Source organism: Oryzias latipes, chromosome 7 (genome assembly GCF_002234675.1).
Source record: "Oryzias latipes chromosome 7, ASM223467v1".
NCBI lineage: Eukaryota > Metazoa > Chordata > Actinopteri > Beloniformes > Adrianichthyidae > Oryzias > Oryzias latipes.
In genome coordinates, this window is record NC_019865.2 from 12,141,310 (window position 1) to 12,413,558 (window position 272,249).

The window sequence follows — 272,249 nt, forward strand, 5'->3', positions numbered from 1 at the left end:
AGAGGACAGAACCCCAGTGCACCATAGTTACCCCAGCTTCAACTTCTAGCAGCCTTTTAAAAGAAATAGTTTTTATTAAGTTTAATTTAAACAAACTAACATTAAGTTAAATAATCTCTGAATACTAACTAGTCTGACAATAAGCCTGTCCAAAGAGGAACGTTTTCAGTCTAGCTTTGAATGTAGAAACTGTGTCGGCCTCTCTTACATGAGCTGGGAGTTTATTCCATAAGACAGGGGCTTGGTGGCTAAACGCTCTACCTCCAACCGTACTTTTACTAATTCTAGGAACCACAAGCAGTCCTGCATTTTGCGAGCGAAGTGTTCTGATTGGTTGGTAAGGGACTATGAGGTCCTTAATATAGGACGGGGCCATTCCATGTAAGGCCTTATAGGTTAACAGGAGGATCTTGAACTTAATTCTAGAATCAACTGGGAGCCAATGGAGCGAAACTAACACAGGAGTGATGTGATCTCTTCTGCTGGTTCCAGCTAACAATCTAGCAGCTGCGTTCTGAACAAGCTGGAGACTTCTTAAGGAACTCTTAGGACACGCTGCTAACAAGGAGTTACAGTAATCCAGCCTCGACGTAACAAATGCATGGATGAGTTTTTCAGCATCACTCTTAGAAAGTATATTTCTGATCTTAGCAATATTCCGCAGGTGAAAAAAGGCAGTTCTACATGCCTGAGATATGTGAGCCTTAAATGATAAATCCTGGTCAAGTAAAACCCCAAGGTTTCTAACTGTGGAATTGGGGGCTATACTTATACCATCCAGGGAGACTATCTGAGCAGACAGAGCATCTCTGAGGTTTTTAGGACCAAGTATAATGACCTCAGTTTTTTCTGGGTTCAAGAGGAGGTAATTAATTGTCATCCAGGTCTTGATGTCACTGATGCAGGCGTTCAGTTTCTCTATCTGGTCATTCTGGTCAGGCTTCATGGATAAATACAACTGCGTATCGTCGGCATAACAATGAAAATTAATGCTGTGTTTCCTGATTATGTTTCCTAGGGGTAACATATAAAGCGTAAACAGGATCGGTCCCAAGACTGAGCCCTGTGGGACTCCATAGTTGACTCGAGTCAACTATGACTAAAAAGTGCCGTACCTCACATTCGTCAACATGTTTCGCAAACCCCAAAAAAGAAAGAATATACATTTTAAAAGGTAAATCATGTACCCCTAGTTTCCATAATTGTGGTACATGATATTTGGATTCATTCATTCATCTTTTAAACCCGTTTGTCACTTTTGGGGTCACGGGGCTGCTGGAGCCTATCCCGGCCACTCGTGTGCAAGAGCAGGGGACATCCTGGACAGGTCGTCAGTCCGTCGCAGGGCCAAAAGTCACACATCCATGCACTCTCACATTCATACCAAGAGACAATTTAGAGTAACCAGTTAACCTATGAAGCATGTTCTTGGATGGTGGGAGGAAGCTGGAGTACCTGGAGAAAACCCACGCATGCAGGGTGAGAACATGCAAACTCCACACAGAAAGGGCTCCACAGTGGCGCTGTGGTTACCTCTCTTGATTCACAGCAAGCAAGAAGACCCCTGGTTCAAGTCCCAGCTGGGGGACCTGAAACAACACCAATGGTGGACCTTTCTGTATGGATATTTTACTTAAAGGAAAAATACTCCAATCCTATTTTTATTAGACACATATACATATCCAAGCTCTGCTTTCAAGTGCTGTAAATATCAGCAACACCAGAATACAAAAGTATTTGTGTAACATAGAAAGAAATGTAATAAATATTACAGTGGAAACATGTTCTTATGCAAAAAAGCATAAACAGTAAAAGGGAAAGTATTTGGTTGTTGGGCAATATGAGAAAATGTGTGTTTTGTCCAATAATTCAAGAGCGTGTCCAGCAGCTGTAAATGAAGTAGTAACACTGTATTGTCATAGTTGCTAATGCTTCTCTAAAATCAGAACAGGCTTAAAATGCTAGAATGCTCCTCCTGCACACTTGATAAACATCTTGGCTGATATCCAGTTTGCCGTTGTAGTCCCACTCAGCCAAAGTGAGCAAACGAGTCCTCCATGTTCAGACCCAAACTGTTGAGGTGTTCTCTGATGGTTTCTCCTACAAGACGACAACACCGATTTGTTAAATGTTTCTGACAGTACATTTCTGTTGTTCTGTTGCTCTGGGAGAATCTCTTAAACTTGACCTTCTGTTGTTGAATATACGTCACAGCGTCATGCACTGTGACAAAAATATGTTGAGGATTCATGTGGCTCATTAGGCCGCTCGATGTCATGATCTTCAAGACATTCTCTGATGGGACAGAAATGCTGCTGTAAGTTTTTATTTGTCAGGAAATAAATTATGCTAAACAGTGTCAAAAAAACTGTAGAGAGAAAAACATTTTCATAAAACCTTACCATTGCAGTTTGCCAAATACACAGAAACGCCAATGTTCTGGCATTGGGTGCACATCTGAAAAAAATGAGAACAGAAATCAAAGGGCATTGAGAAAGGGGGAAGCGTTTGTAGAGGTGTAATCTTGTCCTTTTCTTTGCAGACTAACCTGTGTGAAGAGCCTTGCTCCAGCAACATCAATGAATATGACACTGCTGCAATCTATCAGAACAGCCTCCAGATCGCTTTCTGATGCTTCTGCTTAGAAACAAAAAACTTTTGCCTTAGCAGAACAAGAAAATCAGAAACGGAGTGATCTAGCTCGATAAAAAGCTTTTCGGACCTGATTTAAAGAAGTCACTCACAGAGGAAAATGACGTATTTGCAATACCCCTCTCCTAAAGAGAAAGATCAAGAAAATATATAGTTATTTTAGTTTTGATTTACATTTTAGTTGAAGATACTGAGTGATTGCAAAGTGGTACCACGGTGCAGATGACTGTCTCACTCTCTTGCTTCTCCAAGGCTTTCTTGGCTTTCTCCCTCCTGCGGATCTTCTCCGGTGTCAGACCCAACAGTTTACTCATTTGTTCCCTGAAGAAGCTTCGGTTGCCATAGTAAATGGGGCCATTGTAAGTCAGGATCTTCACTCCAGGCACTTCATAGCACTATAGGAGATACAGTATGGTTAAAAGCTGCACTTTTCCTCAAATAGTATAAAGATTAGAAGTCATTTCTGGAATAAGAGACTGGAAATGTTCCTTAAAGTTAAAACAAAAGAATAGTTTTTATTTATTATTACAATGAAAAACCAATAAAAAAAAATCTTACCTTATTATGGTTCTCCAAAGGTCTGTATATTTCTGTGTTGCTGGCGCGTCCGAGAACTGAGCAAGCAACCCTGTTAAATAATTATCATCAACAATAAAACTGACACAAATCACGAAAAATGTCATGCCTGTAACTTTTTCTTTTTTATGCTTGAATGTTAAAAATTATTCCAGAAGTGTAAAGTATCCTCTCTGGAATAATGATTGCTTCATTCTACAATAGCTGCAGTGCAGATGGACAGAAACACATACCTTTGTGTGCGACAAATGATTGTCATCATAGAGAAAACCACTCCGATGGCCAGACCAAGGTCTACATTGAGGACCACCACGGACAACCAGGTAACAATCCAGACCATCTGCACAGACACCATTGCAATAATGTGTTGCTATTTTAAGTTTCAAGCTATTCAAGAAGCAGGTTGGTGTCATTCTTAATGTTAGAATGAGAGCAAAAGTTCAGTAAATATTTTTGCCTGATGTTCTATGGGCTCCAAATCTGATTAAAAAATGTCAAGTGGCTAAATTCTTATTTGAAATTATGCCTGAATAAACCTTACAGTTACTTAAAGATTGACATCTCCCCTTTACTAACAAACCTGCAAAAATCTAAATAATTAAAAAACTCAAAGACCATCACTTCTCTTTTAACACTTATTTCAGCATCTGTGCTGCGGGTCCTTACAAAATCAAGCTTGCTGATTCTCCACAGTTCCGGTAGGTCTTGGAACTGCAGGAGCATTTGCCTGAGGCTTGTTACGTTGATGCATGCCAAAACTGCCTGAGGAGAGACAAAAGCATGAGTGAAAAGGCCTTTTCTCCCCCGTAGTGCGTTCACAGATCTACACACATGAGCACACCTTGGGCAGGAAGTAGAAGAGCGGTCCAATCAGCAGCAGGACAACAAGGACAACCAGACTGGTGAACAAACCACAGAGCTGCAGGAAGAGGCATGTTAGTATACAGACTGTGGTCAAACATAAATATGATTTTGTCTCTGTTTTGAGTAGCGAAATTAGTTTACAGTGACAGTTTTTATCCTCAACTTTGTTAAGCATCATTCCAAGTACCTGTGTGTGTCCTCCAGCACTCTCTAGTATGTTAGTGGTGGCCAGAGTGGCTGAGCTGGGGAAGCAGGTGAAAAAGGCAGACACAGCGTTGGAGATCCCATGGGCCAGCAGCTCCTAAAAATATTTTTTTTTACAGATTTATCCCCAAATGATGAAAAAGTTGAAAAATCCAACTTGTATGAATCAAGAATCCAGGACATTGCTGGATTATACCTGGTTAGGTTGAATAGAATAACCATGTTTATCAGCATAGATCATAGCCAGGGAGACAGACAGAGCATATCCAACGAGGGTGATTGCTACTGTGTCTCCAGCAATGGCAGGGAAAGTGTTGATGGCAGGAAGTTGAGGCCTTGGAAAGCTGAAAGATGGACAAATGAGTAAACAAATATGTCTCAGCACCGATTTCACTTTTAGTTTCCATTAGTGATCATGTAAGCAAGTAGTTTTACCCAGCAGGAATATCCCCAACAATCTCAATGTTGTAGATAGAATCCAGGGAAGAAGCATACACTACACACGTAGCAATAATCACCTGGACAGAGGAGTAAACACACTGGTAGTGATATTAATGCACCTCAGCTGCTTCAGAAAGCTGCCGACTCACGGTGAGGATCTCCACGGGGATGGGCGTACGAAGACGATGCCGAAATCGCACGTTGATTTCCTTTACAGGAACCAGGACAGCCAGGGAGACCAGTGAGATGATGAGCTCCGCTGTGTTAGTGTGAGGCAGGTTCTCCATCACTGACACCAACGTCTGAGCACACAAACCGGCGACAAGACTCTTTAGCAATCTCTTTCGGATCAACCTCCAACTTGCAAAACTCTGATCACCTTGAAGAAGGAGAAGTTTCCGGTGTGGCGAGGGAGCCGCAGCCCCAGCATGCTTTGCAGCTGGGAGATGGTCACATGAAAGGCAGCAGCACTGATGAAAGCCTTCACTATCGGCTCTGACAAATAGGTGGAGAGGAAGCCCAGATGAAGGGCAAACATGCAGATCTAAAGGGGACAGGAAGAACAGGAAGTCTGATGCTACTAGCACAGAAAAATCTACCTCTAGATAGATATTTTGAACGAGGTTTAACAATTTATTTTAACAACAATTCAATTCATATCATAATTTGTGGTCGCTGATACGATTAGTTCATTTTGAACAATCCCCTTCACTGACCTAAAATCAACCAAGGACATCCTTAGCCAAAAATTCAACCAGAGTGACTCAGAGATAAATACCTGAACAGTGCAGGGGAAGTTTTCCTTGTAAGATAATCAAGAGTAAATTAAATGTATACAAACTAACAAGTAAACAAGAAATAATTGCAACTATTTTTAGTCTTATTCTACTGCACAGTATGGTCACATGTCATTGAAAATTCAAAGTGTTTCCACACACTGGACTGGAATGATGGCTTGATCATTATTTGGCGTCATCACGTGTGTGTTGTATGCTGTGATGGTACTTGCTTGTTTTAAGGTTACCTTAAAATAAATCTGCCATTTCTCAATCCAAATGATATTTTCCAGAATCAATGTAATCGATTTATTTCATTTTTTAAATTATTTTATAATGGTATAGCTCGTTTCGATTAACAACCTGCCTCAAACAGATCGATCTGGAATCTAAATCTATTCTTCGATTAGATGATTCACCCCCTAACATTTTGTGTTTCTGCATGCGCGTTACCATGAAGATCCCAGAGAGAAGTGCTACAGCTGAGGCCACTCCAATCCTCTGAGCCTCAAATCCTGCTGCTTCAGGTGAGCTTGAGTTCATCTCAAGAGGAGTGGGAACCAACTGCTCCACTACAGAGCCGGTCATGAGACTCACCACAGCAAAGGTGCCTGAAAAGTCAACGTCTCCTCAGTGACAGCGGTGGAGAGAACAGCAGGAAAATGCATACATTTGGACCTCTGTCATTTATTTCTACATGGAGAAATAAAAGCAAACCAATGTGTGTGGCCTCACCTGTGGACACATGGTGACCTGTGCCAAAGATCATGTATAGGACCACAGGGAAGAAGGAGGTGTACAGACCGAATATTGGAGCCACAGATGTGAGCAGAGCAAACGCCATACCTGTTCAGACCAAACCATGTATTTATGTATCGTATCAAATATTTATTGTTATTATTATTAATAATAATAATAATAATAATAATAATAATAATAATAATAATAATAATAATAATAATAATAATAATAATGAACCCCTGACTGTACCTTGAGGAATATGAAGAATCCCCACAGTCAGTCCAGCTATAGTGTCTCCTAAAATCCATTTCCTCAGCTTGTACCTCGGCAGCCACCTAAAAATGGGGACTCTCTCCCTCAGCAGGTGAAGGAAGGCCTCCCTGGAACACCTGCACCTCCCGGCCAGCCTGTCCCGGAGCCTCACTCCTCCACCTGTGTCCTCTTCGGAGCCGTAAGCCTGCTTGAAGCGGTCCTCCGTGAAAATGTCCCGGTACACGGCCACGGAAGCGCTCATGCTGTCCCCCCTTCAGAGCTGCCGACTCGACTCAGGTGATTTCCACATGGATTACATTTATAGCAGACTCTGCCCTGAACTAAGGAGCCATTGTATTTTCCTGCGCGGAGACTCTCCAGCCAATGACATGGCTCACATATCAACTTTTTTTCTACAGTATAAAGCAACTTTTTTTTTTTTAACATCTTTGAGCTGCCACAAGTTCGGTGCTTCACTTATATCCTGCACAGATCCCCGGGGTCCTAATGCTAAAAGTGTTTTTCAGACAAGTCATCTAATCTGGTGTCCTTCTCCCCTAATCCCTCCCTCAAACAAACTCAGATGTGTATAGACTAGGGAGACTAGGAGGATGCAGAGTAGAGACAATGTGCTGCACTGTGAAATGCCCACACAGATCAAAGTGGTATTGTTGGTGTAACCTCAGAGCTTGTCTGTTCATTTCCGAGTGGGATGGATGTCTGTCATGGGTGGGTGTTTAAACTGTGTAGTCAAAGGGAAAAGGCTTGATAGCCGTGCAGTTTTGTGTAACTCAATCACACATGAAGCCTGGTTGAATGATCAAACTACACCTCATCCTTGATCAGAAATGATCTGTGATGACAGATGTCCTTTGTTGGAGAGGAAGATGTTTGTGTGTTTGTACTACAAGAAAGCTGCGTGTTGAACGTGAAAAGAAAGCCAGTGTTGCACTGTGGAGCATCAGTCAAAGGAAATAGACATTTTTTTCTGGTTCAGACTCTGCTTTTGATTGAATAACTTCCCTTTTATTTGGTATGTCTCTCATCCAGCAAGACTACGTGAGGAAAAGCAGGCAGTGCCCCTCTTTTAAGTATTCACAACGGACAACACCCAAGTTTTTTCGGTGTGGATGGACCAAAACATTCAATGAATGGGGTCATGGGTGTAGGCTGAGAAATCAAAAAACACAATATCTCAGTTAGAGGCACTCCAGAGGATTGTGAGTGTTTACTGGGACATTGTTGTGTACATTTGAATTTCCATTTAAGGTTGTGCACAAAAACCAAGATGACCTCCAAAGAAGAATCATAACATCACTTCGTTCAGGTTTCCAATCAAAATAAGGTGCAAAAAGAAGCAGACACTATAAAAAGCATACTAAGGTGATGCATTTGCAAGGATAATGCAAAGGTAGAGTGTTTGACCTCTACATAAAGGACTGAAGTTTTGGTTGCTGCCCATGTGTTGAAGTGTCCTTTGGGATTTCTAAAGTGGTAGTAAAACGCAATCAAAATATTAACCATTTAGCACATTTGTGGCTAGAGTTAGATCATTTTATGAATTACAAGAATAAATCAAATTGAATTCTGAGGTTTTTGACTAATAATTGTTTAGAATTTGTTTTAGTAAAAGGTTGAAAAATAAAATAAAATTGCAACATCATACCATGCTAAGACTTTGCGAGAAACCACTTCAACTGAAGTGGTTGAGTAAAGTTAAGTAAAAGAATGCAACACATAAGGTTGTCCAAATTAAATTAAATTAAATTAGTAAAAAAAAAGGATTGAATCGGTAGCAGCTCAAAATTTCAATGATCAATCTACGTTCACACCGTCTTTTGCAACGCATGTTCAAGCGGCCACTTTCAATAAAATGCATTAATGAGAGTATATGCGCATTTCGGGCTTCTGCGTTCAAAACTCTTGCGCTCACCTGTAGCTATGCAAGTTCCCACGACCGTTTTCGGGCTATTTGTACAAAATGCATGGCCATTGAATAAGCGTTGAAACCAGGTCGAACTGAGACCTATCAGGGACACAGATTTGGTATTGACGTATGGATGGCGTCCTTTTTAATTCACGGGGATGCCAACCGTTTGAAAATTGATCATGGAGAAGAAATTAATAATTGCAGTTTATTAATTAAAGGGCACAAATTCTTTCATACATGGGAAAAGAAGCCTGGAGAAGATTTACAAGATTTGTCCCACTTTGTCATTTTGCACCAAGCCTCTTCCAACTGTAGGTGCCAGAACATGTGGCAGTAAAAAAAGTAACAAAAAATCAAGAAAAAGGAGCCCCTCCCTGCTTGTCCAGTGTGGAAACCATGGACTGAATGCACGTTCAAGGACTCACATCTAGCATGATCTCAAATGTGGCTCACATGTCTGCTGAGTTCATCGCTTCATTTTGACTTTGGAAAAAGATTAACCAAGGTTTTTCTGTTTTCTTTTTTTGTGAAAAATGTTCTATTTAGATTCTTTTCCCAAAATGATTTTTGTTGATGCTTCCCAATTCTTTGCCTTTCATTATAATTACATTTACTCACAGCAAGAAGGCCCCCAGTTCAAGTCCCGGCTGGGGGACCTGAAACAGAACACCAATGGGGAACCTTTCTGTGGGGAGTTTGCATGTTCTCCCCGTGTATGCGTGGGTTTTCTCCTGGGACTCCGGCTTCCTCCCACCGTCCAAAAACAGGCTTCATAGGTTAATTGGTCACTCTAAATTGAGGTGTGAATGTGAGTGTGAATGGGTGTGTGATTGTGACCCTGCGACAGACTGGCGACCTGTCCGGGGTGTCCCCTGCCTTCACCTGAAAGTGGCCGGAAAAGGCCCCGTGACCCCAAAAGGGATAACATGGATTAGAAGATGAATGAATATTTTGTTTTATTTGAGGTCTTTATTAGAGGCCTGCTGACCCAAAGTTCACACCGTAGAATGTAGAGATAAATAATATGTTCAAACTCTTTTAACTAATTTAGGAGGTATTGACCATTAGATTATTTATATTAACTGTTTAACAAAACATTTTTGGGGAATTTTGATGTTATAGATGTGAGTCTGCCTCACTGCTTGGTTTCACATCATCTCAGAGGACACTCTTTAGCAGAGAGGGGCTGATTGGTGTTCCCTCACACATATCAGTTTTCTGAAATAAATAGATAATAGCTGGCTCCAGGCTGTTCATTTGGAAATCTAAAAAGGAAAACATCGGCGAGTTTGCGCCTAATCTTCCCTTTGCTGTCTTTTCTCCTTGAAAGTCCAAGGATGTGTTGCTGATGCAAAGGACTGCATGCACTGTTGCTGATAAATTACTGCCTTCTAATTTAAAAGAAACAAACTAAGATCCACGAGGAGACTTGTTTTTGTTCTTGAGTCATATTCCTAGAATTTCTGTATCTCATGTGGTGGTGGGGGGTGGGGGGGGGGTGCAGTGATATAAGGGACTTCCTTCAAACGGCAGGAATGTGGCCCATTGTGTTGATTAGCTCCAGAGGATTTATAAACACACCAACGGAGTGATGTGTCTGCAGACTGTTTAAACAAGATATTAATCTGTGGTTTTAGGAACAATGCTTTCAATGGAAAAGGATATGGAGAGTCAACCCTAAACTAGATAAACCACCCCCCTTGCACTTTCATAACAGACAGTTGGTCAAGTGTTCATGTTGTGCAATGAAAGTACCTGAGAAAAACACTAAAGCTACAAGCTCAAGGCTGTTTTTAATCAGGTGGCCCTGAAATGAGTTAAGATCAGTGTACACCTATGAGAACACAAGACATCTGATACCAAAACTGTTTTGCATGCAGATGTAGGGCAAACGATCCAGTGAAATGCTTTCAGGGTTAGGGTACAAGCCCACGTTCTGCAATTATTAATTTCTTCTCCATGATCAATTTTACAAACAGTTGGCATCTCCGTGACTTAAAAAAGAAGGATGCACTTTTCCAAGCCAGAACAGCATCTTCACATTGTGCAGCTTCATAGTCACTACAGTGCTCTTCTGCTTTCCCATTTTGGTGTCTCGAGCAAAGACGTGTTTTAAGCACAAAGAAGGAGTACAGAGGACTTCAATTACCCTAAGAACTGTCTTGACCTGCTCATTTAAATGTTAGTGTTACTTTTTTTGAAAGTTTCATTTTGGTGTTTCTACTCTTCAACACATTAAAACACTTCAACATAACAATACTCAACCTAAACATTTTGAAAAATATAAGCTTTTTAAGGGAGTTTGGTATTGTATGGTGGTTAGTCCTGTGGCCTCACAGCAAAAAGGTCACAGCTCAAAATCTCTGTTGGGTCCATTACATGTGGAGTTTCCACGTCCAACCCAAATGCAGTCGCTTTTCTCTGGGCTTTCAAAAAAAACATGCTTCACATAATGAATGAATGAATGAATGCATGAATGAATACATCTTTATTTCTATAGCACTTTCCAACTCCATCAGGGTGCCTAAAGGTTTTACAACATTAAGAGAGATAAAAAGAAAATGTTAAAAATGCGAAAGACATTTTTTTTTAAAACAATAAATTGAGCAAACAAATTTAATTGCACAAATTAAGATACATTTTCATCAAACAATAGCAAAAAATTACAAAAGGCAACAAAATAGATGGAAGACAGATAAGAATTCCTTATTACAAGTAAAATTTAAAGAAGGTACCACTTCTTGTGGCATTTTAGTGTTTAGGTCGTGCACAGTTCTGAAGGAATATTAATCTACAACTGGCTGCCGGCAATGGAAAAAAAATCACTGTTACCCCAGTTACAACAAAATTTGTGAGCAATATTGAAGCTATCCAGCCATACAGTTTGATCCAGATGCCAGCTCAGACGAGGAAAACAAAGATGTACATGGATCTATTTGTCTACAAGTGGATTCATCAGAATGTAGCTGAACAGGAAGCTTGTGGCCTGGGAATTGTAGTTTGTACGTAAACAACTACAAGCCTTTTTAAACTTTATTTTTTCATCTGCTTCCAATTCGTAACAATATGAATAAAGAACTAGTCAGAATAGCAAATTTAAGCCTAACTTTCTTTATATAGGTCCTCCATCATTAGAGAAATGCTACAAGAACCTGTTCAAATCACCAAAAACACAATTTTAATTTGAGTAGGTCTTTAAACTTCACGCAGTGCAGGGTGTCGGGAAGAAATATTCATATTTTATAGTAAGAAAACACTTTTCTAAATTGTAGTTCTCTGTATTTCTCTCGCTGTATCTTCAAGCCCTGCATGACCTCACCTTTTTTGAATTTTAATGTATCATCCATATGCGCAACCAGTGTTGCTTCTGTAGTATTTATTTGTATTTTCAATGTTTAAATTGTGGATGTTTTATAAGAAACACAAAAGAAACAGTTATAGAAGTTTGTACTGGATATTGAGAGGCTTCTCCAATGTGTTTGGCATCACACCACACAGTCTGTCTGTCCTCTCTGCATTTACATTAATTGCATTAGAAGAAGATCCCATCCACTACGTCCCCCTGAATGTGTGCCCTAATTTTACCAGTTCTTTTAATTATTGTCTTTCTGAGAGAGTCTCCAGTTACTTTGTGGCCTACAGTTCCTGCAATTGTTCTTTATCTCTTTAATGGGATGTCTGCCCCGACCCTCAATAGAATGCTTTTCTGGAAGTGACCTTGTCTATGAGGTGACTGCTGGAAGTCAGGTCTCTCCTCTCCCAGCCCTTTCCGTTTTTCTGCACCTCTCAATCACTGTCTCCATACAATCAAATGGTTAAAGTTTTATTCAATTACCCCTCACATAAACACATGACACTTTGAATTTCTTTTTTTTTTTACATGATTATAAACTTTGTGGGATAAAGAAAATCAGGAAATTATCAAAAGGGGCTTTGATGAGCCATTTCTTAATCTTCTTAGAAGGAAAAAAGTTGCTCGTCGTTGCATTGTACCCGTTTGTCATTGTCATTGCAACTGTTTTTTTAAAGATTTGTCTGAACTTGGCTTCTACCGCCTCATGACCTCTGAGTCAGGGAAGCAGTTTGTTAGGCATCAAAAAATTGTTTTTCACAAAGGGGTCTTTAGTTGCGTGAGTACAGGAGACGTCGGAATTAGTGGCGAATATCCTGTTCATTCCCAATGAACACCTTCTGACCTCAACCACACCTAACCAAGTCAGGTCCATTCATCAAACATCTGGGTCGTGCATCTCCTGGGCGGGTACCCGCATACATCCTCAGGCTCCCAAAGGGCTGACATCTGACTGCGTGCACACGAAGCATCCTTCGTTAGCTGCGTACTCATTAAGGCAACAACAAAGAGGAGGACTTAACGATGTTGTGTGTTTCAGACCGTGTTGTGCACATAATCAAAATTAAACTCCCATTAGATTAAAGCAGACATGAACCAGCGCACAGTAATGGTTACGTCTCCTGGAATCAGGCTTTGAATAGCAATTTCTTTTTTCTTTGCTCATCCATGTTGGTAATCAGGTAAAACAAAAGAGGCGTAATAGGTCAGTGTCTCCTTTCAGGAGCCCTCGCTCGTCTCTGCTGATTGTCACTGTTCTGACTTGCTTCTGGGCCACACATGAGAGAATAGAACATTCTTGTACATTCAGCAGCTTTTCTTTTATTATGTCGGCATTAACAATAAACATTTTCCTGCAATTGTTTCTGAAGTGAGGAGATGTTTGGTTGTAGTCTTCATTGTGCCTTTATTTTAACAAATGTTTGCACTTTATCACAGAATAACATATTAGGTAAATAGTGCGGCTAAGGTGTTTGGACACACACACAGCTCGGGCTGACTAAAGGGTCTGGTTGTGGGATGTGTCATTTCCCAGCCAGTGCCAGACCATTGTCCAGCTGAAGTACAGAGCGGCGACACAGCCTTGAACTGCACTGTGAGCGCCGCCACAGCATTGTCTGCTTCAGCTCAACATTTCTTTCAACTCCAAATTCACGTTCAGCTGCAGGGCACTCAGAGCAGTCCAAACCTCTGTTGACATTTGAGACTTTAAGCAGAGCACTAAAGACAGCAAACTAGAAAGCAGAAAAAATGATTTTGTCTTTTGAAACATGCAAGTACATTTCTGCATAGATGTCTTTATTTTGTGCCTTTTCTTTAAAAAAAAAAAGAAGAAAATGCACCAAGTGGGTTTAGCCACAGTGTTAAAGAGAGTTGATTTTGCGTTGATTCACTGAAGTGACTCCAGCATTTCATCCTATGAGTGGGACTCTGTTAAAGTGGGTCCTTGAGAATCAGCAGAGCAGCAAGTTTCCTTAAGGTAGCTTTTTTTCTCAAAGCGCTCAGTTTGTTAGTTAGCTTTTCTTTTTTGATAGTTTCTTTTATTCAATTCAATTCAGTTTTATTCATACAGCCCAATATTACAAGACAGCTATTTCAATGATTATACAAAACAATGGCTGATTGCTAAACTAAACTAAACAGACTAAGCTAAACTGAGCATCTGTGCCCTTAGACCCCCTTCTCAGTTAGGAAAAACTCCTAAAAAAACAGATTCCAGGAAAAAAAAGAAGAAACCTCAGAGATGTCCACGTGAAGGAGGGGTCCTCTCCCAGGACGGACAGACGATGTACCAGAACTCTTAGAGAAGAATTAGCTTATCTAACTCTATAACAACATGTTTGAAGAGTGTAGCAGATGGGCCTCATCCAGATGGAGTTGGGGGACGGCTGGAGGCGAGAGACGAGGTCCATGACCAAGGACAGGATCACAGATAAACCAACTGGAATATGGAATCACTCCCGCTCTCCCAGAGGGGAGTGGGAAAGAGGGACAACAAATGAATCGCACTGCACCAAGCAGAGGCATGGAGAACTAAATGATAAATAGATGATTAAAGAGAGGAGAAGTAGATGAGAATAGAGGACAGAACTCTGCTGCACCACACTTTCTCCAGCTTCTAACTTCTAGCAGCCTAACAACTAATTGCTATTGTTAATAAATTTAATTCAAACACGTTAATAGTAAGTTGCATGCATATTTTTAGCATAACAATATTGATACAATATAGTGTCGATTTAAGCAGGGGGAATCCTAAAATAAAATTATATCACATTTTACACACAATGGATGATTTTAAGCAAAACACTGTTAAAGTTTCAGTTAAGTGTATGCCAACCACTGTGTCATTTCTGATCTGATCTGCTTTACAAACACATGAAGTAACCTCAACAAACATAAGATAAGACCTTAGAACAGATCAAACATCATTTCTTCTTTGTGACTCATAGAAAAATGCTTCCATTCAAAGCAATAGCGGGGTCAAATGTAAATTATTCAATGGCCTGCAGGTGCAACCCACTACCATCTTTTCACCTCTTTATCTGTCCTTAGTGGCTGAGCAGCTGCTTCAGGCCCCTCACTCTTCCGTTCTGGTCAGCTCTACCCTAGTCAGAGCTGCACATCACAAATTCATGAAACACATTTTTTTCAACGTCAAAGGTCAACAAACCTTAGGTTGTGGTTGTAAACTTTACATTGTGTGAATTTTTGTAAAGCGAAGCTTGAACAAGTTTTTTCCCCCCCCATATTTTTGCAAAATTTTGAAAATTGGCATATTTTACATTTTTCAAAAAAATGTCCAAGCTTTAGGTCCTGCAACCATTCAATGATAATTTCAAACCTTTCTTGCATATGCTGAACACATATATTTTGATTTATTTCTTTTTTTTGAACCCCATAACAAGTTTTTGTCCTATTCTTTTTTTTTTTTTGACAGACTCGCTCAGGGAACGGGGCAGCTCACCAAGCCCAAATTTTATTTTCACCGGGTACTAGGCGCATGCAAATTTTGGTGAGTTCTAGAGCATGTGGCGGGGGGCAAATTTCCTCTCAAAAGCAAAGTAAGAAAGAGAAATTGCTAAATCAATATGGTCCTTGCAGTCCAGGACTGTTTTAGGTCATAATAAAAACCGCACAGACTTGCAGGAATGTAATTCCATCACGTCACCAATGATGTGCTGACCCTGTTTTTCATTTTGGTTTTCATATTTTGTGTTTATGACAAAAAATACCAGATAGAAATGAGAATTTTAACAAAGAAAATGACTGAACTGAAAGGTTTTAGGCATACATGGTTACTGTTTGGCAACGGAAGCTACCCTGAGAGTTCACATAGGGCAGCTGCAGCACACTGCTAGTGCAGCAAGGTGGAGCTTTGTTACATGTACATGCTGAACCAAACCGTCTGCATATTGAAAAAGACCCTCCTACTAATGTGTGCAATCCCTCATGCAGCTGCATCTGAAACTTATGATCGCAATGAAACATGAAAGAGGGGCTTTGTTTTACTTCACATTTCAAGCAGCATTAGGTTTGTTTTCTAAGCACGACCTGTATCCATGAATGTTTTCAATGTTAACACTTCTCATTTCTTCATCTTCTCTTTTCTTTCCTCTTACTTCTCTTTAGCCCTCAATGACTTTAACCTTGCTCCCATGCTCATTTTGAAGAATCAAAAGGCGCCCGTGCTCTGGCTGGGTGGTTACACGCTTCTCATTTCCTCCTCTGCTCTCCAACCATTTAGCACTGGTGTGCTCCATCAGGGCTGAGCAGACCCCGGGGAGCCCACCAGAAGCCTCCACAAGCGCTCACCGCCACTTCCTGCTCATTTAAGTGAGCCCGTGGAATGGAGAACTATTGTCCTCGTTGTTATCTGGTGGCCCCACTCTACAGAGGGACAATGCTGAAAGCCTGCCACCCCTCCTCCTCAGCTGCTATTTTTAAAGCTCTCTTGAGATTATTCATTCATTTAGCAGTTAATTCGTTCATTCCTAATTCTATATACAAACACAAATGCACATTTTCTGGCCACACAGGTCTACGTCCAGAAAAGTAACTACATTCTCAAGCTTAGATCCAGTCGTGAAGCATTTTGCACATTTGAAGTTTCAACGACCCAAAAGAGCAGGACAGTTATAAAAACAGCAGAGCAAATCAAAAGAGAGCATACTTTTTTCATATAAAAAATGTTCTTAAAAATAACTTCTATTCTTACATTAGGAATGGATGTGCTGTATTAAAATCAAATTTGTTTGACTCTCACAGTGGCTGAAGCAGATACCCCACCATCAATGCAATTAGCACTAAAAACAACACATCAAAGAAAGTGATGTGGGTTTGCAGCTGATCAGTGTGAGAATATACCATAGGGAAGAGTGGACATTGACATTTTTGTAACAATATGACAATATGATACAAGTTTGTTATGCTTTTTATCAGTACCTTAAAATTACAGGAGAAAAAAATAGAAATCAGAACATTTATCTTAAAAGTTCCATCACTTTTCTCTTCTGATTTTTTGGGTTAATAATTTAAAATTATTTTCTGGCATAAAATATAATTTCCTGTAATCTCAAAGGACAGTTGGAATAACTACAAGAATTTATCAGCAAGCGATGCAGCTGAAGTTATTGTTTTACTGCTGTGAAAGCAAAACATAACACAACAAAACATAACTCAACTTTTAAATGCCTGTTCTTCTCAAAATTTTACTGCCAAAAATAAAAAAGTTAGATACTTTTATTTAATATTTCAGTCCAAAAATTATAACCTTAAACTGTGCTCTTAAATGTATACTTTAAAAGCACTTTGTAGTCTACAGAAAAAGGAGTGCATTCATTGTTGAATCCAAGAAATTATTCAAAAAGCCTAAATATTTATTTTATCAACAGATTTTTATTTTTCACGTAGAAGCAAAATGCCAGTCTTGAAGGGTAGGAATCTGCTATTTTAGGCTTTTTATGTGGCGCAAAAAGGATTTTTTAAAACAAAGACATGTATCATTCATCTCTTAAGATGACAGGAATCTTTTTCTAGCTGTTTTTAGTGGAGCTAAAATATATTTCAGTCAGAGAAAACCAGTGACTGCAGTACGTGAAGAAGCATGGCAGTAGCGCCCTCTTGTGTAGATGCTTGGAAACGCAGAAGCAAGCATGTCCGTCTTTTGTTTGGAAAATGTTCTGTTTTTGTCACTTTTAAATTAATTTTTCTCTCTCACATTTATTAAGGAACTTTTGCGTCACACACACAGAATTTGGGGGGGATTCCTATAGAGACACCATTGTATGCTCTGCATCAAAGAGAGATTTGTCAAAGGAGCTTTGGTGTGCTGTGATATCACCAACATCAGTCAGGATTACCTGTGCAGGTGGTTAGAACTAGCAGGGAGGGGAGGGGGCTGTAAGTGAGTGGACTCTTTGCCTTCTCTAATTTCAGAGACTTCTGACCAAACAGGAAGGCTTGCAACCGTAGAAGGAAATGAATCAGAAAGGAGTCTTGTAAGGCCTGCTTTGAGCAATTCTTTCTTCAATATAAATATAAGGCTATATGGCATCTCAATAGTGATATTATATTTTAGTATAGTATATTTTATAAATTTACTTAATGTCCTATGTGTTTTACCCTTTTACTTCACACATATGTGTCATCCTCGTCGTTACTCATTAAATAAAAATATTATTTATCACCATAAACCAGCTTTGGGTGTATTTTTTGAAGGGTTTGCTAATGTTATGGGACAGATAGAAAGGAATTTTTTTGTTTGAAAAAATATTAACTTTGAGTGTGACTTTTTAAAGTTGAAAAGGGAGTCTAGTGGGGATGCCACAACTCTGTTTAAAATCGAACCGGATGTCACACCATTGAACTGCATCATGGGAAATGTGTATCGTTGACATGTGCTAAATTTAAGGATTTATTATTTAATGTTTTATTAAATTACCCAAGACTTAGGTTTTTCTTCATTGCTTCTGTTCTTGTTAGTAAATTAAAAATATTGTTTTTCTAAATATATCTATTTTTGATTTATTTAAACGTTTTACAAGCAATGTGAGGATTAGTCCTTTGAGATGGCACATCTGGTTTTCGATGGGTTCCTCCTTTTAGATTTATAATAAAAAAAGGTGATAAAGTAGAATTAAGAACAAACAAATAACGAAAAACAGACAAAAAAAAAAATACAATTTATAATACAGCTCAGGTATTTAACCAACACAAATATACACACATGCACACACACGCACACAAAAGCTCTCACTTTTACCTCTCATCGCAATACAGTTTTACAGAACATATGCAATCAAAACACAGAACATAAATGATATTTAAATATCCTAAGAAGGCCTGTTATGTCCAGCCTTCATCACCGGGCTTGTGTATCCATAGCCTGAAAATATGGAAGAACATCCAGTTTGGTAGTGAGTCTACATGATTTTTAATTAGATCATTTATTTCATTTATTAATACAAAACAGAAAGTTGAAGTTAAATAAAAGTTGCATCAACTCAATTTATCGTAGTGATTCAGGACAAAAAATTTAATAAAAAATGTTTTAATTGAACTAAAAAAAGGTTGAAATTGGCAAAATAGCTCTACCTCGTTTTAATTTAACAATAAGTTAAATTTAACTTTAAAAATTTCCAGTCAAAGTATTATGACACTGTATTGATAGTTGCATCTTTAAAGTAGAATCTTTTGGTGAAGACATTGTGATGGTGAGGACTAATGTCTTCATATCTGAAAAATGTCTTACTGGGATCAGCCTGCATAGGAATTTATTTTTACGTTTATTTTAAACTTTGGGTGACTATTTAACATTGGAACAGAACATTCAATGTGTTTATTTCACCGTTGAAATTCACATATACTGTTCATCCCCTTTCTTTGTCAATCAGGGTGTTCCTCCTTACTTTTGTGATTGTTTTTTAATCAGGCACTTCACAAATTGTTGTTGGTATGTTAAAGATAACTCATGAAACCAGGCAAGCTACTCGATTAGACATAATCATTAAGACATCATCAATTATCAAACATCAGTTGTTGTTTTGCCTTGTGTTAATTTGTTTTTTGTTTTGTTTTGTTATTATTATTAATACAACTTATTAAAATAGTTCCGCATGAAACAATAGATCATAAAGATAGCTGTAAATTCTACTGTCCATGTTTAACTTTAAGAAAAAATAAAGCAATTTTCTTTTTGTTTAAGCTGTCGCTGTGCACTTTTTGTTTGTTTTTTTATTTTATGAACAAAACCTTTGCAGAACCAAACACTTACAACATACAGTACATTCTAAAGGATCACAGTGTCAGTAAAGATCTTGTAGTCTTGACTGTTCTGTTAATTGCATCTTTTAAAAAAGAGCTTGTACTTTCATATGGAGCTAAACCAGCAATTTGCTGCCTGACTGATGGGCAACTTGTAGCATCAATAGCAATCTTTTTAGCTTTAAAATTAGCTATATTATTAGTTTTAAAGCTGTCTGCATTTGCTCCATATTGATGCATGAACAAATCTTTATTTACTGCCATTTTCTTTCTTCAAATACCTCATTATTACTATTCTAAACATTATGACTGTTCTTTTCGCTGATGCGATTGCTGACATTTGTTTCATTTCAGCCTTTAAAGTTTGGTTAGGCTGTCCTGATAGAGCAAATTATGATTGGACGGAACTGCAAAATAATATTAAGGAATACAGGACTTAGATTTATTTTATTTGCAAGATTTATTACAAAAAGATAAAAAGCATCAAAATTCAGGCATGTTTAAGGCCTTCCTTTAAATGTTAAACTTGCTGTTTTCTCTAAGAAGTAAATGGAGGCAATAAATTAACAATATATAAGAAAATTACACGGAGAATGAAAAAGATTGCCCTTCAAACAACTAAAGAAACGCTGTAAGTAAAACTCATTCAACCGTCAAGATTTCTGTGCTTTTTTTCTCCCTTTTTTCGTAGATCAAGCAATGGCAAAAAGTTGAATATTTCTGCCTCTTTGATCTGCACGCACAAGTGAGAGTTCATTTCCATTTTTGATTTTTTTTTTTCTCTTCCTTTCTGTAAGAGTGCCAGCATCAAGATTTACCTTGGTGTGCAAATGTGCTGGAATAGGTTAAAAGGAAATCTCGCTGCTCTCTCAAAGCACAAGTGCAGATGTTATGAAGTTAATTAAAAATTTAGCAATTCGTTTCTCCCGTCCCAATTTAGACTGCATCAAATGGAAGAAAACAGACAGAAAAATGACTTATGAGAGAGCTTGGTACAGTCAGTGTTTTCACATGTGACACAAAAAAGGAGCAACAACCTTATGAAGAAAAAGCTCAAGATGATACACAACTACCGTTCTTTTTGTGTCTTTTTATGTATCACGAGGACAAGAATGACAGAAACAGTATAGATTCAAAAAACTTTATGTGATGTTTATCACTTTTGCTTTATGATTTTGCTTATTCTGGTCCAAATCCACATGTTCTGTGGGATTTTACTCAAAGATCTGAAATGAGTCGACACAATTCTCACAGCCTGTTTCATTTAGAAGACAACAGCGACAAACATTCAGCCTTCCCCCTCCGCCATCTCCCCAACAGCTAACCTAGCTTTATCCGTGTTTACTGCAGTTGCGTCAGTATGTTGACATAGGCCCCATATCTTCTCCTCCAACTCTTCCATCTCCTCCCAGATAATAGTGCCATCCGCAGAAAGGATGTCAAGTCTCAAGATGCTGCCCACCCCTCTCCACTCCCTCCTGAGTGGATGCTGCTCCAGGAGGGTAGCAGAGGGAGGGTGGAGCGGCGGTGTCTGCACAGGTGCTGCAGCTGCATTCGTTCATAATTCCTTTCTGTGTGGAGACGGCTCAGTGTTAGCCTCTATGCACTGTCTCCCCCCCATGGGACCCCTCCTCTACTGAGTGATATTACAAGCGGCAGCCGTACGCCTCTGATCTACATGCGCTGGGCTCCCTCCTGGTCCTGAGTGAATAGCGCTTGACTTGTTCAATTTGTTTAGAAGCCGCGTTCGATGCTTTGAAGCCACACATTTTAGCATAAATCATAACCTGTCTCCTTGCTCACAACTGCTTTGAAATGCAACATCTGTTTTTGAATCCCCTGCTTTACAATTAGTTAAGCAACATCAATAGAATGACTCTCTATAATTTTTCTTGATAATGAACTCCCATGGACACACACAAGGGCAACAGTGGTGGGCCCACTGGACGTATGAAGGCCAAAGAAGGATCAATCTTCATCAATCTCACTGTGCTGAGACACCGAACGTCCTAAAGTTTGTCAGCATGTTCTGTGAGCAATCAGACGCACGTGTTAAATTAGGTTACCCTCCACGGTAACCTACTTAGGAAGTGTCATGGTTGTGGGGCATGTTACCGGGCCGTGTTGTTTACTCTTTCATCACACTCTTCAGGATCCCTGTTTGTAGGTTTGTTTTGTAAAGCACAGCCTTCTGTTCAGCTGTGGGAAAGTGCGGAATCAAAACCTGGGAGAGCGGGCGAGTGTTGACATTGATAAGCTCGCCCTGTCACTCTCCGTTTGTCTGAATGACACTGATGCTCAGGTTGGATCTCTGGAGGAAGTAGTACATACACAGAAACCAGGTGCACATAAGGCTTGCTGCTGCAGCTTGTGGCATAGAACCAAAAGTCTTTTCACTCCAACTTTGCTCAATGAAGTTTATGCTCCTCAAACCTGTAGTTATTGCGGCAAATGAAAGAACACACACAGATATGTGCTGTGACTGTTTGATAAACTGTGCCAAAGTTAAAACTCTCCAAAATCCATCAGTTAGAGCGCTCTCATCAAGTGCATTAAGAATTCTTTTTGCCGGTTGAGACGGAAAATAACAATCCCAAAGATTTTATTTTCAAAGGCAAGCATTTGATCAGTAGTCATCAATTAAACTTACCGAGGTGCAAATTACACCACAAGGATTAGATGAAAGAGCCTCTGTGTCATTTCCTCCCCTCCTCCTCAAAGCTTGGCTTGATTCGCGGCACACACAAACAGCAGGCTGATCCCTGGCATGGCGGTGACAGGGTGACACTTCCCCTCACATTACGCAGGCTGAGCTGACTGAGGGGCTTAACAGATAGTGGCATCACAGGCGTATATTTACAAATAAATCTACAGCTCTGGTTGTGTGGCACTCCTCTGCACACGTAGCCCTTGTATCACTGCTCCTGCTTTGCATTTCAGCTGGAGCCCTGCCACATTACTTGGTTGCCATATTGACATCAGTGTGTCTTCACAGATGGCACAAGGACTTCCTGGTGCTATATCAGTGAAAGAGGATCCTTGATCCTTTTTTTGATTTAGAAACAGAAGAAGAGAATCTGCATTGTTGGTAATTGGTATGTCGTATAGTCATCAACTACTTGTGTTCCAACAGGGAACTGCTTTTACCAACATCTGTGTGACAAGTACTCATTTCCCTCAGTCCTCAAAAAAATCTATAACTGCAATTGACAGAAATCTCTGTACTTGAATACCAAATATACTTTGATGGATCTGAATGATACTCCCATGTGTTTCAGCAAATTATTTACCCATGTTTTTCTTCACATGAACATGTTTGTATATGGCTCTCAGATGATGCTCCTATTCTTTCATTTCTCCTTTTGTCTTTTCTTTTTTATTATTCATTCGCTGTGGCGTTGTAGAGACAGGCAGTTGTAGGGAATTCATCTTTTTAGGGAATTTGCACAGAGAGTCCTATGAATAAACAATTCCTTTTTTCCCGGTAAATTAGTTATCATCAATTTTAAATGCTATGCCAGGGAACAGAATTACCATAAACCCATTGTGCTCAAAAAGGGATGCAGGAGTGGATGAAACTTTAACTGGAAATTCACATAGGCTGAAAGGAAGACGATAGTTGTACTGATGACTTAATCGTGTCGTCGTGTGGTTTGCAATTTGGACTCCAGGAAACCAGAAATATTAACTTTGATGATATATACATAAATATATCATTTTTTTAAAAACCAAAAGAAAACTGATATTCTCAGCACTGTGCTTGTCTTTAAAAGGCAAATACATGACCTGCTGTGAAACAAAAAATGTTGTCTTTACAGATGTGGAAGTTACAATAAAAGCAGCGTTGGAAATGTGTCGTAAACGTAAAATGGAATTTAGTTTGCACAATTTAAATTCAGCAAAAAGGGAGAGATTACATAAGCATTATAAGAGTAAACGTGATCATGTACATGTGCATGTGGATCCACATAAATGGAGATGCATCTCCTTTTATTTTTAGATCTGTTTATTCTTTCAATCAAGACACGACCAATGATCTACATACATATAGATGCATTTTTGTTTGTTTGTCTTCTTTAGTTTTTTGTTTTTTTGATTGCTTGAAACAAACCAATACCAAATCCAAGTTGCACCACAGTTAAAGAGCAGAAACCTGCAGTTGGCATGTTTTGTTAAAATGTATTTTTATGGCTCCTCTAGCTCCCAGTAGACACAGCAACCATCCTTAAAGATTACTTTAGCATGTTGCAAATTTGGAAATTTGTAAAAGAAAATGAAGACAAAGAAAATAAAAAGTTTGATTGTGTTCTTGGATTTGTTTTTTTTTTAAATTATAGATCCTAGCAATGTTTTGTGTTGTTCCCTTGTCAGGCACTTTTTTTTTTTAACTTGTCCTGTCCAACAGCTGGGCAGACAGATGAGAGCTGAGGGCCTCTTGTGTTGGACATATTTTACTTTAACAGTAGGGGTTATTAATCTTCAGACAAACCAGAGGTATGACTGAATAAACCCCTTTTGTAATTGAGGCCAAACTTTATTAATTTCAATTATGTTTGAAAATCTTTGGTGTTGGACCGGACGGAAAAGGAAAGGGGGAAGAAGAGAGAGGGACGTTAGAGAGGGGGGGGGGGGGGGTGATAGTGGGAGGGGGGGGGATAAGACCATGAAGCAGCATAGAGCAGACAAGTTTACTGGTTGTTTATCATTACGGCAAGGCTCAAATGTAGTACAAAAAGGGCGGGGCCCGTCCACACACACTGAAATGTTATCAACACACCTGCTAGCTGCAAAAAATGTCCGCATGTCAACATGTACACAAAACAGATAGTGTTCACACACGCATACCTATGCCTTTAAACCAACTAGTGTGAGATCTTTCATTCATTCAATCATGCAAACTTTTAGTGCAAAGGTGAGCTAACACCTGTGCTCAGGTGAGTGTTTATGTTCTTCTAAAATGGACGGTGGAATGTGAAAAGAAGGAGGAGGAGCGCCCAGCCACCCCCACACCCAGACCCCCGCCGCAGCAGCAGCCGCAGCCGGAACCCCCCAACGCCACACGGCAGCAGGCAGGGGACAACCGCCACCCAGGCCAGGACCAGCAGGACCGCCGCGAGGCCCCTAGAGCCAGAGAGCAGGGAAGCACGGGGGAAAGAGAGCGGCGCCCCAGCCCAACCAGGAGAAAAGCCCCCCCGCCGCACCGGAAGAGCCCAACGCAGGGCCCCACCCGAGAACCCAAAGTGCCTTGTCAGGCACTTTGGGTTCAAGTTACCGTCAGTGTATTTAAATCTTCACGGTCAGGTCATTTGCTTTGTCACCCTTTTCTTTTTCCATTGGGGTTTTTGTCACGTTCTGGAATTTTTTAATGTTTATGTTTTCTGCCACCAAGCCTGGTCTCCTGCATATTGGGTTCTACACCACCAGTTCCTGACAGAACCAATAAAGAGGGTGAAACTAATGAGAAGGTGTCATCAAAACTGGAGACACCATTTGCAGGGCAAATGTGGAAAATGCAAATTTATTTTAACAGACAAGAAAAAACACTTGACCCAACTTACATCTGTATCCAGAAAACACAAAATGAAGAGCTTGAAATGTTAGTCAAACTGAAGAATGACAGTCATTGATTATTTCTATGCCCTCCGATAAGAAGCGCTTCCTGTAGAATCTTCAAAGCTGAAAACTCGGTGTTTGAATTGTTAAAATGATTGTAAATAGTCATAAAAGTAAATTTGACAGATTATCTCTGTGCTCCTTCGTCACAGCGATATTTTTTGCCATACCTGAAACACAAAAACATCTGAGATCTCCTCTGTTGAAGTGTGGGTGAGGATCTGTGGATCCTATCACCTGAGAATCTCTTTAATATTTGTCAACATTTGTTTTCTATAATGACAGTCACAGTTTTAAAAAGCTGAAGCAAAATCCCTCAGCAGCACATTACCTTTGTAGAGTTAAAACCATCTCGGTTGTTTTTTGTAAAACACTTCTGCAGAGGTGAGTGAAGCCGTGATTTCTCAAAGCCATTTCTTTTACTGTACTTCACAAACCCCCCTTTCTCCCCTGGATCTTACTCTCTTTCCACTCTCCCCTTTCCTCTTTCGTCTTTTGGAGTAAGGGTGCATGTCGAGTGATTGTTGAATTGAAATATTGATGTAGAGTATCAAAGCGTGGCGTAGCACTCCTGTGTTTCCAGAACTAACCACGAAGCGCTTTGATCAGATACTCCTGTGATCTGACTTCTGAAGTTGTTAAGAGTGCTGGAAAACAAAATGCAAACAAACTTCAAGTGCTCTTGGTATTGATAAAAGTTTTCTTTGACAAGTGGAGATGTGTGCTGTCTGCCTGTGTCTCCCCAAGACTGGAGGTTTTGGGGTTTTCATACATGCTAATGGACATGAGATGAGGGAATTATTATAGTTTTCTGTTTCTCTCACACCTTACCATGCAGATCATAGTAGACTGGTGGGAATCCCTACACAGTGGAATAGTAGTAATTACAGTACGGTAGTTCTATGATTTGTGTAAATTAAACTCCTATTTTGAGTTTTGGAATTTCATTTAAATTCTATGTCAAAATGAAGATTTGAATGGAGACACATGCAAACATGAGCACCTTAAAAGAGTATTAAAACTAAGAAGGTAAAGATCGATTAATCGTCTTGGATCATTCTGGAGATATAGATACTTTATTATTCCAAGTGAGTTAATGAGGTGAGATATTTCTTCAAGGTTCACCACTTCTCTGTCATGTTTTACAATGCTGCATGTGCACACTCACCGGCCACTTTAATAGGAACACCTTGCTAGTACCTGGTTGGACCCCCTTTTGCCTTCAGAACTGCTTTAATCCTTAGTGGCATAGATTCATCAACTTTCTGGAAACATTCTTCAAAGAGCTTAGTCCATATTGACATAGGTAGCCATCAGAAGATGGGTACACTGTGGTCATAAAGGGATGGACATGGTCAGCAAAAATACTCAGGCAGTCTGTGAAACCCCTGATACAAGGTAGCAGGGATCCATGCTTTCATGATGTTGATGCCAAATTCTGACCCTACCATCCGATTGTCACAGCAGAATTCGAGACTCATCAGGAAACATTTTTCCAAACTTCTGTTTTTCAATTTTTAGTGAACCTCTGTGAATTGTAACTTTAGTTTCCTGTTCTTAGCCGACAAAAGTGGCACCTGGTGTGGTCTTCGACCATCTGAATCAAGGTTAGACATGTTGTGCGTTCATAGATGCTCTCCTACAGACCTCTGTGGTAACCTGTGGCCATTTGAGGTACTGTTGCCATTCTATCAGCTGGAACCAGTCTGGCCATTCTCCTCTGACCTCTGGCATCAACAAGGCACAGAACTGCTGGTCATGGTCGTGATGGTTATTATTTAAAAGAGAAAAAAAATGATATTGACAGCAATGCACTTGTGTCTAAAAAGCAAAACATGACCTGCTGCAAAAGAAAAACTTTGTCTTTACAGATGTGGAAGTTACAATAAAAGCAGGATTTCTGAAATACTCAGACCAGCCTGTCTGTAACCAACAACCATGCCACGTTCAAAGTCATTTTAATCACCTTTCTTACCCATTCTGATCCTTTGTTTTGCCTGCAACAGATTGCCTTGACCATGTCTACATGCCTAAATACACTGAGTTGCTGCCATGTGATTGGCCGATTTGAATTATTTACATGAGAAGTTGGAGAATTGTGCCTAATAAAGTGGTCAATGAGTGTACATTTATTTCATGGTTGGATTACAAAAGGGAAACAAACAATACATGAATTAAACGAAAGTGCTCCTTAATGTTAAACAACTCATTTATTTATTTATTATAACTTTTTAAAGTGACAATTACAGTTGCATAGAAAACATATGTTTGTTTGTTATTCTTGCATAAATACTTTTAAATTTGATTGTCAAGTTAGGTTATATGGACAGTGTTTAAGTCCTAATGTATAGTTGCCCAATCCGATATTTCAAGTCCAATTCCCCCTAGATATGAATAAATACACACCAATTTTTATTTTTTATTTTAAGAAATTAAAAACTTTTATGCTCTCATAAAAGGGCCACATAAAATGACATGGCGGTGTGGGTACCGGATCAACTCGGGCTGCCACATCTTCTCGGGGTCCTTCGACCAATGCTGACGTCACCCTACGGCAACACCAGTTGGACAAACTACTTAGCGATTTTACGTTTCCTTTTGTAAAGGAACAGAACAAATGTGTTCTGTTTATGTTTTAAAGAAGAAACAATGGCAATATAAACTTATTTTTCCAATTTGAGCAAATGTATGACTGTATGAAAACAATATTTATTTATGGTGTGCAGTCTGGTTTAATTCTCCCAAATGTCAGTTTTCCTTTTTTTTTTATCTCAGAAAAAAACATTGTCATATTGATAACTATAATCAAAAGGAGCAGCCTACAGTCCTAAGCATTAATCGAATTCCACACTATGGAATTACAGAACTTCATCGGATTTAACAGTTATGATTGCAAAGTTTATATTTCCCGTTTAAAACTTGTTGAAAGCATTAAAAAACGAATTACAAAAAACAGCACTTTTTTTTGCTCAATTTTTATTTTTTCTTCATGTTTTATCAAAACAAACAAACAACCAAAGCATTTTTTTCGATGTAATAGTCATCCATGTTTCTCACGAATATCGGAAAATTATTATAATATTATCGTTCACCGTAACTGTAACTGACCAATCACTATCGTATACGTCATCGTGCCAACTTACAGCCAATCAAATAGTGTAACATCATCATTGGTCGAAGGACCCCGAAGGACCCCGAGAAGATGTGGCAGCCCGAGTCGATCCGGTACCCACACCGGGCCACATTTGGCCTGCGGGCCATGAGTTTGGCACATGTGCTTTAGATAATAGGTTAACTGACTTTGAAAATCAGCCTTTACATAAGCTCCATATTCATTAAGTGCCAGTACACATTTATTTGTAACTCAAGGAATAAAGAGCAGCTTGTTTCGCTCCAGCTGTAAATTTTTGTTTTAACACTAAGAGATAAAGAACAGAGGTAATCATGAGCCATCTTTGTCCCGTCTCAACTGTTGAATCTTTAAAAGCAACTTGCTACACTTAGCAGCAGGTTTTTTACGCTCTGGCTGTCTGTCTCGTCCATTAGGCCACAATTGTCACATAAAGGCTATTGAGTCAGCACACTGCTGTAAAACTATCTATTTGACATGGCCACCAGTACAAAGGCTGCTCTCCTGTGAGGGGGGACCTTTTCGAGTGCAGATGGTCAAGACAGCTGGGACAATTTAGTGATCTGAGGGGTTTAAACTGCCCCCCAGGCATGATAAAGAAAAAACAGCTTGAGCACCCACTTGCATAATCTATACCAAGAACCTGAATGCAACATCAAGGAACGCGAGGACCGAAAACTCCTGCAAAGTTGGAGGGTCTCGTGAACAAACACTCCTGCCGATTTTCTACTTTGCTTTTTTTTTTATGTAGGTGCTGTCTAGAAATAGATGAATGAGAACATCTGCATCATCTTGTTGGGATTTGGGTCTGTGTCAGTTTTGAAGTTGCTGGTAGCCACCCAGTCAGAGCAACACGCAGCGCATGACGAAGTGGGCCTGATTACCGGCACTCTCACCAGCTGTTTAATGAACACAGGGACCTCTTTCTCTGGAAGTGAGTTTTCCCTTGAATACTGTGGAAGCCTTATCCAGGTCTATTTAAATGAGCTAACATGGGGAAGGTAAGCACCACCACATGAGCATTGTTTTCACAGTTCAAAGTGAGGAGAGAGTACTTTGCACTTCAAAGACACTCATCTGGGAGGCAGTACAGTGGGGGTGGGGTGGCGTGGGGAAGAGGGGACAGGAAATAAGAATCAGGGTAATTAACAACTTCTGCTCGGTAATAAAGCTCAGACATGGTGCACCTATGCCTCCGAGATACGCCGGTGCCCCCATGTCCTCCACTATCCTGTCCTCAACCTTTTCCTTTCATCTTAAATGTCAGTGGTACCCAAAAAATCTGGATGGTTTCAAAGCATGGGGATGAAGTTTATCATTCTTTGCCACATTTAAATCTGTGTAGGGAATGTAATATTTTGCTTGTTACATTAAGGAATGAAACATTTTAATCATTGCATTTTGAAAACATCCAGCAGTATTTTAAACCAATAAATACATATATATAGTATATCTAAATCTAAATATTTTCAAAGCTTTAATTCCTGGTGGGGTGTGTTTTTTTAATGCTCAGAGCCTGAAAAACAATGACAAGCTGATAAGTAAGGAAGCAGGCATTTACATGAGAAATATGTTCCCAGCCTGAGTTTAAACCCTTAACATTGTAATGGTGAGTAGACTAACAGAATGAGATTAGACCTCAATCTGCATTTAATTGAGCAGATCTTAAGCGGCCTTTACTTGAACTCTGAAATGTGAGAATGTCACACAGGGCAGCCTGTTTGACATGTCACCTACTGGTGAGAACTGTGGAATCTTTGATTGAGTTTTATCAATTAGCTTTGTGAATTTGGTCAGAGTGTGTGAGCCTCAATCTGCCAAAACCAGCTGCAGAGAGACCTTAACTGTAGAAGTGAATCTCATTAAATTAACCCCAAATTGACCCCTCTTTGTGTTTATTAGCCTAATTCATGGGAAAAGTGGGAGAATTTAACAACTATAAATTTGTGATTTTTTATTTGTTTTTGTTTTTTCTAAATTTTTATTCTTTTTGTCACTGATGCACACATTTCTTTTCTTTTCCTTATTTTATTTTTTTGCTTTAAATTCCCAAGAAGGACCTGAATCAGCACACAAACACTCCCACGTTGAGAATTGCTTTCTTTTTCTGTGTCTCTTAGATCTTTTAACAGAGTAAGCGTTTTGTTCATGCACAAAAAGTCTGTCCCTAAATACGGAAAATAGCTGAAATTAAAATATGATTACTCCTTGAAATTTTATTTTTACTCACATATGATAAAAGCCTGCGTGGGTTTATTTTGAATAAAGTGGGAGAACAGAAATCAGGTAAGTTTCACTGTATGATACTCAGTTAAGTATCTTTTTTGGGGGACAAAGGAGGAGGAGTCAGTCCGCGGGGTCAGCATTTGGTTGAAATTGAGTGAAATTATGAGTAGCCCACCCCTTCACCCAACAACCCCCCTCCTCCTGCCTCTCCCCTCCTGACGGGCTCGGCTGCATCATGCTGGAGACCCCGTTGAGAGGATCTTTTCTCTATAAAGAGAAGATGCGCCTCTTAGAGGATCGCATGGATTAAACTGCGCGCCTCTTCAGCTGCTATTCAGGACTGCGCACACTCTCCCAGGTGGACTGTGGGACTTTCCCAGACCGAACAACACCTTCAATCCCGCACATCCTGCAGAAGACGGATGTGAGCATCTTTTTCCCCGCGTGCGTCGCAGCCACTCAGCGCATTTGTGTCGCAGGCGCGTGGAGAGGGAGCGCGAGGACAGATGGCTGCGCTCACGATACAAAGAACTGACAACTTTTTGCACACCTTTTTGCAGGTTTGTTACTTTTTTCTCTGTTTTTTAAACTGCTCTTTCTTCAACAAAAAATATTTTAAAAGCAAGAATAATTCTTTAAATATTTAAATTTGCACTTGGTGTAAAGTGTGTTTTAAGCACCAGTAAAAAAAGATAAAAGGTGGCTTTATTTATGGAACACAATTCATACAGAAAAGCATTTTAAGATGCGTTAGAGACGCAAAAATTAGATGTTAAAATCAAATACAGTCAAATGAATAATAGTTTTTAAGGAACATTTTAAACTAAAAGTGGAGGATTTAAAACAAGAGAAGAAGTTTAAGGTTTTGCCTAAATATTATCAACAGAAGTCAGATATAATTTTATTTATTATTTTTGTTACTTTTAATTGCTCTAGTATTATTTCTATTAATAAAAAATAGTAGAATTTTTTTTTTAAATGTAGAGATTCTATTTAATGGTGGCATTCCTGTGTGTGTGTTTTACCACACAGGATCGAACTCCCAGCTCCTCTCCAGAAGGAGCACCGAACGCTCTTTCCTTCCTGGCCACCACCTGCAGCCAGGCTTGGCAGGTGGGTGGCACCATGGGCTCAGAAGGCTCCCAGTTCCCCTATGAAGGCACGGTCAGCTCCACATCTGGAATGTTTCAGCTCTGGAGCAATGACATGGCACCGAGTTCAGCCCTCAGCACGCACCAGATGACCTTCTCCATGCCCAAGGTGCAGTTCCCTGGACACATGCAGTCTGGCCTGAGTCATCATCATCATCATCACCACCATCATCCCCATCATCACCATCACGAGCTACCTCTCACCCCTCCAGCTGAACCTGCATCAACCTACTCCTTTGAACTCTCCCCTGTTAAAATGCTGTCCTCCCAGCCACAGGCCAGCAGCCCCTATTATCCTCAGCATAACAGTGTAGGACAAAACTTCCCCAGCTTCCTGCAGAATTCTTCAGCCCGGCATCACCTGTCTGGAGGTCATGTGGAGGAAGGACAGCAGTGGTGGAGCTTGCCCCAAAGCAACACCACCCCTTCCAGTCATCCCTTCACCCTGGGCAGACAACTGGTTTTGGGTCACCAGCCTCAGATTGCTGCTCTTCTCCAGGGCACCTCCAAGGGTCTGCTAAGCTCCACTCGCCGTTGTCGGCGCTGCAAATGCCCCAACTGCCAGGCAAACGGTGGGGGGTTGGAGTTTGGGAAAAAGAGGCTTCACATCTGTCACATCCCAGAGTGTGGCAAAGTGTACAAGAAGACCTCTCACCTGAAGGCACATCTGCGGTGGCATGCCGGGGAGAGGCCCTTCATCTGCAACTGGCTGTTTTGCGGTAAAAGCTTCACCCGTTCGGATGAGCTTCAGCGACACCTGCGCACACACACCGGGGAGAAGCGCTTTGGATGTCAGCAGTGTGGCAAAAGGTTTATGAGGAGCGATCACCTCTCCAAGCACGTCAAGACCCACCAGACCAGGAAGGGCCGGTGTGGCCAGCCGGCACAAAGCACAGAGCCTCTGCTCACCAACATCAAGAGAGAGTAACCTCTGTGGTTCCTTGATTATCAGCAACAAAGACCAGACTGTGTGACTTGCTTACTGCTTTAGGTTTGCACTAATGGGAGAGGCGCTCATACTCCCCTCAAATGTTGTTGCTCATCAAAGTCCTGCTTTTGGATTTTTAAAAAAATAAAATTGTGAATTATTCGAGTTAAACAAGTGTGTGCTGTTAAAAGAAATGCACCTTGAAAGGAAACTTGAAGCCTTTTTCTTCAGCGATATTGTTTAGCAGCCTTCAGTGTGATCTTCAGTTTAACCATAAAAAGAATAAAAATAAAATCAAAAACTTTCTTCCCCTTAAACTGCTTTTAAAACTTGATGTAAGAAATATTTTTTTTTCAAACTACATTATGCAAATAATTTATCTATGTGAACATTTTAATTTGGTGGAGAGAAAAATTCTATGTTTATGTTGACAGATCGCTAATATCATCAGGTGGATTTTTTGCCTTAGTGCAGCTGCTGTTGATAAACGTTGGTTTAATAGAGAAAAAAAGCCAACTTTGCTAAAAAGATTTTAATTTGTAAACATCTGCAAATATTTTCTGCTATTTTAGGATCTATTCTGAAAGGAAAGCCGATTTTTCTTTTTTGATCTCTTCATACTCAGGCGGCAGCCCAAAGCCCCAATCCTAATTAGCAAACACTTCAAATTTGAAAGGTCTTTGTAAATACTGTACAAATATGATGACGATTTTATTTGGGTTTTAACAGCATGTACATTTTAATAAACATTCTCATGGAAAACAGTTTTTAAGAGTTGAACTTTCTGAAACATTCGCAACGGTTTGTGTCCTGATCAGTTTCAGAGGCTTTAGTGAATTTCCTCTCTTAAAAAAATTAGGACGTGAATTTCTGACAGAGCGTTAGAAAGATCTGAGGTTTATTTAAACGGTCATTTGATTGCTTTCAGAATACAAATGCCGCTCATTGTGATGTGGGTGTGAGGGAAGCAGCTCCGGCAAAAAAGACCAAACATGGTGGGCTGTTCAAAGATTTTCACACCTCAAAGTAAACACTCGTTCCATTGAAGAGGCTGCGTGTCTCGCCTGGTGCAATCAAGTTCACAGTCATGTGGCTTTTAATGAGTGTTTTCTTTCTCTCAATGGAGAAGATTGAGTCAACAGATGCAACAGAGGGCACTGGAGAGGAATTCCCTGTGAATAGGACCCCTGTTGCCGAGAACCCCCACTGGTGACAGGAACTCCCTTTGATTTTGCACCCTTGTGAAAGTTAATACCCCTCCCACCCCAAAGCTCCATATATCACAGCAGTGTTACGATGGGTCCTGTTTTACAGCCCAGAATGAAGCTTTATTCAAAAGGCAGCCAACCAGATGTCTGCTCATCCAGGGGTTTCTTCTCTTTGTTTTTGATCCCGTTTGAACTTCTTCCAGTAGGATGCAAAAGCAAGATGCTTTGTCGGAGCCTACTATGGTGAATTACTTAAAAGGAAATAAGAAAAAAAACTTTCCTTTTACCACCAGCTCAACTGAGAAAAAAGGCATGTAGAATGTTGTCAAAACAGCACATCTTATTTAGGCAGACGCTTATCCGACTGTCTTTTAAGTAAATACAACCATCAATAATTTTAAGAGCTAAAAAACAATCTAAATTTGCAGAGGCTACTAAAAAAACTTGTAAAGAAACACACAGCATTGAGTTCAAATTCCAAAAGATACTTTTTTATTTGATATGATACACTTATTTTCTGTTCACCTATTACCAAACCCTTTCTCAGTCTTTCTGTGCTCACATTTGGTTCTCTGTAGTGGTATTCCTTTGTGTTGCATGCAAACCTGCTCCATCAGAAATTTAATTTCCATCACCGGATCCCAACAAATGTGGGATCGGTCAAAACTGTAAAAATCCCTTGTCAGACATTTTGGTTTCCTTTAAAAAAAAGACGGATGCTTTTTTTTAAAATGTTATTTGACTTTTGTACTTTTGGGTATTATTTTTGATCATCAAAGTATCTCAAAGTGAGCTCTGAAATGCTCTTGATCTTTGGTGCAGCTGCAAGATCCAAATGGGGTGGAGGTGAAAGCATTTCAGCGACCTCTACTGGCCACAGGCAGGATAGCGTCCTTTTGTTCTCCTTTGTCACTCAAGGTTTAAAGATCAAAAGTGAGAGCAGACACAGCCACTTACTCTTAAACAGTAGATTTAATCTAAACTATGGAGGGATCTGCCGTAGATGTTGGCACTGGTGCAAAATATTACAGATTATGGAGGCAACTAGGTGGAGATTTTTCAATCTCAGTTGGGTTTTCTTTATCTGTCAAGAGTTTTGTGGGATACCTTCACTTAGTCCATGATGGCAAAGGCTATGAGGTCTTGGTGTAGAGCCTCAACATGATAAAAAGGGATGAATAAAATAATTACTTGTAATCAATGTGCTATTGGACACCAATCTTTTACATATGTCAGGCTACCTAACCTGGGAAAGATCACCTTTGCAAAGCAGCCTTGTGTCAGGCAGCCACAGAGGAGATGTTGCATACAGCACTTTGGTTCATCGCAGCGGGCCCTTTGAATGCCTCCTCAGGAGCTGCCTGAAGAGTAAAAAGAAATCTGAGGTGACGTCATACCCACAAAGAACCTCCAGAGGGCTTCCTCATGCCTTCTTGTCCCGATCAAAGGGAGCCCAGTCAAACAGAATATCAGAGCACACGGAGGCTCCAAACACTGGCAACAAAGAAAGTTCTTTACTTTCTGATGAAATCGGAGATAGAAGCTTTTGTGGCATTCTCACATCAAGTGTTCTGCTGTTCCCGATCTTGCTGATATAAACAGCCAAGTATTATGTCAGCAGGAAAATAAAGAGTCATTGACATGTTTCTGGACGTATCTTTAGAGTGGGGCATAAAAAGAAGAAAACCCAACAAAGGGAACTAAATGAGCCACCACCACTTCCTGCATGGTCACATGCACACAGACATGTCATTTTATAAACACACATTCAGGCACACACATAACTCCAGTGACTGCCCCAATAAGGAATGGAATTGTCAAACAAATTCCACTTGTACTCTCAAAGAGAGAAGAACAGGACATACAAGCTCTCAGAAAGGTACAATTTGTTACATCGCAGAGTTTTTTCAAACTCTGAGCCCAGTTGCGTCCTGCTGGGCTCCGTTCAGATCCGCTGAAGGTAAACTAGGCAGCGTTCTCTTCCTTTTGGTGGGTCTTAGGAAGGGGCCAAGCAGTTTGTCTGTCTGCGATGCACGCCGCCTTCAGCGTTCCCCACCATCCTCTGGACGGGACAAGAGAAGGATCCAACATGAGGCAAGCAGACCGTCGACTTGTGTTCTCTTCACAGAAGTAGCATCAGTTTCTATCCGCTTGACCCAGGAGACACGTGAAGCTCAAAGGTCATCCTCATCCAGCTGGGTGAGGTTGCTGGGTCGCCGTCCAGCTAAGGGTCCCGACAAGGGAGCCTGACTTCCAGCCTCAGCAGCCGATGCCCTGCGGCTGCCCTCTCCTGCTCTCTGCTGGGAAGACAGGGTTCATCGTTCACACCAATGAAGAACATGCATGCCTGTCATGTTTCTGTGCCAATAAAAGCAAACAAAAATAACGACGTGTTTTGAACCTGCTTGTGCATTCACAGACAAATGCTAAAATTGGTGTTTTCAGCCTTATTGCCTAAAAAAAGGGGTCTGCAACCTGAGGCTTCAGAGCCACATGCCGTCAGTTCAGGTAAAGAAAAATAAAACGTTTCTAAATTTCAAAAAGTAAGAAGTAAGTGAAGTGAAAAAAAGTAAAGTATACAAACTCAAACTTTATTCTTTATGTAGTTTATTTAAACTTTATTTAGTCACAGTTGAAGCACAGTGCATATCACTCCACAAGGCTTCTGACTACAGTACCCATAATGCTCCAACATCTGAACCCATCAAACGGTTCCACTTCTTAGTTTGACAAAGTAGGACTAAAATATTTTTGACAGACTTTTGCGTGCACAACCAGATTTACGTTATACTGGATTGTAAGGCAGATTGTCTATTTTTGATCAAATCCAAGGATTTTATGTGCATCTTGTGGTTGGAAAACACAGTAAGAGCCAATTAATTAGCTCTGAATTCATTTGAGTTAGTTAGATTTACAAATTTCTTGCTGAGATGTCGTAAAATAAACTGTGCATGTGTGCTTTTAATCACTGTAGACATTACACCACCTACTACTGCATTTGCTGCATTGAGACGATCCTATATATGGTACAGGGTGTCTTTTATTTTGAAAGTGAGTCATATGAATACGGTAGTTATAAACTGTCATGTTTAGAAAAAAAGCTATTTTCTGTTTTTCTTTTATGCCAAAAAAAATAATACAGCATAATAGTAAGAGCAATAAAAATCCAAATCAATGTCTTATTTTTCTAAAGGGTGAATTAAGACTTTGTGGCTCTCACTGGGTTATGGTCAATGAGAAATCAACCCAAATTTAGGACACAATTAACTGATTTTTGATAAGCTTCTTCTCTGAGTGTGACTTGAAGTACTTCCTGTTTGTTGTATGCAAACCCAGCCCAGCCTGAACAAACAGAGACAGAAGAACACAACAACAGTGGGTCTCTCATCCCAGCCTCTCTAGAGACCAGAGATGACAGGAAACCCTGGAAATCTGCATGGATCTCTGAGAATGTCCTCCTGTAACCCTTGTGCTATCCTAGGCACTTTAACGTTGGGAGTTGGGTCATCTAGACCCACTAAGATAGCACAAGGGTTATTTCCATAGAGAAGTGACTTTTAACCCTTGTGCTATCCTATGACCCCACCCTTACATTGACGTGTTCTCCCTACCATGACAAAGGTGGATAAAGGTGGAAAGATTTCATGTAATCCATGGACACCAGTGAAGATCACAAATCATTGAAGAAAAAAGGTTCATTGCACTGTCTAGTGGGTCTAGATGACCCAACTCCCAATGTTAAAGTGCCTAGGATAGCACAAGGGTTAAATATAGAACAGCTTTTTTGTATTTTAGAAGTAATTTGAGTGTGGAGTGTAGTGTTTCCTTTTTCAGCCAGTAGGGGGAGAAATAACTCTTCTTTTTACTTGACATCCAGTTAAATGCATTACTCATTGCTATTTTATTTTTGCATTCATGAGAATATCTGTATTTCCATTCAGTAGTTTAGAGTTGTGTTTATACATTATCGCCTATTTTTTTCTCATTGTTTGTTTTGTCAATGACCTTTTCTATGCGGAACCATGAACCCTTAGTTAGTATGGAGTTCAATCTTCAGCCAAAAGCACAGCAGTTGCTCTTGAGTGTAACACTGAGGCTGTAAATGTGTGAACGCATGCGGGTACACTACCTGTGTAGCTTGTGTGGTTGAGGAGAACAGCCCATTGGACACAGCTTGACAGTTTGGCTGGTCAGTAAAGCCGAGTCGGATGTGTGATGAAGAAACAGCGTGGGGGTCAGCAGGACACGGCTGGACCTCTGTGGCCTGCAGATGCAGGTGGGAAGAGGTGGGTCACTCAGCACTGAAGTGCATTTGCACAATGCAAATGGCAGACTTCTGTTTTAGCTGCCAAAGCTCAGACGGAAACAAGAAGGCATAGAGGTACCACAGGTGTCTTACAAAGAGAAAAACTGCATTTGAGTGTCTGAAGGAGAGTGTGTCTGTGCACTGTGACACCTACATCCCTCAGTGAATAGTTCTCGTTGAGTCCTTGACTCTGGGCTTGGCTCGGCAGGTAGAGCGCGGGCAGAGAGGTGTTGTGAGAGTGGAGGGAGGGCAGCTTATGGCGGTCTATGGAGGCAGATGAATGGGGTCTCAGGGAGCTGGTGGCAGACAGAGGGGGCCTCATGCTGCGGCCCAGACTATTGGACTTGCTTTCGCGACGCTGATACTCGATAGGCGACTGCAAGGCTAGGAAAAAAAAGAACAGAGAAAGATATTATATTCCTCCACCACTGACTGCTTTCTTGAGTACTGTGCAAAGTCAGCTTTTAACAATTTGAAGGGGAAAAATGCACAGCTTAATAAAAATCTCTTTTCCAAGGACGGATTGGTTTTCATTGCAGGATTGTGATGCTTTTTAAAATCTTTAAACAACTGGGAAAAATCTGGATTTTAAAATAGGGTAGTAAATGTTTGCAACAACAATACAGGAAACTAAAGTTGATCAGGTCATATTTAATGTTAATGCCTGGCTCATGAGCACTTTTGAAGCAGATAACTGTGCAATGATGCTGCTTCCACATACAAAATCTTGACTAAGTGAGGAAAGAAAACCAAAACAAAGAGAATCAGAATTATCTTTTTTCTAGATTGTTTATGGTGGATTAAGGTAAAGAAGAAAAACGTGTCATTGTGTGACTAAAAATACTACAATTCATCGATAAATCAATGAATCGATTTATATCACTAAGATCCAACCAGACCGATCTTTCTGAGACATGTTAGTTAAATCGACCTATACCATTATAAAATTGTTTCAAAATGAAACGATTTTAATCGATATTGGAAAATACCATTTGGATTGAGAAACATTAGGTTTATTTTACTAAAATGTAAAAAAATATCATCACAGCTGACAAAACACACGTGATGACAGCAAAAAATGATCAGTCCATCAATATAGTCCAATGTTAGAAAACACTTTGAATTAGGTAAAGACGTCTAACCATACAGTGTGTTAGAATGTTCTAATAATATTCCGTTTGTGTTATTTTGATGTGGAAAAACAACAGCGGATTGAACTTCATGAAACTAAAATGTGAATGGATTTGCCATTCATTCCTCTTTAATTGTTTATTTGTACAGATATTTAATTTATACTTGATTATCTGACAAGAAATACAAGGAATCTGGAAAACTTCCCCTGCACTGCTCAGGTATTTATTCCTGAGTCACACTGGTTGAATTTTTGGCTAAAGATGTCCTAGATGGATTTTAGGTCAGTGAAAGGGATCGTTCAAAAACTGTGTTCAAATGTTTTTGTTTTTCTTATGTTTCTTATATGTTTGAATTGGTTGTGTTAGGTTAGCACAGTCCCTCTGTTTAGTTAGTAAGTCTCATTCTCACATTGTTAGGCTTTCTATTTTTGCAAAGGTACTTTTTTTATTTGTGTCATGTTAACTTTCCTACTGATTTGTTGCTATTTCTTGCCCTTCATTTTCACTCCCTTGTCCCTGGTGAGGTGTCTCTTGTGTTTCCTGTTTTCCGCTTGAATATAAGAACATTTCTGTTCCTTTCAAGATTGAAAGCTCCGGCTGTTGTGTTTGCCATACAGAACATCTTTACAAAACAGCAAACAAAAAAAAAAGACTACTGAAGGAATTTTCTGCTATTTTTACACAAAGTCCTTTAAAGGTGTGACGTTTTAACAAGGCTGTGGGCTTTTGTTAGGATTGAAATGCGTGATTAATGTAAATCAACCAGAGACAAAGTTTAGTAACGTTTAAATTGTTGTTTCCTTTTGTGGATTGTCTCAATTCATTTTTATATGTGGTTGCTTTTTGAGAAAACAAATAAAAAAACAACTAAATATCAGGTTTATCCATTAAGAATGGATGTTTTTGTGTATATCTTGTGTTAAAATGGTTTTAAAATGACTGAATTCTGTCTTTTTTTACATTTTAGACATTGCCTTGTTTTGGCTTCCGTTTTGTTTGGTTCATAAATCTATATGTTTAGTTTTTCAATACATTTGGGAAAAAACCTGACAAATTTCAAAAAGGTATTTTTTTTAAAAGCAAATACAACAAAATACCAGACTGATTCAGCATTTGCTTATAGTGCACCTAAGGTAAAAATGGATAACCAGAGACAATTAAACTTGAGAAACGAGCTGAAACATACCATTTAGGAAGTTCCGTTGACTTTCCAAGATCTGAAGCACATCACTGACCCAGGATCTGCAAATTTCAGGGGAGGACGCCTGCAGCTGGAAGCGGACCACGCTTCCATCGGGATTGCGTGAGGTCAGAACAAAGCGTCCGTCATCACCATCCAAACTGGGCTCTATCCCAAGGCAGCTCACCTGGAAGACATAACAGATGAAAGCACCTGGAAGGAGTTCTTCTTACTTGTTAAATAACACATGTGAGTCTTTAAACACTACACACTGAAGGGTTACATAACTGCCAATTAAGGCATGACCAAGTCGGCTGTGAGTCATGTGCAATCGCAACTCTGGAGTGTATTTTTTCGCAAAAACTAAATAAGCACTAACCTTAATGCTGTTCTTAAAGATGTATCCAGGCAGGGAGAAGCCTTTCTTCCTATCGATGGGCTCGCTGAAGATGACCAGCTGTTCAAACAGAAAGACTCGTCTCTCTTTTGCTCGAGACAGGAAGCTGCTGTCCTGTTCAATCACTGTGAAGGTGTCTTGCTGCAGCAGCTTTCCTTGAGCGGTGATCTTCCCCTGGCACAGACACAAATTCAAAGAGAAAGCGCGGTTACACTTGGGTCTTCCTTAAAAAGTCAGCGTGGGAACGGATGTGGGGGAGACCTTCCCGAGTTGTACCTCAAAGCCTTGCAGTCGGCCCACATTCATCATGTCGTTACAACGTTTTGGCACAAAGCACATCACTTCCACTGCTTTCTGTGTTCAGGATAAAAAGAGGCTGTCATCAAGAGTATACAGCACCACTTTGTGACATAAAAAGCCTCATTAAAGCTCATCTATATCCATCAAGGCACCCACCTCCAGCTCCTCTGTATCCATCCCTGCTTTGGTGTAATACTTTAGGAAGTCCTGTTGAAATAAACAAGCCAGTCAACAAGACATTCAAGGTTTACTGCTCAGCATGAGGGAAGGCCATCTGCTACAGTTTAAAGGTTTTGACATGAACCGTTCATTGGAGTGCAAAGAACCCGAATTTTATTACTTTGGCAAAATAATAACAGAGGATATCATTTTATGATGCATTCAAAGGCTTTATTTGTTGTTATTTTATAAATCTTCTGGGGAGGGACTTCAACTTGTTCTCTTGTGGGGAGGGATTTTAACTTGTTCTCTGAAAGTAGAGCAGCCTGAGCGGAGAACAGTACAGTGTGTGTGCCATGAGTCTTTGTAGGTGTTAAGCTTGTATGTTAATGACACCATGGCAGACCCAGTTGTGTGTCTGACAGCTGCTCGGTTTGTGTACATGTGCAGGTTCGATGTCTGCAGCACAGCACAAAGCTATTTTTTTTTTTTTTTTTACCTTGAGCAGAAGCTGGTACTTCATGATCCTCTGGACAGGCTTGATGAGCAAGTCATTGAGCTGCAGCCTGTGGCCCAGCTGCTGCCGGATCTCCTAGCAGAGGGACAGCCATACAAAACATCCGTCAATATGACAACCACAGCACAAAACACAACTGTTGATGGATAACATAAATTCCATTAAGACAATAACAGCAGGATTATGCTGCATAATTCTAACATTCGTCTTGTGTTTGTGCGTCTGGAGCTAAAAACACATCAGATATAACATGAGTGTGTGCATGACTGAAACAGTTTTGGGGTATAAAGAAAAGACAAACATTTCTTACCTCAAAATACGTCTCAATATACTCTGAAACGATGTGTTCTGACTTGGGTTTGTTCTGACAGTACACAACGTACATGTGCAGACGCCTCTCCTGCAGCACAAACAGGCATCACTTTACAAAACAAATACACACTGTTGGAATAAATGACATATGTGCTTATGGAAGACAAACTACCAAAAAAAACAACTTTAAAAAACACATAATGACATTGTGGAAGATCAAAGTTTTTCTTATCCTCTTGTCCAAAAAAGGATTTTTTTTGTAAATGTTCTGTAAAACTGTATGCTGATGCATTTTACCGTTCACTGACATTCTCTCTGAAAAAATACAATTATAAAAGACCAGAATGTTTTGAAAAAGAAAAAACAAATGTCTCTCTCTCTCTCTCTCTCTCTCTCTCTCTCTCTCTCTCTCTCTCTCTCTACATATATATAGATATATCTATATATATCTATATATCTATATAGATATGTATATATCTATATATATATGTGAGATTTTGCATATATATATATATATATATATATATATATATATATATATATATATATATATATATATATATATATATATATATATATATATATATATATATATATATATATTCAAAATCTTCTGTTTTTGAAATGTTTACCCAGAGGAGTAAACATTTGCTCTTTTAGATCTGAAATGATGTGTTAGCTTTAGCATGGCTTCTGTAGGTTTATTATCTTCGTTCTTCAGAAATTACTGGCTTTTGCAACTTTTTTGTGGACTTTGAAGCAAGGCAACAGTGGTTGAATGCTGTTGGCATTGAATGCAGAGAACTGTCTCCTGGTGATGGGATTTGCAATGAATGTTTCACTCAGGATAGATGCTAATACTTTATCCTTATAGCTATGATGCTAGAGTCATCCAACACCAGTATATATGTTTTTTAAAAATTTTTATTTGTCTGAATTAAATAATTATATATCTTTTACAGAACGATTTGTGTATGTTTAGTCTGTTTTAATGTCATAAAGTTCTTTTTACAATCTTTATGCTTTGTGGTTGTTTGTGCTAAAAAACGTCCACACTTTAGATGAGGTGTTGCAAAACAATTAATAAACTATTAACAGAGTTAATTAATACATTTGTAAAGCTTATAAGCAGTTTAGTAATATGGATTTAGAAGACAATGGTCTGACTTTAGATGTTAATAAATCTTATTAACACTTTCAGGTATTTGCAAGACATCTATAATGCTAATAAATATCTTACTAGCATCTGACATATTAATAAAGCCTATTAATTTGTTAAGTTAGTTAATAAAACTTATTAAGCTTATGAACACTGACATATTTGTTAGGCACCTATAATATCAGTAAAAGCTTCATTAGCATCTTGAAAACATCCTCATAATAATGCTTGTAAATGTGTTAACTAAGTAATTTTATAAACCTTATTAGACTTATTGTACTAATAAATGTCTTACTAACACCCTATAAATTCATTTATAATGCTTGTTAATGTGTTAACAAAGCTTGTTAAGGAATCTTAATATAAAGTGTTACCAAAAATCTGAATGATTAACTATTTGCCACCAATGAAAAACAATCAGATTTTTTGGTTTATCTTGTGGGGCTTGTTATGCATTACTTGCTGAAGTCTGAATTTCTGTCTTGCTTTGAAGACCAGGGTGGGATAGGAGATAAATGTGCACCTCATGAAAAAACAGATTGCTTAATATCCTTGTGAGTCCATGGAAATGCTCCTGAAAGTGAGCAGGGAGAGTTGATTCCAGCGTGCAGTGTCTCTGGTAGCAGTTTGGGATGAAAGGAAGCAGGTTAATAATGCTTTGTCTGAGAGTGCAGTGCCTTTGAAGCTGACTCTGTCTTGTAGAGCCTACTCTTCTGTGACTAATTGGTATGGGAGTGCAGATGTGGCAACCAATGCAGGCCCATGTAAATAAGCTTAAGGTTATGTATAATTTACCCAGGCTACCCTCAGTGTAACCAGAGCCTTTTACTGCAAACTGATGCTAAACTGCACCTAGCAACAGGATGCATGGTTGTTTCACCTAGAACACACAAACCACTGCTGACCATAACTGCAGAAACACAGTTGTCTGTATAGTAACAAGTGTATGTGTGTTCACATGTTAAATGTGCATTAACAGGTGCACAGAAGCATCTTGAGCTTTGTTTTTCATTAGAACCATGTTCCCAGTTTCCTTTTTCACAATTAAACACAGTATGTAGATTTAATTAAAACAATTTTCATCCCACAACAGACATTGAAAGTTAATTATTGCTTTTTAAAACTGTTTCATTTGGGGACAGGAAATAAAGCAAAGAGAAACATTTTGATTGTTTAATTACTTTGAAACAAGAGGCGAAGCCGAGTTAGTCAGATTACGCTTCGTGTCTGTCTCGTCTGCATCTGGCACCACTTAACCAAAATAAGTCAATCTAATTTAGCTTCATGCACAAGTCCTTTGTGACTTTCCATTGACCCAGCAGCAATTTATTCAGACAGGAAAACACCAAACAACCAGCAAAGTTTCATAAAGAAAATGTGTAAAAATATATTTTGTTTTACAGAGAATCATTATTATGCTCCATATTATGATTGCCCAATATTTTTTTTTTATTAATTTATATGCTGAAAAAATAAATATGCATGCTAACTTATAGATTAACTTTACAATTTCAGGGCTTTTATTTTAAAACTATGAAGGTATTAATGTTCCAAAATGGACGAGCTTGTATATTTGATTTGAGAACTTGTAATACAGAATGTGAATACTTGTGCAAAAAAAATCTGCATCTGTGTGTAAAAATCTTCTGCTGTGAACTGACAAATTTCCATTTGCATGTGTTCATTTAGAGTTACAACTTCAAATCTGTGATTACAACTGCTCAAATGTGCTTCTGCGTGTGCTCGAATCTGCTGGCGCAAATCACAAGTGCGCTACAACTGCGCTCTGAATTCTGACACATTCCTTGCGAGAAACTTGTGTCAAAACTGATCTGTGTCCGAAAATGGACCTAGGGGGGGAGGGAGGGTTAGAGGAGGCGGAGTCAACCAATCAGAGTGCAGGATTCGGAGAACTTGGTAAAGTTAGAAAGAGCTTCACAGAGTCGGACTTCCTGCTTCAATAACTCTTCTGATAAACGCTCAAATGTGACAGCAAGTCTCTCAATCATTTTTTATTAACACGGAGAGTGAACTACAAATGCATTTCTAAAGAAAAAAGTCATTTTTTTCCTACATTTTAATGAGAAATTATCTCTTCGTGCTTTAAAAACTGCTATGACTGGTGGTGTAAACACATGTTCTAGAGGTCACTAATTCAATATTTTAGACAGAATGTGTTGAGTTAAGTATGTCTGCGTTCTGCATGGTTGAAAAGGTTTTACTATGAAATTAAATCAGATTGTCTTTTTTATCTGTTTTTTTTTTTTTAAATCTGAGGCTTCCTGTGCAGTTTGACATGTGTGACCGTGTCAGGGGCTACGGCTAGCAAAAAAGGCTCAGACATATCAATGACAGGAACATGAATAAGGCTACATTAACAGCAAAATAGGAAGGAAAGATCAACAGTGCAGAAACAGGAATCTGGTGCAGTTCTACATTTGTATTTTCATTAGAAGCAGCACAAGGAAGCAGACCCAGACACACCCACTAGAGAATTTGTGTGTGTGTGCTTTTAAGGGATTTATACTCACATGTTTAATGAAGAGCTGAGCCAGCCTCTCTGGCTCTCCCAAACACTTCTCCAGCTCTCCCAGGAAGTAGCTGGACAGACAAACACACACACAACCATGCATACAAGCATCCCCCAAAGAGGAAGTGAGGATTTAGCTCTTGAACTTTTGTCCCTTCCTTCCACCATCAGATGCAAACACAATACTCTTCAGCCTCTGATTTGCCTTTTGTCTTAGACCACACTAAGACAAGACATCATCAGTGGACAAAAAAAAAAGCACGAAGGGAAGAAAAAAAGAACTCACTCTTTGTGCCAATCAAATATTTGATGAATGTTCCCAAAAACAATCTTGTCTTTTCCCTTCATGTCCTCCGGAACACCTTTAGAGCTCATTGTGCCCATGTAACCCTGTGATGGAGAGGCTGAGTTAGATAAGGGTTTGTATTTGCACATCAATAGAAACCTGCTAGGTAGTTCAACTTTTTTTTTTTTTTACCAGAAGTAGAATTCCTGCTACTTTTCACATGACAATAAGTCCTCTCTGAATTAAAATATTTGCAGCTAGTTAAAGCACTGGGAAATAACACTCCTCAAGGTTTTATTCAGAAAATCTGCTCAATCTGGTTGTTACAGAGCAAGGCATGGAGTAGAGTGTCCTGGTTAGCATGTGGAGCTCTCCCTGACAGACTGGGTGGATGTCTGTCAGTGCAGACTGTGTACTCTAAACTGGAAGACAGAGATTTACCTCAACTATGTGTGCCAGGTCTGCCACATAGAACTTCTCAGTCTCAATGAGTTCCTTCAGTACATACCTATAAAGAAGAACAACAGTACATGTTATTTTAATCCTTATGAACGCACTTCCACTTCCTCAGGGTGATGGAAGGAGGCTGTAGAATACTCCATGGAAGGGTCATATGTGGTACAATTTATGTTCATGGATTTATTTGAAAAAAGATTAAGACATTTGTTTTTGGTGTTTTTAACATGTTCTTGCGGCATTTTTCTCATGACGGAAGAGATATGAAAAGAAAATTTAGCTTAAAATTAAATTTCTGAGTTTTTCTCTATTCAAATTGTTGTGAATCGGGAGCAGATGAGAAACTGCTGTTGGAAAAAGATCATACTTGTGATGGAGAAGCTACAATATGCAGACCACCAGCTCCCTGCACTGCTCCATTCTGATGCATTGGTAGCCAGACAAATAGATCCACACATTGTTGTTTTCCTGGTATCTGTCTCAAAGCTGTACTGGATAGTTCCAATATTTGATGCAAAGGTAATGTTTGGTTGGGGGTGTGAGGGGCTGTAAGCAGGAGAGCATGTACACAGATGGATGATGGGATGTGGGGGCGACCTTACTCTGCACCAACAGTCCCGCCCACAACTCAGAAGTAAATTTCTAATGAACTCCTGCGGCTCTCCAGAATCTGTGTCCTTGGAAAAAAACACAGTTTTTATTTTGACTGAAAATAATCAGAATCATAATTCAAAGCCCAAGGTAAATGCGAAAGTGTCCTAAACTTGTATATTTGTACTTGAATAAAACAAATTGTGGTTCTAGGTTTGTAATCTTGGTTATTTTCATTTGCTGCTTCTTCAGAGAAACACTCACCAAAATATGAAGCCTCAACGAAACTTAAAGTGAAGTAAGCGGAATTTCAAATTGTCAGGTAATCCATTATTGTAACTTGATTCGCAATTTTCCGCTTTTGTCAAGCACTCAATGTTTCTGGAATGTCACTTACAAACCAACAGATGTATAGCACAAGATGTCCTCCTTTGCACAAGTTCTTAGGAAATGCTTCAAATCTCACTGAGGTATTTCTGGCAACCCAATGAGTGCAGTTTGTGTGTTTATTTACCAGTAAAATTATTGAGAAAGATGTTATTAGGACACATCCAATGCCAAGTCGGGTTAACCTAATTTGCTCCAATTATTGCATGTCAAGGAATATACCAATTGCTCTTGACTTGTTGTATGGTAATGTATGGTGATGTATAAGACATCTCCACTTTTTGGCTTTGCAGAAAAGTCTTCATACCAAATCAATGACACTGTATGCCTTTGTCATTTGGATGGGTGTATTTATGCTCCATATTCCTCTACAACTAGAAATAACTGGAAGTAACATCCTTCTGTTCTATTTTGGAGAACTAAAACCTGAAAAACCTTTACCGGTTATTATAAAAGAAAGTCTTGTACACAAAGGATTTTGCTTTCTATTTTATCATAAACTACCAAGCAAAACATATCGGTAAGCTTTGTATTACAACTTTGCTCCAGACTGAAACATTGCTTCATTTCTTAAGTGGCACAACAGCTGTAGGTGTCTTTGTGACTCTGATCATTCCTCAATTCTCTCTAACAACCTTAAAACAGCCAGTAGCTAAATGTGCAAAATGTCCTTAACAGCCTTTGTGGTTGAGCCTTCTCTGGGTGATATTTTGCAGCTGCACTCCAGCGTAATGCTGCTCATGCTGAGACACATTTGTCATGACCATGCATGACAGCAATCATACAAAGTGAATAGTGAGAGATGAGTGATGTGAACAAAAGGATGGATGTTTTTACTGATAAAAGACATACATGCTTTTTTCTAAGGCACTTCTCCTCTCCTCCTCAGTGTCAGCAGCTGCCGACCATTGACTGGAGGTGTCGTCCATCAAGGTGGACACGCTGTCATCTGGAAAAACACCAGTGGACTGAGTGTCCTGACGAGGCGGAGACAGACAGAGAAATTATTTATCAGTCTGGGTCCACAATTGTGAATCATTCCTTGAATAAGGTAAACAAAGGGAGATAAAAAGGAAGCGAGCAATGCTAATGATGCAGGTTGCCAAGGTAACAGGGAAGAGCGAGCAAACACAAGGAGCAAAGATGGAAAGATAAAGAGATCCGATTTAGATTGTTGTTGTTGATGATTGGAGCAGTGCCACACAAGAATAAAAGTTCATAAAAGGAGAAAGGAACTTTTTTTTTAAAGTAAAAAATTTGTAAACAAAATGTAATTCCCAGTTTAAAGTAGTTGAAAGTAATCTATTGACATCACATTTTTTAAACAAGAGACGTGATATTTTAGGACTGCTAAGGCATTATATTGCCTTACATTACATTATTACATTACTTATGAACTTGTAGCTAATATTTTATACGCTGGTATATCATTTTATCGAGTACAACAAGCATTCGTCGTGTGAAACTACTGTCAGCTGAAAATTCATTTTCATATTGAAAGCATCTTGTGTTAAACTTTGTTTTTGTACTCTGCAATGTCACAAGCACATGGTGACTGTTGGCATTAGACACAGTCAGGAACCCAAGGTTACTGCAGCCTAATCAGCTCTGTTCATCGCTTTTATGGGCAACCTTCTCAATTTTTCCTGTAAATGATATAAATTCCTTTGTAGGGCTGCTGGCTACACTAGATCTAGCCTTTCTAAAAATAAAAATAAAAACATCCATAATTCATACTTTGTATCTACAGCGGTTAAGTTTGGGAGGCCTTAGATTTCTTTCAAAATAAGTGCAATTATTTCCACACAGATGTAATGACTCATGACAACTCTTCCATGAAATTATGTCCTCTTATAAGGTGATTCCATATATTTTTAGCAATGTTCCTTTAGCCATTTGTTGTCTTTTCACTCTCTCCTGACTAAGTAAACTCATAGAGGCAACCGTCTGTCCTTATATAAATCCCTCTCTCCTTATGCCCCAGCCGGCAGAACTTCCCCACCTTTCACAAAACTGCACGAGCAAACAGCTAATCCCTCTTGCTCTTTTAAACAGATGGTTGCCTTACATAAAAATAAATAGTTGTGGGGATAAAGACACATAAACAGAAAAAGTGAGAGTGAAGGTGTCTAGTTTTCTTCCCTGCCTTTATTTCACATACGCTCGCTTTGATGATTTTGTTGGCATCTGTAGGTATCGGGTTTTCTTAAATGGAAGAGACAAAGCAAAGAAGACAGACAGGTTTGAAATGAGAGACGGAGAGGCTCCAAATACGCCTCACTCCCCCTGCTCATCTTGCCCCACTACTTGTATTCAGCCTGGCTGACAGGTCTCCCTGGCTGTGTGATCACTTCCAGATGTGCAAAGCCCAGAAGAAAAAAAATCCATCTCCCTCTGTTTTAATTCCCAAAAAAACCCGAGGACAAAAACAAAACGACTGGGCCAGAAGCAGGATAGTTACTGAAAATGTTAAACATTTCATCTAAAATATTCTGTCAGTTTGGAAAATAAATGATACAAAACATGGAAAAATGACTGGACAAAATAATTTCATATTTCTGCTGCTATGAATTCAAAATACAAAAACACGTAGATTATTTTAAGCTAATATTTGATCTAAAATGTAACAATGTCTTGTAAACTGTTGAAACACTGAGTTTTGATTTTAATTAGGGGTTGGTTTCTGTTTTTCATTGCATTTTTTTTTTAGTTTAGACAAAAAGCCTGGGACAGGGTTATCGAGTTACTGGAAAATTATTTAAAGCTTCAAAATGCTAAGGATTAAAACAGTTGTGTGAATTATCAAGCAAAGATTGCTAGAAGGCCTTTAAATAAAGGATAGAATTTAGTTATTTCAAACATTTTCCTTCGTGGTTGATTCTTTTTAATTGCTGATAGAAAACTGTTCTCTATTAAAAGTAATTTAATTAGTAAAAAGACTCCTGCTTTTGACATCAAAAGCAGATTCTGATCATTTTCCAAAGAATAATGGTTTGCAATGTGTTGTGAAGGCTCTGACATGGATACACTCACAACTACACTTGTTCACCAGGAGGGGCTAAATGAATGAAAGCAGTGAGTGAAATAATGAACGAAAGCAAAACCTGTAAGATTCTCCCTTCTTCTCCTCAGTGTGGCTTCAGATTTGTCTCAAGGCACAGCAGTAAAAACACTAAAACACTGACCTCATCCTTCTGATGTAATTGCGTTAATGGATATCGATCCACTGTTGAGAATCAGATTATAACTTTAGGTGTGGATTAATGAGCAGGAGGAACTCCTCCGGGCTGGGATATTCTATTTGTTTGATATTGAAAATGTTCTTATTAAAGTTAAACTTCTGCAGTTAAAATGAAGCTCAGTTCCTGGTAAGCTTCTGTTTCATGACCTGAGTATCACCTAATACTTCTCCTCAGTCAAATACCTACCAAAGTTTATAGACAAGAAAACAAATCCACTACTATCACTCTTTCAGCACATCTACATTTTCCTGTTTCCATTTATCACCATTCATGTAATTCTGTCAAACATTAAACGGGACTCATCTATCACCCAGGTTCTTCAGAGCTTCACCACACATGAATCTTTTTCATGTTTATATCAGCCATCTGTCCTGCCAGTAGTTTAATAAATGTACAGTTTAATGTATATTGTGAAACATAGTGGTCCTCTGTGTGCTCATATCTGCATTCATTTGGTCTGATCTAATCATTCTCCTGTCTGCTATAGGAGACAAAGAGATTATTGATGCTGCTTCTTTAGGAGACAGTTTTTTTATGAACTCAGAAGCAAATTGAATGAGTGCTATTTTTAATTCATCAAACCAATGTGTTTTGATTCAGTGCAAGGATATACATTGTGTTACCTATGTCGATCACATAGTATGATCATTGGTTTTCACTTGAAAGTTTAGTCGTAGGATCTAATGTTGGCACACCTGGGCATTGGGTAGTGACATGCAGCCAGTCAGTGACTCATTCATACAGGTGGGTGGTTGAAGTGACCCTGGGGATAGGTCCTCAGGGCTCGCAAGGCCATCTTTCCACTCCTGCAACCAAAACACACAAAAACACATGGCTAAACTGTTAAAGTAATGCGATGCCACTTACAACATCTGTCACATGTTTTTTGATTTAAAGATGAGGAAACATGTTAAAGTCCCACTCAGATCATCTTCCATTCTGTTTTAAAAACTTTCCCAGTGGTCTTGTAATTACAATTAGCTGTTTTTAGGCCAAATCAGAAAACCTGTGTTGTTTTCTAGAACATATTTCCGCCAGAGCAGCAGGAGTTCATTAGAATTGCGCCTGATCCACAATGAACCGAATTAAGAATTCTCAGAAAGGGAATTTTCAGCTTCATTGTCTTTACATATCTCTTCCATCATCAAAATAAAGCTACCAAAACATTTAAAAAAAACAAAAACACAATTTTTATTGGAGGGGTCTTTACAGAAGGTCAAACCAAACCCAAACTTGTGTAAAGAGCCACTCTTAAATGATAGTGAGGCTATAGTGTGGCAAAAAAAAAGAAAAAAATTGGTTATTGATCGTTTCACAAGAACAGGCAGATGGTTGGTTGCAACTGGAACAGGTTTATTAGCTCAGCCAAAAGTCCAAAAAGCTAAATCTGGGTCTGCCAGGCAGGGGTCAATAACAGGCATGAGATCATCAGAGGAGAGACGGGGTAGTCAAAATGCAAGCGAGAGTTGGGGCAGGCAAACAGAGTCAGAAACAGGATCAGGAAACAGAAGATAAGGTCCAAATACAATAATGAAGGTACAGTGGGACAAACAATACTTTGCACTGAGTGAGGATCAATGCAGTGCTAAAGTAGACTGTGAATGATTGAGTGGATGAATCAGGTGTGTGGTATCCAGAAAATGCATGCCGGGGTTGCTGGGAGATGAAGTGCAGTTGGAACTCTGGAAATGGTTCCCTTTGGTGACCAGAAGGGGAGACAGAGCTCTGACTTCTGACAGATCAGTTCTGCAAGTTGGCCCACTCAAAGTGAGGAGAGGTGTTTAATGTTCATCTTTGGTAAACTTTAACTGTCAGAGAGAGACAGCAAAAAAAGAAGAATCCAGAGTTGCATTAAAAAGTACAGAGGCAAAATTTTGTTATTGACTAACTACTTATTTTCTCCACCTTTATACAAGTAGATTTAGCAAATACCCACACAGCGTGACAGGCTGAATTCCCTTTTTCTTCATGTATCTCTGAAAGTATGAAGAATATTACAGACCTCTTTCATCTTTTTAAATGGGCTTGACTTGCAGAATTATTTTCCCTGCCAAATACTTTTTTGCTTTGCTGTTATTGCCTCACTTGAAAATATATCAAACCTGAATTTCTACTGACAGCACCAGAAGTAACATGAGGCTGTGTTGTTTATGCTCTTGGCTGCAATTTTTGTTTATATAAGACAGAATGTCTGTGTTTACTTCAGAACTAGTCTTCTCTGAGGATGGAGTGAATGTAAATTTGGTTTGTAAGTTTACTTATAAGGCGGTTTATCTCATCTTGGATCAAAAAGCCAGTATGCAAAATCTTGTTTGCATAGTTCATGCGACTAGAAAAAAGGGGTTTGAAAAGGAAAACATATCTTCTTCTTACCAGTTCTCTGTGGGTGACAGGTAAAACGGTTAGCGTTTCATCAAGCCTTGGGGGACTGTTGAGATCCAGACTCTGACTCAGGGATGGAAGAGGTGGAGGTTTTCCTTCAAGTTTTCGAACCTGGCGTTCCGCTTTGCCAGCGGATCCAACGCTGAGTTTTCTAACTGGGTTTGTCAGCCACTTTTTCAGGGTACTAACGGAGCGCCTGGAGCTCGGGGAGCTGGGGGCTGAGCTGCCCGACGGCTGAGGGGGCAGTGACACCACAGAGGTGGAGATGCTGCCCTCGCTGCCTGCTGCCGAGTATGAGTCTAAAAAGAAAACATTGAGAAGAAAAAGAAGACAACAGCTAGATAAAGGCAAAATGGATCAAAGTGCAGAGTAAATTTTTTATTTACTCAATGAGTTAGAAACAAAAAGGAAATTAAAAACAGATAGCTTTTTTAAGATAACATAATGTCTGTCGTGTGATCAGGTGAGGGTAGACGTGCAGGTCTGCCAGAAGACTAATCAACACAAAGAAGAGCAAAAGTCAAGAGAAAAAGCAAAACAAGAATGAGCATTTTCAGTATAATTAACTTCCCAAAACAAAGCTGCTTCATGAAGGACTTACTGTTCTCTTTTTGTCAAGCAGACAGCATTTGATTTGACTTTTCTTACCACATCAAGCTGTTCATCTGAGCACATCATCATCACATGCTACAAGCCGATACAAGAAGGAAGGCAGAGGTCAAGATGATTTGATATGTAAAATACTCCAAAGCATTTCTAAGATGTCTGAACAGTGATGTCAAGAGGACATGGGAAGTGTGCTTTAGTTGGAGCTGAGACCGGACATCCACTTTAATCCTTTAGAGAGGGGGAGATCCTTCCCTGGAAATGTTTGTTTTCCTTTATTGTCCTCCAATCCGATCGTGCCTCATCTCCAAAACTGCTGTCCCTTACCTCAGTCTTTCTCAGACATGTCAAGAGATTTCTGCCCCTTTCTTCTCTCAAAAAGCATCCAACTTTCATGTCTCAGAGCTCCAATCCTTATGTATAACTCATCCTAAAAACTTGAGTTTCCCTCTAAACTCACGGATTTCAGTTATTCCTTCACCTTAGTCATCACATGCATGTGATAAGATTCATAGAATGACCTAATCTCATAATAAGTCTCAGAAGAATGCACTCTTGGTGAAGTTTATATTAAGTCTACAAATTTCCACTACATTTTGTTTACAAAGGGACAGAGCATCCGTTGTGTGAGCCACAGAGTGGGCTCTTATCACAGCATTCAGTAGTGAGACCCAGACAGCAGACACAACGTGGCTACTATTGTAAACAAGAGTAAATTCAAATTCCTTCTCAGATGTCAGATTGAAGGGGTGTCCCAACTACTCCACTCACATTTTCAGTTTATATCCCAAAGAAATATAACAGGAGACTCTGTGGTGATCAATGATGGGAATAAAACTCACTGTTTTTATGGCCTCCTCAATCTGTTACTTCATTAATAACACTTAGATGAAACAGATCATAAAAGGAAATTGCAAACAGTCTGGTACTGCATACCCCCTCTGAATGTCCCAAAGTTTTCTCATAAAGACGGCATAATCTGAAATTGAAAGGATGGGGGTTGAGCAGAGGAGAAGTCACAGCAGAAACCCACACTGACAAGAGGGACCTCTAACTGCCTCTGAAAGCTGTTGTGTTCATGTCGGAAAAAGTAAAGCAAAGGCCATATGTCAGATTTGGCAGCAGGAGGGGAAAAAAAGTTTGAAAGTGCAACAGTGATTGTTGAAACCGTCAAGTCAGTTGATTCAGCTCATGTGAAGGGTCAGAATTACAATTCAGTGTTAAAGTCAGTGTTTAGGACGTGAAGTGCAATGATACACCTAAAGACTGTTGGTCTCCAGTAAACGGCTGGAAAAGAAAAACTCTGCAGGCTGGTAATTTGGGAACTGTTAAATCTGACTATAATACACAAATTGTACATTTGTACAGGGTTTACCATGACATCGACATGTCATTCTGTGTGTTCAAGAGACCAGGTCAAGAGTAAGACTTACACACTGGAAGTAGGTTCAAACAGGTACAACATGGTGTGGCTGGAAAAGGGATGGATGGGAGTGATGCTGAAGGTGGAGTTTGCTAAAAATGTCTGTAGGTGAAGAGTCTCAGATGGTGATGACTCTGAAGCTGGAAGTTGAGGAAGTATTGTTAAAGGCTGTCATGCCAGTGGGTATGCCCCCAGGTAGGATGTGAGTTAGAAGAGAGGGAAAGTCTGAAGAGAGATGAATAAGTTGATACAGGTGATATCGCTAGAGGGGAGAAAGGGGTGATTGGGCCAGACATAATGCATCAGTGAGGAAAATGAAGGGAATGAAGAATTTATACGTAAGTTTAGTGTTCAGAATAGGAATGCAGCACAGATGGTGTCGGACTTTGCTAAAATGATGGCAGTTCAGAGCACATTTTTACAGAAAAAGAGCATTAGGCACAGTGTGACGCTGCACAAGGTGAAGGTGGAGGCCAAACTAAGAAAATGTGAGGAGTTGTATAACAGGTTAGTCAGGGTACCAAGAAAGGAGCTGCGGTGTTGTATTAAGAAGTCTGAAGTACCAGTAGTACACTTATTTGTTCAGAACATGTGTGAAAAAAGAGTGTCAGCAAGAATGGAAGCAAAGTTGTGGAAGACTGTAGTTAAAGCAGTTGTTAGTTTGAGAGACAAGAGGCAGAGCTCCTCCACCTGTCAGCTGAAGGTGCTGAAGCTCTCTTCATCTCGCGTTAGATGTTTTGGAGATAAATGTAGGAAAGCAGGTTAAGATGGTTTGGACCCCTTCAGAGGAGGGACAGTAATTCAAAAGTGATCAAAAAGAGAAAAAATGCAAAGAATCAAGAAAAAGCGGTCAGCAAAAAATACGGCAACCCCGCTCACCCCCCTTTCCATCTCACACAGGGACAAACCAAAGGTGAGTTAAAACTACTTTATGTCTCCACCCACAAACATGTGACCACCAGGTGATTACCAACACTAATACTATAATCAAGACAAAAACGATATACATTCACCATAATAAAGACCACAGTTAATTCATGGCACCTACACGTTATGTTGGTGAAAGGAAGATGAGGTTAGAGCTACCGAGAACGTGGCCCAGAGAAAGACCAAAGATGAAGTTCATGGATGTAGTAAAGCAGAACATGAGGGTGGTTGGTGTGAGCCAGGAAGATGGCAGAAGATTCACTGTGGCAACCCCTAAAGGGAGCAGCCGAAAGACAAAGGACAAGAAGATCATGACAGCCCCTACACCTGTCACTATGGCAACACTGCATCATCTGTCTGCAGCCTTGGCCAGTTAACCCTTACAAGTTCAGTATGTTCTCTGCACTTTCTCTGAACAAGTCACTGAGGAAACATATTTTTAAGCTACGAGAAAAGACTGACACAAAGGAAGAATGATGAGTTTTTCCTCTAAGAATCCTGCCCCCACTCTCCCCACATGCTGTCAGTTAAGCGGCATTGATGTCGTTTCACACCTACAAAAGGAAAGCTAAAAAACAGCAAACCCACCCACTCTGTCCCTGTTTGCTGCACTCTCATTGTGTCCCATGGCATTTATCTCCATATCCCCTCTGCAGGAAAACACTTACCCCAGCCTTTTTAGTTAATGCAACTTGACTGTTGTTTAGGTAGTTACAATAATTATCAATTGAAGGCAACTCAGCTGCATTAAGCTGGCCTAGATCTAAGGAGATTTGTTAATAAAGGGCTTTCACCAGTCGCCTACTCACTGTCTGAAAATCCCATAGCCTTCTGGGCTCGGAGGCTCATCCAAAAGAGCTGCACTGTGTAACTTTAGAGCCAAAACAACTATCTGCTGAAAAGTAGTTCCAGATTTTTTCTTAGTGTTGCTCACTCAACTGAAATCTGATCGTATCATTAAGGGCAATGAAAAAAGGATCACTTGGCGGTGTGCACTCCGAATATCTTTCTCCTGAGTAGTTACTTTTGTCTAGCTCAAAATCTTACCTAATTCTCCATTAAAAGACAATGGCATCAGGTGACTTTTAAGCTATTTGTTTAGGATTGAACAGAGGGATTTAAATATAACTGAGTTCTGAGAGTCTAAATCTTGAACTGTCACTACTACAATTTTAGCAGCAAAGAAATACCCAGTGATCATCTGAATCTAATCTTTCACATTCATGTGCTTATAAAAAAATATTTGGTAGGGTTTTCCAGCAAATTCTTTATTAGTTTAGGGTGTTTTATTTATTTTATTTTTTATGAAGAAAAAAAGTGGAAATAATTAAAAGAAAAGAAAAGTACATAAAGAATATGATATAGACAAATGATGTGGATGAATATGCTTCGAATGACAATCCACCAACACATTTCATATTTACTTGATCGATCAGCTGATGAGTGAGAGATGCTGAGCCGACACATCAATATAAAAGCCTTGGCTGTAATGGAGCACACTTGTCCACAGCCCCTCTGTGTCAATCATATAAGCTCTCAGACCAAAGGCAATTTACTCATTACTGGATTCCATCAATAGACAAGTAGACCAGTATGCAAGTGTCCTAAAACTTCCAGGTACACAAAAATTGCACATTAGCAAATTGTTGTAAAGGTACAGAGTGGCTGTTTACTTGAAGTATTATAGTCTTTCCATTTTAGGACGACATCCTGCTGGTCATTCATGTTAAAATATGCTAATTGTTCAGCTGCGTCTTAGAGAAAGTGTCAGTACGGGGAATCCCGGAAGAGTGGGATGGTCCACACTCATCAGGCTCTTTTTTCTCTGGACTCTGCACAGCACCCTGCTTACCATGTTCAACTGTTCTCCCTTTCATCAAAGGAGGGGCCACCATTTCTATTTTAAAAATCAAATCAATCTTTATTTATATTGAACTTTCCACACTGAACGTAACACAAAGTGCTGTACATAATAATAAGTATAAACTAGCAAAGTATTCTTTTCCTTTGAGGATTTTTTGAACCTTCAGGAGTTTTTTCCATCGTTGCCAAAACAATATGGTCCTTGCAGTCCTTGACTACTGTGGGCCATAATAAAAACAAGCAACATTGTATGGCTCGAAGGCATTACCCGCCCTCTCTGTTCCAGCTTTACCCCCTTTTTGTTAACCATGCCCAGATTCCCAATATGTTCATATTGTGTTTCATATCATTTTGGTCAGCTTGAGCCAACAAATCATGTATTACATTTTCACAATATTTCAGTAGAAAATTTGCGAACAACAGTAAAATGCCCCGTTTGCAAGCTTGCCATAATTACGCTGTTCTAAATCAACAACTTCTATATCCAACTTATCCAAGTAGTTTGCCAGTAATGATTGAGGAGTTATGAGGCGATAGATTAGCCTCCCTAAGTGTTTAAAATAGGCGGGCCTAAAGGGGGATTTTTTTTATTCAAGATGGCTACCTCTTCCAAGGGTCAAAGGCCAACAAAACTTTGGTGGTGGTTACAGACATGGGTGCAATGTGTGTGACATTTTGTGAAAAATGCTCGAATTTAAATTTTTCTTTTCCTATGTTGTCGGAAAATTTCACACTTTCCCACAAGATGGCCCCCAAGCTGTAGGTAATGTGGCCATCCCACAATAATTTTAAAACTTCCTTTGGACATCCGTGACATGTGTGTTTTGGTTTCTTTGGTGGAATTTGAAATAAGGTTTTTGTCCATCATAAAAGATTTTGGCTACATTCTTTTTTTGACAGTTTTCCCCACTGTGATGTCATCTTTTTATTAATTTTTTTGTGGGGGCTTCACTATGAAAAAAACTCATTTTCACCGGGTACTAGATGTGAAAAAATTTTGGTGAGTTTTTGAGTACGTGGCAAGAGCCAAATTTTTCTCAAGGGGCGCAGTAAGAGAGAAAGATTGCGCAAACCATCTGGTCCCTGTTGTCCAGGACTGACAAAATGATGCTGGCAATCACTCAATCCGTCCCTGAAATATATCTTTGTCTTTAATCCCAAACTGTTTTTTTTGTGCAATTTGTTTGTCATTTTGTTGTTTTATAAATCTGAAAGCTTTTTTTTGTCCTCTTCATTTTCTTTTCATCATCTTTGCACTCTTCTTTGCTGTGACCCTCTGTTACCCTTTGCATCTGAGAGCACTGCTGCATTTTTTCACTATGAAGCTTAGGGATCAGGACACACAGCTCTCTCCTGCCATGTATAACTTTTCCTTTCTCTCCCACAAAGCTGCTGAGAGCAGCACGAGTTCATCGTACAAAACCAGTGAGAGCAGCAAACAATGATACAGATGAAAAAAAAAAATTTAAATTCCCACTCGGATCTTCTTTTGATCATTCCCAGTGTTTTTTTTTTAATTATGATCAAAAGTATTTTATGGCCAAAATCAAAAAACCTGTGTCATTTTCTAGGACACAGTTTCTGCAGAGCAGCAGTAGGTCATTAGAAATTCACTGAGTCATAGGCTGGACTGTTGTCGCAGAGTAAGCCTGACCTGACTTCCCATCATGCCTTGGTTTATACACTCTCCTGCTAGCTTACATTCCTTAACAACCCCAATCTAACATTACAACAAAAATGGAGAGCAATATCGGAGCTATCCAGATGTACATTTTGGAGCCAGACGAGGAAAACAAAGACGTACATGGATTTATTTTACAAGTGGATGCATCAGAATGAAGTGGAGCAGGGATCTTGTTGCCCGCCGATCGCAGAACTCATATTACAGCTACAAGCTTTTTCCAACTGCAGTTTTTCATCTGTTCCTGATTCACAACAATTTGAAAAAAGAAATACTCAAAAATGCAGATTTAATCTTATTTTCTTACTATATATCCTCAATCATGAGAAAAATGACACAAGAACATGTTAAAAACACCACACTCATTGGAGTGGGTCTTTATGGCAATGTCTCATTTTGAGTTCTTACATTATTTGAAACTCAACATCCAGCCTTTAAAAATCAGAAAAATCATTCAACTTCTTTTGGCAGACAGAAAAGAAGGTTCAGCAGGGGATTTAATTTTTATTTAACCCTTGTGCTATCCTATGACCCCACCCTTACATTGACGTGTTCTCCCTACCATGACAAAGGTGGATAAACGTGGAAAGATTTCATGTAATCCATGGACACCAGTGAAGATCACAAATCATTGAAGAAAAAAGGTGCAGCGCACTGTCTAGTTGGTCTAGATGACCCAACTCCCAATGTTAAAGTGCCCAGGATAGCACAAGGGTTAAAGAAACACGGGAACAATCACACAACTTTTGTGGTTTACATCTGTGTGTTTTTGCATCCAAAAAATAGTACACTACAGTCAGACTAGTGACCAGTGGTTTCCTGTCCTCCTCCTGACCTACTTTATGGAGACACACACATGCACTCGCTGCTGTGATTCCAGGAGCACAGGAGGAAATACGTGGTAGACAGATAAAGTGACACACAAACAAGCTTTCAGGGTCGGTTTCCTGCAGTCAGCACTCACAGCCAGACTCTGGCTTATTTTTCATGACTGTAAAGGATAAAAGCAATGTCGGGTAGCAGGGAAATGTGCCTGAAAGGTGACACTGGCATTAATCCGGGTGTCTGTGGAGGGCCTGTAAAAACTAACATTTAGACACTTTTGTTGAACTTATAAAACAACTTGATTAGATGACACAGTCAAGTCTTCTTCTTGTTAAAACAAAACATTCTGAGTTGAAACTGAGAAATGTGTCATTTTTTCCAGCATCCACTTTGCATTTGAACTGAATTTTGCTTTCTTTAAAAAGAGAAGGCATCATCAGCATCAGCAGCAGCAGGCGGTCTCATGACAGGCACTGCTTTTTCTTCTGCATCCTCGCAGTGACACGTTTTGCGTTTGTGGTTATTGGGCTTAAAAAATCTAGACATTCTTTTAGAACCATTCAGAGAGAGTTCCTGGCACTGTCAGCATGAGTGAGCTGGGGGCTTTCAAACCCACGCCTAAACATAGTCAACAAAAGGAGGCTTTTTGACACTTGTGCTGGTTAGAAACATCTGCATTTTCTGAATATTATTCACATTTTCAACTGAAAACCCTTTTCTACAAATAGGCAGGTTGACAGTGGCCCATTGATGCACTTTCTCCCAGGGATTGGTCCAATGAGGACAACTAATCATCCATGTTTGTGACAATTAGGACTTCTTTTTTAACACCAAAAGCTAAAACATCCTAAATTTGAATCTATTTTTAGAACAAATTCATAAAAACTATTCCCCAAATGTCTGGGTGTTTATCAGTCATCTTTCCTGGCAAAGGCAAATTCCACTTTCACATTTTCTTTAATGTTGCAAGTCTTTCAAATTGGAACCATGAGTGAACTATAACCACAACTTGACACGTTTTTTCCTTTTAAATGAAATGTATTATCTGAAAACAGAATTTAGCCACCAAAATGTAAACATATTTGAAAGTTTAAAAGTGAGTGTTATGGCTGAGTTTTTCATAGCATTTTCAGACCTTGCTTGCTGAATTTCCAAATTTGCACTTTTTTAAAGAAAAGCCAAATAATACATGGGCAAGTTAGAATAATAAGAAAATATTAATAACTTTAAAAATTTTTATTAAGGGTAAGTAAAGAAACAAATTCTGATCTGTAACGATGTTGTAATACTAGAATATTGAATTTTTCTTTCTTTATTCTCCAAACTGATAGAGAATCAACTGGGTAAAAACTAAGTTTCAAGTTTATGACATTAAAAAGTAAACTGCAAAAAAAAATTGCCTAAATCCTATTTAACCAGTGCTAATGAAAACACCCTGACCAGTTTTTTGATCATCCTAGTCTTGTTGGCCAATTTAAAGCAACTTCCTTTAAACTTTTTGTATTTGTATATTTTACTTATGACTGATAGTAGAAACTAGGAGATTTGTTCCAGTGTAAGCTAGAACAATGATACATTTTGATAATAAATGTTTTTTTAATTATTTGCAAAATGGTTTAATGTCAAAAGGAGAAAGGTGTATATGTCAATTAAATTCAGAAAAATATATAAACATTTGGAGAATTAAAGTTACTATAAATTGAAACAAAACATTTGTCTTAAAGACAAAACTAATATTTATAATTTGGTTTACTTATGGAGTTCATCAGTAAATAAAGTGAAAAAATTAAAATATTTCAGTAAAGAAAGGTTTATCCTTGTTATTTTTCTTGTCTATCATACTTTTTTTTGTTTGTTTAGAGTTTTATGTACATATGAAACTTGAAATATAAACATCGAAAATAAACATTTTAACACAAACCTCTTCTGAATTCTGCTGCAAAATAAATTCACGGATCTAATCAAAAAAGGGTACTCATCAGCATTTTTCTTTTTGAAAACATGGAACGTTGTTTTAAGTTTTTAGGTTGAATGTGAATCGAGATCATCATAAAGAGCGTACTCGCGTCACTCCTTTTGTCTCTTTAGCTGTGGGCAGTTCACAGAATGGGTTGATCATCGCCATGATTATGGGGGCACACATCCACAGGAAACAGGGGAAGTGAGAAAAAGGAAAGGCAGACACTCGTGTTCATGTCTAAATAAGGATACCATTAAGTGTGATGCTGCTGAGCGCTAAAAACGGTTGCAATTTGCATTGCAGCAGTCAGAGGTTCTGCACGGAAAGCAGGAGGTAGATCTGTGGAGCCTGCTGGGCTGTAGGGATGTGGAGCCTCTCCTCCTGGCTCCTTTCTGCCTGACAGCTCTGCAACTCCCAGTTCAAGAGTCTTGCCATTTTCCACACATCCCATCCATTCACAAGAGTTAGAGAAACCACACATTTGGTGCTTCTTTCATTCGGATCCGGTGCACTATTTAGTCTTTCACAAAAATCCGCTGGCTTAATGATTCTCTGTCAGACTTGATGGTCTTTCCAGGCACATATTTCTATTCCTTTCTGTGGCTCTGCATTTCTCCCCACTCTCATTGCCATAGCAACTGAACCCAGAAGAAGGGAGAGTGAGGGACAGCCGCATAAAAGATTACCCATCAGAAAAAAATCAACCTACACAATTGGGCATTCACACTAAAAGTCACAAACAAACAAAAAAAAAACATGACACACGAACGCATGAAAAGCAGTATATTAATTAATATTCATTTGCATAAACACAATCATGCAGTAACATGCCAGAAAGTATTGTCAAGTCCTGTGGCTATTTGTAAGACAATGCCATACACACAAAGGATGCCTTTGAAAAGCTAATTCCACACCAAAAAAGGCCCATCTGCATCTGTCAGCCTTTGTCTGTGTCCGATTGTGTCCTTTTAATGTTCCATATGGCCATTCAGAGGGTGTTGAATACACAACATCTTTGCGAGTGCTGCAGAATAACATGTGGGAACTGGTTATCTGTCATTAAAAGGCTGTTACAAAAGTCTGTTTTCATCTTGAGGTGTTAAAAGTGATTTTTAGCAGCTTCTACAATAAAGTAATACCCTGACAAAGCACAAGTGAACAGCTGGATGTTTCGTCTGATCAAATGATTCACCAAGGCAGCTTGTAAACCTTGAGCATTAGATGCAACAGACTAGCTTCAGGCTACCTCTGGATTCAAAGCTGATGTCTGTGGTAACAATCAATGGCACCTGTGGATAAGTGACAATCACTGTGTCATCTGCTGACAGAGGGGAGGAAAAAGAGTCAATTTCATTCATTTAAGTTTAAATGTAAGGGACCATTAAGGAGAAGCTGCTCTTTTGAACCACTCCCAACATCCTTTGATCTGGTCTTTTTTTATGATTATGGTATTTTTAGCCAAAAAACAAAAAATCTGTGTTCTTCTAGGATGTATTTTTTTCTTCGACAGAGCGCTGTAGTTTAGTTGAAATTTGCCTCTAAAGTTGTGGGCTGGACAATTTCCGTGGAGCAACCACGCCCCCCTCCCAGTTGTTCATGCATGCACTCTCTCGCTAGCTTACAGCCCCTCACACGCTCAACCGAACGATAGCAGTGCAACAAAAATGGCGAGCAATATTGGAGCCGTACAGTTTTGAGCCAGATGTCAGCTCAGACGCGGAAAACTAAGAAGTTAATGGGTCTATTTGTCCAAAAGTGGATGCATCAGAATGAAGTAATAATAATATTTGCTACGTAGAAGCATCTTTTTCAAACTTCTTTTTTTCGTCTGCACCTGGTTTTAAATTTTAAATAAAGAAATTATCAGAAATACAATTTTAATCTTCATGTTCCTAAAATAAGTAATCAAAAACACCAAAAACTCAATGTTCATCAGAGTGGGTTTTAGAAATTTTGCTTTTCTGTGCTTCATTTCATGTTTTTAGACATAAATGTCTTGGATCTGTATATATTCATTCTCACTTTAGAGCCTAATAACACTTTTTTAATGCTGTAGCATTTTTACATCACGTTAGAAAAGCTCATTTTCACTTCAGATCGCCTTTTAAATTAAATTCGAAGAATAGATCTAGCTGTTTGTGCTGTTTAAATAGGAGGGTTTAGAACGAATGCCCTGCCGTTCAAACTAAACGTCTGTTTCTACAGGTAATGTGTACTTTTAAGGCTTCCTTTAAGAAAAGTTTTAAGGCATCAGGCTGTGTTCTTATAAGCACTATTTAAACATTACATCAGAAAAAACAATCTCACTGAGACAGATTTTTCTGGATAATCTAAGGTGGAAGTGGCATGCTCAGCTCCATTATGCTGCTTAAGGAACAACAAACCACTCTCAGTGTTGTCACTTTCCATTGTTTGCTTTGCTTTGAGCAATGTTTTGGAAAGTTACTCAGTGAGGCCTCAATCAAGTAAGCTCTGGAGAGAAACCTTAGAGGAGAACGTCCCAAATCAGTCTTTTTCTCTTCACCAGCAGCCTGATGATCCTCCTAAACCATCAGAGCTGAAATCAGTGGATTCCCTGCAGTTACTGGCTTGAAAGTCAGACAGAATCGCAGTGCCGTGAGATTTATGAAACTGCTTTCAGTCACTTCATTTTTAGAACTTGGAGAGTACACTGTTGTCTACTACAGTGAGAACAAACAAATGCATGGTCATCTCTGAGGAGAGCGTTCATAAAGAGAGCCATATGGGCTCAAAGTGGGGGTATAATGAAAGGGGAAGTGGCTCCGCTCCCCCTCTGCGCTGGTGGAGAATTCTTTCTAAAGAAGGTATGGAATGCACTCCTGTGTTTCATAATTTGTTCCCTCATTCTTCTCCTCTGCACGTTTACAAACAGACATCTGAGGAAGACGAGAAGAAAGGGGGGAAAAGTGTGGGAGATGTTAAAGGCGACGTGGATTGGAGCTCTGGAAATATGTAAGGGTCGCACTCTTCAGCGGAGCAAACAGGAAAGAACAATCTACGAAGATGATGGAAATTGTAAAATGTGAGAAAAAAACATGATTAATGACTGGCTGTGTGCTAGACAGACTAAGAAAGAGGGAGCCGGAGGAGAGGAAAAGCAGGGAGGAAGAGAAGGAGAGAAAATGAGAATGCCGCAGGAGAGATCTTAATGCTCCATTTGGTGTTCACATTCCAACCCAGCAGATCATGCAACATTCAGCCTCAAACTCCGTTTTCTCCATCCATCTGGGGGACCAGGAATGGTGGGCTGACCCGACTCAACTCTGTCGTCCTCCTCCCCTCTATAGCTTTTTCTTCTTTTTTTTCCTTTGCGTGTGTCAACGAGAAACAATATGGAAACTGAGGTCCCCAAGTCCAGAAACAGTACAAGTTTGGGTGGGAAGGCACAAGAAGATGAAGAGATGGAGGGTGGGCTGGAGTGCAAAGTTTAAAAATATCCCAGACCGTTCAACACATGGCTGGGCTACAGCAGATCAGCATACCTCCAGTTTCAGCTATTTTTGTTGTTTTTTCCATAATGTCTAAAGTCTGCCTTATAAGCTGAGGACAGAGGAAGTTCTCCCGCTAATACATAAAAAGAAACACCCCTTCTGTCATAGCAGTTTGCTCCAGTAGTGATCAGTTTTCTCACAATAAGTTTGACTTCTTGTCATGATTCATATTCATGCATCATGGAGATCACAGTCAATGCAAACCTCCAAAAGAGATCCTTTTAGATGACTTTTGTAGCAGAACATTGTCTGTAGCACATAATGTTCTCTATGACTGAACGGAAAATTCTCTTTTACTACAAACTAATCAGTCATGTTCTCCACAATGGGTTGCAGCAATCAAAAAATAAATGTATGCTTTGGCCTTATACGCCTAAAGGTATGAAATAAACAAGCAAACAATTTTCAGTTTGATTGTTTTTTTAGGAGTTGGAGAGGTCAGTTTCCCATGCAGCATTTGGTTTCCCCCCTTGCCTTTTACTGTTCAGCCATGTAGATATGTGAGTATGTCAGGGCTGTGGGGGATCTTTGTCCTTACTCACAGCATGTATGAGTCAACACAACCCCCCATTTCACACAAATACTCACACACATGAATTGCACACAAATACTGTACAGATGTAGACAAAAAAAGACAATATGTTTCATGAAAAAGTTTTTCATGATGCTGTGTTATTAGTTCTAATTGCGTTTCCCAAATTTGATCAGTTAAGCAAATTTCTTAAAAACACGACATTTTCTAAAACATTGGTACGTCTCTTGCTGAAGATCCTCCAAATGCCTTCTCCTATCTCTCTCCTCTTGACAACAAAAGGGTGCAAGACTGTAGAGGCTACGAGGGGAAAACAGACCAAAACAGAATTGAGGGACAGTGAACTCGATTCTAAGTTTTATATTTATCTTTTAAGAAAAAATGTTGGTCTGTAATGGCATACAAAAATTAATGCATGGTGCTTTTCAATATAGATTTAAAAAAAGTTGTGATTTAAACTCTCACTCTGATCATTTTTCCAACGATTTTCTTTCAAGTGTTCCCAGTGGTCCTATAATTATGATTTTGCCGTATTTAGCCAAATTGCAAACAACTAAGTCGTTTTCTAGGACGTACTTTCTGCAGAGCGGCTGTAGCTCTTTAGAGAGTTGTCTCAGAGTTGTGGGCAGAACCGTTGGCACGAAATAAGCCCCTACCTGTTTCCCATCTGTTTACACTCTCTCCCCTTACACCCCCAAGCTAACATTACCAGAGCAACAAAAAGGGTGAGCAATATTAGAGCTAACCAGCCGTTTGAGCCAGATGCCAGCTCAGAGGAGGAAAATGAAGATGGACATGGATTTATTTGTCTCCAAGTGGATGTATCGAAATAGAGTGGAGCAGGGAGTTTGTGGCTTGCCGTTGTAGCCTCTATGTCAGAGCTAAAAGCTTTTTCCAATTGCATTTTTTCGTCTGCTCATGATTAGCGAAGATTTGAATGAAGAAATACTCAGAAATGCAACTTTACATCATCATCATGTCCATCATGACAAAAATGCCATCAAAACATGTTAAAGACACCAAAACACAATTTTCATCAGTGCGGGTCTTTAAAGTAAAAGCTCTCCATTCATTTGACATATTGAATATTTACACCATTCACATAGTTCCCATATGCATTCCAAGAATATTAAAGTAATTGTACTAAATTAGTGTGAGGATAAATAGCTGCAGTGTAGGAGTGTAAATAGATCGTGCAGAAAATTGACATTGCAATTGTTGATACCGCGTGTGCTTAGTTGTCATTCTGGCTATTTGTGCACCTTCCTATTTTTGTAACCTGTCATGCTGTTGTAACAGGATGTGCTAGAAGTGAGAGTACAAGCATCTCTGTAGCTACAGGCATCTGTACAGCCCACTGAAATACAGAAAAGGACAATTATAGATAATCTGGCAAATCATTTAAAATATTAAAAATAAACAATAAAGACACATGAATAAAACTAAGTAAAACTTTTCTAACAATTATTTACTTTATTTTAATTTTATTTGTTCAGTTTGTTTCAGTACAATTCAGTAAAAATCAGCCAAAAAAATGATTTACTAAAGGTCATTATAAAAGCTTAGTTCAATCTAGTTTTGCTAAATTTAAATAAATCTAATTGCTACTTGTTTTCTTTTAGTCATTATGATGCAGGTCATTTCCACCCAGTTTAAGTTGTAGCATAAAATATACCAGCTTTTATTGAATGCAGATTAATAAAATATAGCCAACTAATAAAAAAGGAAATAACTTGGCTTAAAATTTTTATGACCAAAATCAATAAAATACTGTAAAAAAAGACAACGTTAAAGAAAATAGGCAAATATTTGACATGTAAAAGCATAGGGAAAAAAACAGTGTGACACTTTAATTATGTAGGTTCATATTGACATATTTTAGTTCTCAAGCAAAGTTGCAAAAATCTCAGGTTAATCAGCTCATAAAATGTACCATGCCTACCATAACTACGCATTAACACATTCAAGTCTGTTAGGATTTTTAAAATAAATTGAACGAGTTTATGCATAGTGTTTTGAACATACTTTCCTTTTCTCATATCCTTCCCAGGATTTTTCTATCTCCTTTTTTCAAAGCTAAATGTGTGAAGCCTTTAAACTTGACCTGTTGCTGTATGTTTAAGCCCATCACAACTTAGAAAATGGTTTGTCAACACTTGACAAAAAAGAAGTACCGAAAACAGTCTGCTCTATTTCTGAAAGTTGAGTCACACTGCACAGTGCACATTCCCAACAGAGAGATGCAGTAAACAGAGTTGAAAGGTCAACTTTATTAGACGAAAACTTCAAGAAGGGTGAGACAAGCAGTGAGACATTTTTAACATTTCCTTTGTCATAGCTAAATGTGTGAAGCCTTTAAACTTGACCTGTTGCTATAATGTTAAAGCCCACCACAACTTAGAAAATGGTTTGCCAACACTTGCTAGGAAACAGGCCCCAGTCATGGCCCATGGGCAGTAAAGGCCCCTACACACCTGGACGAATATTCGCCAGAGTTTTTCGCCACGTTTTTCGCCACGTTTTTTGTGTTCACATCCAGGCGATTTTCGCTGACGATGAGCTGAGTGAACATGCAATTTCATTCCCTGACATTAGATGGCACTTAATGTAAAACAGAAATACTCCTGTACACAAGGTGGCGCCGCGCAACTTTACGCTTCTTAAAGTCGCTTTTCACTCAAAAGAAGAGAGCAAGTATTTACGCGCTTGTCAGAATCATACAAAGAAAACGTGAATATTTCAAGCACCAGTTGCTCCAACTGGTGCTTGGTTCGGGGATATTTTAGAATGTCCGTCATTATTTCTTCGCGGCAGTGTAGACGCTACTTGGCGTCTATCTTCTTCACTGGTATGTGTGCTCAGAAAGGCAGTTTTGTGTTTGAGCGCCCCCAAGTTGTGTTTTACTGTAACTTCAGAAGCTCCAGACACGTGTGCAAAAGCGACATTCTCATTGGTCGAATAGATTTCGATGCGGCGCGTCAAAAAAAAAAAAACGAACCCGAGGCGTTTTTTAAAAAGTGACGCTTTGACGCGTGGCGTTTTTTCGCGTCGGTGTGCACACTCACGTTGGTGCCCTTTGTTTAGTCACGAGGCGTTAAACATCGGCGAAAATCGCGGGCGAAATTCATCCCGGTGTGAACAGGCCTTTAATCTTCTGATGTGCTCTGCAGAGCATGATGAAATGATTGACCATTGTCGCTCGTTTTTCGTTCACTTCACCTATCTTTCTTCCCCCTTCTGTCACAATAGCTACCGTACTTCTGGCTTGGTCAATAATCTCGTCTATCTCTTTAAGCGTTTAATATCACCTAATTCCTCTGCACTATCCTATACTTCACAAATCATTGCTGGCATGATTATCCAAACATCCATTATAATTAATAAAATAAAAACATTTAGTAAAAATGTGAAAAGGTGTGGGAAGATAGACTATAGAAATGTAGAAAAGACAGTTTTGTGCCCATATTTAGGTCATGCAATCTGAGTATCGTCCAGTTGAAAACACTCAGGTTTCAAGGCGTGTTGATTTAGGTGAGCATGTGGAGGGCATGCACACTTTAAGGGTGACATCATGGTTTGGTGTGTGTCATCATCAAGCCTGCAAGTAAAAGGCTTGATGCTTAGGCAGGAAATAAATCATGCAGCACTGATTTCTTCTTGTCTACTGAGTGCCCTGTTTTTCAGAATAAATGAATGATGGTATTTCATCAGAGACAGTGGTCCAGTGCAGTTAAGCAATAAAACAATGACAGAAATGGCCTCAGAACTTTTCTATTCAGAAAAATGTCAGTTTAAAACATTTCTCTAAATGTGTTGGGAGAGGTTTTTAGTTTTGTAGATTGGATTTGCCAGAATCGGGCTCCAATCAACCTTCAGATCATTTGAAGGAACTGAAGACCTTGAGTCTGTGCTCTTTAGCATTTTTAACCATCTTTGCATTGTTTCAGCAAAATAAATCTGTGTAACTTCAGTGACACATTTACAAACAAACAAAAAGTACAGAAAATAGTCAGCTCTGTTTCTGAAAGTTGAATGAGTCACACTGCACAGTGCACATTCCCAACACGGAGATGCAGTAAACAGAGTTGAAAGGTCAACTTTATTAGACGAAAACTTCAAGAAGGGTGAGACAAGCAGTGAGACATTTTTAAAATCCAGAGCAAGAGCTTTTTGTCGCCCACAGGTCAAGTCAAGGTTTAAAATATGTCTTGTCTTTGTGCTGTTTGGAAAAAAATAGATATTATCAAGAGCAGGAATATCACTCGTCTATTTGTAGATTAATGGTTTAAATCTGATGATCAGATAATATTCTGTCATCTGGAGACATTGGGGAGAAGATTGGAGATGAGATAACTTAACTCAGTCAAATTAAAGGATTTAATCATATAATATAATTTTTGTTTTTGGCACAATGCTCAAACAGTATTAGTGATGTCTGTTGAATATTAAGTCTTTTCAGCTGTTATGTAAATATCAGTGATATTGCTCTTATTATCTCTCATATGATGTGACAATATAGTCTATATATGAAGCTACATTCACATCACTCTTTGCAACACACGTTCAAGTGACCACTTTCAATGAAAAGTCAATGTAAATGAGAATAAGGCTTCTGCATTTAAAACTCTCGCGTATATGCTTTGTGACGCCACTTTTTACGATTGTTTTTGGGCACTACATACAAAACCTGTGGCCATTAAACGTGCCATGAGCATTGCCATGAGCCTGATGACATTTGTGTTTGTTCTTTAAAGAAAGATAAACCAAGGCGACTCTCCTGACATGATGGTAATCTACATCCACCATTGCAAGGATGCTAGCAATGAACCAAACTGTTTCCGTTTTTCAATTCGCACCAAGCCTCCTCCAACTGTAGGTGGCGGACATGTGCTAGCAAACAGTTGAAAAAGAAGAGGGCCCTGCCTGCTTGTCCAATGTGAACACCAAAAAAAACGAAGAAACCTCAGGGGTGCCCACATGAAGGAGGGATCCTCCCCCAGGACAGACAGGCGATTTACCAGAACTCATAGAGAAGAATTAACTTATCTAACTCTACAACTACACATTTAAAGTCCAGCAGACGAGCTTCGTCCAGCCAAAGTTGGGGGGACGGAGATAACAGAAAAGACGCGTTTGAGCAAGTGGATGCTTCTGTAACAAACACTACAAAGGTGTCAAAGCTAACAACCAAGACCAGTAAAAATACTACAGAAATACTGTTATAGCTTCTGTTTTTCATATGGCTTCCCATGAACGCATCGCCGACTGATCTTCATCTTGTTCAAACTAATGAAGTAATTTTCATTAGTGAGTATTTTCTATATAATGAGTATTTTCTTTAAAATATGGAAGACCTCATTTTGTCATGTTGGACAATCAAAACGCTTTCTCTGGACTGAAAAGATACTCTGGCAGTTTATTGAGAATTCTTCTATTACAAATATTTAATTCCAATCTCTGACATATAGCATTGTCATGTGAAGATCTACATAACACCGCAAAGAGTGAAGTGGCGGGCTGCCTTACATAACTTATGGAATCTGAGGTAAGCATCCACCGACGCTGACCATTAATAAAAAAAAAAAGCCCCCCCTCTTAAGCACAAAGTCTCAAAGTTTAGCTCCACTCTACTGTACACGCCTTTGATGTAGGCTTGTAAAAAGGGAACAGAAACACAGCGTGGCACCCCCACATAAACTCTGGCAGACTTATTAAATGCTTTGTTTTTGTCTTGGCTTTTGTTCCCCGGAGGCACAAGTTATGCGAGAAGTTTTCAAGACAGCGACAGGAACAAAGTAACTCCAAGAAAAGGTTCATATTGCCAGCAAAGGATTTACAAATTCTCACTTTTCCAGTTCTCAACCCACTGTTTCAGCAAGTCCTGAGTTTAGTATAAACTCTAAACACTCTGTCCATAACTGCAAGTGCTCACCTCACAAGTTGGTGAAACACACAAACCACTCCAATTTTCCTGAACCACAGCCTTCTAATGAACCGTTGGTATTTATGCTGCGCTTCATCACAACAAACAGGTGATGTGGTGCCTGTGTGGGGTTTGGGGATTACTGTCGTATCGTTCCACTCCCACAGTTTTGGGTAAAGTGCTTTATCCCCCACACACACACCACCACCACCACCACCACATGTGTCTTGTCCGTCCACGTGCTGCACATACACTAATGACACACGCTCATCATGACAGAAAGGGTCACTTTCCACACCCTTTCTGGCTTTAAGGGACAGGTGTAGAATGCAAGATATGTTCGCCAACTGTGTCTCACCTGTCTTTTTGTGTGTCACACTCATCTCAGCTGGACTAAAGATCCAGCTTTAGCTCCATATTTCAATGACTGTCATGTTTTCACAGAAAAAGACTATGAAAAAGCAAGAGATGAGTTACTGGAGGTACTCCTGTTCTCAGTTTGATCCAATCCAAACAAAATATAAAAGAATGCTTATAGACAGATACAATTTTTTTTTTTCTGGGTGAATGAGTGGCACTGACCTCTGACTCTGGCATAACAGCAGCCACACTTGACCAGGACTTTACGGAACAAGTGCTGGCAGCCACAGCCTCGGTGGTGGCGATGGTGATGGTGGCCCCCTTTCATGATGATGAACCACGAGCAGACGGGGGCATGGTCCAGCACTGTTTCTTCCTCCCCCGCACCTCTCCTCTGGAGGCTTACAAGTCAAAATTGTAACCCCCCCCCCCTCAAAAAAAAGCAGTCAGCTGATTCTCCTCCTCCTCAGTTGACTGCAAACAGCGTTGAAGCCCACATTTAAGACACAGAAGTCCAGAAAAGCAGCACCCAAGGAAAAGTCCACACCTTTCAACAGCCCAAGATTGATTCCAGACGGTTTTTTGTCAAACTAAGCATGCACAAGACGTGGTGTCTCTTTTTTTTGCCTCTGCTTTCTCTTTGCTGCTGAGCTCTCGCCTCCATGAACCGCCTGGTCAAATGACAGACTGGGAGACTGCTTTGGAGAAAGAGATAGCAAGGGAGAGATAGAACGAGAGAGTAAGGGGAGGGTGAGAAGGGTGGAGTCTGCAGCTCTGGTTCCTGGCTATTCCAGGATAAGGTTCCCACTCCCCTGTTTTTTTTTCTCTTCTTGTCCTCTGCTTCTCTGCCTTTGCTCCTCTCAGCTGTTTTTTTCTGCTCCCCCCTTTACTCCCGTCAGCTCACCCCCCTCCCCATTTAGTCTGTTATCCTCTTTTCTACATGGTTGAGTCTCGTCATGGCATAGGTAAAGCTCGCAGTGGCTCTTAGACATCCAAATCTTTCACCAGAAAATGAAAATAAAAAAGAACGTGCTTCCACAACCCTAGAAATAGCAGCACACTCCATTCTGTAGTGATGCTATTTGCAGAGCACAACCCAAGTTATGCTGAATGTGTCATGCATTTCCTGGTTAAGTGTTGCACTGTCTGAATGTGTTTTTAAACAGTTTAAAAAGTCTGTCTCATGGATTCGTGGATCACTGTGAGCTTTCCTGTCTGGGACTGGCCCAATAAGTTTCCCTTGTGTTTCCATGGAGCAAAGAGGCTGTCTCATATTTCACAATGTTGATGCTGCTGGCGTGGTTGTGTGTGTGGGTGTGTGTGTGTGTGTTCATTGCTGTATGCAACAGTAGCCAAGCAGTCTCATGATTCACTGCAGCACACAGTGGGGCAGTCGAACCAAAAAAGAGCAATAAAGTAGGGGTTAATGCCTGTAAACAAAAGTTTAAACTTGAATTTAAAGACCCACTCCAGTGAAAATTGTGTTTTTGGTGTTTTCAACAATTTCTTTTAGAATTTTTCTCATGATGAAGGACATATGTATGGGAAGTTAAGCCTAAAATTACATTTCTGAGTATTTCTTTATTCAAATCATTGTGAATCAAGCGCAAACAAAATTATTCCATTGGAAAAAAACGGTGTGACGTAGAAGCTATGGCAAGCTTCCTGCTCTGCTCCATTCCAATGCATCCGCTTGTAGACTAATAGATCCATGTGCGTCTTCATTTTCCTCGTCCGTGGTGGCATCTCTCTCAAAACTGCACAGCTGGATAGCTCAAATAGTGCTAGCCATTTTTGTTGCACCACTAATATTAGGTTGCTGGTGTGAGGGGCTGTAAGTCAGTGGGATAGAGCGTAAGCAAAGAGATGATGGGAAATGGAGACAGGCTTATCCGCATCAACAGTCCCACCCAAAATTCAGAGGTGAAATTTTAATGAACTCCTGCCGCTCTGCAGAAACTATGTCCTAGAAAGCAACACAGGATTTTTTATTTTAACTAAAAATGGCATAATTATAAATAAAAGACCACTGGGACAACTTTTAAAATAAATGAAAAGTTGATTGGAGCGGGACTTTAAAGTGAAACTTCAACATGTCAACAAATTCTTTAATTAACGATTTAGGCTTCAGTTTCTGATTTTTATAATTTGTACACTATTTCATTCAATTTAATTAGTCCAATGTCAGTAGCCCAATCTCACAACCCAGTTGTCTGAACGGGCTTCACACCTGTAATTGTACAAAAGCAGTAATGTAGTTCTGAAGGTAGATCGACTAACAGTGTTTTGATTCTAAATTGGAAACTGACCACAAATATTTTTATACAATTAGCTTTCACGTTAACCCCTTAACTTTTAAGCAAACCAAGATAGAGTTCATGTGCATCACCACTACTGTCTAACCAAGAAGTTTGCAAGAAGCTGAAGAAGTGCAAATCTGTCAATATACTTCTTTGTGAGAGATGATAGGCCTCCTTGACAAAAGTATTGTTTCTTTTACAAAACTATAGTCACCCCCATACTCTGAGATCAGTATAATGAACAAGGCAGCAAATAGGATTTAGCTTTAAAACGTGTGGTGAGGGGGAGCATAAAAGCAGAATTGACCATTTTTTTAAGACACTAAAATGGAACATTGCAAAAGTGGACAGTTTTAAACACACTGTCTTTACTTTAAATACATCCACCCACATCCTGCAGTGCTTCCAACAAAACTTCAACAGGGAAAGCTAGGACTATGCCAGGGGTTTGTAGCTGAGAAATAAAGCGTCATTTTAGTGGAACATAAAGAAAGGTAAAGGTTTCAAGCAGAAGTGTAGTCACGCCAATTATTTTAAAACGGAGAAATAGGAGTTATGTCCATTAAAAGATTTTTTTGGTTCATTAATTATTAATTTTGAATGGACTTTTGTTGTGCCGTTAGAAGCAACATAAAATACACCAACTACCAGAAGAGATGTTAAAATAAAATAGTTTTTGTTAAATATATTCTGTAATTCTTGGTAGAGAAAGTAAAGGAAGGAAGAAAAAAAATCATTTAAAATTGGAAATCGAATTTGGTGTGAAAAACTGCTTTTATTTTCTTGGCCATTTTTTGGTTTTAACTTTAGATGTCATTTTCCAGTGTCTGTATTATCTACTGAAGTGTGGTGTGTGGTTGTGTAGCTCTGAATAGCGCTTTGAGCCACAATCTGCATGAAATTGCTAAAGAAAACATTGCTTGATTGATCGTAAAAAGACCTTGATTTCTGGTGTCATACGTGTGAAGAATTTCATTTGAATTGCTCCACATTTGAAAATGGTGCAGTGTGACTGATAACATCAAGAATGCATACGAAAACCATATCTCCATGCAAACTTTAACGGCAAAAACACCCTGCAGTCAATCAATATTTACATTATTGTTGTTTTTTTTTAGACGAGTCTGTTTACTTTTTATGTATAAAGTATCCAATCAGGCCGAGTTAAAAACTGAGTGACTTTAGGTAAACTGAACCTCTGCACTTATTTTCTGAGCAGCAATCAACAATTTAGAACTCCCTAAAGCCTCTAAGCTCATAACTCTATCCCTTTCACTTTCTAGTATGCAGCAAGTCAGTGCTCCCTTCAAAGGCTACAATCCGGATGCTCATAAATCATTACCTGATTGCTGCTTCAAACACATCACTTCACCCACTTAGGGTTGCTCTTTGGGGGCATCAGTAGAAACAAGAGATGGATCATTTTCTGCAGGAACTGAATTACTGTGCACACACAAGCAAGCTGTGGGGAGTTTCTGTGGTTGACAGGATTGTCCATGCAGCATTCATCTCTCCACAGGGACAGGGTGGTGGCAGTTTTGTGTCAGGGTGTCTCTGTCATCTTCAGGGCACATTACAAGCGCAGGAGCCTGCCTGCCTATCCAAATAGCGTCACAATCAGAGCAGAGGCAGAAGCACACTTGCAGTGCATGCTGACTCTGGGCTTTAATTCTTTTACAAACAAACAAAAAAAGCAAATTCCCTCCAGGTTTTACAAGTCCTGCTCAGGAAAAGCTTCGCTGCTGAACTTTAGTTGTTTCAACACATTTAAAACGCTTCCTCATAGCAAAAAGCATCCTCCTCTTGTCTTTCCTTTTAACTTCAGCCTTCCTTTCTTTGCTCATAATGGATGCTTTAAGTAGATGTAATTGAAGGGACAAACCACCGCAGGAATATTGAACAGCACTGTTGTCTCCATTTTGTCTGAGAACGACATGGCTGCCAAATGATGCAAAGAGAGTTGGAAACGGCAGAAATGACGAGAGCAAAGTGTTTTAAGGCAAACAAGGAAAAACAAAAACACTAAGGCAAACCTCACAGTGCAGAGCATTATAGATTTAGTGAATACTGCCTTTGCTGTCACTAAGAAACAAGCCTAAGCCTTGAGCTGAATTCAAAATTCATGAAGAGAAGAATGTGGGAGACACTTTTCATGTATTCTTCTTAAGACAATGAGGTTTAGGAGTTTTCTCCTAAAATATATGCACATTTGCTTGTTTTTAACTGTGTATGTGTGTATCAGCTCATGAGAAATGCAGCACTATAATAGAATGAAGCTTTTAGAGAGAAAATACAACACAACAAGTTTGTAACAGTAAACAAACCATTCTCCAACTTTTCTCACTCTTTAATTATATAATATTTTAGCCAAAGTAGTGAAAGAAACAATAATGTCCCTCTCTGATCATCTTTTGATATATTGTAGCGTACCCAGTGGTTTTTTCATTTTGATTATACTGTTATCAAAAAACCTGTGTCGTTTTCTAGGACATAGTTTCTGCAGATGTACATGGATCTACAGTACAGACCAAAAGTTTGGACACACTTTCTCATTCATTTGAATGAGAAGGTGGTAGATATATCAGAATGGAGCAGAGCAGGGAGCTTGTAGCCCGCCGACTGTAGCTTCTATGTCACTGCTACAGACTTTTCCCAACAGTATATTTTTGTCGGCCCCAGATTCAAAACAATTTGAATAAAGAAATACTCAGAAATTTAGTTTGAATCTAATTGTGTTCATATACAGTACAGACCAAAAGTTTGGACACCCTTTCTCATTCAAACACCAAAAACACAATTTTCATTGGAGTTGGCCTTTAAAAAAATGACAATAGCTTTGTTCTTTATTTCATATGGGGCATTTCAAAGAAAACTCAAACGTACACAGTGATCCTCACATTTAATGAAACTGAATCTGCAGAAAAACATGTTTATGTCAGTTCTATCATTTTAAGCATCTCACTATAATCATTTTACAGTCTAACTGGATAAATATGGTGGTCCTACAGCACACCTCTGGGCAGGAGTGATATCTTTTGTCACTCCTGTTTATTACTCATATATATTTTTATTAATTTCAACTATTTAAATCATTTTTTTACACCATCAAGTCTTAATATTGACTATAGGGTTTTCATGACTAGCTGCCTTTTTGCAGCATCCCTGAAACTCACCCTGAATCACTGTTCCAATAAGGAATGAAGCTGTTCGATAAATGAACAGAGAAATTAGCCCTGCAGACGTGCAGAGCTATGAATGTTAGGAGAAAAATGGCAAAAATGTTCCTTCTCTGGCTTGCAGTGTAGAGTGGGGGATGTGAGGTGAGGCTTGCATTAACACACATTCGTCTCTCTTCTTTTATCTCCCTCCTTCAGTCCTTCATTCCTTCCCTCTCCCACACACACACACAAACACACACGCACACCGAAGATGATTCATCTGCAGACGTAGGCTTGTGCAGATCAGTATGACTGAAGAAATCTACACATGTACATTAAAAATGGACAGGCTTATGTGGAGATTACCGTTAATAAATAACTGGATATGAGGTCCATGAGATTTTTAGGATCATTTTTAGCCTTTTTATAAAGATAAATATTATTTTCTTAACTTCTTTTGACTTAAAACACATAGAAATGCCATACAAGCAGTTGAGATTAACTTCTCTCTTATGTATGCAATCGTAAGCAAGAAAAGAGCTTGTGAGCTAAAAAAGGTGCAGTAAAACATAAGCCTTCCTTATTCACATTGTGTTCCCCAACCCCCCATTGACATTAGCCTTTCCTCACCCCAACAGCCAGCTGAAATCCTGCCAAAATATCCTCCCTTACATTTCATTTTCTTACCTCCCTGTCTCTTTTGCCTTCTTTTCCTTCATAGTTCCTCTCCCTCTCTGCTTATTTCTCCCTTCCCTTTTACCCTAAGCTGAGCGCCAAAAAGCCCAAGTGCCATTCTGACATTTTGAACAAGCCATCATATGGTGGAGTTTTTTCTTTTTCTTTTTTTGGATCAGGTCCCAGCAAAGAGAAAAAGTCATGGATCGACTTTTCAGTTCAACTCAGCTTTGCAGACAGCTCCACTTTTGGTTTGATAGTCTTAACCAGTGGTCCCCAACCCCCCGGGCCGTAAAACCGGTACCGGTCCGTGGGCCACTTAATACTGAAACGCAGACATAAAAAAATGCATGCACTAACCTCCATAGCATGAGTGTTTCTTCATTCAAATTGTGGTGAACCAGGAGCAGATGAAACAATTCTGTTGTAAAAAAGCTTGTCTTTGTGATGTAGAAGCTACTAGCCACAAGCTCCCTGAGAATTTTTCTCATGATGAAGGACATATTTATGGGAAGTTAAGCCTAAAATTACATTTCTGAGTATTTCTTTATTCAAATCATTGTGAATCAGGCCCAAACAAAATTATTCCATTGGAAAAAAACGGTGTGACGTAGAAGCTATGGCAAGCTTCCTGCTCTGCTCCATTCCAATGCATCCACTTGCAGACAAATGGATCCATGTTCGTCTTCATTTTCCTCATACAAGCAGTCATCTGGCTCAAAACGACATGGCTAGATTGCTCCAATATTGCTCACCATTTTTGTTGCATCGGTTAGGTTGGGGCTGAAAGCTAGTGGGAGAGAGTGTCAACAGATGGATGATGGGAAATGGTGACGGACTTACTCTGCACCAACAGTACCGCCCACAACTCAGAGGGGAATTTCCAAAACAATTCTGCCACTCTGCAGAAACTATGTTCTAGAAAACAGGTTTTTTTTTTGGGCTAAAAACTGCGTAATCCTAACTAACTAGGAACGCTTTAAAAATTGATCAAAAGATGATTGGTGTGGGAATTTAAAAGTGCATAAACATGCACTTTTATGATAACATGTTTTTCTAATATAAAACCACCACTTTTTAATTAAAACAAACTTTAAGGATTTTTTTTGTATTTCCTCTTTTTGACCCACAGCACCCCCCTTCATTTCCCTTTTAGACCAAACCAGGAGCCGTAGCCGGCTCTTGCATAACTCTTTGGGATAACTGCTGACTGTCTTCAGGGTTTAAATATTGTTTTAAACTTTAACATTTCATGCGTTACAAACATTAAACAGTTTAAGCAACACTGTAACAAGATCTTAAACTTTACCACATGCTAAAGTTGTGTACAACTTAAGTCTGCATAATAAAAAGAGGTAGGTTGTTATCTCTTAAATTTCTTAAATTTTCTTTTTAATCTAACTTTGTGCTAAAAATTGGTTGTGTATTTTTATGATGTAGGCTTGGCTGTCCTGCACTGACCTTCTGTAACTTTCTCTGCAAATAAAAAGGGATTTGCAGGTTTTTCCAAGATACAGCACTCTCATCTCTCATATGCACACTACCAGGAAAAAACTGCCCAAGAAGGACTTATGCTCTTTAATTATTTAAAGTGGCTAAACATCTGTCTTTGTTACAGAAATATTACAGGATAACCAGAAGGAGACATCTAGTAGCAGTTGATACATGTTCTATGTGAGTTGCCACCTGACTCTGGAGTTCCTTTGTGACTTTACAAAGGCTGAGTTTCACCTGATCGCTTTAACTGTCTTTGCTTCTCCAGTTCACTCTCACCTCTCATGTTGCATATATTCTTCCTGATTTCACATTCTCAGAAAAAGCACTTAAACCCCACTGAACACTTTGTCATCGGGAACAACAAACATAAATGTAGGAACGAGCTGCTGAGTGTCTGGAAGCTAAAGAACCTGATGTTTCCCCGGAGAGGCAGCAAAAACATGGCAGAGGGAGGAACAACTCTGGTTTATTCACCAAAAGGGAGCTGGATCTGTGAGCAGTGTTATTGGATTTTTTCAATGCTGTTGCATTTTGATTGACCCCAAAATGCCTAACAATTTTTTTTTAAATATACAGTAATGGATTGAGTTAGGTCATAACTAGGTCATATCAAATAGTGAAAGTCTCTTAAAATGATTTAATCCATAGGTCAAAAGTCAGATGAAGAATAAAATGTGTTTTATTCATGCGATCAGGAAAAGGAGGTTTGCAATTCTAAATAAAAGATAAGAAAAATACAACATTTTTGTTTAGGGTGAGCCGATAATCTTGACTTCTTATAAGCAAAAGCATCCCTACGTTGTTTGAACAAACCAACATGTCGACTGAAATTGTATATTATTCACAGGCAGTGCACTGAATAAAAAAAATATATTATCTATTTAGCATAACTAATAAGGGGGAGTGGCTGCCTCCCCAGATAAAGCAGAGTGTTATGTAATCCCACTTCCAGTGTCCTCAGAAATTCTCATTTCTCATTTAAAACAGACAAATCTTTTTGGATTTCTAACAAAGAAGACAGAAATGCTATACAGTCTGTGAGACAGGGATTTAGTACAACTGTAGTCTGAAAAAAGTAAGGTTTATGGAAAGTGAGGCCTTTCTGAACAAAGCATTTAATACGTATGATTTAGTCACAAATGAAATCTGTCTGATTTGATGCTGAGTGATTGTAGTTGAAATTAGGGACAGGTTAAGACGAGTAAAGTTATTCAAAAAAGTACAGAAAGTGGTCAATCAACAACTATCGGGTGTTTTTTTTCTATCTGATCAGTTACCCCACCCACCCCCAACAATCATAAAAATTCCATTTTAGAAAATCTGTGATCTGTAACCTTTACTCAAATAGCAACCACAGACATATATTTACAAATTTAGAAGATTCTTGGGAAACCATTTTTGTAATGTAAATATCTGCAAATAGTTGGCCATGCACCTGTGTGAAGTGAATTCTATCTAATCTTTTAGTCTTGCAACACAGAAGGAGGCAGCTTCAGGGTGATCTTTGTCCATTTAAGGTCATACGCACACAGATGAGTCCCTGGGTCTTTGGGATCTCCACTTCTCCTTGGAGGACAAGCACTTCCAGTCTCACACAAGCTCAATATAGACAAAACTTTTTTTAATGCATCTGATGTTCTGTTACCTAAATAGGTAAATAGTTGTATTATGAGCCTTTTTTAAATAGAAAACATAGAGAAAACTTCTTAAGAATGATTAATATGTTTATGGTCTAGTTTGCATAAATGGCTTGGTTTTTGTCTAGAGAAAATAGCAGCGTTATGAGGGAAACATGAATTAAATGATCCGAGTTTTAAGCACCACCTTCTATTGAAAAGAAGAAAATTAATCGCAGTAATGAGAGACAAAAAAAGAGCTAAAAGATGAAGACAAAATAAACAGAAGGTATTTGAAGAAGAATTTATGACCAGCTCAAATGGAAGTTGAGATTTACAAGAACTTTATTCCAGAACTCTAAAACCCCCAAAATACAGCAGTTAGTGTGTGTTGTTTGGGGACTCATTTGAGACTTACACACCCCACCGAGGAAAACACAAAGGCAAAAGAAAGAGAAGCAAGTGAGATTTCCTGATAAGAAGATGGAAAGATGAACAACAAATGCTTCGAGTAAGAAATTTTAGGGAAAAAATGAGAAGTGAATGGAAGCTGGCTCAGCACGGTGATTCCAAGAAAGCCACGGAAGCATCTTGTTTCTAACACAAAACAGATGTTTCTAAGTACACTGTCTCTCTGACAGAGCAGAAGTAAATCCTCTGCCCCCTCACATGGCTTTTATTTATATATTTGAAGCTTCGTTTTCTTGGTTGAAGATAAAAAAAACAACAAATAATTAAACTTAGCATTATCCTACATTACTGTATGTCACAGACATGAATTTATTTTTGCCTCTTTTTTTTAAATCCAGATAAGCCCTAAGCTCTTATTACTGTTTCTGCAACGTTAGCACCAACTGTAAATAAACCAAATAACAACTTTTGTCCAAAGCTATCGAAACATTTGGAAAACCTATTAGTTTCAGCAATACAAAAGGTTAATATTTGTGATAATAAAACAAGGCGCTAAACAAAAGGTTGTACAAAAATAACCATAAATATACATCAATGAGCTTTGAATCCAAATGACCCATCATTTTAATTTGAATTCCCTCATTTCCAGATTAAAGACGTTCAAAAAAATTGACTGGAATTAAGTTTAATCAGTTCAGTTCTATTAAAGCTTTTTCATTTCCTCCAAAATAGGCTCTACACAGCAGTACTATACAAAGAAGCTTATTGCTTATTCATTGATTTATTATTAATGCATTGCTGCACCTAATCTGGTCCAGGAAAAACACAATTTTTTTCCGGTTTGATGAGTCTCTTTGATTTTCCACATAATTTCTGATTAGAGGAAATTGGGAAATGCACAAATTAGGCTTACGGTGTCAGTGTGCACGATTGAAATTCATTTCAGTTGGCTAAATCTCTTTACCAGGCGAGTTTTTTCTAATTTTTCTAATTGTTTTAGATAGTTGTTGATTTATTTCTTCATTCACATACTGATTTTCCATGCTTTAAACTGCGTCCAAAATGATAATTTTAGGCTAAATTAACTTTAACAGCACACCTGATTTGAGTCAGAGACCATAACAGACCAGGGTCACTGACAGCTTCCCCTAGCCTCAGTCAAGCTTCTTCTGTACGCCATGTTCTGTTCTGAACAACAGTTAGTGGGAAAACCACATGGTGCACATCACTGAACCTCCCATATGCGCACTCCTGCACACACGCAGTCGCCTTAACCCAAACTCAGACGCCACAAAGCGTCTTTTGTTCCATTCCTCTCAAGGAATATGGCAACACACGCAAGTCTTCACCAGAAAAACGAGAATAAGTTCAGAGATAGGGCAGAAAGGGGTGCCGCTGAGCCAGCTTTTCTTGCCCCATCTGGAAAATATTGCTTGTGTATGAGTGTGCACACAAGAACTCTTTCTCTTACCCAGACACTTATGAATGCTGGTTTGCAGCAAACGTTATTTACTACCATCAGTGCTAATAGGGGATAAAGAGGGTGGAGTAGAGCCAAAAGTAAACGACAAACACCAAGGTGCCTCCAATTTAATACTTTCCCTGAAGTTATTATCGCTAAATGGTCACAATCAGATTTGGCAGATGGGACTCAGCCCTGTTTTGATCTTCACACGCCTAACATGCAAAAACAAGCGGAAATCAGAGTCTAGATGCTCAGGCTGCAGAAAAGTCTGACCCTCCCAACTCTTGATTCAATGCGCAGCAGTCTGCGGGTTGTGACCAAAAAATGCTGATTTAGGTTTTACAACACGAATGGTTGAAAGTTTTCTGACAAATAAAGGCATTTGTGTGCTGCTGCATCTCTCAGCTCTAACTGGTTGGGTAAGAGTGGATGTTTGGACAGCTTTAAGGTCACAAACTGTCCCAATCAGAGCCACTCTTTCTGGTATTACCTGTTTTTTCGCTTCCCTCTGGAGTGTCTTTGGCTAGTTGCTCCCACTCCAGGCCTTCTTGGTCCCACTGGTCTTGCACAGACCCCTTTTCCTCTTTGCTTGATGGGAGGTCTGCCTCCCCCTCCTCGGACAGCTACACACAGACACACCATTGTGAGCATTGGAGCCATATTTTCAAGGAGGAAGTAATCATAAGGTACAAAACACTTTGTGATCAAAGGACCACTAAATTCTATACCACTGGCTGTTTTTTTTCCCTCCAGTTTCCTGCATCTTTTTTCAACATTACACACTGAACAAGAATGATGAACAAATGTTAAAGCAGCAAGTTTATCTCAAAATTGATTTAATCTAATTTGCATCTCTATTTTGGACAGATACGTTTAAAGTGCACTAATCAAAAACTCCAAAGAAAAGCATTTCAAAGCCTTGTTCTTTTGAAGCAATTTACAAAACCAGATGGCCCATGATGTTTTTTTTCCATCGTTTATTTTAGTGGTGCCAGAGTTTGAAAGGTAGAAAAAAAATAAAGGTAAAAGGCGAAAAAGAGCAGATTTTGCAATACAGAACCAATGCATTAGACCTGCAAGACTTTGTTTTGGGTCAGATGGTTTAATCAGCACCACCCAACTTCCTGCTCTAGAAAAAAAAACATTCAAAATTCCTTAGGAATAGCAGAGTACAAAGCGATGCAAAACAAAAACGTAGTGTGAAATGATGCAGACGAGAGATACGATGAATGTTATGCTCTGCGAGCCTGAAAAATATCTCCATATGTGTTGATTCCACTTTGAGTTTGTGGTATTATAGTTTTGTACAAACAGAAAGTACATGCAGAGAATGATCCACAACAGAGCTACAACTCACCCACTGTTGACTGGGCATGGCCACAGATGTAAGCACATCAGCCATGGCTCCCAACATCTGGTCAGTGCGGCCCTGATTCTTCTGTAGAGCCTTCATCCTCCCCGACAGTCAAAGAAAACTCCTTTTTGCTGTTTCTAGCCTTTCAACTTTGACTCTCCTTCCACAATATGAGGCGGGCTGTTCTCTCCTGACACACAGGAAACGGCAACCACAGGAAAAATCAATCTGGGAAGAGGAGGGCTTGTGCCTGTCTGGATCTGTGGACGTGCACAGGAGCCCTTAGCACTTGCCTCTTTCAGTCAGCATAGGCAGGTGAGCATCCTCCACTTTGTGCTATCGCTAGAAGCTTCCCCTGGAAACGAATTTCCTTGGAGTCAGCACTCCTCTTACGTCGCACCATAAAAAAAAAAGGCAGTGAGGAAGTATTTATTTCTGCAGCTGGCGACCCTCTGTCTTCTCAGAGTGCTGACATTGAGTGTGGCGACCAAGTGCACCACTCTCCCTAAAATCCTCCCTTCTTGTTCTTCATTGGCTATATAGAATCACCACCCCTCCCCAAAAACCTCACCTCTTCCCATCAATCTTCGTCTTCTTTCTTTTCTTACTCTCTGCCTCCATAACCTGACTTTCTTCCAAGTCTCACAGAGACTCAGCCGTTCTTTATCTTCCGCCTTGAACTTTCTTGGAACTGTACCCTAAACACTCTCTTCATCTTTGCCCAAGTCTCAGGCATGGAGTGTGTGAACTCCTGAGGAGCAGGAGTCAGCCCCAAATAAGGCATGAACACACAGTCCATGGGGAGAGAGGGTGTCACCAAATTATCAAACATCAACCTCAGCTGTCTTTACTGCTGAAAACTCAATCATCCGAAAATAAAATTCTGATAGTTTCAGATTAATTTGCCATAAAAAATGAAAAATTGCATGACTGAGAGCTTGTGTGGCTTTCTCTGTGTCTGCGTGTCACAAATGTTTTCTTTTAATTTAAGAAGACTGCCCACATAAACTCAATTAATCTTAAAATTTTGACTCTGACGTGGCAAAACAGCTGCACGTCTTTTTAAAGTACTCAATTCCTGACAGACAAGAATGGGTGCGGGTTACTCTCATTAAAACAAAGAGGAAACATACAGACTATAAAGTTGCCCCCGTTTCATTTCTCCTTATCAATACTCATCCAAGGACTCAGCACAAACGTGGAGGAGAATTTTTTCCACAGGACTTCAGGGAAATTTAGTTTATAATAATTCATGAAAAGCAAAGTCTGGAAAACAGTTGAAAAAAGAACATAAATAACAACTGAGTAAAAACAAAACAAGGACTCTTAAATTGCACAGCCTTGTGTATAAACTTGCTCTCATTGTTTGAGTCTCTCAGGCCTCTGCGTTCTACAGGTCACTGCGCCGATGTATTCTTGCCTTTCTGTCCTGAAGCCAAACTAAATCACATTAAACTGTGATTTTAAAAATTTAGAATGAAAAAAAGTCACTTTTTTCCTTATTAAAAAGGTACACCTCTTATAGTGAAGGCACCTTGCATTCATTTTTGAGTCTTTCTGCTCCTGAATACGATCCTATAAACCAGAACTTTAATTTAATTCGAAAACATAAACATTTTGACACCTTACATTTTCTACTTGAAGAAAATTTGGGGGTAATGAGGACAATTCACTTTCTAATGTTCCTCTTTACAGTAAGTAGTTTAGCCACTTAATTAAATGTTTATTTTACAAATTAAGCCTGAAAATAAAATGTGGTTTGCAGAACAGGTATTTCAATTAATCTATTTTATCTAACTTTTTTGATGTATAATTGTGATTGTTTTATGCATTTCAAATAGTATTTGATTGTTTAAAGCATTTTCTTTTTTATTTTATTTTTTTAACTTGTCCTGTCGAACAGCTGGGCAAACAGATGAGAGCTGAAGGCCTCTTGTGTTGGATATATTTTATTTTAACAAAAGGGGTTATGAATCTTCTGAAAACTTAGAGGTGTGTCTGAATAAACCCCTTTTGTAATTGAGGCCAAACTTTATTTATTTTAGTCATATTTGAAAATCTTTTGTGTTGGACCGGACTGAAAAGGAAAGGAGAGAAGAAGAGAGAGGGCTGTTACAGAAGGGGGGATAGGAGGGTGATTATAGAAGGGGGGGGGGGGGGGGCATGAAGCAGCATAAAGCAACAAGTTGCTGGATGTTTTATCATAACAGTGAGGTTCAGATGTAATACAAGTCTATAAGGGGGGGGGGGGGGGGGGGGGCTGTCAACACACACACTCAAATGTTATAAATATACCTGTTGGCTCCAAAAATGTTCACATGTTCACATGTACACAATACAAATAATGTTCACACACGCACATCTATGCCTTCAAACCAACTAGTGTGAAATATTTCATTCAATCAAGCAAACTATTTGTGCAAAGGTCAGCTAACACCTTTTGGTGTATTTAACATGTTCTTATATCATTTTTCTGATGAAGGACATAGATATAGAAAATTATGCTCAAAATTGCATTTCTGTTTATTCCTTTGTTTAAATTGTTGTGAATCAGGAGCAGATGAAAAAAGGCCATTTGAAAAAGAGCTTATTTGTGACGCGAAGCGAGCCATAAGATCCCTGCTATGAGCTCCCAGCAATGGGTAGGGGAAGAGGGGCGGGGTTGTTCCACGTCAACAGACCCCCGACAACTCAGAGGCTAATTTCTATTAAACTTCTGCCGCTGAGTAGATACTATGACCTAGAAAACGACACAAGTTTTGTTTTAACTTTGGCTAAAAATGGCATAATGTTCCATAATTATATTTGAAGGACCGCGGGAAACATTATGAAAATAGATCAAAAGATGATCAGGATGGGACTTCAAGTGAAGTCTCTTCAAGCTTGAGTGGTAACAGAGCCCACTTCTGGTGATGATAAAATGTATTTCTAATCCATTTAAATCATAGAAAAAAGGAATGAAAAGTCATCTTCAGAGATGTCCAACAACCAACACACAACTAAAATTCATGGTAAAATGTGAACATTAGCCGTAACAAGGCAAAAATTCACAAAGTTATGATCTACTGTTGGAGTAAAACGAGTAATTCATTATTATTTTATTTCATTTTTTAAGTATATTTTAGAAGAGTTTAATTATTAATAAAAAAGGATTTGTGTTGATTTTAAGTAGTAGCTTTTTTCCATTTTTTAAGTATAAGAAATACAATATTTAAAATAACATTTTTAGGAGTGAGTCCGTGATATTACAACAACATGTGAACTTCCTTAGTAGTTTAACTAGCAATAGTTCAGGGTTGGGGAAAAATGAAACAAAAAAAGGCCACTTTAGCACCCACTTGAGTTTAGCCAAATAAATTTTAAACTCAACCATTTGACTCTGCTCTGAAGAAATCACATAACCGTCATTTCTGCACCACAAACCAACTTTCTTTTTTTTTTATCAAGCTCCAGAAAAGCAAGAACCTCACATGCCTCCATTTTTTTTTCTTTTTGAAATCCCTCCTAAACCATATCACCCTAAATCTCCTGGTTTTGCATGACTGAGTTCAGCTCAGCTTCCTTCCTGCTTCCTTCGATTCACATGATTGTTGGAGGCCTTCAGATGCTTTCAGAGACATAATACATGGAATGTGTCCGAAGCCACATAAATGGAAATCCTTTTGCTCACAGGGTCCCAATAATGTGCTCATAAGCCCAGTCTTGCAGAGACGGCTGCCAGTGTAATATTAGCAGAGCACATGTCTGTCTTTGCAGTCAGTCACTAAGCTGGCTAAACTTAGTCCAGCGTGTCCCAAGCCTCTTTTGCTCTACAGCTGACTTCTGCTAGGTATTGGGGTGTCTGGGAAAAAGCTGGACAGCCTCTTGCAGTGATGAGTGACTGTCTCAGTAAGGAATTTTCATTGGAATAAAATAACTTTGACCATAAAGAGAAAAGTCTGGCTGCTATTATGAAACAAGATGTTCTCCACCTGTTACTCCAAGTTTAAAAACTGTTTGCAGAGTTTAGTTATAAAAGAAAATTCAGAAGTTTGGATTTGCATAAACAAAAACACAAAAATCAACATATGTGCTGTAGTGCCATCGTCTGGTAAAGCAACTTGATTGTACTGGAATTTTGAAAACATAGTAAGATAAACATCCAAAGCACACACATGGTTTCACTGCCCCTCCCTGTTCTGCCACAGACTTCCTTTTCCTCTATTATTTCCGGTCAATTTTGTTCTGTTTTGGTCGCAGAGGCTGCAATCTGTACCCCCCTGGAATGATCTTTTTTTACTCACCCTGTGATCCACACCAGTTCAAAACTTATTTACCATCTAGAGATTGAATTTACAACAAATATATATTTCAGTTTAGCACATAAACTCCAGCTGATAAAATGAAAATCAGTACATAAAAACATATTTTTGTTTGTTATTCATTTAAAAGTGATATGCAGCTGAAACCTTCAGCAATCACTGATGTCATACATTTATCTAGTAAAAACTTCACATTTTTCCTGATTGACAAAACTTATTGTAGCATTTCTCATTCTGATCAGAAGGGGGCAGTCTTTCTCTCCCTATAAAGCCCAGCAGTTGTCTAGCATCAAATCCACAGCAGGTTTTAGCATGGTCCTATTATATTTTATATAATAGGACCATGTATATTTCATATATTTTTTATTTGCATCTTTCCAACCTGAGACACTGAGGCTATAATTATACCTACTTAAACTAGGCACGTGTCCATCATTTGGGATTCATCACTGTCTTATAATAATAATAATGATTGGACTGGATTTTTCTGTGCTTTTCCAGACACTCAAAGCGGTTACAATGTATATCCAATAGTCATTCAATCCTCAATCATACTTGGTGATGGTAAGCTACTGGTCATGAAGATTCAAACCATATTTGTAAAGAATAGCCTTTATCTTTGCAACAACAACGACGAAAAATGGCTAGAAAAGTTGTTGTTTTTTTGCAATTATCTGTAAGTTACAATAAAAAGATTGTTCAAATAAACCATTTAAAAGCAAATATTATAACAGAAATTAATTATAAATAAAAAAAGAAAGACACTAAAGAATGTCAACTTTTTTGACACCCAAGTCATCCTTGCATAGAAAGAAATTAGCACCACGGCCCTCCAGAGTACGGTCTGTTTTTTTCCCCAGCGAATGAATTTAAAGCAGGCCCACGACTCTGACCACCATCTAAAAGATAAACTGATATAATTTAATCACAGTGTCTTCTTCAGCATAACAGATCTTGGAACCATAGCCTCAATGAATCAGTCACAACCCTAACCAGAGAGGTTTTCTCTCACATGACAGATGGGCATCACAGAGCTGTGAACGGGTGGATTCTGAGAGAGCCAAAGAGTGAGAAAAAGAAGTCAAACTGAACAGAATGAGAGAAGGGAAGCAAGGTTGGCTGTTGCCTGTTTCTTTCTATTAATCTTTAAATCTTCAGTAATCGGGATGAGAGGGCAGGAGCACGTTGCCCGACTTAGGACAGCGAGTCTATGTTAGGACCGGGCTGATGAGGCAGCATAAGTCGACAGCAGAAATGGAAGGAGAGAAAAGACAAGAGGTGGAATCCGTTTGGGGAACTTAAACAGTTTCTGCAAACAGAAAGAGTGGAGTACAGAGTAAGACTTCAGCGGAAAAAGAAAATTCAAAGACAGAAAAATGGTAAACAAAAGTCACGGGTGGATTTTATAAGGTAAGGTTTTTCCCTATTTTGTTTCTTTTTTTTTAAGTTTCTTTCTTAGTTACACTTTGGTAAAAATAGTTTATTCCTTTACTTTATTTTTTTAATGCAACTGAGAAATTTTTAGAATCCAAAGGAAGGATGAATGAAAGGTGTTTCTCAGCAGGAAGTGGCAGAACTAAAATAACAAGTCAGCAATGTTTGTGCAGAGGAAGGAAGTGAGAGGAAGAATCCATATTGTAATAACCTCTCTGTCATGAACTAAAATACAACCAAATGCTGCTTACACATGACACTAACTTAGAAACATTGTGACTGCACCCTTTTCTGAGAAAACCTATGCTAATGTTGTATAGTTCAGTCAGGTATGCAGAACTAGTTTTAGAGTTTGAAACCATTTTTTAAAATCATTGATAAATATGATTTCCTACCCCAATCTTCAATCTGAAGAAAAAGACCTTCCTTCCTTTTTCAATGGTTTACACTAAAAATGAAGATTAGAAGACCACTGGGAACCACTTTTGTCTGACCAAGCAGTGTGACACTGTTAAGACACCAAGACAAATTTTTGCTTGCAGCTCCAATTGGTCTTTCTCAGCCCTGCTTTCACTAGGCCCTCATCCACATCACTTTACAGTTTCCTCAAGCCTAAGGATTCTTTTTTTTTCAAGTTTTTACATCCTGCAATGAGTTTAGGGGAAAGAAACAAATGTAGAAAAAGAGTGGAGGAGTGTTGGGTATTGTGTAAACCAGAGACTTACGGATCACACACTCTGATAAGAGGGCTGAGGTAAGGTAAAGCTCCTCATCCTCTTTAGGCATCATGTCTTTTGGTCAAGGCTTCTCCAGGTCATCAAATCTATTTAACACAGTACTAGTTAGTCCTGCAGTGCCAGAAAGCTATTCTGAGTGCCAGAGAAGCTGTACGTTCTTCTGAAGAGCTACAACAACACAAGCAAAACAGCGGTGCAGGATTTACATCCAAATAATGACAACTGTTGAGTACACAAATGTATGAAGTCTTCATTGTTCTTCTAAATCAAAACAATAGACAGAATTCCTTTCAAGGTTATGACCCAAACTTACTATTTATTCAAGATACGAGTGACATGCAAAACTCCATGTGTGATCCCAGTCTGAAGGGGTTCTGATGGCAACTGCAAACGACGACCCGCACCTGGGCGCCGGCCCGTCAGAAGACTCGGAGATCCTTCTGGATAGCTCTGACTCGGGGAGCATACTCTCAGATGACTCTGTACTTCCTGAGTATGAAACAGACTCCAAATATAAGGAACCAGCTAAAACGCTGTATGAAGCCTGTTCAAGGAACGAGTCCACATCACTGAGCCGAATGCTGGAGAGAGGAGTCACACAAGATGAGGTCATGGAGCTTGACATCAACGGCAAGGTATGGCACACACCAATACTTCTAATAACATAAAAAGCTTCGGTGACCAAATGGACACGCATCTGTTTTCTCATCAGACGGGTTTGATGGTGGCTGTAGCCAAAGGTTTTATAGACATTGTCACCATGCTGCACAGTTGCCCATATGTGCACATTAACCACCAGGACAATGATGGTAACACTGCTCTCATGATTGCTGCACAGGCAGGTACGTCTGAACACATCTCTCAGTTCAGCATGCTCTGATGGCACTCTTAAGATATTACCAGAAAGTTTTCTGTGTTTCAATCAAGGTTTCATCACCATCCTTAACTATATCCTAAACTATTACACTGGTGTGGACACAGAAATCAGGGATCCTCGAGGATTCACCGCCCTTATCAAGGCAGGCCTGCAGGGCCGAGAAGACTGCGTTTCTGCTCTGCTAATGCATGGTAAGTTTGAGAATTTCCCTTAAAACTCCTAAGCCTAACCTTGTTGGAACCCAATGTGCCGTTTCCTTATAAAGTCTGAAAAGGCTTTGAGTTTTAGGTTGGAACAAACCAAAAGGCCCATTAATGATTTAACCGTTAAAATGAATGTGTCATGATAAGGGACAGGAGTGTAATTGTGTGTGATTTAAAAGGGTAAACAAGGACATTTGATCTTTGAAAGAAATCAGCTTTTTGTCACGGCTGCAGGGATTAAAGCTGCAGAAATTAGCACAACTGCAAATTAAGCAGAAGTAATTTCCATCTGCCTTTTGTTTACATCAAAGTCACTTCATCATTTATGTCATTAGCTCCACCACTTTTTCTTAAAACAACTTCTGTATAAAAACTTGCGTAACAGAAAAATCTGACAACATATGGCAACAAAGCAAATCTGGCAAAACGCAATATATTACTGCCTTCTAAGAATAGCTTATATTGTTCACCACCATGCTGTGAAGTGGCCTGATTTCCTTCTGGAAAATTGATGCCAGACATCAAATCAGTTGTTCTACAAAAGCAACCACATGGTGGAGATATTATACTGAGTTGTGGGAGCAAACTGTTTACTGAAACACTGAAAACTAACCTCTTGCTCTGTTTGCTGTGTATTTCCCACTCCTTGTGGGGTGCAGGTGCAGACATGTATGCAATGGATCTGGTCCAAGGGAGAGGTCTTAAGGACTGGGTCCTTAGGACGGGAAGATTTGAGACGCTCAACAGAATACGTCGCCTGCAGGCTCATCCTGTTGCAGAGCAGTTTTGTGAAAGTTACAAGCCTGAGTGGCCTGAGCTGAGGCAGCTGGTGGAGAAGGCCACCGCCCCAAAAACAGCTAGTCAAAAGTTGAGACAGCGTCTAAAGGAAAGCCTTACTTTTAAGTTTCCACATGATCCCCAAGACAACGGAGTGATGGACCATATGGTGCGAATAACTACAAGCATCCACAGCCCCCTGATAATTACAGGCTCCCGCCCCCTCTGTCCCACCAGCCCTCCTGAGATTGGAAAGCGTCGCTTTGCCGTATCTGAACTGCTTGAAAAGCACAGCAGGAAGGAGCTAGAGGAAAGCACTGTGTCCCACACTAACGGATCCATCACCTCATCTTCTCCCACTGCTATGTCAGCCAAGTCTGTATCTCTTACCTCTTGCTGCCAGGATCCAGAGAGAAGGGGAAGCTTACCGTCAGGTGGCATGAAAAGCTTTGTCCCACGCAGCATGGCACACAGGAACAGCATTTTTCCCTCAGGCTGCGTTCCTAAGATTGAAGTAACAAAATCAGGAGAGCCCACACCAAAGAAAGAGAAAAAAAAGAAGAGGCAAAAGGGTTACCTGGAGCCTCCAGTGTGGAAGTATAAGGAGGCCAAAGAGGAGAAAAAGAGGGAGAGAAAAAAACAGGAGGCTGAAAAAGAGAATGAGAAAAAATCAAAGGGGTCAAAAAAGAAAAGCAAAAGCTGAAGAAGAATATGTTCCTGCGATGATGGAGGATGAATATGTTATAACAACAAACGCAAAAAAAAAAAGAAAACTTTAGGGGCTACCATTTGACATCAATGGATTTTAACTTAGCCGGGAGGTCATGAGATAACTGGGATGACTTACATTAGTTCCTCCCGATGTATTATATTCCTTTAAGGGTCAACGGTACTGTAGCTGTCATGGCGTCGTAGACGTAGCAGACCCAGATGCTGAAACCCGGAAGAAAACTCACAGCAAGGATGACTTTAAATGGATTTATTTTAGAGGTAAATAAGTTTCTGAGGGGATGTGGACGTATTTCCTCCGTGGATTGAACTTGGTGTTTCCTTTGAGCTGATGCAGATGAAGGGGAGGGGGCGACACGAGGACGCGTCGAACTGTGGATCCAGAGGGAGCGAGGCTTGGGCGCTGAGGACAGCGGGACCGGCTTGAGGTAAGGCGTGGACGCCGAGGACGGCGGAAACCAGCTTGGAATGAGGCGTGGATGCCGAGGACGGCAGGACCAGCGTGGAGGGGAGGAACCAGCGTGACCAAGGTAGGAACCTGAAGGTGAGCACAAGATGTGGTAAGTATGGAGACAAGATAAACTTAGCTGAGACTAAGAGGCCAGGCATAAGCACCGGAGTGAGTATAACAAACTGGCGTAGAATTCTGGTGAGAGCTCCCTTATGAAGACCGGCAGGATGATGAGAAGATGAGGATCAGCTGGTTCCAATCAGCAAGGTGGTGAGAGCTGTAGGAGGGGGGGAGGTGAACTGACAGGCACCGTGACAGTAGCTTCCTTTTTGGGATTTAAAGATGCATCCTCGTAAGTCAAGCGCCATGGATCAAATGAAAACAACTTCTGGAGTGCAAAAGATTGTGTGCAGGGATAATCAATGCTCACCTTCCAGCACCTTTGTGAGAACTTATCAACCTCTGTTTTCAATCACCTTTGAGTAGTGTGCCATCATGGTATTTGACTGCAAGAAAACCAAATAGCCAATAGCCTATACTGTGTGTGCACATATATATGTGTTGAAATGCCTTGAGAACCTATTATTATTATTATTATTATTAACAAACTTAGGCAAAAACTGTCCAAACTATGTCCTGTTGTTCACGTGTCATGGTTTAACGTATGCTTGTAGAGATAAAGCTGCAGAAAAGACTATTTTGTGACAACGTTTGAGCCTCCCCACATTGCAAAATGTAGCATTATACAGTTTGTTGCAGAATTCTGCTCAGCAAGTTTCACTTTCCTGTCTTCTCATGCAGACGCTAAGGAAGTAGCCGAGGCGTATGTCTGTTCAAATACCTCATATGGAATAAATATTCTCATCTTTTGAGTTTTAATGTTAAAATAAGGTTGTATTGGTTCGTTATTTCAGAAACATTACTGAGGTTTAAATATCCTGAGGTAGCAATATGTATAGATATTACATTTGTAAATCATTCTAAAGTTTTTTTATGGAACATCATATTCAGTAAAAATGAAATTTTATCATAGTTTAAACTTGCCAGAATGGAATGTTTGGCATGGAACTTTGATTACTCTTCCATAATTAAGTAACAGTGAGCGTCTTAAGGCAGCCCATAAGGTTGGTGCGTGGAGGAACTGGATTGACATTTGAACCCTGGTTGCTAGTAATCTTTTAATCCAATGTGGATCTTTACGCAACAAGTATGTTTAATCAACAATAATGAGAAATTCCATCTTTAAAAGACCAGGTTTTAGCAGTTTACATAAAATTAGCTATGCTGTTTCCTGTTAATATCTTGAGTTTCATTTAAAAAAATATGGTTGCAAGAAAAAAAAAATCTTTTATTTGTGGTCATGTGAAAAGAAGAACTGTCATGTTTTGTGTTTAGACCACTGTTCCACACTTCCTCTCCACTAAGAGGAACCTTGGTGACCTCAAGTCAGCCCTCAAAATATAAACCTCTCTGAAATCACTAAAGACAATCGAGACTGTCATGTTTGAATGAGAGAAATTCACTGGTTTTTGTGGCAGCGTATGCTGTGTGTTTGACAAATGCTGCTCTGCACATGCAGAGACTGAACTGTTTAACTGAATTATAGAACAAGACTATTATGCAGTTTTTCAACAATTTCCTGTTATTTTAGGGTCACTTAAAACACCAGTTGCTTAACATGGCGAGAATGTGTTTAAGTCAGCCTTAACACTAATGTTATAAAAAGACCTAAAGGCTGATCCATTCACTCTTAACCCAGCAAACCTTTCCATTCCACTTTGTATCTGATATAGGCAGAGGAAATCTGTCTTGACTGAGGCTAAAATAGAGTAGTTGTTGTTCCTCTATTGGCCTGTCCCTTTAGGGGTCGCCACAGCAAATTAGCTTTCACTTTTCACACAGGTGGTTTGGCAGGCAGATTTTAACCGGATGCCCTTCCTGACATAAAGCTGTATTCTAGCCGGGCTGGGGACCGGCACAGGGAGACTTGGACGCCCTTGTGGGTACATAGTTAGGCAATAGTGCAGGGGTTCTAAAAGTTTTTTTACTGGAGGACTAAATTAAGGTTATTTTGGTTAAAATTTTTTGGTTAAAAAAATGGATAAACAGAAAAAGTTGTTTTTTAATAACTTTTATGACCAAGTGTCATATGTGAAATTAACCAGGCCCTCCAGATGTTTTCCCGGAGGTTGCTGCCCAGATCTTCTACTCGTCTAGTAATTGACAGACTTATTTCTTCAAACCTTTTATTTTGCTCTAGACCAGTGTTTTTCAACCTTTTTTGAGCCAAGGCACACTTTATCCTTGACAAAAATCCCGCAGCACACCAGCATCCAAAAATTAAAAAAGGAGAAACTCATAGTCTGTATTGATGTACAGTCCCTCTACAATCTCACGTGCATTTTTGTGATCATTGTGGCAGAAAAAGCTGGAAGTTGCAGCCGTTTCTTCTAAACATTGTAATGAAATTTAAGTTAGTTTTCAATAATAAGTTTCAACTGAATTATTTAAAATTTGACCCTGGTAGTTGTTTTTTCCTTCAGTTTGCAATTTTATCCAAATTTTATGCAATTCTTTTATGCAATTTTTTATGCAATTTTATGTAACCTCACAAAGAACCAAATATATTCTTTCTAAATAGTGATTATTTTTTAAAATATTTTTTAAAGGATGGTGCAAAGGCAACTGTGATTTTTGAACAATTATATGATCACATTATGTTTGATAAATTTTACACAAAAAAACTAATATATTTCTGTTTTCTGTAGCTACACAAAAAGTGAACATGTTGAAGTTTTATTAATTTTTCTTTTGTCTTAATCAAAAATGAAGTCTTTGAAGACTTTAACAAAAATGTTTTGAATAGATTTTAAAACTGTTTGATGTGTGTTCATTGTGGTTTCAAGAGGCAAACAGGGAAGACTCATTGTGGCTCATCTCACGGCACACTAGTGGGCCGCTGCACACCGATTAAAAAACACTGCTCTAGACAAACAATGTCAGCTACTTTCAGCATACATTCTTTTTATAATTCCTGTCACTTCATCCTTGTGGAGTCCAGATGACCCGATCCTTACATTGACGTGTTCTCCCTACCATGACAAAGGTGGATAAAGGTGAAGAGGATTTCATGTAATCCATGGGCACCAGTGAAGATCAAATTAAAGAAAAAAGGTTTAGCGCACTGTCTTGTGGGGTCTAGATGACCCCACTCCCAATGTTAAAGTGCCTAGGAAAGCACAAGGGTTAAGGGCTTGCTACATGGGGCCATTTTTGTAAACATCTGGTGTGCAGCATAGCCTTGTTGTAGTTGTTGGAGCTTATGTTGCACTCCTCGCCAGTAAATTTGTCATAGTTTTTATGTTTTGTAACATAGTGACGATTTATATTGAATACTTTGAGCATTGCATTTACCTGCTTGCAAATCAGGCACAGAACTTTATCAAGCCCATGAGGTACAACAAAGTAAGTAGGTAAGTAAGGTACATCTGTGATTTGTGCCATTGGCCCCCGGGCCGCACTTTGAGAACCCCTGCAATACTGAAAAAGGGTCTTGCCCAAGGACCTACACTAGATGAAACTTGTGCGCATTCCGGGAATCAAACCCTGATTTCCCATGTGTCAGACCTGCGCTTAACTTACTGCACCGCTACTAATACCAACATTTGTCAAACATCACTTTTATTTTTGATTTAAAGAAAATTTTTAAAAAGAACATGTTTAATTCAGCATTGAGGTACTGAAATAATGATAAAAAAAATTTCTTATATATTAGGCAACAACTGGGAGTGCTGTGTAGAAGCACAAGAAAAATAACCGCTAAATGAAAAAGAATGACTGATGTATTTTTTCAACATGACAGTTTGGACAGTTTATGTGAGTGCTCCCAGCTGTGTCTGCAACCATAAGAGATAACAGAGCCTGAGAAGCAAGAAAAATTTATATGACAGGCATCTGGCTTCACTGAATGTAGAGTTGTCTCACAATGCAAGTTCTCTGACAGATGTGAGTATACAAGATACACACTGACAAATGACAAACACTCTTTAATTATTCTGTTCCTTTCAATACATCAATCACCAAAAAGTCCAAATTTAATGGGATGAAAGTATTTTTATAAAAACTAATATGTATTTTCAAATTAAGAATAAATGTACAAAAAGTGATCAAATTATATTTGCAACAATTAGAGAAATGTGTGGAGGGTTGCAAACGTTTTCTATTGTTTTGCAAATCAAGAAAATAAGCAGAGCTACTTTATTGATGTAACTAAAATCAGAGTCTAAAACGGTAGGGAAATTTTTTTTTTAACGTGCTAGTGTTTTATGTAAGCTACAGCTACAACAACACTCATTTAAGGTTCCAAAGGAAACAAACACAACATGCAAATATGAATGTCAAAACTGGAAGATACAAATCCCAAGAGGCAAAAACAAAAGTCTAATGCTATTTGCACGTACTTACATGCGACCACAAAAAGTGATGGAAATTCATGTTGGGCACTGTGCTAACATTTCAATTGTACTGAATTGATTTGAAGTGGAAGTAAGATTTTAATTGTATGCAGATGTGCCACCAATCCTCGGCTACTTAAAAATATATTTTACTTGTCAGAGGTCAGAGCTCTGTCTCTCCCTCTGGGAACTGGCAGGAAGCGTCTCCAGAGTTCTGACTGTACTTCATCTCCAAGCAACCCCAGCGCACAGTTTCTGGATGCCACACACTTGACTTCCATTAGCAATCAGTCACCGACTTCTACTGCCTCACTCAGTCTACTGCGTCACTTTGCCTGCATTACCAAGACCTGATCTTCTGATTTCCTCACCCAGTTTTGTTTCTAACTGTTTGCCTGCCCCCTGCCCCGAATCTTGCCTGGATCCCTATTCTCGTTGATTCTCTGATGCTCCCATGCTTGTTATTGACCCCTGCCTGCCTGACTCTGTTTTAGCTTTGTGGACTTTTAGCTGAGCTAATAACCCTGCTGCAATTGGATCCAGCTGCCTACCTGTTTTGTGACAACACTGAATATTTAGACATAGTTTTATTTGCGGACCTTAACTTCAAGAAATCTTTTCTAATTGGACCTCCTTAAATTTTAGTTGAAGACCCCTGACCTATACCATTACAAAATGGTTTCATATTGAATTAAATCAATTATATCAATATTGGAAATTTAGATTGAGGTACAGTAGGTTTATTTTAAACAACCAAGTGCATCACAGCAGACAACACAGATGTGATGGCAACAAAAAATGATCAGGCATCATTCCAGTCCAATGTGTGGAAACACTGAGTTTTCCAAAGACAAGTGACCATAAAGTCTAGTATAATAATATTCCATTTGTGTTATTTTGATGTGGAAAAACAACAGTGGACTGAACTTTATGAAACTAAAATGTGAATGGATTTGCTATTTATTCTTGTTTACTTGTTTGTGTGAACAAATAATTTGTTTATGTTTCAAGAAATGCAAGGAATCTGGAAAATCTGCTCAGTAAACCAGGTATTTTTCCCACTGGTTGAATGTTTGGCTAAAGATGTCCTGGATCCATTTTAGGTCAGTGAATCAGATCGTTCAAAATGAACCGATATCAACTAAGAATTGGATCGGCAACCACAAATTGTGACATGAATGGAATAGTTGTAAAAATAAAACCTAAAAGATTTAAACCAAAATTAAAAATATATTTACTAGAAAATGCATAAGGGTGTATTACAATAAATAAAATCTTAAAGTTAAGAGGCCATAAAATTTACAAGAACTCATGTTCATATTAACATATAGATAAAGAAATAGCACAATGTTTGCTTTTCTAATTGTTGTCTTCCCTTGAAAATAGTTCAATATCGACTATGAATCGTTTCATCATCCAGCATATGAATGGAATCGCCAAAAATATTAGTTTCACCCCAACTGCTTATAATGAGTAAAAATCCCAAATGTAGATTCTGTGTATGAAGTTAATATTTTTTTATGCCCACTGCCTACTTTTGGCACAAACGGAGCCTCATATCTCTGGGTTCTTAAACGAATAAGTTTGCGAGAAGATTGGAGCGTGCACGACGCGCAAACGGTGCTTCTCTGTGCTTGTGAGGTTTTTGGCGCACATTCCTGTCAGTGCAGTGCAGACACAAGTCCACAAGGGAAAAGGAAAATGAGAGGTTTAGTAAGCAACAGGAAAACCGCTAAGAGAACGCATTCCAGAGCAGACTCGGTACGGGACAATAAGGGGTGGGACAAAACTCTCTATACTATTTAAAAATCTCTAATCTTGCCTTTTAATCTCAAACGCGACAGTGTTCTTACTTTTACAAGAAGTTCCTGTCACTTGTGAAGAAGGGAAGGCGGAAGGAGAGCCGCGACCATGTTCATGTTGTGGGTTTATCAGCGCAGATTTAGACCGAGATGAGATAGGCTTCAGCTCGCTGTTCCTTCGACCTGCCGGGACCCAGACGGCCGCCTCTGCTCCTTTATTTCACTCACGCACCAGTCAAAGCCTTAATTTAATGTGTTGTTGTTGCTGCTTCGTGGACTTTTTTCCTTGACTGAATGTTCTTGAAAACGAACTTTACGCAGAGAACGCGTCAGTGGAAGAAGGATGTGAAGAAGCTCTCTGGAAATGCATACAAACTAAAAAGAAATCTTCAGATTTTCTCTTCTTTTTTGGCGGGGGAGGACAGAGGAGCGCTTGTGTGCCTCTAATATGTGGCGTTTACGTCTGTCAAGTTAAAAAGGAAAACAGGTAAGCCTGATCTAATTTGGTTCATATGTGGACAGCCTAACATGTAATTATGTCCAGAAAACACTCTAAGTTACCTTTCACATCACTCCATGTGTTTGGAAACCTCAACAGGTGTAGAGATCACCAGATCACCCTTTTTACCATTTAACACATCCGTTCTGGTGCTTTTTCTTCTCCTTTATCAAAACCAAAACTCTTCCTTGTTGCCCTGTGTGCAGGTAGTTAGTTCGGACCCTGCCTTCTTGAATAAAAGCACACAAATTGACACAACCTTTTATTTTACATGTGTTTGTAGTTTATAATAAGTGTTTTTACTACGTTTTTATGACATATTTCAAAACAATTTTTGGTAATTTTGCTAACGAATACTACAAAAAGTTTTTATGGTAAACTCAAGTGGGGTTTTTTCTGAAATGATGATAAAATTTACTTTTTTTTTTACTGTTAACATTAAAATGGACATATTTTGTGGTCATTTAGCTGTCATCTTAATAAATAGTTAAATAAAAATAAAAGCACACTGATATGATGAGATACACAATAACCAAGTTATATGTTCACATTTTTATTTTAGTTGGTTATTCTAAAGTGTCTGTTTGTTGACAGTTTTGGTTTAGATTGGGGCTTTATTTCTAACTTATACTGTAATGTGTTCAGAAGTGTTTCCATGTATAGTTAAAATTAGTCATTTTACTTTGAAACTCTTTAAATCTTTGCCAGACTTTGCTCCCACTATTTCTGCTTTTCTCACCCATCCTCCACAAACATATACAAGGCGACATTTGGCCTTTCAGGTCATCATGCTTCCTCTTTGGCCAGATAATCCTGCTGCAGATGCTTGTCAATCACATTCCGATTTTACCACTTTTTGTTTTTGCTATGTTTTGGATGGAAATATGTTTGCCTAACATGTATTTTGTGTCATCTTTGTCATTTCCATTCTTTGGAGGGATGGTGCACGTCAAAGCTTGCAGGGAGCAAGTGATCTTTATCGCTGTCATTACACTTGCAGATGATCATAGGAGCTGAAGTGCAAATTTTTGTTTTTCTTTTGTAAAATCACTTGGCATCAGCTTTTAATAGAAACATAGAATAAATGTGGATTCATTTTTCCCAGAGAAAGACTAAAAAGAGTTTGTTGGTGCACTGAGGCCCTGTAAAGGGGCGGAAGGAGACAGTCGTGCTGTGGCATGGCCCTACAATCCACCACTGTAACCACACAGTCATCATGATGGAATGAGAAATCGGCCTCCCAGAGTGCAGCTGTGTAGATGAGAGGAAGAGATGACAATGAATCTTCTCCCTTGAGTCCCGTCCTGTTCTTTTGAACAGAGGAAGACTCAAAGTGGAAGGACTCTTCGTATAAAGTCCGGCCCCTGCTGCTGCTGGATGTCTGTACACTTTCAGAGATGAAATGATACCTAACAAAATGAGCTGCTCTACAGAGAATTCATTCTGTGGGTGGAGTTGTGTTTATGCCGCTCTTCCTACGGACTCCAAGATTCAGATCACCACTGATACAGAGGTTTTTGAATCAGGAAGCTGTGCTGGTTTATAAAATATGATACTTGGGGTTTACTGTAAAATGGGCTTCTCATCTGCTAGACTCAAACCACATAAGTCAGTTGTCCAAAAGGTGACTGTTGACAAATGCTTTTGTCTGAATTTTTACAAATTTAAGCTTTATTTGCCAGAAATGTTTGATTTTATTTGTCAAGCTTGTATCCCATATCATTTTCATTGTCAAGACAGTAAGCTTTGCATGTCAATCTACATTCTGAAGACAAATAATTAGAACATCAACACACTTTAAAAGATAAGCTCATGATGGTTGTTTTTAACTACTTCTATCAAATTATTAAAATAAAAATAGGGTCTACTTTTGTTTGGATTTGAAATATATGAGTCAAGTAGCTTTATTGACAGGGCTGCATGGTGGGGTAGTGGTTGGCACTCTCACTTCACAGCTGGTTCGTAGGTTGATTGGTAAATCTAGATTGTCTGTATGAGTGTGAATGTGTGGTTGTGTGGCCCTGCAATGGACTGGTAAACCATCCAGGGTGTCACCCACCTTTGCCTGACACAGGTTAGGCTCCATCATCCCTGTGATCCCATTAGGGATTGAGCAGGTTTAGAAAGTGGATGGATGGATGGATGGATGGATGGATGGATGGATGGATGGGTTGCTATATTCAGAAAGAATGTCATATTTAGCTTTTGCTAGGCCTGGGCAAAAAATCGATTGAATGAATTGATTCAAATTTTTTGTTACGGGCGATTTAAAAAACAACTAAATCGAGTTTTTTTATAATGGAGCGTTTTTGGCTCCCCGGAGCTTCCGCAGCGTTAGTTTCACACGGCAGTATGGCAAGCGACAAACTAGAACATCATAGCACACACGAAACAGCAAGCGACAACATGGCTACCGGTGAGAGTGGGAAGTTCCCAAGAAAGGAAAAAAATCATCTGTTGTTTGGAACTGGTATGGGTTTGCTGCCACAGACGTGGAGCAAGAGACCCCACGCTGCAACATTTGCCTAAAGCCCATCGCAGTCAAAGGCAGCAGCACCACAAACCTATTCCAACACCTGAAACAGAGACATCCAGCCAAATATGAAAAATGCCAGTCTCTCCGAGGCGAACAAAACCGCAGTGACCAATAAAAAAACATAGCTAAAAAACAGCTAACTGAAGCCGAATCCTTTGCACAAGGCACCGCACATGACAGGAAAGGGGCACTGTGGAGAAAAGGTAGTCGCTTTGCACATAGCCAAAGACATGGTACCCATATAAACCGTGGAGAAGACGGGGTTTATTAATTTAATTAAAACTTTAGACCCCAGACATGAGCTGTATTGTTAATCCTTTACAAAATGGTGCTACTCTCAAGGTGAATGTTGGTCTCCTTTTAGTATAGACTACAAAGTGTGACTCAAAACACAGCTGGGACTTTGATACCAAGAGTCTGTTCATTTATTTATTATTCGTCACAGAAATGGGGGTTGCATTTGTCTTGTGTTTGATTAAATAAAAGCAAAATTTGCTTTAAGTTCTCTGCCGTTTGTACTTATTGCTTTCCTTAAGTAGGGGGGGGGGGGGGGGGGTCAGGGAAAAAATCGGAAATCGAATTGAAAAAAATAAAATCTGAGATTTTATTTTAAGGCCATATCGCCCAGCCCTACTTTGTGCTGACATTAAAAAATAAATCTGACTACTTTGTAAGACAGTGAGAACTTGTTTTGTCTAAGGACCCAAAGGCCTTAAGAAAACCATTCCTATACCATCTAATATAGCTGCATTATAGATCAGTGATAATCTGTGTAGATATGGGAGCCAAACTGTCCATAATCTGTAGACTACATAACTAAATGATATTCGAATCTGCTTTTTCCTAAACTAAATACAATGAAGGAAGCTTGGTAGAAGCTTTAGCAACTTTAGAGACAGTTTTTCTCAATTTCCAGTCAGTGTGTAGTGTTGTGTAGTTCACAGCTCTATTGTGGACCTTTTGTGGGATGTTAAACTCAGAATAATATGAAACTAATAAGAGCTAGGGGTCTACTCTGTCTACAAGCATGAGCTGAACCATCACCATGGTGTTACTCCGAATTTAAACTCAGTTTTATGACATTAAACTCTTAACACATGCTTTATATAGTGAAGCTTATATATGTCAAATTGTTCCCCATCTAAATGTTTCTTTAAAAGCAAAAATTTGCGAGTCTTCCTGTTTTCTGCTTTTCACAATATGTCAAGGTAAAAGGACACCAGCAGGTAGTCATAAGAAGTGATAGCTGCTGTCAAAGTCTGAAAGGGTTATAGGACCATTTACAAGAAAGAGGCTATCATTCTGTAGAGAGAAAAATTACTAACAAGTGGGAAATATCAGAGGTAACAATCTTTTTCTTTTCGGAAAAGGAAACGGAAACATCCCAGCAAGAATCTACAAAAATTCTAGTTTTACTATCAAACTCTACTTAACCTTAAATCCACAAATCAACTCTAAACAAATACGACCTGCTTGCCACCAAGAAGAATTTTTCCTGGCAGCTCTGTTTGGGTTTGTGCCGTTCCATCAGAGCAAACCTGAAGATTTCTTAGACAATGCCCTCTAGCCACACATACCAGAGTGGGCATGTCTGGCTGCCATGCACAACACCACATTTAGCAAAAACACAACACAGCTTATCAGCACAATCACCTCATACTAGCTGTCAGGCACGGAGGGAGAGTGGTGGTAATTAGGACATTTCACAGCTGGAGGACCAGCTAAACAGAGGACCGTGAAGTTGTCTTTTTCCTATATGACGCATTCTGGACTCAAGGGTGAGGACAGTAATCCTTTAGCTAAAACAAGTCTGGTCGGGGATAATGATCTTAATTGCGGGATTAAACCCATAGGTGAGTTTTAGAAAAAAAAAAAGTTAATCATGAGACGCTCACTCAAATGCTCTGGCATGAATTAATGCTTTAAATCCTTCATTTACTGAAGCTATGTTAAAAAGTAGAGAAAACGAAACATTTTTTTTAAATGAACAAACCGTTCAATTTACTGTTGGCAAAAGTAGTTTTTCAAGCTGTTTTCACTTTTTTCTCAATTGTTTGTATCTTCCAAAAAAAAAACATGACATTTCTGTTGAGCTTTTTTTTCCAATTCAATAGAACTTACAAAGCAAGACCTCGTTTTCAGAAAACTTTAACAATTTCAAAGCACAGACAATGGATTAATAGATATTTGTCAGACCTTATTGTATTTATTTATTTAATTATTTTTTGTGTTTTTGTATTTAAACTCTTTGAATACACACATTTTGAAGTAATTATTGAAACTGGTAATTACTTCTAACTCCAGCTAAACTGTGTAAACCTTTAGACATCAAGATGTTTTACCAGGTTTTAAGTTGTTTTGATTTCTAAGTTTTTCTCAAAGTCATCAAAGTTAAGAATTCTTTGTCTCATTAAGAGCTAGAATCTAGAAATAAGGAAATTTTTATTCAAACGAGTCAAAATCATAATGCTTCAAACTGACAATGAAAAACCTGATCTAATACTCAAAAATTGCATTGTCATTTTTGGTTCAACTTCAAGGAAGTTATTTTAAATTTCCATAAATGTTGACAGGTTGGACTGGCATTTATGCTCATCATTTTGGAAACAAAAATGTAAATGTATGTGCTAAGATTAAGGGCTAGTTTTAGATTTTATGAAGATTTATAAGGATGGGCCAACTTGAACTAAGATCTTATTCTCATTTAGTTCTAAAATGAATAGTTCACACTAGTTTTTTTGTTATTTTAATAAAAATAAACTATTATTAAGTACATAAAAATGCAAACCATTGGCTTACAAGTAGCACAAATATGCATCATTGGGCTGCATAACATTCCGTTTAAGTAATTCCATCTAACAGTAGCTTTTTTAGCTTATTTTTAATTTTTTTTTAATCGCTTTTGTGGAACTCCATGTTTCTACATTTCAATATCTTATTATCAGATATCTTGTTAAGTAGTTTCTCTGTTTTCAAATAGTTTAACTACTCTCTGGTGTTTAACTCTTGAAATGAATGTTCTTTTGCTATTTTAAGGCTCTTTTTGCAGTGTAGGACAGCTGCCTTGTATGTGCTGTTTTCTTTTTTCTTTTTTTTCCTCGTCTTGCGTGACTCTGAAGACTGCAGCCCCAAACAATGAGCAGACGCGAGTCTGGTTGGCCAGCCGGGTGGGGCCACTCAATGGCAGGAAGCATAGCCAACAATATTTACTCTGTAAGCAAAGTAGTCTTGGAGTCATCAGGCCTGGTGTCTGGGTAGCACAGCGCCACATTCAGTCTGAGCGCACAAAACACAAACACACTGGAGGGCTGTTTCAGGCCGCTTCCCCGTAGCCCCCTTTTTCCCCACCCAGAGCAATTACTGCAAAGGCAGACAGGCTGGACCCTCCAGCTGTTGTTTTTGACCTTATTGTTTCCTCAAACCCCTGGTTTGAAATGTTTTATAGGCACCGTCATTAGGTTAGTATAAGCAAGCTGAATGGGAGCAGATTATTATATGACCAGAAATAAGATATTGATGGTTTCTATTGAGGACAACAAAATAGTGAGAAGAACTGATAACTGTTTCTGTGTTTCACAGAGATGGGGAACTGTGCTCTGCTCACATTGGTGCTAGCTGGACTGTTACTTTGGATTTCTAACACACGTGCAGGTGAGTTCCGTTTACATGTTTAATTAGTAAACCTAATGTGATATGTTAGACTGATCTGGTTTAGAAAACCACCACAATCATTTTAATTATCATTTACATTTTCTTTATCAATAAAACAAACAGAGTCCAACTAACAAGCTTGGACATGATGTCTGTTTAGAGGTGGTCTATTAGGAAGAGGCGAAGTCAAGTTGTCTAATCCAGTTTAAAAGCTGAGTAAATCAGGCTTTTTGACCCTCAGTCCACAAGAGGCCGTGAAAGGTGTACCTATGGCATGCTACTGCAGAGTTTTTGTCAAGAGGCTGTCTGCAGGAGCTTATGCCATTCTGCACACACAATCAACAAGATCTGTGGTATTTCCTCTGTCCCGAAAGGGCAAACCATCTGGAGATTAGATTAACTTCATTTTAATCCAAAAATGAACAATGATTTAATCCAGAAGCATTTGCTTTATGCATTTAATTTCCTTAATTACTACTTTTAAACTAAAGTCGTCACAAGGATGTGATGATGCTTACTTGATGGAGTTCAAATTTAATAATGACCAATACAATTGCAAACGTTTATTTTCCCCTTTTTTATTTGTAAACTCTAAGCTGTTTGTCTGCTTTGTGCCTTAGACAGCAACGATGATGCAAATGACAGGAAGCTGCTGTGCACTTGTGAGAACACTAAAGGCACATGTCAGAATGGAACTTGCACCGGTGACTACTGCTTCTATACGTGGGTGCACGGCGAAGAGGAAAGGGGGTGTTTCTCTAAGAAACACTACAGAGAGCAGTGCTCAGGCTTCTTCAAGGGATTTTTTGTCAGTTGCTGCGAGGAAAACGAATGCAATGCCTTAATGACACCGCCTCCAAATATAAGTGAGTACTCAAAACCACTGCTTTCATTTGAAAATAACATTACTTGATGTGAGATGAATACTACTATGGAAAACTTTGTGCGTCCTCTTTATATTTCAATAGTAGAGTATCAGCAGTGAGAAGCTTCATATGATCTACTGCAACATGGACCATCCACCCACTCACAATTACACAGAAGAATCTTAGAGAATAAGTTACTTAATTTCTACTTTAGGCAAATAAGTTATTTCTTGATTAAATAGAAGTTCTAATTTTGTCCAGCTTGGAGCACAGTCATCCCACAGTTCAATGCACTTTGAGACCTTACACAAACCTTAAAGTAGGGACTGCTACCCCCTTGTGGTCAATTACTGCAAGTTCATACAAACATTTCCTGTGGCATGTTTTGAAGAAAAAAAACATCATCTTTTCATTTGGAATTCTTCCAAGGATAAAACACTTTCTGTTTTCCCGAACATTCTTCTATCGTTATTCTCTAGATGGGGAGCCAACAACAGTTTCACCTCCAGAGCCTCTCCACCCAGAGATGTGGATCAGTGTGTCTTCCCTGCTCCTACTCACAACCATAAGTGTATTAGGCTTTGTGCTTTTCCTGCGCTTTCGACATACACCCTGTAGACTAAAAGACCCTGAAGACCATGACACCACCCTGATCAAAATTCCCACTGGAGAGGACCCATCATATGGAGTAAGGGACACTGGATATTTGTTTATTATAGAGACTCATATATTTATTACATATCTGCATCTCTTTCTCTTTCTTTAGGATATTTTCAAAGAGTTTTGCACATCAGGAAGTGGGACAGGACTTCCATATTTGGTTCAGAGGACTATGGCTAGACAAATCTCACTTGTTGAATGTGTTGGTCAGTTTTTCTCTTGACACGGTTTTTTCTTCTTTTTAAATGATGTCTGTAGAACTTGGCAACCGTCTTACTGTGACCCTTTTGTTTCCAGGAAAAGGCAGATATGGGGAGGTGTGGAGGGGAACGTGGATGGGAGAAAGTGTAGCTGTCAAGATTTTCTCCTCTAGGGATGAGCAGTCCTGGTTTAGGGAGACAGAGATCTACAATACTGTTCAGCTACGCCATGATAACATACTTGGTACTGCAAATAAACCTCCAGAGATCATTTACTAAAAACGACATATCCTCTTTGCACAGAGTCGCTCTTTAACAGTGCCTTTTTTTCTGGCTTTTAGGTTTTATAGCCTCAGACATGACCTCCAAGAACTCCAGTACTCAGTTATGGCTTGTTACCCACTTTCATGAATTGGGTTCATTGTATGATTTCCTGCAATACAGCAGCCTGGACCCAGAGAGCTGCTTGAGAATGTGTCTCTCTGTGGCCTGTGGCCTGGTCCACCTCCACACTGAGATTGTCAGTTCCCAGGAAAAGCCAGCAATCGCCCACCGTGACCTTAAAAGCAGAAACATCCTTGTGAAGCGGAACGGACAGTGCTGCATCGCTGATCTAGGTCAGAATTACTCTGGAGATTACACCAGTTATAGTAAATATATCTGAAAACATTTCCTATTTTGGTCAAACATATTTAAATAGGTCAACCAAAAGCTTCCACCTGTGCTCCTTAGGTTTGGCTGTGATCCACACTCAGGCTCATGATTCTCTTGATGTGGGCAATAACCCTCGGGTTGGGACCAAGCGCTACATGGCCCCTGAGGTCCTGGATGAGACCATTCGTGTGGACGTCTTTGAGTCTTACAAACAAACTGACATCTGGGCTCTGGGCCTGGTATTTTGGGAAATATCCCGCAGAACTATTGTCAATGGTGAGGTGACAACAGTCTTGTAAAAACGTTTTGAACTAGCATTCATCAGCAGGGAGGCTTGGAAAATTTTTGTTGGACACAGGAAATGATTTTATCAATGCATGCATCCATGAATCCCACAGAAGTGACATATTTTCCTTCAATAAATGGTATTAAAAACGTATTTTTTGCGCCTCCTACCCTGTAAGCAAACACATTATAAGATATCAGTCACTCGTCTTTCGTCAGTCCTCTGCTTTTCTAGCCTGGTTTGTCTCCACCATCCTCTCATGATTAGCGCACCAGTAATTATAAACAGTCCTATCTGGTGTCAGCACTGACTACTACATAGTCCAGATATCTATGAACACATTTTGATAGATTCAAACACATAACCGAACAAATCTATTCCCATACAAGAGTTGATGCAGATGGCTGCTTGTACATGTCTGTGTGTTGTCTTTAGGGAATTGATATCTTCCCTGCTCTTCTGTTTAGTCAAGCATACTTTACCAAACTCCCACTACAGCGTCAAGCTCAAGTGTTTGTTTGATTTATTTATTTATTTTTTATTTATTTTATTTATTTGAATTAGGACAATGCATATTAAACAATGTTTCAGCAGCTGCTTTAACATAAATATGCCAGAGTTAGCACAGGAGCTAAATTTCATCTGTTGTCCTAGGACAGGATAAAAATATCAACACTTACATTTACAACACAATGAAATAGCACAATATTAGAGGTAAAAATATTTACAAAGGTTATTACAATAAAAAGCAAGTCTAAAAATTCCAAGACAGTCACAGAAAAACAACAATAACTAATGTTTGCAGGACTGGTTTGTTTTTAACCATCGTTTAAGAGCTGTTTGGAAGGTAGGGTAGTTTTCCCAGTTCCTAATGTGCTGTGGCAGCGTATTCCATAGCTGTGTGCCTCTAATTGAGACCACTGTTTGGCTGAATTTAGTCCTGCGCCTTTGAACATTACAGTCCCCTCGAGTTAAAGCCCTGGTGCCTATTCCAACATTTGTTTTTTTACTTATAAAATCTAACAAGGGGGGAGGGGCCAGCCCATTCAAAACTTTAAAAATGAGACAGGCATCCATGTACATTTTATAACTTTCAAAGTCCATCATGCCATACTTGGTTAGAATGTCACAGTAATGATAACGCAGAGGCTTTTTGTCTAAAACTTTCAGGGTTCTCTTAAACAGAGACTTGAGGGGTTTCAAAGTGCTTTCGTTTGTCTGGGACCATGTAGTAAGACAATAAGTTATATGACTAAAAATCAATGAATGCATGTAAACCTTTGCAGCCTCAGTAGTTAGAGAAGACCTTATTTGTTTAAAATTTGACAGATTAAATTTAACAATATTGGATATTTTCTTTACATGATCTTTAAAAGTTAAATTTGAATCAAAGATTACGCCAAGATACTTAAATTTTTCTACAACTTCCAATCGCTCCAGTTTAAATGAACAGGAAGATAAAACTTCTCAAATGCCTTTGTTTCCAACATTTATGGAAAAAGTTCTAAGCTTTTATAGAACCTTTTAATTGATTGCACTGAAGTGTTCTTGCTAGGTTAGCCCTTCCCACACTTGGAGGGGACAAAACTACATGTGTATGTATGAGTTTGTATTCTTTTTGTTTTCTTCAAGGGATTGTGGAGGACTACCGTCCTCCTTTCTTTGACCTGGTGCCATCAGATCCCAGCTTTGAGGAGATGAAGAAGGTTGTGTGTGTGGATCAGCATCGGCCCAGTCTGCACAACCGACTCAACTCCCACCCGGTAAATCATTTTTCAGCACACAAACTCTTAGGCTTCCGGTAATGCCTTAGTCACAACTGCTGTTACGGGTGGATACAGGTTGTATGTGGGTAAAATCCAGGCAAATCTGCATGCAGGTGACCCGCTTGAAATATCAAAGTTGTAGACCGCTCAGCGAGCCTGCAGGGTAAAAAATGTTCATGAACATTTTTTCTACAGGCATGCTGCGGGTGTGAAGTCATGGCAAACACTTAAACAACATGTAAGGATAAGTAAGGGTGGCCTCGCTGTTAGAAGTTAGGAAGTTAAACAATCCGAGTGTAGTTTGTGTGTGCATCCTCTAGGCTTATTACGAGCACTTATGTATCACCTGCACACCTTGTGCATACAGCATTTGCGTGAAATCAATGAGTCAGTACATGCACCTTGCTAACTTCTGAAGTAAGGCTATCGGACAACACATCATCCGTACGCACATCATTTTTATGACATCCATTAAGGTGGCCGCATGAGCCTCAAGGAAACTGCAAGACACACCACACCAGCACTCCTCTTACGATCCAAAAAAGTAAAGATCGATCTTTTATGCCTTTCCTTTTCTGGTCACCTAACGCATGACAGCAATAAAGCCAAAGTCTAGTAGCTTGATGCCAATGTATAATGGAATTTCCCATAGGACGGCTAATGCTAACGCTCGTTCAACCTAAACATACATTGCTGACTAAATGATATACTCACAGGCAGGAATTTTCCAAAAAAAATTTAAGGAAAAAAAATTAAAAGTAACCTACTTTTAAAAGGTTCCTTTTATTGGCAAAATCTTCTGCATTAAAGTATAATGCTATAGCAAGTTTACTTAATTAAAAACATTATAAAAACAAAATTATTGGATATACCCACCCCTAGCAGCACCTATCAGGTCAACCCCCATATGGGTGCATGTGACTATGACATAAGCTAACTTTTTTTAACTTATCTGTCACCTCCACCATTCATATGTTTCATTTTTTGCTTCATGTTTTGCTTGTGTCCAGATCCTGTCAGCTCTTGTGAAGATCATGAAGGAGTGCTGGTACAAGAACCCGACAGCGCGGCTCACAGCCTTGCGGGTTAAGAAGACTCTCTCCAAGTTGGACCTTGACAGTGACTTTAGTCTCAGCAAAGTCAAGCAGGACATCTAAGATGATCTAGTACCAACACTTCAAACCTTGCAGACTTTGCATCAATTTACAGCAGCATAAGCAGCAGATGATTAGCATAGAAGGATCTACTGACTCAAACAGTATTACCTTTATATGAAAAACAAGACTGCATCCACTAATGAACTAGTTTTCCTCCGCCATGTGTCTGCTATTCCGGGCAACACCAGCTCCATAGCCAAAGTTTCTCCACAGCCTTGCTCATTACTGTCAACCCCCAACCCCGAACATGATGACTAAATGGAAAACCTGAAATTGCACACATTCCTCCAAAAGGGAACCTTATTTACAGAGGAAAACTTTTGACCAAAACCACTGAGAACCACATCGCACATGAAAGTTTGGTTAATTCTCTTGACGAATTCTATGAAACTTGTACAGAATATTATGCTCACAAACAGCATGTTGCATATTTAAGTTAAATAAAACAAGCATTTACTAGCAGCCACAAAGGCAAAGTTATCTGTTAAGTTGTATAAATTCAATTGACCTTAAGACTGTATGGATTAAATGGTTATTAGGAATGTTTTATATTCTAAAAGGGTTTTTGAAAGAATTTTTTTTTGTAATAGTTAAATATATTTTCCATACTTTTTGGACTCACGTAGATTTTTTTCTTTTTACAATTTTTATAAGCTAAAAATGAACCATTACAATCACCTTTGTCTGTAAAACAACTCACAGAAACCTGATGTATTTACATTTTGAATAAAGGAATGTATTTTTTAAGTGTCGGTGTGATGATTTGGCGTTTTTGTGGCACCAAACTATGCAGGTTTCTTACCGGCCAACAGAGGTCATCAGAAAAGCCTTAATGTTGGATTGACCTAAATGTAGGCTAGAAATGTTTATTATGTACATTTAGATTTGATCATTTCTAGAATTGAAATGAAAAAATGAACCTAATAATCTGTTGTTCTATTTTACAAAATTATAAATTAATAATTGATTTGATATCACAAAAGGGAAAGATAAAACATGTGCTCAATTGATAAAAACACAGAAAAGGATCCCACTATTAACCCAAACATGGGTTTTTAAAAACAACAGTGAGCAAAACAAAAGAAATGGTAAGGTGGGGATTTTTTATTGAGGTCATGGATATGACTAGTGCTTGAATGTCTAATAACAGCGGAATAGCTTGAAGATCATTTATGTGAGTATTTTTTTTTATTACAGCAGTCATGTTAAGTTCCTAGAAAAAACAACTCTTAAGTAGTCAAAAACCAATTAGTGTTGGATTGTTTATTTCTCAATTTATGCCAACAATTCTAAACAAGAGAAAATTGAATTAACCTCAAGGTTAATCAACAATTACTGAAGTTTTTATGTTCTGTATTTTTATAACCTTGTTTTTTTTATATCTTTGATTTCGTTAATTGAGCTTTAGAAATCACTCACATCTGCTCTTGTTACAGACTGAGCCATCACTGTGCCGTCGCAGAGACCAGCTTCAGCTATGCCTCAAGTTTTGGTAATAATATTTTATATTTGACCTTCAAACAATCTTTTTGGGAGATCCTCATTATTTGCTTAAGCACTTTAGGATGGAGAGGTAATGTGGCTGCAAAACAAGCCTTGTTTGTCCTACATTGATCCAGAAATCCCAAAGTTTTTATATGAAATGTGTTTCATGGATTTACTTAGCATGGATGTGGGTGCTGCAATGCTTGTTTATTTTGTTGTGTTCTTTAAAATGGTAAGATGTCATCTAGAAATCGTTATGCTTTTCTAATTTTCTAGCTTGTAGCTTTAGCTTCTGAAAAAACAAGTTTTGGTGTTTTTTTTATTTAGTTTTTTGTTTTCCAGAAAAATATTGTGAAAAGTATGAGGTGAAAGTAAGAGTATCCGGTTTGTCCCCTCTGCAAGTCTGCATGCCAGTGTTGTCTTCCCGTATCAGTTCTTCTTGCTCTTTTTTCCGTGCATGTGTGCGTGCGTGAGCGTGTATGGTCTCTGTCTGCTTGTTGAACAAACTCCGGAGAGATAATACACCCTGAAAGTCCCAGTCTGTCTGGTCAGTCAGACGAGGCTATTTTTAACTTAGTGGGGGGTGTTGTTGTTAAGTGTCAAAGAAGTCAAGCTTTTCATCTGTAGGTAAAGAAACCAACGGTGAATGTCATCTTTTTACATCCTCTGTGTATATTTTTTCAAGGTGGAAAGCAATGACTCATATAAGATGAAGAGATTTTTTGAGCTAAACATTTCCACTGAAGAAAAAGCAGAGACAGATGGAGCAGCCTTAAAACTGACAGAGTATAAAGATGCAGAAGAAATAGTTTCTTCTGCATCTTTAAACTCTGTCAGTTTTAAGGCTGTGGACATTTAAGGCTGTTTAAGGCAGTTTTAAGGCTGTGGAGGTTTGTGGACATGTTGGGGCTGAAGAATAGACCAACTTGAGGACAGTTGAAAAAAGCACAGGAACTTTCCTTATCCTGCACTTCTTTTAGACAGATAAATGTGCTGGTGGGACTGGGCCAGACCGGCTCACCAAGAAGTTTGGCCTGAACACCTTTTCCTGTTTAGTCATCAGGGCATTTCACACATTTGCTCTAAAACCTGCAAGAGGATGTCATTTTTCAAAGGCTCCTGCACTGACTTGCGATGTTAAGTAATTTGGAAAAACGAAAAAATCTTTAAGCTTTAAAGAATTTGAGTGTTAAAATGAGCTGTATTGCACAACGAAGGTTTGTTTCATGATTGGATATGGATAGATTTATGACTGTACGACCACATTAATGCGTGTTCCTCTGCACTACAAAGGAAGACAATGAGTCATCTGCATTTTTAAAGCCCACTATCTCATCTTTTTCCTACACCCCTCTAACCTAATATCATCACAGAGGGCAGATCTGTGGTCTTCTTCAGGGTAGAAAAGTTTTCCATTTGTGTTAACAGGCTTGATTTAAGCATTGTATGAGTTTTTTTTAAATGTTAGCACTTTTTTTTTTTACAGCAAAGCAGTTATTTGAAAAATTGGTCTAAATGTATGTTTACCTAAACCATTAACTTCACCAGAGATATTCATTGGTAGACTGGTTTTGGGATGGGGAGGGCAGTTATTATAATAATGTGTACCACAATTAGTCTTGATTGCTAAACTCAATGTGGGCTTTTTAAAATTTCATATAAAGACTAAACTGATCATTCACAGACAAGACGTGGAAAAAATACTTAACATATCTATATTTGCAAGGGTTTTTATTTATAATTTTACATTGTATATTTTAATCTTTTTTATGATTTCTAATGGTTTGCAATGATGTCAGAGAAGAAACAGTAATTTTATTTTTCAGAAAAGGAAAAAAGGGCATTAGAAATGTATTTTTTATTCTTTTTTAAGTAATTGAGAACTTCTTGTCATTTCTTAAAATTTATGGTTTAACATTCATGAAGTTTCTGAAGAAGAAGGCGTCATTTGTGACGTCAAACTTCCTCACGCATTTGCAAAATACACCACCACAAAGGTTTACTCATTTGTTGAATCATCTGTACGGTCGTCTGCATTTTAACCGTACATTTAAGGCACTATTGGGTCAAGTTGCAATTAAAATAAAAAAACTAATGGACTTTTTGAGACTCCATATTTTATGTTGCACTAAAAAATGCATCTTCTCAGGAAACAAGGTCAAACAACAAACATTAGTTTTTACATCAAACATGTTTTGGTTTTTTTAAGCTCCAAAAAGTGCAAGAAAGAGCTTTTTTGGGCCCCTGTGCACAAGTACGTCTACAACCATTCTTTGTCTCGTTAAAAGTTAAAATGGATTGCAAATCATGAGCATGTTATAAAAAATGCCAAGAAATCCTGTAGGGACTGGAACATCAATAATTCATATCATAATTTGCAGTTGCTGATACAATTCATAGACAATATTGGTTTATTTTGAACGATCCGATACACTGACCTAAGATCTATCCAGGATATCTTTAGCCAAAATTTCAACCAGTGTGACTGAGAGATAAATACATGGATACTGAACAGTGCAGGTGAAGTTTTCCAGATTCCTTATATTTCTTGAAAGATAATCAAGTGTAAACTAAATATGTGTATAAACAAACAATTAAACAAGAATGAATGGTAAATCCATTCACATTTTAGTTTTACAAAGTTCATCCCTCTGTTGTTTTTCCACATCAAAATAATACATTATTAGAACATTCTACCACACTGTATGGTCACGTCATTGCAGAATTTAAAGTGTTTCCAACATTGGACTGTAATGACGGCTTGATCCTTTTTTTGCCGTCAACTGTGTTGTGTTGTCCGCTGTGATGAAACTTGGTCATTTTCAAGTTACAGTAAAGAAAACCTACCATGCCTCAATCCAAAAGGTATTTTCCATTATCCATGTAATTGAGTCATTTCATTTGAAAAAACATTTTGTAATGGTATAGATCGATTTGAATAACAAATTGCCTCAGACAGATTGGTCTGAGTGGATCGTAGGACTATAAATCGATTCTCCTACAGAGGTTAAAATGACAACACCCACCTCACAACAAAAAGACAGACAGTTTTCATGTCCTCTATAGACTTGCTCCTTTGAACATTTACATTTTAGGCAGTGAGTCTGTGCAATACACAAGACACTAGTAATGTAATGAATAAAATATGTTTGGAATAAATATCAGTAATGCCTCTGTCACCACAAAAAGTACTTTTGTAATGTGTTCATTGTTAAATGATTTGTTACACATAAAGAGTATAGATGTGCTGTGTTGGGCGGAGCTTCGCTGTGTTTAATGTAAACGGAAGTGTTGAGGAATTGTCTACTTTTTGTGATCAAGGCTGAAAGGAGAGCTGTTATTCATCCTGAACCTTTGGTGTTCTCCTCCTCACAGCCGTGTCCTCGCTGTCAGTGGGGGACGTGCTGCACGCAGCCCTCACCCTTTAAACTTCCTCACCCCTCCCTCTAGCGCGTCACCGGCTGGCTGGCTAGTATCTGGCGGTGTGGTGTGTGCGGTCGGACTGTGGTTGTGTTTCAGGTCTCGCCGCCTTGATAACGACATATTTCGGGCGCATTTCACCGCGTTGCGATGGGAATTCTGAAAACATGGCTCTAATACGATTGGCTGTAACGCTGCTCGCCCTGCTCGGGTCGGCGGCCGTCGGCGACGGTAAGTTTGATCCCAGCATCTCCCTGGCTTTTGTCTGTCTCGGTGTGTTTTCCTGGAGTGGGCATCGCCTGTTGTCGCTAATCGTCATGGCGCTCTGGATCGGCTTGTTGGCTAGCCCTATGGCTAGCGCCGACCTCAAAACCACGGCAAGTGTTTGGTCTGACCAAAATAAAAATGCGTGTTTTTGTGTGTTGGAATTTGTGGTGACCAAAAAAAAAAGAGGGATGAATCGCCGGTAAAGACGGAGCTAACCACAACAACAATGGTGGAGCTGCTGTGTGTTTCGAGGCGGCTGCTAACGTTTGCTAGCCAACTGTGTCTGAACTGAACAATGTTTATAAAAGTGCCGACGTTTATCAGATAAATAACCATATAAATTGTGTGTTTATATTTTTTTAAATAACATTTAAATTTTGTTTAATTCTCAGCATAGCGTTGAAGTTAAATGTTATCTCTCATAAGCTGATATTCGGTTTTTATTTACAAAACAAGCTTCTTGGTGGCTCGTGCCTGCTTATCATTGTATTGACTGGAACTCAGTGCTGTGATAGCTCGCTATAAATATTTATCATGTTTTTATTCACGTGTTTGTGAGCTCTGGTGGTTAAAGGCGCACAGAGAGGAGGCTGTGAATGGAGGTCGGCATGTATTTGGCGCTCGTAAGCTGTTTTTCATGGGTAAACACAGCCATTTGTCGTCGCCCCCCACCCCACATGCATGCAGTGAAAAGCTTGCGTAGTGGCCTCTCGGCAGAGCGCGAATGCTGGCATGGGGAGGGGGGTTGACAGCAGCCGCTCTTTCAGCCGACCCAGACACAAGTCAAAGTTGAAGTCTGGGTTCATTGTCATGGAAATTGTTCGGTGTGGTCTTTTCAGGCGCCAGTTGTGTGTCTGCGATTCCCCTGACCTGCAGGAACAGCTGATGCCTAACCTCTTGTATGACCACATGCACCCTTGCATGACCACATGCATGTTTATGTGATTTCACCTCGTTTTGATTTACGGACAGTTTGTACGGTGGCCCTTGCAGCAGTTTTCTCATGATGGATCACATAGATAGATAAAGAAAATTAAGCATATGATTGCATTTCTGAGCACTTCTTTATTCAGATCAAAGTGAATCCGGAGCAGACGAAAAAATGTAGTTAGAAAAACCCTGTAAAGACCCGTACACACCGGGACGAATATTCGCCAGGCGTTATTCGCCGCGTTTTTTGTGTTCACACCCAGGCGATTTTCGCTGACGATGAGCCGAGCGAACATGCAATTTCATTCCCTGACATTAGATGGCGCTTAATGTAAACAGAAATACTCCTGTACACAAGGTGGCGCTGCGCAACTTTACGCTTCTTAAAGTCGCTTTTCACTCAGAAGAAGAGAGCAAGTATTTACGCGCTTGTCAGAATAATACAAAAAAAACATGAATATTTCAAGCACCAGTAGCTCCAACTGGTGCTTGGTTCGGGGATATTTTAGAATATCCGTCATTATTTCTTCACGGCATATAGACGCTACTTGGCGTCTATCTTCTTCGCTGGTATGTGTGCTCAGCAAGGCAGTTTTTGTGTTTAAGCGCCCCCAAGATGTGTTTTACTGTAACTTCAGAAGCTCCAGACACGTGTGCAAAAGCGACATTCTCATTGGTGGAATAGATTTCGACGCGAGGCATCAAAAAAAAACGAACCCGAGGCGTTGTTTTTTTTTTTTTGACGCGTTGCGTTTTTTCGCATCGGTGTGCACACTCACATTGGTGCCCTTTGTTTAGTCACGAGGCGTTAAAAGTCGGCGAAAATAGCCGGCGAAATTCGTCCCGGTGTGAACAGGCCTTAACAGTGACGTAGGTGCTATGTCTTCGGGACAACAGATCCCTGCTCTGCTCCATGCCTATGTATCCAATTGCAGACAAAGAGATTCATGTACGTCTTCACTTTCCTTGGCGGAGCTGGCATCAAAACTGTACTGTTGGATAGCTCCAGTATTGCTTACTGTTTTTGTTGCAACTGTAATGTTTAGTTGGAGTTGTGAGAAGCTGTAAGCTAGCAGGAGAGCATGTAAACAAAGGGATGATGGCCGGGCTTACTCCACCTTAACAATCCTTGAAAATGACACAGGTTTATGGATTTAACCTAAAAACAGCACGATCATTATTAAGACCACTGGGAATGCTTTTAATATAGACCAAAAGTAGATCCTGGTGGGCCTTTAAAGATCACGTCAATTAAAAAGGCGAAACTAAAACACAATTAAAAAAGACAGGTTTGGGAAAACAAAAGTGATTTGTAAATATCAAAATGAAATGTTAAAAAGCGAAACAACAAAGTTGGAAAAGGTAGGTACTGTGGGACATCATTGAATGGACGATGACGTTAGAGTTTATTTTGTAATGCGTCTTTAATGTCCACATACCTATACAAGTTTGATGATTAGTATGGAGCATAGTCAGTGTCGCTTCATGCCAAATATTTTTTGATTGATATAATTGACAAATGTCATCATCTAGCTAGTGATGTCCCATAGTAACTACCTTTTCTGGTTTCTTCCTGTATTTTGTTTTTTTAGCATTTCATTTTATTTTTTAAATTATTTTTGTGTTCCAAATTGTACCGTTATTATTATTTTTAAATTTTGTTAAGATTTCTATAATGTAATGTTGTTTTTGTTTAAAATGTTTTGACTTTGAGTGATTTGTTGGTGTGATTTGCATGTTGGGGCTCCTGTGGGTTGGAAACGGGGAGTGTGGTGGAGGCTATAGAAACCCCGGTCTGCTAATATTGTCATCTCAATTTGTTGACTTGCTTCAACTTGCCTCAGATAGACTTGCTTTAAAAAACCTCAACTGTCAAGTGTAGATGGAGAGTGTTTGTCAGATCATGCATTTTGTTTTCATAGTTGAGCCATTGTTGAAGAAGCAATAAAAAAATACTCTTAGCTTTGAAAAAACAAAAAAAAAAGGGTGCAGTTCCTGAATGCAGTAGTGTTAGACCTACTGATAAAAATGGTCACACTTGCATGACTTGTTTATTTGACTTCCAACTTTTAAGAGTGATATGTGAGGACAGGGGGGAAGGGGTGGTGGGAGTCCGAGGCAAAACTGACACGGGATAATGATGGATTTGTCCAGCTGGTCGGGGTCTGGCGAGTAAAAGAGGCCCCCTAGTCTGTCTTAAGACATCATTTCACACCGTATAATGGATTGCACCACGCTAAGGCTGAAACCAGACTAACCAGAATGTTGCTACAGTGGAGAAAATTCCAGACGTAATGCATGTGTGCCTTTGTGAGACTTCACGGAAGTAATAGGTTTTATAAACTTGTCACGTGTTGTTGACTTCATGCAGATTAGCAGCACTGGTGTTATGGACATTGTGTGTCTGCGTGATGCAGTCATTCTGTGCGAACTGCAGTGACTATTTTGCTGGCAGCAAGCGTGCCACCCTCCTTCTCCCTAAATAAAAGTGCTTTGTCAGATATGGATCCGGGTATTTTCTGATTGCTTTTTAATCCAAACCTGTATAAATGTGTTTAAATGGAAATGTGATTTGAAATGTTGCTCCTTCGGTGTCTTTGTCTAATGTCTAACATAGACTGTTTAAGCTGTTGGCACCTTTTCAAGCTCCTAGTAAGCTCAAATGTGCTTTTTAATATCACATTTAATATATCACATTTAATGTGGGCTAATATCAAAGAAGCTTGAGAAATGAAATTGCAACATGTGCATACCTGCCCATTAAGTCAAAGCTAAGGGAAAGTTCAGAGACAGACTGCTATTTATTAAGTTCAAAAGTGTCTAAAAGTGTGTTGAGTTTTTGGGTTTTTTTCTATTGTCTTTTGTTTTGACAATTTTCAGCTTCTTTTTTTATTTTGCACCAATTACAAACATTTAATCTATGTGGATATTTTTGTGTTACATAATTGTGCCACAAAATTTAGTTGCTGCAAATCCTCTCCAAAAAAATAAAATAAAATTTATGACCATGATGTGTTTTTGTTTGTGATTACTGTTGCCCCCATAATTTCTAGAGTGTAGATGAACCATTTGAGGTCATGTCAGGTCTGGTGTGCTCTAGGTTTTTTCCCTTGATAATGAAAAATATAGTTAATGATGGCCTGGAGTCACAGAGTCCCGGTTGCTGAAGCAGACGCCATAGACGCTGTCTGACCTGGCCTTGGTATTACTGATGTTAAATCACGTGGGACCACTACCTTTGCAGCCTCTTTTCAGTTGATGCTTTCTAAAGTAAGATTAGTTTAAATGATAACAATTAAAAAAAAACGGGCAATTTGGGAACATTTTTGTCACTATAAAGGATGAATGAAGTCTGATCCTATTAGGGGAAACTCTGTAAACAGTCTGGCTTGTCTTTAGGGAATCACTGTTTTTTGTTGCATTATTTGACTGCATCTTTTTGTCACAAATATATACTAATTTCTACAGTTTTTAGCATTTTTCAACTGCACATTTGCATTCATTTGTCTTTAACAATGTCGCTGACGTTGAATAATAAAGATTATCCAATAATCTTAGACATTTTATATGCATATAAACATGTAAACTTGGTTGAAATTGGGCTAAAGTCAAGATTTTTGTAGTTAGTCAAATGTATCTGAATAACACAAGTTTTTATTGTTAATCATTGTTCTTGGAGCTCATTTGTCCCAGATGACAATGATATAAAGTCCTGTGGCAGGACTTTGGCCCGATCATAAAGCAGTAAATTGGTAAACGAGTTAAGAAGCTGGTTAAAAGGGTAATAAATACAGAATAAGAACTAGAGTGGGTAGCATAACTGGTATTTTCTTAAATTCTTTGTAGTCGAGGCTGTTGCTTATCTAACCATTAGTTCAGTTGTCTCTTTTTTTTTAAAGGTGTATTGTTTAACAAGCAAGTCAAAGAGGGGTCAATGCTTAAAAAGTACTGACTTAAATGTAGCTGACATTCCATCAACATTTTAACTGCATGTTTACTTAAAAAGAATATTTTATATCTTCAACTTTTGATTTCTTGACAGTTTAAGTACTAAAATGTTTTATGATTGCTTGGGTTACAAAGTTAACTTTGGAAGCATTTCTAAACACAATCTTAGGTCTGACTGGTTTGATTGGCTGTTCCATTCCTGTATTATTTTCGAATATCTCTGGGTTTTGTTTCCATCCAGCATGAACACCTGAAGTGTGATCAGTTTGGCACCTGCAGTAAACCAAAATGAACCCACCTTCTCACTTGTCTGCCTTTGATCCTATTGAGGACTACAGACAGGATGGGACGTAGCCTACAGGGTGATAGTGGTTAGATATTGTAGAAGCAGCCTCATCCCTGAAGGCTTCACATTAGAATTAGATCAGTAACTTGACCCTCAGATGCAGACAAAGGTAATGACTTTCCTGCTTTCGCTTGCATTGATTAGGACACAGTTGTGGCATGTGCGTGTTTGTCTGTGTGTGTTGCTCTGTCTAGTGGCGTCTGGTTGTCTTGATCAGCTCTCAGTCTGGTATCTGTATGGATCTAATTTCAGGCAGTGCATTTTAGTAATGGGCTCTCCCAGCACCTACTGACTGTTGCTTGGCTAGAAAAGTGTTTGCGTGAGCTGCTACAGTATAATACGCAAGTTCGGTCTTTTAGCAACATTCTGATATATATTTTTTTGTTTGCTTTGACGGAGCAGTTCAGTAGGCCTGAACACGCAGCTAACGCTGTCACTTTTTCTTTTTAATGGGTGCTTTTGTTTGGCGTAGGACCACGCGGCGGTCGTTCTGAGGTCCACGTTAAAGCATGGCTGTTTATGGCAGTGTTTTACTAATCCCTTCCTCACTGCGTCTGCCATTTCCTGTCTTAACATGAACGGAATGATAAGAACTCCACGTAGTAGAAACTCAAAGGAATGGCTTTTGTGCTTTCTTTGTTTTCCTCTGCCGTTCCCTTCCCCTGCTGCCTCCTGTAAGTCAAAGTCTAGACTGGGTTTTAATGACAGTCGCAGCTGGTCATTTCATACTGGTCACAGCTGGGGGGGGAGTTGAACAGAGTTGAGGGGGGGGGGGGGGGGGGGGGGTTTGCTGTGATTCCTGCTTGTTACCCCCCCCTCCTCCTTTGTGTTGTCCTGGCCATAAGGGACCAGCCCCTATCCTGTCTAGTGCAGGACAGCCCCCCCCCCCCCCCCCCCCCCTCCTCACACCAAACATTGGGGCTGTTAATAAACCCAGTCTGTCCCTTTTGCTCCACCCCTCCCCCCACGGGGCTTCATGCAAAAGTGCAATCTGCTCTTTGTTCCTGCTGGGCCGGCCTGGTCCCCCCTCATGTCGCCTTAATCTCCACACAAAGAGCCAGTGTAAAGACCACCAGTTATGTTGGTGCAAAAGCAGATCCCAAAACTCTGCATCGCTTCAGGCCTGTGAATATTTCAGCTTCATTTTTGTTCCAGCTAAGCCCCCCACCCACCTCTGATCAAGTGGATATGCTGCAGAAATCTGAAAATCATAACATTTGGCTAAATGACAAACACCCTCCAATCCTTGACTTTCATTCATAAAACACTGTTTACTCTTCACTTTTTATCATTACTTTATGCCTCTTTTACAACTTTAGTTTTACGTAACTAGAAGGACCACCAGCACTGTTTCATGACAGAATTAATGGATTAGTTAGAAAATGTGGTTTGTACCACTGCACTGGACAAAAAGTCCCAATCTACCTCTTTTTTTAAAAAAAATTATTTTAATCATTATCCTAAAGTGATTTTCTTTTTAATAGGAATTCCACTTTTTTTGGACTACCCAGCAAAGTGACCTGGTGATTTTATGCCAAAGGATTATCCGTTCAATGCAACAGATCTGCTAGAAAAAGACCTCAAATCAACAACCTTTAAAGTTTATTAAGTAAAACTTAAAATATTTTTGTTATTAGAACAATTTTTGTCTTGCTCTTGCAGTGGTCATTCTTTATATAAAGTTTTCTTTGTTCTGAATTCAATTTGTTTATAGAGTTTAGATGTTGATTGAGGAACAAAGGATGCCCCTCAGTCCGTGCAGGATGCACACTTACATTTGGGGGGTTATCCTCTCCATATGGTCACGTACGATGACTTCATTAGTATACGGACCTTAAAGGCCCATTTGACCATCACTTTTCTTCTTTCTGTCTTGGTTTTTATTTGTGGGATATTTGTCAAAAGCTTTATCATAACTATTCAGGCTGAAGTTGCTCATCTGTCTAAAATGGGTTACCTCACATTGTTGCCATGTTTGTTATAACAGTGTAAGTAGGACAGGTTGTAAGTGTGTTCTTTAGATTGATCAAAAAAGTTTTATGTCTGGCTTCACTTGCTGTGATGGAACCCTTTCAGTGAAGCTGTAAAACTCAAACCTGCAAGAAAAAAAAGACTAAATAAAAATCGTATGGATGAGGCACAGGAAGGGCTTTGAATTCGATGGAAAAGGAGTGTCGTCCAGCTTTTATACATTTAGTCCTGTCATCAGTTTTATTTAGCTGAACTATTTGCTCCATTAATGCTGCAGCTTAGTGTAATGTGCTGCTGCCAGAACCATTTTTTTTAAGTCTTCATCAGACCTAGCCTGCTTTCACCTCTGTGTAATCGGCAGGAAATTCCATCTGCATGCAAGTTTCAGTGAATTTTAAACACACTTAGCCCAGAGTTCCTGCCACTTTCTGAGAAACAAAACTCCCACCAGCACTGAAAAGATAAGAAGCGTTCCCTTCAAATGTTGCCAATTTCCAATAATCATCAGTGAGTTGGTGTAGAAGCATCCGCATCACTCAACAGGAAAAAAAAAACCACACTCATTATCATCAAGAGTTAGGCTTCATGGAGACTCACCCCTGTGACAACAGGGTTTGTGGTTAAAAGTCACATTGTGCAATGAGTGAATCAGTCTTCTGTTGTTGTTTTTTTTCTTCATTGCTAATTCTTTTAGATAAATTCCTGTATTCAAATCTGCAGACACTTTTCGACCTGCAGGGATGACAACTGAGCTCAAAGGATCAAGCAAGCTCCCAGCGATCAGCACCTGAATCCTGACACTTTTTTAATGCTTTTGTTTCCTTTGCAAGGTGGTTTCAGTCTGAATCTGAAATGCCCCCCCGCCCCCACTCTGAATAATTCTTCCCCGTCTCCTGTGTGGTTTTAAACTTTTGTCCCTGTTTGTTAATGTTTTTCTGTGCTCAAACAGGAAACGCTATATAGTCTCCGTCTCTACCTAACCAGGTCCTTGTGTGCTCTGTGGTAGCAGAAACCCTCAGAAGAAGGCCTTTGTGCTGACCTTGGGTTAAATGAGAAGCATGTGTGCTATGACTCAAAATCAGATTTCATGCCAAATCTAATCAGTTTGCAGTTTCCACTCCTCTGCATTGCCCGCCCAGCACTCGTGTTGTTTTGGATGTGCGGGCTTTCACGCGCTAGATGGACCGCCATGCTTTGATTATGACAGCTGACCTTTTCCTGTGTCACTAATAGGTGCATTCATGAAAGTGTTCTGTGTTTTAATAAAACTTGTCCCACTTGCAGCAGCAGCAGCATCACTCGAATGCTGCATTAGGGATTTGGCAGGAGTCCGCTCACCTTGTTGGGTTTCACTTCTACGTCCCTTTGGGCATTTTTGTCTCCACCCTAAATGTTTGGGTTCATCTGACTTCCAGGGTTCTGTGCTCACATTGAACTGTACCCGTGTTCATTTTTTTAAAGTTATTTCTTCATCTAAAAAGTTGTTTCTTTTTTTCTCCAGCTTTACGTTGTAACTGCACAAACTGTAAGACCAGCACTGAGTGTGAGACAGATGGCGCCTGCATGGCCTCCACTTTCTACAACGAGGGGAAGGAGAAGCACATGCGCATGTGCATTAACAGCAACGAACTGGTACCCCCTGGACAGCCTTTCTACTGCCTGAGCGCTGAAGGATTCATGAACACTCACTGCTGCTACAAGGATTACTGCAACAGCATTGACCTGCAAGTTCCAGGTGGGGCGACATTCTGGAGCAGCAGAGCCTCTTCAGCTCAGGAGGGCCTGGCCTTTGAGTCTGTGGAGTGTAGTCAATTCTTTTTGTCTTTTTTTTTCCTAGTTCCAAGAACGGCTGGCGACTGGCCGGAATCGGGGAGCAGCTGGGGTCCGGTGGAGCTGGTGGCCGTCATCGCAGGGCCAGTATTTCTGCTCTGTGTCCTGCTGATGGTCGGCGTGTTCCTGTTCCAGTACCACCAGAGAGCTTACAGCCACAGACAGAGGCTGGAGGTGGAGGACCCCTCCTGTGACCACCTGTATTTGGCTAAAGACAAGACCCTACAGGACCTCATCTATGACATGTCCACCTCAGGATCCGGCTCTGGTCAGTCAGTGCCGTCTAAAGACATTCAGGAGAAGGTCACAACTGTGGAGAAATACTGATCATTGATGATGTTCCTCTGCTTCTCCTTCAGGCCTGCCTCTGTTTGTGCAGCGGACAGTAGCCAGGACCATCGTGCTGCAGGAAATAATTGGAAAGGGTCGTTTCGGCGAGGTGTGGCGAGGAAAGTGGAGAGGAGGGGACGTTGCGGTGAAGATCTTCTCGTCCAGAGAGGAGCGCTCCTGGTTCAGAGAGGCTGAAATCTACCAGACCATCATGCTTCGGCATGAAAACATTCTAGGATTTATCGCAGCAGACAACAAAGGTGAGAAAGACATTTGACTCATTCTTTTTAGCACAAGATATGCACTTTTATTTGAAGTTAAAAATCTCTCAACAGCATATTTTAATGGCTCTTTATTCATCTCTTCTTTATAATCTTCAGACAACGGGACGTGGACGCAGCTCTGGCTGGTGTCTGACTACCACGAGCACGGCTCCCTGTTCGACTACCTGAACCGCTACTCCGTCAGCATCGAAAGCATGATCAAACTTGCACTTTCTGCTGCGAGCGGCCTGGCACATCTGCATATGGAAATCCTCGGCACTCAGGGTGAGGCGAACCGTCATCTGGAAGCGGCTTAATTCAATGAGTAAACGGTGGAACTTGTTTCTAATGCATAAGCAATGACGTGCTGTCTGCTGCAGGTAAGCCAGGCATCGCTCACCGTGACCTCAAGTCTAAAAATATTCTGGTTAAGAAGAACGGCACGTGTGCTATAGCTGACCTCGGACTGGCAGTCCGCCACGAGTCCATCACAGACACAATCGATATAGCTCCCAACCAGCGTGTGGGCACTAAGAGGTAAATGCTTTTTCTACTACTCCGCTCACTTCCTTTCATCAGTTCACTCCCATTGTGTTTTTCTGTCTCAAGCTCATATATATTAGCAACAGGAAGTTGCATCTGCTTCTGTGAATGTACACTTTTTTTTTATTATTATTTTAAATGCAAATACAGTAGACTGTCTTGTTGAATTGTAAGAAGCTTATTTCTACAAACTCTACCTTAAAGAGAATTATGGGATCAGTTGGTGCTTTGTGTTTTTGCTAATTAGCTGAAAGATTAGTTGTAGTCTTTGTATTAAGAAGTTAAAAAAGTTTTCTAAAAGTGTTTATCTTTATGCTTTTTTGAGGATTTCCAAAGGCAGGCATTGAAATTATTATGGGATGGCTACAGGACCTACTGCTCAGTGGAAAAGTGTGAATTTTTTCCCTCAATATAGTAAAAACAACAACAACAAAAACTTGATCTCAAAAGTGATCTCAATATTTCACACGGACGTCGCCAGCTTAACGTTTCTTTGACCTTTGACCTAGGGAAGAAGCCGTCGTCTTAAATAACAGATTTAAACTCCAGCTAGCGATTTTGATCTATGACCTCCTAATTCCTTCAGCATCATTAGGAAGGAAAACATGTTGGTTCTAAAGTTTGTAGAGTTTGAACATCGTTAGTGTGGCGATCTCCCAGTTTTACTTTTTCCGGAAAGTCGTCAAAATGCAACGCATGAATCTTTAGCTCATAAAGTGATAAGACATATGGAAAAAAAACCTATTAGTGATGTGGCCGTGGTTTAAAAAAACATAGTTGCTGAGGAAATCCAAAAAATGTATTTTTACTAAATCATCTTAAAATGACAGACCTGTTGGTCACCCACAAAACAAAAAGGTTGCTATGGAGATAAAAAAAAAAACAACAGAAAACCCACCATTTTGAGAAAAGGGTTGTTTTTTCATGACTTTGTTGTATGCAGCTCTGACCTGGGTGGTAAAGCTGCATTTTTGCTATTTCAGAACATAAAAACATAAAGGTTATAAGAGAGGGAAAAAACAAACAGCTGTTCTATTTCACATTTATTGCCTTCTTGTCCACACAGGTACATGGCTCCAGAGGTCCTGGATGAAACAATCAATATGAAACACTTTGATTCCTTCAAATGTGCTGACATATACGCACTGGGGCTGGTTTACTGGGAGATTGCTCGTCGCTGCAATGCAGGAGGTAGCCAAAGTCATCAGATGGTCATTAATGCTTGATGTCAGAACAAAGAACACTCATATTTTGTCGTCATTACAGGAATCCATGATGAGTACCAGCTCCCCTATTATGACTTGGTTCCTTCTGACCCATCCATAGAGGAGATGAGGAAGGTGGTGTGTGACCAGAAACTGAGGCCCAGTATTCCCAACTGGTGGCAGAGCTATGAGGTACCAGTCCTCCTCATGACTACAAGAACATTTTATTCAAAGAATGTTAGGATCCTGAAAGACGTTCTATAGATTCTCTTTAATGACATGAAAACTTTGAGTTACAGAGCTTTTTTAAGATCCAGAATGCAAACAAATTAGCCTAAATTCTTTCGTGAACGTTGCAAGAACCTCCAAAACGTTGTGGTAGACGAGTACTTCTCTGGTCTAACGCATGTTCTCTTTGCTGCACAGTCTCTGCGTGTTATGGGGAAGATCATGCGAGAGTGCTGGTATGCCAACGGAGCCGCCCGGCTGACCGCTCTACGCATCAAGAAGACTCTGTCTCAGCTCAGTGTGGAGGAGGACGTCAAAATGTGAGCAGCCCAGGAAACGGAGAAGACGCGTCAAGACGCACAACGCGACCGCCCTCTTTTAGGAAACAAACACTAAAGACTGACTGCAAAAGAAAACCCTGCCAGTTTCAAAGCCACACTCCAAGTTGTGACAAGGCCTACCTCACCTTTCTAGCCAAAACTACTGAAAACCCTCCCCGGCCCCCTGACATCTCTCTGCTGCCCCTTTTTGCCCCCCCCCCCCCCCCCCCCCCCCCCCCCCCCCCCCCCTCTTCAGACCACAACACACTGCAGCCCTACCACTGTTAATATCACGTTAGTGTTCTTTCATTTCCCAGGGCAGGAATCACTACTACTGTACAGGATCTGGACTCGTGTTTTAGAACAGGCTCAACTTTAGCAGAAGTTAGGTGTGATGCGGGTTTGAGAACATCACACACTGTTTGACCATGCAGCATCTTGTAGTTGCTGTGTGTGTGTGTGTGTGTGTGTGTGTGTGTGCGCGCGCCACGGCGTAAAGAGGCTGAAGCACTGTTTCTATTGTAACAGGTGTCTGAACTAGCAGCACGTCCTTTGATATCGGCTGTAGTTCAGCAAACAAAAGAATCCAGATTCTTCTATCGATACCCCCCCCCCCCCCCCCCCCCCCTGGTGGAGGGACAAACGAGTTGCACTCAACTGTAGCTTCCTGGCACGCGAGACCGACAGGTTTCAATGGATGTGCTCAAGTCTCTGGGTTTTTTTGTGTGGCAGGGATGATGTTTGGGATGATTTCATTTCTATTTATTTGTTTGTAGGTGATATTTCTTATTGATGAACACTGTGAGATGAGATGCTACAAAACCAGAGTCTAGCTGGAAAGCAGGGCGTTGTAGTTCAGTCCAAGTCTTCAGATCTTTGGCGAAAGGGGCTCACTGCATTCATTTTGTGAGAGAACAGTGCAAACATGAACGCAGCCGGAACCCCATAGGCGGCAGGCGGCGATGCTGTGCACACGGAGCAAATCAAAAGGGTGAAATGGCGAAGAAAAAAACAGTTCTGTTGTGTTAAGTATAGATTTTAAATGTTTTCTGGACAGTGTGATGGGTTCCCTTAAAACTTTGACATTAGACACTACTGACGATGGGTACATATGATTTGTATATAAAACTTTATTTGATTTCCTTTAATGTCTCATGCTCCAGTGTGACCATCATTTTGTTTTCTTTCTGTTTTCGTGTGTTGAACGGTACTCATTGTAAACCTCGGACACGGTTCTTACCTGTGCTGAGAAATCTATAACCTGCTGGGGTTTGTTTGGTTGTTTTTTTATCACTCCACTCTTGTCAAAAATGTTGGTACTACTGATCCGTGCAGGTCTGTTTCTGCACATGTCCTCCGAGGTGACGTCGTCTTCTCAAAACACTGGAAAACACGAGCATCCCAGAGACCAAGTTATGCATAGAAAGACTGACCCGCCGCAAAGTGAAACTGCATGTTTTTTCTTTTTTGTTCGACTTCTGCAAACTCTGAAAGTATTACACTGATGCGTCACCTTTGGGCTCCGCACTGTTCCGGCCTCGCTCCATCCAGAACCCGTTTGGCGTCCGTCTTGCATGCTGTATCAAACACTGGGTCCTCCATGGTCTTTCTCCTTCTCCTGTAAAACCCATGTTTCTGTTTTCCTTTTTTTTTTTTTTCCTGACGTTTCGAGCCATCGACTGTTTTCAAGAAATGTTGCTGCTACTGTTTTTTTTTTCCTCTTTTTTTTCTTCATGGTTCAGCAGGCAGAGCTCGGCTCACCAGGGAGATATGAGGAAATGGGAGAACATCACCAGATGCACCAAAACTGTCAAAAACACTCCTGTCCGTGTTTAGTTTGTTGCCATGGATATTTGACCATCGTGATCATAGGTAATATTCGCGGTTTAAAGATAATATTGTTTGGATGTTTTCTGAAATGCATTCATAGTGTACATAGATAATATACAATAAATTCCTCTTTTTCTTAAAGCGACTTCAACTGAGATTCATTCCAGAGGTTAAACAGTGTTTTACCCAACAGTTGTTGCAGAATTACTCCTAATTTCCATCCATCTACATGTAAAACAGCTGTCAGTGTATTCTAACATAACTATATCCTTCATTCAATTCAACACCTTTCCTGTTAGTGGGAAAGGATGGAAATGGATAAATACTTGGATCAACTTTATTCCATTACTTTTTATCTCACTTGAAAGAGAAATGTTGAATTAAAAAAGTATGTTTTTCCTAAATGTAAATATAGTTTGGATTGAGCATGAAGTAGGCTTTACTTTCAGGTAAAAAAATAAGCATTATTTTCCCTCCAGATCTTCTATCTTATCGTCTAATAAATCCATTTTTTTAGGTTTTACTGAGTAAAAAGTGAGAGACTTCAAAATAAATGGATCATAATGTAAAGGAAGTTCATCTTTTGGAATCTAAGGAAAAATTGTTCATATTGAACTTTAACTTGACAAAAACTCAAATGTTTAAACGTAAAAAAAAAAATTCTTATTTAAGTTTTTTGTTTTGCTTGTTAAGCCAAGATTTCACCCATAAGAACCCAGACCCATTGTTTCTTACAAATAAAATGTGTATTTTACCACAAACCAAGTGGAGCACAGATATTTTTCTGTTACACTGATGTCACAGTGGGTTCTTGTGGGTTAAAACGGTTTTGGAGCCTATTCTTTGGGGGGGGCTATTTTACATCAAGAGTTTAAAAGCACTTTGGTTGCTTCTGCTTAAAAGGTGCTATACAAATAATAAATTGAAGAGTAAAGGCTCTTTCCAAAAAGTCCAATTAGCTGTCTGCCTGTTCTCCACATTTGACCCACCCCCCCCCTGGAGGGACGGGTCCTGCGCTCGGAAACCATGTGGTTTAACCCCGTAATGCTGAGCGTCAAGCAGGGAGGCGTTGGGTCCTATTGTTTGACTTCAGCACGAGTTACCTGTGGATTTGAACTCATGACTTTACAGTTTCAGAGCAGACGCTCTAACACAAGGCCACTGCTTAAAAGTATGGATATTAATAAGAAATGTATTCACTTTCATAATTCCATTCAAACGCTTTAGAATGTATATATTCTACTGTTTGATTATTTTTAAATAAATTGATTAAACCCACAAATCCAGGATTACTTAAAATCAGGATACAGTACTGTGGAAAAATCATTTTACTTCTCTATTTTTACAAAAAGACAGACGGATTATGATCAAAACATACATTGTAATGTAGAGGCGCTTTACCTTTTGTGTCAAAGTTACTTCTCACTTTTTTTTTCTTATGTCTCTAAGGAAAAATGCTTTTTTTAACCTTTAACTTTGACCAAAAACTCGTGTAGACCTTAAAACCTTAAAAAAATGTTAACTTTTATTCTCTTGAGGGTTTCCTAGGCAACCACAAACCTAATTTTAGGAACAATTCTTTTGTTATGGAAAAAAAAATGTTAACCAAATTTGAAATGAACACCTATTCCAAAATGAGTACAGTAATCCAAAAAGGTATTTTCTGGTTGGACAAGTTCACATTACGAGTGAATGGAGGCTGACCAACTTGTGAGGCCACCTAGTGGTAACTAGATGAACTGAGTTGAGCTCAAATCCCCTTTTCTTTGATCCACATGCTTGTGAAACAGCTTAACTCACTGTAAATGATGGACACACAAGTCTGAGACTAAGGACATATTTAAAATGCATTTTATTTTCCTTTCCGAGAAACAAAAGCAGACAAATAAGATGAAGGGGGAAAGGAAAGCGGGAAACCAGTATATAAAGAGATGCAACCTCTGAAGTCCTGAAAAAAATCTGTACAATTTGAAAGAATATTCTTACAAAACATGCCACATACAATAAAAATGGTCATATTTATTCATTTCCCCTAAAAGTATCTCTGCTGTACAGATGCAACATCTTTCTAAAAAGCTAAGGTTAAAAAAAACCTTCAATTTGAGCAAAACTTTTTCTCTTTTTTTTTCTCTCTTTTTTATTAAATTAGAAGATATGCAGAGAACTTAAATTAAAGATTCGGCGAAGTTTAAATTATTCACGCTAAAATCCAGTGAGCATCATAAGGTCTTGTCCCGGTCTTCCTTCGACATAGAAACTTATCAAAAAAAATATAGAAGTTTGGATCCAGATCTACCACTTTAGAGAAGTTCTCCGTAATAATATGAGTGCAATTCATTACCAGGTTAAGTATAGGATTAACTTGAAGTATTACATAATAACATATATTAGGCCAAGTAACCATTTCACAAGGTTTACCAACACGTTCACCTCTATAGGGAAGATATCAAGAAAGCAAACCACTAACGATATTGTCGGGATTTTTCCAATGAAGACTATAGTAATCCAATTGTGACAGATTAAGGGACACGTTTTGGTAATCGACAAGCAGTAGCATAAATAAAACCAAAAAATAAACACAAAACAATATTACATAAATACAAATGCTATGCACCATTGTACTGCCTTTTATGCAAGAAGTGAATTTTTTTTCTTCGTTTTTTTTAAATGTCTAATCCACAACTCCCCACAGACGGTTCGGTAATCCCCTTGGCGTTTTGTCATGGTTGAGATTTTTTTTTCCTCATATCCATTTCAACAGACTTTTCTCTGAGAGCTTATAGCAAAAAACACTAATAGAAAAACAGGTAAATGCAAAACACTCTGGTTCATATACATAAAGATATTAGTTTGCCATTTTACATATATTTATATTTATGTACAGTTTGTTAAAATGGTATCCAGTGGTTGGTTTTTTTTTTCCCTCCAATTTTTTGAATTTGATTACAAAGGGGTTGGGGGGGGGGGTTGGATAATGAGTCTCCTAATGCATATACTATATTTACAGTTTGTACAACTTTGCATTTTTATTCATGTGAGGTCATAGGTTAGGGGAAGAAGGAATCAAAGTAGTTTGGGAGGTTGGAGTCGAAGTAATGCTCCCTTTAAAGATTTCTGTTTGTTTTTTTTCCATCTTTGCACAAGAAATAAAACAAATGCCCTTTTATTTTCCGAGAAGTCTTTACCTGCCATCAGCTCAGCCTTGTTCAGACAGTACCAGCACTAGAAAAAAAGCTCACTAGAGGGGAAGTAGGCTGGATTTTGGCAGAAGACCCACTACAATAAAGAGAAACAACAGTCTATTAAATAATACAGAGGAAGATGCATGATCAAAGGTTGTGGAAAAGAGTTAGGGGGTTTAAAAACATGGGGACAGTAGTCGTGCATCCACTGGCTCCATTTCAACAAGTGAATGTATAAAGCAAGCATCTAAAGGGTACTTGGTTCATTTTTATTCTTCATAATCCTCATTCATCAAAGACCATATCTGGTCTTGGAACCGTTGGTTTAGATCTTACAGTCTAAAGAAACTCAAAGCTGGATGTTATTGTGCTTTCACACAGTGTGATTTTGAGATGCAGAAGAGAAAAGAAAAACCTAAAAAAAAAAAGAAAACATCGATATCCAGGATGTTGGGCATGAATGATGACCTGTAAGCGTCTGATTGTGATTTTCATGCAGTCTCTTATCAAAACGGTCATATATTTCCTCTGTATAAATAATTCATGTATAATAATTATGCGGCTCATTATTGTAAATCAAACTCAGCATAGAGTAGAGAGCAAACCTGCTGCTTTAGATTCCCTGCTTGTCCGAGAGGGCTAAGCCCGTTTAAAAAAACAAAAAACAAACAAAAAAATAAAAGCTCCCGCCCCCTACAGAGCAATTCCACAGTAGCAGTTAGGATTTTATACAAAGCAGTCATTTCCCGCTAATCAGTGAGGTAGACCGGGTCAAGCTAACCCACCTTAGGACTCCAGCATCTGAAGCCACAGATGAATACCTTTGTGATTTTCTTTTTTCTTTTTTACCTTTCGTCTCGTGTTTCTTTCCATCAATCACACACAGTTCTTATACAAAGCCACATCAAGATTGTCTTGCCAGCCAATATCTGTGTTGTCGTCAATGAAGGAAAGTGCTTTTTCTGGGAGGTGGTGGAAGGAGAGGGGCGGGGGGCGTGTGACGGAACAGGAAATAGGTCCGACTCCAAACATAAACAGCATTCTGAGTTCATTCTTAGTATTTTAACATGGCTTTTTGTCGAAGCTCCAGGCGAGCTCTGCACACACACAGATTGCAGAGGGTGGGATTATTTGGTAGATGTTGAGAATGGTGGAACAACCACTGCAAGCTCACCCACAGTAAAAACAGTCACGGGGGACGGGGAGGAGGAGGAGGAGCGGGGTTGGCTGAGAAAACAAGTTCATCCCACCATCGAGCTGCTATTGATGTAAGGTGGTTTAACTGATTAATGCTCTTCAAACCTTTGGCTACAGGTGTCAACACTTTAGTCTTCAACAGCAGAGGATAGCCTTCCTCCACGTCTTTCAAAACAGCTTATTCACTGGCTATGTAGGATTCAAAGGCTTTGGCGCAGGACTGTTCCGGGACCGGCGAGGGACAAATCCGCCATCAGCCGGTTAGTTCATCCACTTCCGACAGTTCCAGGCGCCGCAGTGGCAAGGGATCTTGTGCTGATCGTCCTCAAAATCAAACTGGTAGTCATACGTCAGCTGAAAGAAGGAAAACCAGTTACCAACGGGCGTGATCACATGAACAAATCCAAAATGCTTTGAGGTGTACCGCACCTCTTCGCCCTTGGGGATCCTTCTGCTGGAAATGATGATGATCTTGTCTTCTTTGTCAAATGTTACCACCTCAGCGACACAGTTGGGGGCGCAGGAGTGGTTGACGTAGCTGGGAAAAAGGAGGAAAGTCAGGAAAGGTAGTTGTAACCAGGGAAACACTTGTGAACCAACACTTACCGAGCTGGACCTCCTGTGAGAGTGGCATCAATCACCTGCTCGTTGTTGATGCGGAACATGTAGATCCCCCGGTTCTAAGCAGATAAAAGTCAAAGTTTGTGTCAAACCTTTTAAGTGCAAGTTTCTAGATGTTTTGCAGGTTTTTTTTTGGCAATGAACCCTGTAAGGTTTTCCCTTTGTGCAGGACTCACCTGCAATTCGTAGATCTTCTCTCGCCGATTGGCCACCTCGTTGCGTATGACGGTGCCGATGTACTCTATGACCATCGTATGCTTCTCCAGATCCTTGGCCGCGTACAGCCCCAGGCCCTGGATGCGGGAGCGAGCCAGATACACGTTGTTCTTCCACTCGGTCTTCAGACGGCGGTACTGGGAGGACTTGGAGTGAACAAACTGCTTGCTGTACGGTGTGTTGAGCTCTCCGGTGAAGGTGCTCTGGTAGGCCTTTGACACACTCGTGCTGTTTAGAGTGTGAGGCCTTGAGACAAGCAGAAGAGAATCTGAACTAGGACCCTGAAGAGCTACAAAAATGTTAAAAACAGAACTTTGCAGAGACAAGTTATGTCTAAATTGTTTCAGTATTCAGTAGGGATGCAGGGAGAAATCAATTTAGCGACATTTGGCGATATTTGTATCTATTTTAAATATTTTGTTGTGGAAATCAGACAATGTTGACTCTTATCGATACACACTCCTACTATTCAGTCCTTAGAGCACTATATAGTCTGTTTATCGTTTTGTCGGGGAGTCTGAATCTACAAGTCCAAAATCCAGTACAAGTCTTTGCAAAAAACTCGTCTGCATCGATGCACACTAGATTAGGGAATGTAGACCACAATGCATTGCATGTCACTTAAAAATAAATAAATAACATTATTTTTTAGAAATCATTATGAGAGTTTATCATCAGAACATAAATAGTCTTGGTAAAAGGTTTATATTTATAAGGTTTTTACTTCGGGAAAATCGCTGATGTTATATTTGCTGTTAAAAAAAAAAAAAAAAAAGTAGTGAGCATGGTGTCCGAAGTGCTTTCAAATCCAGGGCACTAGATAGTCTTTTAGGGGTTAGGGATTGAAATGAGTGGTAATCTACCCAACAGTGCACAGCTAACCACTTAGATTTTTAACAATAACTATAAACATTTTAAATACATTTTTAATAATTCTTTTAAAAGAAACAACAAACTCATTAAATGTATGTTTTTTTTTTAAAACTGGACTGTGTTTCTGCATCATCAATCAATGTTTCCTGCACAGAATGCTTTTAGTTTGCCAGTTCCCTTCATCTCTGCCTGTGATCAGATTTTTGTTCTCATTCTATAAAACTGGACGTATTTTTCGTCAAAGGGTTGAAATGATAAGAGAAAAGTGTGAAAATGTCCGTGTTTGTCTGAGAAAAGTGTATAAAGATGGGGTTTACAGCTTTAAAAACATCAATAATCCTCCTTCTTTGAACTACAATATTCACAAGTTATCTGCCAAAAGCTCCCACAGGGATTTTTCTGGGCTCGGTGATAAAGGAGGCTTTTACCTCTTGCACTGTGTGGAGACCTTGGGCTCGGAGCGAGCGCAGCCAGTGGGGTTTATCATGAGAGGGAGCTCCATCAAGGGATGTCGGCCGTATCGAAACTGGTAGCTTTGGCAGTTCTCCACTCCTGGCAACTGAAAGGCCAAAGAACGCGGCTCAGGTTAGTTTTTCCGATTCCTCTGATTGATTGTTAGATGTTCCGTTTCCTTTAGATGAACCAACAAGGACAGGTTCTTACAGACTCAGTGATCCGCATGACAGCGTGAATAGTGAGGCCAAACATCTCCTCTCCCTTCAGGTTTTCGGTGAAGAGCTTCAGCATGGATGAATCAGTACGGAGTTTAGCCACCTGCTGCACAATCCGCTCCCAAATCCCTTAAGATAACAGTAAAACAAAACAAAGAAGTGGTTAATGAAGAGCGGCTTTGAGACACGCTGCAGATGACCGTTGAAAGATAAGCGCTCTTACCATCTGGAGAAGCGTCTCGATAGTGCAGATCCTCCATGCCGTGCTCCAGAACGCGAACCTCAAACAGGGGGCGGCCATCATCCTCGCTGATGCGGCAGCGGTAGCGGCACCGCTTGTTGGGTACACGCGTGCTCCAGTAGATACGCGTGGCCTCGTAGCCAACGGGGAAGATGGCGGTGGCCGAGTGGAAGTTGGCCATTTGGGAGGGCAGCAACTGGCCAACGGCGTGGAAGATAAGACCGCCCACGCGGAACAGGTGTATCCGGTCACCCCTCTGCAGGATGCTGGCAATCTGCTTCACCTCGTCACGCTCAATGTAAACACGGCGCAAAACGGCAAACGTACTGAGTTCATCCTCACTGGGGCCCTTCAGCTTATGCTGCGTGCACAACATGGTCTTGTCCTTGAAGAACATGCACCGCGCTCGAATGGCACACGCAAAGTGGTAGACATTTGGACAGCGCAACCGATTACAGCTGTTGGTGGCACCGGTTTTCTGGCAGTAGGCGCAAAGAGTCCGCAGTCCGCGACGCAGAGCCACTTCCACGTTAATCAGCGCGCCCCCTTGAGTCTCATACACCTCTGTGGACCACAAAGCACAGTTGAGATGCACCCACAGATCCACGTCGATGTTCAGCAGACGTGCGGGCCCGTCTGTGGACCCGTCCCCTTCCTCGTGGCAGAAGCAGCATTTGCGCTTGTCCCGGGGCAGCCTGTCCGGTCGAAGGGTGATGCGCAGGCGTTCCATCAGCTCAGACACCTCTCGGCTGCTCTCCTTCTTTGATCCACCCTTTCGGATTGAGAGGACGATCTGGAGACGCTTCCAGCGGATCCCCTTCCATCTCTTCATCTTAGATTGAACCATTTCTTCATCGGGGGAGAGAGGCCTCTGCTGCTTAACAGCCCTAGGGGAAGACTCCATGATAATGGGAGAATCTTTAGGGGGTTGGGAGGACTCAGTGACAGAGTCCTCCTCCTTGATGCTGAGAGTTGGAAGATCTTCAGTAGACGCAGAAGGATCTGAATGTGCAGCGGCAGCTGTTGGTTCAGGAACCAACTCCTGAGCAGGAACATCACCTTCTGCGGTATTAGCACATCTAGCATTTTCTCCAGAAGTAGCAACTTCCTGATCAGGGTCAATTTTAGTCTTGATAGTGACAGGACTCAGGAACGCCGGGCAGGGAGGTGTCACGTTTTTGGAAGACTCAGCTTCACTCTCCTTTGCATGCAAGGATGGGGGAGGTTGAGGAGGCAGTGGGGACGGAGGTGGTGATTCCTCCACAGGTATAACAGGAAGGTGGCGTACGTCCAGATCGTTTACTTTGGTTGTGTAACAATGCTGAACTGGTTTGTCGTCTGTCTCCTGGAATTCCTAAGAAACACAAGATTATTTGCTCACAAATGATTTAAGGAAGAAAAAACACAAATAGATAAACAGATTCAAACAGGAAAGTACTAACCCGTTTAACAAGAGCCAAAATGTCTACTTGTTTCTTCAACGTGCAGCCCGGCAACGAAACATCAAACTGCCTCAGCCACTCATCCTGATTGGATGCAGCGTCGTCCTTTGAGCACAAAGCCCCTGGAAACCATGGCAACATTAAAATGAGCTTTGATGTATGGACTAATCGCTCACGGTTGGTCATAGCATAAAACACATTTAGCTTTGAAACAACAAGTTTAACACTGAAAAACTTCATATATGAATGACATTCTTGTCATTTGGTCTTTAAACGCCCACCTGACTGATCAGGTCCTTTTCCGGAACCGTCCACTGCAGACATATCGGTGTTTTGTGAAGGAAAGGTGATGTCATAGGAACCCGGCATCCTTATGTTAAGCAGCTGGGCCATTGCCATCATTACATTGTTAAGTTTCTGTGGAGGAAACAAGTGCGGAGATTAAAAAAAAAAAGTGCAGATGAAGTATAAGATTGAACAAAGCAGTCATTAAAGTGTGGCTCGTACCTTGGCTGCAGCAGAGGACATTGTAAAGGTGACAGACACTTCGTTGCTTGATGACTTTTCCCAGTTGTTGGACGTGGAAACCGCCCTCCCATCAGGATCAGTCTGCTTCTCAGGAAATGCTGTGCAAAAACATAAATAAAAATGTTGGTAAGAGTTAACTTGAAAGAAATTGTGACAGGTAAAATTGAACTTCTTCAACTCCCACCCTTCATGACATATTAACACAATGATAGTTATTACGCCACCTGTCACTTTGGATGCTGCAGAAATACCTGGGATGGCGGTGCGCGGTATGAGGGGTATAATTGGAGAAATTGCTCTGTCAGTTTCCTCCTCCTTAGGCTCTCGCAGGTGAGGAAAACGGGGCGTTTCATCTCCCACGTTACTCTCAGGGGACGATGCTGGGATGATGCTTTCTGGAGCATCTTCATCATCGCTCTCCATCCTGTTAAATAATTAATTCCCCTCATTTACAACCACTGTATCCACACATACTTCAATTTTTTGGCAATTTAAACCCACCTGATGTCTTCACTGTGGTTGTGAGGTGGGGTGGGCAGGGCTGCTAGGATATCCACACTCTTCACCTCCTCTGTAACAGATTCCGCAGAGAAATTGATTTAACAGGAATGAAGGAACCCGCAGAAAAGCAGCAGGTTAACACACTGCAACAGAATCGAAGATTTACCCAGAGGCTCTTTGGCCGTCTCTGTGTCTTTCTGGCCCTCAGAATGTTCCTCCCCTGGAATCCCTCCATTCAGCAGCTTGTGCTGAACGGATGGTGGTGGAGTAGGTGGCAGAGAAGACGGGGGCGTTGGAGGGTTGCTAAGGTTACTCTGTAAAAGTACAAACCGTTCAGAACTTTTTACACCGTTGCAGACTTGGATTGCAAAACTCAACACCCATCCTACATGTGCAGTTTCAATGTACCTTAGTGAGTAACTGAGAATAGTAGTCTGGTATGTTCTCTAGCACTGCATTTCCAAATGATCCTTTGAGCTGGACTTTGCCATTAGCCGGGCTACTTCCAAACGGGGCAAACACATCCAGGCTGGCAGTGATTGACGGCTCCATCAAAGGCAGTAAAGAGAGGCCCTGGAAGATGACGTTTTTTCAGGTTTAAAAGGAAGAATTGTGTAGCAAAAAGGCAGATAATAAAATAAGAAAATGTGTATCTAGATGAAATTGTGGCACTAAAAACAGACACATTGACTTTTTTACCTGTTTGATTTGTTTTATTAGGGTTTCAGCGTTTTTCCCAACCTCGTCTTTCTTGCTCTTCTTCCGTGAGATCGGCACTCCGTTTGCCTTATTTGTGCGCTTTGGTTTTTGCACAGGAGGTCTTTTTGTTATAGACTGTAAATCCTGTAGAAGTTAAGAAGACGAAATGCTTTATAACTAAAACCATTACAAGATTAGTTCAAAAAAACATTGAAAAATATACCTTTACCTCCATATTGCGTGGAGTCCCTTGCAGTTTTTGTTCAAGCATTGCCAGTTTGCTGTTGATGTGACCATTGATCTCGCTGTGGATGCCCTCGGAGGGCCTCGGAGCGCCAAGCTGAATATTTTTAGTTTTTAGGAGCTTTTGTAGAAGTTGCTGTCCTGTCTCTGATCTAAGCCCTTGGCTTTCGGGGTTATTAGCCAGGTTTGCAGATGTAATGGAGCTAGTGTTGTTCTCTGAAGCACCCACTTCACAGGCTGCCTCTCTCTTTATGGCTCCAGGACTGGCCTCTGCTGCTCCGTCACACTGAACTTCTCTTGGTTCTTGTTTTATGTTCTGAACCGTCAGTTGACACAGCTCTGCTTGCGTTTGGCCGTCTGTGACTTGATGCAACTGTTGCTGAAGATTCGGGCCTTTCTCTAACCCATTAGGAATGAGTGAGGCGGTCTTAGAAGCTTCACTGCCTGATAGCAAAGTTTCTGTTTTCAGTGGCGGGCAATCAAATGGCGTCCTGGACTCGGGTGACCTCAGTGGGGAGGCCTTGACTTGGCTGTATGGACTTCCCCTTCCAGCTCCAGACGGTGAAGAAACGTGAGATGAATGAGGAGAAGATGGGTGGACTGGGCTCATGCCAAAAGGAACTCTCGGAGAATATGCGTGAGATGGAGAGCCCTGCATGCGCCCTCCAGCAGCTGCCATTAGTGTTTGTTGTTTGTTTTGGTTGGGAGTGGGTGAAGGCATGGCTTGATTAAAAGAGTGCCGTTGTGGATCCCCGGGAGAGTTGGCTAATGCGGTACGTGGAGAAGCTGAACTCATCATCCAGCTTTGGTCCATAGGAGAACGGGGTACCTGCTCTCTCATGTGTTGTTGCATCATCTCCCCTGTTGGTGGGGGCTTCTGGACAGGGACCATCATCTCCTGCTGCATTTGAGGAGTAGCATTAGGCTGCTGGCCAAACATGCCCGGTGCTTGCTGACTTACCGCTGCTCCTGGCGGCACCGCGCCTCCATATGGCATGTGACGTCCTTCCATGCCCATCATCTGCTGCCCAACCGGAGGTCCTTGTGGTCTCATCTGACCTGGCTGGCCTGGATTCACTGACATTCTAAGCATCTGACCCTGATGGAGGTGCCTCTGAGCAATGATGGCCTGTAAGTGCTGGAGCTGTTGGGGTTGAGGAAGGTTGCGGAGCTGAGGATTCTGAGCAATAATGGCCTGGATGTTGATGGGGGTTCGAATCTGTCCTGGTGGAACCATGGGCCTCTGCATCATCATCCCCTGCTGCTGAGCTCTCATCATGCCCATCATTGCCTGTTGCTTCTGCTGGGCCATGAGGGCTTGCTGCTGTGGATTAAGGCCCATTGGGGCAGACTGTGGCTGGCTGGGATGACTCTGACCCATAACCTGCTGCTGCATGGTGGAGCCATGTGACTGCTCTGCAGCATTTTGAACGCTTTTCTGTTGAGCAATGAAATCAGCTGGTTTGCCTTCTTCTTTTATGGTCATCAGAGCAGGTTTGTCAGCACTAAGGGAAGCCTGTCTCTGCTGAGTCAGGGGAACTTGATACAGCTGTTCCTGAGACACAGCCATATGCACGTTTCCAGACATTCCTGTCTGCTGCTCGTGAACAGACTGGGGGTTAGGCTGGTGATGCTGGGTAATGTGCACCTGGCTTTGATGTTGCTGCTGACCCAAACCAGGCAGGTTCTCATTTAAAGAGGCTTGTTGAGACATCTGAATGGGAGTGGATGGTCCACTGTGCTGCGGGGTTCTTGCCTCAGGACTGAGGATGCCACCTTCCTTGGATCCAGAGCTTTGACTTTCAGAGGAACCGTGCTGCTGGGGAGTGTTGCTTCCAGCCGCCGGCGGGGAGCCGATCTGTGGGGTGGAGGGTTTGGAGAGCCCCTCTTGCTCTTGACTGGACTGACCGATCATCTGTGCGGGGTGGCTTTGCTGGGACATTTGCTGCTGTTGAAGAGGGGTCAGGTTGTTTGCAACATTCTGTTGCTGCTGAGATGCCAGCATGCGTTGGGCTAGAATGTTCTGCTGCTGAGGAGTCAGATGAGCCCGGGGTCCCCTGAGCCCGGGCTGATGGGGAGGACCCACCATACCCTGCTGCGCCATCATCAACTGAGGTCTGAGCTGCTGTGCTGAGTGATTCCCCATGACACCTCTCTGGGGCGCCATTGGGACTTGAGAATGGTTGTTAAGCTGGCCTCCAACAAGGTTCTGTTGTGTTGGAGTCCCAGACTGACTCGACACGATTCCTTGCTGGACCTGCACCATGCTTTGCTGATTAGTCTGATTAGCAAGCATTCCTTGCTGACAGTTAGCCTGTTGTTGAACCATAAGTTGATTTCCCATCATAGCAGACTGTGGCTGGGTGATTAAACCAGCCTGCTGGTTAGGGTGTTGAACCTGCTGTGGCATCGGCTGCTGACCCATCATCGCCTGCTGCTGTTGCTGGAGCTTTGCCATCTGCATCCGATGCTGAAGCTGTCTTTCTTGAAGAATCCTGGGATCTGCACCTTGGATTCCAGGTGCTTGTGGGAAGAAGCCTGGTGGAGCTCCAGGACCTGGTACCCTGGGAACGTTGGTTCCCAGAGCAGCAGGATGCTGAGGCTGTGCTCCTCCAATAAAGGGCTGTCCTTGTGGCATTCTCAAAGGCACTCCACCTTGGGCCATCATACCAGGATGCTGGCCCATTACTGGAGTCCCCTGCTGGCCCATCACCATCTGACCCGGCATTTTTGGAAACATGTGAGGCGGGCCGCCTTGAGCAGAATGACCCGGAGTAAGAAGACCAGAGCCTTGTTGATGTTGCTGCTGCTTACTTCTGTACTCTGCAATGAGATTGGTGTGCTCCTTCTGCTGCTTCCGCACCTGAAACAAATCATTACAATTATTTTTATTGACATGTCAGATGCAGGGCGTTGCAAAACAAGGATTCGACAGCTGCTCTTAAATGTTTACACACCTGATCAAGTTGTTTCTGAATTTTGCTTTGCTCTTCTGTGACCAACTTTAGTTTTTCTGCGTCTGCTTCAGCAAACTCCCTTCCAGCTTTCTTAGCGGTGCGCTGCTTGGCACACAGGGCCTTCCGGGACTTTCTGTGAACTCCAATCTGCTCTTCCAAAATCTTCAGCTGCATTTGGAGTAACTGCTGAGTATGAAGGAGCCATTCCTCATATTGGTGCTGTTCTGCTTCATCTGACACGGACAAAGAAGAATATTAGATCACCTTCAAAAGAATAACGGGCGTAACACATTTCCAACTTAGTCGGGTATTAGAAAAAACCTACTGATTATTCCTTGCACAAACTGAGGAGGATTAGGTCTTGACTGGGAAGGATCGCTTGCTTCTCCATCCTAAAAACCAATAGAGCACACTTTAATCCATTGGCGATCATTTTCATTAACAATGGTTTTAAAAACCAGTTTCATACCTTTGATGGTCCAGCTGCACCCTGAGCTGGATCTGTACCAGGACCAGAAGCCAGCCTCTGAGCAAGCAGGGAAACCTGTTGCCTGAGGAACAAGAAAGAAATGGATTCAAATCTACAGGTTAAGTAATAAAATTCTACGGTGAATTTGATTGTGAAGCATTTTCTTACTAATTCTAAACAGAAAAACACAAACACGGTGCGCATTTACAAAGAAATACCTGTTAATTCCAGGCGTTACAACCATCGGATCCTGGGTCAGCACTCTCTTTATACCCTTAAGCGCCACCATCTTAGCCTTGGCAATTGGATCCATGATATCATCACCAAATTTGTCCAGATCTGTAACAAAAAAACAGATTTACTGGTCAAAGTGAGAAGAAAAAAGCATCACAAACAGTACTGATTGTAGGAACGGCTGCTGTTTTTACCTTTATCAGGGAAAAAACTGTTCACCAAAGGTGACTGTTTGACCACTGCCTGCGGTTGATGAGCAAGGCCTGCATGGATCCCAGGCTGTGCTGCTCTCATCATGGCCTGCTGTGGAGCCATAGGCATGTGAGCCTGAGGCCCAATTCCAGGAGCCATGAACCTCTGCTGATGATGCTGTTGCTGCAACATGTTTGGAGCTCGAGGAGCCAGTCCCGGCTGTGCCATCAGCCCCTGCGGTGGAGGACGATGTTGGTGCTGCAGCATTAGTTGCCCAGGTACTTGTGGGTTTGGGTGTTGACTGGAGATGCCAGGAAAATGGGAAGCCATTCCTCCATGATGAAGGGAGCTCAACTGTTGTTGTTTCTGTTGTTCTTTCTTCTCGTGCTCCAAAAGATCTTGTATTAGAAGAGGCAATTCCCCCTCTAAAGAGCTCTCAACCTTTGCCAAATCTACTGCTGGAGAACCCTGGCCTCCAACATCTGGCAGTCCCAGTGGATCGTCACAAATATCTCCATGTGAGGCACCAGCAGGAAAAGAATCCCGTTGGCCTGGCAAGGGATATGGAACTCCACCTAATCGAACAGAGCCGAGAGAGGCGGACTGCTGTTCTGCTTGTGGTGTTTTGGACGTTGGTGTGGTCCTGCCAAGGAGCACCGACACAGCATTTCCCATTTCATCCTTGACCATAGTCTGTGCAGGCTGAAGCTGAGGGGTCAAACCTCTCCCCTCTGTCTTGATCTTGGACATATTTGACATTGGTTTGGTTAAAGACTTCCCCTGCCCCTGCTCGACCTTGACCTCCAGCTTCACATGGGTAGGTCCAGACAAAGATGAAGGTGCTTCACTTTCTGCTTCCACCAGCCTTAGCTGGTCTGAGAACGCATCTTTAGGGTCACCTTGGTCCAACGCGGGGTCAGTGTAAGCAAGCAGGTCAAACTCGTCACTGTTAAGCAAGTCGTCTAAATGTGGGTCATTGGTTTCAAGATTGCCCAGATTACCCAAGTCGTCATCTCCTTTATCAGGATCCAGGTCGAGGGCCAGATCATCCTCATCTTCCACACCCTCATCCCCAGCAGCCTCCCCCAGCCCCTCAAGATCCGGCTCCGGTAACTCCTCGCTGCTCTGTACAGCTGCAGGCTGGTGCTGTGGCCCTAAGCCTGTCCGTGCAAGTGGATGCTGCTCGGCACCAGCTGCGCTCGAGTTGGAAGAAGTGGCATGATGCTGAAAGTGAGGCTGTTGCGACACAATACCAGCAGACTGCTGAGGCAGCAAGACTGGCAGACCACCCTGCGGCATTTCCAGCTTGGAGCCACCACCTCCCTCTGTTTGAATGCCACCAGCTTGGGCTATGGGGTGTTGCTGAACATACGCTGCATTCATCTCTTGTTGTGGGATAAAGAGACGTTGTCTTGGCTGAGGTCCACGGGGTATGAACTGTGGACGCAAAGGTAGTCTTTGTGCATTGTGCCTCAGCTCGATGAACTGTGGTGGGGGACCTTGACCCAATGGCTGTATGGTCTCGCCGTGTCCTGGCATCATGGAATGAGGGTTACCCATGCCTTCTACCCCCTGGATGTTAACACCTGGGTTGAGATTATGCCTTACAGCCATCGAGTCCATGCCAGGCTGAGGAAACCTCCTTTGACCAGGAGTCTGGCCTTGCCATTGAGGATGGAATGGTGGACGAGGAAACATGCCTTGAGGTCTTGTAGGGCCCTGTTGCCTGAAAATAAAATTTAAAAAAAACACACGTTTAATACACTAAAATATTGTCTTCAGATGTTTACTTTGTGCTAGACGAGTCGTTAAATCACACAAACATTGGTGAAAGAAAGCGTATACCTCAGGGCAGCAGGATCCATAGCAGCAGGTGTGGTCACCAGTGGTGGACGAATGAGCTTTTCATCCATACCTTCTATAGGCATTGGCATTTTCCCCGTAGCAGAAGTCTGACCTCCAGAAGCAGCAGCAGGAGCACGATCCTAGAGGAAAAAAGAAAACAAACCTGTTAATTCCTTGGTTATTTAGCTGTCCCTTATTGTCTGGGGGGCAAACATGCAGCTAGTGTGGTGTAGACACTGGTTAAGCTAAACATTTATTCAGAAATTACATATGTGCCACTTACACAACTTTCTCCTCAAAGTTACATTAAGAAGAATGGTGTTGTCGCTGATGTGATGTTGGTATTTTAGGTTTGCAAATATCCTTCAAACAGTGACATGAAATTGAATGAACTGTAAAGCTGCATTGCTGCACATATACCTGTGGATAAGGTGGTGGCGCTCTGTGGGTCTTCTCTTGCCCAAAGGATCCCATTTCTCCTCCAGACCAGCCAGGTGAGGTGTTTCCAGCAGCAGCAGCAGCAGCAGAAACCGCTGCGGCCTCCCGCTCTTGTCTCATGGAGTTTTTCTGCATTTGTTGCCTGATAATGAATTCCCGAAGTTTCTGGCGCTAAAAAGCACACAAAGCAGTAATTACAAAAACACATCAGATCTGTATTATCAAAAGCTTTAGCCACGTTAGACAGCTATACCTGTTTGTGTTTCTCCAGCTCTGGTGGGCTGAGTCCCACTAATGAAGGGTCCTGTGCTGGAGACATATCTGGCATTTCTTGAGAGACTGGCTGCTGAGCAGAGTCAGGGGGATTGACAGATAGATCTTGAGATCCAGAAGAGGGCGCCCTAGAGCTGTGAGTGTCCACTCCTAATGTGACCTGAGGTTGTGGAGACTGACCCTGTGTCGTCTGCACCTGCTGCTGGGTAATCTGGAAGTTGCCTGCAGTGGGGCTGCGACTGAAAGCTGGGGGGGCTGACGGTTTCCCAGAGAGGGGATCTCCAGTGGAAGTGTTGGCAGAGTTCGATGAAGGTGGTTGGTGGGGATGAGGTGAGGTTTTGTAACTTCCAGCTCCTTCTTGAGTCTGAGACGGTGTGCGAGGAGGTTTGTGAATGGAAGTAAAAGGATCTGTGGACTGCGGCCTCGACGGTGGCTGAGAACAAGGGTCCGGGGAGTGAAAACGAGGGGTGGCAGGAGATCTGGCATGGTAACCATCATTGGACATGCCACCAGGGGTGTGGGGGGACTGGGAATTGCTCCTGGACTGTGGACTTGAGGGAACTCTGGCACCACCAAGATCCTGTTGAGCTGCTGGGTGTCTTTGGGGCCCAATTGAACAGTTATCAGCAGACTGCGGTCTGGGTGATGGAGCGTGAAGGTCAGAGAGATTGTGGGAGGGGGACTGTCTATAGCCCTCAGAATGACTTGGGGAAGCTCCAGGATGAAGTGGCCCACTTTCCCCTTGATGCATTCTCGGTGTCATAGGAGCCTTGAATAAACCATCCCCAGACTCCAGACCTCCAGCTGGAGAATCAGAGGAAAGCTCGGGTCTTCCAGCAGCAGAAGAGTGTGGAGAAAGTACACTCAACTCAGCCCTGTAGGGTCCTGTACTTGCAGGTGAAGACGGTACAGCAGATGGAGATGAAGATGAAGCAAACTCTGCCTGACCTATTCCCTGCTGGGTTCTGAAACAGTCTCCATAGTGGGTATTTTGAGATGGTGAGAAAATGGGTAAATCCACAACTCCAGGAGCTCTTGCATGGTGACTCTCATGAGGTCCTATGGACTCCTGAGAGCCTTGCTGTGATTGCTGCTGCAGCTGGGATCGGAAGTAGGGGTCAACCTGCTGAGCCCGTCTTGGGGTTCCAGGAGTTCCTGGTTGCATTTCAAAAGAGCCAACACTAGCTGACCGTCCCTGAGGAGGACCCTGAGGGCCACATGCAGAATAACCTGAGGAAGAAGCCTGTAAGGGGCTGGCCCCAGCATGAGAGAATGGTGTGGATGGATATGAGTGAGAATGGGGTGACTGAGGAGGAAGTTTGGCCAAGGGATCAGCCCGAATTTCAGCTGATAACGGGGTCTTACTAGGTCCATCTGAGAAAAAGACAGAGGATGATCCCGAATCTGGAGGAAAAGGAAACGGGCTCTCTGCAGAGCTGGGCTGGGAAGAAACAGATGCACATCCAGAAGGCGGAGGGATCTGGAGATGCAAGTTGGGGCGTTCTCCCTTTGTACGGCCTGGCTCTGTCTTGATCGGCCTGCAGACCTGACTTTCTGCCTGCTGTTTAAAAGAAAGAAGAAAACATCAACCAAAATAGAGTATAAGAAAATGCAAAAATTGGATAGAGAGGGGACAATCATATTACTTTTTGCGCCTTGCTGATCCTCTGAGCTGCCCGATTATCTTTGGCCTTTTGCTAGAATGAGAAAAGTTACAAACATTTAATAATTCCATTTGTCACAAAACATCCTTCTAAACACAATGAATCAAATGTTAATCATTATCAAATGTCCAAATATGACATATTGAATGCTTGACACATAGTCTGTTTAGATGGAATGATTCAGCACTACTCACTAGATATGGAACCTTGTCAGCAGCTGACACTTTCCTCCAGATCTTCATGATCTGCTTACAGCGGCTCGCCCAGTCTGGAGCAGAAGAAATGTTAGGCAGCTGCAACAAACGGATAATAGATTCTGCACAGGACCATGACACGTCACACAAACCTGGGTAATCCTGTTTCAGATTCGGGAAATTGGTGTTAGCATAAAGAACAGGGGATATGGTGGAGAACTCGCCCAGCTCCTCATCTTTTTCCCAGCGCTGAAGGCTGCGCTGGTTGTAGGAAAGCCCATCGCCTTCTGCCTCTGTGGGAGTGGGTGGGGAGGAGGGGGTTGCAGGAGTGGAAGGAGTGGCCCATGGGCTCTCCTCTCCCCCATCTGGACTGAACAGTCCTCCTCTGTCCCTGTACAACAATAAAGGTTACATTAAATCTTCACAGAAAAAAACAGAAGACAAAATATTTTCAAACTACAAAAATATGGAGCAGTAAAATTGGAAAAAAAAAATCAAATATTGATCCTACCTCATGTCAAAGAAGGGAGGCTGAGAGAGGCCAGGAAATCCATCCATCATTCCAGCTGAGGGCAGGGAGCCTGGAAGAGATCATATTTGTTTTTTAAAACAAGCCTCACTTGAACTTTATTGAAGTTTTTAAGAGACAAAGCCTACAAACAAGGCTTTGATCAAAAATAAATAAATTAAAAACTGTAATTTAACACCTCATGTCGTCTTTCTTTCATTTAAAAAAAATTATGCATTTTTTTTTATACTGTATATCTTCAAGTAGTGGCCGGTCTCTAACTGACGCCGGGTTTACTAGGTGCTCGTTACTTCAGACGCCGGTCTCCAATAGTGGTCGGGCTCCTTTAAGAGACCCCCCCGCCCCTACGCCGGGTGTCTGCGATCGCCAAGAAACGCTCATTTGATCTAAACTTTGTGCTGTGGCAAACGCCAAACAACATTCTGGTGAGGAATCTGAGCGGTATTTTGGGGTGGATTCTAAACTTTTCAGGGAATGGGGCAATCAGATGAATGATGTAGAGAAGACACTGCAGAAAAAGGAGCAAACGGATTGGAAGAACTGGTTTGAACATGGATTATAAAGCAAAGATTTTTGATATGGAAGTTGATGATGCTTCAGAGTAAAGAAACGTTCCCTAATTAGAACATAATACAATGTCATCATTTAAAAAAAGTCTTGAAATGTTCATCTGGTGGTGTTGTTTGCATTTTGTAAGAGAATTTCCCCCCAAAATGAACCCCTTAAGCCATCCCCATTCTCTCTGTGATGGAATAAACAGTTTCCAATAGACGCCCGTCTCTAATAAACGCTGGGGCTACTGTTAGAATATATACAGTATTTTTTATACAAGCAGTCGTTTTCCACACCTGCAGGAAGGATTCTCTGTGGCAGGGAACTGCGATTTAGGTCTCCTTTACTGCCTTCCAAGATGGGCTTCATACCCCCTAAAGAAGAACCATCAGGAACTCCGAGAACCTTCTTAAAGAAGCGCTCCGAATCTTCACTCTCAACTGTGTGTGGAAGCCCTGTTAAGCAAAGCAGCAGTTCCAGCGATTCTTTTGAGTTTTCTGCTGCATGTTTCACATGCATGTGCACCTATCAACATGTAAAGAACATTACCGTCACTTTTTTCTGCATCGCAGTCTTGAGGATCAGTAGACATCTGCTCTCTTGAGGTTGAGGATGGTGTCGAGGTTCCTAAAAACGTCACAGTTTAAGCAGAGTGATGACAAAAACAGGAAACCAGAGGCTTCAATACTGAAGCCAAACTTACCTCTGCAGTCGCCAAGAGCCTGTGGGGGCTCGCCCCCTTCTTGTTTAAGGGGCAAACCGCCTTCCACCATAGAATCCTTGGGGTCGGCTATAGAGACAAACACAGAAGCAACGTGTCTGTCTTTTCCAGAAAAATGCATCACAAACATTTGGAAGCCCGTGGAGTTTCAGTTCGTGTTCTTACTTTCTGACGTGACATTTCTGACTGCTGCTGGTAAAGAAGGGCGGACAGGGCCTGCGCCTGGCCGCTGCCCAGGGACCATCATCACAGCTTTCTTACTGAAATCTATTAGTGTCTTCCCAAAGAAAGCTTCCTGTAAAAGAAAGAGAAAAGAGAAAATTTAACTCCAGGGAAATTTTACAGCCTGTTTGAGGAGCACTCTGTGAGATCACAAACCTGCAGATACGATGGAAACATGTCTTCAAGTTTGCCTCTCTTTCGGCCCCGGCGCTTCTTGGCCTGCTCCTCGCCTTCTGCTGCTTTGGGATCTAAGATGTTATCTATGTCAGGGTGGGGCCCTAAACATACAAAACCATCACGTTCAATTACCTATTCTCACAATAGTATCCTAAATTGTAGACTCTAAATATTCAAGAATGATGAAGACATCCAAACATGAATATTCTGGATTTGAAAGCATTGAAAGATTAATTTCAATGATTAATTCCTGTAATCATTGATTACAGTTTCATCTGAGTGACTAAATAACTGTGGACATTTTTGTTACGCTACACTAAAACCAGTCAGAGAATTTTAATATTCTGTAGCTGGAAATAATATGAATAAAGCTAAACGCTGACTATTAATGAAATAAAACTAAACTAATGAACGCATAAGTAAAATTGTTAAATACAGTTGCTGTCACCAACCTTCTTCGATGGTTCTTTCTATTGGCTGTCCATCTAAAGTGGTCTCTCCGGCCAGCTGGGCAAAGAACTCCTTCTTCATTCTCGTGTGACACTTCCTTTGTCGCACCATGAAGCCCCCGATCCCTGAGGCAATATGCAAATAAACAACCTGTGAGCTTTTTTCAGGAGCCTTAAGATGACATTTGTTGATGTTGCGGTAGGTTTACCAGGCCGGTATGGTTTCCTCTTCCTTTTTTTGCTGTCTTCCGTCTCCTCTGCTCCTCCTTTGAGGCCCTCGCAGTCAGCCATGCCTTCTGCACCTCCTTCAGCCCCGCCATCCCTGTCACCCCCTTCTCTGTCAGGGCTCCCCGGATGATCCATTTTGGACTCGCATTCCATGGGTTCCCCACAGCCTGGATGAAGACAAATAAGTGATTGATCCACATTTGAAACTTGCTCAGGAACCAGTGAATGCGCATAAAAAGTTCTAACCTTTTCCCTCCTCTCCTTCCCCTTCAACCTCTCTTAGATCCATTCCGTCAGAACCTCCTTCACAACACAGAGTGCCCAGACGGGAGCGACGCTGACGTCTCTTATGCAGAGGAGACATGGAGATGCTGCGAAGCAGGGACATGCCCGACTCGGTAAGCCACACACCCTCCAACCGATAGAACTGGGGTTCTGCGAAGTGACATCAAATACAAAGAGCCATTTTTAGCATGACAGAACAGGCATGAGACCAGATCATAAATAAGGAAAAGTCCCTTACCCGGCTCCTTAATTTTTATTGACGCCATAATGGCCGATTCCACTGTTGTGAGCAAGTGCAAATGTTATAAAAGGATAATTAGGTCACCAAAACAATCGAAAAATATCCAAAGCATTGGGGCTCACCAGCTGGTTTTGGAGCATATGGAGTGCAGGATGTGCATGCAAAGCCCTCATCAGAAGCTTGTTCCACCTCATCCTCTGTATACAGACTCTCACAGACAGCATGGACCCATCTGGAGGGAAACAAATACAACTTTACGGCTAGAAGTCATTCTTCAAAGAAAAAAGGGGAAAAAATGTAAATCAGCGATCTTTTCCGTGCCTAATGCCCGTACCAGCCCACTCATGGATATCTTATCTAATATAAGACATGCACTGACCCATTTTATTTTGGCTTCAAGCACATATCATCAGCAGTCACAGTGAGGATTTGGTATTAAGGTTTGCCTTGAATTCTTTGAGGTATTTTGCATATAAAACAGTAACCATAATAAGCAAAACTCCTTCAAGAAAAGGCTCTAAATTGGCTCTATAGGTGTTATAGGAAAAATAAAAACAGTTAGAAATGATAAAAGCTTAAGTCAAATGATAAGTTAAAAGTGAATTAAAGCTGTGATATTAGCCTAAAAAAACTTAGAACAGATGGCAAACGGTTTCCTTTCCATTTTCTATTTGAGCACCTTTGATTGTAAAAGCTTGGCACCCACCGATCGCAGTACTGACACTGCAGTAGCAGCTCTTCCTCCATGAAGTTTTCTCTGCAAACTGGACACGTAACGAGGCTGGCACACGGACCACAGTGAGTGTAATTGTTCTGCCACTCACAGTGGAAACCTGGTGAGTTGGAACCACACTGGACACAGCACACACACCTAGAACGAAGATGAGAGCATTCAACAAAAACATTCAGCCAAAGTGCAAAAAAGGGGATTCTAAACAGACGGGAAAAAAACATGAGCTTCTGAATTGTTCATGTAAAGTTGAAGCACAACCAATCCAGTATTTTACATAGTATGCAAATGTACATGTTCATTTTCATTTGACCCATTTCAAAGCTACAAGGCTGCATAAAATGTTGCATTTATTATATTATAGAGGAAGGGGGGGGGTTACCATTTGCACTTCCAACCCCCCTTTGGTACAGTGTGCAGGGGTGGATCCAGGCAGTAAGTATGATAGCTGACATCGCAGTCGTCACACAGCAGCAGACGAGAGGGGTCGGAGGCTTCTCCGCACACTTCACAAACAATACATTCCAAACAGCGCCAGCCCTTACGCAGCATCGTCTTGGTGATCTGCACAAGAGAGTCCCATCAAGCACTGAGGAGAAACACAGCGCTCAAAATGAAACTGGAGATGACAATGATCTTACTTTGCTGTTCACGCAGTAAGGGTGATAACACTGAGCACACTGAGCACAAGCTAGCAGCTGACCCTCCACACCCTTTCCAAAGCTGCCGCACACAACGCACATGTCCTGAAACAGAGGAGAGAGCGAGAGTCAAACAAACGCTTCATTTGCATTGAATGAAAGTAGCAACTGCAGGCACTTGCAGAGCAAATTGATGCAGATGAGTTTCCCTCAAAAACAGATCGTTCTGTTTCAGACACTCCATGGAAACAACTGATGGCAGCATTACACGAACCTGAACACCCCGAATGCCTTATTTTACTGTTTCGCCTAAATTTACATCTTTGTAAGTGGTTGTTATCCTGAACAGAATGCGGCCAGGTTTGCAGTCGCCCCATTGTTTTGGTCATGACAGTTTTGCACTAAGGTTTGGTCTTTCTGTTGCTCTCTGTGTTTGTAGTTAACCTATTTACAGGTTAAAATGCTAAGTGCTTTAAAAAATGGTTATTCCACTGCAATATTGTATTGATTATGTCTTAAGAAACACAGAGTAGTGAATGTAATGCATTATAAAAGGGAGGAGAAGAGGAGAGCACAGAGTGATGGGTTTAAACAAAGCACAACATGCAGTTTTGCATTAGGAGATTTCATTATTTTTAAGAGTAGAAAATAAATAGATATGTGGGTGGATTGCCAAACACTTGTATGAAGAGTTTTCTAAATCCAGTTGGTCAGCTTAGTTATTATTTTGTATGGAAAGCCTGAGGTTAAGAGGTCAAAACAAAGGCTGTACCTGGAGCAGGACAAATTTATCCGTGTTTGAGAAAAGCACCACGGTGTTCTGCATGGTGTCATCTTCCTCCTCCTCTTCCTCCTTACTTAGTCCAGTGTCTGAGGTCATGCTTAGCTGTAAAAGGAAAAATAAACAAATAAAGAGTTATTCTGTTAAGTAAAGTGGAATTATGGAATCTATAAGAATATGTACGATGGCAAATGAAACAGGAATGTTCCTAATGCTCTGCTGAGTGCTTTACAATGACCTAAAATGGATCTGAACAGTGCATTAACCTTACCAAGAAGGCATCAATGCAGGAAGCCATAGCTTTGAGTCTGGACCTCCCACCACGCCCTCTGCCGGCGCCACCACCGCGAGGTCGGCGCTTTCCAGGAAAACTACTGCTTCGACCCTTCAATTCAGAAGATTTAAATAAAATATATGTCAAACGTTGTTTTGTTTTTCTAAATCAGAAACAAACCAAGACACGAAATAGCAGAAGACTTTAAAGCACAAATGGCCAAAGAAGAATTCACCTGTTTGACCCTGGAGCGACCTGGAGATCCTCTCCGCCTTGCCTTCTCTCTGTCACTTCTGAACGGTTCAAACGGAAGCGAGTCATCGGTCTCTGTGAGCAAATTATCACCATGAGACCGACTACCAGGAACAAGGCCGGGCTCCATAGACAGCTGAAGATCAGGTTCCCCTGGAGAGCCCAAGAAGCCACTGCTGCTCTCATCCCCATGGCTAATACTGGACATGTCATCCAGCAGCAGCTCAGACTTAACCTCCTGCAGGTCCTGCTTTAAATCCACACCGTGTCTTTTAATTAACTCGTCATCCTCTTCCTCCTCTTCATCCTCAGATTGAGGAAGTAAACTTCCTTCTTCCATGTCCAGAGCAGAGACTGCTTCCTGGGTGTCCACCAGATTAGGAAACTGGGAGTCTGAGTCTGGGTATAGACTTCTCTCCTGTGTATAATTCATGGACAAAAGTTCTGTTTTGTCCATAGATACAGTTGGTGACTTGAAAGACTCCTTTCTAGATGGTTCCACGTCACTCATGTCCCCAGATTCACTCTGTGGGGTTTCCTGTTTAACCGTCTGAGTAGCCTCTAGGTTTTCCTGCTCCGTCTCCATCTCAACGTCTCTGGGATCTTGATTTAACGCTGGTGTTGGTTTGAGGCCGTCATTAGATGGGGATTCCACTTTGGGGCTGATAGGAGCAGTGGCTAGTCGTGTCTGGCTGAGAGGCTCTTCTGGTCTCTCATCGGTGGCAGGAAGACGCGGCCCCCTTTGCTCCGTTGTCGCACACTCTACATTTGGGGTTAAATATATGCGACTGTGAGCACCATCATCCTGGTTATTTTTTAAATCTGCTTTTCCACAATGTTTTCTGGGTTTACCTGTGGACACAAGTGGTGCAGGTGAGGTCTGACCTTCCATTGTCACGCGTAGTTCCCTCTCCACGCTTCTGTCCTCAATATGTGGTTGTGTAATAGGAGAAGATTCCACCCCTTAAAAGACAACAAACTTACCGAGTGCTCTTCAAACGTAAAATATCCTCAAACTACACTTTACGTACAACTTTACATGATTTTCCTGTAAGACCGATCTGCCTCAAAGTGCGAATTCAAACTTACCCAAATCCATGGGTGTCTGTTTTCCTGACTCATCTCCTGACTGAGCCGTCTCCAAGGTTCCTTTCTGTTCTGGCTTCTCTTTTACTAAATCCTCCCCCTCTTCAGGGACAGTGTCAGCACCTGTTTGGATTGTCGTCTCCTCGTTGGTCTGCACCTCCATCAAGCAGATTTTAGCCACAGGCTGCTGATCCTCTTTACAAAGCAGGCAAACTGCCTTGGCATCGACACCTTCCGTGAGTGAAGAGCATTCGCTGTGCATCCATCTAAGAGTGATCAGTTTGATCAAAACATGTACAATAGATACACACCGTCACACTGGCAACTCTGACTTCTAGTAAAAATGAAAAAAGAAAAAAAGCTAACCTGTGACAGAGGCTGCAGCACTGGAGGCTGACAGACGGGTTGTCAGGTTTGCTGCAAACGCAACAAATTGAGCTGCGATGATGCTGGCAGCCCTCGCACAAGGTGTAGCTCTCAAACCACTGGGCCGTGCCGGGCAGAACCAAACCGTGAACACCGCACTCCATACACACACGGCAACTCTGTCAAAATACAAAGGTTTGAAATTTACTAAATCACCCATGCCTGTTTAAAAAATAAAAACCTACTAACACATTTACAAATCCTGCTAAGGTAAACACAGATAAATATGACTTACTCTGCATTTCCAGCGGTCAGAGGGCACAGAATCCATGGCTGGCTGAAGACAGAAGGTGTGGCATCCTTTCTCACAAGAGTCACACACCAACATTTTGGAGTCTTCTCCTGGTTGTCTATAAAAAAAAGAATATAAGCAATTACCAAATAATACCACTAGGTGTTTAAAGAATGTAAACATTGTCCAAAAGGTTTGAGAAATTGACTTGTATTTAACTTATTATTTACTTAGAATTAACAGAAAGGACAAACCTGCAGGTCTGACACACTTTACACTCTGGACACTGCCATCCTGCTCGCAGAATTGGTGTGGCACCAGTGTCCAAACAGGTTGCATGATAATGTAAGCCACAGCCCGTGCAGAAAAGCAAGTCAGTGAGATCACCTGCAGAGTCGCACACCGCGCACCAAGAATCCTCCCCAGCTGCAAACACAACAAATCAATAGGTTTACAAAGCTGAACAGCAAAAACAAAAAAGAACATTTTGCACTTTTTCCGCAACACGTAATAAGGACAAGATTTTCGCAAGTCATACGGACATAAAAATTCAAGTATTTTTGTGTGGGATCCGCTGACCTAACTCCTCTGCCTTATTGAAGTGCTCCGGACAGAGAAGGAGCAACTCTTTCATGGACTGAAAGGATCCGCTGGCTGCAGAACAGGGGAAGTGGTAGAATCGAGTGCAGCCCTCTATGTGGCATCGTATAGTTGCACCAAACCTTTTGCAATATTCGCAAATCTGAAAAGAAGCAAGTGGTGGAAAATTACAGAAGGGTAAAGTTTTAGAAAGACTTCAGTTTTAGCTTTCATTATTTATTCCAAGTCAGAGAGTAATAATCGTACTTGTTGAGTCCCTGAGATAATAGCCTTATCCACATTCTCCAGTTCCTCATCCTCTGTCTGATTTACCCCCTCTGACCACGCTGCACACCAATGATGAACCCAACAACCACCTGGTAAAGATGAAGCAAAACATCAGCAAAAAAATAAATAAATAAAAAGATGAAACAGAGTATTAGAAAACATGTCTTAAGTTTAACCTGAGTCATCAAGGAGTGCTCTCAGACAAGGAGAGTCAGAAAATCCAATGGAAGACAGGTCATCATTTCCAGGCTTTGGCAGCTGGGAAGCTGATCTCTTGTGGGCTGGCCGCTCAAACGGCAGCTCAAAATATCTCAGTTCCCGCTGTCCGTGTAAGCTGCGCTCCAAACAGTTACAAAGCGCACAGACACGGACACTCTCTCTGTATGTATAAAAAACAAGTACAAATTAATAACCAACAAAAGCCTTCCTTTACCATCCAAGCAAAACTTGGTTGCCAACTATAAACAATCAATTGGGGATCATGCAAAACCCCTTTCTGATGTAAGAGAACAACTTACAAAGATGAGGCAGAGGAGACCGCCTTAATGTCAGACTCGTGAGCAGCAGAGCCTTTGGACAACTCCTCAGGTAAGACAGGCTGCCTTGCAGAAGCACTATCATCAGCTAGAGAATTGGAAAAGAAAAAAGTTAAATAAAAGCTATTTGAAAGAAAAAAAATACATCAAAATCACAATTTTTACTTGTTACGTTTATTTGTTTAACCTGTCGAATAATCTAAAAGAAAATGAAATGCATGTCCTTCTCTGTATTAGAAACGGACAATCCAAAAAGCACTTTTACCTGTTGGTTCAGAGTCATTCTCTTCGCAGTTTGATTTCTGCTCATCCATTCCCTGCTGCTGCTTTGATCTCTTTGGCAGAGATCTGGAAAAAAAAAAAGAATAAATACATCACTTCAAATTGTGAATTTTATCTTAGGAAATTACCTTGTAAAAACAAATCAAATTGTCTTAAACAACACAGTGAACTGTCATTTTATTATATTATGATTTTAAAAAATCTGTGTTTTTTTAATAGAAATAAAGAAAACGTTAAGACTTGTGTAGTATACCGGCTGATGTTCATCGTGAAACAACTCGATTACTTTTTATAAAATTATTTGTAGAAAAAAAGGGGAAATCAAACACTAAACTTCCAGCGATTGGAACTAGCCTTAAACTATTTAAAAATCCAGCCCAATAATGCGTCAACTAAAAATCTGGCACAACTATATCTTCACTTTAGATTATATCCTATGATCGGACGACGATTAGTAGAATGAAAACGCAAACTCAATAAGTAAGCGCGAAGGTTACGTGCGACCGAGCGCTCGAAATGTGCTTTATATATTCACATCTTTTACCAAGCAATGCATAATCCAAATAGTTGAGGTCTTTGAGGTCAAAAAGCCGGTGAACTATGCAACTATCATTATATTTTTTCTAAATAAAACAACCACAAATCGGGATACACAAAGGAAATTCAACTTCCGTATGTGCAGCTTCCTGTTGCAGCAGTGCTCCCTTCGGGCAGAACCTCGTCGAAGGCTATACAGTTCCGCTACAAGATTTGTGCAACCAAATATGGATAAACAAACACTGTATGTGTAAAAACACGAATTGGCTTTTATCGAAAAAGCAAAATAAAAAATATATATATATATATTTTTTTTTAATCCGGGTCCTCGTAACACGCAACATATCAGTCGATTCGCGGGTACACTCTGCTGCTCTTACAGCCTCGCCAGTATTTGTTTACATGGTTGTAAATCCCGTATGTAATCCCGAAAGTGAAAAAGAGACCGAGAAAAATTACCTTTCTTTTTACAGACTATAGTAATTACATTGTGACTTTTCTATAAAAAGAACTCCTATTCCAAATTCCTCCTTCCCATTTATTATAAAGTAATTAGAAAACCAAGCAGTAAAACTAGGACATAACAGATTTTTGATCACGGTCCTCTTTTTTTCTGTCAAAAGCAATTTTGAAGCACAAGATTAATTCTATAGTTTGTAGTCATTGTAATATAGTTTTAGATTATGCATATTTAAGCATGGAGACACATTGTACGATGTCACTTGTAACGAGAAAGTAGCAAGCATGAAACAATGAGAAGGACGGTGTGATTTGGTGAAAAAACATAAAAAGCCTTACAAATTGAGCCAGTTAGAACTACAGTAACTCGGCATCACATCGTTAAAAATAGCAAGAATACAAATGTAAAAAGATCTAGAGTAGAAAATGCAATATTATATCCAGCACATATTAAACTAAGGAATAATCTGGTGTCTTTTTGGGGGCTTGTTGTTCGTTCATACTAACGGCACATCCTAAATTACCACGGTAATGCTGCGCACAAAAGCGCGATTACAGTGAATTAAATGGTTTGAAAATGAAACCATAATGGATACACAATACAATGGCGATGTTTTAAATATACATGTTTACAACTCCGAAACATTGATTATATTTTTAGGAGTAAAGGCTAATTCACTGTGTTTGTTCTGACATTACGCGTGTGTTGTAAGCGCTGATCTAAACCGTTTTTGTGTCATCTCGTTATTTACACAGACATTAACTGCGAGCGTGTCCTGAAATTATTTTTAGCAAAAAAATAAATTGACGCTATATCATGATTGTTAGCACACGAGATCCTAGATATAGTGTTGCGACCATACACACATAGTATTTATGAGAGTTAAGACTTCAGTGTTAAAATCCTCTTTGCTTGTTTGTGTTATGTACCAAGAGTCGTGTGATTCGTTCAAGTGCCAATGTTAGATCTGGTAAGATTTTACATCCAAATTAAGTCCGTGCTAAGCACGACTATTCCTTAATGTAAACATCAACTTCAAGAGGTTTATTCAAACCAGCAAATAGACATGTCCATGTTACTGGCGACAAGCTGGTTTTGAAATGCTAACACAACTACATACAGTGACGTAGCATCAAAGTACAACGAAGAAATAATAAGACTGCATGTAATAATTCACACAGGTAGGCTTTCTTTTCAAAAGTGGCAGATGGTCAAACGGTGGATGAAAACGTCGACAGAGTTAACGCGAAACAACTACAAGTAAACGCAGAAGTAATTTAGCTAGCGCTCCAGCAACTAGATACCCCCCCTCATTTGGTCCAGACGAGTAGTTAAATGCTACCAATGGCAGAGCTAACAGCCGGTCTAAGGTCAGTCCTGATGTCTCAATCAAGGCATCATGTATGATGCAAAAAGTTCAGAAATGTCGTAAATGTGCCCGCTTACCTCACACAAACGGTACCGTCTCCTCGTGCATCAGCAAAATCCAAAGAGCCCCACAAAGTCCAGAATTGCGGATGGTCGCTTCATTTTAAGTACCGGACTAACGCTTCGGCTAGCCGGTTGCTGTGGGAGTGGGGGAAGTGCAGCACGGTGGCGGAAGGCAGGCTGTGCTAGCTCTCCAACCAGATGGACAGTCACCAACCTAACCAACGACCAGCGCTCACTATCAAGTGGTTGTACAGCGTCGGGGAACTGTTAAGCACAAACACATGTCGAAAAGCCAATCCACCACCTACAAAAACGTTTCTAGGCTTCAAGCAATGGCTCCGTGGTAGTAAATTTAGCTTGAATGCTAACATCAGTTAGCTTTAGTGCTGTTCTGGAATCTCACTGGCGAGGTCGTTGAGGCAAGTTTGCACGAAAACTGGGTTTTCGGAAAGCACAGTCCCAGACTTTGTAGCAAGCGAAAGAAAGGCCGGTTTCTTTGAGTTATGGTGACCGACAGGATACTTATCGACCAACATTCGCAGCTAAAGTTTACATGGATATCCTCGTTTGGGTCACTTGCATCTCTTCACTAAACTGCGCTGCGTCCTCACTCGGTTGTTCCGCTAAAGTTGCTAGCCGTGTTCGACAAAAACAACTACGTCAAAATAAAACACAAGTCGTGTCAAAGGAACAAAGAGAAAAGCCATTCATTTTCGGCTAATCGCTCAACTATTCTGTGGGATAATTACACAGTGTGCATGAAGCATTTTAATCTGGCGAATCGATAGCAGCAGCAAATGATGGTGGATGCTAAATATTAGGTCATTAGATTTTCGGAAGCCATTTTTATTAAATCGTTATTATTGGAACTTCAAGGCTGTCACGGTGGCCGCTGAGCGCTTCTACTGTTAAAAACAAGCTGCCTTCGAAATTTCGACGTCTTTTTTTGCTTTATTTTTATGTATACATTTTTTCTTTCATTATTCACCAAAAAACAAATGTACAGTACTCTGCTGCCTGTATAATGTATTTTTGCAATCGTGAAGTAATCCCGTTTTTAACCATGTTTCTGTGAATGTACTTTGCATTTAGGACATTTAGGACATTTGTTATTGAAGAATTATAAATAATATCCTTGAAACTTAAGAAATTCCTTATACAGTCCTCTCAAAAATAATGGAAAAACCAGATTTCATCTTTAATTCTTCCACAAATTTGTCTTGTATTTGAAGATAGTAAAGTATTCTGTAGTTTGTGGTAGTTATTTTGCTATTTAGGGCAAAACTACCACTAAAACAGCTGAGGAATGAACAGAATATGGTGTTTTTTTAACATGTTCTTGCCATGTTTTTCTGACGATGGAGGACATTTCTAAAGAAAATTAAGTTTGAAATTGCATTTCTGTGTGTTTAATTCAAATCATCGTGAATAATGAGCAGAGGGAAAAAATGCAGTAGAATAAAGATCATATTTGTGATTAGTATAGGCGGGCTACAAGCTCCCTGCTCCATACCATGATGCATCCGCAGACAAATAGATCCATGTACGTCTTTGTTTTCCTCGTCTGAGCTGGAATCTGGATCAAAACTGTACAGCTGGATAACCCTGACATTGTTCTTTTTTTATTTTTTTAACTGCTAATGTTTGGTTGGGGTTGTGAGGGGCAGTGAGCTAGTGGGAGAGCGTGTAAACAGATGGATGACGGGAAGTGGAGGTAGACTTTCCCCTCGCCAACAGTCCCACTCACAACTACTGCTTCTCTGCAGAAACTATGTCCTACAATTGACAGCGTTTGTTTATTTTTTTCAGCTAAAAACAGCGTAATCATAAATAAAAGAACACTGGGAACGCTTTTAAAGTGGATCAAAAGATGACTGGAGCGGTACTTGAAATAATAAACTATATTTTTTGGAAATCATGCAGAAAAGATCAGCCCAGATTTACTATTTATATATGGGTTTTTTTTGTAGGTATCTTTCACACAATTTGACACAAAAATATTTTCTTATTGTTGGTTTCTACAATCTCTGGTTCTGTAGTGACCAAAGCAACAACCACCCCCTGTCATCTTTTAATAAACCCACAGTAAAAAATAAAAGGAAAATTCCCCTGGGGCAGTACACCTATTACAGCAGGTCTAATGTCATTGAGGTGATACTATGAATTTACAGAAAATGAGGTTGGGTAAGCATTGCAAGGAGGTCATTGATTTAATTCATATCAGGTCCTGACATACCTTAGAAAAGAGCACCTGTTTGTACCTGGATGTAAGTGTTGAGAGAGAAGAAACTGTACTAAAAGCATTAAATATGAAGTGAATTTTGATGCTGACACTTTGAATTCTTCCTTGTCTTGCTGTAATTAAGCACACAGTGGATTAATGTGAGCAAGCAGAAGGTGTTCATACGTCAGAGACGTACACACATTTATTTTCCAGATTTACACTTGCTAAAGAACATCGGATTGACAAACCTTAACTTTCATCATTTTTTTGTGCAAAACATTTGTATATAAAGATATAAATGGTTAGTCAGTAGAAGACAAACCAGTTACATTTTTTTAGAGCTTTTTTCATAAATTTCTTCCAGAAACATTCATTCAAATCTGTATTTAACTAATTTTTTAAACAGAAAGAGAAGTTGCACCATTCTTGTGAACAGAAAGACAAACAAATACCTTCATTTCTATCATTTGTTGCAGTTCTTACCAGATAAAAATTTTTACCTGCACTTGTGTGTGTAGAGGAAGTGGGGATCTACCTTCCCCCTTCAGGAAGTCAGGCCCTTTGATTTCACTAAATGTGATTATGGTGTGTTTCATTTGACCGCAGTGTTAGAGAATCACTTTACCTGAATGTGGGGTGAGCACGTTTTAATGTTGAAAACAGGTTATTACAGTTCCAACCAGCAGGATTACTTAACTCTCCATTCAGCTTTAGGAAAATTGGATTAGATTTTGGGGGGGCTGAGACCAGTTTAGAAAGCAGCAGTTGATTGGTCAGTGGATGTAAATAGAGGGTGGTTTTATGAGAGCAGGCCGCTCCTATTGGTCAGCAACTGAAGCCAGTGCTTTCCCATCTGGCTCCTGTGTTTGTAATGATAATCCCCTAGAATACCTTCACAGATGTTTAAGGCAGAACACAAACCAAAAGAGAACACACATTTTTTAAAAATAAAGATTTGTAATAGATTTGTAATAAAACCATAAGAGAATAAATAAAAAAAAATAAGTGCATAATTAGGTAATTGATTGTTAATTGATTATGTTAATATTATGGCTTTATTTTCAGCTAATTGATTTTTGACACTGTTTTTAAATTATTTTGGTAAATATTATGTTTTTGGTTGTCTTTGAAGACAATCTTTAGTAATAAAAAAGACTCCCATACTATTCCTAAATATAACTTACTACCACAATAGAACTACTTGATGTGTAATTATCGGTATTACACATTAAATCAATGTTTAGAAGTCATATTTTATGGATTACATTGGTCTGCAACTGAAATTTGAGGGTTTTGGCATTATCAGATCCTCCACTAGAGGGCGCAGGAGTTAATATTTGTCCACAGCTTTCAATTCTTAAGAACTTTAAAAATGTAAAGTTTTTTTTTTTAAGTAAATCAAATTTTGGAGTGTGAGACATTGAACAAAAGTAACAATCTATGAGTGTGATACTTTAAAAAAGCAATCAGCTCCCTCTGACATTCTAAAAGAAAAACTAAGCTAATGAGGTGAAAAGGTCTGAAAATGTCAAAGTGGAGCGAAAGTGAGGGGAATATTAAGTAAGTCTTGGCTTCTCATTAACTTGTAAACTCTTAAATTTGCCACTGGGAAATAGCTGCAGTGAGTTACATGCACCAAACAGGAACTCGTTGTACTTAAAATGGTTACAATGTCTTTATCAAGGACAATAGGTTACTTCACACATTGAAAACAATTGGTGAGTTGCTTCATTAAAATAATACTTTTATTTGTTTTATATCATAACACCATGTCAGTTCATACAATACAAGTGGTGTATTTATAAAAAAAGGAACATATACGCATATATTATTCAGAAAGTACAAAAATAAAGATTCTGTTGCTATGGAAATTCATTCTTTTTCTATTTGAACAACATTTATCCCTTTTTAAGTGAAATACTTTCAAAAAATGAGTGATGTACAAATGTAAAAGGTCATTTAAGCATTGTCTGACAAGCTCTTTTGACGTCATGATGTTGTTAGCATTTTTTGTATTATAATACATTAAAGTACTAACATTGCACAGAAATGTATTTTTTTTTGTTTCAGGATTTTAAGGATAGAATAAATTGGAGTCTAACAAGACCCATGCAAATCTGTACAGTAACCTGGCATACCAGTGAATTTTTGACAAGCGCTTCTCTTGAATTTTCATCCTGAAAGGTTCAGTAAGATTATTATGTTTGTGTAGAAAACCCTCATTTATACCTTCTTTCTTTATGGTCAAAGTGCTAAAATGTGACCTAATGTTTGTCAGAGATATTGAACCAGTTGTGGTTTGATCTGCTGCTTCTGCCCAAAGTAGCTCCTTCAAGGAATAAAAGAGTCTCAGAGGTCCAAAGGCCCAGTGTGCAAGTCTGTGATCCTCCACCAGTGCATAGCTGGAGGCCAGCACCCTGTCAACAAACAAGGTTCCAGCTTCTGTCAAGGGCGCATACACTCCCACACTTTCTGCAACTGAAACCGAGACGATGGGGGACGGCAGGGTTTGACTGTCTGCTGTGCTGATGAGGACACAGTCTCCCGTTTTGGCCCTGCTAGCAAAACGAGCCTGGTACTCGCTTATGTCATGTCCGCAGTTTGGGGCTAAGAAGACTAAGTGATGCGGAGTGAGGACCAGTGTGTACCCCTCTTCGGTCTCCAGAGACAGAAACGTAGACACGCTTTCCTGGTCCTGGTGAAGAAAGGAAAGGACTCGAGTGTACACCACCTGACCCGTGTCGGACAAAGCCATGACCCTGTCGCCAGGAGCCAGTGAGGACAAAGTCTTCTGCCTTCCCCCAGCAAGAGTAACCCGGGCCCAGCCAGGGAAACAGCCCCCTCTCTCCACAGCAACAGAATGGTCTGCAGGAGGATGAGCAGAAAAAACATTATCCCTAAAACATATTGGCTTAAATAACTTCATTTACTGAAGTTGTTATTCTTAAACCTACCCGCCTTCACTGAACAATGAACGTGATACTTGGACTCATAGTGGACCCAGTCGAAGCCGGCCTCCACGGCCAGCTGGGCCAAAAGGCCGTACTTCTCGGTTTCCCTGTCATCAGTGGTTATATCCACTGCCCGGCCTTCGTAGTGAAGAGAGCCTTGAGGGTGGTGACCATCTTCATCCCAGGCCTCTGTCACACGCAAGTGAACCCCAGGCCACTGGTTCATCACTGCAATGGCCAGCCTGTTCAGGCAGTCCTTACATCGCTGGAACAGAAAGAGCAGCAGACGGCTTGAGTTTGGCACAGCGAGGCACAGATTTGTGGACTGGTTCCACGTGCAGTACACCGGCTTCAAAACACAATAAAAAGGAGTGTAGAAAGACCTCAACTTAACATATTTGTCATCTGAAAGGTGGAGCTGTTATTGCGCTTTACCCTCCCAATGAATGCTGCGGGGGATATTCTAGCAAGACGTGATTATGGATTTTAACAGATTCATTTTATCTGATTTATTCACGTCTAAAGTGTAGAATTAAAAAGAAAAAGCATTAATTTAATCTTTTGTTTGTTTCTATAGCTAAAAAATAAGGATAAAAAATGCAGATTTTAATGTAAAATAGAACAAATCAGACCTATTTATTAAACAATAAACATCCATAGTTTTTTTGAGACTCATAAATGGGTGTAATTTAAATGTATCTTTTCTTTATAAGGTTTAACGGACTACTATTTAACAAGTTAAGGGTGGGTTCCTGGTTTCTATTCATAGGACAGGGTTTATGAGAAGGTCACATTTTCTTTTGTGTACTTTCTTAGTCTTTTTATTTATTTAGGGCCAATCCTCCCATCTTTGGTCACTTCATCCACACCAGATGGTATGCATGCTCTGTGGGCCAGATTCTGCTAAAGAAATGGGCATGTTTAATCGTTGATTAAAAACAGGAGTTTTACCACCGCCTACAATGCAATGGGAAGGTGCACCTTACAGACGGCTGTCAGGAACACTCAGCAGAAGAAGACCGTCATTCCTTAGTGCCCTCATTGGCTCTCACCCTAAGACCTTTTGTCTGCTGGCATCCAAACACACAATTTCTCCTCTACTCCGCTAAAGGCTGCCTCAACCTTATTCAAACAATCAGAGTGCAAGAAGTTTCCTACTGTAGCCAGTTTTGCGCATTCTTTGGCCTTTTCAACAGAGTGACAGAATAATCAAGGCCATTCTCTGCCTTTCCAGATTGTTCCAGGCTTGAGCTACTTGTTTTCACCCCAGGGACATTTGATCAAATATGCGCCCAGTGACTCTTAACACCCCCGTGGGCCATAATGTTACAGACTGTGTCAGCATTGTCGCAAAAGTGGCAAGTTGGAGAAGAAAACGATGACGTCTGCATCTGAGGTGATACAGTCGTCTTCTCCCGTATGCGTTTGCACTTGTGACTGGCAGCGCAGCAGAATTTGTAAGCTGATGGCGTGAAAGTGAAAGAAGGAAGCAGCAGAAGAACGTGTGAGCAGGAGAACAGTGCAGAAGAAGGCTAAGGTTGAAAGGATAGAGCAGGGCAGAGGGGAAGAATGTATGGGCACAGGCTTGGGAATGTGACAGCAAGAGTGAGGGACAGAAAACAAACTGGGTAGATTTCTCTCGCAGTGTCATTGAAGAGAGGCGCTTCATTGTCACAACTACAATAGTTGCCTTTCCAACGGTGCCATTACTTCAGCAGGCGGGAATTTTGTATAGGCGACCCTTTGGAGTCACCAAACGACGCACAAAGAGCGTCTTTCACATCTGGGCAAAAAAACAGGGGGCACATGCACACATATGAGGGCACACATGTACAACTACAGATTTCCATCAAATACAATCACTCTGGGAAGGAAAGAAACACACATTTTAGTCCCGAACAATCACAATCATTGCTGAGCTGATGGATATTCCCAAGCATGTTGGTGAAAAAAAAGCAATCAGAATAGAAGTTTCAGGGCATCAAAGCATTGTGAGTGGTCACCTATATGCTTCCTCTTGGAGGCCAACTGAGAGTCAGTCCTATGAATGGCTCTATTTCTAGTAAAAGATTAAAAGAGTTCTAGTTGAGAGACTCAGGTTCATTAGGGGGGCGGTGTTTATCTCTGGGAAGGGAGGCAAAGTTTGGTTAAAACTTACACAGGCTGCGTTGAGCATTTGTTTCATTTAAGAGCCAAGCACAGGCAGGTAAGTTTAGAAACATGAAAGAAAATCATGAACTTTTTCCATGAGGCTGTCAGATACCACCAACTCCTGTTAAGAAGAAGTTAGATTTTTTATAAATGCAAAAATATGTCATTTTTGGAGAAGAAAGCTTCTCTTAGTTGATCAGGTTTCCCCATTTGATGCCCAAAAAATACAATTCAGTAACACCTGGGTTGTCATAAGAGTTAATGGAATTGAATGATCCCCTGTTCTCACCTTAGTCATGAGGCGGTCTGCGTCGGTGTTCTCCTCATCTTTGAAGACAATGTCTGGATTGTAGTTGCACACCAGTTCATTAAAGCGCTCGGAGTCGCGTGTGATCTTGCCCTCTGCTCTTCCACTGGCCCCGAGGTTGTTTTCCGAGAAGTTTGGGAAAAACTGCTTGTAGTGCATGGCTGTGAGTTTCCTGGGCCTGGAGCGGATGCCATAGCCAGGGCCTGGTCCGCATCCCTCAACCAGCCACACACAGGTCCACGCAGCAAGCAGACAAAGCTGAACCAGACGGGCCCAACAGAACTGCTTCATTGATGAGGATGAGGGCTCCCAGGACTCAGAGGCTCACAGAGGCTACAGGTTTGTGATTGCAACTGAATGATGGTCAAATCTGGGTCCATTCCAATTCATGGATTATTGATGCTGATATGTTAATGATAAAAAATTACAGAATAAAGTTTCTGCTCAATAAGACACATTTTGTTTTTTCATTGTCTGTCATTGAAATGTAACTGTCCTTATGTATGTTGATTACACACAAGCAAAAACTGTTCAACAAGGATCTGATTGGCTGAACCGCTTTAGAAGTTTGGTCTCACTTGTTGTAAAAACAGAATCGTGTCTTGCAGCATTAGTTTCAGCAGCAGGCTGTGAAACTGGGAACTTCCTGCGTCCTCCAGAAGGACCTGCACGGTGACAGGTGGACGTTTCTGCTCACTTACCGCTTCTGTCTCCACGCACTTTCAAAACCTGACGCGCACTGGAAGCCAGATGGCTCCAAATTCCCCCCCAAAAAAGAAAAAGAAAAAGAAAGGAAAAAGGCAGCCGCTGCGCTCTGAGAGTCCCGCTCACATCCAGGCGCTCATGCTGACTGCTCCTCTAATTTTCTCCTCTGTCTTCGCCTCCTGACGCGTCCCAGCGCTCCTGGCCACCTTGCACCGGCCATTGGGTCTTATTAGCGTCCGGACAAGATTGCCCTCCCTTCCTCTATGCGCTCCCACCGCGACAGCACACGCCTCTAATTCAACCGTACAAAGAACATGTGATGCTCTCACAATGACCCTAACACCCTCCAGCTATTCACCTACTATTTTTGGCCAGATGACACTTTCATCTTTTTGGGGGGTTTTCCCAATGTTTTCCTTTGACATTTTACATTTCTGCTTAAAGTATTACAATAAATGAGAAAAATGGTCTCATTTGCTTGTAGCACATCCTTGTTTTGTCTACACCCATCTGAGTCACACTTGAGTTATAATCAGGCAGAGTTGAAGGTGAGGACCTAAGATTGAGCACAAGTGTCCAGCCTTGACACATTTGACCATGACTTAGAGTGCAGCCTTCCTGTCTTTAGGGAACAAGCGTGACCCTCCCCAAACCCCTCTTGATACCCACTAACCCCTCTAAGACCTTTTTTACTGGAAACACCCCATTTTTTTACGTTTTTATCCAGCTCCAAACAATGGCTGTGAGACGCATAAATAGTGTCAGATAATGCTAAAGAGGCAGCAGAAGAGGAGAATGTAAAGGGTGGGACATTGTAATCACGCAAGGAAGCTTAAATTAATGGCTGATTGAAGGTCAGAGTGCAACCGTGTTATCTGCTGCTTCATGGAGAAGACAGATTTCAGGGTTGTTGGATTTTTAAAAATAGTTTTTAAACACAGAATGAATATAAAGTTTTGGATAAACCTTTAAATTTCTCATATTTGATCAACTGGAGGTCACAGAGCTCCATACAGGCTTTGTGGTAAGTCATCCTTTTTCAGGGGGAAGTTTCCAGATGATCCCAGGATGTTGTGAGGAGGGGTTGCACCCAAAGCTGCATCTTCCTGTCCTTATGGTAAACACAGAGGAGGGTTCAATCTCGCTCCAGCGAGGCAGATGAGAGATGTCAGCCTTCGTAACAAATGCAGGGAATGACTCAATCGAAAAAAGCAACAAACACTTTGGCATCTACAATTACCCACACCAATGTTTCTCTTCAAAGGAATTCAAGAAAAAAGAATTTCCATCAGGCATAAAAGGGAAAGGAAGGAAACTGACATCTGTGGGTTTGAGATGGAAATAAAGTCATTATTAGTTTTTATTTTGGTGCCCCTGTCCTCCTCCCTCCCCCTGACTCTCTTTTGACTCTTAGTGTTTTACTCCCCCATTTCAGGATGGGAGTACATGGCTGAGTGAATGGTTTGGTTTCCTGCAATGCCTCAGCACAGAAAACGAGACCTTTCCTGCTCGAGTTGGCTCCACCTCCAAGCCGTTTTTAAAAGCGTTCACCTGCACTGATGTTCAAATACAGGATGAACCTGGAGATTAGACTTTCTTTGATTTGTAGAGACGTTAATGACTTACAGAAAGACTGATTACTCACTTATAACTGCAAACCAGTGTGCTCTCTCCAGCAAGTGCGGTCAAGGATGACATTAGGAATCTCTTTGGAATGCACGTGTTAAAACGTATTCTCATATTGAGAGCTGCTTTGTAATCTTTTGTGACATGTCTCAAAGGGCTGAATACACAATCTGCAGGCTTCACGTCCACAGATGGAGGCCACCATGAGGGTACAGAATAAAGGAAAGTCAGAGAGCTGCCATTTCCCTCTTCTTTTCCAGTCCACACTCACATTCTTATTTCCAGCCACAGCTGCACCACCCTCTCCACTGTGTCTTTTACTGAGCAGGAAGAAGTGTATTCTGGTGTGTATTGTGCAGGAAGAGGCACAGCAGTGTATTCTGATGCTGCCGGACAGTGATTATGTAGAATATGACCAAATAAATGGCGCATTTTTCAATTAAAGTGACTTTGAAATACGTTTCTGCATCAGGTTGCAGTCATCCAAGTCAGAGGCTGGCACCCGCCAAGCGTGTGAAGCAAGTGTGCCGTGAGTGTGTGCACAGGATGGCAGCAGCATTGGTAAACGGACAGTGAAGCCCTTTATCAGTTGATTAGCAAGCAAGTCTCGCCTTTTCCTGACCGATTCTGTATTTCAAGTGTGGAAAAGAGGGAATAACAGCCCTTAATGCACTTTGGCACAAACTTCAAACGGCTGACTGTCAGGAAGGCTAATCTGCGTCTTTTTCCCCCCTTCATTCTTGTGTTTTGACAATAAAGATAGCATATCACATTTCATTACAAGCTGCCAGCTTCCCGCCTTGTCCCTATGTGTCCGACGTCTTGTCCCAATACCCAATAGGACAGCAGGGACAGCTGCTGAACTGGGTTTAACCTTTACTGTGGGCTGCCAGGAAGGGCACCCTAGTTGTGTTTCAGTCCAAAAACAAGGAATATTTAATGCTTCAGATCATAAGTATTAGCACCTGAAAAAAGTAATTATTGAAACATACGGCTGGAGTTTCCAAAAAGACATCAAGCTCAGGTCAGTTCACAAAATAGGACCTATTTTGTTTTTTTAGAACAAGTTGTAGTGTTTTAACTTTCTAAAATTGTTTAACTTGATTTAACAAAAAAAGGTTTAGCAGTTTTTCTCTCACGTAAGCTCGTCTTTAGTATCAGTCTCCAGATGGGGACGTAAAGTGACAACACCGTTTGTGATCAAGAGCTTTTTCGGGGAGAGGAAGCGCTGTACAGAAAAACAAAAGCTCAAATCAAGTAAGCTTCATTAAAACAAAACAAAAAAATCAAGTGGGAGAAAATTAATCAGAGCGGGACTTTTTCTTCAAGACAAAAAAAAAAGAAGAGGAAATGAACAATAGCTGAGGAAAAGGAATAGAAGAAAGGAGGTGGGTGGTTGAGACGTCAAAGAGCAAATGTGAGTGAAGCCCCGTCCTCCTGATTTACAGGCTTTTTATCGGGCACTTGCATCGGAGAGGGGAAAGCGTGGGCCATGGCTGTGGTGGCGTCCGCTGGTGGACACCGCTGACAGACAGGTCAAAATATGGCTTTCTTCTGCTGCTGATTAAAGACGTGCAACAAAAGGGTGGAGGGGAGGCAGAGGATAGATGACCTTACCAGACGCAAACACCCACCGCATGGCACAAGAGACACTTTTGCAACATTTAATGAAAAACGGCAGCATCAAAGAAATGGTTTCCAGTAGGAGGTCCACCACCAAAAAAAAAAAGACACAAAGAAGTAACAAACTCTAAATATTTTTATTGCTTTCAGGTCACAAAACTGAGGAGAAAAATAATGATTTAGGTAAATGTGAGCCACTGAAGCAAATTAAAGTAAACAAACTTACAAAAGTGACAAAAGGCTTTTCTTTTGGCTCAAATACATCACAAAAAAAAAAAAAAAAAACTCTGAGAAAGTCAAATGTAATGTATAGACCCCTAAAATGCCCATAAATAACAATAAAACCACATTAGAAAACCTCAGTTAAAAAATAATCCAGAATAGCATTCCCCCAAAAAGTCATTTGTAAACTGTGTTTTGTATAAAATACAAATATAAACTTTTTGACCATAGAAACTCACAACCAAAAGACTGGTTGGAATTAAGAAACACCGTCCTCTGCTGGTCAAAGCAGCAGGACAGGACAGCAGCAGAGTGAAAGAACACTAAATCACCAACACGCAGTAAATATTAAGATAGAATCGTGTGACCATCAGAAAACAAACACTAGTGAATACCACGAGGCTCCTCAGTCACAGCTTAGTGAAATATTCAAGAAATGACTACAACCATGATGCTGAACATAGAGAAAAGACTGACATGAGAACATTTTTGGTAAAGTTTATATCAAATATTGCACTTTCCCAAAAAGGTCATATAATTCACAGTTTGATTGTCAAAAGTTCCTGCTAATGTGTGTCATGAACGCCACACTCTAAAATACTGAGCATAACTAGTTAAGCTTCTTTTTGAACTTTTCTGAAATAATTCCTGTGTTTGTTTGTTTTATTTAAACAAAAAACAGCAGTTTTTTTTGGGGATTACGTCAGAAAACATTTGTTGCTCCTCTTAAAAAAAGGAGCTCAATGAAGAACTATTACATGCATCTTGTGTTCCCTGTGTAACCCACAGATTCACAGATAGACACATCTTAAAATGGTGGCACACTCCTTAAAAAAAAAACAAAGACAAAGCGTTCAGGCGACCTAAAAAAGGAAAGAGGAAATGATGTCACAGCTAGAGTGTAATATTTCAAAATAACTGCCAACTTACACGTGTCAACAAAACAACTGCTTTATGAGGCCATGTCTGTTAGGTGTTTGGAGGGGCCCCATTGGTCCTAGCGATGGCGAGACCCACCAACAAGGTTTGAATGCCTTTTCTTTCTTGTCCAGTAACCTCCACAACAGGAGCTCCAATCTGGACCTTCTTTAAAAAAGGTTCAAACCCAGAACATGAAGCACTGGACTGAGTGCAGACGAAGACTCCAGGTCCAAACTCCTGTGCCAGCCAGCCAAGAATCTACTGACTTCCAGTGCCGTCGATTCAGCAGAGGCACATTAAAACTGGCTCATCTTTTTAAAAAGGTCAAAAGCCTCAGTGCTGAGGTTAACAAAGTCACTGGATTTTAGACAGACCACTAGCCAGGAGGAGTCTGAAGGGCACCGTGGAGCGTGACACAGTCAAAGGCAACCTGTGGAGTCCTGCAAAGAGAAACAAACATTAAAGTGGTGTGAAACACTAATTATTGCAAAGCTTATATGACTTTCGTGGTTTGAAAACTATTAATCACTGTTGAAAAGTTAGTTGTGAGGTCATGGGAAAGTGTGACAGAGCTGCCATGTTGTAAAGACGCCATCTATACTTTGAGGAGGGTGATGGTGAGTGTGCGTGCAGCTGCTGGGCCCCTGCTCCCAGCGCTTGTTTGTGTTGGGTGGAAGTTTAGAGGGTGTGTGCACTCAGAGGGCAATGTGCCTGAAGGTCCCCAAGGGGGAACCCGACTCTCCTCTTGTCCCTTTAAAACTTCCTGAAAGAATTGTATTCTTTCTATCTGAGGAAGAGGGACCAACCCGTCGGGAAGTAAGGGCCAAAGGTGGGGAAACTCGTGACACGGCTGTCCAAGCGTGAAGTCATTTCAGCCCAGCACAGCAACAATTTTCCACAAGCGTTCAAACTGACCAAAAGCACGGATGAGCTCTCTCTGCACGGCCCAGGTGACGGTCTTTATCAGGGACGCTGAGGTGAGACCAGCGAACATCATGTTGTAAAGGAAGACGACGTAGAAGTTCCCCAGCCAGTTGTATCGGCCAAAGTCTCCCAGCAGGTCAAAGCGGGTGATCCCTGACGCAGAGGAACAGAGGCGAAAGCAGACGTTACATACAAATGCACTGCTCCAGCTAAAACACTGTGGGAGTATTTTTATGATGTGCACATGACATCTTGTGGATAACATTAAAACTACAAGTGATGATTTAGCACAATTCAAAACTTGTGTAAACATCATTGTGGTCCATGACACTTAACAGAAATGTTTCTTATTGAGTTTCTGTAATAAAGATCGATTGCATATTTCAGATTGTTCATGACAAAGTCCATACGTTCAGCCGTAGTTCAAAGTCCAGCCGCTGAAGCAGGGAGCTTAGTTTTTTGTACTGTCAGTCTTTTCTGTTAAGACGCCCCCTAAGCTTGCTTCAGCAGCCAGAAGCTTGAGTGAGCGGATAAGCATTTCAAATGCTGTAATCCAGTGTTCAGGTTTTGATGAAGCAAAAACATGTTTCCATCTAAAATGTAATCCAGCATTTAACTACCACAGCTTCGGACCAGTTTGGAAACTTTTGAAATGAGCCATATTTCATTTTTAAATTATTTTCTAACAAAGTAAGGCAACACAATAGGACAGAACTTAAGCTTTTTTCCCATTACAGTTTTAGTTAAAACTGCACTTTATCTTTCATTTGAGCAGCTATGAATACCTTTAGAGTTTTGAACTGTGAGAAAACCGTGTGCCTTAACTTTATATTAATGCATGCACAGCACACATGTGAACCAGTTTACTGCTCAACACCGCATTTCCATTGGACTGTAATCTTTAGTAAATGTGTAAGCCATGTCCTTACCAAGAGTGCGAGAGAAGACTGGCAGGGCTGAGCTCAGAATAAGCAGCGAAACACAATTTGCAATTATCTGAAAGAAAGTTACATTTGGATATGACTACCAATTATAAACAGAAATGATCTTTAAATGATTTGTCAGCACCATCTTAACCCGAGGTAAAGGTCATGTGGTGCCCAAATGTTCGATACCTGTGTCAGGTTGGTGTCTTTGGCCCGAGGAAGGAGACCAGAGAACAGAGAAGAACTGTAGAAACCAACGACTGAGGACAACATCAGGTAACTGATTTCTTTTTAAGGACAACAGTAAAACAAAATTGACTGAGCACCACATACTGACTTTTGAAGAGCAATTTGTACATCTGAGTCAGAGGGAAGTCATACTTGTAGTTGAGTACCAGTTGAACTGTCTGGACTCACTTCACTGCCAAAAGACTCTATTGGCTTTGCTAAAAATGTCATTGGGTTTGTGGATTTGTTCAAAAGTGTGTTCTAAGTCAAAGCGAAGGATTATACTTGCAGCAGGAAAGGCTTTGATTATGCTGCAAAACTGCATTTGAGTTCAGTTAAGGTGGTGAAAGGATACAGGATGAGAACCACTTGAACTGCAGCACCTAGTGAACCAAACATGGAGAAAGAGGCCATTCCCAGATGAGGGTCCTACAACAAGACACAAAACTCATCAATAACACAGAGTACTGATTGTCAGGCACCAGGCAGGACATGTTTATTAAGTCTTCCAGCAAGTTTCTTTACCTCCATTCCTCTGGGCAAAGCCGTTTCATCCAGCAGTAACTCCAGTACATTAAAACAAACCATTAGAACACACATCACCTGAAGAAGAACAGGATATACACCAATATTAATAACCAAATTCAAAACATTAATAACATAAATTCGCATCAAGTGATGTGTACCGTCAGTGCCAGGAGTGCCATCATCACCAGAGGGTAACCCAGGTTCCGCTGCCATGGGGATGCTTTCCTGCGCATCTCTATGGAGGAAACAAAAAGTATTAATGAGCGTATGGGGAAATGGCTGGCATCACAGAAGATTTGAAATAGCGAGACATTTTTTTTTAGTCCAAGTTACCCAGTGCTACACGCTTGGTCCGGACTGTTTGATACTCCTGTCTCAAAGCCTCCATGTTTAGTTTAGACCAACACGACTTGTTTCCACCTTCAACCAGATGTAAACAAAAATTTAAAAAAAAAAAGTCCGCCAAAAAATAACAGGAGGGATTAATACACAAACTTACAGTTAAGTTTCCTGCGAAGAGAGTTTTCCTCAAACATGGAGCAGCTCAGAGTATCTTCTATGTCCTCCAGCAGCTTGATAAAGACAGAGAGTAGTTTTTAGAAAATATCAAAAGAAATATCTACATCCAAAAATCCTATTTGTGTCATACATTATAGAGAAAACTTGATCAAAACCAGTAAGGTTTTTTTTTAAATAATCGACTGTGGTTGACTGTTCAGTTAGATAATATGGATAAACACCAGCAGAGGTTTTTTTTTAAAAGAGAACTTCATTTTTTTACATTTCTTTTTATTGTTGTACCAAATAATAATTAACACAAACCTCCATATTAAATTTCAGATGTCTTCTAATGATTTTTTCACATGTTGTTGACATTACTACATCATAATAGTAGTTTTAGGGGCTGTCATCTGGACTTAGTTTTTAAAGTTAGAAGACGTTTCATCTCTTATCCAAGAGGCTTTGTCAATTCGCTTTATCAATTCCCAGAATTGACAAAGCCTCTTGGATAAGAGGTGAAACGTCTTCTAACTTTAAAAATTAAGTCCAGATGACAGCCCCTAAACCTACTACTATGATGGAATCAACCTGGATGAATGAGTCTTCATAGAGACATTACTACATATTACTCTATTAGAGCTCTGATTTGATTTAATCTCATTTGTGCAAAAACCATACATTTATTTTACCCTGGATTCCTTTTTTTAGTTTAGATTTATTAAAATAATTTTATTCTTAACTTTCATTTTAATAGAAGTCAATAAAATTGAAATCGTGTGCTAAAAAAGGAACAGGGAAAATAGCCGGGGCTTTATCAGGTAAACAATGGGTTTTAATTGTGCAATTGTGCTTTCAAAATGTAGAAAAAGATTCAAAACGTATTTTTTCCAAGTATACATTTTTTATAGCCATTTAAACCCACAGCATATTTTAGTTGCTTTCTGTGTGTAGGCAGAACGCCATTTTTTTCTGCATTAGTAAGTGTGATTAAAATACCGATTATGCATCACATCGCTTATTTTCTGATTTAAATACAACAAATTAAAAATCTGCAAAGAAAGTCACGAGGATTTTGAAAATGTGGAATGAATAGCTGTGATGAAAAGCAGCCATAAAGAGTGAGGCTGCAGACATTCAGTCTCGGTTATTATTGTAAACATTCTGTCTGTGACTCACCCGTGGTTTGACTAGCAGGCTGCCCGTTACACTGAACATGCGAGATAACCCAAAAGGGGTGCACACTGAAAAGAGAGAACACATGAGATGATCTGCAAGAGTCAAAACACAATTCTTGGAACTCCTAAAGGTCGTTGAGGTGAACTTACACAAAAGCATCAGCACTCCAAACAGAGAGATACCCGAGTACAGGTAGGGAAGGTAATATTCCCACAGGTCTGCAATTGAAAAAGAGAGAAGAAAAGTGAAGAACACTTGCTAAACTGTGTGCCAAGTTTATATGAGAAGTACAGCTATAACAGAAATGACTCACCATAGAGGCTCTTTCGAGCTATGTTGTCATGGAGGAGAGCTGAAGCCACCCACACAATGCCCAGCACAAGCAGAGCCAGCAGCAGGAGCAACACAACCGCTTCATACACTCTTGCCATTACTCCCTACACAGCCACAGAACATAGATACACAACACTGCTGTAAGACAAGGGACTGCCATATGCAAGGCAAGAAGAAATGCTGTACCTTTTTGGACCCTGCAAATCCCTCTGACTCGGTAAAAAAATAAGCAAAGGGCATAAGGAAAACCAGGGACAAATTGGAAAAAAGAAAGACTAGGTTCCACAAGCCTGAAAAGAGGATAAAAAAAACAATTTAGCACATTTATTTTCATCAGTAACATTCATTTCAGTTTGAGTTAAAAACTGATAGTGCCACTGTCTACCACTGGGAGGCCTATCCCTGGAAAATAACACAGGAATGCTCATACAAGCCAACACAAAGAAAAGAAGGTTACTCCAAAAATCAATCTCTTTAGTGCACAAATACCATTCCTCAATAGTACCTACAGAACATTACTTTGACTCAACTCAGCCGAAAGCTCATTAGGAGACAGCAGCAGTTGAACAGAATAACTCCAAACTGTGAGGTCAAAGCTATTCTGATCCATAATAATTATCTGTTGCACAGAGTCCTGTTTTATATTGATTTAAATGTTATCACAGGAGCAGCGCTGCCCTGTGGAGTTTAACTATGCTCAAAAGAAGCTGATACTTTCAACTGTGCGCTAACATGTTGCAATAAAGCATTCCGCTGTACCATGTATGAGAGATCCATTGAGCCACTGCATGTAGTAGCTGTGCGGAAAGGTGAGCAGGACTTCATTTGACAGAATGGAGATGGGGAGAAGCAGCACAGCACACACTGCGACAGACAGGGTGAACGTGCACAACCACAGTCTGCAGGAAGAGAAGACGGAACATGAGAGCAGCCTCTGATTAGGTTCTGTGAAAGAACAAATCAGCAGGTGGAACACTAATGCAGCCTCGACTATCTGCTTCAGCATGAAAGGACAATGAGCAAAGGGACAGTGAAGTCGTGTGCCAACATACTGAACATGTAAGACAATAAATACACTAATGGTCTCTACATGTCATTTTGATAAGCAGGTTTGGGAAATATTTCACAGGTGTCTGGTAGCCGTTAATGGAGGCTTTTACTTACGCAATTTTATTGACTGTAGCATCTTCAATATCATCTGGAAGAAAGAAACAAATGGATAAATGAAATGCTAAACCTTTGTCCTTTCTAGAAGAACCTTTTGTTTTTTTAGAATAGTTTTTGCAGGGCAGCAGTAGGTCAGATCAGAAATTTGTCACCAAGACGGGGCGGGACCATTTGTGCAGTGCAACTTTGCCGCCCCCTCACACCCCCAGCCTAGCAGTGCAACAAAAACGGCAAGCGAGCCAGCTCAGACGAGGAAAACAAAGACGTACACAGATTTATTTGTCTGCATCAGAATGGAGCTTGTGGCCGACCGACTGGAGCTTCTACGTCGCAGCTACAAGCTTTTTCAAACAGCATTTTCTCATCTGCTCATGATTCACAACAATCTGAATTAAGAAATACTCAGAAATGCAATCTAAGCTTAATTGTCATATTATATGTCCTCCATGATGAGAAAAATGCTACATGTTAAAAACACCTAAAACACAATTTCATTGGAGCTGGTCTTTAAAGCATGCAAGGATGGAGAGAATGAAGTCTTTATGAAGGTGAAGTCCAGCACTCAAAGAAGGGGGTGGGTTGCAGGCCTGCTTGGAACATTTTGTTCAAGAAAGGCCAAGAATCCAAATAAATACAGAAAACACACAAAGCCTGAAGACCCTTCAGTTGAAGTTAACTTCCTGTTCAACAAGTAGAGTAGATACCCACATCAAATGTTTCAGTTAGTCTTCCTTCATCAGGCTGTGTTTTTATTTCATAAATCTCTTGTGTGAAAGTTGTTGCAGAAGGAAGTAATCCATATGAAGCAACAGTCAGCTCTCGGCTGCTTTGTGTCACAAACAACTCTGCTGGATGGAGTTGCACAATCGTCATTTGGTTGCAGGGCACAACTGTACTTCTGTCCTCCATGACTTGTATAGGAGCAATTACAAAGCATGGGTACACGTGCACACAAAGTGTCTCCCACCCACTGTGCCGACATCCTGGACACTTCAACAGTTCACATCTTCCTTTTGAAATGGTTTTAAATAGGTCTGCTCTCTCATTCCAGTGCCAGTGGAAAACATAAACTGCATTATGGAAACAGAATAACTGCATTAAGACAAATTGCATTACAATGCTAGTCATTATAGAGTCTGCTTTAATGCCTTTCAGGTGACTCAGCTTATTCTGCAGCGTTTTCTACCACCCCTCCTCCAGCCCATCTACATTGGATACAAAAACCACGTATCCTCTTCATCTCCAGAGCCTCTTTTTTTCTAAAATGTGCATGTAAATGAAAGTTCATTAAAAAAAAACATTCCATATAGGAACACGTTTCTTAACACCTGTGGGAGCTTGGATACAGTTGCCAACCTATTCTGTGGAAAAGACATTCCAAAACACAACGTAATCATTGTGCCTGTTAACACTGCTCCCTGAAGGCAACTTCCAATTAACCTTTGATGAAAAGTTTTCTCACAAATATTCAACTCACCTGTGAGGAACTCAGCAGTCTTCTTGAAGTGGGTGAGAACAAGGTAACACACCATATAGAGGCATGTAAAGAGGAGAATGCAGATCTGCACAAGAAAAAACAAAAACAAAAGACCATTGAGATTTCTACAAGCAACATGTTGGAGAGAGTGAAAATTCAAGTGTGTGAAGAACAAGTTGTCAACAATTTGTGCTGCCAACTAATGAATAATTCATCCATTGAATCTGATTGAAATCGGTTTTGTGCAGTCTAACAGGTCTTTAAAGAGGGGTGCATCCAAGAAAAATAAAAGGGACAAAGGGGGAGTGAATGTGTGCAAAACATCCAGTCCTTCACCTCATCCTAAGAGGCAGATGGAGCCTAAAGATTATGTCTCTGTCAAAAACAAAGAAAATGAGGTCAAATTGTTCTACTGAATTAGATTAAAGGGGGTTCATGGACAAACGGGCCACAACAGTGAGGGTCACCACCATGCTGCAGCTTGATGTATTAATCCAAAGTTAACTCCAACCAACACACACAGGACAATCTGTCTGTAAAAGAACATACAGCTTAAAGAAACTAACTGGTAAACTGAAGGTTAGTATCTGATAGTTTAAGCATTTTCAAAAGATGTTCCAGTTTCAGTTCCCTTCATGTTCAAATACAATTACACATTTCAGTATATTCTGGGGAAGAAAAAGTCCATATCAAATATCAATCTCTATCAACAGTTATAATAAAACAACTATAACTATAATAAAAATTGACATTAACAGGGAATATACATAAAAATGTTTCTGTGGAAGTTCAGCTGTAGCAGCACACTCCTCCACATTCTTTCCTAAGATCCTGCTGCTCCAATCCAGAACACACACACACACACACCATGTACCAGTATACTCAGGTATACAGCAAGTTCACATTATTCCTCTTAGTTACTCAGTACTCTAAAGTGAAACCAAAAAACACAAAAATGGAGCAGTATTAGGCAAATATTTGGGACATTCACTGCAAAATTCTAGAAGCAAAGGAATATGAAAATTAGAGGCTAACTTTACCACATTATGCTAATGAACTTCTTTAACTAAAACCAACATTGCTGGTTTTAGACATGACAAATATTTGTGTTTGATTTATCATCTTACAGGTCAAAACCATATTTATATGGTTAGATTTTTTAATTAATTATTTTTATACATATTCTGTATTTGCTCGACAAAAAGCTGTGATGATTTGTAATAAATGGCTAAATGTGTTCATCAATAAAGCATGCACATTTTAGAGTTGTTCCAAATACAATTTAAAAACTTCCAAAGTATTACAAGTAACACATGTTCAAAATTCCAAAATACCTGCCCCCCCCCCCAACAAAACCAGTACCGGTATATACAGTTTACAAGCAGAAACCAAAAATGCTCAAGTACTGCGAAAGCAATAACATCTTCAGATTATAGTAACCTTTTTCAGTGTAAACAGCAGCAACACAACTATTTCAGTATAAAAAAAAAGGGAATTTACAAGAAAAAACACAATTGTTCAATAAAAAATAAGCTTTAGCTCATAATAGGGTACTTTTAGAAATATAGACAGATGTTATTTTCACGTTGTAATATTGTCATTATTTTAAACTAAACTAAACTTTTAGCAACTTTGTTTTCTTTATAAAAACTAGAAACCAACCAGCCAGACTTTATATAATGTTTGCTCAACATGATAAATCACGCTTGCAGATTCAACCAAATGTTGCTAAGAAACATGAAACCTCTAATTATCAGTCACACTTTTTTCAGCACAAGTCAGCTTTTTTTTTTGAAGATGTAATCACTAGATTTACAGCAAAAGGAATCTGGGGGAGATGTTTATCAACCCTCTTTTTTCTTTTCGGTTCAACTCAGACGCTTACTGATCCCGGGGTTGAGGGAGCATGCCAACATGAACTCTTTACGTTATTTCTCACACATCTCACAAAGCTAATTTTGTTCAAGTAAGTCTTGTTCACTTGCCAAATGCTGTCAACTAGGATGATTTGCAATCACATGTCAACTTTAATGACAAAACAAAAATGTCAGGGGTTGAATTTTTCCTGATGCTTTTATTATTTCCTTCTTTATCTGTCAGCATTCACTGGCAGTTATTTTCTGGCATATTCACAAGTGTTTATACCTGCAAAAATAATGCATGATCTGCTTATTAAAGTCTGTAAAGTACATCTATTCTATTAGTAAAGACTATGCAGCCTCCAGATTTTGAACTGGGCCTAATGTGGCAAAAAATAATCTGACTTTCGGGCTGTGTCCAAACTGGAGGGCTGAGTTCTTCCTGGGCTGCATTTGTGGGTTGCTTACGTCAGTCACAGTGCCACAACCAGTGCTGTCCAAATTGCGGCCAACGAATATGGCCTTCTTTTTTCCCAATTTCAAGGATTGGTCTGGTGTATCCTTCTATGCTGTCCATATCCCAAGATGCATTGCGGCCGAACTCAGAGGTTTTCTGACAACAAAAGGCAGACTGGACCGGAGCTAGAAATAATTACACATCCAAGATTAAAAGTTGGATCAAATAAGCCAGAAGAATTTTGTGCTTCATGGCTGGTTCACTACTACTCTCTGTTTGGGACTCACGGTTGCCAGGCAACAGGACATTTGCCGATGTAACGGCTGGAATTATCTAAAGACTAGACTAGTCCAAATTCACAGCCGTTGACATCCAGCCTACCCGGTGGACGAAGGACCCGGCCAACATCGACCGGGAAGGCCGCGGCCATTGAAGGATGCAGCCCTCCAATTTGGACACACCCATTGCTTAAGATGCCAATAATGCTAACTATGTTAGTCATGCTAACGTGGGAAAAAGTAATCTCACTCTAGCATAACTAACCCTCTAAATCAATAGGACTTGAACTAAACAACATTGTTACTATGGTGATTTCACACACGATATTTCTTCCTGATTAAAATACATAATATAATGATATTAATATATAAAAAAATAATCATTTCTAAAATTACACTCAAAAACATGGAAAATTAAGTTTAAGCAAAAGTAGCATCAAACAAATGTACAGTCGGCTTAAAAAAAACCATCTTCGCAAGTTTTATTATCAGGTGGTGATTTGGGCTTTAGAAATGTCAACAAAACAGTTTTCTGCAAGGAGTGCAGTTTAAGCATGTTCCAGAAGGCAACACTGAAATCCAAAAGGATTTTTGTATGAAACAGGGAATTCTTCAAACTGGCCACATTTCCATCGACACAGAAAAAAAACTTTAAATGAGCCTCAAAATCCTCCCCACATGACAAAGAAAAAAAATCCCACAAACATCTTCCCCTTTTGCCATTATTGTTTTTGTATTACTGTCCATTTCAAACAAGATCAAGAAAATAATACACTTTGATTGACATGATTAAAATGCACTTCCAGAATTCTTGTTAAATATATTTTCTTTAGTTAATATAACTTTTGAGTTCTCCCTTTGGAGTCTGTCTTTTAAAAATATTTTATTACCAATAACACTGATATCACCACTAACATATATGCGGAGAGGATGCACTTTACTTTGGGTGGTTTTGGAATCATCTTTATAAAATATTTCACTTCATTTGCAATATTATTTTTAGTTTCCCAATGTTTATGCATCTTAATGCCCAGTTTAGCTTTACAGCTCCAAGTTTAAAGTGGTATAAAAAAGGTCATTGGAAAGAGAAAGATTATTGATCCAGAAAAATCGATTTCAATTGAGTTTCTTTATTTTCAATAGAGACTTTTTTCCAGATGTTTTCATGAAAAGCAAATTTCTATTTTATTCAGTTAAAATCTTGCACAAATCATCTAGGGTTTCTACTTTCACCTGAAATAAAATACCTGCTCACCCGGCAAATGGAAACGCGGATTTAGCTTGAAGTAGCCAGGGCACTGAATACATTTGCTTTAGTAAAAGCATTTGGTAAATATTTCAGTGTAAAATGGTTACGTCGTTTTGAAATACATGTAAACACCCTTTCTGAGACGGCCTCTTTTAATGGAAGCATTGAGACTTTAGTTTTTAATTTTAACAGAATGAAAACGTCGAAATCCACAGCCTTCGTCTTTGTGTAAGCGACGTGTCCTTTACGGTTATATTTTTGTTATCTTGTAAAGGGCTAGACCCACATTTTATTAATTATCACATCGATTATCTGACATTAGGAACACAACTTAAATTTTATTAGTTGATATTTGTCTAATTTTTGTAATAATGAGGAACTAATATTGGCTGTTAGTTATTTTATCATTTGAAAACCCTCTGAAAATGATTGAAATGATTTAGTCTACAATGAATCCAATGCTGCATTTTACGTAAGAAAGTGCACTTTTCATGCATTATAAAAAGAAAAAGCTTTAAATCGCTTAGATTTATTTCAGCACTCCTTTTTTCACCAACCTAAAATAATAATATATATTGATTTGTGTGGCTCTCACTTCAGCTAGTTCACATACATGCATACGCGCATGAAGTCCAGAATGTTGATCATTTTTAATAACTTAATTCAAGTCCTTTTCAAAAAACAAGCTAATTTTGTTAGGAGTGAAAATATAACAAGGTAGCCGTCTTATTATTCTGTGAGCATTCTTTAGAAGTTTCCACAAAATGTATCACATGAGTGGAAATGAGGAAATTGAGGTAGATCTGTCGAGTGGTGCCCCTTGTTTTTGAAGGCAGTGTCAGTCGGCAGTTTGGCTTCTGTCAAATTGCTGAAGACAGAAAATGAAAAGATTGAAATTACATTGCAAGATATTCAAATTCAGAATTTTGGAGCCTGTTTTTAAAAGCATCCCATGCATGGAGATGTTTTGAAGTAAAACAAAAAGACTTTAAAATATCTAAATCACTAATCTGTCAGGACTGACAGGAGGGCAAAAATGAAGAATAAAAGCTACCGCTGTGACCCATTTTGGAAAACTAATCTAAGCCAAAGGTGCAAATAGACAAGATGTTTAACATTTCTGCTGCCTCACAATTATCTCAGGTGAGGAGAGTTCAGCTGACACCACGTGCTCAGAGTTCTGTTCACTCTAAAAAGTTCTGTCCTCTCACCTTCACAATCAGCATTTGGTATTCTTAGACACGCATACTATCCTGCATTTATCAAACTACAATTCAGACTTACTTACTTTGTTTGTGAAAGGGTTTACAAATTGAATATTTATTTTAAACGTAACTGTCTAGTTTTGTTCAAAATATGTTTGCCCTTAAATGACTTCAGATGGCGAACTGTCAAAAAGTGATAAGTTGTCCACTTTGGACACGCCCATAGGATTAGGTGAAAAAGTCTGAGAGTACACATTGTTTATGCACGTAAACTGGCGTCCGACACTTTTTTTTTGCAACTGCTTACAGGGTGTAGGCCATCAGAACGCTTTTACCATTTTTTTCCCTCTTGTTTATTGCTTACTTAAATACACTGTTTCTTTAATTTAAAAAAAATAAACTACTAATTTTATGAGTCTTGGCTTCACATGTAATATAAATAAAATATGTAATATTTGTGCTTTGTATGAATCAATTAAAATTACCAAGGAAACTGTGTCTAAGAATAAACATTAATAGCTAGAGCAGCCCTTAATCCTTTTGAATCTGAAAACTAACAGCAGCTAAAAGAATGTAAAATACATTCAAATAGAGCCTGAAAATACCCATGTTTACTAATTCAAGTAATCACCAATTGTCCTGCTGCTTTCTAATAATGATCATATGGTTTTATTGGCGAGTCATTAAATTTCCACTTTAAGCAGGACTTTAAAAAAAAACATTAAACTGTGACAGATCATCGTGCTTTCCTCAAAAGCTGCAGCAGAGTCTCCCATTCAAATATAGAATTCTGTCTTTTTCCTTTATGTACTGCTTTATCACAGCTTTAGGAACTGGATGTTATTATGAAGGTCAAAGGTTGGTATCCTGTGTCTTGTTGTAAGAGGGCAGGTCAATTTCTTCCCCAAGTCTGAAGTTCAACAGGTATTAATAATTATTATTTTGACCAAGCTAGTTTAGGCACAGAAGGGATACTTTTTTAAGGCATATAGTGTCAAACGTTTGTTAGCTGCAAACTGGACGATGATAAAGCAAGTATTTATGAGTATTTTAGTCAAACCTACCAATTCAGTTGCTGGAACAGTGACAACATTAAACAAAACCTTACCTCTATAATTTAACAGAAAACTCGTGTTGGAAAAGATCCCTAACTTACTGAGACTGTGAGAGCGTGGCTTTATTGTTGGTGACCAGTGACCAGACACATTTCAACCGACGGCAAGTTCCAGCCCGGCGTTACTTACTATAGTTTCCCGGACGCGGTTGTGAAAAAGTTGCTCTCGAACCGACACGTCGTCCGTTTCCATCCTGGGAAACCATACCAGTATCCTCAGGCTCAAGGCACTGAAGTCGGTTAAAACTTTGCAAGACGGCGCATCATTTTCTCCAGAGGCTGCGGCGGTCGCGAGCTTTCGCTAGCAGTGCCCTATTTCAACGGCTAATCCGCTCGTGCGTTGACGAAAAACCAGCGGGGAGGGGCCCTCCAGGGGCGGGGCTTCACTCATGAGCGGTGCGAGGGCTGTCAATCAACACTTCAACACAAAATTAAACCCTGATCCCCTTCACAGCTTACACCGAGGATGAAAATAAAACTAAATATTTACATTGTACATTTCTGTAACTTTTTAAAAATTGTTCATTGTTCATGCAAAATTTAATCTATAAAAATATATTTAATCAAGAACACCACATAAACAGATTACAACTTTCTTTAAAATAGACATGAAAATACAAAACGTTTTACCATTTTAATGCATATGTACACAATTTATACTTACATTCTAATGTTGTTTTTAACATATTCTAGTGGCATTTTTCTCATGATGGGGGACCTGTATAAAAAATGAATATTAAAACTGCATTTCTGAGTATTTCTTTATTTTAATTGTTGTGAATCTGGAGCAGACAAAAAAAAAAGCTATCGACGGACCACAAGTTTCCTTCTCTGCTCCATCCTATTGCACCCAGTTGCAGACAAATAGATCTTAGTACGTCTTTGTTTTCCCCTGTCTGAGCTGGCATCTGGGTTAGAACTCCACTGCTGGATCGCTCCAACGTTACTTACACTTTTGTAGCACTAGTACTGTTAGGTTGGGGATGTGAGGGGCTGTAAACTAGTGGGAGAGATTGTCAAGACATGGATGTCGGGAAGTAGTGAAACAGTCCACAACGTTTTCCACCTCTGAGCCCACAACTCAGAGATGAATTCCTAATGAAGTACTGCCACTCTGCAGAAACTATGTCCTAGAAAAAAACTAAGTTTTACATTTTTTTAATTTTAGCACAATCATAAAAGTAGATCAAAAACTGATCAGAGTGGCACTTTAAAGTAAACAGACTCGTACTTGTCACATCCATCCATCCATCCATCCATCCATCCATCCATCCATCCATCCATCCATCCATCCATCCATCCATCCATCCATCCATCCATCCATCCATCCATCCATCCATCCATTCATCCATCCATCCATCCATCCATCCATCCATTCATCCATCCATCCATCCATCCATCTTATCCGGGACTGGGTCACGGGGGGAGCAGTCTAAGCAAAGATGCCCAGACTTCCCTCACACTGGCCACTTCCTCTGGGGGGACCCCGAGGCGTTCCCATGCCAACCGAGAGAGTAGTCTCTTCAGCGTGTCCTGGGTCTTCCCCAAATATTCCTTTCTCGGGAAAGCATTTCCTTATTGTAGCTGTTGATGTGATCGATGGCCTTTGTTAAGGCAGATTGTGTGTTGAGAGTGTAATAGAACTGTCACAATCCAAAGTCCGAGTGTTGCAACAGCATGCACTAACTTCTACTATCGAACGCACTTGAAAGGATTTCTCTGGATTTAGATTTAAAAAGAACTGGATTTAGATTTAAAAAGAACAAATGAGTAAGTAAATCAGTTTTATAATGCAAAATCAAATGTTAAATTTTTGTATGGACAATAAATTAATTATTTCTGTATGGAAAAGTTTTTTGCTTTAGTTTCTGACCTTTCAGTCAGCATGTTTTTTTTGCGATTCCCTTTAAGCATTTATAAGCTAAAGGATAATGCTTACCATCAGCTAAATCAAATCCCCTCTTATATAATATGTTATTTAACTGCTCTGATGGATTGCAGAGATTAAAAATCTGTTTGAATGTTCTTGCCAAAATGATTTAAACACATGAGTCATCACAGAGCACGGAGGTAGTTAGATTTGAAATTGGAAGGTAACCATTTCGAGAAATATGCAATTAACACACTGACTTTTAGATTAGAAAGTAACTTTTTCTCTGTTTACTGCAGGATGACTGCTCATATCTACAAGTACTGATTCACAAAATGGTAAAAAGCGTTCTGGTGGCCTACGCCCTGTGGGCAGTAGGTGGACCTCTAGGCCTTCATCATCTCTATTTAGGAAGAGACAGTCATGCTCTGCTGTGGATGCTGACATTGGGCGGATTTGGGTTTGGATGGATCAGAGAGGTCATCCGTATTCCGGCATATGTCAGGGCAGCCAATAAAGATCCAGAAAAAGAAAGAAGAAAGGAAAACAACAGGGTGCCCCCACCTCCCGGCCCTGTCCGGTTTGCTGGACAAGTGTGTGTCGGGATGTACTTTGGTGCTGTGGCTCTGATAGGACTTAACTCCCTCAGTTTCTTCTACTTGATTGTCCTGCCGTTGAGTGTGGGTGCAGGGGTTCATCTGGTGTCCAGTGTTGGTGAACAGACCTCAGACCTCAAAAAAACCTTGACAGCTTGTCTCATGATGTCACCAGTGTTCTATGGCAGCACCCTGTCCCCACTTCCCATAAGCCTGGCTGCTAGTATCACTGCTTCCCAGCATCGCAGGTTCAAACCTCCACAGACAACCAGCAGCACACAGAAATTAGGTGAGCTAAGATTGTCCCCTTTATTACTTTGACTACCTGAAAATAGGAGCCCGTCTGAAAGCTGTACTAAAAATGTGTTTTCTCAACTTTTTATTCAGGTCCAAGACTTTATAAGCTCGCTCTTGCCTGGCTTGCCTTCTCTGCCCCAATAGGTTACTGTATTTTTTACAACACCACAGCCACTCTGTACTACATTTCCGACTCTATTGCAGCACTCCTGGATATTTTCTGGTTTCTGCCTTGGCTCAGGGGGTTGCTGGAGTACATTCTTTTAATTCCCTATCGGATTCTGTGCGCACTCACTGGAGGGGGATACCAGGAGGAAGCTTGGAGAAAGATTCTGGAAATACTGCTCAAAGAATACACGGAGAAGGAGAAACAGGCCCTGCAGGTGGGCAGTGCACAATGAAACATCAAAATGGCCAGTGTACAGGAACGCGATTTTCATAAAGTGATGTGTTTGTGCTTCAGGTTTTTTCATTAAAGTCAGATGCCTCTCTTGAAGAAATAACTCGAAGCTATAGGGAGTTGGCCAAAACATGGCATCCAGACCACAACCCCAGTCAAGAGGCTGAGGCAATGTTCCTGAAGGTTCAGGAAGCTTATGAGGTCCTGCTGCGCTGGCACAAGCCCCAACGATTCCAATAATGTGCCCGGATTCCTCACTTTTCGGATTATTTTAAAGTCAGGACTAAATTTTTCTTTCTTAAATAAAAACTACAACTTCAAAAATATGAATTGTCTCCGCCCCTTCCTCACACCTAAGACTGTCTCCATCCTGGTCCACAGCCTCATCATCAGTCGTCTCGACTACTGTAACTCCCTCCACTTTGGCCTCCTTCACAAACTTCTCCATAAACTTCAACTGGTTCAAAATTCAGCAGCTCGGATCATAACTAAACACCCCCTCTCCCACCAAATCACGCCAATACTCCAGCAGCTGCTCTGGCTCCCGGTTCCATCCAGGATCTACTTCAAAATACTATCCTGAATACTTTCAAAGCCATCCCTGACCTCGCCCCTCTCCATCTCTCCAATTTGATCCACATTACAATACCATCCCGCTCCCTAAGACCAACATCCTCTCCACACCTGACTGTTCCCTCTGCCCCCCTCAGCACCAGTGGGTGCAGAGCTGTTCTGCCCCAAACTCTGCAACTCACCTCCACTCTACAATATGAATAAAAACTGCCTTCCTTCCTATAAAACAAAACTCAAAACCCAGCTGTTCAAACTATCATATTACTAGTTGTCTCCATCACCACCTTTTTTTTTTGTTTTTCAATTTATTGCTTTTAATTGTGTTTTTATCTTGTCTTAAAACAGTGTCCCTGAATGGTGCTTTTAAATCAAACATATTTGAATTATTATTAAAAATAGGGCTGCACAGTGGCGCAGTGGTTAGCCCTTTTTGCCTCACAGTGAGAAGGACCACTTCAAATCCTAGCTGGGACCCCTTTCTGTGCGGAGTTTGCATGCTCTCCCTGTGCAGACATGGGTTTTCTAACTCTCAACTGGTTTCTCCTCACAGTCAATAGACATGCTTCATTGGTTGATTGTTTATTCTACATTGTGACTGAGATGGGTGTGTAATTTTGTGGCAGGCTGGCAACCGGGTGTACCCCGCCTTTTTCCAACAGTGGCCAGGGTTGGCTCAGGGAGCCCGTGACCCCCAAAAGGGATATAGTGGTTTAAAAAGATGGATTTTCAATAGAACATCGTTTGCTTCATAACCTGTTGCTAACCTGATGCACTTTTCAATGGAAAAACTAATTTTTAACCACCTGATTTTCATTCAAACTGCAGTTTGCTGCCACCTTGTGGCAACACAAAGGTACTGTCAGAACAAACCATTTTCATCATGGCAAGTGAGCAGCATTTAATATTTGTGCGGCTAATTTCAGGAGATTTTTTGTTGTTTTTAGTTACTATGTTAAACAAAATTAAAAAAAAATCATATATATACAGATATGCATCTATTTTACATGAAGGTTAGCAGATTTTCTTCTGGATTGCAGCATTATAGTCTCAAAACATATTATTTGGCAGCATCACGTGTTGTTTCTTGTTCAAAATTTGTTCAATTCATCTATTCTTTGCCCCGGAATAATCTTAAATATCGATGTGTTCGACAATCCCTGGATCAGAGACTCTGTTGTGCACGGGCCCGGAAGTTGTTGGGATACGGATTCCCAGGTATAAAAAAAAGGAGGAGGAGGGGGGGGGGGGGGTTGGAGCGGGGAAAAAAAGGAAAAAAAATACCAGAGATGCTGTCGTCGCTTGGGAAAACAAACGGCCATCCAGACAATTAGAGAGGAGAGCAGCGATCGGTGGGCAGGTAAAGAGGAGGCTCGCGGACGGCGCCGCAGCGCTCGGTGAGCCATCGGTGTGGATGAGGGAGACAGACGGCATGTTTTTGAATAGTTGGGTAGGTGAATACCGTTTGTCGTGTGGTCGGGTGCCATAGCAACGGATCGTGAGAACTGCTGTAGCCCGCAGCTCAGGTCAGTTTGACGTGCTCAGCGTTGGATGACAGCTCCGTTCATTGCAACTCTCCTGCAACAAATTGCCTCCCCCCGCGTGTCTGGCCGCCGTCTGGAGCGTCCATGAGCTTAAAGGTGTCATAGCGGAGCGAAGCCACCGACTGAGCGGCTCAGCCAAGTCGCCATGGATGCGCCGGCGAGGCACGAGGACTGTTTAGAAATGTAGATTTGATGTCATGCGCGCGCGACCTTTTCAGGGTTTAAAGGGTTTCAGTGAAGTGTTTGGGCTTGCTTTTTTTTTTCTTTTTGAACCCGGGTGCCCTGGTGTGACTGGCGAGTCTCCCGGCTGCATCAGCAGCGCCTGTTGATCTCCATGCGCGGCCAATGCCAGGATATTCATTTTCCCTTGGATGTGTTGTCTCCGCCCCTAAAGTCTCTTATGTCCACTGCTGTCATCCATCTAAGCAGAAGGTGCAGTCTTATCTTGGTTTTAACGCCGTTTGAATCGTGTAAGCTGTTCATGTGGACTAAAATAAAAGAGGCTGGAGGATAAAGATACTGTTAGTCCGCCTGGATATGCGCTTCTCTAATTATTTACTGCTATGTATAAGAGCCTCCTCCGTAAATATAGGAGAATTAAGAATATACAGAAGCATAGCTTCATATTATTATGACATAAAACAATTGGGTTATTTCGTCAATCCAGTTTTGGCCTTATTCATGCATGTTGGGAATGAGATATATTTTTGGGTCACTTTTTGGAAGAATTATACATTTTTTAAGTTTTGATGGTTTAATGTTTACCCAATTTATAGAATAGAATAGAATAGAATAGAATAGAATAGAATAGAATAGAATAGAACTATCGTTGTCACTGTGACACACTCAACCAAAATTTAGGGTTATTTTACTGAGTTAAAATATGGGAACCCAGAAAAAAGTTAGTCCTCTCATAATAATAATAATAATAATAATAATAATAATAATAATAATAATAATAATAATAATAATAATAATAATAATAATAATAATAATAATAAATAATTATAATAATTATAATAATTATTATAATAATAATTATAATTATTATTATACAGATATATAAGATTATAGCTTTTGGGCTAATTTCCATCTTTTGTCTCCAAAGCGGTTGATGATCCCTCAGTAAAAAGACAAGTTCAGTAAACAAAGACCGAGAAGACAACAGCAGACACAGATGGGGTTGTCAATAGCAAGAAATTCACTAAAATACTAAAACCAAGCAACAAAAATGGAAAAAATAGAAATCCAATAATAAATAAGAAATCCAATTTAAACAGGAGGGCAGATGAGACAGAAAAAGCAATAAGTTGGGGTAAGAGGAGTTTTTAGTGTTTATAAATGATTAAAATGAACACATTATTAGTGTTATTTTATAACAATTTTAAGTTTGTGTCTACTGAGTGTGACTTGAAGTTTTTTGCTCTACCCACTGAGGCTCTAACTCCTCCTTCAAAGCTCCTGTTTTCATGTTTTCTATAAATCTGAAGCCCTTTATGTGTTTTTGCTGACACGAGGAGCAGCGTCTACAGGAGGCTAAGCCGAATTAAGGTTTTTCTATATTAGAAAAACATTGAAAAGTCATTGCTTGACATTCTATACAGATTTTTTTTCTGTTGTTGCCACTACTACTTTATATTTTATTTAAAAGATACATGTTCTTTTATTTTGAAATAATTTGTTTTTGTAATCGTATTGCCATAAATAAACAGAAATACTCACAGTTTGCCTTTGAAATCTCCTCTTTCAGGCATCTGGTGAGATAATGAATGCTGATGACTGCAATGGACGCTCATATGCAAAAGGTAAGGTAAAGTTGTGTTTGGATATGTTGTTCCCACACTTCAGTGTTCACTGACACTGGAACATTTTTGATTTTCAGGTAATGGGGGAGACTCATCAGCTGAGCAGGACTTATATGGCAGCTTGCAGGGCCCTTCCACGAAATCCCCCAGCAGTCGGCAGTCCTCACCGCGCCGCTCCCTCAGTGGTCAGCTGGAAATTCATCAGTTGCTGCCATGATTTCTTTACACCGAGTGTAGAGTTTAACATGTTTCACTTTGCTTTCCACTGAAAAAGCAAACTCCATCAAGGTTGAGATGTGCAGTGATGAGGAATCATCAGGTGCTCCCCAGCCGGAGATCAAAGAAGCCGTGAGGGTTGACGGCAGGAAGGATGACCGACGGGACCCCACGGAAGAGGGGGCTTCTGAGTTTGCTGGTGTGAGAAGAAACAGAGCAAGCATTTACAATGACCTGGCCAGTCCCAACTCCACCTCACCAGGGCCTATTCGGCTGCCTAACGGCAAACTTCAGTGTGAAGTGTGTGGCATGATCTGCATTGGACCCAATGTGCTGATGGTTCACAAGCGCAGCCACACAGGTGAGAAGACAGCGAAGGCTGCACTCATGAAAGCAAAAAAAAAAACAGGTTTATGCAGAGATGGACTTAAAATACAGATCCGAATCACATTTAAGTCTGACAGTCAGGGATTTGAAATGTGACTTAAACCTTCAATAATTTAAGTTTGGAATATATTAACAACATAATTTCATTTTTTAACATTGTTTTTTAACTCCAGATCTGTCACATCTAACAAAAAAGACCCCCTAACGGGTCCCTGCTAGCTGTTTCCTATGATGACTTGAAGTCACTTGACATGGCATATAGGACTCGTGAGACCCTCTGCATGAGGGCAGCACAAAGGGTTTTGACTCAAATCCTTGTGTGTTCAGGGGAGCGTCCGTTCCAGTGTAACCAGTGTGGAGCCTCTTTCACTCAAAAGGGGAACTTGTTACGCCATATCAAGTTGCATTCGGGAGAGAAGCCCTTCAAATGTCCCATTTGCAATTACGCGTGTCGTCGGAGAGATGCTCTGGCTGGACATCTGCGCACGCATGCAGGTAAAGTAGTCCTGAAGTCATAAAGGTAAACGTTGAAGCTCACATTTGTACCCTGACTGACTGACGAGCAGCTGAAGCCTGGAACTGAAGGGACTGGTTTGTTTTAGAAGACATAAAACGGCTTCTGTTAAACACGTTTTAATGCTTAGTGCTTAGTGAACTTAACTGTGATTGTGATTAAAAAAAGCACCTCTAAATATAATTACTCAAAATAAGGTATTTATGAAGCGTTTGGGTTGCTATTTAAGATATATTTGCTTTCTAACTGCAATATTCAGATGCTGATTTGTGATAAAATCATAAAGAGTTAGTATTTTATCTTACAACAAGATTATTTATGGCCTTTCAAGCGTTTCTGGATGTACTTCAGACATCTACAGCAATGTTCCTCTTGTTTGTGGCTATTGTCCCAAAACTGTAAGAGTTTTAGTAGTGCAGCAGATATTTGGGTTTTATAAATGTGGCTTGCTTTTAGAAATATCTTATTGTAAAGTTCAATGAATTCAAATGCAAATTAGTTATGTGCATACAAATACATGTAGGGAAATGTATTGTACGAGTGTAAGAGCAGTCGTGATGGCGGCCAACCTCATAGGTGCTGGTTGTTGATTACACTTAGGGGGAAATATTCACATCAAGTAATGTTGGTGGCTTTTTGGGTGGTTAGCGTCTGTTCTCCCCATGCATGGCTGCATTTTCTCTTCCTTCCACACTCCAAAACAAAACAACAAAAAACAAAAACAACAACAAAAAATATGCCCTTTAGGTTGAGTCAAATTTTGCCACTTAAATGTGGTTATTTTGTCTCAACGTGGCCCTGCGGTGGACTTGTCAAGTTTTTTCCAAGAGTAGCTGGGATAGGCTCCAGCAACCCCTGTGACCCTGCATAGGTTCATCCATTGATGATGGATGAATGTTGGCATTGTATACATTCTTATGGTCTTTTCTTTTGGAAATTGGGCTTTTTATGTCTATTTCAGTGGTTGTTCAAATCTGAAAACTATATTACCTTTTGTATTTGACCTTTGTTCAAGCAGTTTTTGCTTTTGCTTTGGTACTTTACTTTACTTTACTTTACTTTACTTCCAAAATGTTATAAGAAAAACACCAGTCAAATCATTACCCCCACTAATAACAAAAATCATTGTCAGCCACAGAATCCTCTTCAATTAAAGGAAAAAAAATATTTTGACAGAACCTTAGAAATATGATTTGATTGAAAAGGTGATAGTTAGATGCTTTGTTTTATTACTCCTTGATACTCATTCTACTTTGACACAAAAATACAATACAATAATTAAAAAAAAAATAAACTGATGGGGGTTTAGCAATCACCATCAAGTCTTCTTCATTACAATCATCATGGGGCTCAGACATCAACAACAGCCAATGACTTCATCACTTTTATTTATTGAGTTTTGATGTAGAGACTGAAACATTTCTTTGTATCTATTTTTAAATGGACTAATGTTCACATTGTTTTTTGACATTGTTTTAGTTCTGAATGTAGACCATTCCATGGTTTTACTCCAGTTACTGTAATGCTAATTCTTTTAAACGTTGTTCTAGCTTTAATCATTCAAAGTTCAATGTGCCTCTATACCTGTGTCCTCCTCTTTCAAAAAACCTTTTTGAGGGAATCGGAAGCAAGTTGCATCTTATTTTATATAGAAATTGAATCATCTTGAATGCTATGAAGTCAATTTAATATCTTGTTTACAAACAAATTCTTTTAGCTATTTAGCTCCATCCAATGAATGATTTATTTTGCATGAACATACTTTTGGGCAGCGTTCACCCTCCTCAGATAATTGAGCTAGTGACTTAAAACCTTTTAAAATTATTTCAGCTTTCAATATTTCCTCTAGTTTACAACCAAATATCATTATTTTTAGAGAGCAGTCTTCAGGTTCAAAAGCAGTTGAGCAAGAAATACATTTTTTTATACTGTCAGTGAGCAAAATTCATGAAACTGTTCAACTGTGAAAGCAGTAAAGTCATAAAGTCATTAGAACGGTCCATTTCATTTCTTTGAATCTGACAGGAAGTAGGTCTTCACTGAGAGAATCTTCTGTACAACACACAAAAAAAACCATGACAAAATATGACATTTAACAGTTTATAATAACAGGAAATCCTGCTGAAGATACATGTAAACAACAGGTGTTCAAGTACAGTCTTGGTACAGTCGATCTTGGTGGATGTCTTCTGGTCTCATAGGTTCATTTTCAGAGAAATGATTAGTGCAAACTGAATTTCAGCGAAATGACGTGAGTCCTTCCGGCATCGCGCTTAGATGGAACCGAGCAGTGGAAGGGTTAGGCTTTTTTTTTTTCCATTTTAAGCCACATAGATCAATTTCAGGAATTCCCAATCAAGGGGGGAAATCCAAAGTTTCAAATTTAGCCAATAATACAATGGCTATATTATTTGAAACCCCTCAGGGAAGCAATATATATTCTAGTATGTGTCTTCTTTCAGATTTTATTAGCAGTGATCTTCCTACATATTTTCTCAAGTTAACCTTTCTGGTGACTTTTCAGTCTCTTCTCCGACGGTGGGAAAACCTTTCAAATGCAGCTACTGCAGTCGCAGCTACAAGCAGCAGAGCACATTGGAAGAGCATCTGGAGCGCTGCCATAGCTATCTTAAGACTCTGGACCCCCAGACAGCAGTCAACAACCAGACATCACAAGGTAACCCATTAAACCTGGGGATCAGATATTTAATAGTTCAAGCCGTTTGCCACGTGTGACCTGGATTCTCCTTTGTGTCGTTGAAGAGTCAGTTAATATGGAGACAGTCTCTAAACCAGTACTGCAGCCGTCAAGTGAGAAGATCCACTTTGTGGATAGACTGTCTGTTAGCATAACCAAACGCAAGAGGTCAACACCACAGAAGTTTTTGGGTACGTTTTTTTTCCCCCTACGTTTTAATCTAAGGAAAATAATGCTGTTTATGTAGTTTCTTTTCAAAATGATTAGTTCTAAAACAAGGTTTATCTCTTTGTTGCATTTCTGTAATAAATAAAAGATCACATGCTTGACGGGAGGCAGTAGTAGAAACAGGGTTTTTTGCATCAGAAGTTGTCCAGCAGCGGGCATCTTCGGTTAGATCCCTGGCACACTTTCATCTAACATTGTACTGATTTGTGACCTGTCCTCATTTTTCCAGGTGAAAAGCACATGCACCTTGATCCACCGGAAGCACCTTACGAACTGTCCTCTGGCTCTGAGAAGGAGGGGGACCTCATGAGTTCGCATTCTGCTGGAGACTCAGCTGGACTGGCGGGGTCACACCCCCACTACATGAGTGGTAAAGGTGAGAACAATGAGTCAGCTGCTTTGTCGCAGCTCCATGCCGGCATTGTGGCAGAGCTCCGCACAGTCGTGGGCTCTATCAACAGCAACCTGACTCCTCACGGCCCTCGGATGCACAGTGGAGGTGCTCTGGCCGCGATGTCTCTTGCCCTGCCCGGGCGGGAGACAGGTGATGACCAGCCCTCTGCACACAGCCATACGACCTCGCCCAACGGTTGTCCGGACTCCACAGACACAGAGAGCACAGCAGAGGAGCACAGCACAAGGGCTACAGCTCCTACAAGTACCTCCAACCACCACCACCTCCACTACCAAGCCCCAATTCTGCCCCACTGCCATCCAACCTCCAGCCCCAACCAGGCCAAAGACTTGGATACATTATGGGAGAAAGGGGGTTCTGTGCCTCCCTCCGTGGTAAAGAGGAGCCCCGTCTCCCCCTTTTCTCCCAGGGACTCTTTACAGGTGTTAGACAAAGGTGGCAGGTCAGTTCGCTCCTTCTACTGTCGGCACTGTCGCATCCTTTTTCTGGACCATGTCATGTTCACCATCCACATGGGCTGCCACGGCTTCCGACAGCCGTTTGAGTGCAACATCTGCGGCCACTCCAGCCAGGACCGCTACGAGTTCTCATCTCACATCAGCCGTGGAGAACACCAGGTGGGCTGAGGACACTGGATCATTTGCATGCGGACACCTGTTGCTCTCCTAAGTTTTGGGCTCACGTTTGTTCTGCACCAGATCGGTTCCTTTAAATCCTGTGTATAGGTAAATGGATTTTTAATTTTTAATGTCAGAGATATATACAGAAATCGAATTTAATGCACCGCTTTAGTTCAGTGGAGGCAAATGACATTTGACCATTGATTGCACTCCCAAACGAAATGGCAAAACTCTTGGGTTTTGCGATAAAAGTGCCTTTTTTGCGGATTTCTTTTCACAAAAACTAAAAAAAAAAAAGGATACAAAAAAGATAGAAAAAGGGTGCTTACAAATCTCAACTAGCCATCTTTTTCCTAATCAGTTTTAAAGTAGTTAGCTGCTTTAAAGATCATGTTCACATGCAGTTGTGGGATGAAAAAAAGTTTGGTTTGCTTTTGTTGCTAAAGAGGTTTTTTTTTTGTCTCGTCTGTCTAGTGTGTCAGGTAAGCTTTATATGCACTGGGAGCTTTGTGCCTCGGGGTGGGAGAGAGACTTTGGTCTTAGACGAAGCACAGAAATGGGTTGCCTTAACTCCTACCGTATGTAGGAATACATACTGTTTACAGCGTGGTTTAACTGTGTTTGATATCAACTTTAAAGAAGAGTGAGCAGACAAATCATGCAGAACATGAGGGTATCAGGGGCTCCAATCTAAAGTTCCTTGTTTTGGATTTTTAAAGTGAGTCTAAGAATACTGGTGCAGAGCAGACCATGAGTCAAGTCGTGCGTACGATCTCCGACTGAATCAGCCAGGGGTGCTATACCTCTGTGTTTTCGGGCCCCCTGCTTATAATCTTCTTTTGCTGAGGTACTTAATGGCTTTATGAAATCATTTTTTTGTGGTTGTTCTACTGCACTGATCAACGACATCAATCACAATAACAAACAGATTTGCAACAGCAGGACATTTTATTGACAAAGCCGGCCTTCTGTCATTCCTCACGGCGCCACGCTGTGTGGTTTTTCTGCACTGGAGTCTGCTGCAACGTGCGATCGAGATCCACGTCGGTTTGACTTCAAACTGTTCTTTTGTCGTTTTGCAAGTTTTGAACAATTTTCACAACGTAAGTGTGTTTTAAGAGGTTATTTAAAAGCCAACTGACAAGAAATCAGTTTGGAGTTGTTCATTTATCACCTGTGATTATCTATTTGGTGTTGTTTGTTTCAGCCTTGGTGTGAGCTTTATTCCAAATCTTATCCAGCATATTCCTCAAGTCCAAGAAATGTTACCTCCTGCTTCTTTATAGCACCCAAATACCTTATTGCTACAGTTTGGTGAGTTTTTTGATAATGTTGATATTAGGATTATGAATGAGACCAAACTCAGTATTCTTACTTGTTATTATTGTGGGTTTGCTGCTTAATAGTTCACCTTGAATTCCTTTAATAGCAAGCAAAATGTACTTGAAACAGTAAAAAAAAAAAAAAAAAAAACTAAGAATGCACTTGGGTTCTGTAAGTGGAGAAATGTGTGTGTGTGTGTGGGTGGATGTGTGCACAGGTGTGTGTGTGCGTGTGTGTGAGTGTGGATGGAAAACTCGGCGTGTGCTCGTCATCTTCTGCTTCTACCTGACTTGTGAATTATTTTTGAAACGTGGAGTAATTCTAAGAAACGAAAAACGAGGCATGGGTTTCTGTCTCCTTTTGTGGAATCAATGTTCTGAAATATTTTGTTAATGGTGTGACATGAAGAAACACTTTACCTCAAAGTTCAAGATGTACAACTGCCTCATTTGTTCAAAAAGTCACGTTGCTTTCTGAGATGCTTTTGCAGTTTCAAATGCGTGCCCCTTGATATTTTCAAAACTTTTTACTGTCAATAAAGTTACATTTATTGTAAAGGCATTCTCTTCCTCTTTTACTCATCATGCAACAATCAATATAGCCAACAGCAGCAACAATAACATTGAAATATTTATTTTACTTACATATCATAGGAGAATGAATTTTACATATATATGTCAAATTAATGTTCTAAATTGTAAAGTTTCAATATACTACTAATTGTACAATGTCCTTAATTGACTAATCAACAAATCAAATTTTACTATCATATCCATCTCATAGAGTTTCTATCTGCACAGCAAAATGTACAGTAAGGCCGTCCGGCTGTGGTTTGGTGGTACATTCACCCTAATCTGCCAGTAACAGCTCAAAGAGACTGAAAATAGTGTTTTTACAAAGTATATTTTGTACACTTCCTTCTGTAAATTTTTGCTATTTTGGCCTCGGGTTAGAAGCCAAACAACATTCCATTACCTACACTTATAGATCTGTAATGAGCAAAAAGTATTTTGATCTAATCTAATAAAAGCATAATCTTATCCAAAGAAGGCTGCATGACATATATTTGTGTTAATTTGACTTCAAGACTTAGTTACCTTTAGCTCATAATTGTGATCAGACAAACTCAGTATATCAATCTAGAATGTTTAGAAAGCGTAGGACATAGATTATATCATTCAAATTATTGCTTTAACTTAAATAAATAACTATATTTTCATAAAGTCAGCAAATACCAGACTCCATGCATTTTCTTAACCGTCCAGTTGATTAATGCTGATTGCAAATACACCACTGTGCAAAAAGATATTTTACTTGATTTACCTATTTGTGAATTACTTGTGTGGTATTTCACTTGATGAAATGTTTAGATTTTGCAGAAATATTCTTTCTTTGAGTAAAGTTTAATTCTAAACCATCTTTGTGAACCAGCTGTAGCGTGTGCTGGTAATGAAGTTAACCTGAAACCCACATCTTTGCTGCTCATTTGACCTTTATGTTGAGACTGAAAGTCCTTTGTTGTAACCGTTTCTGGTTAGTTTTGACCTTTTTTTCTTCTTCAGCGGAAAATCTCTTTTTTTGCACATGCAAGTACAATCCAGATGCTTTTCATCATGTAGAAATAAACATATAAAGCTTATGTGCACATTAATTAACATGATGCATGAAACCTTGTTTTAATGCCTGCCCCTCCTTGTCTGATCTGTCACCTTTGTGTCTTTTATATTTGTTTTTATGTTTCTCACTGTGTGCATGTTTTATGTATTTTAAATGATTGTTTATTGTACATGTATATTTTCTATTAATGTATTTAATTCATGCTTTGAAGTTTTTAGGTTGACGATTTTAACACCGGTCCGGGGACTACAGATGAAAAATAGCCTTTGGGCTAATTCTGGCGCATTGCAGCCATGCTTTTAATGAGCACTGTCCCTATTAAATAACTTAATAAATTAAATAGAATTGTTTTACACATTTGCTCTAAAGAGTAAATGTTCGTGCTCAAGATTCCTGGATGACATTGTCTCAGTCAAGGGAGCTATTAAAGTTTTTGATTTTTTTATATCAAAGTCACACAAACCAAAATAGAGTTATTAAGCCCTCAAGTAAACACATGGACTATATAATATTAAATGAGAACTCACTATTACTATTAAATGTTTTTTTGTGTGTTTAAACCTTGGTATATTGGTGCTCAGATTTTCATTTTTAACTTCTCAAAGGATAAATAAAAAAGTTAGTGTAATGGAAAAAGGTGCAAAGTAAACTCCAGACAGTGAAAATGTGGCCTTTGCCCTTTGTAACCCTTGTGCTACCCTAGGCACTTTAACATTGGGAGTTGGGTCATCTAGACCCACTAGACAGTGCGCTGAACTTTTTTTCTTCATTCATTCATACATTCTCCTTAATTTAGCTAAATGATTAACTATTCCTCCAAAAAGGCATTTAACCAAACCAACCGTTTGAGATTGTAATTTGTAACGGTGTCCACTAGATGGCAGTCTTTTACATGTTTTCCTACTGATCAGAGCCTCTGCACTCCGGTGTCTAAGGCAAAGTGAGGTCAGTTATCATTTGAGGACACACAATAACACACACTAATAGAATAATACAATACCTAGAATTAATTACAAAATCAGCTGATATTCTTTCTATAGATGGTTTATGAACATTTGTTGAGTTATGATATATTGCATTTTGAAATGAATTTGTTCAATAATCTCGTTTACTTCTGTATGAGAAAGAATGTCTATTTATAGGTCTCGTAAAATCTTTTAAAGAACTCAAAAATGTTGGAAATGTAGGTTGAGCGTAGAATATGTTTATGTCAGAGTTAACTTTCAGCCGATCAAAAGTAAATGAAAATCCAAGGTGATCAATACGTCACCGAATTAATCAATAATCGCCACGTCATTTTTCCAGGTGAGCACTTACCAGCATTTATACTGAATTTTATCATCCACAATTATTTTACCTTCTTTTTTAATTCAAAAACCCAAATGCAAACCTCCCCTCACGAAGCCAAATCAGCTTTGTTTGAAAAACTACAATTATTCTGGCTGACCAACAGATCTATTATTTTCATGAATAAGACATCCAAGTGGCTCCTGGATAATTAAGATGCCAGAAAACATCATGACTAATAGCCAGGATGTCTTTCCACATACTTGTTTCTATTTTTTCATATAGATGCTCTCTACAGCTGTACCCTGAAAAAGCCACAAGATGCACATTGAATTTAGGAATAAGCATCTATTGCTCAATATGTATTTTACAATATCATTAACATTGAACAGTATAAATAAGCTCTTATTACTTTTGAATTGCTCATATTTTTTCAAGTTGATTTGTGAAAATATAACGGATGCAAAATCCTAAAAAAAAAGAAAAATGCTGGCACTTTTTCCAGCTCTGCCTCTGGAAGTGATTATGCCTGAAAGCTTGGGTGAGTACACTGCAGGGACATGGGCGGGCGGGGGCAACATCTTGTGTGTGTGAATGTGAGCAGGACACTAAGAGAAACCGTGTTTTTGAGAAACAGTCAGAAAAACAGGCCAGAATAGTCTTTTTTTTCGTACGCGAGCAGTTCTCTGTCTGCATGTGGACTGGAAGACGCACGGCTCCTGTGGTTGGCTGCCCCCTGTGTCACAGCCTTTAAAAAAAACACATGCCAAGAGAAATGTCTTCTTTACAAGCTTTGGCTACCAGATGCGGAGAATAATGGATAAGAGTGCTGAGGGAAAGACAGGGAGATGTTCTTGGCCAGCCAGCTGCAGAGACATCAGCACATATTAGCGCACAAACGTGCACAGTTTCTGGGCAGGGTTCCATGCAGAGCTGAAGTTAGGGGTGAATATTTCGTCTTTAAGTTACTACACAAATGCCACACACAGATTGGAAGCATTAGGCCTTTGGTTTCCCAGAAAGCCAGCATGAGTGACCAGACCATTTGGGAAGCTTTTATCCTCCAGAGGTTGCACAAGGGGTCCACACAAGAAGATATCAGCTTTAATGCGTTTGCAGAGCAGAGAATGGCGCTCTCATGTGTGTCTTCCAGCAGGAGAGCTCGTGAAGCAGGAATGTGTCACAGTTCCTGCAAGCCACTCTGCAGCAAATAAACATTCCTCCACTGCTGTGTCAGTGCTGAGTCCTAGCCCGCTGTCGCTGTAAAATACTGTCTATAATTAAAACCAAAATCGAAGAATTTCTCTTTTTGCTCCTAGCAGTGTTGCTGGTGTCTGCTTAATTGTCGCTCCGATCAGCGGTTTTCTGAGCTGAATATTGAAAGACAGTCAAAAGTAAAGGTGAGTGAAGCCACTTTTCCATGAAATGTTTCTTTTTTTTCTCATCACAATATATCAAATTGATTGGAATAAAAATAGCAAAACCCATTTTCTCCAACAGATGACATTCTCTTGACTTCTACCCGACATCGCTCTCTCATGTCACACCGATCCCTGTCGCTCTTTGCTGGTTTCTCCAAAAATATTGTGTCTCTCCATCTTCACAGCTCTGTTTACAGGAGGCCCTCCAGTGTTTGTGAACATATCCTTCTCTCAAAAATATATTGTGGCTTAAGGTTTCTCTGTGACGCTTTGTTTTCCATCCAAACCGCTCAATTCTAGTGGGACCCATCTAAACCCACCACCAGTTGGTTGCCACTTGTCTGATCTCTGCTGGTAACATTTCCCAGACGTGTAACTGGGCAGATTTTTAGGTTTTGTATCACTGGGTTATCATTTTGATAGATAACTACTGATACAAATAGGAGCAACAATAGAGTAGGAATAGTATTATTCAGCTGTCACCAGGTTTTGGGAAATCTTTACATTTCTTTCACCATCACATTTTTTTTCTCTCGTCGATGAGTGAATGTAAATGTGTTCAGAGTGCATCCTTGTTTTTTTTAAATTATTTACTAGTTTTTATTTTTATTTGTGAAGTTACTGTGTTCACAGGAGGACGAGCCCTTTGCTGTGGGTTGGGATTTAAACTCTTTAGATTCTGTTTCTTTGCTTTTGACAAATTTGATCCTTTGCATTTTCTTTCTTACGGCAAATGTCACACTTTATTGCTTTTACCATATTTTTACTATTTGCAAAGAGGTTTCGGGGAATGATAAAAAGTGAACCTTGCATGCATTCATTTTTTAAATACTTAAGAAGTATAGAATAAGAAGCAATACAAATTATCCTCAAAGTAAGTTTCCCTGATCTCACAAACAACTTATTTACAAAATTATAAGAACTCAAACTTTAGACTATTGAACACTTTAAGTAATATTCAAAGCAGAAAACAATGTATTACCATAGAAAATATGCAGAAGTTATTTATTAAAAAAAGAGCAAAACATCAAAAATGTATATTTATTGTGAACAAGCCATACACAAACAAAAAAACGTTTATCCATATGTGGAGCAAGGTTGAACGGAATCTCTTTACACTTAAAATAATATCCAAACATAAAGGATTTTAAGAACAAATTTAGAAATAGGATTATTGATAAATATGTACAAAACATAACATATAAACATATCTCCAGTGAGGGGATCCATTTGGGTGTGGGGAGTAAGCTTTAAATTGAACCAAAACAGTGTTTAAACATGACAGATGTGGGTTGGATGTTTCCATGTCTTTTTGTTTTATGTGTATATTTATCTTTATGTTTATTTATATGTGTATGGGTATCTGAATGTGTACTCATAAGAGAGGAAACAGGACTATGTTACATAGTAGGTGCACAGGGTGCGGTTTAATCATGTTCTATGTCTCTCTTTTAAAGTACATCTCTAAAATAAAATATTATCATCATCATTATCTTCACCATCAGGGTGTCAGGGTGTGACGCATTTGATGGGACTTCTAACTATTTGTATGAGCTGCACAATGAGGTTTTTTTTTTTTTTTTTTTAGGTAATGTGACATTACTGACCGAATCTACCCAGCATTATAAGAAAAACACAAGGACATGAAACATGGAATTACAAAAAACTCGTGTTGTGTTTGAGTATCAGTCTATTCTCTTCAAGGTAAGCAGCACCAACTCTTGATTAACCCTTGTGCTCTCCTAGGCACTTTAACATTGGGAGTTGGGTCATCTAGACCCACTAGACAGTGCGCTGAACTTTTTTTTTTCAATGATTTGTGATCTTCACTGGTGTCCATGGATTACATGAAATCCTATTCACCTTTATCTTCCTTTGTCATGGTAGGGAGAACACGTCAATGTAACGGTGGGGTCATAGGATAGCACAAGGGTTTATCAAACTTTATTGCTGGTATCTGATTGCTTTTTGGTTGGATTAAGCCATTAACCCTGTAAAGCCCACTCCATCAAAACTTGACAAAAGAAATTCATTTTTTATTTTAGTATAAGGATTTTTATTATATCCTTTGATAAAACCCACAAAAAATATCATATCCCTTATTGAATGAGATATAGATGGTATAAATTATGATGCATTGGGTGATTTTGTAAGTTTCTGTTCACAACAATGTTAGGTTGAGATGCAGAAATGTTGACATGAGTGTTTTCCCACTGTCTCAAATTTGGTACAACCAATTTTAACATTAAGTATCTTTACTATAAATAATCTTTCATCAATAAATTTAGCATTTTTGTCAATGTAGCAAGTAGTCATTTAAGAAAATCGTTAACAATGGATTAGTTATTCTCACCATAAAGTTTTGAAAATAAGCAAAACCTTTCCTGCCAAAAGTGTTTTTGAGATTTCATGGAAGCAGACATTTTTAAATAAGGAGGAATAGCCCTTCTACTGCCCCTAGTGGAATGATGATGAACTACAGGGCAGAAAACACGAACCAAGTTAAACAATGGGTTTTTGAAGAAAGTTTGGATCATACTGATGAGATAGGAGTCACTGAAATGTGTGTATCAAATATGATAACAATGGTTATAAAGGGTTAAATCACCCGTGTGATTCTTATTTGTTCTAATCTTTACACTTTTATGAGTTTGTTTCCCAAAGGTCAGACTGTGCATTGTCACTGAACTTGCAAAAATCCCCCAAACTGCATCTCAGTTACAACCACAAGTGTTAAAGTTCATGACGGTGAAATTAGAAATAAGAGTTCATAAATATCACTGGTTTGGACCAGTTTCCAGGGGGAAAAAGGATTTTCTCTCAAAAACTGTCAGATCAAGTTTACAAAGCTGCATCTGAATGAGCCACAAGACTTCTGGAAGGATGTTCTCTTAATAGACAAGACCAGGGTGGAAATGGTTGGCGTTGAAGCACAGACATGACTGTCGAAAAACCAAACAGTAAATTTTGACACAGATTCTTCATACCAACTGTCAGGCACAGCAGTGGAGGAATGAAGCAGCACAACCTACTTCATTCAAATAATCTATCCTGGATATAAGATATTTAAGAAGATGAACGTTTAATTGAATGTTACAAGTCAAATATAAGGCATGAATTGTTGATGCAAACTATATGAATAACAAGGGCAACTACTATAAATGACTGAAAAAAAGAGTTATTGTGAAAATATTTGCACGTTTAGGCTTAAAGGTCTGCAAGATCTTTAAGATGCTCCTGCCAAAATTATTCTGTATAATTGTTTACATGTACAGAAACACTGTGAAGAAATGTATCATTCACTGCTACAAAATAAACCACAAAATATCAAATGAAAAAAAATCACTTTAAGTCCTGCAGCTTTTTCATGAAGTAAAAACTGACACAAAGCCATTTGTCATGTTTGTCTGAGGTTTCAGTAAACTAATTTATTACAAGGCAACTTTTAAAATTCATCATAGACACATAAAACTTTAGAAAATAAAAACGTTTCTTTTGACAATATGTCATACTGAAAGTTCACAAACCGATTTGCAGAATGTGTTTACTCCAATGTTGTCATTTTTTTCTTGCAAAAAAAGCTTTCTTTCACATGGGAGAACACAGCCCGACCACAGACATCATACTGATTGCTCACTGCGGTTAAATGGTCTATGTTCAACCCAACGTCTGAAGACATGAACAACTCAGTGCTGAGATTGTCCTCCTCTGATGAGCTCTGCTGGTCCCATGCACAAAAACTTCAAACCCTTAATGTCTAGCAAACTCTCGGACGAAAAGAGGTTTAAAACCCCCAGAAAACCTCCATTTGCTTGCCTCTCTCCTGTGTGACAGGCGAAGGCAGGATGGCATTATGAAGCGATGGAGATGTTAGAAGGCCATCGACCATTGTGACGTTCTGTGCCTGTTACGCAAAGAACTGCCATCTGCTAGAAAGGTCAGTTGCTAGGGGATGATACTTCTGGACCGTGTCTGCCTCCCAGCTGCCATGCACACACTAACACACACACTTGGTGCACAAACTTTGATGCAAAAAAAGAACCCCATCTCTTTTCATATTTTGTTAAGCACAAATGAAAATTTGACCCAAAGTAAAATGGAGATAATTAGCTTTTCTTTGTTTTTATGAATCATAATATGTGTAATTAGGTCTAAGTGAAATCTTATTAAACACAATTAATGTATTAAACATTTGTGGCACCAAATACCTGAAAATTTTTATGGATATTTAGCTAATTTTACATCAAAAGACTTAATAATTTATGCCTGTCTGGGGATTATTTTTCAGAATTACAACAAAAACAATTCTTTGTGGCTCAAATTAACATAAATTGAATCAACTGTGTACACATTTCCCTTTTTGTTTTATGCACCATTGTTCTAGATATGAACTCTGCTCACTTTCATTCCACTTCTTTAACCTCATCATTGTTGTGGAGTAGGAATTTAAAAAATGCTGTTGCGTTTTTATGATGACAAATTCTGTTCCTGTCTTGGTGATTATTCTTTTGTCAGTATTATCATAATACCTCAAGCCTATGTACTTTTTTAAACTTAATTCTGGCTGAATTAGTAGAAAATTGAGCTTTATCTTGATTTGCCTTTCTCAGGCAAATGGACTGTAATGTTACGTTCAAACCAGGCTCGGAAACGTGCCTTCAAGCAACCACTTCTAATGAAAAGTGTGTGTAAACGCGGGTAAATGAGCGTTTCGGGTTCAAAAGTCTCACGTTAAGCATCCCTATGCAAGTGTTAAAGTCTGCTTTAGGGCCCTACATACAAAGCGTGCAGATATCAAATACGTGTTGAAAGTCAAACCAGTTGAATTTTGACCAATCAGGGACTTGGATTTAGTAGTGGCGTATGGATGCCATCCTTTTCAACACAAGGAAGTGCCAACCGTATGAAAATTGATCATGGAGGAGATTCAATAACTGTGGCTTGATATATCGGAATACAGCTGTGAAAGAAAAACCTGGAGTGAGATTCAAGAGATTTGCACCACTTTTGGCATTTCGCACCAAGCCTCTTCAAACTGTAGGTACATGCGCTAGAATCGGGTGGCGACAGTCCCGCGTGAGCACGGTATGGTAAAAGCGCATTCAAGAACTTGTGTTCAGCGTGTTCTATAGAAGATGGGTATCGGTGTGACATCCCTGTAATTAAATTAAGACAATGCAACCTCATGAGCGAACTCTATCCGAATGTCAGTCATTATTAATGAATGTTAGAAATGCTACTAAACATGACAATTGTGCTGCATTATCACATTCATTCATGTCACTCCCTTCATGCCTCTTAGCTCCAACCTGCTCTCCTCCATTGGAGCTCCATAAAGACTGACTCTTGTGCTGTTGTTTTTGTTTGTGCCCCTCTCACCAGGCCTGCCTGCTTGCCGCCTGGCAGCCCCGTGTGTCAAAGGTGGCCGCAGCAGAACAGACTGTGGGAACAGCCGGTTGGCCTCGCTCGGTCTCCCGCTCCCCAACCGGAGGGGCAGCCATCAATCCCGCTCTCCCCCTGCACACACACCCACACTGAACCACCAACACAAGTAAACTCATCCTCACACAAAAATCCCACTACGCTCACACCCTCTCCCAGTAATCCTCGGAAGCAATTTCATCTCGACTCGGGTGGCGGCCCATTGTCGCCAGCCCCTTCAATCTTTCCTTATTAACTCTCGCTTTGTCCCGCATCCGAGCTTCTGGACTCATCTCTCCTACATTCCGATCAATGCTGCTCTCAGCACTCCCAGGCAACCTCCATTCGCTAATCCCACTGCCTCCCCCACCAGCATCACCGCCCCTAGTAGCTCTTACTGTTTTTCTTTTTTTTCCCCCAAACCTGCCGATCACCTACTTGCAGACTAGGTATGGGCTTTAACTGCATGAGTTTTTCTGAGGGCAGAGCGTAAAGGCGGGGTGGGTAAAAGAGGAGGCGGCCACAAAGTGACTCCAGCCCAAACAATTAGAACAATGAGCCGGGCCAGTAGGGGGCTAACTCGCTGCGTCACGCCTGGACGGTGGGGTATTTTGTCAGTTTAATGAATTGTCCATCAGGCCAGGGCCACATCGCAGGCTGCGCAGGGAGAGGCCAGCAGGGACCCAGACACTAAGTCGGTATTTATTACACTGCCTTTGTCACTAATTGAGCTAATTATCACTGACTCCTTAGCACTCCCACAGGTTGCTCCCCCTTCATTCAGTGTTTCTAACAACTCTCCCACCTCACTCTGATGCCTGGGATTTGAACTCTGCCTTCCCTCTCCTTTTTTTAAAAATCTGCCACTTTTTTTGCCCTTCTTTCAATCCAGGCTCGTTTCATTGTTTTGAGATGAACCAACACCTTACTTTTTATGAAATCTCAGTTATTGCACCGTGCGCTGGCGTGTCTTTGCTTCACCTCAGAAATAAAAAGATAGAACGTTAGTTTTCCTGTGACTAGAGCCAAATTTTTAGCAAAACAGAACAGTTTACTCACTTCTTCACCTTTTTGTGATAGTTTGACCCTTGATTTGTGGAATTTCACCAGAGTTGCCAAGATTATCAATGTGATGGGATCACTGTATTGATTTCCTTTTTAGATATTGTCCTAGAAATGATCAATTTTCTAAAGAAACAACCATAATTTATTGGTAGATTTACAGTTTTTTCAATTTCCATATGTGTCATCCCAATAACTACACCTTTTTTTTAGTCTACCGGGTCATGCGAAAAATCCTCCAAATTCTACCATTTGGAGGATTTTTTGGTTTCTTACTTCTAGGAAAAGTCTTTGGTATGATCTTCTACTCTGTCTGATACTGGGCTTGTGTCTGGATCAGCAGGGCCTGTCTGTGGTTGGGAGCACAGATGCAGCTATGTTTTGTGAGCTGAAGAAGGAGGCTGCTTTGTTGGTAGTAATAACAGGATTAGGAAAGGGACACCCATGGGCAGGCTTTCATGCTCACTTAGGGTTGTCAAAATCTCCAAAACATGGACTACATCACACACACATAACACCATCTCTGAGACATCCAGGAGCACGCTTTAATTGAAAATAGACTTTATTGTTCTATCATACAATAAAAAAACAGGAATCTAAATCTCTTAACCAAAATCTAAAAACATCCTTTGCGATTTTTCAGTATAAAAATTCATAAATTAAATATTTGGATTTACATCAATAAGGAGGAAAATATTCAGTGCATGACCAAACACAGCTGTGTTTTTAAACAATGAACAGGCAAATACATTTTGTTTCTAGTAACTTTTGAAAAAAGCTAAGACTTAAGAAAAATGTCCTGATTTGACATATTATTTGGCAAACATGCACATAACATTTAATGATTATTTTCTGTTTGAACAGAGAATTTTGGTTATCTCAGCTAATAACCAGTCGGTTTCTTTAAGTCAAACTTAGAAACATTTTCCTGAACCCATAAATTTAGGTTTCCCATAATTTGTGACATTTGACATCAAGTCCGGAAAGACTTCTGCCAGGTTTCATGGTGCCTTGACTGCTGATTTCTTTTTTTGCCTTTTTAAACTCAGATTCTTGTTTGGTCAACTACAAACTCCCATGCTTTGATTTACAGTGTATTGATATTATGTTCAAATTTTGTTGCCTAACTGAGATTTATTCAGTTTCTGTTTATCTTTTGTGAGTCACGTCTTAGTTATATAAAAGCGGGAACAGGCTGTAATTCGGAGCCACAGATCAAGGTCTAAGGCTTGTTTATCTCTGGAGGAAAATAAACAAAGCTTAACAAGAATATTGGAAGTGGTTGAGTGGCATCACAATAACTGAGGACACAAGATGGGAACAGGTCAATTTCTACCAATCAACTCCTTGTAGATTAATGCGGACAAAAAGGAAATTGCTTTTTTATCATAATAAACTTCTGCTTCACCTACAATTCTTCACCAAAGTATGCAATCTCATGTGTGTCTTTGTCTTTTTAGCAAAAAGTTAAAAAAGTCCTCCGCCATGTTTGTTTTTTCTGCTGTTGATAGATAGAAATGTTGTCTGTTTTGTGTTAATTATAAGCTTAAATAGACATCGGCAACATTGTCTAAAGGGATAGAGAGTCTTGGGTGACCCTGTTCACATAGTTGTGCTTTTTTGTCTCCACTCATGTTTGAATTTTTTTTTTTGCCACAAAGTTCCCTGCATGCTTTGAAGCTTCTTTTTCTGCTTCTACCTAACATCTCAAACCACTTGTGTCAAAGTCCTTCTCTTTTTTTTTGTTTTGTTTTTGTTTTATGAACACGTTTTTGTTGTGCTTTATGTTATTTTCAGCATCTGCCTGGATGTCCGCCTGTCATCATAGACACTGATGCAATGTTCGTGTGCTGGTGCAGTTCAGACAGCTGACATGACAGCACCAATGGAAAGTGCAGTGGCAACGTTCAGTCACAGCCTCACTCCGAGTCTTGAACCCACGCCCACAGCATAACAACTCACACCCGTCCAGGCCTGGAGAGGAACTGTTGCACGTTCTTCCAGAGGTTCCTAAAGTGCCGGTTTTACTGTTGTGGGAGCAGAAGTTTGGTGACTTCTCAAAATAGACTAGGTCCATTGTGGAAGGAGGCTTGTGAGCTGGGTTTTCTGGCTCTAGATGTCTTGGGTCAGCTCGGTGAGAGGCCCGGTTGCTGCCCTTGTTGGCATAAACAACTCTGGATGCTCCGTCAAAGCGGTCCTTGAGGAAATCTCCCACTGTGCGAAAGCTGGGTAGGCGCATCCAACATGTGCGCACGGTGCAAGAGCCTGACATGCCATGGCATTTACACTCCTGATGCATCTCTGTTGACACAATCTGATGAGGGGAGACATAATAGCTTAGGACTTCATCAGTCTTTCCTGACAGTGCCATGGTAAATGTTAAAGCCTTACCATTCTGCCTGCTTCATTGTTGTGCAGGTTGGTGAGGTAGCGCAGATCTCTGCCCCTCTCACTAGAGTCCACAAACTCACGGCTGAACACCCGACCAAACTCCACGTTGTCACTGCAGCCCCCCCAATGCCAGTCTGGCCCACCGGGACCTCGACGACGATAATCGCATGTACACGACTCAATGGAGCCCTCTGAGCAGGATCGGGCCACAGCATGGGTCACTCCTGCGCTGGTAATGGCAAATACAAATGCCGTCTCACGGCAACCTGAATGAACAAGACAGACATTTCCAATCTCATTGGTGTCCAGCCTTTCAGAGTTGGATTGGCCAACTTTTGCCCAAAACACATTTACAGACAAAGCCTTTGAACGTGTTCATGAGATGCCATTGGATCCCGTAAAAAGTTGTCTAAGTATTGCTTGTTAAGAAAGACAAAAGAGGCTCACCACGATTGACAATTTTGCCAAAAATTGCCGGGCTGTGGGTGGTCGGGCAGTTCCAGCGGCGGTTGCGGAACTGCCACTTGCACTCCTTTATGGCAGCGTGCAGCCCAGCGGCAATGGCGTGCAAGATGCCAGGATTCTGCCGAATTAGTCGACGCTGGCGACGACTCAGTAGAGCGAGGCTTGGGTCCAGGACCAACTGCACATTCTTGGAATTGGTAAGAAGGTTGGAAGAGGAAGCCACATTGACAATACCCCTGGCACAAGGACAACAAGAACAAGGGAAATCAGAGACTGGGAGCTGGCAGTTCATGCTCATGATGTGACCCTCTAAACTCTTAAACTGGTGTCTCTTGGCATCCCATGAGTGTTGTGCTTTCAAATTACAGTTTTCATTGTGCACTGCAATAATAAACAGTGGCAGATGATGTTCCAAGATCATGGGGAGACGGTAAGTCTGACTCACAATGCATGCTAAAGACTCCAAGGACAGAAATAATGAATTATTTTGCTTCTTTATATAAAAACTAAACACAACTTGCTATTTTCAAAACTGAAATGTAAAAGCACATCATTTTAAAACAATTTCTTATTAATTTGTATTTAACGTGCTACTAAAATATGAGCTGGATGCCCACTTTTTATAAAGTGACAAAAGCAGAACAAGGTCTGGTTTAGGAAAACGTTAACAAATAAATTGAGTGTCCAACGCAAAACCATTCTACTTTTTGAGCTTTAACGAAAATAATATTGAATCTACATTTAAGATCTCCCTTTCCCTGTGTTTGACTAAAAGGCGAAAAGCACAAATATATGATGACCTTAACCTCTCAAGACCTGGCGTCATGGACATCATGTTTGTAGTTATGTTACCACTGTAGTTAATGCTGCTTAATGGGGCCCTGTGAGTACATGTAGAGGGAGAGCTCAAATGTTAGCTTGGGTCTCATGAGGTTAAATGACAGAAGAATTATCTGTTTTGTGGGGAAAATTTTAAATAAAATCTGTTTAACTAATACATAATTTCTCAGTTATTGCGACAAAAAATAATTTACCACATGCTAGAAATGATCCAGGCTGACTATAATTGCCTGCATACAGTTTAAAACGAATTCTAAACAGAATTGCATTTTAAGCACTTGAAAACCCAGGCTGTATAATTTTCAATTTTATTCCAGTTGGACTGATATTGTTGCTTATCTGGCCTTTAAAAGGACGCAGCCTTGAAAGCTGGTCCAGGGCAGGGTGTTAGTCTCGGCCTGTCAAAATGTTCAACCCAAACGGTGGTGAGGTGAAGCCTGGGAAAAAAAAAACAAATCCTTGTGATCTCTGTTTTTTGAGTGTTTTCTCTGATTTCATAGCAGAGCTCCCATTTTCCAGTTGTATTCATAGATTGAATCTTGTTTTAAATATTTGAATATGAATGAAATCACAGGCCACCGCAAAATTCTGTCGTTATATAGTCTCCCTGCCCGCAAAGAAGAGAAATTTTCTTTCTTAAAATATGTGGGACAATATGTGAGGATTACAGATCCAGATTTTGGATGTGGAGATGTGGTTGTCTGTTTTGGATTTAGGCTGCTGTACAGACCGGAATGTGCAGCATTAGATCAACACTGAACAAGATCTGGTAAAAATAAATAAATAAAATATGATCAGAACTGAACCAAAATTTAATTTAAATTCAAGGCTGGATGTTTCATGCCACACTGTATAAAAACAAAAGTAAATAAATGTAAATGCGTCATTGTTTGGTCTTTGCAAATCAATATTTGGGAAAATGCGAGTAAAAATACATTTAAAACAATAAAATATATTTCTTCTTTTAGGTCAGGTGGAGACATTTGGGGGGGAAAAGAGCAAATCTCAGAAGCATTTTAATGGATCGGTTACGTGGCAATGCGTTAGAGTGCGGAGTCACGGAATGTGTAAACCTCCGTGACTCCACAGCAAAGCGGGGTCTTCCCTGCTAAATTGCGGGGTTTGAAGTATCAGGCTGAATCAGTGCATCCCCTCACATCTGCTGCACTCACCACCACCGGCCGCTGTTGTTCACGGCCCCAGTGCCTGACAGCGAGGACACCAGCAGGATGCAGGCGGCTTTCACCCCCAGCAGCAGCACCAGACTCCTCATCGTGACTTCAGGTCAAACACCGAGAGAAAATCCCATTTTAAAATCTGAATTCTTACTAAAAAAAATCAAATTCGTTTTGTGACTTGAAAATATTTCAAAAAATACAAGCATCTGGAATGATCAACAGCATGCATGGTGTGGGTTTATGTACTCACAGTCCGGTGAGAGGACCTGCAGACTTTGGCAGCCCTAATTGACTTAAATGGATCTTAAGTGGAGACAGGTTGTTGAATGATGTGAAGTGTCCTGGCAAGATGCTGCTGCTCTAGATGTCCTCTTCACTCTGTCTCTCTCCGCGATGCTTTGCAAGGCGCATTGAACGTGTGGGACAGTCCCGAAGACTTGATCCCCTCGGTGACTGATAGGCAACACATTCTTCTCTTATTGAGCGCTACGAGGGGAATAAAAAAGGGATTTGCAGCCCTCATCTCCCTCTGTTTTTTCTCTCGCAGTCTTTTCAATAGGATTGGAGGGAGGGATAGTTAATGCTCTTCATAGGGTGCACAATGAATAAGGAAACACAAGAGAGCAAAAAAGTGAAAGAAGGAAAAAATAGGGCAGTCCACAGTGTTGCGCATATTATTTGTGGAATCTCACGGTCATCACATAATCCGTGCGTAAAAGTGTGCGTCCAGGAACATTTTCCCACTGGCCGTGCGCTTTCTTCCGTGCGCCCTGCAGCAGATGATACAGATGCTGCGAGTGCACCCGCGTTGGTTCTCGGAGTTGGTGTCACGGTGCAATACAGTTACAGCGGAATATGAAACTGCCCCCACCACCACCACTTCTTTTTTTTTTCTTTTTAACGCGGTGCTTGGATTAGCCTACTCCCTGACCGCATCTCCTCCTCTTTCCAAATGCACTCTGCAAATATGTGCATGACAAAGTCAGTGGCCACTTGGTTTTTACAGTAGAGTCCTCCTTTAAAACAAGATTGCATTAGGATTACATCAAATTACCAACATTTTCTAAGGTTTTCCTTTACAAGGCAGTAAAACCATCATCGCCGGTCTTCACAGACGCACTGAAGAAGACAAAAACGAGTTGTCCCATTACTCATGCCGCCTGCTGGGCTTCTTAAATGTTTTTTCTAACGCCAGAGATAATTTATGGTCTACAATCAGAAGTTTGATGCATGATGAACAAGTCAAAGAGGGGTATGCATAAAAAATAAGAAGCAGCCCCAACATCTGGCTTGCAGACCTCCCTCGATGACACGCAGCGCAGTGTGATCACAGTTCGAGCCACTTCGCAGCATCTCCATCAACCTTAGACACTGAGAGGGTTTAAACTCCTCCACATTTGATCCCAAAGTAATGTTTGATGTATTTTTGACAGTTTTTGAACAGATTATTCGTCCTGTATCCACCGCAGGCTGAAAAATCTTCCTCCATCTCCTCCTCGCCTCTCTCTCTCAAATGACAGTGAAAGGAAGTGGGCTTTTGTCAGAAAGCTTTAATGACAGCCATCCCTGCATTTATGCTCTGGTCTTATATGAAGGTGCTCAAACGGGTTTCCTGGAGCAGTCATGCGACACCGAGCAGATTAGAGCGAGCTTCAATTCGGATAAAGGGAGGCCTTTTATATACAAATCAACTTCAAATCACTTTTTAAGCCACTTAGATATACACACCAAGGCAGAATGCTAATGCACTTTTCATTGCTGCAGCTTAGGGAATGGAAGGAGATTAGATGAATTGGTGTCACTAAGCGAACCGTGTTCAAGGGGGGTTTTAACTTAATTTTATGAAAGTAGCACACGCACCTTTGGGTTGCATTTGCGGTGTTTGCGGGTTTCATTGAGCTTTATTTGGATTGGGATCAATTTGTTGAAAGATAAAATGCCAACCCTGAAGTCCCGGGCAACTGCTGTCCCATTCAAACAAACATTTAATTTATTGTCCAAAACTTAATTTTTTGACAGACCCCAATTTATGCCAATCTAGGAGTGACATTGTTTATTATTATTTTTGTTTTATTTTGAATAAAGAGTTTAGATTGACAAAGTTGTTTCAAACACAACAATGAAGAACAGACGCTCTCATGGAGGTGGGAGGAAGGGGGGACCGCATGACCAAAAACAGTATTGTTGGAGGGTCTGTGAACGGAGCCGCTTGCCTGCTGCTGCCTCCCCGTTGTACAGTGTAAGCTGTATTTACCCCCTCCCCCTTTATTATTTAAAATAATTCATCCCTTTATGCATAAAATGTTACTTAACTTTCTCCTTCGCATTTTTTCACTTCCTCCTGGGAGGAAATACTTTACTCTGTTTTAATATAAACTTGTTCCGAAGCATGGAATCACATTCATTGATGGTTTCCATTTTGTCAAATATAAATATACGACTGATTCGTGATTGTGCCAGACCCCGCTGCTTTCCAGGCGCCCGTGCGTAAAAGTTTGGAACCGTGATTTTACGCTCCTCAAATGAAACTATCTCCTGTTGATGCAGCGCTTCATATTGGCCAATATTTAGCAAACAGTTGCCTGTAGAGGCATCTGCTCCCCTCCCCTCTGCCCCCCACCCCTCCACTTTACTCTCGCCCCCGAGCTCCTCTGTTCTCCGTCTCACTCCTCGGTGGTGCATCGATAATAGGCAACTCCACTTTTTCACCCTTATTTTTTTAACATTCTTTCTCAACACTGGACCTAATCACCAGTGTTTTAATGTCACGTCGCGTTAGAAGCTTAACAAAATGGAGCTTTCCAACAAACTCCGTTGGGACCAATTCCTGATTTTGGCAGCAGCACTTATGTCACCTGCATTAACGTAAGTGTACTTGAGGCACAGGAGAGCCGATGTTTGTTCTGCACCTGAATGTTTATAGTTACTAAAATTAGTTTTTCATAAAACCCAAAATTTTGCATATTTGGTTAAAATTTGATGACTTTAAACAAGCAGATTTGGAAATGGTCTGGCTCTCTGTGAGTCCATTCATCACACCGTTGTGAATTTGTGATAGCCTAATAGAACTTTTGCAATTAACATCAATAAACATGTTAACACATTAAAACCAGTTGTTTTTATTAAAAACATTTCTGTTGATACTTTTTTAAATAAAGACCATGAAGCACCCTCCCCCCCCCAAAAAAACGTATTGTTTTACTTAAGATTTTTTGAGTTGTCTGGAGGATATTCTGAATTTTCTCACAGCAAGATTCCTCTGAATGATCAGCCTCTGACCAGTTCGGATGATTGCCCCCCTCCTACCAACCCTCTCTTCTTCTGCAGTGTGCTGTGCAATGATATTCTCAGCCTAAAGATGGCAGGAGATCCAGTTCTGACCCCTCACTCTGTGTGTTTGAGGCTGGCAGGCCTCAGCAAGCGTCAGATGCGGATGTGTGTGCGGAATCCAGATGTGACCGCATCTGCTCTGCAGGGCATCCAAGTGGCCATCCATGAATGTCAGCACCAGCTCCAGGATCAGCGCTGGAACTGCTCCTCTCTGGAGGGCTACAGCAAACTGCCTTTCCAGACCACCATCCTCAACAGGGGTGAGAACTTTGGATAAAAAGACATTTGGCAGTAAATGATCTGGAGCTTTTCAAAACGTGCCTGTCTTCCATCTAGGTTTTCGCGAGAGTGCCTTCTCCCTGGCTTTGTTGGCAGCGGGTGTGGCTCATTCTGTGGCCTCAGCCTGCAGCATGGGCAAGCTGCGGGGGTGTGGCTGTGAGGCAAAGCGCCACCAGGACGATGACAAGATCAGGCTGAAACTCACCCAGCTGCAGCTGCAGACTTTACAGAAGGGAGGGGTAGGCATCGACATGACCAGGTCACTTCCCTCAGACTTAAATGGCCACCATGGCAACCTGGCCCCCAACCTACAGGCTGTACATGCCTCTGCCTTTATCAAGCCTTTATCAGATGAATTAAGCTCAATGCAAGACACCTGGGAGTGGGGGGGCTGCAGTCATGACCTACGTTTTGGAGATCGTTTCTCAAGAGACTGGCTTGACTCCCGTGGATCTCCCAGAGACATCCACGCTCGCATGAGGATACACAACAACCGTGTGGGACGACAGGTGAATAATGTCGCTGTCCCTTGTGTTCATGTAGTGCCTCATTTGGATAATGGGATCACAGTTTGAGATTACTTTGCTCACGTTATGTTTCTTTGTTCCACAGGTAGTAACTGACAACATGTCCAGGAAGTGCAAATGTCACGGCACATCTGGGAGTTGTCAGTTCAAGACCTGCTGGCACGTCTCTCCAGAGTTCCGTCTTGTGGGATCTTTGCTCAAAGAGAAGTTCTTGTCGGCTGTCTTTGTCAACTCTCAGAACAAGAATAATGGCGTTTTCAACCCCCGAGCAGTAAACAGTGCCAGCGGAAACCCTGAGGGGTTCAACGGGGGCCGTCGTCGAAGCATGTCCAGAGAGCTGGTGTACTTTGAGAAGTCCCCAGATTTCTGCGAACATGACGCATTTTTAGATTCTCCAGGAACGCAAGGACGCATTTGCAACAAAACTAGCTACAGCACAGACAGCTGCAGCTCGTTGTGCTGTGGCCGAGGACACAACATCCTCAAACACACACGAAGTGAGAGGTGCAATTGCCGGTTTCACTGGTGTTGCTACGTGTTGTGTGAGGAGTGCCGACTGACAGAGTGGGTCAACGTGTGCAAGTAGATTCCAGTGCTCCTAGTTGTGGCTGCTTTTACCCATCCAGGATTCAAGATGGCTAGTCAGTCCTTTTGCCTATTTTTTTAGACTTTTGTTGTCCTTTTTTGTGTGATTCTCACAGAGAAACTGTTTATCCACCCCTTTCCCTTTTTTCTTCCATCATCTGGGATCTATTTTCTCTTTGTAGCCGCTGTTATTCTCAAAATGCCAAGTCAGAGATTGAAGAGGTGACTCATGTCGTTTGTCTTAGCATGGCCTGTTTAGTCCTGCATTCAGCCAATAAAACAATCTTCTCTGTCCCACCAAACAGGAGAGCAACCACAGGGAAGCGTTTCTTTTCCCATGTGCGCGTCCTCTTTGAAATCTTTTTTGTACAGTAGCTGTGTATTTTGTTTTGTACATTTCTTATTGTAAATGAATTCTGATTAATGTAATTATCTTAACAGATTTTGTCTTTATTTTTAATGGTCAGAAACTCAACAGAGTTTCAGCACAGTTTATTACAACTTCTACCTACTATTCATGTACTAATTTTTTATCATTTGTAACCGTGACTCAGACTCATTGATGATTTTTGTTTGGGTCAGCTTCAAAGACTCTCAGGGTTTTATTAACTAAAAGGTATTTCAAGGAGATGTGAAGAGCATAAAGGGATTTTATACTAAACATGCACTTTCAGGAACTTGCTATATATTCTTGTAAAACTCAATTTTTGATGCAAGAGTTCAGCCTTTCGTGTATTTTTGTTAAAACATCAACCTAACAGCCAAATTGCTAAAGTATTATATAAAAAGAAAACGTGTGGGTGATTTTGTTTTTTATTAACTCCTATAAAAATAGAAGTGTGCCCCTTTTCTGATAAATCCAAAATGATGTGGTGCCCTGTCTTTTTGTGAAATTGTATTTCAGGTTTTCATTATTGGGCTTCCTTTTTCTTCTAGTAGACTTCAAAGCGGACTTTTTTTTCAATCTAGAAATGAAGCTGAGGTGTGTGTACCTGTGGCTCAACAGATGGGGATGGTTGTGGGAGGTGAGCCCAATGCACTGGAAAGTTTTAGAGGTGAGAGTCTTTTTTGTGGTCCCTTGAAATTGGGAGAAGGACATTTTATGGCTGCGGGATATTGTTTCCTTAAAGTATGACTTTTATTACTGGTGAGTCGCATCAAGAGTGCAGAGACTGGGGGTGATTATACCAGTCTTTACTGTGCAGAGAGCATCTGAGGGGATCATCCATACAGAGTTCATAGCCGGGGACAGAACTTGAACCATGTGTTGCTGGGACCTTTGAATGCAAGTTCCCAGGGAGACAAGTCTGCACAAATATCAAATTATGCACATGAAAATATGCTTGTGTTTGTGCACAAAAGCATTTGTATGTTGAAATACTGGTACAAGTGCACAATGAGAAACATACACATAAACTGAAGATTTAGCAAAATGCTAATGTCACCGCATGGCTCAATTTACGATAGTCACATTCCTGGATATTGTGGATAATCCAGGCTGTCTCTGTGTGCAGCATACTGGGAATATCTTTTCTGCCACATAGGATCTAAGGCAAAGATCCCGTTAGTATGGAGTTTGGTGCATATCGCTCCACATCAAGGAATGACTGGCTGACTATTCTTCTGTGCTTTTTTATGTGTTGTTGAAGGGGGAGTAAAAAGGAAAACTGTGAGTGGTATAGAATGATAAGAGGTTGGATTTCTGGTTTGCATTTCTTCATTCCTGTATCATTTCACCCTGGAGCTGTTGCATGAGAGAATTTCCTGTCACTGTTTCTCCCATGTGTGAGACAGAGGTTGGTGGACAGCTTAGGACTGCTTTCTTTTTCCTTCCTATTCTCCCCCCTGTAGAAAGAGACAGATGCATAGCAACACATACACTATCCCATGAATAATGACATCCAGACTGGGTTGAAATTAAAGGGAGTCAGGCAGAAAGAGGAAGCTAGGAGAGATAAAAGTTACCCACTGACTGGCAGGGTGATTATATGTGTAAAGTAAGAAGATTTAGTGTGTTTAGTTGGATCTAAAAGTGTGGGGGACAGCTCCACACTCGTCATGCAGCTGAGATGCAGAGGTAATGGACTAATACTTTACGGAGAAGGGGCGAATAAAGTGTTCTGTATATAAATACATGCCCCAAAACATCTGCTTCTCAACTCCCCTTTCATTTTTTGATGTGGGACAGGCAGAGGAGGAGAGCAGGAGCGAAAACACAAGGAGCCAGCTACCCAGAACATCAAAGCCCCTGCCCTCAACGTGCAGGCCCTCATTAGTTCAGCTAGCAGAACCAACAAGACTTGTGATTGTGTTTGCTGGGGTGCACGCTGGCAGACACTTCAGAGGAAAGGCTCCCTTAAGTCATAATTCCCCACCCTACCTCTCCTGCCACTACCCGAGCCCGCTGTAACCCCCCTGTAACCCCCTCAGAGCTCCAAACTCAGCCTGCTCCCCCACCAACCACTCCACCCCGTAATCTGGTCTGCAGCTGCAAACATCTGTTCGCCTCTTTATTCATCTGTCTCCACCACTGGATTGATAAACACATCTATTACTGGACCAGTGAATGACATGCAGCAAAGTCGAATGGCAAGGCATTCACCTTTTCACCAGCTGGTTTTTGGGGTCTTTGGGGTACTTCTTCAGAAAAAAGATCTCTGATTTGTAGTTTTCATTCTGGAATACACGCAGGTGGCCCATCTATAGGTATCTGTAAAGAGTCTCTGATGATTTCACCCGACGACAACAACCAAACCTCACAGAACGGATCAGTTATGGTAAATACAAGCCTAAACAAGCTACAAAACCAAGCCAGTTTTTGTTTTGTTGCCTCCTGTCTGTGACACAAAAGTGGCAGATGCCAGGAAGTATCACTGGGCATCCTATTACAGTCAACCATTTACTTATTCATGAGGATGATTCCTGTGTTAATTATTCACGTATCTTTGCCTGCAGACTCTCTGTTACAGTTTACACTGGTTTAGCTTATTGGGGTGTCTTTGTGATAGTATAAAAATGACTTCTTTTTTTGGGAGGGAGTCTGCACATTAAGTTTGCAAGTGACAAAACCTATTTCATTGATAGCTGGAATGAGTTATTTAATAAGCACAAAGAAATGCTTTATAAAGTGAAAAAATTCCACGAATTTGAACTAGGTAGTTGAAAAAGTTGAACTTGGCTTAATTATAACTCAGTATGTGAATATTTGTGAAATTCAGGACTATTTTAGATTGTAAATCTACATGGTTTTTTGAAATCTCTTTTCAAATATTTGCAAAAATATTTCTGTTGATACTTTAAAGATCACTAATCACAGGCATCAAGAGGTGTATTTTGCAATGCATTTAAAGCTTCTGTAATAAAAGATTGATTATTGATTATGTTTAAACTACTAAGGTGAAAAAATAAAAGCCTCAAAGCGGTTTAAACATGCAAGGGTGCCCGGTATTTTATATTTGTCCATCAGCTGTGATCTTGCTATGAGATGTCACTGAGACGCTCACAAAAATCTCAGGTATCGCGGGACCTGATGGCAAGACCCTCAAGTTATCGCGAGACTATCATCCAGTCCTCTGCCTGCTGAATCCAGCTGGTACCCTGCCTTCCGAGGACTGGTAAGTGTGAAGGAGACGCAAATGTTAACAATTCTCAAGGATTTAGCGATCAGAAATCAGGATTGCAGTGTGTTAATCCAAATTTTAACGTCTTTGTCTTTTGGGTAAAAGAAAAAAAAGACCATTCTTCGGCGTTAATAGGCCGTTTGTTCGTTTTTTTTGTCGTGACCGTCACCGTGCGCTGCCTGGAGGATCATCATAAGACACGAGTCCAGCATCGGACATTTCACTCTTAAACACAAAAAATGAGCAAACACGTCGCTTCAGTGACTTTGATGCGGCAGTGATGAGAGTCCTCTGCTGCTGGGACTGCAGCATCTCTCCCTCCCGTCATGACTGATGTCTGTGGGGACACCGCAGCTGACAATGGCAAGCTAGCAGCTCCAGCATTTTATGTTAAGCTAGGATTTTATGTGTGAACATAAAAAAGCTTCTCACGGGAGGGATTCCTGTTTGCTGGAACAGCACAGTTGTATTTTTTTTCCCATTTGTGTCCTAAAACTTGCTCCTCATTTAGGATGTAGGCCTGTGAAGTTTCTTCTCTGCCTCAGACTCTTCTAATCCTCCCTGATCCATCCCAAATTTGGACCTTCAGGTTCAGTAAAGCATCTTTGACGTGAGCGCAGCCTCGCAGCTCGAGTGTGAATCAACTGCTGCAAGCAAACGGCATAAAAAGTGGTAACCTTGCACCGCATGAAAGCCGATCTCCATGACAGAGATCCAGTATGGCTGTCACAGTGTAAAAGCAACAGTCAGGTCAGCTGGCTGGCGAGTTGCAAGGTCTGCTTCCTCCAGTGTCACTCTGAAATGACTTCATGAAATAATGAGGTGCGAATGTTCAGATTTGAAAAGCTGTTTCCTCCGTTGGATTGGGGATGTTGTGAGTGTGGTTTTTGACTTTTTTTTTTTTTAAATCCTCTCAGCTGTGCTGAGACCTTCAGACGTGATCTGGATTTTAGTTCTCTTACAGGTAAGGTGAGCCACAGACGATCATGGGAAACATCTTTGGGAACCTGTTGAAGAGCCTGATAGGCAAAAAGGAGATGAGGATCCTCATGGTGGGGTTGGATGCCGCTGGGAAAACCACCATTCTTTACAAGTTAAAGCTGGGAGAGATAGTCACTACCATCCCTACAATTGGTCAGTGAGTAGGATTCTGAGGCCAAATCTCAATCTAACCTAAATAAACTCCCATTACTCATTTTGATTCTTTTTTTTTTTCAATGGATAAGGTTTCAATGTAGAAACTGTGGAGTACAAGAACATCAGCTTCACTGTTTGGGACGTGGGTGGCCAGGACAAGATTCGTCCTCTCTGGAGACACTACTTCCAGAACACGCAGGGTGAGTTGAGACAGCAGCTTGGTCCGTGTGGAGTTAAAGTCCCGCTCCAGTCACCTTTCAATCTATTTCAAAAAGTATTACCAGTGGTCTTTTAATTATGATGATGCCACTTTTAGCCCCAAAAAAGTGTTGTTTTCTAGGACGTAGTTTCTGCAGAGCGACAGCAGTTCATTTAAAATTCGCCTCTAAGTTGTGGTTAAAACTGTTGCCGCGGACTCCTCCCCATCCCACCCCCAACTTAACATTACCACTGCAAAGACAGTGGCGAGTAATATTGGAGTTATCCAGCCGTACAGTTTGAGCCAGAGTCCAGTTCAGACGAGGGAAAGGGAAACGTACATGGATCTATTTGTCTACAGGTTGGAGCACAGCAGGGAGCTTGGAACCTGCTGATTTTAGCTTCTACGTCACAAGCACCATTTCCTCATTTGCTCCTAATGCACGATGATCTGAATAAAGAAATACTTAGAAATCCCATTTTGATCTTACTTTTCTTTATTTATGTCCTCTATCATGATAAAAACACAGTTTTCATTGGAAGCCTCTCCATCCTTGCTGCACATACTGCATCGCACAGTCACCCCCTAAACATTAGAGCACAGCTGACTAAGACTTTGGATGAGGTCATTGTCATAGAGGCTGTTTCACATTAACATTTTTTTACCATGTGGAAAGCCCCTATAGTTATGTGATGTATTTGTTTTCTACAATAATTTAAATTCTTTGTATATATGTGTGTATTGTTTATTTTATTTTTGGTCTGTCTCTTAGCATCTGATGTTCTGAGGGATGTTTTAGCAGTGGGAACAGATGAAGGGGAATTTACACGGACACTTCTTCTGGAAACAGAAAGCCTTGATGTATTGTTTCCTGTTTTGCAGGTTTGATCTTCGTGGTGGATAGCAATGACCGTGAGCGGGTCAACGAAGCTCGGGAGGAACTGATGAGGATGTTGGCCGAGGACGAGCTGCGAGATGCGGTTCTTCTTGTCTTTGCCAACAAACAGGTATAAGGATGCTGTCTTGGGCTGTTTCTGTGCATTAGCATCGTTCTATCGGTGTTTCCTCTGCCTTTGCTTCTTTTGTTTACATTTTTTTTTGGGTTGTAGGACCTCCCCAATGCCATGAACGCTGCGGAGATCACAGACAAGTTGGGTCTACACTCCTTACGTCATCGCAACTGGTACATTCAGGCCACCTGCGCCACCAGCGGCGATGGTCTCTACGAAGGCCTGGATTGGCTGGCCAATCAGCTGAAAAACAAAAAGTGAGGCACCTGAACAGTAAAAAGGGGAAGAGCCTGGGTCCAGCTCCAGGTAGTGTTTTTAGTGGGTCTAATGTGTTTACATAGAGAGACAATGCAGAAAAGCTCCCAGGGGGTGTTTCTCAAAGGCTGTTCTCCCCAATAAACCTTTTTTAATTTATTTTCCTTGCATATTAAGAATTGTTTGGAACTGTGGTGAACATTTTTAATCATTTGTAAACCAGTGGTGTCCGACTTGACCTCAGTGATTTCCACTTGAAAGTGAACACAGACTAAATACTGAATATGATTAGCTCATACTTTATTTAGATATATTTTTATTTATTGAGTCGGTTTTAAGAAAAGGAAAAAAAGGTTCTGGTGAAATGTATTTATTTATTTATTTATTCATGAATTTTCATTCTGTGAGTGTATAATGGAACTTAAATACATTAAACTGCAGTTTCCATTTAATGTTGCTGCTTAAAGACGAGAGAAAAATAAAAAAAAATCATTAAGAAGCCCAAACACGACTGTGCATCAGTGCTGCACGGAGACATCTCCACAGAGCTGCTGCTGTAGATAAAGGTTTGTTTTTATTCCACTCACCTGTGTCTGTAAGGGTTAAAACCAAACTGGCATCAGCGGAGTGGGACATCCAAACTAACACAGACGACAGGACAGACAGACAGGCAGGCAGGCATACTCTACTCTGTGGATCGCGACGCAGCACAACGTGCATCTGGTCGTTTTCCAGCTCACACAGCTTTGAGCGTTGATTGTTTCAGATTAGTTCTGTGCTGTTCTTCCTCCATCAGAGCTTACCGGTACTTCTCATCCTGATCTATTCATTTCGAATGAGCCTGACTTTACACTTGCTTCTCATGTTACCCAAATCTCCATGCATCACGTTGCACAAAGTAACTTACTGTAGTAAAAACGTGCGTCTTTCTGTGAGCCGTTTCTTCATCTTCTCATTGATTTTGAATGTTGCTGACTTGACCCGACAGTTCCGCAGAGTTTCTGTACTTAGATAAGAAAACGTGAGAGGGGGAGGATAATAGTTCTGCATCATACGGCATGTTAATACTGTACAAGAGCTGTAATGAAAGCGAAAAATACTGCAATAGCCTGTTTCCTGAGACTATATTTGTAAGTCTGAATTGCTGCTGCTGGTTGGATCAATGCTGTACTAATAAATGTCAAGGGTTATGTGCAAAAGTTTACAGAACAACCTCCCAATATGCAAAAGCATGCTTTTCTATGTCAGCGCAGCTGTAAATATCTATATCTACATCTTCATGTAATAGAAGTATACCATGGTACTGTTTGACCTTACTGTAGCCGGTGGGGTCAGTGTGTTGGCAGAGAACTGACAGCAGCTTGTGTGTATGTGATGTATTACCTATCACGTTCAGTTTGGTGTGAAAATCAGTTTTGTGGCCTTATTTTGCCGGTGGTTCTTTTTCTCTTAGATACCAGGTTTGTTTGTAGGAATGTCTCACCTATGATCCGTGACAGTTTCATGGAAGGAAATCTTGTTTTGACTGATTGTTGACTGACAGGAATTGGCAAGCGACGAAAAAACAAAGCTGCTCACCATTCCAAGAAAGGATGTGGGTTTTTTTTTCTCCGTAAGCTGTCAAATAATGTAACTAATTCCAATGAGAAATTAGAAAATTATTAATATATTAGGAGTGGGAAGGAGAAGTCGCCCAGACTGGGTGAGTGTTGAATTATATGGTGATATCTGGCACTTCATTGATCAATAAAAGGTCAAAAAATCCTTTGCATCACTGGTGTTTTTTTTTCTTCTAATCACTACCTTAGAGCTCAGTCTTTCACTTAATTAAAAAGCTTTACAAAATCCCAGCTATATTTACACCAAAAAAAACAACCCTTTTTTATTATGTGCTGCATCAGGTTTTTATTTGTTATATATGATATTATAGCAATAATTCTACCAAATTGCCTGAACTAGCAGTTATCAGTCAATTAGAAAATAAGCCATATAGTTTCCTCCCCTGCAAGTTGCCAAGTAAGTAAGTTAGAAAAAACAATTCACTATGCTTTTTACGTATATTTTGACAATTGTTGAGATGGATAATATGAAAACTTAAAAAAATAAGGTTAAATTAGGAGCTTTGCCAGAATCAAAGGTAGGTTACCTTAAAATATTTTTGAGGGCATTTGTCCTCTGAATTGGTCTTTTTTGTAAACACTGCAAAAACTGGCACCTTCGAAATAAGTCAAAAATTCTTAAAATATCAAAAATTAAAAAAAAAAATTAAAAAAAATGGGGTCAGAAAAATGGCTTTACCAAGAATTCTTATTTTTAAGAAACAAATTCTAATCACTAAGACATGTTTTTCTCAAACTAATATTATTTGCTATTGAAAATATTTCTTGATAAAATTATTTTTTCTTGAAACAAGGGTCTTTTTACTTTCTAAAGATTCTGTTTTTGCAGTTCAGAATGTTATCATATTCCATTCTCATATACACAGTTCTATTCAATTGCTCAGATAACTGTTACATTTGAAATGATTCAAAATGTTAAAGAACTGACTACATAACTGCAGTGGATGAGGATGGAGTGGGTCAAACAGGTGGGAAGAACGCATCTCTGCCTCACTTCTCTTCTGTTTTCCTAACTGTTGCCATCAAAAGAAGTTTGGCCCAGTCAGGTGGTTTTCCTGCAGACTCACTGCTCTCTGCAGAGTCATTTAGTCTGAGCCCATCAGAGGGGGGCATGTTGGGGAGAGCGTGTCTCCAAGGGTGTGACAGCAGTATGTGCGGTGGAGCAGCTCCCAGGGCCACCAGCCCCCAGGGCCCCCTGCAGGACGGCTACAATAGCAGCCCCAGGGCGGATGCCATTGCTGAGATTCCCACCCGTAACCGGGACACCTTCACCCGGGGTACAGACACACTGGCAGCAGCCGCACAATCAATTCATCAATCTCTGAGGAGAGAGGACACTGCAAAAAGGCCGCGGCGGGCCCCGCTCACAGCTAGCCCTGTACAGCAAAGGGCCACCAGCGCTGCTGCTGCTGAGGTTTTCTGGAAAAACCAGAAAGAACAAGAAAATTACCTTTCTTTGCAAACTAGGATGTGCATTGGCTGACATGGAATGCTGAAAGACGCTGAAATATAAACACTAACGAATGCCAATGTAACTGCAAAAACATCCAAGTAACTTGCTCAAGGCTACATTAGCAGAATAATTTAAACACAAAAACGTAAAATAAAGTTTATTAATACCAACTATTAACTAAAAATATTTCCAGGCTAAATTAAAGAAGCTGAATCAGATAAAGAAGGTAAAAATGGTTGAACAGTGCTAAATGCTAAGTTAGAGGGACACATTTTCATAAAGTTTCTTCTTTAACAAAATAAAGACAGATGGAAGGCTTAAAAGGCATTCAAGGGGCTAAAAGCAGTACAATAATTGTTAATTAGTTGAACATTTGATTTTAAATCTGTTTTAAGTTTAATTAATTCATTATTTATGTTTTGTCTTTGTCTTATATTACATTATCTTATCTTATTTTATCTCATATTATATTATTATATTATTATATCACAATATTTAACAGATATCTAAATTCATCTTCTTGTACTGTAACAGCTGAGTCAAACTTTTTGAGCAAATTTCCAGAAAAAGCCCCTTTACTTCCTTGACATTAGCACTGGTTGGTGGTCATTTTATTGGCCAGAGATTAGAGACTGAACCAAAGCCTGCAATTATATAATCCAGAAATGGATGTGCACACTGAGTCCACCTACTGCTCAGAGGCTTTGCAGCAGCTCCGAGGCCCCAGAGGCCAACACTCAGACTCTGTCTCCTCCTGCTGGACATTGAGCTGCTCACCAATGTGAGACAATAACGCACAGGTCAACCATATATGGTGAAGCCAGTGGCTTTTCTTAAAATCTTTATCTGGTTCTCTCAGAATTCTTTGGTTTCGGCTCTTTCTTTAAAGACCAAGATTAATAGCTTGTCGGTCTTCAGCATGTACAGATATCCATCCATCAGAGTCTGCTTGTTCAGGTTTTGTGCCACCGTCTCAGGAATTCAGTCATCTCCAAGGCAATTTTCCTAAATTAAGTATGCTCTTGTTTTGGGTTCAAAAGTCACTTGACTATCCAACAATGAGGCTGTTGTGGCAGGCTGCTCCACACGCATCAAAGAAGTGATTAAACAGTTGACAGGCCTGTGTGGACAATACTGCTCTATAGGGGGAAAACAGTGCGGCCACTCAGACTGGACAGTCACTGAGTGAGAATAACACTCGCTCCGCAGGCAGAGACTCACAGCACTGAAAGACAACAACATACAGGATGGATGCTCTTTAAACTGATAAACATAGATGAGGCTTTTAGATTCTTTGATTTGTTCAGTTATATCTTTTATTGTGCAAAGTTTTAATCATTGTTTTTTTTAGACATTTCTTTTTTTGCAGCAAAGCTAAATACTTAAAAGAATTTATTCACTTTCAAATATTCAAGAGAAATGTTGGATTTTTCTTTACTCCCTGTAAATAGTGATGCTCCAGCTCTGTTGGAAAAAGAAGACGGACCAGCTTCTGATTGGTGAAGAACTCTGGCTTTGGATCCATCAGACAGCCTACTCTTTGGGAGGGAAATCCCAGCATCTGAGTAATCCACAGCGTCTCGCTCTGTTGCAGTCTCTGTTTTGACCTGAGCGATCTTGGTTTTCACGTTTCAAGGAAGGAATTGAATCATTTAATCATTTTCCATGGACGGAGGAGGAAACTTAAGTTAATTTTTGCAACCATCTACCGAATACCTAAGAGAGTTTCACAGATGTGCTGACGTTTCAGTGAAGAAGTTCAGTGTCAGCATGGATCAGCTGCCAGTCATAATACTGTTAATGGTTTTCTCATGTGGGATTCAAACTGAGCTGTTACAAACACATGAAGGTAGGAGAAATCTACTTCCATTTGAATGACCTTGTTTTCAGGGTTTCTGCTGCTGTGAACATTTGTCTTCGCCTATTTCTTTTCATTGTAAAGACTCAGGTCCTATATTCAGCAAATGAAGGAAGATAAAGAGAAGTGGTGAAAAGTTCAAGGAAACACTGCTCTCTATATCAAAATTTCCAAAAAATAGTTTGCAAAAAACTTTGAGATGACAGTCACGTGCAACAGGGATGTTATTTAATATTCATCTACATTTAAAATCAGTCAAATGCACTGTTTTACTATTGCAAATAGGTTTTTGTGTAGCTACATTTAAAGCTCAATTATTTTCAAACCTTGAATGGTTTTCGAATCAATTAAAGACAAAACTTAAGGTACTGTATGATAATGGTTTTTTGTGGCAAAAAATGGTGTAAAAAGTGTAAAAAGACTTCACCAAAAGATGCTTTGCTTCTCTTGTTGATACGTGCGAGTTCAAAATGAAAACAGGAAATGGTATTTACTGCTGCGGGTTGCTTATCTTTGCACACGCAGAGCCAGAGCCTCACTTTCTGTTGTTGGTGTACATCTCCTTCCGTTCATTTGGCTTCCCTCTGCCAGAGGGGCCTGCTCACACATGGCCCATTGTCTTTTGGTATGATCTCAGCATCACTCACCCTGCAGATGCACACGCATGCACACATAGAAGCCCTGTCTGTCACTGCATCACTCTTCACTCACTGGAACACTGTCTACATTTATTGCTTTTTCACAATGAGGCACTTTGTCTGAGATAAAGACCTTCTCCCTTGACCCTCTGCCTCCTCTCCATCACCTCAGGCCTGCACTGTGACCCTGGGTTCCAGCCCGCCTGGTCTCTGCTGCAAACGCAGCATCATGGAACACAATAATCAGACTTCATTTCTGTCAGTTCCAGGGTGTACATAAAAGATCTGATGAAGTGAATCAGTGGCAACCTTTAGGTCACATCAGGTTTGCAGAAAAAACATGATGGAAGCGTTTGCTTGAAAATGTTTCTTCTTCCCTGCTGGTATCAGAGGTGTGTCCTGGTACTCAGAATGGACTGAGCTCCACCGGCTCACAGCAGAATCAATACAACCTGATTAAAGAGCGGTATGAAGGCTGTGAGATTGTCATGGGAAACCTGGAGATTACTCAGATTGAAAGCAACTGGGACTTCTCCTTCCTCAAGGTAAAAGCTGGTGCTCTCCAGCTGATGATTTGTTCTGATGCTGTGAACTGTGAATCTGGTCTCATTAAGTCTAGAAAAATCCCTTTTTTTCACTCCAGACGATCCGAGAGGTGACCGGTTACATCCTTATTGCGATGAACCACTTTCAGGAGATCCCCTTGGGTCAACTGCGGGTCATCAGAGGGAACAGTTTGTATGAAAAACGCTTTGCCCTGTCAGTTTTCTTCAATTATCCCAAGGATGGCTCCAGTGGCCTGCGGCAGTTAGGGCTTGTGAATTTGACAGGTAAGAAGAATGAGATTTAGAAATAAAAACTAAACAAAAGGCTATCTGGATTAGAATTAAAGATAAATGATCACTAATTATTTTTTTATTTGATTTGATAAACTGTTCCACATGTATCAAAGGTTTGATACATGTAGATGAAAGGTGTTTTTGTCGTTTCACAGAAATTCTGGAGGGCGGAGTACAGATTATCAATAACAAATATCTCAGTTATGGCCCCTGGATCTTCTGGCGAGACATTGTACAGGACAGCACTGCGCCAATAGAAATCCAGTACAATGGAGAAAAAGGTTTCTACTCAGATATTCTCTAACTTCTTTCCAGACTGTCTCTTTCCTTTTTTAACCAGCTGTTTTTTTTTATGTTACCTCCCTCCAAGGCTCCTGCCACAAATCCTGTGGAAATTATTGTTGGGGACCAAACGAGCATCAGTGTCAGATCTGTGAGTTCTCTGTTACTGGTTTCCTCACATAAAGACAGATCTGAGAGGTGCGCGCTGAAGGTGTTCAGATTTTCTCTGATCCAAACTGCGTCTTTTCTGTCTTAGTGACTAAGATGGTGTGTGCCCCGCAGTGTAATGGCCGCTGCTTCGGAACCAGCCCTCGGGACTGCTGTCACATAGAGTGTGCAGCAGGATGCAGAGGCCCTCTGGATTTAGACTGTTATGTAAGGAGTTTGGCTTTACTGCTTCAATCAAACAGGTTTTGACTTACTGCAAAAATTTTGCACAAACTGCTGTGTAAACATGGTGGAAAAAAGGGAGCAGCAGTTTCATAGCTAAACACACTAACATGTGCATATGTTAAACACATGAATAAAAGATTTACATTAATTTAAGCATGACTACAGCTTGAAAAATAACATTTCGTGGCCACAGACTATTTCTCGGCACAACCCCAAACCTAATTTAATATAATTCAATTTCAATTTGTAGTTGTGACTGTGATGATGCAATTTTTTTTGGTTATTTGTTCTGAGGCGCAAAGAATTTGTTTTTGAAATGTTGTGATAAGGAGATGCGAAATCCCAACCAGGAACAGGAGTTTAACCCTTGTGCTATCTTAGATGACCCCACCCTTACATTGACGAGTTATTCCTACCATGGTGGTACAAAGGTGGATAAAGGTGGAAAGATTTTATGTAATCCATGGATCCCAGTGAAGTGAAGTGACAAATAATTGAAGAAAAAAGGTTCAGCGCACTGTCTAGTGGGTCTAAATGACCCAACTCCCAATGTTAAAGTGCCTAGGATAGCACAAGGGTTACAACTAACTTTACACACACGCAATATGCCAGGGGTGTCCATACCTTTAGCAAAAAGGGCCAGATTTAGTGAGGTGAAAATGTGAGAGGACAAACCTTCGGCCTGCATTCTTTGAACCTTTATAATAAAATAAAATGCAAATGAACTATTATATCTTTTTACAATAGAATCTTTTCATTTTTTTACCATAGAGCAAAAATAAATGAAAATACATTTTTACTAAAATTACTATGAATTTCTGATTTAAAGAAAAAGTCTGTGTGGAAAAAAACTTTTGTCAACATTAAATCTGGGTTCAAATGAAACATTACTCATTACTCTTAGTTGAATACTTAAAGTGAACATCGAAATTTAAATCATGTGAACAGAAAAATAACACAAAAAGGAGTCTTATTTTGATCCCAGAAGCATATAAATTTTGTTCTCCTTATTTGACCCTTAAAGCTCTGAAGGTGAAGTGGCCACAGGTTGTTGTCAAAGGTTTACAATGGATTATGATGCGTTTACAGTGGATATGATGTAAATTATCTAATCAAATGAAGAAATTGCACACACAGTTGAAAGTGCTGGGGGCCAAATATGATTGATTTTATGGTAGGAGCCTGAGGACCGGTAGCAATTTGAACGTCAGCCATATTTGGCTCATGGGCCGGACTTTGGACATGCCTGCAATATGCAGGACAGCAGTTGAAATGTACACAGGTATGCTTTAAACAACTGTATAGCCCCTAATAAATACAATAAATAAAAAAAGGAATAGGTGTTGTTACATCTTAGAGTTGGTTCCAAGTTGAGATAGTCTTTCCAGGTCATGTCATATTCTTAACATAAGAAAGAAATTAAAATTAATAAACGTTTCAGAATGTATGCGATTTCATCAGTAGGACATTTAAATTGATTGCCTTACTGTACTGCATTTTCATTCCATATCCGTTTTAAAAAAATTGTTTTTGGTTTTTTAGGTAGACAATTTTAACATCTGAACAGATGAAAAATAGCCGCTGGGCTGATTCTGGCTCATTTTAGTAATGTTTTAAATGTGCACTGTCCCTAAAAAGGCAAAATAATAACAATTACCATTTGAAAATATCATTAACTGTCCGCGCATTGACTTGCATTTGCATGTTTAACGTATTTTTTGTGAGAAAATGCTCTAACCTCTGTCTCTTTTTGTGCGTTTCTGTGAAGGCGTGTCGTCATTTCAATGACTCTGGAGCCTGCGTATCTCAGTGTCCCCAGTCTCTCATCTACAACAAGCAGAAATTTCAAATGGAAACCAACCCCAATGCAAAGTATCAGTATGGTTCAATCTGTGTGTCTCAATGCCCCAGTGAGTGGTCGGTTTATGGATTCTGCTCTAAACCATTCTCTGAGATACTTATCAGCATGTGTTGGATCTGTTTTCCCTCCCTTTAGCTCATTTTGTGGTGGATGGAAGCTCCTGTGTGAGGGTCTGTCCTCCAGACAAAATGGAGGTGGACCGAGATGGTCAGAAGCAGTGTGAGCCATGCAGTGGATTCTGCCCAAAAGGTAACAGCGAGACAGCATTTCCTTCTTCTGGATCATTTCTCACTTGGCTTTTGTTGCCTCTGTAGTTTGTGAGGGTACAGGTGCAGAGCACAGGCAGACGGTGGACTCCAGCAACATCGACAGCTTCATCAACTGTACCAAGATCCAGGGCAGCCTTCACTTCCTGGTCACAGGAATCCTCGGGTAATTCTTGACACCAGTAGCAGAATCTGTGAAAGGCCTGGTGCAGTCGGCATGTTCATGTTTCTGTCTTTCACAGAGATGACTTTAAAAGCATCCCACCACTTGACGCGAAAAAGCTAGAAGTTTTCCACTCTGTGAGGGAAATTACAGGTAAGGACGGGGTTCGTTTCCACATAAATAAGTAATTGTTGCTCTCAAACGATGGGATTTTTAATGGTTTTATTGTTTCATTCCCAGACATTCTGAACATCCAGTCGTGGCCCGAAGAACTGAAAGATCTTTCTGTATTTTCTAGCCTTACCACCATTCAAGGGCGGTCGCTCCACAAGTAAGGCTAATTTTGCAGCAAAAAATCCCATTTTGAGTAGGAAAATTGAATTTATTAATGGGTTTGATTTCTGGGTTCATTCTTAGAGCTTTAAGGGTAATTTTTATTCTTTTATTGTTGGTTTAAAACTAAAGCAGGACGTGTTGCTGTGGTTTAGTTAAGAACTATTTCGAAATAGTTCTTAACCTTTCTTCTTTCTGTCTTAAACCCCTCAAAACAAAAGGCGTTTCTCCCTGATGGTGATGCGCATCCCCACTCTGACCTCGCTGGGTCTGCGCTCTCTCCGGGAAATCAGTGATGGCAGTGTGTACATCAGCCAGAATGCCAACCTCTGTTATCACCACACTGTGGACTGGACGCAGCTGTTCAGAGGCCACCGAGTTCGAGTCAACAGTCTGAACAACAACAAGCCACTCACAGAGTGTGGTGAGAAGAGTTTTCAGTGTTCACTTTTTAGGCTGGTGCATGACATGAATTGAAGCTCAAATGTGTTTGCAGTTGCTGAGGGTCACGTGTGTGACCCTTTATGCTCAGACTCGGGCTGCTGGGGTCCAGGCCCGCAACAGTGTCTTTCCTGCAGGAACCACAGCCGCGACGGCACATGTGTTGGAGGCTGTCATTTTTACTCTGGGTCAGTAGTGATGAGGAGATTGTCTTGTTGCTAAACTTGCTCCTATGCTCCTCCTCCTCAGTGGATAAGTATTTTCTGAACTTTGTGTCTGCAGCACTCCCAGAGAGTCTGCAGGTTCTGATGGAGAGTGTGTCAGCTGTCATCCAGAATGCAAGCCTCAGCGGGGGGAAATCAGCTGCACAGGACCAGTAAACAGATAAACTCCTGATCAGAAATGTCTCATTACGTTACCTCACAAGTAGCTGCATAGATTTCGTTTGCTGGATTTTACTCTTCCTTGTTCAAAACTAACAGCTGACTCAAAACTGTCTAACTTTACAGGAGAACTATTAAAATCAGAATTTTATCAAAAGACTTTACACTTCTTAAAACTTCTAAAAGTGGCATAAACGCTAAAATGCCTTCTTCAAATGAAACTGGTAAAAGATTTCATGCATTTTCAATTCCCAAAAGAAGTTCCCAAATATTTAATTTATTCTTCCGCTTCTATTGTATCCTTGCTCCCTGTGTGGAGTGTCTTTATTAAGCTATTTATCTCCACATCTTTTAGGGGGCCAATGACTGTGTTGCTTGTACCAATTTGCGAGATGGTCCGTACTGCGTGTCCTCCTGTCCCTCTGGAGTTAATGATGGGCAGAGAGGGCTGATTTTCAAATATCCCACTAAGGAAGGTCTCTGTGAGCCATGTCATCCAAACTGCACACAGGGGTGAGACGTAGAGAAAAATCCTTTCCTTGTATGTGTCATTTCTCATTTTTGTACAGATTTAGGGCTATCGATCATTAAATACCACCTATGTTTGTATTAAAGATGCTTTGGCCCGGGGTTAAATGACTGTTTAGAGACATCAAGGCTGACAGTGAGCAGGTGAGTGTTTCAAATATGCTAAGAAGAAAAAGTGAATGTAAAAATTGTTGTTTAAAGTTTTTAACCCCATTGATGCCTCTTCTTCTTTTCCTTTCGGCTTTTCCCTTCAGGGGTTGCCACAGCCAATCAGCTTCCTCCATCTAATCTTGTCTTCTGCATCATCTCCTCTAACACCAGCTACCTTCATGTCTTCATTCATCCATAAACCTCTGCAACCTCTTCCTCTAGACCTCTTGCCTGGCAGCTCTACACTCAGCATCCTTCTACCAATGGATTCACTGTCTCTCCGCTGGACTTGTCCAAATCATCTCAGTCTGGCCTCTCTCTGTATCTCCAAAACCTCTAACATGCGCCGTCCCTCTGATGTACTTATTCCTGATCCTATCGATTCTGGTCGCTCCCAAAGAGAACCTCATTATCTTCATGTCTGCTACTTCCAGCTCTGCCTCCTGTCTTGACCTCAGAGCTACTGTCTTTAGGCCGAACAACATGGCTGTTCTCACCATAGTTTTGTACACCTTTCCTTGCATTTGAGCTGAAACTCTTCTGTCACACCTGATACTTTTCTCCACCCCTTCCAACCTGCCTGCACTCGTTTCTTCATTTATTTTCTACACTCTCCATTACTCTGGACTGTTGACCTTAGATACTTCAAATCTCCCACCTTCTTTATCTGTTCTCCCTGTATCCTCAATCTTCCATTGGGTCTCTCTCTCATTCACACACATGTGCTCCGTCTTACTTGGGGTTGCCTTCTTTTCCTCTCCTTTCCAGGGCAAACCTCCAACTCTCTAGCTTCTCCTTCACCTGCTCCTGCTAAAAATCACAATGTCTGCAAAGATCATAGTCCATGGGCATCGATGCCTATTGATGCAAATATGCACCAAACCCATGCTGCTCCAAAATTACCTTAATCTAGCATCTAAATGAAAGCAAAAACACAAGTGACATTTTTCTTTTCATTGCTGGAAATAAACTCAAACTTCAAGGGGTTAAAGGGCAACAGCAAAATCATCAAATTCGGGGGTAAATTATGTTTAATTAACAAAAACTAATTTTTTGTTAGGTTTGTGCATTTAAGGATACATAGAAGATTACTGTATCTAATTCTTGTGTTTGTGTTTTCTAATTGTCTTCACAAATTTTATTTCCTTCATATATTTTAATACTTTAAAGGGCTGGGTTTTTTTATGCAAAATAATCGGAAATTTGTTTCTCTTTTCTTCAGCCAAGTTTTTCTCTGTTTAAATGAAAATGTATGAATTTTATTTGTAGAAACTGATATTTTTTCTGGGAAAAGCTTTCTGAAATCCACAAATGGAGAAGCCTGATGCTGAGTGTCTGTCTACCACGTGTTTTGTATAAACTTGTTTTCCATCACCTCCTCTGCTTGGCTCCTCAGCGGCCAGATCACTGGCATTGCTTTGGGGGTCCCATCTGGCTTGATTTTCTGCCTGGTGTTGTTTTTCCTGGGAGTTCTGTACCACAGGGGCCTCGCCATCCAACGCAAAAGAGCCATGAGGAGATATCTGGAGAGTGGAGAAGTAAAACTCTACCAGCTGAATTTTGCTGATTAATCTTCTGGGTGCAGCCGTTTGACAGAGAAAAAACAGAAATAACTGTGGGGTTATTTTCACAGAGTTTTGAGCCTCTGGGTCCTGGAGAAAAAGGGGCCAAAGTTCACGCCCGGATTCTGAAGCCATCAGAGTTGAAGAAAATCAAAGTCCTCGGCTTTGGGGTCTTTGGCACAGTGCACAAAGTATTTTCTTCTGTTGCAAGAAATTTATCTGTTAGCCACTGATTTTTGTCATATTCTTACACAATAATGTTTGTATTCAAGGGCTTTTGGACTCCAGAGGGAGAGTCTGTGAAGATACCAGTGGCCATTAAGACTATCCAGGACATCTCAGGCCAACAGACGTTCACAGAGATCACTGATGTGAGTCTCCTGAAAAACAGAAATTAAACTGAACAGGGTGAGGAAACACCCAAGTAGATGAATTTCTTAAAAGACTAAATGAGTACAACTTTTTTGTTGCAGTACATGCTTTCCATGGGCAGTCTGGATCACCCCTACATCGTCAGGCTGCTGGGAATTTGCCCTGGCGCCAGCCTGCAGCTGGTGACGGCGCTCAGCTCTCAGGGCTCCGTACTGGAACACATCAGGCAGAACAGGAGCAGCCTGGACCCTCAGCGGCTGCTCAACTGGTGTGTGCAGATCGCTAAGGTGAGTGCGTCTGAAATCTTTCTTGTCGTGAAGTAGGAGCAGTAAGAGAACATGAGCTTGTGTAACAGGGTATGTTTTACCTGGAAGAACACTGCATGGTTCACAAAAACCTGGCTGCCCGGAACGTCTTGTTGAAAAACAACTACCAGGTCCAGATCTCGGACTACGGCATGGCAGACCTCCTTTATTCCAATGACAAGAAATACATCTACACAGATGCAAAGGTAGCTGCGACTCACTACGTTTTTGCCAAATAATTTTAGCATCTCTCTTCTTACATCATTATTCTCCTCTTACAGACACCCATAAAATGGATGGCACTTGAAAGCATCTTGTTCCGGAGATACACCCATCAAAGCGATGTCTGGAGTTATGGTGGGGGGCTTTAGGGAGCTTGCTGGTTGTTAAACTTTAAGAGCAGAGTTTAAACGCGGCTTTTCGGCTCTTGGACAGGGGTGACGGTGTGGGAGATGATGTCCTTCGGGGCTGAGCCGTATGCCTCAGTGCAGCCTCAGGATGTACCCGGCCTCCTGGAAAAGGGAGAGCGTCTGTCACAGCCTCACATCTGCACCATAGATGTCTACATGGTGATGGTTAAATGTGAGTAGAGATGCTCTGACCCCAAACATACCAAAGAAATATGCGCGACGATCCATTCATGTCTTTTGCTGTTCAGGCTGGATGATTGATGAAATTGTAAGGCCGACGTTCAAAGAACTGGCGAGTGACTTCACAAGGATGGCGAGGGATCCACACAGATACCTTGTTATGAAGGTGGCAATGTTGGTCACTCATTTACAACAAAGAATTTTAGAAATGATTTCATGTTTTAAACTGAACTACTTTGCATTATTTCAGCTGGAAGGAGAAGATGCAGCTCCAAGTGAGATCTGCAGAAGAGAGTCTGAGAGAGGACTTCTGGATCCAGATTTAGAAGACCCAGATGAGGAAGGACTGCAGGACGCTCTGGCTACTCCTCCTCTTCAGCACTCTCCATCCTGGAGTCTGCCCCGTTCCCGCATTAATTCTTACAGGGTAATACATAACAACATAGATTTATTAGGCTCATTGTAAATGTCTGCCACAATTTCTAAGCAAGATCTTTCAGTCAGTGTAAAACATATTTTTTCTTCCTGACCTATAGAGTGGGACATCTCAGGCTACACCAACTGGATACCTGCAAATGACCCCGAGCCCTGTTAACAGCATCCGCCAGGTGTGACACACACACACAGCTGCTGAAGCTCAGTATTTGGCAATATTATTGAAAATTAATTAACAGAAATGTACTGTATATTGTAGGGGTGTCACAATTAATCGACTTAATTGATTTACATTCCTAAAATTCAACCAGATCAATCTGTCAGAGGCAAGTTGGTAATTGAATCGACCATACATTATAAAAATAATTTCAAAATGAAATAAATGATTATATTGATATTAAAGAACGCCATTTGGATTGAGACACGGTTGGTTTGTTTTAATATTACGTAAAAACGACCAAGTGCAAACAACACAGATGTGATGCAGCAAAAAACGATCAAACCCTGATTACAGCCCCATGTGTGGAAACACTTTGAATTTAGCAAAGACATGTGGCCATACAGTATGGTAAAATGTTCTAATAATGTTCTGTTTGTGTTATTTTGATGTGGAAAAACAACAGTGGTCTGAACCTTTATGAAACTAAAATGTGAATGGATTTGCCATTGATTATTATTTGCTTGTTTGTTTGTACACATATTTAAATACAAGGAATCTGGAAAACTTCACCTGCCCTGTTTAGTAGGTGTTTATCTCTGAGTCCCACTACTTGAATTTTTGGCTTAAAATGTCTTGGACTCATTTTAGCTCAGTGAATGGGATCGAATCGCATTGTTTAAAATAAACCAGTATTGACTATAAATCATATCAGCAACCATAAATTATGATATCAATTAAATCGTTGTTAAAATGAATCGCTACGCCCCCATGCTGCATAAAAAACTCTGAGTATGCGAAAAGGTTGCAGCACCAGTATCTCTTTTTTGGTTTCAGCTTTGGTTTCACCGTGCCCGTCTGAGCTCAGTGCGCACGCTCCCAGACCAATCAGATTTCAGGAGAAGTGGTAGGGAGGCAGAGCTGCATGTGGAGGGTTTACCGACTGGGAGAGGTTACAGGACAAGGTTTGACTCGGAAAGAAGTAATCTTCGTGATCCCGTTGGCCAACAAAGAAAGCTTTCAACTGCCTCAAGTCCATCCTCTTACAAAGTGTGGACTGCAGGGGAAGAAGAGGAAGAAGTGGACCGCCAGGGCTACGTTCTTCCTGGGTCACTAAGCAACTCAGACAGAGGTAAGTAGGTTGCAGAAAATGATGACAAGCAAACATAACTGTCCATTAGAATTATCCTCACCCATGAATTTTCCATATTTTTTCCTGTTGCATTATCTCACAGTTTTCAGGATCTGTAAGTCTGGACAAAGGAACTCCAGGTTGAAAAGTAACCTGGTGCTTGTGGTGACAAACCCCCAAGAATATGAAACCATGAACACAGGACCAATTTCTTCCCCCTGTTTAACCAGCAGTGAGTCACAAAATGGAGATGGCTTTCTGGTGACGTGTTGTAGTGATGCAGCGTTGCCCTCCCCAACACTCATGGCCTTGTCACATATGGAGGACACATCCCATGAAGAATCAACTAGAAGTAATGAAGTCTACTCCAGCAAAACTGCAAACAACCAAAGAGATTCTACAGACGCAAATCCGGACATAAACGGCCAAGCAGAGACAGACCACAAGAGTGGCAGGTATGAATACATGGAGATCACAAGGTCCAACTCTTCAGACGAGTTTGATCCGAAGTTGGATGTGAATCAAAGTCAGGTGTTGGCTGTAAAGACAGAAGAAGCAAATCAAGCAGTTGAGGTTCTGAAAAACCAGCACAAGGAGGAGGAAGAAATGGCGAAGAGCCATGACCCAAACCATCAGTCCACTCTTCCAGAGGATCTGAGCTGTGGGGTCACTCATGCACCAGATGTGCTGGTAGCTGGAGGAGGCAAAGTGGAAGAGTATGAGGAGATGGTTTTTGGAGTGGTGCCTGCTGGGTGGGGGTGCACAGATTATGAGAATCTCCCAGTGAAGGGAAGGGCTTTTACTGAGAAGGCTGGGGATTACATCAAGGTGTGTTCTGGCATGAGGGATGCAGGCAACAACACATCCTTTGATAACCCAGACTACTGGCACAGCAGGCTGTTCCTCAAACCAGATGCTGTGCTCACCTAACAAAACTGCTGCAGATACACAATTTACAGACGTAAAATGCTGTCATACTTGGTTAGACTAGGTTTGATGTTGTGCTACATGTTTGCATATATTTTTTAAGGATACATGTTTTTAAGTATGCTTTTATTTTGTAACTATTTTGCATCATGTTAAAACTGCTAAAAAATGAAAACAAAAAATATTGCAGATTAATGGGGACACATTTGAAATTGCAATAATCTGAACAGGTAAACATAATCTGCCTAAGTGAAATGGCTCCTATAAAATGCTCTCTGTACTTCTCATATACATTTTATAATTTGTGCTGATTTTTTTTAATCCAGTTTGGTGTTATGCAATCTTTTTTTTAAGTTCTGCCTTTTTTTAAACTTTGTTTTAAAAAAGAGAAATCATTCTTGTATTTGTGAATGTACTTTTTATACCTTATAACTATATAAAAAAAAACTAAAAAGAAATGAACTTGCATTTAGTAACACTGAAAATGTGAACATCCTAATTAAGATCAGAAAGGTGGCACACAAACGGTTTAACACAGAGAATTTTATTTTAAATATATGTTTATTCTACACAAACAGTGATTTTTTCAAACAGCATTGAATCCTAATTCTACCATAATATACTGGTAACTGCTAACTATGTAATGACAAGGTGGCCCAAGTCTGTGTCACCCTGTATTGGTTGGTCCCCAGCCTGGATAAAGTACAGGGTTGTGACAGGAAGGGCATCCAGCGTAAAAATATATGCCAAACCACTTGTGCGAATCAGTGAAAGCTGATTTGCACAGGTGACCCCTGAATTGATGCTGTAAACCCCTGAATGGCCATAACAGCATTTGCCATGGCCAAATACAATTGTGGCCAAAGATGAATTTATAAAGACTTTAAGGGTGAACTCCAGAATTCAAGGTACATCAGTATTACACACAAGGATATACATAAACTGTGACAACAATGATATGATGTCACCTCTAGGATTATGAAGAGCAAATGCCTGAAGTGGGTGGAGCACTTCACCTGATGTTTACTTTGCCCAGAACACCAGGATTTGGAAAATGGGTGTTTTGGGTGGGAAATAACACCAAATGTTTTGATGAGTCTACCAGTTAATAGAAAAACAAAGATGTTATGCATTTGAACTCTTTAAGGCTGGAAAATAGTTGCTGAAATGTCTGACCCTTAAAATGGGAATTTGCTCTATTTTCAAGCTGCGCTCCAGCAGTCATATAAGTAACTTCTGATTTGCTTTAAATGAAAGCTGAGGGCTTGACACCAGATCAGATCATCCATCACTCTTTAAGCCAAAGTTTACTTTCGTTGGCTAAGGAGTACACCACAGTAGGATCTTTTTTTTATTATTCCAGTAATGCGTATTGACAAGTCACCAGGTTTTTGGGAAAGTTTGCTTTGGGCAGATTACATAAAATTACTGTTCTTTAGCAAGGCACATCAGGTCTGTGTTTACAGAATGGGAAATGAAGTGTGCCAAGAAAACAACACGGTCTTCACTGCAGAACATGGAGGATGGCCAGTTGCGTTCTAGGGGTTGTTCCGTTTTTCTGGTATGGAGTCAATCTGTGCATAACACATAATCAAGTCTATAAAGACATGTTGGAGCAGTACTGCCTGGTGTCAGAAAGCTTGGTCTCATTTTCAGGTGACATGTTTTGTTTTTCAACAGGATAATGATTCAAAAACAGCCAAAACATCAAAGATTGGCTTACAACAAAAGATCAGAACCAAGGTCACGAGGGGCAGAAGTGTACTTATCTGCTATGATGAGAACCTCAAGACCAATCCAGTCTTTCCAGAAAGACTGAAGAAAATAAAAAAATTTTTTGAGCCTTAGATTTAATCCATGAAGTGTTACTTAAATAATTATATGATGATTCATCTGAAGTTACCAATTTACGCAAACTGCTGCCATTTTTAATATAACCTTTCTTTTAAATATAAGGCTGAATAAATGTTTTAACTGATATAAAGTTAAAAAGATCTATCTATCTATCTATCTATCTATCTATCTATCTATCTATCTATCTATCTATCTATCTATCTATCTATCTATCTATCTATCTATCTATCTATCTATCTATCTATCTATCTATCTATCTATCTATCTATCTATCTATCTATCTATCTATCTATCTATCTATCTATCTATCTATCTATCTATCCTTTTTGCGCCTCACCAAACGTGAACCATCTTGACGTCAGTGTGGCTCTTTGACAGAAGGCGGGATTTGTCGCTCGTTGTTTTTCGGCTTCACTCGGGCGGGTCGTTGCTCAGCGCGAAGCAGCGTGGTCCACCCTGACACTCGCAGGGGAAAAGTTACTCTCAGTTCGCGGTCAGCTCACTGCCAACATGTCTGGAGATGACGAGACACAAGAACAGACCATCGCCGACGACTTGGTGGTCACCAAGTACAAGATGGGAGCCGAGATTGCCAATCGTGAGTGGAAACGCATTTTTAAGCCTCTGGTTCGACCCGGGTACCCTATGCGCCGTATGTTTGTCAGCTAGCAGTGTCAGCTAGCCAGACAGCAGCTGTGCCATGTGCTGCACTGGTAGTGGTAGAAGCCGCAGCATATATCAGAAAGGGAGCAAATATTTCAAGTGAACTGGGCATTTATTTTGTGGACTTTTAAGAAAAACATTGTCACAGTTTTACGCATAATTTGATTGAACGGTACACCACTGACTGTCACGATAGCTGTGGGTGCTGGTAAGCTAGCTATATGCTGGAGCTAACAGGCTAGCAAGCATTTAGCTAGCTTTGAGTACTAAACTTGCAGGGACTAGTGACTGAACGATGACGTGAGTTTACCCTTAAAATTAAGAAATTTAAATAATATATTTAAAAATATTTGTTGTTGGACATTCGGTTAGAACATGATTTGATTAAATAAAAAATAATATATATATTTATAAGTTTTAACTTAAGCATGTTTGAAAACGAAGAGAATAACTTCTCCTGAGGTGACTTGTTGAAGTTTTTTTTTATCACGATGCATGTTATCAGTTTTTTGGTGCCAAAACTAAATACTTTACTGTGTAATAAATTTACTCTAAATTCAGATAGTGTGTGTGTATGTATGCATATATATATATATATATATATATATATATATATATATATATATATATGTATATATATATATATATATATAAATATAAAATCAAGAAGGTCAGCAAGAAGGCCCCAGAACATTAATGGGGGACCTCCCCGACCCCTTGCTTGCGTGGGTTCTCACTGGGGACTTCGGCTTCTTCCCACCGTCCAAAAACTTGCTTCATAGGTTAATTGGCAACTCTAAACTGTCTATAAGAATGAGAGTGAATGGATGTGATATGTGGGCGACCTGTCCAGGGTGTCTCCTGCCTTCGACCACAAGTGGCCGGGATAGGCTCCAGCACCCCCGTGACCCCGAAAGGGAAAAAATGGAAAAAGATGAATGAAAATTGCTTTCGTAGTGTTATTGTTGATGTATTCTATTGATATCATTTGTTTATTGTTAAGGATAACTGGACAATAATTTTGGGGAGGGGGGGGTTGTCTGTTATGATGGGGATTATATCTAAAAGTTTAAGACAACTTGTCATATTCATAATGCTAAAATCTAATGAAAAGTTTAAATTTATATTTGTCACCGCTAACTCATGAGTGAATTTACACTGAATGTTGAAGAAACGTGTAAATAAAAATCTTTTTCTCTAATCCTTTGAATTTATAGCTTTTAATGCCTTTGTGTCTGTTTTTGCTTGCTTTGTATCTACTTCGTACAGTAGTTTGCTAAATGACTGACTAGCTTTATTTTCTCGTTGCATTTTCCTGCAGAGGCCCTGAAGGCAGTAGTCACAGCAGCCACAGCTGGCGTCTCCGTGTTGAGCCTTTGCGAAAAGGGGGACGCTCTCATTGTTGCAGAAACTGGAAAAATCTTCAAGAGGGAAAAGGACATGAAGAAAGGTATTTTTTTGCTTTTCATAAATCTCCAGAATGTTCCCATCTCACACTCTGTAGCTCACAGTGTTTCCTCCCCAGGCATTGCATTTCCTACCTGTGTTTCTGTGAACAACTGCGTCTGCCATCACTCCCCTCTGAAGAGTGACCCTGATGTCATTCTGAAGGATGGAGACATTGTCAAGATGTAAGCTGCTAACTTTCCCTCTGCCCTCTCCATAAATGAAGTTTTGTTTCTGGAGTAGTGTGTGTTTTCTCTTAACACGATCCTTTTCTACAGAGATCTGGGCGTGCACGTTGACGGCTTCATCTCAAACGTGGCTCACAGCTTCGTGGTGGGAGCGACCAAGGTGCGTCTTCACTCCTGGAAGACAGAATGTGTTGTGTGTTTGTCTCTAACTTGACGTCTGGGAATCCTCAGGACAACCCTGTCACAGGGCGGAAAGCTGACGTCATCAAAGCAGCACACCTCTGTGCAGAGGCTGCACTCCGTCTCGTCAAGCCAGGAAACCAGGTAAAGCTCTCGTCTCTTTTAAAAAGAATCGCATAGTGTTTAACGGTTCAATGACTTTTCCTGCAGAACACACAAGTCACAGAAGCCTGGAACAAGATCGCCAAGTCTTTCAAGTGCTCCCCAATTGAGGGTGAGTGTTCTGCAAACATCTGGCCCCCTGTAGATATCAATCTAGCACCGCCCTAAAATATTCAGGACACACTTGAGTCATTTTAAGCTGCGATGTGTGCAGGGATGCTGTCTCATCAGCTTAAACAGCATGTGATCGATGGGGAGAAGACAATTATCCAAAACCCAACGGACCAGCAAAAGTGAGTGGAGTTGGCAGACGCACGCCGTCACTGATGTGCTTTCAGTAAACTGAGGATAATGATAATTTTGTTATTGTAGAAAAGACCACGAGAAGGCCGAATTTGAGGTGCATGAGGTGTATGCAGTGGATGTGCTCATTAGCACTGGAGAAGGAAAGGTGAAAAGATGTTTTAGAACCCCTTTCTCTCCTTTTTTTCGTTCTAATTTCTCTCAGATATATTTTAAACGCCTATGTCTTTGTTGTATGGTTTAGGCAAAGGATGGAGGTCAGAGGACAACCGTTTACAAACGAGACCCCAACAAAGTTTACGGCCTGAAGATGAAGACATCTCGCACATTCTTCAGTGAAATGGAAAGGCGGTTTGATACAATGCCTTTCACGCTGAGGTAGCCTCTTTAAAGTGGGTGTGTAATGTTTCTAAGTGATCTCAGCTCTAGCCCACTCACATTGCTTTTACTTCAGAGCGTTTGAGGATGAAGGCAAAGCCAGGCTGGGCGTGGTGGAGTGTGCCAAACACGAGCTGCTCCAGCCGTTCACGGTGCTGCAAGAGAAGGAGGGTGAGCTGCAAAATGACACCTGGAATGAGTGTTTTCCATTGAGGGTTTCTAAACAGTAAAGCAGGCCCGTGTTGTAATCATTCTGGTGCTAATTCTGCTGTACACAACCTATTATGGCAAGAAAAACGCATCACATTTTGTAATTCTATCCCTGCAACACATAAGCAGGCCGTGAGTCCTCAGCTGCTCTTCACAAATGTCTCTGAGCTGCTGCAGCGGTTAGTCATAACAGGGGTCATGCATTCAGTGGGTCGCTGCATAAATTGGCTCCTCTGCTGTAAACAAACTGAAAGGTGTCCATCAGCGGCATAAGAGACATTCTGGATCTGCAAACATGCAGATGGTATGCATTTACACCCCCATGACAAGAATGGCTATAGTTAAGCCCACCATTTATCAATATTTTTATTTCTAAAAAGTTTCTGTACAAAAAGGGGACGCAGACCCATAGTGAATGAAACACTATTACTAGATTTATTGATTTGATCATTTACAATCAGGAGATCATCTATATCATACATTGATTTTGCTGCATGGGCTGCAGGTCTGTTAAACCATCTTTATTGATTGATGTTGGATGTTCATGCATATGATCCATGTTTTTTTGAGTTATAAAGTTTTTCTTTGGAGAAAGAGCTTTGACCTTTACTGATTTCAGGTTTTTATTTTATAATAGCTTAAATAAAAAAGCTTTAGAAATGCTAATGGTCATGTGTTCGGTAGATCTTTCTTGCGTGTTCACAGTCTAACCTCGTTAGCTCTTTGGTGAATGCCATCCTCCCCCTCAGTCACAGCTGACGAAGGCCCCAGAACGCTTAAACCTTTTCGTTGTTGCTTTAAATGTCACTAATGTCCTCATTTGTCTCATCTTTTACTTGTTTTTGACTCTTCAGGTGAGTTTGTTGCCCAGTTCAAGTTCACTGTTCTGCTCATGGCAAATGGACCCCTTCGAATCACCAACAGCCTCTTTGAGCCAGAGCTTTACAAATCTGAGCATGAGGTCGAGGACCCGGACCTGAAGGTAGGACCGGGAGTGAAGACCCAGCTTTAACATAACGGAAACTGTTTCTTCCCATCTTCAAGGTTTTTTAGGGACCAAAATGACCACATTAAAAGGAACATAACAAAATAAAAGGGAGAAAAATTTAGCCAGTGACTAATATAGTATTGAATTTTGTTATATTAAAAAAGAATGTTCACCAAATACAATACAGTTTTTACCTTATTTTAAAGTGGAACCCAATTTCCCTCATGAAATGAAAAAAGTATCTATCAATAAACATTTCTAAATCTTTTTTTTTATGCCATTTATCACTAAAAATCCCTGGCCTGCTTAAGAGGAAACTCTGTCCTGTCTATAAATCCTTTAAGTTTATGAAAGCCGTCTTTTACAAACTAATTCATCCAAATGATGGTAAATGCATTTTCAGACAGCTGTGTTTCATTTTTTGTAAGTACAAATATAGAGAAACATTGACAGCATAAGAAATTATTACAACAGACACATAAAGGTTTATTTCTAAAACAGAAAAATGTTCACCTGAAGCAACTTAAAACTATCAGGCATTAATTATACTTATATTGATTACTGATCATGTAAAAAATGTATTTTACAAAAAAGGTTTTTGTAAAAGATGAAAAGAATAAGCATATAAACTGGTATTTATTTATTTATGTGGTTTGATTTAAAAAGGTTTCTTTTTTTTAAAATCACCTTAAATGTACATGAACTTCCATTGTGATTTAATCAAAATATTAAACTATTATTTTTGAGATATTACATAATTTTAGCCTGAAGTTGGCTAACGTTAGGGTAGAAGATGTTCATGATAGAGTGAGGTGGAAAAGGATGATTCGCTGTGGCGACCCCTGATGGGCAAAGCCGAAAGAGAAAGAAGACATAATTTTAGCCTGTTCTTCTCAGTAAAAACCACTTTTGTCTGATTTTTCTACAAGCCAAAAGGTTCATGAACATCAATGTCATGTTTTGATTTTTTTTCTGTAGTTTATACGCATAAGAGGTTATGTGCTGCGTTGCTCATGGGAATATTTGTGTATTTGAAGGCTTTGCTTCAGAGCTCGGCCAGCCGGAAGACTCAGAAGAAGAAGAAAAAGAAGGTGATTACATCACAGCCTGTCGGTACAAAACAACCACTTATGTACATTTTCTACTTCTCTGCTTTAATTTTATTTTTTTCACTCGTCTTTTTAGGCCTCAAAGACTGTTGAGAATGCAACAGGACAGACGATGGAGACGGAAGCTGCAGAATAGATTCCGATAAGCAGCGAGAGACATGAAGACCCAAAGAACTGACGTCATGATTTCTTCTGTCCCGGCTGTCTGAGGCACCTGTGGACATTTCCTCTGTGAATACCTCTGAATGTGACATCAGTCTGGGATGATGCTGCTTTTAAATCCTGTCACTCCATCTAAACCTTTCACAAGTAATCATAATAAATTCTTTTTTCCTTTTTATTTTTTTCTTGATGCATCATTAAGAGTGGCTGCACTTCCACTGGGCAGTCATATGTCAGTTAAGGTTCTCACATTTCATCATTCTACAAGCTGTTTTATCTTCTCTGATTCTTGTGAAAATTAAAAAAAAAAAAATAAGTTTGACAGAGCAGCTGAGGATGAGAAATGCATACACCTCAGTGTGCAACAATGTGACGTTTGGATAAGTACATTCAGTGTGCATCACTGAAGCCATTGCAGGGAGTATGAACTCACCTTGTGGTCATCCTAGTAATTACTGATGTATTCAACCCAATTAATGCAACTGCTTAGGTCTGTGATCCAGTAAATTGTGTATGTAAAAAAACATCTGCATTGGAGAAACCTGCCCAACTTCAAAAATTGATCATTTGAGACTGTTCCTTTGAGTAATGTAACTGAAAAGCTTCATTACTTTTCCTCAGTGGTAAATGCTTTGAACTTCTTTCCAAGGGGATCATGGTGTCCTTTGGTGTCTGACAGTCTCTGTTTACGGAAAACTTCCATACCTGTTAGACGTATGGATGCTTTTGTAAAACAAATCCCAGTTCAGAGACTATTTTTTGAAACATTAAATAAACACCTGGCGTCATTCATGTATGTGTTGTCTTTCTTTTTTCTGTTTGCATTTCTTCTTAATAGTATTTATTCTAGTCTTGATGTTAGAAATACATTTGTCTGTATATTTTCAGTCTTTAAAACAAGCAGAAAACATCTAAATCTAAAAACTTAAAAACATTTATTTAAAAAAATAAACAGGAAAACTAGCAAACTTGAGGATACAGCCTATTCACATGCAGATAAGTGGATTTTGGGTCAAATATACATGAAAAGTTCATTTAAGTCATTTTAATTTCCAAACATTGCGAATTAAGTTGTAGGCAGTAAAAATAAACTATCTGAACAAACAATGTCTTAGAAACAGATGTAAACATAACAGAATAAAAAAGATTCCATTTTATAATTCATGAATCTTTAAAAAAATTAATCTCAAAGCATCATTTGGCTGTAGGCATAGACTTGTGCTTTTGAAAGGGTTTGACAAGCTTTGCTTTAAACCTCTAATTTATTACTTCAATACACTGGTGAACAAGGGGTGGTTTAAAGATATTTTTCAAGAAGCCAAAACGTTTCTTGAGATGTGCCCATTTGTACAATTTAGAATTATGCTAGATATTCCTTCAATATGTTTGCTGAGGGAAAATTCATTTGTGAAACCTTTAGTGTGCATTTCCAAATTTAAATTGCTCGTTTGGATAAAATGACATTTGTGAATTGAAGTGTGTGCATTTGTGACTCAGACTGTGTGCAATTCTGAATTATGAGACTGTTCTGGCCTCATACAGAAGTCATTGCTGAGACAAAACATGCAGAACAAAACCAAAGCACTATAAAGTAATTTAAATGGATTGTACCAACTGTAGTAGTACAAAAGTAATTTTCAGCCCTATTGTTTGGTTGTGTCTCGAATATAGAATATGTAGAAACATTAATTTAAAGCAGTAATTCTTTTTTTCCAAGACACATAATGATCTTTTTTGAAACGCCAAGGATCATGTTCATAAACTCTCTTTTTTTAATTTTCTTGATTAATAAACAGTGATATAAAATTTGTCTTTTGATGAAACAACAAAGTAACTAAAAATCATTTTTTCTAAGACTTAAAAATAAACACGACTATCTCACGTTAATCCCAGTAGTTCCTTTGTTTTTAAACTCGATTTCCCGTGATGTTATATCCGTCCACTGTCTATGACGCAACAACCGGCCAATACCGTGTCGCAAAAGTTTGACGAACTCGCTGCGGGTGAGTTCTCAACTGTTGGTACGTTTATGTGTCTAAGGACAATCCGTGTCAATCCTCAAATGTTTTAAGTGGGACAAATCAGATTTTGACATTTTCTCTCCTTTTTCAGCTTCCCCTCCTCGATATGAGAGCCAAGGTGTGTGAATCAATTTAATAAGTTTATAAGATGTACTTTTTTATTATGCTAATGTCTGCTAGCTTAAAACATGATTTTCCGGAGCTTATTTGTCGGTAATCGATCATCTACTGTCTTTCCCTTTTACGAATAGTTGACATCCGTTTTGAATAGTATTATTCATTGAAACGCCTAATAATTCTCATGAAAATATTTACCCTCTTTGCAGTGGCGAAAGAAACGCATGCGCAGGTAAGCGTCCATTACAACGTGCAACGATGAAAGACCTCAGATTTTCGTGTGGTTTAATTTTGTGACTTCATGTTCAGACTGAAGCGTAAAAGGAGAAAGATGAGGCAGAGGTCCAAGTGAGCTGCCCCCTTCCTCGTGGCTGAGTCGCGGCTCGCGGTCAGCATGATAACAGCTGCTGAACCGGAACTAAGACGATTCTCATCTGACTGAGGCCAGTGGCGTTCACGCCTGTCCAAGTCTGTGGAGGAAGCAAACCTGGAGGGAAGACCACATGCTGGACATTTGTTTTGCGACATTGTGAACTCTACATTCTCTAACTTTTGTCATGTGTTGTTCTTTATACTATGATTAAAGTTTTGGTTTAAAAAACAAAAAAGCATAATTGGCTCATTTATTTAGACAACCTGCAGAATTTGACAGCCAAACTTAAGTTAAAATCCCATTAAAATGATCTAAATCTATTTTAAAGGGTTCCCAAATGGTCTCTTAATTACGATTAAAATCTATTTTTATGAGTTTCTGCAGGGCAGAAATAGTTTGTTAGAAATTTGCCTCATTTTTGGATGGGACTTGGCTCCTTTCCCATCTTTTTGTATACACCTCCTGCTAGCTTACAACCCCTCACAACTCCAACCTAACATTTCTGATGCAATAAAAATGACACAGTTATGGAGCTATTCAGCTGGATAGTTTTGAGTTGGATTCTATAGCTCGGATGATCAGGAAAACAGACTTACATGGATCTATTTGGCTACAAGTGGATGCAGAGCAGGAAGTTTGTGGCCAGTCGACTAGCTGCTGCATCAGGCTTTTTCCAACAGCGTTTTTACATCCGCTTCTCATTCACAATGATTTGAATAAAGAAATACTCAGAATTTCTATTTTAGGCTTAATTTTGTTTATGTCCATCAGAATAATGCTACAAGAACACGTTAAAAACACAATTTTTATTGGAGTGGGTCTTTCATTTCTTCATTGAGGGAAGAATAAATGCGTATCTTTATTGACATACTCCTACCTGTCAAGAGGATCATACTGTTAGACCAAAGGATCTGCTTGGAGCAGCACATTTATAAAGCAACTTCATGTTGGTCGAAAAAGCTGAGAAAGCCAACCCACAGACATGAGACCCAGCTGTGACTTTGACGTATCGAGCTGTTTGTATTATTTCAGCATCTCATAATCTTGTGACAGCAGGCAATTTCTGCAGCAAAAGAGCTGATTTCTGTTTTAAACTTGGACCAAAAAGCATAACTTGCCACCTTTTGAGACTCAAAACTTATAAGTTTAAATGAATAAATAAAAGACTGAAAATGTCTAATTCACTAACACATGGACTGATAAAATGAGAAACGTTTTAGGAAAAAAAAACTTCATGAGTAATGGTATTGATCATGATGATATAACTTAATCAAGAGACCACAAAAAGAGGCCTGTTGGCACAGAAATCCTGCTCTGATGCTGTTTTTTACCAACCTTAAAAACAAAATTTTAAAATAGCTTCAAGATAACTGAAATAATCAAATAATGTGATACAAGCACATCAAAACATATAATAAAAGAAACGTGTTAATGTCATTGAAGGGTCTGGTGAACATAAATTCTCGGAAGTCAATCTTGAGAATGATTTACTTTACATAAAAAAAGAAGAAATGTCTTGAGATTTCAGATTATTCAAATAATTATGCAAACACGAGGATTGGATATAAGATTCTCTGCCGTCCAGGGGTCATGAACATATTTAAATGAGCAGTAAAACCCCCACTGGACAACAGCAGGTGCCCTGAAGAACAGAACCCAGTGAGGATCTAATACCCTCCATCTGATCATTATTATTATCATGAATTATTTCCAAATGTGATTTTTTTTTGTCCTCACGAGACACCACCCATTGTCAATTTTAATACTGGGTCCAATGTTTTTTAAAAATAAATACATACACAAATACAATTATAAAGTAAATTGACGCCTTGTCAGGGTATGGTAACATTTTTTTTTTTTACATTTATTATCTCCCCACGTGACTCCTGAAGCACTTTGACAATCTGCTTAATCCGTCCTGCAGATCCTGAGTCTGTCCCCTCTGAGCAAACAGCCGCAGTTTCCACGCAACAGTCGAGCGATTTCAAACCTGTCCGCTCCAGTTGTCACATCCTCGGCTGCCACTGACAGGCAGCAGCCGCTCATGACAAGATGCGAGCAGAAAGTCTGATTTCTTCTCAGATGTTTTCGTTTTACGCGTCAGTCAGTCAGGAAACCTGTGATTGTTAGCTGCTGCAGTGGGCATCAGCGCCTGCGCGCGCACGAGGATAAAGCACGAGCGTCCGAGTTCAAAGATAACGGGTTTATATTGGACGTCACCTTCCTTAAAATGGACATAAACATGGCCCTCGGCTCTTCCATTTTGAAAATGTTCAGATTTTAGTTGTGTCTACAAGACTGTACAAGTTAATTCGTGGGGTTTGAGTTTCCACTTGGTTGCGTGTTAAGGAGGGTAAAAAGCAGAGCCCGCCCTCCCGGCTCTGACTGAGGCTCTGCTCTGCCCCACTCCACGAGAGCAGCCGTTCACTCCTGCAGTCATCAGACGGCGGAAGATGCTCGCAGCTGATCGATGATCCCTGGATGGTTCCTGCAGGACTCCGGCGTTGTTTCACTGCGGAAGCGGGGAAGTTGAAGGCCAAGTTCGGTTAAGCTGAAAAGCCACGCAGTCTCATCATGCCAGGCGCGGATGCAGAGGTGGTCACGGCACCCCCGGCTGAACGCGCCGTGGGCGCGCTCTGGTCGTTCGCGAAATGCCTGGGCGCGCTGCTACCTGTGTACCTGGCCGGATACTACGGCTTCAGCATCAGCCTGGTGCTGCTGGGGCTGATGCTCTACATCGGATGGAAGCACGGACGCATGGAGAAAGTGATGAGACTCAAGTCTGCCATGTACCTCCTGGAGAACGAGAGGGAATTCACCACGGAGAAGGTTTTCCGAGCCAAAAGGGATTTACCCCCGTGGGTAAGAGACACGGGGGGTAGGGGGTCGAGCACCCTTCTCTGCAGAGGCTGTTATATCTGTCATTTATGGAAAAAACGTTCATGCCTTGCTGCTTAACAGAATTGCTTTTTTATTTGCACCAAACCTTCAAATTAAACGGGTACCCTTCATAAACTGTGAATTAAGAGCTTATACTATTTTCCAGTATATAAAAAAACTTCCAGAAGAAAAGGAGAGTCTTAATGCTTTCTTATATCAGAGATTAAATTTAGAATCACAGAATGTTTTGTTTAAACTGATAAAAATGAATATTACATTATTTAAAAGCCTTACCAGTAAATTCAACAATATGACTGCCTCCACTCTGTTAGTTTCACTTCAGTGGACCAATTTTTTTTCATAAAAAAAACAAATTCTATGGATTTAAGAAAGGATAAATCCTAATCATCTCCAGGAGCAGAGAAAAGCTCAACAGAATCAATATATCTAGTTAGAGAGGAACAAACTGTGCCAGCTATGTATTTTTTAGTTGTCATATCTGATGAGGTCACATTTCCTGAAATGTTGTGAGCTGCAGCATTTGCCTAACTTGGTGTGCTTGTTTCTTCAAAAATTTTGTGGTTATGTCGACCAGCATATCTGATTAAAAGCAACACTGAAGTACAGATAATGTTTTTATTTTATTTCTTGTTAATACCAAATTGAATCCAGCCTGTTCTCTGAAGGTTATAATTTTGAAACATGCTGTATAATAGCAAAACATAAAGCTGAAGGTCATTTTATGTTGTTTGGACTCATCATCAATGATGCACTTTCTGTCTCACAGGTTAACTTTCCCGATGTGGAGAAGGTGGAATGGGTAAATAAGGTGCATATTTTCTTTTCTTCTCTTTCTAGCTTTGTGTGCATGCAGCTTGCGGTTCCCTGCTTGGAGAGCACCCAAAGTGCCACATTCAGCTGAACTCTCGACAAATCGATAGAACCACCAATTATTTCAAAATAAGATGTTCACCGTTCACTTATGTTAAATCAGTATCAATAACCGCATGTGATAGCATATAAAGTGCGTTTTGGGACTCGCAGTTGACGGGATCTCGTTGCAGCCCATCAGAGCACAAAATCTGCTGGGGTAATTAAGAGGCAGAGGAAGCAGCGCAGATCATATCACACTTTCCTTTGTCTCTGTCAGTGCAGTAACCTGAAAGTAGTATGGGAGACTGTGGGGATGAATACTAATATTCCGAAGTGTCATTTTGAAGAAAAACATGTTATAAAGCTTATAAAAGAATCTTAAACTGCAGGAGAGAAAGTGAATATATATAGTATAAATATAAATTAGAGTCACACTTGCAGAGATGCTGCACAGGAGAGTCAGCTTGTTTGCTCAAATCACCGAAGGAAGCCTTTTGAATAGTCATCTTCTCTCTCATGCAGATCCTGCAGCAAGCCTGGCCTTTTATAGGCCAGTATCTGGAAAAGTTGCTGGTGGAAACCATCGCTCCCGCCATCCGTACTTCTAGCATCCATCTGCAGACTCTCAGCTTCACTAAAGTCAACATAGGAGACAAGGTTGGTCATGTGTGCAGCAGTGAAAGGAGTGTTTTACAAATGTGTCCAAATCTGGAACATTTAATGGAGCCAAGGTTAATGCAGTGCTGCTAAATGGTTTGCAGTTTGTCTGGGGATGGATTGATTCACTGCAATAAAGGACTTTTCTTTGGTATTGTTAGTAGAGTGTTAGTTTGTGTAACTGCAGCTGCTGTGTTCACAGGCTTTGAAGGTGGTGGGTGTGAAGGCTCACACTGAACACGATAAGAAACAAGTTATGTTGGATTTATACCTGAGGTAATGCATCACAACCTTTCCTGTGACTGTCATTTGATTTTTTTTAGTCAAGACACCGGATTGTTCTGCATGACAACACCTTGTAATACCCCTCTATGGCACAGCAGAGCTCTGTTGACCTTGTACACACACTCACGCAGTAAAAGTAGTCCGTCATGAGTTCCCTGTTTGCTTCCTCCTGTTAAACATTTATCTTTACATTTATTACTGCTCTTTTATTGCAGCTATGCAGGAGATGTTGAAATAAATGTTGAGATCAAAAAGTATTTCTGCAAAGCTGGTGTAAAGGGAGTCCAGGTACTTCCTGCAGTATTATTTGCATAATGTTTTTTGTTATTTAGACAATTTTCAGCAATTTTTTTTTTCTTTGCAGCTTTATGGGAAGCTGCGTGTGATTCTGGAGCCCCTGATTGGAGATGTGCCCCTGGTTGGAGCTATTACAATGTTCTTTATACGCAGGCCTGTGAGTGTTGTATCAGTTTTGCACTACACCTACAATAAGTACTCATATTATATATATATATATATATATATATATATATATATATATATATATATATATATATATATATATATATATATATATATATATATATATATATATATATATATATATATATATATATATATATATATATATATATATATATATATACATATATATATACATTTTTCCTCTCTTTTGTAGAAACTTGACATCAACTGGACTGGACTCACAAATCTGTTAGACATCCCTGGACTAAAGTGAGTTTTTAGTCTTTAATCTCCTTTGTTTGTTCTAAAACCTGTGCTCAAATGACAAGGTGGTTGAGTTTAACTAATGGAGATGCTTAAACAGTTTGACCTCTCTGTACACATAACAGAAGGTGTGTATAGTGTAGCTAGAACTCTTTAACATCTCCAAAAAACATAGACAGACATAGCTTAGGTGTTCATTTGCTCTGATCTGTGTGCTGAAATGCTTAAAGGGTAAAGATACATTCTTTCATTTCTGGTTTTAACGTTCCTCAATGTTAAAACCAACTCCACTCCTTGAATATAAACAAGCAAGTAAGTTTTCTTCTTCTGTTTGTTTGGATTTAGATGTATGTTTAAAAGCTAGTTAATGTTGATCCATGGTGATGCTATATGAGGTGTTCATTTACCACTAACACACCTTTTTATTTTGGTTGACTTTCATATTAAATGACCATTGTCCAATGTCCATAAACTGGCTTTAAAACATGTAGCTTTATTCTTCACAATGCTTTTTAAAAGCACATCAAGGGATGTTTCTCAACATGATCCTGCCGCTCGTATCAATATTTAACAGGCAAGTTTTCTGATAGGATTCATTTAGATATGTTTTTTATGAAAGGGGAACTATGTTTTACACAAGTTTGAGATGTTTATAAATAATTGCATAGAATATGAAGGTAAACTGGTGCTTCAAAATAATGTAAAAATTTAATTTTTTTTACCCATTCCTTACTGGACACATTTAACAATTTTGAAAAGTCTTCATAAGCATGAATGTTTAATCTTTTGCTAAAAAAAATATAAAAATTTCATAAACGTTTAAACATAAAACCTGAAACACCACTCTATTCAATGATAAACGTCTTTAAAGTCCCACTCCAATCATCTTGATCTATTGTAAAGTATTCCCAGTGGTCTTTTAATTATGATTATGCCGTTTTTAGCCAAAATCAAAAACCCTGTGTCATTTTCTACGACATAGTTTCTGCAGAGCGCCAGTGATTCTGTAGAAATTTTCCTTTGAGCTGTGAGTTGGACTGTTGGCGCAGAGTAAGCCCACTCCTACTACCCGACATCCATCTGTTTACAGTCTCTCCCGCAAGCTTACAGCTTCTCACATCCCCAACATAACATTACCGGCACAACAAAAAAGACGAGCAGCAATGGAGATATCCAGCCGTACAGTTTTGAGCCGGATGCTGGTTTTGGATGAGGAAAACAAAGACGTACATTGATCTATTTGTCTGCAAGTGAATGCATCACAATGGAGCGTGGCACAGGGCTTGTGGCCTGCCGTAGTAGCTTGTACATCACAGCTATAAGCTTTTACAACGGCACTTTTTCATCTGCTCCTGATTCAAAACGATTTGAATAAAGAAATGCTCAAAAATGCAATTTTGAGCCTAATTTTCTTTATATACTGTACAGACCAAAAGTTTGGACACACCTTCCCATTAAAATGAATGAGAAGGTGTGTCAAAACTTTTGGTCTGTACTGTATGTGCCACAAGAAGATGTTAAAACCCCCCAAAACACTATTTTCATCGGAGTGGGTCTTTAAGATTGCTTTTGCCTGCTAGATTTCATTAAAAGCTGACCTTGTCTTTGACCTGTGGGGTCCTTCTTGCTGGTTTTGTTGCTGCATTTGTGTTTGTGTGTCCCCAACATCACCCTTGCATTCATTTGCAGTTCCATGTCGGATACTATGATAATGGATGCAATAGCCTCCCACTTGGTGCTTCCCAATCGTCTCACTATCCCCCTGGTGGCCAATCTGCACGTGGCACAGCTCCGCTCCCCTCTCCCAAGGGTAACTGTCTCAGTAATAAATGGCCTCCTGGAGAAAAACAGACCCACACATTCTGCAGCAGATCTTCTTGAGCTGAGTAGCTGCACGCATGGCCTTCATACAATAAGTTTTATGTTGTACTGCTATGTGCATCAAAAATATGTTTTGTGGATGTAGGTTGACTGTCTTTTGGGTTTGTTGAATGTTTTCTGGTTAGGGAGTTGTTCGCATTCACCTGCTTGAAGCTGAGGACCTGACTGCCAAAGACACGGTCATCAAGGGGTTAATCGACGGGAAGTCGGACCCTTATGCTGTGATCCGTGTGGGGACGCAGATCTTCACCTCACATCACGTGGACAGCAACCTAAACCCACAGTGGAGAGAAATGTATGAGGTGAGAGTGCAGAAAGAGGAAAGTTTACTGCTCTGGGTTCACGCTAAAGGGCTGCACTGGGAAATGTTCCAGTTGCTGTTTTTGCTCTGCAGGGGCTGTATGAAACCTTTATTTTTGGAAATGTTTTTTTTTTTTTGCTATAGACCTAAATTATTTTTTTCTGTTTCTGAGAGAACAGGAAGTATCTGTTTCTGCGATAAAACCCTGTTTATGAGGAACACATTTATCTTTTAGTTTCCTTTTTTCAGCTTGTATACGAGCACAAAAATTATATTAAGTTTCCTCATCTACTTAGTTGTGAAACATACTTACCATTGTGGTTTGTTCGCATGCCTTTGTGTTTTAATGTCAATTGTGTTTGTATCTCTACTTGTGTATATGTTGTGTGTATTGGGCATTTTCCCATTCTATGTATGTGTGTGTCAGGTGATTGTCCATGAAGTACCTGGTCAGGAGTTGGAAGTGGAAGTGTTTGACAAAGACCCAGACCAGGATGACTTCCTGGGGAGGTAGCTTACTCATTTTCATTCGTTCTCTTTGTTTCTCTGTGCTTATCGCGCCATAACCATTACTGCAGTAGAACATTTTCTATTATGATTGTTCTTCACTTTGGAGCCAAATTTCTTGTTATTTGCTATTCATAGTTTTATTGATCATCTCTTTTTCTATTTCAGGGTGAAGGTGGATCTAGACATTGTGAGGAAGGCTAGAATTGTGGATGATGTAAGTGGTAATGCTTCAAAGGTATTAGAGAATAACAATCTCTTATATGACTCTGCATTTTAATTTCTCTTGGATTGCAAATGAAAAAAGTGCAGCTGTTATGTTGTGTCTCTAAGACTGCTGTAGTCCTGTGATCATGTGACACTGCAGAAAAGCATGCGCCTCCTCGTGATCTGCTCTGGTCTCGCCACCTACAGGCCCTTACAAGGCTAGAGAAATTCTGCAGAAATGCCTTTTGTATTGTATTAGTGTTTTTTCCCCCCGCAGTGGTTTAATCTGAAAGACGTCCCATCTGGCAGCATTCACCTGCGTTTAGAGTGGCTCTCTCTCCTGTCCTCTGCTGACAGACTGAGTGAGGTGAGACTCTTGGCCGAGGAGGCTAATTCTAGCCAGTGTCTACTTTTTATCAAAGGATAGAATTAAACTGCAAAATTTGGATGGCCTAATTTTTATTATGTTAAAAAATAAATGGGTTAATTTTCTTTGTTTATACATGGGCATGCTTAAGCAATTCCAGTTGTTGCTGTAACTTACATCTATCGCATGTCCAGATATTAAAAAATAAAAATATTTATGAGCCAATATTTAATCCAACATGATTTCGTCAGATGTTCTGTTGTTTGTTTTTGTTAGGTGATTCAGAAGAACCAGAACTTGACCACCAAAACATCTGATCCCCCATCTGCTGCCATCCTTGCCATCTATCTTGACCAGGGTTTTGAGCTGCCTGTAAGCTTGACAGCCATCCTCTTCATGTGCTGTGTAGTCAGTGTCTCATCTGCTTTCTTCTCCGATGTGTTGATAGATGAGAAAAGGTAGCAAATTCCCGAGCCCCATGGCTCAGATTTCCATTCAGGATACCACTAAAGAAAGCAAAGTAAGTGGTGAGAAGGGCTGTGTTTTTTACTGTATCATTGGAGGATTTTACTAAAAGCCTTTGTGCTGCCTCTTTAGACTTGCTATGGGAGCAACAGCCCTGTGTGGGAGGAGGCATTCACCTTCTTCATTCAGGATCCTCACAAGCAAGATATTGACATCCAAGTAAGTTATCGTCAGTTAAACCCTCAGTCCTTGTTTAAATAAATTGAAGTTCTGATATTTAACGATTCTCTTTTGCTGCAGTTCATGTCATTCATTGTCCTGTCTTCCTTTAAATCGATTAGGTGAAAGATGATGATCACTCGGTGCCCTTGGGCAGTCTAACAATCCCTCTAAACCGCCTTCTGGAGACTTCTGACCTCACCCTGGACCAGTGGTTTCACCTGGAGAATTCTGGCACAGCCAGCCGTATTTACGCCAAAATTGTGCTTAGGGTTAGTATTTAAATGTATGCGCTGTTTTACCTACAAACAAACTTCTGGATTTGAAAAGACTGCTTTTTAGCTGTATGTTTGTCTCAGGAAACATTAAATTGACCTTTTAATTCCTTAAAATGTAATGTCATGTGGCTCGCCAGAACAACAAATAAAATCAGACTTTAAAAAGGAACAAGTGCAAAACCAATATAAATGAACTCATATGACTATCACAAGGCATTGTTTTGTAATTTTCTGCTTGGTATTTGCTCTCATAAGCTTCCTTTGTGCCCGGCTAGATTTTGTGGCTGAGTGATGATGTCACTCCCACGACTCCGTCTCCTCGCCCTTCAGGCTCTGGGTCTGAGGTAGGCCAGGGAGGCATCACGTCTGACCTGAGCCCCGCAGGGCCTGGTGGATTAAACAAACCTCAGCCTACTCAACCGCAGCACACCACACCCGATCCAGAGTTTGCAACTGAGGTAAGTTAGGAATAGCTGAGTTGCAGCAGAGCTGTGTGTCTCTGAGAATAGGCTAGGCAGAAACAGTTCCTGTCCTGTGCTGCATTCAGGGTGTATTACGAATTCACCTGGTGGAGGCCCAAAACTTGATAGCCAAAGACAACTTCATGGGAGGGATGGTGAAGGGAAAGAGCGACCCCTACGTTAAAATCAAAGTTGCTGGGATAACCTTCCGCAGCCACACCATCAAAGAGAACCTGAATCCTGTCTGGAACGAACTCTATGAGGTATTGTCGCTTCTTTGGGTCAATAAAACCTTATTTCACTGACTTTGTCTGATCGATTTATGCCCTTTTTGTCCTGATTTCAGGTGATTTTGACTCAACTTCCTGGTCAGGAAATCCAGTTTGAACTGTTTGACAAGGATATCGATCAGGATGACTTTTTGGGAAGGTGCACTTCAATAAAAATAAAACTTGGACACAAAATAGTGTCCAAAATAGTTTCTGACTGATTCCCATCTTTTGCAGGTTCAAGCTTAGCCTGCGGGACATCATCAACGGGCAGTTCATTGATTCGGTGCATGAGAATAGTCTTAACAGATGCAAGTTTTCATAACTTTATTAATATTCATGTTGGAAGGCTCATTTTTTGTGTTGTCTTCATTGTAGTGGTACACGCTTAATGACGTGAAGTCAGGACGAGTTCACTTAGTGCTTGAGTGGCTGCCCAGAGTCTCTGACCTCATCAGACTGGAGCAGGTGAAACTGCATTTTTCTTTCTGTTCACCATTTATTGCTGCTGCTTTGATTTCTTACTTTTCTTTTCTTACTTTGTCTTTTTAGAAATGAAGGATGAATGAAAAATGATGTATTATCAAGTTTTGTGGAGTCTGTCTTGTGCTCCACAGGAAAACATCAATAGCAGAAAAAATACCTCTTATCATGCACCAGTAAATCAAATATTATCAGTTAGACTACTTTGTGTACCTAAACATGTGAAAAAGATGTGCGTTAGCAAAACACTTCTCTTTTTAGATTAGAATAGAATAATCCTTATTTGCTTTCTGATGAGGTCATTTTTCCGAGAACTTTATCCTGTCTCACAATAGGTTTTGCTGTTTCTTGCAGGTGCTGCAGTATCAGTCCCAGCAGTTGTACCAGAACAAGGCAGTGCCATCAGCAGCCGTGCTGTTTGTTTACGTGGAGCGCGCCCACGGCCTTCCGGTGAGACTGCGCCTCAAAGCCTGAAAATGTTAAAGGCAGCACGTAAGCTACAATGAAGTCCCTTTTGTTTGGTATTTTAGCTCAAGAAGAATGGAAAGGAGCCAAAAGCTGGAGTGGAAGTTGCATTAAAAGGTGTTTCATTCAAAACAAAGGTATGAGTGTCATTTACCTAAAGAACATTAAAAGACAACAACGTTTGCCAAAAAAATGACTAAAAAGGCTTCCTTTGGTTTATCCCAAAGATATGTGAGCGATCCACGTCCCCTCGTTGGGATGAAGCCTTTCATTTTTTGGTTCGTGACCCCACAGATGAAACACTGACAGTCAAGGTGAGAGAAATCGGGTTTTTGACCCAGAACTGCAGGGCAGAAACCTTTTAGGAATTGACCTATCATATGGATAAAAGGTGTTGGTTTATACAAACTGTTTTTGTCCAGCTCTCCCACAGCTGGGGCCAGGCTCTGGGGTCCTTGACACTCCCTCTGAAAGAGGTGTTGTCTGAGTCTGGTCTGGTGCTGGACCGCTGGCTCAGTCTGGATGGAGCTCTTCCAGAAAGTCAAATACTGCTGAGAGTTACGCTGAAGGTAAACCTAAAAAGAAATAAATGCAACATTTCAGTAACTCATGAAGTAAAATTACTACTATCTGCAGTCTTAATATTAATAAACTTCTTTGCAAACATAGAGAAAGTACAGTCAAACCATGAACGTGACATTAGACAGCTCCGTTAGCCTAGGCCTTCCAGCATCAAAGTAAAGTTTTAAACTTTTCTAAAATATAACGTCACTTTTGCTAGATCCACAAATGCATGATATACTTTAATCATGATGTTTTAAAAAGTCACTCTACAGCTATGTTAATATGACAGAAAATTGTTAGATTTCATTTTTCTCCTCACAAGAAATTTCTGTCTGTTTCCTCTTTAGTTTTTCTGAGAGCTTGTTTTCTTGCAAACAAATTTCAATTTTTTGTCTTGAAAACATTACAAGAAAACTTTTATATACTGGAAAGTGGCCTGTCCAGTTTTAGAAAATCACTAAATGAAGGACTTTGCCATACGTGCTGATCTGATTTACCATTTCTGGAACATTTTCAATTATTTTTTTTTTGCTATTCTCCCATTTGTGAAAGTTAAAAGTAGTTTCAAATGTGCTGACCTTTTTTGTTTTTTGGTGTTGCAGGTTTTGGACACGCAGTTAGCAGTATGCCGCAGCGGCCCAGTTGGAGCAGCAAATGATGCTGATGAAGAAACAGTCTTCCCCAAATGGGATCCTTCCCACTTAGACCTCAGACGCAGAAGTAGATTCTCCGTGTGAGTTTCATCAGTTTCCATCAGTGCTCCACTGTGCTGTCAAAAGGACAAATATTAGGATTTGCTTCGTTTTTTTTTACCCTTATATATAGTTTATATTAAACTATATATATAGTTTATATATATATATATAGTTTATTCGACCAAAAAGTTGAAATTCAAGATTGTACAAGTCTCTATTTTCAAAATTGTCCTTGAAGTTTGATATGACTTTAGAGCAGGATTGCAGTTTGGGGTCAAAGGGACCAAAATGTAATTTAACGATTGTAAAACAGTTTTTTTTTTAAATAAATAAATGTCATATTGTGATATGTTTCTTTAGTGTGAGTGATAACGCAAACACAGCCGGCCAAGTCAAGCTAACCATTGGCTACTCCACTGAGGAAAACAGGCTCTTCATCACTGTTCACTCTTGCAGGTTTTCTACATAACATTCTTGGAGTTCTGGTTAGTTTTTTTTCACCCACAACAGTAAAAGAACATGTCACATTGTGTCTAAAACCCGCAGAGGCCTGGCCCCTCGTTCCAAGGATGGAGCCGATCCATATGTTTCCTTTATCCTCCTCCCTGATAAGAAGGCAACCACCAAGAGGAGAACCACCACCAAAAGGAAAGATCTCAACCCTGAATTTAACGAGAGGTGAGAGGAAAGGATTTAAAGGTGGAAAAGAAATGTGAGGATGGTTTCTGACTTTCTCTGTCTCTCATTTCCACTTTCTAGGTTTGAATTTGATTTTTCTCTGGAAGAGTCCACCCAAAGAAAGTTGTATCTTTCAGTGAAAAACAGCGTCTCCTTCATGAGCAGAGAGAAAGAGCTTATCGGCAAGGTACGTGTGTTCAGCCAAGCATCTTCACAACATTTGAGTGGTTTTTGTAGCATTTGGGCTACTCACAGAAGAATTCATTACCTTTTTTTTAATCACCACACTCAGCTGCAGCTGGATCTGGACCAAATTGATCTGAAGGCTGGTGTTGCACAATGGTAAACATTTTAAGTGCTAACGCTAAGTTCTGAAAAATAGTTGGCTATAACTTTACATACTTTATTTCTTTGTCTTTTTTTCCTAGGTTTGATTTGGTAGCAGAGACCAACTAAAGAGAAGACTTCTGCCTGATTCTATTTACCATAAAAGCTGCAGTACTTCTGTGTTCTGTGATTTGCTTCTGATCATTCGGCTTATATCAAAACATCCACTTTCATTGCAGAAGAAAAAAGACAAATCTGCTCCACATTTTCACAGACCTTGAATATTTATAAGAAGGAAAACTTTCCATTTTGCACATCTTCGGTGTAAACTGTGCTGAATCTGTTAGTTTTACAGACGTTTTAGTAAAGTAGATATTTTACAATTACGCAACTGTGTTGCATGATAAATCAATTTTGAAAAAAAGCATTTAAAAGTCCTCTTTAAATTCTATTTAAAAAGGGCTAATGCTATGGTGATGATGCATCCATGACTATGTTGTGTAGATTGTTTGGGTTTACAACAAAACACAACTGAAAGAGATTCCTTTAAAAAATTAGAGTGTTTATATAGATATTTATGTTTAATTACTGCCTTAAGTATTACAAAACTGTGCACAATTTATCAGTGTTTATGAAATATTGTTTAACATGAAATTTTCTATGTTATTAGTGTCGATTTCGTATTTTGAAAATGACTCCGAAAAGTGACCCTTCCCTGGATCCAGGGGTTTGAAACTGTAAGCAAAGTCGAGATCACTGTGCTTTTATGAAGACAAAGCTTTGTAGATAGACGTCGCTGCGACCAATCCCTGCTGATTCAAGTGTTTGTTGAGCTGATGCTTTTAGCCATGCGTGTATTTTTTAAATCAAGCAATGCATGAGAAGCATGCTGAAGTTCACCACTGTCATCTTTTAAAAACAACACATGGCTTGCAGTAACTCAAAGCAAAGTGCACACTGTCAGAATAAAGGAACCGTGCTTCGACATACTTATCATTGTGTATCTGCTTAAATTGCTAATTAAAGCTTGCAGTCTAAGAATCTAATCTGTTTTGTGATATGATTGATATTCCTTCGGTTTTCACCTGAATCCCAATAGCAAAGAAAAGCTTTATTATCAAATAAGTAACTGATTTAAAAAAAACACTTTAACAATTAATAAAAGGATTTTACAACAAGTAAAATAAATCATAAAAAAGGAAAGTTTGAAAAAAAGTAGCAGAAACAGAAATGTCTTCAGTTTATTTTTGTGTATCAATCAGCTCCTGTAATTGTGCAAAAGAGCAATTTATTTATTGTACTTTATCCAAAGCTATGCTATTGCATGCACACACATTCCAACTGCACAGAAGTATAAATACACATTTGTTTATAAGATACTTGTAGCATTATCTTTCAGTTTTCACCTGAATCCTAATGGCAAAGAAATCATTTTATTGAGGTTTTGTTTCCAGAATAAGATACCGATTGAAAAAAATATTTAAAAATTGAATGAATGCATTTAATAACAAATTAAATGAAAAGTAATTGCCAGTAGGTGTTTACCACAGTCACAAAGAAAACTGTGTAAAGGAGAAATGTCTCCAGTTTATTTTTGTGTCTCATTTGGCTTCTGCAATTGTGCAAAAAAGCCATTAATTTATTGTTCTTTATTTAAGGTATTTGTTTTTTAGACACTTTACACCATAATTTATTAAATTAATCTAACTGACAGTGGAGTTTCTCTAGATGCTTTCTAAATATTTAAATGATATTTATTTGTACAAAATGATTAAGCTTGGTTGTATTATCTTTTTTTTCCAGATGCTTAGTCTGAGCAAACTTCTTTAACACCATTCAAACAATTCTACAGTTGAACTACTATACAGGATACTAAAAAAGGGGTGCAACGATTGATTTTAACAATGATTCAATTCATATTATAATTTGTAGTTGCCGATCCGATTTAGACGACGTTGGATCATTTTGAGCGATCCGATACACTGACCTAAGATTGATCCAGGATATCTCTAACCTAAAATTCAACTAGCATGACTCAGAGATAAATACCTGAGTACTGAACAGTGCGGACGAAGTTTTCCAGATTCCTCGTATTTATTGCAAGATAATCAAATGTAGATTAAATATGTTTACAAACAAACAAGTAAACAAGAATTAATGGCAAATCCATTCACATTTTAGTTTCAGAAAGTTCAGCCCACGGTTGTTTTTCCACATCAAAACAATACATTATTAGAACATTCTATCACACTGTATGGTCACATGCCTTCGCACAAGTCAAAGTGTTTCTACACATTGGACTGTAATGATGGTTTAATCAATTTTTGCATGTGTGTTGTCCACTATGTTGCACTTGGTTGTTTTTACGATATAGTGAAATAAACCTACCCTGCCTCAATCCTAATGGTATTTTCAAATATGGATTAGCAATTTATCTAATTTTGAAACGGTTTTTTATGGTGTAAGCTGATTCGATTTGATTCGATAAACAACTTGCCTCAGACAGATCAATTTGGTTGGATTGTAGGAATCTAAATCGCTTCATCAATTAATCGTTACACCCCTACATAGACTTAAATACTATTGTTGTTTGCACTCTCAGATACCTAAAGTTATGTTTGTTTTCTTTATTTGTTTTTCCTTTTGCTGTGGGATACAACGTTCTTCTTAGCTTTGAATTCCTGTGATGTAAAAAAAGGAAATAATAAAAGTTAGAAATATTTTTTTAAAGTCCCCTTTTTTATGATCTACAG

General features: G+C 40.1%; 17 protein-coding genes and 2 long non-coding RNA genes across 35 annotated transcripts; 12 read left to right on the forward strand and 7 right to left on the reverse strand.

The window, feature by feature from the left end:
• Positions 1 to 1,645: 1,645 nt before the first annotated feature.
• On the reverse strand, positions 1,646 to 7,188 carry LOC101171246 (solute carrier family 26 member 10). 3 transcript variants are annotated; one of them, XM_023956593.1, is made up of 18 exons: positions 6,504 to 7,176; positions 6,249 to 6,359; positions 5,967 to 6,124; positions 5,117 to 5,281; positions 4,887 to 5,039; positions 4,732 to 4,814; positions 4,493 to 4,640; positions 4,280 to 4,393; positions 4,070 to 4,147; positions 3,895 to 3,990; positions 3,462 to 3,568; positions 3,211 to 3,280; positions 2,865 to 3,047; positions 2,723 to 2,777; positions 2,549 to 2,640; positions 2,403 to 2,457; positions 2,189 to 2,295; positions 1,646 to 2,100 (listed from the first exon to the last, which is right to left on the reverse strand). In XM_023956593.1, the coding sequence occupies exons 1-18, from the start codon at positions 6,766 to 6,768 to the stop codon at positions 2,062 to 2,064; spliced, it is 2,079 nt and encodes a 692-aa protein (XP_023812361.1). In that variant the 5' UTR covers positions 6,769 to 7,176; the 3' UTR covers positions 1,646 to 2,061. The 3 variants fall into 3 exon arrangements, 2 of the variants coding, with proteins under 2 accessions (XP_023812361.1, XP_020560302.2); XM_020704643.2 differs by having other exon boundaries at positions 2,549 to 2,637; positions 6,504 to 7,170; XR_002873524.1 differs by lacking the exons at positions 1,646 to 2,100; positions 2,189 to 2,295 and having other exon boundaries at positions 2,549 to 2,637; positions 2,745 to 2,777; positions 6,504 to 7,188.
• Positions 7,189 to 30,733: 23,545 nt separating this feature from the next.
• LOC101169109 (transcription factor Sp5) lies at positions 30,734 to 34,516 on the forward strand. The gene is made up of 2 exons (XM_004070448.4): positions 30,734 to 31,078; positions 31,551 to 34,516. The coding sequence occupies exons 1-2, from the start codon at positions 31,025 to 31,027 to the stop codon at positions 32,595 to 32,597; spliced, it is 1,101 nt and encodes a 366-aa protein (XP_004070496.1). The 5' UTR covers positions 30,734 to 31,024; the 3' UTR covers positions 32,598 to 34,516.
• LOC101171490 (rho guanine nucleotide exchange factor 25-like) lies at positions 34,275 to 86,250 on the reverse strand. Of its 3 annotated transcripts, none has more exons than XM_011477085.3 (17): positions 85,234 to 86,250; positions 84,367 to 84,499; positions 53,134 to 53,441; positions 51,456 to 51,566; positions 48,371 to 48,495; positions 46,526 to 46,592; positions 46,085 to 46,188; positions 45,800 to 45,869; positions 42,108 to 42,197; positions 41,780 to 41,872; positions 41,278 to 41,328; positions 41,098 to 41,175; positions 40,804 to 40,995; positions 40,431 to 40,611; positions 38,266 to 38,495; positions 37,935 to 38,069; positions 34,275 to 36,102 (listed from the first exon to the last, which is right to left on the reverse strand). In XM_011477085.3, exons 1-17 carry the CDS (start codon positions 85,327 to 85,329, stop codon positions 35,980 to 35,982), a joined length of 2,187 nt encoding a protein of 728 aa, XP_011475387.2. In that variant the 5' UTR covers positions 85,330 to 86,250; the 3' UTR covers positions 34,275 to 35,979. The 3 variants fall into 3 exon arrangements, with proteins under 3 accessions (XP_011475387.2, XP_023812362.1, XP_011475386.2); XM_023956594.1 differs by having other exon boundaries at positions 34,275 to 36,105; positions 85,234 to 86,239; XM_011477084.3 differs by lacking the exons at positions 84,367 to 84,499; positions 85,234 to 86,250 and adding an exon at positions 72,977 to 73,454 and having other exon boundaries at positions 34,275 to 36,105.
• A 4,218-nt stretch (positions 86,251 to 90,468) lies between these two features.
• On the forward strand, positions 90,469 to 96,148 carry LOC101171744 (photoreceptor ankyrin repeat protein). Of its 2 annotated transcripts, none has more exons than XM_020704646.2 (5): positions 90,469 to 90,941; positions 92,028 to 92,337; positions 92,415 to 92,544; positions 92,630 to 92,770; positions 93,442 to 96,148. In XM_020704646.2, exons 2-5 carry the CDS (start codon positions 92,080 to 92,082, stop codon positions 94,260 to 94,262), a joined length of 1,350 nt encoding a protein of 449 aa, XP_020560305.1. In that variant the 5' UTR covers positions 90,469 to 90,941; positions 92,028 to 92,079; the 3' UTR covers positions 94,263 to 96,148. The 2 variants fall into 2 exon arrangements, with proteins under 2 accessions (XP_020560305.1, XP_004070751.1); XM_004070703.4 differs by having other exon boundaries at positions 92,065 to 92,337.
• Positions 94,506 to 114,017, forward strand: LOC101169359 (serine/threonine-protein kinase receptor R3). 2 transcript variants are annotated; one of them, XM_020704645.2, is made up of 10 exons: positions 94,506 to 94,818; positions 107,610 to 107,681; positions 108,302 to 108,547; positions 109,027 to 109,235; positions 109,314 to 109,413; positions 109,505 to 109,651; positions 109,749 to 110,024; positions 110,140 to 110,337; positions 111,980 to 112,110; positions 113,124 to 114,017. In XM_020704645.2, exons 2-10 carry the CDS (start codon positions 107,612 to 107,614, stop codon positions 113,268 to 113,270), a joined length of 1,524 nt encoding a protein of 507 aa, XP_020560304.1. In that variant the 5' UTR covers positions 94,506 to 94,818; positions 107,610 to 107,611; the 3' UTR covers positions 113,271 to 114,017. The 2 variants fall into 2 exon arrangements, with proteins under 2 accessions (XP_020560304.1, XP_004070497.1); XM_004070449.4 differs by lacking the exon at positions 94,506 to 94,818 and adding an exon at positions 100,869 to 101,482.
• Positions 94,524 to 96,956, reverse strand: LOC105354366. The gene is made up of 2 exons (XR_909003.2): positions 94,904 to 96,956; positions 94,524 to 94,826 (listed from the first exon to the last, which is right to left on the reverse strand). It is a non-coding gene; the product is annotated as an uncharacterized LOC105354366 (long non-coding RNA).
• A 4,116-nt stretch (positions 114,018 to 118,133) lies between the features above and the next one.
• Positions 118,134 to 132,330, forward strand: acvr1b (activin A receptor type 1B). Its single transcript, XM_020704651.2, has 9 exons — positions 118,134 to 118,406; positions 127,139 to 127,372; positions 127,475 to 127,735; positions 127,827 to 128,057; positions 128,178 to 128,345; positions 128,441 to 128,597; positions 129,670 to 129,794; positions 129,870 to 130,000; positions 130,235 to 132,330. Exons 1-9 carry the CDS (start codon positions 118,343 to 118,345, stop codon positions 130,358 to 130,360), a joined length of 1,497 nt encoding a protein of 498 aa, XP_020560310.1. The 5' UTR covers positions 118,134 to 118,342; the 3' UTR covers positions 130,361 to 132,330.
• A 1,689-nt stretch (positions 132,331 to 134,019) lies between these two features.
• Positions 134,020 to 163,847, reverse strand: kmt2d (lysine methyltransferase 2D). Of its 3 annotated transcripts, none has more exons than XM_020704649.2 (55): positions 162,821 to 163,847; positions 160,361 to 160,443; positions 160,078 to 160,183; positions 159,736 to 159,938; positions 159,539 to 159,648; positions 159,272 to 159,434; positions 158,947 to 159,118; positions 158,696 to 158,810; positions 158,401 to 158,579; positions 158,038 to 158,300; positions 157,801 to 157,911; positions 156,932 to 157,710; positions 156,694 to 156,807; positions 156,414 to 156,527; positions 155,642 to 155,746; positions 155,383 to 155,564; positions 154,977 to 155,141; positions 154,393 to 154,502; positions 154,268 to 154,309; positions 153,991 to 154,179; positions 153,726 to 153,911; positions 153,520 to 153,642; positions 153,047 to 153,138; positions 152,834 to 152,963; positions 152,651 to 152,737; positions 152,497 to 152,574; positions 152,244 to 152,402; positions 151,378 to 151,447; positions 151,019 to 151,257; positions 150,867 to 150,940; positions 150,655 to 150,705; positions 148,989 to 150,569; positions 148,718 to 148,906; positions 148,298 to 148,437; positions 146,455 to 148,178; positions 146,245 to 146,365; positions 146,027 to 146,108; positions 145,883 to 145,949; positions 145,558 to 145,790; positions 142,587 to 145,463; positions 142,358 to 142,501; positions 142,067 to 142,231; positions 141,825 to 141,972; positions 141,659 to 141,728; positions 141,409 to 141,581; positions 141,137 to 141,255; positions 140,911 to 141,046; positions 140,630 to 140,751; positions 139,170 to 140,541; positions 138,939 to 139,075; positions 138,704 to 138,834; positions 137,363 to 137,648; positions 137,172 to 137,245; positions 136,995 to 137,103; positions 134,020 to 136,919 (listed from the first exon to the last, which is right to left on the reverse strand). In XM_020704649.2, the coding sequence occupies exons 2-55, from the start codon at positions 160,407 to 160,409 to the stop codon at positions 136,827 to 136,829; spliced, it is 14,853 nt and encodes a 4,950-aa protein (XP_020560308.1). In that variant the 5' UTR covers positions 160,410 to 160,443; positions 162,821 to 163,847; the 3' UTR covers positions 134,020 to 136,826. The 3 variants fall into 3 exon arrangements, with proteins under 3 accessions (XP_020560308.1, XP_011475393.1, XP_020560307.1); XM_011477091.3 differs by having other exon boundaries at positions 153,047 to 153,168; XM_020704648.2 differs by lacking the exon at positions 162,821 to 163,847 and adding an exon at positions 160,922 to 161,123 and having other exon boundaries at positions 153,047 to 153,168.
• A 2,905-nt stretch (positions 163,848 to 166,752) lies between these two features.
• On the reverse strand, positions 166,753 to 171,416 carry dhh (desert hedgehog). Its single transcript, XM_020704652.2, has 4 exons — positions 171,140 to 171,416; positions 170,421 to 170,840; positions 167,984 to 168,245; positions 166,753 to 167,894 (listed from the first exon to the last, which is right to left on the reverse strand). Exons 2-4 carry the CDS (start codon positions 170,727 to 170,729, stop codon positions 167,104 to 167,106), a joined length of 1,362 nt encoding a protein of 453 aa, XP_020560311.1. The 5' UTR covers positions 170,730 to 170,840; positions 171,140 to 171,416; the 3' UTR covers positions 166,753 to 167,103.
• A 3,094-nt stretch (positions 171,417 to 174,510) lies between these two features.
• lmbr1l (limb development membrane protein 1 like) lies at positions 174,511 to 189,293 on the reverse strand. 2 transcript variants are annotated; one of them, XM_011477095.3, is made up of 17 exons: positions 189,088 to 189,293; positions 182,796 to 182,880; positions 181,316 to 181,349; positions 180,911 to 181,050; positions 180,338 to 180,441; positions 180,132 to 180,255; positions 179,968 to 180,036; positions 179,819 to 179,883; positions 178,641 to 178,713; positions 178,475 to 178,561; positions 178,300 to 178,376; positions 178,139 to 178,216; positions 177,969 to 178,042; positions 177,575 to 177,665; positions 177,389 to 177,455; positions 176,451 to 176,612; positions 174,511 to 175,975 (listed from the first exon to the last, which is right to left on the reverse strand). In XM_011477095.3, the coding sequence occupies exons 1-17, from the start codon at positions 189,148 to 189,150 to the stop codon at positions 175,890 to 175,892; spliced, it is 1,479 nt and encodes a 492-aa protein (XP_011475397.1). In that variant the 5' UTR covers positions 189,151 to 189,293; the 3' UTR covers positions 174,511 to 175,889. The 2 variants fall into 2 exon arrangements, with proteins under 2 accessions (XP_011475397.1, XP_023812364.1); XM_023956596.1 differs by lacking the exons at positions 180,911 to 181,050; positions 182,796 to 182,880; positions 189,088 to 189,293.
• A 1,303-nt stretch (positions 189,294 to 190,596) lies between these two features.
• dnajc22 (DnaJ heat shock protein family (Hsp40) member C22) lies at positions 190,597 to 193,266 on the forward strand. The gene is made up of 4 exons (XM_004070450.3): positions 190,597 to 190,727; positions 191,127 to 191,712; positions 191,811 to 192,103; positions 192,184 to 193,266. The coding sequence occupies exons 2-4, from the start codon at positions 191,163 to 191,165 to the stop codon at positions 192,358 to 192,360; spliced, it is 1,020 nt and encodes a 339-aa protein (XP_004070498.1). The 5' UTR covers positions 190,597 to 190,727; positions 191,127 to 191,162; the 3' UTR covers positions 192,361 to 193,266.
• A 685-nt stretch (positions 193,267 to 193,951) lies between these two features.
• eos2 (zinc finger protein Eos) lies at positions 193,952 to 202,997 on the forward strand. 4 transcript variants are annotated; one of them, XM_020704655.2, is made up of 8 exons: positions 193,952 to 194,140; positions 195,985 to 196,039; positions 196,117 to 196,224; positions 196,314 to 196,616; positions 196,970 to 197,137; positions 199,681 to 199,833; positions 199,920 to 200,045; positions 200,312 to 202,997. In XM_020704655.2, exons 1-8 carry the CDS (start codon positions 194,105 to 194,107, stop codon positions 201,121 to 201,123), a joined length of 1,761 nt encoding a protein of 586 aa, XP_020560314.1. In that variant the 5' UTR covers positions 193,952 to 194,104; the 3' UTR covers positions 201,124 to 202,997. The 4 variants fall into 4 exon arrangements, with proteins under 4 accessions (XP_020560314.1, XP_020560313.1, XP_020560315.1 ...); XM_020704654.2 differs by having other exon boundaries at positions 193,959 to 194,666; XM_020704656.2 differs by having other exon boundaries at positions 193,959 to 194,087.
• A 10,795-nt stretch (positions 202,998 to 213,792) lies between these two features.
• Positions 213,793 to 219,422, reverse strand: wnt1 (Wnt family member 1). Of its 2 annotated transcripts, XM_004070451.4 has the most exons (5): positions 218,373 to 219,422; positions 218,117 to 218,222; positions 216,087 to 216,340; positions 215,640 to 215,905; positions 213,793 to 215,562 (listed from the first exon to the last, which is right to left on the reverse strand). In XM_004070451.4, the coding sequence occupies exons 2-5, from the start codon at positions 218,215 to 218,217 to the stop codon at positions 215,071 to 215,073; spliced, it is 1,113 nt and encodes a 370-aa protein (XP_004070499.1). In that variant the 5' UTR covers positions 218,218 to 218,222; positions 218,373 to 219,422; the 3' UTR covers positions 213,793 to 215,070. The 2 variants fall into 2 exon arrangements, with proteins under 2 accessions (XP_004070499.1, XP_020560317.1); XM_020704658.1 differs by lacking the exons at positions 218,117 to 218,222; positions 218,373 to 219,422 and having other exon boundaries at positions 216,087 to 218,103.
• Positions 219,423 to 220,670: 1,248 nt separating this feature from the next.
• wnt10b (Wnt family member 10B) lies at positions 220,671 to 223,647 on the forward strand. Its single transcript, XM_004070452.4, has 4 exons — positions 220,671 to 220,987; positions 221,450 to 221,712; positions 221,789 to 222,240; positions 222,344 to 223,647. Exons 1-4 carry the CDS (start codon positions 220,914 to 220,916, stop codon positions 222,842 to 222,844), a joined length of 1,290 nt encoding a protein of 429 aa, XP_004070500.1. The 5' UTR covers positions 220,671 to 220,913; the 3' UTR covers positions 222,845 to 223,647.
• A 2,723-nt stretch (positions 223,648 to 226,370) lies between these two features.
• arf3 (ADP ribosylation factor 3) lies at positions 226,371 to 230,828 on the forward strand. 3 transcript variants are annotated; one of them, XM_023956597.1, is made up of 5 exons: positions 226,371 to 226,457; positions 227,417 to 227,597; positions 227,690 to 227,800; positions 228,682 to 228,806; positions 228,909 to 230,828. In XM_023956597.1, the coding sequence occupies exons 2-5, from the start codon at positions 227,450 to 227,452 to the stop codon at positions 229,068 to 229,070; spliced, it is 546 nt and encodes a 181-aa protein (XP_023812365.1). In that variant the 5' UTR covers positions 226,371 to 226,457; positions 227,417 to 227,449; the 3' UTR covers positions 229,071 to 230,828. The 3 variants fall into 3 exon arrangements, with proteins under 3 accessions (XP_023812365.1, XP_023812367.1, XP_023812366.1); XM_023956599.1 differs by having other exon boundaries at positions 226,388 to 226,457; positions 227,428 to 227,597; XM_023956598.1 differs by lacking the exon at positions 226,371 to 226,457 and adding an exon at positions 226,473 to 227,337.
• A 2,480-nt stretch (positions 230,829 to 233,308) lies between these two features.
• Positions 233,309 to 246,224, forward strand: LOC101172978 (receptor tyrosine-protein kinase erbB-3). 2 transcript variants are annotated; one of them, XM_011477097.2, is made up of 28 exons: positions 233,309 to 233,985; positions 235,023 to 235,177; positions 235,276 to 235,462; positions 235,627 to 235,752; positions 235,842 to 235,904; positions 236,010 to 236,128; positions 237,915 to 238,056; positions 238,143 to 238,256; positions 238,322 to 238,439; positions 238,516 to 238,589; positions 238,677 to 238,767; positions 238,991 to 239,193; positions 239,266 to 239,398; positions 239,493 to 239,586; positions 239,949 to 240,106; positions 240,209 to 240,265; positions 241,668 to 241,809; positions 241,905 to 242,024; positions 242,106 to 242,204; positions 242,307 to 242,492; positions 242,561 to 242,716; positions 242,792 to 242,867; positions 242,946 to 243,092; positions 243,169 to 243,266; positions 243,351 to 243,527; positions 243,637 to 243,708; positions 244,530 to 244,824; positions 244,928 to 246,224. In XM_011477097.2, exons 1-28 carry the CDS (start codon positions 233,907 to 233,909, stop codon positions 245,752 to 245,754), a joined length of 4,308 nt encoding a protein of 1,435 aa, XP_011475399.1. In that variant the 5' UTR covers positions 233,309 to 233,906; the 3' UTR covers positions 245,755 to 246,224. The 2 variants fall into 2 exon arrangements, with proteins under 2 accessions (XP_011475399.1, XP_020560320.1); XM_020704661.1 differs by lacking the exons at positions 233,309 to 233,985; positions 235,023 to 235,177; positions 235,276 to 235,462 and having other exon boundaries at positions 235,633 to 235,752; positions 236,036 to 236,128.
• Positions 246,225 to 247,952: 1,728 nt separating this feature from the next.
• Positions 247,953 to 254,188, forward strand: LOC101170587 (proliferation-associated protein 2G4-like). Its single transcript, XM_004070454.3, has 13 exons — positions 247,953 to 248,203; positions 249,590 to 249,718; positions 249,794 to 249,899; positions 249,993 to 250,062; positions 250,134 to 250,226; positions 250,293 to 250,356; positions 250,459 to 250,537; positions 250,617 to 250,695; positions 250,792 to 250,925; positions 251,002 to 251,096; positions 251,990 to 252,117; positions 253,161 to 253,214; positions 253,309 to 254,188. The coding sequence occupies exons 1-13, from the start codon at positions 248,116 to 248,118 to the stop codon at positions 253,366 to 253,368; spliced, it is 1,179 nt and encodes a 392-aa protein (XP_004070502.1). The 5' UTR covers positions 247,953 to 248,115; the 3' UTR covers positions 253,369 to 254,188.
• A 1,136-nt stretch (positions 254,189 to 255,324) lies between these two features.
• Positions 255,325 to 256,140, forward strand: LOC101170841. Its single transcript, XR_002873525.1, has 4 exons — positions 255,325 to 255,415; positions 255,507 to 255,533; positions 255,742 to 255,764; positions 255,842 to 256,140. It is a non-coding gene; the product is annotated as an uncharacterized LOC101170841 (long non-coding RNA).
• A 1,726-nt stretch (positions 256,141 to 257,866) lies between these two features.
• On the forward strand, positions 257,867 to 270,542 carry LOC101173223 (extended synaptotagmin-1). The gene is made up of 31 exons (XM_023956600.1): positions 257,867 to 258,767; positions 259,573 to 259,614; positions 260,181 to 260,315; positions 260,518 to 260,591; positions 260,816 to 260,888; positions 260,965 to 261,054; positions 261,280 to 261,335; positions 263,019 to 263,139; positions 263,336 to 263,512; positions 263,939 to 264,021; positions 264,187 to 264,235; positions 264,503 to 264,592; positions 264,869 to 264,964; positions 265,041 to 265,112; positions 265,190 to 265,276; positions 265,399 to 265,548; positions 265,830 to 266,012; positions 266,102 to 266,278; positions 266,362 to 266,444; positions 266,522 to 266,570; positions 266,663 to 266,752; positions 267,122 to 267,217; positions 267,298 to 267,369; positions 267,460 to 267,546; positions 267,655 to 267,801; positions 268,399 to 268,529; positions 268,852 to 268,947; positions 269,038 to 269,169; positions 269,251 to 269,356; positions 269,462 to 269,511; positions 269,598 to 270,542. The coding sequence occupies exons 1-31, from the start codon at positions 258,480 to 258,482 to the stop codon at positions 269,623 to 269,625; spliced, it is 3,210 nt and encodes a 1,069-aa protein (XP_023812368.1). The 5' UTR covers positions 257,867 to 258,479; the 3' UTR covers positions 269,626 to 270,542.
• The last annotated feature ends 1,707 nt before the right edge of the window (positions 270,543 to 272,249 follow it).

Coding starts and splice junctions, on each gene's coding strand:
- LOC101171246 (XM_023956593.1), bottom strand. CDS start 6,768: ATGAGCGCTTCCGTGGCCGTGTACCGGGACATTTTCACGGAGGACCGC. Junction 5,282..5,966: donor TTCTCTCTGGGATCTTCATG/GTAACGCGCATG, acceptor TGTCCCCTTTAG/ATCTGCATGTTTGCCCTTCA. Junction 3,991..4,069: donor TCTTCTACTTCCTGCCCAAG/GTGTGCTCATGT, acceptor GTCTCTCCTCAG/GCAGTTTTGGCATGCATCAA.
- LOC101169109 (XM_004070448.4), top strand. CDS start 31,025: ATGGCTGCGCTCACGATACAAAGAACTGACAACTTTTTGCACACCTTT. Junction 31,079..31,550: donor TTTTGCACACCTTTTTGCAG/GTTTGTTACTTT, acceptor TTTACCACACAG/GATCGAACTCCCAGCTCCTC.
- LOC101171490 (XM_023956594.1), bottom strand. CDS start 85,329: ATGAAGGCTCTACAGAAGAATCAGGGCCGCACTGACCAGATGTTGGGA. Junction 41,329..41,779: donor AGTACCAGCTTCTGCTCAAG/GTAAAAAAAAAA, acceptor TTATTTCAACAG/GACTTCCTAAAGTATTACAC. Junction 41,176..41,277: donor TGGATACAGAGGAGCTGGAG/GTGGGTGCCTTG, acceptor TCCTGAACACAG/AAAGCAGTGGAAGTGATGTG.
- LOC101171744 (XM_020704646.2), top strand. CDS start 92,080: ATGGCAACTGCAAACGACGACCCGCACCTGGGCGCCGGCCCGTCAGAA. Junction 92,545..92,629: donor CATGATTGCTGCACAGGCAG/GTACGTCTGAAC, acceptor GTTTCAATCAAG/GTTTCATCACCATCCTTAAC. Junction 92,771..93,441: donor TTCTGCTCTGCTAATGCATG/GTAAGTTTGAGA, acceptor TGTGGGGTGCAG/GTGCAGACATGTATGCAATG.
- LOC101169359 (XM_020704645.2), top strand. CDS start 107,612: ATGGGGAACTGTGCTCTGCTCACATTGGTGCTAGCTGGACTGTTACTT. Junction 107,682..108,301: donor GATTTCTAACACACGTGCAG/GTGAGTTCCGTT, acceptor TTTGTGCCTTAG/ACAGCAACGATGATGCAAAT. Junction 109,414..109,504: donor CTCACTTGTTGAATGTGTTG/GTCAGTTTTTCT, acceptor TTTTGTTTCCAG/GAAAAGGCAGATATGGGGAG.
- acvr1b (XM_020704651.2), top strand. CDS start 118,343: ATGGCTCTAATACGATTGGCTGTAACGCTGCTCGCCCTGCTCGGGTCG. Junction 127,736..127,826: donor CACCTCAGGATCCGGCTCTG/GTCAGTCAGTGC, acceptor CTTCTCCTTCAG/GCCTGCCTCTGTTTGTGCAG. Junction 130,001..130,234: donor ACTGGTGGCAGAGCTATGAG/GTACCAGTCCTC, acceptor TTTGCTGCACAG/TCTCTGCGTGTTATGGGGAA.
- kmt2d (XM_011477091.3), bottom strand. CDS start 160,409: ATGGATGAGCAGAAATCAAACTGCGAAGAGAATGACTCTGAACCAACA. Junction 153,643..153,725: donor GAGGAAACCATACCGGCCTG/GTAAACCTACCG, acceptor ATATTGCCTCAG/GGATCGGGGGCTTCATGGTG. Junction 145,464..145,557: donor TTCAGAAACAACTTGATCAG/GTGTGTAAACAT, acceptor GATTTGTTTCAG/GTGCGGAAGCAGCAGAAGGA.
- dhh (XM_020704652.2), bottom strand. CDS start 170,729: ATGAAGCAGTTCTGTTGGGCCCGTCTGGTTCAGCTTTGTCTGCTTGCT. Junction 168,246..170,420: donor CAGACCGCCTCATGACTAAG/GTGAGAACAGGG, acceptor TTTCTGTTCCAG/CGATGTAAGGACTGCCTGAA. Junction 167,895..167,983: donor TCATTGTTCAGTGAAGGCGG/GTAGGTTTAAGA, acceptor ATCCTCCTGCAG/ACCATTCTGTTGCTGTGGAG.
- lmbr1l (XM_011477095.3), bottom strand. CDS start 189,150: ATGGAAACGGACGACGTGTCGGTTCGAGAGCAACTTTTTCACAACCGC. Junction 180,442..180,910: donor CAATGGATCTCTCATACATG/GTACAGCGGAAT, acceptor TCCTCTTTTCAG/GCTTGTGGAACCTAGTCTTT. Junction 179,884..179,967: donor TGGAGTGCTGATGCTTTTGT/GTAAGTTCACCT, acceptor CTCTCTTTTCAG/TGTGCACCCCTTTTGGGTTA.
- dnajc22 (XM_004070450.3), top strand. CDS start 191,163: ATGGTAAAAAGCGTTCTGGTGGCCTACGCCCTGTGGGCAGTAGGTGGA. Junction 191,713..191,810: donor CAGCAGCACACAGAAATTAG/GTGAGCTAAGAT, acceptor CTTTTTATTCAG/GTCCAAGACTTTATAAGCTC. Junction 192,104..192,183: donor AGGAGAAACAGGCCCTGCAG/GTGGGCAGTGCA, acceptor TTTGTGCTTCAG/GTTTTTTCATTAAAGTCAGA.
- eos2 (XM_020704654.2), top strand. CDS start 194,580: ATGCCAGGATATTCATTTTCCCTTGGATGTGTTGTCTCCGCCCCTAAA. Junction 194,667..195,984: donor GTCATCCATCTAAGCAGAAG/GTGCAGTCTTAT, acceptor CTCCTCTTTCAG/GCATCTGGTGAGATAATGAA. Junction 197,138..199,680: donor ACATCTGCGCACGCATGCAG/GTAAAGTAGTCC, acceptor GTGACTTTTCAG/TCTCTTCTCCGACGGTGGGA.
- wnt1 (XM_020704658.1), bottom strand. CDS start 216,525: ATGATCTTGGAACATCATCTGCCACTGTTTATTATTGCAGTGCACAAT. Junction 215,906..216,086: donor TGGCAAAATTGTCAATCGTG/GTGAGCCTCTTT, acceptor TTGTTCATTCAG/GTTGCCGTGAGACGGCATTT. Junction 215,563..215,639: donor ACAATGAAGCAGGCAGAATG/GTAAGGCTTTAA, acceptor TCCCCTCATCAG/ATTGTGTCAACAGAGATGCA.
- wnt10b (XM_004070452.4), top strand. CDS start 220,914: ATGGAGCTTTCCAACAAACTCCGTTGGGACCAATTCCTGATTTTGGCA. Junction 220,988..221,449: donor CTTATGTCACCTGCATTAAC/GTAAGTGTACTT, acceptor CTTCTTCTGCAG/TGTGCTGTGCAATGATATTC. Junction 221,713..221,788: donor GACCACCATCCTCAACAGGG/GTGAGAACTTTG, acceptor TCTTCCATCTAG/GTTTTCGCGAGAGTGCCTTC.
- arf3 (XM_023956597.1), top strand. CDS start 227,450: ATGGGAAACATCTTTGGGAACCTGTTGAAGAGCCTGATAGGCAAAAAG. Junction 227,598..227,689: donor CACTACCATCCCTACAATTG/GTCAGTGAGTAG, acceptor TCAATGGATAAG/GTTTCAATGTAGAAACTGTG. Junction 228,807..228,908: donor TTGTCTTTGCCAACAAACAG/GTATAAGGATGC, acceptor TTTGGGTTGTAG/GACCTCCCCAATGCCATGAA.
- LOC101172978 (XM_011477097.2), top strand. CDS start 233,907: ATGGATCAGCTGCCAGTCATAATACTGTTAATGGTTTTCTCATGTGGG. Junction 236,129..237,914: donor CTCTGGATTTAGACTGTTAT/GTAAGGAGTTTG, acceptor GTTTCTGTGAAG/GCGTGTCGTCATTTCAATGA. Junction 242,205..242,306: donor CGTTCACAGAGATCACTGAT/GTGAGTCTCCTG, acceptor TTTTTGTTGCAG/TACATGCTTTCCATGGGCAG.
- LOC101170587 (XM_004070454.3), top strand. CDS start 248,116: ATGTCTGGAGATGACGAGACACAAGAACAGACCATCGCCGACGACTTG. Junction 250,063..250,133: donor TCGTGGTGGGAGCGACCAAG/GTGCGTCTTCAC, acceptor GGGAATCCTCAG/GACAACCCTGTCACAGGGCG. Junction 250,227..250,292: donor TCGTCAAGCCAGGAAACCAG/GTAAAGCTCTCG, acceptor CTTTTCCTGCAG/AACACACAAGTCACAGAAGC.
- LOC101173223 (XM_023956600.1), top strand. CDS start 258,480: ATGCCAGGCGCGGATGCAGAGGTGGTCACGGCACCCCCGGCTGAACGC. Junction 264,022..264,186: donor CAGGATGACTTCCTGGGGAG/GTAGCTTACTCA, acceptor TTTCTATTTCAG/GGTGAAGGTGGATCTAGACA. Junction 266,571..266,662: donor ACGGGCAGTTCATTGATTCG/GTGCATGAGAAT, acceptor TCTTCATTGTAG/TGGTACACGCTTAATGACGT.